The sequence below is a fragment of the Chrysemys picta genome, chromosome 4 (assembly GCF_011386835.1).
Source record: "Chrysemys picta bellii isolate R12L10 chromosome 4, ASM1138683v2, whole genome shotgun sequence".
NCBI lineage: Eukaryota > Metazoa > Chordata > Testudines > Emydidae > Chrysemys > Chrysemys picta.
In genome coordinates this window covers 50,110,309-50,398,415 of record NC_088794.1, presented here as the reverse complement: position 1 = coordinate 50,398,415, position 288,107 = coordinate 50,110,309, and the positions used below count along the sequence as shown (strand labels likewise).

The 288,107-nt window shown below is 41.8% G+C and overlaps 2 protein-coding genes across 11 annotated transcripts; both read right to left on the bottom strand.

Moving 5' to 3' along the window:
- Positions 1–14,495: 14,495 nt before the first annotated feature.
- LOC101937266 (alpha-1,3-mannosyl-glycoprotein 4-beta-N-acetylglucosaminyltransferase C-like) lies at positions 14,496–22,820 on the bottom strand. Its single transcript, XM_005290833.4, has 3 exons — positions 22,523–22,820; positions 18,931–19,078; positions 14,496–15,984 (listed from the first exon to the last, which is right to left on the bottom strand). The coding sequence occupies exons 1-3, from the start codon at positions 22,688–22,690 to the stop codon at positions 14,840–14,842; spliced, it is 1,461 nt and encodes a 486-aa protein (XP_005290890.2). The 5' UTR covers positions 22,691–22,820; the 3' UTR covers positions 14,496–14,839.
- A 31,503-nt stretch (positions 22,821–54,323) lies between these two features.
- TEAD1 (TEA domain transcription factor 1) lies at positions 54,324–271,542 on the bottom strand. 10 transcript variants are annotated; one of them, XM_042858920.2, is made up of 14 exons: positions 271,249–271,542; positions 270,418–270,552; positions 196,373–196,626; positions 127,744–127,808; positions 124,424–124,486; positions 124,272–124,334; positions 108,508–108,642; positions 108,260–108,306; positions 107,012–107,073; positions 104,882–105,006; positions 86,679–86,852; positions 62,701–62,841; positions 60,824–60,976; positions 54,324–60,121 (listed from the first exon to the last, which is right to left on the bottom strand). In XM_042858920.2, exons 3-14 carry the CDS (start codon positions 196,518–196,520, stop codon positions 60,008–60,010), a joined length of 1,290 nt encoding a protein of 429 aa, XP_042714854.1. In that variant the 5' UTR covers positions 196,521–196,626; positions 270,418–270,552; positions 271,249–271,542; the 3' UTR covers positions 54,324–60,007. The 10 variants fall into 10 exon arrangements, with proteins under 10 accessions (XP_042714854.1, XP_005290855.1, XP_042714856.1 ...); XM_005290798.5 differs by lacking the exon at positions 124,272–124,334; XM_042858922.2 differs by lacking the exon at positions 124,424–124,486.
- Between the last annotated feature and the right edge of the window lie 16,565 nt (positions 271,543–288,107).

Genomic DNA, 288,107 nt, shown 5'->3' with positions numbered 1-288,107 from the left:
GGAGTCAATGGGGGAGCCGTGGCCATCGATCCCACGCTGTGAGGACCCAAGGTAAATTGATCTAAGATACTTCGACTTCAGCTACGCTGTTCACATAGCTGAAGTTGCGTATCTTAGATCGATCCCCCTCTTCGCCCCCAGTGTAGACCAGCCTTTAGAGTCCAACAGCTGCAGACTGCAGGTGGTCAAGCCTAAAGGGAGGTAACATGCTTATATGCAACATGGAAGGAAGATAGTTCTCTCCCACACCAGCAGTAATGTCTAGTCCCCTATAAATCCTAAAAGAAGCATTCAATGCAATTTAACCTTCTTACTTTTGAAAGCCAACACAGATACAGAATGTTCCCGAACCCAGGTAGCCATCAGATTACTTCGTATAAAACCACATCAATGCACATGTGACAGTAGGCTCTGCTTTTGAACTGTAAACTTATCTCACTAAATGCCACCCATATCACTGGAGGGGCCTTGTTTGTTTTCACTGATTTTGCCTTATTAGCTGCTAGCATGGAAAGTGAATGGGAATGGGGTGTCTAACTCCCTTAGGTTCCTTTGGAAATCTTAGTCTAAAGACAAAGCTACAGTTTAGCATGTGCAAAAGTTGTTGCTTTACATTCCCCACAAGTGTGACAAAGCAGGGCAATGGTGACAGTACATTGGCCATAACCTGTCACTATATATAAATGTTCTCTCTCCTTCATATTTCAAGAGGGCATAAAATAACTTACAAATACTCTTTTATGATAAGAACAGCTGATAGTGGTGTGACTTGTACTTTTATTTCAGGTGTTTCTGATAGTAAAATGTTGGTTTCTTTTTCCGTTGAGCTTCCAGAAATTAATTGCAGCTCTGCTACTTTCAAGAAACAAAAAGCAAATAGTGTCAGCAGGAACTTACCTTAAATAATCAGAGCCAAAAACCGTAAAATTCATTTACTGCCTGTCAATTCATAAAGCAGAGTAGCAGGTGGGTGAATGTTTTAAAAACTAAATAAAGTCTATAACTTATTTACAAAGGGTTAAACTGTCAAATGAGATGTTTGGAAATGAAATCACACCTGCCCCCCCCAAGTAGAGTGCTCTTAATATTCAGATAGGATTGTTCTGCTGTTGTTACTGAAAAAGAATATAGTATAAATTAGATAAGTGAAGGAAGGTTGCAACCAATATTCCATCAACCCATAACGGCAGTGAAGTTAGTCTTTGTTGTGGTCTTGAACAGCAGCTATTTGCTCTGTTCCCCTCCCTGAATTCCTGTTAATCTTATTTTACAAGGTTTAGTGATAGGTCCCTTACACTTGTTTTTTGATTGTGAGACAAGTATTAATGCAATCCTAGGACACAATTAGACTATTAATAAGATCTATTACAGATTCTTTGAGAGCTTGCCTGAGCTTATAGGTATATGAATAGTGAAGAGGCTACTTGAGTTTACAAATCAATCTTTCACGGATTCTCCTTTCTTTCATACCTATTTATTCCTGAAAGCATAAAACAGAATAACCAAGTCATGTAATGCCAGGAAAATCTGCTACCCTAGTTAGGATGCATGTCATGAAAATCTTGAACAACCTCTATCAACAGGACTGTATAGATTTTAGCTGAAACAATTTACAGACTGAGTTTTAGACTTTCCTCAGTGAAATTGTTTCCAATCAGTTTCAAAATGAGAATATTAGCTTATTACCTCTGTTGCAGCCATCGAAGGAACTTGCACTTTCGATAGATATTTCTACTTCTGTGTTTCCTCTTCAGTTTCCTTCATTCAATTTGTATATTAATGAATTATAATTAACTGAGTTTACATATATAAGGAAATAATCATTGCAATTTAATGTGATCAATAGTTTTTATTCACTTATGTGATACCTTTTGGGATGGCTGTGATGATCTCCGTATGAACAATAGGCACTGATGTTGGATTGTACCACTTAGATGCCTTTATCCCAGTTATTCTTTATTTAATGCATACACTGTTCCACCCATACTACAAACAGTTGTGCTGGGACAGAACACCCCTTCTGCTGAACTCAATGGGGGCTGCATGGATACATCCCTGTGCAACTCCTTGAAAATGCATGTATGTCTCTTTGTTGAATTCCATTAAGGGAAAATTATTAATATTTATATTGCAGTAGAGCCTGGAGGTTTCAATGTGCTAGGCACCAAAATACACACACTTAGTAAGAGACAGTCCCTGCCCTGAAGACTTGCCCAATGTCACACACCAGGTTAGTCACAGAACAAAGACTAAAACCAAGCTCTACTGATTTCCAGGCCAGTGCCACAGCCACAGCCACAGCCACAAGACCAGGTCCTCAAACTCATCCATCTTAGTTACTTACTCATCCATCTTAGACAACTGCACTAATGCTTGTCACAGGGTAGCTGATCTCTGTGGATAGATTGAGCCCAGCACCCCTGGACTGGAGCAGGTGAGCCTACCCCAGCTAATTAAAGAGGGCTGGGAGGAAGGACTGTGGCAGGCTGAGTCCTGGGAGGAAGGACTGAGACAAGCTGAGCCCTGGGCAGCAAAGGCCACAAAGGGGTGGAGCTAACTCCTGTGGTGAATCCCTGGAGCAAGGGGCGGCTCAGGGAAGCAACCTGTGGCTGTTGCTCCAACGGGGGAGCAGAGCTGGCTGAGGTTAGGAAGCTGCAACGAGCTGGAGTGTCAGAGACCTCTGGGAGGGGTGGCCCTGAAGCCTGGGGGCCAGCTATTGACTTAAGACTTCATTCCGGTTGTTTATTCCTTTATGACAAAGATTAAACAAACCTCCTTAACTGAAACTGGACGTTGCAGGGCATGTTGGGAGCCAGAGTGCAGCAGCTGCCATTTTGGTGGCCCGGGCCTTTAACAAATATGATGGAAAAATAAAAGCCTGCTATAAAACTTACTCCACGTTCCCTTTCCTTTATGAAGCACTAATAAATCTATACTTACCAAGAGGTATATACTGATATCTAATTAAACAAGTAAGCAAATGCCTTTCCCAATAATCTGCATGATAAATATTCTCCTCACACTTACACATGTTAATCAGAAGTAACTGTTAGGAAGTCAGAGGTGTAAAGCTGTTGAAAATAAGAATCATGCCCACATGATAGCTATGTCATTTTCAAAGAATAAAACATTCCATCTACTGTACAACTGCAGTACTAGTTAAAATAAATGTACATCAAAGATTCCTGGTACAGTTCCCCAACTTCCTACACATTTGGTCTTGCATCACTTTTCTTCACATTTAGTATTCCTCATTGTTCCAAAAAATGAGCCATGCACTTGGAAATAATGGCAGGCACATCTGCAGGAGTCCTGCACTCTGTAAATATGTCTGTTTATTTAGCTCTTGTAGCCTATCAACTCTTATATTAAATGTGTCCCTAACCCTCAGGGAATTTGTCTCAAGCTCTTCTGGTGGTAGATTTTCCATTGTTTAGGAGTCTACCCAAACACATATACATTGTTTCACCCAAATAGCTTGTATCAGGCAAATTTAACTACTTTAGGGCCAAAAACACTGTCCATATTTTTTTCAACTCAGTTTCCATCTGATGATCCCTATCCCCTTCTAATTAATGAAGAAGAATTGTGGTCTCAGAAGGCCATTTGAGAGATGGAGGTGGAAACACTAGGAAACTGACAGTGAATCAGTGGAACTATGAAAGGAAATGCAGGGAGGAAAGAGGGTGACTTCCTGTCCTCAGGCCTAAGAGAATGCTGCCAGTGGCTGTTTCTAAACTCTCTCTTTGCACTGTACAGGGGCCATGTGAGATAATGCTGTGATGGCATTTGTATTCATAAAATTTCTTCAGTTTCTGAGGGGGACAATGCAAGTTTCAGGGGGAAAGGATGATGCTGATTTCATGCAAATGCCCTTGTGTGCAGGCCATTTTGCATTTGCAGAAGGGCCATGATGATTTAGGCCTTAAGTTAGACGATGGACACTGAGGGGGAAAAAAACAAACACCAAAAACCCACATCTTCAGTCCATTTCTGTCCACGGTACAGAAAGGACCTGCTCCTGCTCTCACTTAAGTCACTGACTTCACTGGGAGCCGACTGAGCCCAAAGTGTTGATAGTTTGAAACATGTCGGTCTGACATAAAACTAAAAGTTGTGTTCATGTTGGCAACATAATGCAGCTACTGAACATCGCTGCTGCAGCAAAGAAAGGGGCCCAAGATCAACCTTGGCAAGGTTTTTGGCAAGTAGTTCCAACTCTCATGTGCTCACAGGTATATTGTATACAGTACATTTTTGTTATGCAGTTCTTCCAGGTACAAAGAGAACCTGATATTAATTATATATTATCTAAGTAGGAGGAGTTAATGATACACATTTCTATCCATAGCGATGAGTTGTATCCTCTCATCACCCTACACTATTGCCACATTCATTTGGAAGTTCACATGAAACAAGACATTGTTTCAACATTTCACGAGTTTGAGCAATATTTTACTTTGTATAGTACACTATATGGGCATCTCTTTGGATTCAGTGATGTTCTTTTGTCCACTGAAACACATGGTATGGGAGCTGATGAAAAACCCAGAATCCTTCCTCCCTACAGTTATGAGGTCTTGTTCTTGAAGTAATCAGGTTCAGCACATTAGTATGTGAACAAAGGAATATTCTGAATGCTGGAATGAATAGAACACTCATTGTTTCTAAAATAAACCATGAAATCCTCTGATTATAATATTTCAAATGTCGGAACACAGTTTGCTTTTCCTACTCTGTTTCCATGGCCAATAGTTAATTTCAGCTTTCTTTGCATAGATTTATATTCAGACATTGACACAATAGGCATAGCTGTTAATACGAATGTAGGAAGTACAATTTACATTTCAGATGTAGTCAAACTGAATTAAAATGGCTTGTGAGATCGCTAAATTCTTTTGCCACCTCTCCATTTTTGTTCCCATTACAGGGCTTGATCTTTCAAGCCATTTACATGCAGAATTCCCCAAAGTCTTTCTATAAAACTTCTATAATAATTTATCAATATTGGCATTTTTGGCTCAGTTTTAGATTTATTGTCATTCTTATTTTGGGTAGATCATACATGAAATTGATTTTTTAGCTGGTCAAATATAATCCAACTTTTGGAAATAATTCCAGTAGGTCAGGTACAGTCATAAATAATACATAGTGAGGTCTGTAAATCCTAGTGACAACAGAAAAACAACACTAAAAGGTACCTAATGCTGGTGGAAATAGGAGGCCCAAACAAGTGAGATCATGCTCCCAAGATTTCAGCTCCACACTCATTGACACCAAGGGGGGTTAGAGAAGGCCCAGGAGTAGCCCTTCCTTAAGTAAGTAAACTGTAGAAGAGCAACTCATGTAATTAAAGACTAGTCATGTGAGCAAGCATGGAATCCAGGATGGGGTAAGAAAATAAAATTAGATTTAACTTAGAACCTTGGGTGGCAAATAATTAGAAAGGCAGTAGAAGGGAGAAGTCTGGGAAGGAATGATGCTAAGAGGCAAGGGGGTGAGAGCAGATAGTAAACTAGCTAGGAATGTTATGCGTATGGCAGGAAAACAGGCTAGTGTTATTCTGGGTTACATATAGGACCCACTCCTCAATAGCTTCATCCGAGTAACTACAATGCAGGAATAATCCTCCCCTGGCAGGGGTACGAACTTAATCACCTAAAACATGTTTTCTGTTTCTACAGGCTATGTCCTTGTGACCAGTGTTCAGAGGATCTAGGTGCTTACAGCACCTTTTGGGTATCATATGCAAACTGTCAAGTGTTTCATTATTATTTTGTCTGTGCATCCTTCTAATGCTTGTGCTGTTTGCCTCAAAGACTTTTTTCAGGTTAGCTTGCAAATTAACAGCTAGGTTTTACCCACATTATTCACTTGTCATTCAGGAAAGAATAATACTCCATCCATCATCAGCCCATTGCGCTTCAGTGGGCTCTTGTTATTTAAAAGAGTCCCTCATCTTCCCCTTTAAGTTACTTTGTAAACAATCCTCAAGGAGACTGCATGGGGTTTCTAGGTTGGATGTAGACTCACATTCTGCTTGCAGCTGATTATTCCAATGCCTTCCACATAATTTCAAAAACAGGAAAAAATACAGTAGAAGGTGTGTGGTAATGAATGTTAAGTTATCAAAAAATAGACTAGTCAATTGGATAGCTAACACCAGCAAACCACATTTCACAGTGTTCTCTGCTTCTCTGGAAAAGGTTAGTAATTAGTGTAAATAAATATATGTTATGTTCTTGCTGACATTTGGGCCTCTGGTCTGTATAAAAAAAAATCTCATACTGCACTTCTATGAGAATGATTCAGGCTAGATCCTCAGTGGGTATAAATCAGCATAGCTCCAGTGACTTCATGGAGCTATGCCAGTTTACACTAGCTGAAGATCTGGCCCCATAAACCTATTTGCTCCTTTTTCTAACATATATTATTTAAAATTCCTTTAAAATCTAGGACTCTCTGGTTTAACTAACCACGCAGCCAGGTGATTGGCTAACACTACCACACAGTATGGACCTTTGCTTCATGACAATCAAAATATGTATCAATGTCTTAAGACATTTCCTTATTCAAATATACTTACAGGTTTTTTAAAGCATCATGGAAAAGCTTCAAGAGGATCCTGCCCAACAAGACCAAGCTGATTTTTATTATAAAATCTATTGTCTCCCATCCCTTTTTGGATTTCAGGCTTTTTTCCCCCCCTTCCAATTCAGAACGATTCCACCACATCTCCACATTCGCCATATGGCGATCATTAGTTCTTTATGACAGTATTTGTCAACATTGGGCACAAGACTACACAGGGTAGAAGGGAGTAGCAGCAGCATGGGTGGAAAAGCTACATGGTCCTAGTTCCACTTGCTTCTCCACTGCAAATGAATTGCTGTTTGTAACACAGTGGACATCCTCTTCAAATGTGCTGTTCCTAATGCACCTGACCACAAGTGCAGCTGCTGCATGGAGTGCCACAGTCTCAGAAAGCAGCTCCACTGACCCAAGCTTTGTGTGTCTGTGACAACTTAGCTGTTGGAGCACATGGCCCAGACGCTCCCTCTCCCAATCAGTGTGTAAGGGAAGGGAGGCAACCAGGGGAGAGGAGCAAAACAATAGCCCTCCTACCCCCTAAAGAAGGAAAATTGGACAAAAATCAGAAAGCAGGAGGAAAATAAAAGCTAAAATAAAAGGAGCTGTGGGGCAGGATGGAGAGCCCCTGGCAATCTAGCTTGAGAGAGGAACAAGCATAAGCTGTGTGGCATCAGAAGTAAAACAAAGCCCTTATTAAAAATATAGGAAAATGACCTTTTTGAAAGGCTTAATCCAAAGAGATTTGGGGCCCCTGCCATAGGTTTCAATGGGAGCTGCAGAGCAGCTATACAGAGCTATACAGCAGAATCCTCAAGTCCTCATACTCTAGGAGAAGTTCAAGTCTGATCATTCACTTATTCAGAAGAATACATAGTTACTCAGATTTCAGCCCACATTAGTTACATGAAGCCATCTGGCTAAGTGTTAAAAGGAAACAGGTTCTGTGGTCAGGGGTGTTTGACAGTGATATTCTTATATACATTGGCCCACATACCGTAGGGTTACCATATTTTGTGCCTTCCAAAGGAGGACACTCCACGGGGCCCCGCCCCCAGCCCCGCCCCCGCCCCAACTCCGCCCCCTCCCCAAAGTCTCCGCCCCCTCCCCTGCTTCCCGCGAACATTTGAGTCGCGGGAAGCCTGAAGCAGGTAAGGGGGAGTGTGGGGGGAGGAGGCGCGGCCCAGGCTGGCCCCGGCCCTGGGTTGCTGGCCCCGGGCCCGGCCCCCGGGCCCCCGGCCGAGCACCCCCGGCCCCCGGCCTGGCACCGCCGGTCCCCAGCCCGGCCCCCGGCACCGCCGGCCCTGTCCCCCGAGCCACCGGCCCGGCCTGGCACCGCCGGCCTGGCCCCCGAGCCGCCGGTGCCGGCCCGGCCCCCGAGTCCCCGGCCCGGCCCCGCCGGCGCCCCCGAGCCCCCGGCCGAGCCCCCGGCCCGGCCCCGCCGGAGCCCCCGAGCCCCCGGCCCGGCCCCGCCGGCCCGGCCCTGGAGCCCCCGGCCAGGCACCGCACCACCGGCCCGGCCCCGGAGCCCCCGGCCCGGCCCCGCTCCGCCGGCCCATCCCGGCCCCCAAGCCTCCAGCCCGGCCCGGCCCCCCAAGCTCCCGGCCCGACCCCGAGCCCCCGGCCTGGACCCCGAGCACCCGCACGGCCGGCCCGGCATGTCCGGATTTTCCCGGACATGTCCGGATTTTTGGGCTTTCCCCCCGGACGGGGATTTGGAGCCCAAAAAGCCGGACATGTCCGGGAAAATCCGGACGTATGGTAACCCTAACATACCGAGAGGTGCAGTGTACCTTCAACTTGGCACTCAAGTAGTAAAGTAATAGTCATGGTATCACAAGCCTGATATAGATATCTACAGAACTCTCATTGGGTTCAATGGCAGTCGCAGGAACTCTGCCTGATGCAGGATTTGGCTTACAAGTGTATTAAGTGAAACCTTTTAAACCCATGAAGCAGCTTGCTCTGGTCCTATATCAACTATTGTTAGTTACAATTATATTGAATAATGTCGCCAAACATTTTCTAATATGTAGCATTTGCTATACAAAGGGAGGTGGGCTAATGGAGGTGTTGGGGACCTGCAGGTAGCTCAAGTATTATTATAGTATTTTTATTTCAGAAGAGCCTAGAGGCCCAACCAAGATCAGGATCCCATTATGCTAGGCACTGTATAAACATGTAACAAGGGACAGCTCTAGCCCAGAAGAGTTTAGTAACTAAACAAAAGGTAGGAGAAAGCTAGTATTATTTTCCCATTTTACAGATGGGGAGATGAGGCACAGAAATTAAGGGGGAGATTTTCAGAGGCACACAGGGCATTTAAGCACTCAAATCAATTGGAGTTGGACTCTTAAATCTCATTTTTGCCTTTAAAAATCTCCCCCACCCCCACCCCCAAGTGACCTGCCCAAGGTTGCACAAAACCCAGCTTGGCCTGAACCCCTGTCTATGCTTTAACCACAAGACAATCTTTTCTCTTTTGAGAAGATGGCTGCCACCTTGTTATTCCTCCTGGAGCATCGTTCCCAGTTATGACAAGATAGCGTCAGCCCATTGCTGATGAGCCAGAGATAGCTGTGCTTATTCTTTCAGGATTGCCACCTTTTAGGGGTTACATATCCATGGGTGTTGCTTCAGTAGGGTGGTTTTCAGTGTATGATGGACGGAGCTGTTCAGCAGGCAGCCTAGATGTGCTGAAACAACAGGCTGGCTCTGTTTGAAAGCAGGGTTTGTGTGATCAGGGCAGTGCTGCGTAAGCAGTATGCAGAATGAATAGAAATGTACAGTGGAACGAGAGAGTGACTCAAAATCCCATTAGCATTACTTTACTTTCTTTTCTTTCCTTTTGCAATCAGTGCACAGGGGAATTCTTTTGAAGGGAGATAATTTTACAAGCCACCAAGTACAGGGTTTCTAGAGCCTCTGGCATTCAGCAAGAGACTCACATGCTTTTAATCTATATTAAAGGAAACATTTTCAAAGCTATGAGCAAGTTATGTGTACAGCTCCTGTTAAGAAATAGGACATGGGTGTGTTACTTTGCTTTCAAAGTTTGCCCTTGAGAGTCAAAATTTCCCCATGCTTGGAAGCGATTTTAAAAATAAATGAAAAAAGCGTTCGTGTATGTGAATGTCTACCCTTGCCAGTCTTCTGCAGCTCTTACTGGAACAAAATTCTTGTTAAGGTCAGTGGGAGTTTTGCTTGATTAGGAGGCTGCAGAACTGGAGATCATGTGAACAGTGTGAGAAGGGTCAGGTCTAGTAACTGGCTCAATATGATGGAGGAACAAACACAGCAGAAAGCAATAAACTAGCTTAAGACAGAGGAACTGCTCCCCAAATATAGTGCTTCCCTCCTCAACAAACTAAGTTCAAAATCCTTCAAGAAGCACAGCTGTCTCTTTTCATGGGAGCTGGAAATGCTTAAATGCAATCCACAGATAAAGCATCCACCTTAGAGTATTCTGCCTGTGTGATTACAGCATGCGGCTGTCAGTGAAAGGTTTGATCCTGTAAGGAGTAGAGTGCTACTGTAAGGAGTTGAGTGTTCATGTGGATTTCAATGGGAGTTGGTGGTGCTTGGCACCTTGCAGAATTGAGGATCAGAAAGGGCTTTTGATAGGCAAGGGTCACTGTAAGAAGTGTAGCAATGTATGAGATCTGGATAAATACATTTAAATTGAAGTTTCCCACTATCCACGGTTTAATTTTTTGTTAAGAAGAATGGCATCTGAATGAGGATGTCTTCAACACCTCCGTCAGCTTTTGGCATCCTGATAATAGACCCACTTGCAACCAGCAGAAATGATAAGGTAAACTCCTACTCCAGGGTAAAACAAGACAAGAAAAGCTCTAGCTGTGGCCATTGTATCCTAGAGATGGTCCAGTCACTTTTTCTATACAGTTCTTCTTTTTCTCTCTTGACCAGAGATGTACAGGGAGCACCACGCAGGCCAAACCCTGTATCTTGTTCAGTCCACACTGGCTATTGAGACCTTAGTTTTCAAACCCCATTGAAATATCTCTATTCTAATTGGGTTCTTGTACTGCTCTCATCACTGTAGTATCTCTGTCTCTCTCTCTCTCTCTCTCTCACACACACACACACACAGCAAGATATATGTTTATATTGGAGAACACAGGTCAAAAAGGACACCTTGCACTTGGAGCAGAAGGTGGTGAATTTTGTGACAGTCTGGGGAAGGTGAATGACCACCAACAGTGCCACCTAGCAGTCAGGCAGGGTGTGTTAGGTCATCTCCCTATTGAAAATACAGTCCTGTCCTTCACCCACCACCAAGGGTTTCCAGTCCTTCCCTTTAATACAGGGACTTTGGGGTCTGGGCCTGTGAACAGTCATCATCTTCCCCAGCAGGGTGCTCCCCCAGGGTGAAGGCTCCTGTTGTTATCACATCTTCTTGGAGCATGTAGGGAAGCACAGACCCACCCTCTCCACCAGACTCCAGTCCAGGGCCCAGTGGTGAGTAGCTACATCCTGCACCTTGAGCTGGTAAGCAGCCACACACACACCCCAGACCACTTTTTACTCAAGTCTCCTTCCAACAGAGTAAATCAAAGAACCTCAAATAAAGTCTCTGACCTGCACAGTCAGTCACCTGCCTCTTCTTTGTAGGTTTGCTCAAGTCTTCCTTGTCAAGCCTCAGGCAACAAGTTCTCCACCTCCAAGTGCACCACCTCAGTCTGCTCCCTTCCACTATCTGCCTCCATGTGAGTGGCTCTCCTTCCCCTTTTAAGCCCTGCCTCCTGCTTGTGCAGGCTTTGCAGGTGTGGTTGGGTGGGGTCACCTGGGTCCAGAGCTGTTCCTTAGCCCTTGCACTCCTTAGTTCCTGTGGGAATTCATTCCACAATCTTGGACCTGCCTCCAAGAAAGCTCTGTTTTCTGCACAGACAAGATTTACCCTTATGCTAGAAAGTTCCATTATATTTGAGGAGTAAAATTGCCAGCCATGGTCTTCTTTCAGGAGTGTTAGGTGATCTTTTAGGTATCTTGGGTCTATGCTATTGAGCACCTTGAAGATAAGGAACCGTGAAACTAACTCTATGGGAAACCAGTGTTCAGTTTGCATTCACCTGAGCAATTCACCTGAAATTCACATTGCAGCCACTAGGGAAATGACATTGTTATGACACATTAACTAATATATTAAACATGATTTAGCACTTAGTGTAGAAAAGAACTGTCATGTTTAAAATACTGCCACCTAGTCATCATTACGTGGTCCACTCTAGTTAGTTAACAAGTCCTCTTTCTGGAGTCTTGGTAATGAGTACTCCACAGAAAGACAACCCAGACCTAACCCCACGAAATATTGACTTGTCAGTACCCAATTAGCTGACATGCCATGTAGGAGAAAATAAATTATCAGGTGGGGGGAGGGAAAGACATTTGTAATCTCTGTTTGATAGATATTCCTCAAAGGTTTATGGATGAATTCTCAGAACGGTGAAAGAGGTTTTATGAACAGGACTCCCACTAAAGTCAGTGGTGTCACATAGATAAAGCTACCCAGGCTAGAAAGCTCACTCCCAGCTGCAGTGTAGACATACCATATGAGACCTAAGTGTGGGTTTACTCAAGGACTCTGTGGGTTAAAAAATTGAAGTAAAAAAATTGGTTTCTGTTGTTGTCCCAATAAACCATGGAATCAGAATCAGTTATGCCACTTCCAGAATTTTAAACACTAGTGTCTTCTCATTGAACCTGATCCAATGCCCATTGAAGTCATTGGGTGTTATTCCATTGGCTTCAATGGGCTTTGAATCAGGCCCATAAGACTCTTAGCACTATAAAGCATAGAAGTAACATTTTAATTTTAAGTCAGTGTATTGAAAATATATTTATTTGCCTAAATGTACTCAACCACTAGAAATCATAAGGTAAACTTCTTTCTACTCCAGGGTAAAACGAGAAGAAAAGCTCTAATTGTGGCCATCACTAATCTGACCATCACTAATTTTCTAGCCTTCTCCCATTCTAGCTTCAGGCAAGTTCATGGCATCAACACAGCCATGGTGGCACTGATAGATGACTTCCTTATCTTGATAGACAGAACTGGAGCATCAATGCTGATTCTCTTTGATCTATCAAACACGGCTGACACCATCAACCAAAAGGTATTTCTGTCCCCCCGACATTGATGGAATTTCTCTAAGATGGTGGCACTTAATCCTTTCCACAGGTCTATAAGAGTTATGATGGACACCAGTTGCTCCTCCCCTGGAGATCTGGCATGTAGAGCCCCACAAAGCTAGACCCAGACACTATTCTTTTTGATATTGTTGATTATCTTAGTGGTACTCAATGTAGATCACTCTCTTTCTCTCTACGCAATTTCTCCCCTTTGCCTGCAATTCCAGCTACCTTCAACATTTTTGTGGCTGTGGCTTTCAGTAGCAGCTCACTCTAGCTATATTGTTGTTAGCTGTCACCTTTTATGGAGTTGCTAACCTGGATCCTGTGGAAGGCTTGTATTCTCCAAGAAATGGACAGAACACCACTGGAGTCCATTAGTGTCCCTCACTGAGTTAGTCAATGGGACTACAACAGAGCAGCTTACAGTGTTCACTTCTTCCCAGGTGCTAAATTGGATTGTTTCCTTCAGTTTCCAATTTGTGGGTGTGATGCCAACCATGAATTAAAGTTTTTGTATGTATCACACCTATGAGTCATGAGTTTACTCTGCTAGATTGTTATCAGTATGGAAAGTTGATGTATTATATATTTAATATACTGAGTCAAAAAGTATAAACATAACATCACCAGGTAAATGTAACATCACCAGTGTTAACAGTAGCTACTTTATTAATGCAACTAGTGCTTAATTCCTTTTTCCTGGGCTTGATTTTACATGTATTTTAGGTAGAGTTTGAGCACATATAATTAAATAGTATGCATGAAATAGTCAGCATCGTCAGAAAAAAAGGTCAGTTCGTGAAGGCCAGCTAATGAAACTTTGGTGCCCTCTACTGTACAAGCATAGAACACAAAATACAAAAAAAAAAAAAAGTGTGGAAAAGTGTCACCACGGTTCTGTTGCATTTCCATTGAGAGAAATTCATATACACATATGTGTACACAAATTCATATACACATATATGTTAAGCATACCCTTTTCCTCCTCCCAACACAGAAAAGGTATAGATATGGATAGAATGCAAGATCTTTGGTGCAGGGTCTGTGACTTCCTGTGCAGATGTGGTGTATGGAACATAGGCCATATTTGGATTTATGCCTGAGTAACTTTAGCTGGCCAAATGTTTAATAAAAAAGGAGCATTTCTAAGAGATGTTGAAAGCAGCTTTCTGGCTTGTAGGCCAAAGGTTATTAGGGTAAGGTTATCCACTTGTCCTAGACTCTGCCTCGACCTCTTAAAGATACTTTCCCAGTATCACAATGACCTCATTGTTATGAGGATGTTTGCGAATGAGTGAATGTGTGAATGCTGATGAGTCAGCAATTATATTTAAACAATTAAGACATTTATGTCTTGAGACTAAGCAGAAGTTTGCCTACTAGCTCCTTATTGCATGGTGCCCTTGTGCATTCTGTTTTTGAGAGACATCTACAGGCTTAGGCAACAGCTGAGCAGAGAACCTAGATTTAGGCAGATATGCACCTAAATGTAACCCTAAGGTTACGGCTACACTGGAGAGTTTACAGCAGCGGAGCTGCAGCAATGCAGCTGTGGCGCTGTAAGCTCTCTAATGTAACCACTCTAAGCCAAATGGAGAGAGCTCTCCTGTCGGCTTAACGACTCCAGCCCCACGAGCAGTGATTGCTATGTTGGCTGGAGAAGCTCTCCTACCAACATAGCAGTGTCTACACCAGTGCTTAGGTTGGTGTAATTTACGTCGCTCAGGTGGGAGGCTTTTTCATACCCCTGAGTGACATAAAATATACCGCAGTAAGTGCTAGTGTAAACTAGCCTAAGTGTTCATGACCACTACATGGGTGATAAATCCTATTTAAAGAGTGGGCATACACGTTCTATTATCAATGAACTTTCATAGACATAACTGCATTGTGGGAGAAAAAGTTTAATGAATTGTATAAGAGTTTTATTTTGTTTATTTCAACTAGAAATGCCTCCCAAGTCTGGCTTTGTTTTTCATTAAACAATGACAACATTGCTTTTGTTACATAGTGAGTAGTACAAGGTGATGTGTAAGATGGATTTCCTTCCCATTTTTAAACATAAGTGGCAAAACAGAACCTGAGTTTTAACCCATTAACCCTTTTTAACCCAAATATTTATTTTCCTTATTATCAGCCATTCCTTTTGTGTGACTGTTACCTGTATTCGAAGGCAGTGAATCTGCTCCTCCATAACTTGACCAAAGTTGTCCAATTCAAATGTTCCATTGCGAAAATTTCCTGCTCTTCTGAAAATCCTGCATGTTGCACTATCATTTTCCTTTATTTTCACTGTGCCCAGTTCCACGTAACCAGAATACAGAATGTCCCGTTTGTATTCAGCTGATCCCGTATAAATCTGAAGCTTCTGGAGAATGATAGGTGTTTCAAAAACAATGGTAAAGGAGCTCCCTGATGTTACATTTCTTCCCCAAAAGACACCTTTACCAGGTGGACAAACTTCCTCAGGCACATAGTCATCAAACACTGATATGTCTGTGTAACAGGAGACAGCAGGGAAGTCTCCAAAATCCCCAAAATCTTCTTGGAACTCTGGATCTTTGAATATAGTTTCCATAGTGTGAAAAGATGAGATTCTGCCAATGTGCTGAAAAAGAGAAGGTCTGAAGGTAATGATTTCTTTCTGCGCTTTGGATTGGTGGAAAAGTTCTAAAAGCCAATCACAAGGCATCACGTCATAGAACAGCAACAGGAATCGTGCCAGTTTGGGAAGATCTTCATTGTGATAGAGTTTCCCTATATAGCCCAATGTGGAAAAGGCTACTGTGGTCCAGGGTTCCATCCGTTCACGTATGAATTGTTGTATTATGGAAAGGAAACCGTTGGCACAAACCACATCATCTTCCAACATCAGATAATAATGTGAGAGGCTGGCACAAAAATTAACTAAAAAAGCATAGTCCACGTTCTGTTTTGATCTGTGCTGGACACTTTGATCTTTATCCCAGAAGTTCCTTTGCAGACCTTGTAAAGAAGGGTAACTGGCTAGAGAGCTGCATATAACAAGAAGGTTTCCTTCATCAATATGTGAACTAAATCCATCTTTAATCTCCTTAGCTGTTTGCTTATTTAGAGTAGAATCATTGTTTGCTAGATAGACAACTAAGACTATCTCTTTTAACTCCTCTGGGCTGGACTGACTAAAAATGGACTCAATTGTTCTCATTAGATAGTATTTATTTTTCCGGTGGATGGAGGAAATCCCAATTGACAAATATCCTACAAAAAGTAAAAACAGAAATAATTTATATGATCCCTTTTTTTCCTTCTATGCACTGCTCCTGCTCTGGTGAACTAGAGGCAGAGTCATGTGAAATTATAGTTTCGTTGGTTTGGTCCTGTGTTTTCCCATAGTAATTCCAATTGCTGAGTAAAACATGCAGGGCCAAATTAAATAATTTTGGGGCCCTGTGCACTATGGAAATTGCCTCCCCTCCCCCCCACACATACCTTCCTTAAACTAGCTAGAGCATATGATATACAGTCTGTAAATATGAGAACATCTCCATTTATTAATTATTTGTGTAACTACATAATACGTAATCAGTGAGCTGAGTATTGTGCTAAGACTCTAGTGATTATAAATGTAAATGTGTATATCTATAGAGAGAGAGAGACAGACAGACAGACATCTGAGAATCAGGGAGAAAGTACCCTGTATCACAAGCATTTCCGTCTTATACCGATTAATTTCAGTGTAGGACCCTAGATTCAGTGCCTAGTCTGGGAGTGGAAGTTTGCAGCTCAGTGCATATGCATACAAGTTTGAACTCAATTCCCTGGTACTAAAATGAATGCCAGTGCCAGCCAAGTACAAATAACATGGTAGGTCTGCAGTAAGATTTGGTTGCTTCCTTTTACTGTCGACAAAAAAAGTAGCCTTCATAACCCCAGCTCACCATAGGATTTAACATTGTTTTTTTTTACTGTACTGGACATCAGCAATAACAACTTATCCACCTTTCACAGATCTGCCACCAGGACTTTTCAAAATCTCCAGATAAGATACTTATTCTAAACCAGCAGGGAAAGATCAGCCAAGACTTTAAAAAAAAATCTAATGTGAACTATGTTTAATATTAATATATCTAGAATATTTAGTTTACATATGCATGCCAATTTGATGCTTTTAAAAATCTAATACCCGCACTCTCTTCTTTTGTTCTGGGAAACATTTGCTAAGTAGGCTACATGATTGGGTGTGTTTATGAAATGTGACTTACAAATGAACTCAACCATGCCTAGCTGGCTCCCCAGCTATAGGGGAGAGGGTTCCTGCCAAAGCAGAACTTGCTGGACACCGTACAAATCAGAAAAAGCCAGTACATTAGTGCATTGGATACCTGAGCCAGAGATGCCTTGCTGCCTTTTGAAAAACAGGCAGGACTAAGAGAGGAATTTTACCAGCTCCAAAGGGAGACCGGCATGGAGTCTCAGTTGGCTCTGGACACTAGTTTGATCAATACAAATAGGGGACTGCCTCTGAGGCACTGAGTGATTGGGTAGCCAAGTGAGCAGGAAAGCTTGTTCTTTTCCCCCTGGGAAGAAGGATGAGCTTCATGGCCAGCTACCAAAGTGACTCCAAAGCGGACACTGTGGCTCTCATGGCTCATGACCCCAACAAGGAGGCAGAACAAGTCAAGGATGAGCTGAACCACAAAAAGTGACGTGAGAAACCTGACCCCTCCCAGAAGCCCTCCTCCTCTTACACCATGGCCATCTGGTAGGAGTGTTGAAAAGAGGCCCAGCTGGCTAGGAAGCCAAACCTGAGCAGTGCTGTGATCCCATGTGCCAGGCTGCAATGCCGCTCACTTAAATTTGGCCCACATCTCCAAGGGCACTAGCCGGGCCGGCTCCAGGCACCAGCTGAGCAAGCTGGTGCTTGGGGCGGCAGCTTGTAGGAGGCGGCATTCTGCCCAATCCTAAGGTGGCATGGCCGCCTATTTTTTTTATTTTTTTGGTGGTGGTGTTCCTCTCTGGCCACCCTGTAGGGGACGGTGGCGCGGAGAACAGAAGCGCCCTGCAGCAAGCCCAGCAGGGCAGCCCGCATCCTTCCCTCCCAGCCGACCGGAGCAGCGCAGAGCCCTTCTGGCAGGCAGCAGGGCCGCGTGGCAGCGCCCCCCCCCCGCTCCCTCCTCCTTCCCCCGCTAGCCAGGGCACATCTGCAGCGCAGGGAGTCCCCCTGCACCCTGGCTCCGGCTATGTGGCAGGTTTTTTTTTTTTTTTTTGCTTTGCCATTCTGGCCACCCCATTTTTTTGTTTGTTTGTTTGTTTTTTGTTTTGCTTGGGGCGGCCAAAAAGCCAGAGCCGGCCCTGGGCACTAGGGCCAAACCTGGTCAGGGTCCAAATAAGGCTGCCACCTCCAAGAGACAGAAAAACTGGCCATTGCCCCAGCCCACCACTAGCCTGACCTCCTGGTTCATGAGCACCTACACCCACCTCTTCACAGACACCTCAGTCCAGGGAGTGCTCCAACCATCCCCTCCCAGGAGTCCCTGCCATGTGGAGCTGCTTGCAAGATCAGCACCTTATTCTTGATTGTTCCAAGGTGCACTTGCATCCAGTGGTACTGGGTATCCATATGCACATTGTCTACTGGTAGTTTTAGGTGAAAAAGAGGAAAGTAACAAACATGGTGTAATCCATGAAAGGATTGATTTCAGAAGCTGCTAGGAAGAATAGGCCAAATTCTGCTCTGATTTATAGGAGAAGCTCCAGAACTTACATTGTGTTTTTCCTCAGGGATGATAAACCAATGTCTCATTGGTCTGATGTCATAGTGGACCTGATTCAGTAAGATACTAAGCACATTCCTAACTTTAAGACTGTGAGTAGTCTCATTGAAATAAGTGAGATTACTCACATCTTTAAAATTAAGCATGTGGTTAAGAACCTTGAATTGGGGCCAGTATTATAATGTTGCTATACTGCTGGAGAGATTTGGTGGGTGGAGTTTCTTTGGAACCAAACAGAGATAGAATTCTCCCTCTTCTGTGGCTTGTGATGTTTCAGGGAAACCTGGGTGATTTCGCCTCTCAGATCTCTTACTTTTTAAGGTCATTTGTTATTTTGATAATTTGCCTGCACCACATGTTAATACTTTTGTTCTGAATACAACAGCAAGGGACTGGGCTGACCAGAGTCCATCTTGCAATCAACACTCACTTTTTCTAGTAGGATGAGAGCCTAAGAGATATTCGTATGGAATTGGTAAAGGGTCTATCACATTTCCTTTTACAGTAAAATTTTGATTTTGTGGAATCTCACAAACAGCAGCCGCCAAGCCAGCCATCTCCTCCTCTCCAGCTGTGGCCTTAAAAACAAAACACTGTTACTTTCTAATATGTGAGACTGATGCAAGCTACAGCATACAATATAAACAGTATTGTTCCTATACATTTGGAAGTTACGTTGGTCTGTTTATACCGTTCAATCTGCCAGTGCTCCAATATGTGAAGGACATTATTATTGCTATTTATGTATTTTTGTATTATAGCAAGGTACAGTGTCACAGGAGAACAATATATAATTGCTTCAATGGCGCTGGGAACCAGGGCACAGAAAAGTGCTGTTAGAATCCTCCTCCTCACAGGTATTTATAGAGAGTGAATAACACGCATTAGCAAAAGCTTTATGCTGTCTATGATGAGAAGTTTTTCTTCTTTAAATTTAATGCAACTTCTCAAAAATCCCTAGCAGAATTCTTAACTTAAGAGAACAGCAAGCATCCCAGAATTTCAGTCTAATTAACAAATATTAGCTAATTCAGCCTCACAAGCTCCTCTGTGATGTAGCTATTATTAGACCTGTTTTGCCTATAAGTAAACTGAGAGTCCAGAGAAGTTACATGACCTGTGCTAAAGCAGTGGTTCTCAACCTGGGATCCAGGGCCCCCTAGGGGGCCCCAAGGAGGTTTCACGGGGGTCCGCTAAGCAGGACCAGCATTTGACTTGCTTTAGGCTCAGTGCAGAAAGCCGAAGCCCCATCGCATGGGGCTGAAGCCTGAGGCCCTGAGCTCTGCCACCCGGTGATGAAGCTGAAGCCTGAGCAATGTAGCTTTGTGGGGACCCCTGTGGCATGGGGCCCCAGGAAATTGCCCTGGTGGTACCCCCTAATGCCGACCCTGGCTTTTATATGAAAAAACAGTTATGGTGCACAGCTGGGCCGTGGAGTTTTTATAGCATATTGGGGAGGGAGGGCCTCAAAAAGAAAAAGGTTGAGAACCCCTGTGCTAGAGTGTATAGGGAGCAGTGACAAAACTGGGAATAGAACCCAGGAGACCTCTGCTGTAACTACTAGAGAAGACTACTCTGCACATGTAGACCAAATTTTCATTCAGAGTTTTTGCTGCTTTATACACTGTAATCTCATATCCAATTTGCTGTCTACAATCCCCCTAGGGCTGTGCATTACTGTTTTTCAGGTTTCTCCCCAAGGAACACCTGTGTTTTTGGATTATTTTTCCTCAAGTGCATTAACTCACTTCTCCAAGATGCCTCTCATTTTGGGGCACTACATAAAACTTGCCAATGGACTCAGATAGCTAAATAAAAATTTATAAGTAGCTCATCTCTGTATCTATATTATTTCCTATTTTGTGGATACAGGGAAATACAGGGGAATTATGCAGATACTGAGTAACTATATTTATTTTAGGTAAAATCCAGCAAGGTTGTCAACAACACAACAGTATATTCTTTCCTTTTACCAACCCCTTTAACATTCTTTGTATTATTTCTCGCCCCGTAGCAACACTGCTGAATTTAGTATCTCTAGGTAGTTTAACAATTTTCTGTTTATTCCCTCTTTCAGATTATTAATAAAGATGTTAAATAAGACAGGGCATGACCCGTCCCAGCAGCCCTCCATTAAACGCTCTCCCCAACTCCAATACTTTGCTTCCTATCATTAGCCTTTGTTTACTTCTGTGACTTTCCATCCCATATGGTAGTGTTTATATCCAAGCCAATTTGAATTAATGAGTAAGATTATGAGAGCAGCTATGTCCAATGCTTTAATAAACTCCAAATGGATTATATCTATCTCATCCCCATCACCCACAAATTTTACAATTCTGTTGAAATAAATGTGGGTTTGTCTGACAAGATTTGTTTTTTATAACCTCACATTTATTCCTCGTGGTTCCATTCTCCTCTAGGTGTTTTGTGAGTTTTGGTTCTTGATACTAGTTCTGTTATTTCACTAGTATTTGACATTAAACTTACCAGCTAAGATTTGCCAGGTTCACTCGTCTTTCTGCATTTGAAGACCAATATCACGTTTGCTTTTTTCCTCCTTGACAGCCACTGCAACTCTGAAAATTTTCTCACTGAACAGTGTCACTGTCAGCCATAACACAGTGCACTATTTCACCCTGGTCTACAGGTGTGTGCGACAGGGTATATAGACTGCACACTGGCGAGGAAGGTGCCAGACAGGTCCTGGGGACAGGGCTATCCCCACTCCTCCCCTGACCTGTTAGTCATGTATGCTTGGGAAGGAGCCTTTAAAAGGGAGGAAACTGCAGTCAGCTGGGAGAAAGGAGCAGGAGACTGCTGGAGGGTCTTCTGGAGCCACAGAAGGAACTTCCAGCTGGGAGCCCTTCATCTCAATCCTATGGAGAGTGCAGCAAACTCCCAGGGTAAACCAGAAAGACTTAAGAAGACCTGCAAATGGCCAGGGCCCCTTGAAAATTTTAAGGTGCTGGGGCCTGACTGAGCTGAAGACACCCAGTTTAAATAACTGGGTCTGGTCAGGTTCCCTGACCATCTGGGCAAGAAGCCTCAGGGGACTCTTTTATAGTGTGTACAAACCAGATTTTTGGGCACAGTTTTGACTTAGAACGTTTAATATTTGGAGTGTGGACCTGAATGCAAACCCCTCTTTAACATACCCATGGCCCTACCAGCACCTCTGATTCTGTGACAGATTAGAGTGGGCACTCTGATAGTGTCTGTTGGCAGTGCACACGGCACAGTCAAACAGAAACAAGGTAAGATTAATAGTGAAACACAAGCAAGACAAGGGGGGGGGGAAAGGACTGCTGTTATCCCATCAACTAGCAGTCAATCAAAGAATTTCAATTACTTAATAGTATTTAGCAGTCATATAGTGCTTTTCATCTTCAAAGAGCTTTGCAAACATTAGCTAATTAATCCTCATTACTGGTAAGTAACCTAATTTTTCCTCTATTCCCCACTCTTCCACAGACACACACACACACTCTCATGCACATCAGCTCCCAAGACACTGCAAAGCATCAGGACTGGAAGGGCTGAGGATCCAAAATACATAAACCATGGTTTTGCAGATCTAATCAGCCTAAATAAACCTCAGTCTTTTTTTTTTTTTTTTTTTTTTTTGTATTCAAGGAATAATGGCGACAAAAGTCAGCCTGAGTTCTGTTATGACAAATTTCATGGATAGGAATCTACTTGGTAAACACTGCCAAAGCTCTCTTCCCTATAGTGGAAGGGGCCTTTTTCAGCATGAGTATTGCAAGCCACTACTGCCATTAAAGATCTGCATATTTTTTTAACTGCTGAAAAATGTTTGCATCATTGAAAAACTTACGGTGCAGTGTCTTGTCAAAGATTCAGAATTTTTCATTAGATAGATTTATATGCAATTTTTTTTCTGAAATAGCTGTTCAGAGCCTCCTCTTTTGGGAGATTTTATCAACTCATTGTATATATTCCACCAATAACAAATAACCTTATTTGAAATGAATTTGTGCCTCATCCCTTTTGTTACCTACTTGAAATGGCGTTAATCCAGGCTTTCCCATTTTGAAGCAGTTACACTCTTTTTTGTTCTGGCTCCAAATAATGGCAAACAATATGATGAAAAGAACTAAGAGAAAAAATAACCTCGGAAAGGTTCTCCAGTACCAGGCTAGTGCCTTTGGTAAGTTCCGGGTTTTCATTGTCGCTTTTCCTCCTTTTAATACAAACAATGTATCAGGTAGGTAAGAAACCAAAATCTAGAACACAGTGGGCTAATATGTACTGCATAATACTATTCAGTGTATGCCTATATATTTTAGTACATGACATATATTTGATCATGCTGGATACATTCTGCTCTAGAAAGCAAAAACATGAAATTCCTATTTTTTCCTCTTTGTACACAAAGCTATTACCTTTAACACAGCTAGTTGTTGACAAAAAATTAAGGACCCAGTCCTGATCTCACATATGTGACTGCAATTCCACAGAAGTTAATGGGTCATATTCAAATCTGGTGTTAGCAGGTGCCACTCCATTGAATCAACCAGGGCTGATTTTGTACTTTTGCACATACGTGTGGATTGTCCTCTCTGATTCTGAGCTCAGAGAACTTAGATCTGTCAGTTCACTCAGAGTGGGGCATGGAAGGGGAAGAGTTGTAGATTTGTATTATTGTTCCTCCCACTGGGGCTCTGTGGAAGATCCTTTATAACAGCGGCTCTCAACCTTTCCAGACTACTGTACCCCTTTCAGGAGTTTGATGGGTCTTCTGTACCCCCAAGTTTCACCTCACTTAAAAACTACTTACAAAATCAGACATAAAAATACAAAAATACTGTCAGAGAACAGTATTACTGAAAAATTGCTTACTTTCTCATTTTTACCATATAATTATAAAATAAATCATCTGGAATATAAATATTGTACTTACATTTCAGTGTATAGCATATAGAAAAGTATAAACAAGTCATTGTATGAAATTTTAGTTTGTACTGACTTCGCTAGTGGTTTTTATGTAGCCTGTTGTAAAACTAGGCAAATATCTAGATGAGTTGATGTATCCCCAGAAGACCTCTGTGTACCCCCAGGGGTACATGTACCCTAGGTTGAGAACCACTGCTTCATAAGAATACAATTAGTCTGTGCACCAATAGATTCCAGGGACATATGAGAGGGAAATGCAACGCACAGAGATAACTCCTTGCATTTAACAGACAGTACTGTCTGAGAACACTACTGAACCTTTCCACAGCAGTTCTTACAGCCAATCTTTTTCTCTACTGCAAAGCCCTGATCTTGGGGAATGAGATGTATGATTTTTCAGTGCTTGGGATTGGCAATACTGGAAAAGTCAATAAGGAGTTGGTCTGATTGAAAAATTTCTGTTAAAACTGTTTTTCAATAGAAAATTGGGGATTTGACAAAACAAAACTTTGTATGAAAAGTGTCTGTTTGTTGTGAAAAATCTTTATTTTTCATCACAAAAACAAACATCCAAAAACTGAAATAGCTCATCAGAAATGATCTGCCACCAGACCTCATGGGTTTTGAAGTTCAGTTTCCTCATTTCCCCATTCTTTTCTATGGGCTGGGCTTCTCAGTCAAACCATAGCTCCCATAATGCACCACAGCTGGAACTCCTATGATGCAATTGATTGCCTTCAGTATGAGGCGAGACCATGGCACATCATGGGAAATGTAATCCAACCAGGCAGCCCAACCTATAGAGGTGAATCAGAGCATGAGGCACCCAATATTCCATGAGGCACCATAATGGCATGGCCTGACCGTTATTTCAGTTCTTGACTTTTTGCTGTAAAATTTAAAAAATTTCCTTGGAAAAATTTAACATTTTTATGCTTCCCCCCCCCCCCCCATTTCAATATTTTCCAGCCAACACTACCTAAAACCCCTCTGAAAAATCCCAGCCTTATGTCCTGTTTGCACTATACAGGGAGAGGTCAGAAATCCAGTGGGAGCACATAGTCTCCTGAATGTGAACTACCAGGGGCAAGTTACAGTCAGTGCCCTGAAGAGTGGTAGGCCACATTTAACTCTGGGTCAAGGTCACAACAAATAGGATCCCCTGCAGCTGGCAATATGTTGCTCTAGTGTTTTATCAGCCTCTGCCTAACACACTGGATTGGCACTGGGGCTCCCTTGTCTCTTAGTCCCTCAAGACAGCAATGCCTTAACTAACTAACACTGGCTGTGAAGTTAATCCTCTTGTTAAAAAAGCCAACATGGGCCAGGGGGTGGCTTTTCCACCTGAACAGGCTCCAGCCATGAGTACAGTCCCTGGGCTTTACTATTAGTCCTTGGGGCTAGTGCCGCTAGCCAGCTGCAAGGGCAGTGGGCACTGCCTGAGGAGCTGTAGCAGTCTGTGCACTCTCTCCCCACACGCTGGGAGCTGCTCACAGGGGCATTGTGCCTCCTGAGGAACAACAGCCCCCTGCACCACCTCCAAGGCAGGGTTGTGGCGGCAGCAGCTTCAGTCGCTCCCTCATCTCCCTTTACCCTCGTCCCAGCTGTAGGTTTGATGGCCCATATGGGGAAACATTATCAGCAGGCACTTACTGGGCTGTCCAGGTTCCAGCACCAGCAGGACGCTCTAGAAGTGACTCAGGCAGCCAGAGCGGCAGGACTAGGAAGGCACAGGGCAGTGATTAGGCGCAGTCTATTTTCCTGAAGCAGCTTCCTTCAAGGCGCCCTAGCATGGAGGTTCCCAACCGACAACATGTCTCTCCCCCAGACTAGCTGCCTCCAACTGCCACGGAACCTCCCACCCCTGAGCCTGGACATGGCTCCCTGACACACACCCTGATAGCCTCCTCTGTTAGGGGCTCTGCCTCTGTCCCTCCCTTTCTCAGTTTCCTCCCAAGGATTGCTCCCATCTGCTGACAGACACTTCAGGTTTTCAAGGGAAAAGATTTCTCCTCCCCCTGAAAGATATCCAGCCTGATAAAGACCTGGTCTTCTCAATGCACCTTCCTTTTCCACTCAGAGCTGTCAGACCCCTACTCTCCTACCTTCTCCTTCAGTAGGGGACCCAGGATGCAGGGAGCGAGCCAAAATCCAGGGGTAGGGGGAAGCCTGGTGGTTGCATTAACAATATGGTGCTAACGGCCTCTGGGCGGCTACCCCCTTCCCTAGACAATGGGGAGTCTGTCACTTTCAGAGAGAGACATTGCTTGTGGAAAGGGGATTCCAGCCTCTGACTTTGTTGGACTGGGGGAAGTTTTCTCACTGGAGAGGAGAACAGTGGCAAGATATTAATGGTTTAGGCTGAGTTTGCAGATTGGTTCAAACCTGAAAAGAAGAGTGGAACATCGGGGGCAAGAACCAATGCAAACCAAAGAAATGTTGAATGACCCAAAACTGCTGAGCTTCGCAGTAGTCCTGTGCCCCTGCCATTAACCATTACAGCACAGCACCGTACTAAAGGGGAGGGACACACATACACCATGCTTGACTGCCCTAACAGCTGGCTTTTGGAAGCATTTCTTTATATGGCAGATCTCTCGATAAACAGAAGTCACAGTAACATCCAGTGACTCCGAAGCATCATTACACCACAGTATATGTAGCTTGTAAACCTGTTTGCTGTGCCAATATATTATGCCCTCCGTTTCATGCCATTAGCTTGCACTGCCTCAGAAAAACACACTGCTATCACACCTGTTAACCAAAAATTCCTAATTATAAAAGCTTTACAATCACAACTAATTAGGGCTTTACATTGCCAATGGACTGTGCAACCATTAACTAATTAATCCTTCCAGCACCCCTGTGAGATAGCAAGAGTTATTTCCATTTTAGAAATAAGGACATTGAGGTAGGCTGTGATTTGCCCAAGGCACACAGTGTAACCACAGCATGCTGGGATTACAAACTGGGGTTATCCTCACGCCTTCCTACCCCTCTGCCCATTTGTGTAAGGGCTAGGAGCCATTTACCTATGAAGCTCCGATCCAGCAAAACACATAAGGATGTGAGACTCAATGGGTTTTAAGCACATGCTTCAGTGCTTTGCTTAATGGAGGCCTGAATGTACAGTCGCCAGCTCAGCCCCAGCATCAGACATGGCTGAACATATTACCAAGCAGAGCTGGCTTTAGAATTTTTTGGTGGCCAACCTTCCCCAAGGTAACCGAGTCCCATGCACCATGATCACAACACCCCGCGCAAGGCTGACCCGAGGAGTTTGAAGAAAGTTAGCAAGGTGATTGTTTAGGCCATCCTTCACACTTAGCCAGCTTGTTTTACATTAATAGCATGTGTACTTGGTTGTGAAGAATGATCTCCACTCACCCATTCACAAGTCTCCTGCTGCTTATTCATTTCAGCCCTAGCACTCAATTCACAATACTTTCTATTTTCAGCACAGAGAAAAGGGCTAGAAGCTCTTCTTTATAACAAACAACAACAAAAACAACCCTAAGATCATCTGTGCTTTCAAGGACCAATATGAGACCAATGCTCCTGCTCATCAGAGTCAGCAAAAAGGTTTTATGTTGGGTTTTTCAGATCTTCTACTATATCAGAAATATAATGGGAGGGGGGACGGGTGGAAACTTCATGGTTTCTGGGTTTTGACTGAAGTGTCTCCAAAGCGTTTCCAGAGGGTGACAGCTAATAAACCAAACTTTGATTCTAAATGCACAAATTTACCACACAGCTCCTGCTGAGTGCAGACTCTGGAATTTGGCATCACTGCCTGTGTCTCCCCAGGATTTAGACAGATGAATCACGTTGATTTAATGCTTAAAAAGGAACCCTGCTGTGGTTTCCCCAGCTTGTTCCAGGGCTTTGGGAGTTAGGCAGTAACATACAAACAATTTTGTCTTATAAACAACATCCAGTGTTTGGGAAATTGGGATTAAAATAAAAAAGTCTTCATGACTTTTGGCATCCCCCCATCCTCCATCTGGAGACCATTTCCCCTCTCTCTCTCTCTCTAGACTTTTCCCTTTTTGTTTGTGCTTGTCTCTCTTCTTCTTTTCTGTAATATTTTCACTATAACTTTATCTCTTAATCTTTGTCTTTTGAAAGCTCTTAGCTTTGCATTGTGTTTTCTAAACACACGCTCACCTTGACAGAATTCTTGCTGCATTCTGTGGAGTAAACTAGCTGGTGAAAGGGTAAACGCCACTTGGAATTAATAGATACTGTTATGGCCCCAATCCTATAATGAGCTTTGTGCAGAGAGACTAGGGCCTACAATAAGATCATTTCAGGATTAGGGCCTATGATTTTGTTTGTATGTTTGTGGGTCCTACACTTCCAAGGCCCACTCAGTTTGCCTACGTTAGGGGAAGAGGCTGAATTATAAAAGCTGGTAAAAATCTCTGGAAATAGTTCAGCAAGCTAACAGTAAATAGATTTGCCAAGCTCTCACTGTTTGCGTTCTACAGCTCTTGGAAGCACAGGCACACCCTCAATTGCAGGAATAACTACCTCCCCTTGCAGCTGTCTCTAAAGCTGGGTTATTAGCATGATTTTTACTCAGACATCCCAAACTTTAATTTCATCCAGCTTCTTAGCTGCTTTTCCCTTTGCTTCCTGCAGTCACACTTTCATTTTTTTCCTGCTACCAAGTCCAACCACTTTGTACCTTCATTGTCCCTAGTAATATATAAAAACTGAATTCTCCTCTGTTTGTTTCATTTCTCAGCTCCTCGTCGCGTTGAAAGGACGGTTTAGAGGATCAAAATGTAGGCCTAAATTTTCAGAAATGACTAGTGATTTTGGGTAGCCAACTTAAGACACCTCAAAGAGACCTGGTTTTCATAGAGTGCTGAGCACCCATCCTTTCAAAGTCAGGCCCACTTAAGGTGTTTCAAGCTGACCTACGGTTGCCAATTTTAGTTGGGCATACTCCTGGAGGTTTCATCACATGACAATGTTTAATTAAAAATTAATCGTTAATTCCTGGAGATTCCAGGACAAGCCTAGAGGGTTGGCAACCCTAAGATGACCACCCAATAATTGGGGCCCCCCAACTCTTCAAAAACTTTGGCTATTACCACTATTTTACTTTCTTTCTTTGATTACAGAAATGGTGTGTCACCTCCCTGTCTTTCCAATGTTAATTAATACTAATGGTGGATCAAAACAATAACTTTGTCATATACTCTTCATAGTATATGAAGTATATGGCATGCAGAAGTATTTTATATTAAACATATTTTTAATGCTTCGAGATGTGGGAGAGGAAATGCATCTACAGAGATATACATATACATTTTTGAGGGGTGATTTTTAAAAGTTAGGGGTTGCAATATTTTGGGGCAGTGAAGACTGGGCAATACTAGGTGGATATAAATGATTCTTCAGTTTTGTTTTGTCCATATCATCTACAGTTTATGGATTAGAAGACCAAGCTTTGGGTTCTGATGAAGTTATTGTTAGTAATAATTGTATTGCAATAGTGCCTGGAGGGCCAAGTTCGGTTGGTGGCTCACTTGTGTTATGCTCTGTACAGACAGGGCCGACTCCAGGCACCAGCACAGGAAGCAGGTGCTTGGGGCGGCCAATGCAAAGGGGCAGTACATCCAGGTCTTCAGCAGCAATTCAGTGACAGGTCCCTCAGTCCCTCTCGGAGGGAAGGACGGGCCGCCGAATTGCCGCTGAAGAATGAAGCAGCACGGTAGAGCTGCCGCCAAAGTGCCGCCAATCAAGGCTTTATCTTTTTTTTTCTTTTTCTTCGCCACTTGGGGCGGCAAAAGAGCTGGAGCTGGCCCTGTGTACAGACACACAGGCACAGTCCCAATGTGATGATAGAATCATAGAATCGTAGGACTAGAAGGGACCTCTAGAACTCATCTAGTCCAGTCCCCTGCACTCAAGGCAGGACTAAGTATTATCTAGACAATTCCTGACAGGTGTTTGTCTAACCTGCTCTTAAAAAATCTCCAATGATGGAGATTCTACAACCTCCCTAGGCAATTTATTCCAGTGCTTAACCATCCTGACAGTTAGGAATTTTTTCCTAATGTCTAACCTAAATCTCCCCTGCTGCAATTTAAGCCCATTGCTTCTTGTCCTATCCTCAGAGGTTAAGAAGAACGATTCTTTTCCCTCCTCCTTGTAACAACCTTTTATGTGCTTAAATGATCATAGAATCATAGAATATCAGGATTGGAAGGGACCTCAGGAGGTCATCTAGTTCAATCCCCTGCTCAAAGCAGGACCAATCCCCAACTAAATCATCCCAGCCAGGGCTTTGTCAAGCCTGACCTTAAAAACCTCTAAGGAAGGAGATTCCACCACCTCCCTAGGTAACCCATTCCAGTGCTTCACCATCCTCCTAGTGAAAAAGTTTTTCCTAAGATCCAACCTAAACCTCCCCCACTGCAACTTGAGACCATTCCTCCTCGTTCTGTCATCTGCTACCACTGAGAACAGTCTAGATCCATCCTCTTTGGAATCCCCTTTCAGGTACTTGAAAGCGGCTATCAAATCCCCCCTCATTCTTCTTTTCTGAAGACTAAACAATCCCAGTTCCCTCAGCCTCTCCTCATAAGTCATGTGCTCCAGCCTCTAATCATTTTTGTTGCCCTCCACTGGACTCTTTACAATTTTTCCACATCCTTCTTGTAGTGTGGGTCCCAGAACTGGACACAGTACTCCAGATGAGGCCTCACCAATGCTGAATAGAGGGGAATGATCACGTCCCTAAATTCAAAAGTCCACTGCTTTCCCCTCATCCATAGACCCAGTTATCTCCTCATAGAAGGCAATTAGGTTAGTCAGGCATGACTTGCTCTTGGTGAATCCATGCTGACTATTCCTGATCACTTTCCTCTCCTCTAAGTGCTTCAGAATTGATTCCCTGAATGATGAAAGTTTGTGTTCCAGATGTTTTAGTAGTTGATTATCCTTGTTTGTTTTTCCTTAAATTTAACAGGATCTTAGATAACTGGAACTTTTGGGCAAGATTTTAAAAAATTGGTACTTAAAATTTAGGCTTCTAAATCCATAAGAGTGTTGCTCTTTTAAGACTTCCAAAAGGATGCCCCACATCTCGTCCCTCTCAGATTTTGGAAGGCACTTCAGATTCTTAAACATTGGGTCAAGCGCTGTACTTTTAGAAATCTCACATCAGTACCTTGTTTGCATTTTGTCAAATCTGCTCTGAAAGTGTTCTTAAAACGAACATGTGCTGGGTCATCATCCAAGACTGCTATAACATGAAATATATGCAGAATGTGGGTAAAACAGAGCAGGAGATATACAATTCTCTCCACAAGGAGTTCAGTCACAAATTTAATTGACGCATTATTTTTAACAAGCATCATCAGCATGGAAGAATGTCCTCTGGAATGGTGGCTGAAGCATGGAAGGGACATACGAATGTTTAGCATATCTGGCACGTAAATAGCTTGCAATGCCGGCTACAAAAGTGCCAGGTGAATGCCTGTTCTCACTTTCAGGTGACATTGTAAATAAGAAGCAGGCAGCAGTGTCTCTTGTCAATGTAAACAAAACTTGTTTCTCTTAATGACTGCCTGAACAAGAACTAGGACTGAGTGGACTTGTAGGCGCTATAGTTTTACATTTTGTTTTTGAGTGCAGTTATGTAACAAACAAATCTACATTTGTAAGTTGCGCTTTCACGATAAGTACTTGCAGTACTTGTATGAGGTGAATTGAAAGTACTATTTCTTTTATCATTTTTACAGTGAAAATATTTGTTATAAAAATAATATCAAGTGAGCACTGTACACATTGCATTCTGTGTTGTAATTGAAATCAATGTTGAAAATTTAGAAAAACATGCAAAAATATTTAATAAATTTCAATTGGTATTTCTATTGTTGTAAGTGCAATTAATCACGATTCATTTTTTTAATCGTGATTCATTTCTCTTTTTAGTTAATCATGAGTTAACTGCGATTAATTGACAGCCCTAATTTGTAGTGTATACGGGCATATATGTATATTATGTATGTTTACGTATAACACCACCTTATATTTAAGCATAACAATTCTTTTTCAATTTGGTATTGTGATTTGGCCCTTGTGGTACTGCAAACAGCAACACACGTTTTTATTAGGGCAATTACAGTTATTACCTTACCGGTATTATTATTGGTAGTAGGCTGAGTGTTTTGAAATTCTGGGATAGGCTTTATTACAGCGTGTGCCACAGTGCTATGTGGAGCTGTCCCATCCGTAGGCTGGAACGAGGCAACTGCTCTGGGCCCTGCGCTTTGGGGGGGCCCCACATTTCGGGTGCCACTCATTGCCTTGTACCTGTAGGTTCAATCAAAATATCTATATTCATTATGCTGTCATCCTGACCTTATCCTTAAGATGAGTCAGCATGTTCCTGTTATCTTTGGGGAATGTGTTTATCGGGGTGTTCTGGTACCACCTTTCTGGAATGTGCTTGCCTGAGTGCTTTGTGCCTCGCATCTCTTAGGAATATGTGTTTTTGCAATAGCGGCCCTATGCTTGCCAAATTCTGTGAGCAGGACCTGCCTTTTGCTCGCAACTTAACTTTGCTTTATATCAGCAAGGTTTTGACTACTTTAGCCCAGGCCTCAGGCCTCATACCAGGCCTTTGGTACATGGGCTTATGTTTCAGGCCCTCTTCCTACTACACTATTTACATAGATAAGCTGAAGAAGTCAGCATGAACACTGAAACTCCTTCCTAGACCACAAGCAGTAAGAAGGAACTAAAATGGCAACAGTCCAGCAGTGCCCCTTTATTCCCTCACTGCAGAGCATGAGGAGAGAGTGGACACATGAACAAATGACATGGACACTGATAGGGAACCTGAAGTGCCCTACACATAGGGACAACCACTCAGAGCTGCTGCCTCAGTTTACCCTCACTGCGGCTGGATCTTCTGATCTTCCAGCATGGTTTGGTTGCTGCCATGACCTGCTGCTGTCACTTGGCTCTCTGGCTAAGTAATTTAAAGAAATGAAGTCCAACTCTTCTGGGGTTTCCAAGTCTAATACAAACACACACAAAATGTTCCACTCCCAGTCTCAAGGTGTCCACACAGCCCCTGCATCCTAAGGGTCTGTCAGTCTGTCTTCCCCCTTCAAATACTCTTCAGCCCACCCTCTAGGCTCTGTTCTCCTCTCTGGCTCCTTTGAGTCTCTACCAAGAACCAACTCACAGGGCTTCCTACCCGGACTCTCTCTTTTGGCTCTCCACAGGCTTCTGTCTTAACCTGCCTGTCATGAGCCTTTGCTTGTTTTCTCTACCTCAGGAGATGAGCTAAGTGGCACAGGTAGGACTGGACCCATTTCCCCTTCAAGGCCCAATCACCCTGTGACAGTGCTGTAATGAAAGAGTTTGACATTTTGTAAAATGTAGAAATATAAAAACTGAAAAATATCAAATAAAATTCAAAACAAAATTTCAACCATTTCCAAAGAAAACATTTTCTGACATTAAATTATTTTTGCTTAGAATAGTTTTCCTGCGGGAATTTTAATCAAAATATGTATTTTTTTTTGGAAATGGTTCAATTAGATGAAAATGGCGTTGTTCCATTAAGGACACTTTGACAAATGTTTATGACCAGCTGAGCAATGGCAGAGCAGCAATGGTTCTCTACATCCCCCATGGTAGGCAGGTACCAACTCCTTCTGCCACAGGGGGAGATCGCTAGAGGTGGGACAACTCTTCTTTTTCCCTTTGCAAGGATTGGGGTACCCCTGGGATCAGATACTTTTATTGGATGAAATCTCATTCTAACTCTTGTAAAGGGGAAAATAAGATCTTGGGGGCAGCATCCACTTTACTTATCAACTAAGCCATAAAATCAAGCTTCTGTAATTCCCCAGCTATAGCTTATGCCCAGACCTGAGGCAGGCTATCAGTGATAGCAAAGGCAGCGTAGAGACCTCTGAACACAGGTCTTGGCTGCCTGTCAATTCACCTTCAAATTCCACTAGATGTCATCCAAGCACCATAGAAATGTTCGAAAGATACTTGGCTACACTTGCTCTTAGAAACACACCACATAACCTCACTGACATGAGTGAGTCAGGTGCAACCATGGTGTAACTTCATTGGAGTTACACCGGGTATGAATTTGGCCCCATGAAACAAATTAAAACATGCACAGTCATACTTATTTTTCTAAGTCACCTGTTCTGATGCTGTTCCACAGTAAAACCAAATTCTGCTCTCAATCATCCCTGTGCAATCCCACTGAATTCAGAAATTATCCTGCCAGATCCACATTATCGCTAGCTCAAATATAAAACAGTTTGAATATGACCTTTTCAATTATTGATGGCATTTTTTTTTAAATGGAACTTTCCATTACTATTTATTACTTGTTATTCAGTGACAGTTATACGTGCAGCTTCGTGCCATCTGAGCATGTGAGAAAAATGAACAAAACAAGCCAAACATTAAATTGCCATCAATAAAGAGCACAAGCAATTCTCCATAATTATTGCACCCCTAGACTCAAACTAGCTTCCCTTACCCAGGCTGCTAAACTTCCCCATTTAAACTGCGCTCATCTGGGTGATATCTCACTTTCATTTTTCAAATAGAGAAACCCAAGCATGTGGTGGTGAAGTAACTGCCTAAGGCCACCCAGCAAGCCACTGGCACAGCCAGGACTAGAATCCAGCCTCCTGAGTCCTTGTCATAGGTGCTGGAACTAGAGGTGCTGGGGGTGCTGCCGCACTTCCTGGCTTGAGGTGGTTTCTATTATATACAGGGTTTACAGTTTGGTTCAATGGCTCTCAGCACCCCCGCTATACAAATTGTTCCAGCACCTTTGGCCCTAGTGCAATGCCCTAGTCATGCAGCCAGACTGCCTCAAGGTGGTCACCCTGAAAAACCTGCCACTACAATCAGCAGTGTTTGGCACCTCTGTGGACAGTCTCAAGAGAGAATGTGGGGGGGGACTGAATTATCTTTTCACCCTTACAGATGTTCCTTCCAGGACAGAAGTTATAGAGAAAGAACTGAGGGACCTAGTACGGCTCCTGCCCAGTTTGTATCTGTTTTGTGGCCAAACAGAGGTATGTGCCTTCCATTGTCTGCTGTCACAGGCACAAAATTCACTTTAAATTAACATAAGCAATTGGCTAAGAAAGTTAGTCTGAGTGGATTTCTGGAGAGTAACAGACAAATAAGTGGCTATTGGTAAATTAAATAATGTAATCAATTATAGCAGTAACTAAGTGAGAAATTGTTTAAAATATTATTTGACTTTTTAAAAAATGCTGTAAAAAGCTTTGCTGTTGTTACAGTTTGAGCTATTGTAAGTAGAAACCCAAACTGATCAACTGCATAGTGCATAAGAAGGTGAAACAGGATCACAACCTCCCCACCTTTGTGAACCTAACAGATTTCTCAGTGATGACACTACCAGTATTTGTAAGACTTTTTTTTGACAGAGAGGGATTGAGCGCTTTGCAACATGAAACTACAGCTAGAAATATTCCTGGCAATAGGAATCAGTGTAGTCATGCAATCAAGTGAAAGTGTTTTAGCACGATCAAATTGTTCACCCACGAAAAGGGGAAAAGATAAACTGGATCTTCACCAGGCACTAGATCAAAACAAAGGCTTTGAACATCTGTGACAGGAATGTCACCAATTGCCATATGTCGCTCTGATATGGATATGCTAAGATGGACCCAACCAATCAAGTTTCCGCAGATTCTTATGTGACCCATTGTCCTACATAATGAATGTCCTGTTGTCACCAGTGCTAATGCTATGCAATCTGCTTTGCCATACTGCAGCAAGTAACCCAGCTCTATGTAATGTAGCACATTTTGCCACAGAGTAACTCTGCTACCACCGGATGCCTTGCAATCTGCTGCTCCACAGAGTGGAAACCCTGCTGTCACATTTGATGCAGCCTGTTGGGCCACAAAGGAGTAGCCTTATTGTAATTAATGCTATGCATTCTGCTTTGTAGTCATGTTGTCAGCTGCTGTCTCGGAGCTATACAGTGGCAGTCCTATACCATCCAACAGCAGCTTTGGCTGTTCAGTATGAATAAACCACATAGCAGAACAGACCTTGTCTGTAGCAAACTTCCCAAATCCACTTCCCATGAGCAATCATTCCCATCCTTCATCTTTTGAGTTCTGTTTTCTTCATATATAACAAGACTACCACAGATTCAGATAACACACTCTGACTTGCACCACTGATTGAGGGGAAAATAGAGAAATAATAGAGAAATAATCTGTCACCTGATGTTACGTGAAGAACAGCTTCCCCTGCCGCATACACATCTACAGTATGCAAACAGGAATCCAGTCGTACTCGCACAAAAATCTTATTAGGAGCTTAGACTTGGTGAGGACTGCCGGATCAGGCCCTTATACCTAACAGTTTATTATAACCAGGGATGATATCACCACCTTTTATTAAGGCTTTCTGACACATCCCATTGTAAAATCCTGTTTTCAGTTGCTTATAACTTTGCCAAACTTCAACCATTTAGGCTGACATTTTACATGACAGGCAACTGCCTCAGGTTGAATGATTTTTAGAAAATTTCAGTCAAACCAGCCCAGCCATTTCTGAGAATGAGGATAGGGGAAAATACTTTGTTTTGTCCATTGTAAACATTTCAGACATTTTCTTTGAACAGCTCTAGCACCCCCATGCTTTGGCACAGGGTCTTGAAATTTGGCAGGAAGGTGGCCTTTATATCAGGGATGTGCCTTTTGCCCTCTCCAGGAAAATCTGCTCACATTTGTCTAAGTTATAAGACTGAAAAATTACAGTTCATACCTGCTCAGTAGAGATTTTGATTTTAGCAGATAAAAATCTCCACACATTGTCCTCACTGAGCGTGCGCCAGCCCCTCACAGTTCCTAGTGCTGCCAATCCTGTGCATGTTCCATTGCCAGAGTGACTTAGCATGCTTCCTCCAACCCAGAGCTACGGGGACGAAGCCGAACTTTTCCTGTAATGGCTGCTTCCAAATGCTTTGGGCCGGGGTGGGGCTGGGCATCAGAACTAAGAGCAGGCAGCCTGTCTCTCCTGTGCTCTCAATGACCCCTCCCCCTCATCTGGGTCCAGTTAGTGTGGAGTTCGTCTGATTCAAATTAGAGGGGACAAAAGCCAGAGTAGGGGGAGGGAAAGGAGTAGATTGGGACAAGGAGTCTGATGAGACTGGGAATGGATGGGGTAGAAACTGGAACTGGGATCCAGGCGGGAGATTGGGACTGGGAGCCAGTGAGGAAATGAAGGGTGGGACTAGGAGTTAGTTGGTTGGGGATCAGGGGAGGAACACTGAGCTCAGACAAGGAGCTGGAGGGAGAGTGGGAGAGTAGGACTGGCTGGACAAGGAGATTGGGACTCAGAACCAGCGAGGGGGAGAGCAGGGGAGGGGAAACAGTTCTGACAAGGAACTGCGGTGCAGGACGCAGGAGGGAAACTGAGACTGGCTGGGCAAAAAGACTGGGACAAGGAACTAGGGAGTCAGGAGCTAGGCTGTGGGGGACATACAGACTGGATGAGGAGCCGAAGGAAGAAGACTAGGACTGAGTGCCAGTGGAGAAGAAGAGACAAATTGGACAAAGAGCGGGGGGGGGGAACTGTGACTGGCTGGTCAAGGTGACTCAACCTGGGTGTAGGTAGGAGGAGATTGGGACTTGGACAGTAAACCAGGAGCAAGGGACTAGGACTGTCTGAGCAAGGAGACTGGCACAAGGATGAGAAATTTGATGAGGGGACTCTGGGACTGGGTAGTAAGGAGAATTGTACTGGAACAAGGTGACGGGTGGAGAAGAGACAAGACAGGGTTAGGTTGGAGTGGGTGAGGCAGAAGGGGTCATGCTTAAGAGGAATGGGCAGAGGAGTCTGGACCCACCAGAGCACATTCCCCTTCAGAGCCTGGAATGGAGCCCAAGATTCCTGACTCTCACCATTCCTCTGCTGTCAGCAAATATCCATGAAACCAATGGGTAAATTATTTGTCTCATCTCTCCCTCCCCTCCCCATCTTACACCCCATCCCACCCCAGTGCTGGTGCACATAGAGACGACAACCTATTACTGCTGTCAGCTACTCCAATTAGCCCAAGTGGCAGAGGGCTGTGTAGCTCATCTAAAGGTTCCAACTCCACTTATGACGCATGTGGGTGTTAATCAGAAGCCACATGATGGAATTTCTCAGTCTACTTTGTTAAGAAAAGAGGAAATTACATAAAAAGAAGTACATTTAAAGAACATTAAGGTTGCAAGGTCAAGCACTAAAAAGTGAGGAAATTCCAGAATTAGGGTTGCCCGTGCAATTTAGCCAATGACGCAGAGGGACCCTGTGGAAAAATAAATGTGATCATGTAATTAAAGGTTGTATCATAATGCAGTGGTTCTCAACCTGTGTTCTGTGGACTACGTCTAAGAGGTTCGTGAAAGACTAAGAATGAAAAGAATTCAACTATATATACAGATAGTAGATTTCCAAAGAGGTCTGCACCACCATTCAAACTGTTTTAGGGATCCGCAAATGAAAAAAGGTTGAGAACCATTGTTATAATGGATATGCACAACAGGGGACGAATTAAGCTTGCACAGGACACCATAGTTCTGATGTTTCCTGACTTTTCAGTGCTTGACTTCGCAGCCTGAATAATCTATTAACATTGTATATCATTACACACACAAAACTAGCTCCTGCAAACCATTTGGGCCTGGTGACACAACACTTTGCATAAAATAGGAACACAAAGCCTGAGTTAACAACAGAGCTGTGTAACATTCACGTGTCTGTTTATATTGAGGGATGTGGCATACCCTGAAATGCAAATTATCTGGAAGACAAGCAAAGGATCTTCTGCAAATTGTATGGCTAGTGCCCAGACCTGCCTGCAAAGTTAAAATGGGCAGGAAAGACAGTGCTAGCAGCATGACTGAAGATCAGAAAAACACTACCTCGTTTGGTGCAATTAGCTGAATTTGCTCAGGAAAGGCAGCGAGATGGAAAAACATTGATGCTGCAGGTCAGGGCTGAGGTGCCTGGGCAGAACCGTTGGGGGAATTTCATACATGTGTCTGATTAAATGACTAACAATAGTTTGACCTCCTCCCCACTTCCCTCTCCTCCCTGCTTTGTTCTTCCCCTTCCAGCATGGCCCAGCAGCACTAGGCTTGGGTACCTTTCAAGTTTCAGTTGCTATTAAAAAAAGCTAAATTGAAAGCTATTTAATGAGAAGAGCCCTGCCAGGATAAGGCACTTGAGAGAAAAACACAAAATGCCATTTTATTTCTTGTTTTTAAGTATAGGACTCACAAAAGGTGCTATGTTCGGAAGACTGATGACCTGGAGGAAAAAAGCTCTCTAGTCCATTACCAAGCCCCAGCCAGCAACCCCTTGAAGGAAAATTAAATAAATAAAACCAAATACTGATTTAAAACTGACTACATGAGGTTGGCCACTGCCACTTTGCACCCTACTTTTCCTTTAAACATAGCATGCTAAATTCTGCTGTCAGTTACCCTCCCGTTACTCTGCATCCTTACTGCATTGCAACTGACAGCAGAAACTGGCCCAGTGTCTCTTGGAAAATGAAATGAAAAACATTAATGAGCTTTCAGCCCTCAGGTCTATGGAAATGCTAGGTGCGAATTACACAGACAATGGTTGTTTCTCATTGCTCAATTAAAACACACCTCTGGCAGGTGAAGGCATTGGTCTTTGATTGTGTGCCTCACAGTGTGCCTAAGGCATTTATTAATGGCTCCAGAATACATGCCGTGTCATGTCTTGTTATAAATTGTAAAGTATATCAGATACATTCATCTATACAGGTAACAAAGGTAAGTGGGAGCCTGCTGTGCTGTAAGTGTTTTAAATCCATCTTCCAGCTGAGGGTCCACTGAGCATTAGGTGACACAAACAAGAGTGTGCACAATGACATAGATGTTGTTTTCATATTAACTGTTTTGCATTTCCCAATGTCCTACAGAAACAAAGCACACCACATTAAGCAGGTGTTGCAGTGCACTACATTCTGCACACAAGGGCTTAATACTGGTATTCAGCTAGGGTGACCAGATCACCCAAGACAAATATCGGGACGCGGGGGGAGGGGGAGATGGGTGATGCGGGGGGGGGGGGGGGCGTGGCAGGGGGCGTGGCCAAAAAAACCACATCCTTCCTCCGCAAGCGCTGGAGGGAGGCCCGGGAGACGCAGGGGAAGCGCGGGGCCGGGGTGAGTAACAGTCCGGCCTGGTCCCGAGCAGGCAGGACTCAGTTGGGTGGTTGGGAGAGGAGGGGGTGGCCCGCGGGGCCAGGCGGCGGCTGTTCTCACCCCCGGCCAGCGGGACTCGGGAGCAACCGCTGCTGCAGCTCCCACTGCCGCGGGGGCAGGAAGCGGCCATGGCGCTCCGCGGCTGCAGCTCTGGCGCCCCCGAACCTCCCGAGCCGGGGCCTGCTGCGGGGACCCAGCAGCGCGCATGCTGCGCCCAGCCCAGCCCCTGGCCAGTCGCGTCTGGGCTGCTGCCCAGCTGGTGCTATCCCGCGGCGGCCCCGGAGTGGGGGCAGCAGGCCCCAGCCCCCCCGTCCCGCAGGGGAACGAACGGGGCTGGGCTGCCGATGCCTCCGCCCCCGGGCCGCCGCGGGATAGCACCAGCTGGGCAGCAGCCCAGACGCGACTGGCCAGGGGCTGGGCCCAGCGTACGCGCTGCTGGGTCCCCTGCAGCAGGCCCCGGCTCGGGGGGTTCGGAGGCCGCTTCCTCCCCCGCGGCAGTGGGAGCTGCAGCAGCGGCTGCTCCCGAGTCCCGCTGCCCGGGGGGACAACAACAGCCGCCGCCTGGCCCCGCGGGCCGCCCCCTCCTCTCCCAACCACCCAACTGAGTCCTGCCTGCTCGGGGCCAGGCCGGACTCTTACTCACCCCGGCCCCGCGCTTCCCCTGAGTCTCCCGGGCCTCCCTCCAGCGCTTGTGGAGGGAGGGGGAATGGTGAGCCCGGGGAAGAGGCAGGGATTTGGGGAGGGAGCCAATCGGGGGAGGAGGGGGCGGAGTCGGGGCGGGGGGGGGGGGCGCGAGCACTTCCTGGCTCCAGGCTCCGGGGCATTTCCTTGTTTGTCCAGTGTCCCGACCGCATGTCGGTCGGGACGCGGGACAAACAAGGAAATATCGGGACAGTCCCGATAAAATCGGGACGTCTGGTCACCCTATATTCAGCTGGGAGAAAAAGTGAGGGAAGGCCATTTTCTGGAAGTCAGAGTTCATGCTATTGGATAACTGTAAAAGCCTGTTGAGTGAGAATTTAGTTTTGGCTAGGTAGATAGCTGGCTGCATCAATGCACAGTGACCACATTTCACCCTGAGCTGTTCACTGCTATAGAAATGGCTGATTCAGTGACAACTACTTTCCTGGGACAGTTAAAAAAGATGTAATGACGGAGTAAGTCACTGAATGTTTCTTACATGATTAATACTTCGCAACACTCACTTTTGATCAGGGTCTCAGTATTATATGAGGCACCCCTATTTCTTTGTCAGTCAGAGAGGATGCTCTTCCAATGTACACTTAGGAGGCACAGTAAAAAGCTATCGCACACAGGCACCAACTTCTAGTTTTCCCCGGAGGTGCTCCACCCCGTGCTCTGCCCTGAGGCCCACCCCCATTCCGCCTTCCCCCAAGACCCTGCCCTCACTCTGCCCCTTCCCACCCTCACTCCGCCCCCCTTTTCCCGAGGCCCCCACCCTCACCCTGCCTCTTTTCGCCCCCCACTTCACCCCCTTCCCGAGGCCTCCACCCACCACTCTCTGAGCGCCTCCCAATCCCTCCCTGAGCTGCCAAATAGCTGTGACTGGCGGATGCTGAGCTCCTGCGCACCCACAGAGTCGGCACCTATGCTATTGCACGTCAGGGATATGCTGCTGCTTTTTTTTCTTTTGAACCTCTTTTGTGGCTGACCACAATGGCCATTTTCTCAAGCCAGTTGCAATGAAAAGCCACCTGTGCTACTCAAAATCCTAAATCTTGCATCCCAAAGATGCATCACTATGGCTCAGACATCATTTCCACAGCTTGCCGAGTCTAATAGTGTTAAGCCCATAAACAAATTGTACTTTAAAATTATTAATATTTTTGTACTAAAACAGGAGTACCTAAAGGCCTCAGTTAGGGATTGGGGCTCCATTATTCTAGGTGCTGTTCTAGGTGACATAGAATGTCAGCTGGTAACTGCTTAGGAAAAAGCTAGGCTCTGTGACCTCAAGCCAATAAACCACTTAATATAAGCTTTGTTGGACTGGCAGCTATAATACAGAGGCGCAATCATCCAAGTAAAAATGGTGTTCGCAATTATGGTTTTAAAAAACATGGTGCGACTTTAATGCTGCTCACTCAGTGAAAGGCAATACAGCCAAACATGGACATAGTATGCATATTGGTACAGTAGTTACTTGAAGTAGGGAGTAATAGTTAATCTATTTTAGCTGATGTTTAAAGGCATTAAGCAGCTGGCAATAAGGAGGAGGAGCCAGCTTTCTGTATGTATCAGGGTATGCTCTGAATATCATGGTAAAGATGATGTATTATGGTCACCAGTACACTAGGTCCCATAAAAAAGAGGGACAGGTTAAGAAGGCGAATATTAACTGCTACATCAGCCAAACAGCAGCTTGAGAACCTTTGGTCTAAACCATTGTTTAAAACAGTCCATAGCAAGGAAGGGGAAGAGCATGTGAGGAGGAAGAATGGGGATTTCTTTTGTAGCTGAACAACTGAGCCAAATCTTCCAAATGTGTGTGTCTAATCAAATGGACCTCTGTTGAGAGACAGCTTCTTCAATATAAGCTCACTCAAACTTTGTAGCTACTGGGGACTGAGAAGAAAAGTCAAAAGGTTCCAGGCTGAATCCTGCTTGCTTTATGCCAACTGTCCTATTGAATACTTGGATAAGAAAGGCAAGAAGGTTTTGGCCCAGCGCTAGAAGGGGGCTGCTTTCTTTGTGACTGTTTGTAATGGAATCTACAGCCTTCCTTTCTGGACAGGTACCCAGAGAGCATAAGGGAGCAAACCTTCAAGAAATGATAGGGTAGCAAAGAGGATTCACAGGCCACTAGGAAAACAGAAGAATAACATGAAAGGTAAGCAAACAGCCTCATTTATACAGGACAGAACAGTTACCAGCAACTTTTGTAACTCCCTAGTCCTTTTATTTTGCTTTAACTCCTAGCAGTTAGCAATACATGCACCTCTTCCATCAACTCGACTCACTTAAACTCATTTGTATGTGCATAAGACTATAGGGGCGATAGGCTAAAGACAGCTCAGTTCTTCTCTCATTTGAGATCCTGGCAAAACTCCCATTGACTCAGTGGGATCAAGAGCGGGCCCAGAAAGCTAAAAGAAGTAGTAACCTGATGCATTCTTGAGAATTTCAGAATTGTTGACTCTAGGCATACAAATACACAGTATGGGAAACGTACTGTCCACGATTCGTTTGCACTTATCTGTCTTGATTCCTATTATTCATTTAAACAGTATTTAAAATGGTTCCCTTTAAAATTTCTCCATATTGATTTCTGCTGAGGCACAAACAAGAAGATACAATCGCTTTCCAGGGCTGAACAAAGCTATAATACAAGGAAGAAGAATGTGCTCTTCCCAGAAGGGAAAGTAGGAGCCTCAAGCCAAAGTCCAAAGGTTACATACTGGAGTAATGGGCTTGCCTAACCTGATTAAACCTAGTATTTCCAGCTAAACAGATTGAGACAAGCTACTCTAATGAAATGTCTATAGCAAACCCTTATCAGATTTAGAGTCAGCCGCTACTCTGTAGTAGAATGCATTTTCTGCAGCAGGCACCAGGTCAAATTATTGTCACGGAGCCATATTCTCCTTTTGGTCACACCAGTTCACCCCTACTCACTTTAATGGGCAGGTCTCAGAGGAGAACTTAGAACATGGTGTGCAGCAGTGCATGACCTTATGCTTGGATCATTTTGTGAGCAGCTTAGAACAATCTAAGATGTTCTGTGAAACTGCAATTGTTTTTACAAGAGTTTGGGCTCAACAGTGTGTCATGCATAAATCTTAACCATTACAAAGTGAATATCAAATTCTTTAACTTACTGAGGTTCAAAGCAGAATTGTTTTTAGTTGTCTCTAATTAAAGGCATCTAGATATTTACTGATCTTGTGGAAACTTTTTGATTTGTATTTTAATCAGCTTTTCAAGACTATTTCCTCACTGGACAGCAGGGGAATCCAAGGCCTTCTGAGTCACCCTGAGACAGAGTGGTTGAAATCTGGGCACCTCTTGGCTCTATGGTTTCTATAAATACAATCACATTTCTCAATCAGTTTAGTTGTTATAAACTGGACACTCCACAAGCACCCCAGGCACAGAAGAGAGTGGCGAAAGATGGTTACCTAAACTAGTAAGTCAGCTAGGATACCTTTCATACTAGAGGAAATACTTCTCAGACTTACTTTGCTTAGGAAAATTGTGCATTGATTTTGGTGCTGACTAGAGTGTTTTGGACAATTCTCATAGAATACTACAGTCCCATCAGGGATGTTATTTATGGCTGAACCTATTATAGGGCACTCAGTATCTTGAAATCAGCTGTTGCCTCCATGATCTGTTGTTTTGACAGTTACTACATGTCTGGTATCCATCTATATATACACCTGGCATTTCTTGTGCCGTCCAGGCCAGACTAATACAGACTGAGCACACGTCAGCCTCTTCTGTACTCCCAGCGTCTCAGACTACGGTTTTCTCATCTGCTTTAACGCTTAAACGGTTTGGAAAGCTCTTTGCATTAACCAGCTTGCTTAAATGCCATACAATAACGCCCCATTTTTCTGACTGTTAAAACAAGGCATTTCAACCCACACTACGGGGGATAGTTTTGTCTCTGTCATTTGGTGCCCATGAGGGTAACACAAACCAATCACATTGTGCATAAACAATTGTGTATGTGTTATTAAACAGGCATTCCCAATAGAGCTCTAACTAATATAATCATATAGTGACTATACATGGCTGTTTAGTTGCTTGCTTCCTTCTTCCCCTTCTTTCAGGAAACAAGAGCACTATGTTACAATGTTACTATAGAACCAGTTAGTCACTAGAGGTTGACAGAACATTTCAAAGTTCTTTATTGTTCTAGCTGCTCTAATTCCATCTCCTTGCTCATCGCTGACATTCCAGCTGCCTCCTGTTACCAGAACCCTGTGGTCATCCCTGACCATGAACTCTCCTTCCCTTCCCACATCTGTAAGGCCTCGGACCCTCCCCCACACTTCTGTTAAAACCCTTATCCATGCACTCAGCTCCTCTGGCTTTGGCAACTGCTGATTTTTGGCTCTCTTACTCCCAGCTTCCTGAATGTGCGAAGTGTTACTCCTACTTCTTCTTCATGTGCCTACGTTAAAGCTGTACCACTGCACTCCCGTCCACTGGCGCCTCATTAATTTAATGTCACTGAGAAAAATTGCCTGCCATGGGCTTGCTCCAGCTTGGCTTTTAGGCCTTCTCTCACTCACTCTGTCTGTTACTTTCTCTAGCTGTCTCCAGTTGATTAGCACAGGCCTTATCTCTGTTCCTCCATGCAATCTCACCATTGATGGTGCAATAGCCTTCTTCTTTGAAACTCTTGCAGTCTGGAATAGCTTCCCCTATCAAGCTGCTTCATCAGCTCTCTCTTTTCAAATCACATCTACTACCCCCCCACACACCCGGCCACCCTTCCCCTCCTCCCCCATTTTGTCTCCCTTGCTATTAACTCTTAGGGCTAGTTTGGGGAAAGGTGACTCGTCCTCTGATTCTGAGGTCTCCAGAAATCAAAATGTCTCCCACTGCTGAGCTGCTCTAAATTATGCCAGCTGGAGCAGTTCTATAAAGGCCACTTCACCAGCCAAGGGTCAGCTGGAATGCTGTCCACTATGGCTCCATGCTTACCTTCCACAGCTTTTCCTACCGGATACTAACCCTGAGTGGGGGGCATGAGTGGTAGAAAGCAGCCCAAAGGGGCCTCAGGTAATATCTTGATATTAAGATATGACTGAATTAGGGCTGTCAATTAATTGCAGTTAACTCAAGCGATTAACTCAAAAAAATTAATTGTAATTAAAAAATATATATATTGCGATTAATTGCAGTTTTAATCGCATTGTTAAAAATAGAATACCAATTGAAATTTATAAAATATTTTGAATGTTTTTCTAAATTTTCAAATATATTGATTTCAATTAAAACACAGAATACAAAGTGTACAGTGCTCACTTTATATTATTTTTTATTACAAATATTTGCACTGTAAAACTTATAAGCAAAAGAAACAGTATTTTTCAATTCACCTCATACAAGTACTGTAGTGCAATCTTTTTATTGTGAAAGTGCGACTTACAAATGTAGTTTTTTTTGTTACATAACTGCATTCAAAAACAAAACAATGTAAAACTTTAGAGCCTACAAGTCCACTCAGTCCTACTTCTTATTCAGCCAATTACTGCCCACTTCTTATTTACAGTGTCACCTGAAAGTGAGAACAGGCATTTGCGTAGCACTGTTGTAGCTGGCGTTGCAAGATATTTACATGCCAGATGCGCTAAAGATTCATATGCCTCTTCGTGCTTCAGCCATCGTTCCAGAGGACATGCTTCCATGCTGATGATGCTCGTTAAAAAATAATGAGCTAATTACATTTGTGACTGAACTCCTTGGGGGAGGATTTTAAGACTCCTGTTCTGTTTTAACCACATTCTGCCATATATTTCATGTTATAGCAATCTCGGATGATGCTCCAGCACATGTTGTTCGTTTTAAGAACACTTTCACAGCAGATTTGACAAAATGAAAAGAAAACAACAATGTGAGATTTCTAAAGATAGCTACAGCACTTGACCCAAGGTTTAAGAATCTGAAGTGCCTTCCAAAATCTGAGAGGGATGAGGTGTGGAGAATGCTTTCAGAAGTCTTAAAAGAGCAATACTCTGATGCAGAAACTACAGCACCTGAACCACCAAAAAAGAAAATCAACCTTTTGCTGTTGGCATCTGACTCAGATGATGAAAATGAACATATGTTGGTCCGCATTGCTTTGGATCGTTATCGAGCAGACCCCATCATCAGCATGGACGCATGTCCTCTGGCATGGTGGTTGAAGCATGAAGGGACATATAAATCTTTAGTTCCTCTGGCACGTAAATATTTTGCGACATCAGCTACAACAATATTTAAATAAATGGCATTCTATTATTAACAGTTCAGTTAATTGCTATTTTTTTTAATTGTGCAATTAAATTTTTTAATCGCTTGACAGCCCTAGACTGAATATCTCTAGTTCAGTTGGGCTTAAAAGTATTTATATTCTACCAGCACCTAGATGCTTCCTCTGAGCTCAGGGTCCTATTGTGCTAGCACTGTACAACTAGAGGTGATCATTGTCCTGACACATTACAATCTAAGCACACAAGGCAGATGGGAGGAAAAACTGAGGCACAGAGAGGTGAAGTGACTTGCCAAAGCAGCAGGTCAGTAGAAGAACTGCAAATGGAAACCATAGGTCCTGACTTCCAGAACAGTGGTCTATCCATTAGACCACACTGCCTCTCTATAAGTGAGTGCTTTCATTCTTATAGTTAATTCTTTTCTATCATTTATCTACAGAATATTTACAGACTTGACATTTTTAACTGGCAAGCATATTGGGATAGCGTTTGTATGAGAAGCATGACACCAAACACAGTTGTTTTCTTTAACTGCCTTCTCCCATTCCACCATCTGTGCTGCCATTGTTATTACTGCCTGGATTTCCTAAGGACTCAGGAAGGACCTTGCCACCTCTTAATCAGTCTTCATTAGCTCATCAGAGTCTGGGTCAGCAAAATGTTTGCAAGAGTCAGCGTCATCAGTTAGTAGCATGATGCTCTTGTTCTTCATGGCACTTTTACTATTTTGTAACCACTCTAGCTGCCTGATCACCAGCTGTGCATTTTAATCCAGCTGTTACATCATTAGGGTTCCAGGTTTATGGTAGCACAGCCTCTTCCCTCCATGCCCCTGCTCAACCTACAACTGGAGAGGAGACAGTGGAGTGGGAGCCCTGCGGATTAAGCAAGTGCAGTAAAGGAAATAGGCAGGAACAAGGATAGGACCAGGGATTCATTAGGGTAGCAGCAGAGGACTGGGTATGAAACAAAGCATGCAACATTGACGAGTGAAGCCTGGATAATAATACTGTAATTAGCCATATGCTTAGCAAGACCTTCCTGGGTCAGGGAAGTAGTAATGGAAAATACAGCCTTTCATATCTAAGGCACCAGGACAAGTCTTAGTTCAGTTTCCACCTGACAGACCCATTACCACAGCTGGCACCTTTGTTGGCAGGCTCAGCAGCGAAATAAATGGGCATGAGGACTGAACTAGCCTCCAAAGCCTGTAAGTGGTTCCTGTGGGGAGGCTTGCACATACATTTCCCTGTGCCATACCTACTGTATTCTGGGGGTATGACTACTTAGTTAGAGCCTATCACATGAGAATCTCAAAGCAACTTCCAACATTAATGAGGGCTAGCAATACCACCGTAGACTAGGACTTGCAATTAGTGTTGTTAGAGCTGGGTAAACTTTGAGCACGGGAGGTTAGCTGACTTGCCTAAGGGCACCTAGCAAGTCCAAGCCAAAGCTGGGACTCAGAGCAAGGCCACCTGCATCCCAAAGTGTTGCTGTAATCCCTGGAGCAGTGAACTTCAGCCTGCAAGTTTGTCAAGTTGGCACCCTTCATGGGATGCATGTGATAAAACTTAACTAGCACATGGCTAATGTCAGGAAAAAGTATGGTAGTGAATAACTCTCTAGGCCTGCTACAGCTAATTGACTGGTGGAGCCAGTCCCTACATCATTCTAGAAATCTGTGAGCTGCTATGCAAATCAGGCATAACACTTTGTTGAATAATCTGGAATAAGAAAGACTCTTAAAGGTGAACACATGTTCATACTATTGCAAAGGGTAAGTATTGGAAACCATTTTACTATTAGTTCACAACTCAATCAATAGGAAGCATTGTCTATGCGAGAAGAAACATTAACATGCAGAACATTGTTCTTGTATGGTTTATTATACAAGTGCACGTTATAAAATAGTCCAGCAGCTCAGGTGAAAACTGAATTGAAAATGAATTTTCTACAAATGCTTTAGAGAAAATATGATTTCAGTTGAAAAGTATTAAACAAAATCAGAAAAAAATATTAACTACTTTGGTGACAGCCAAACAAAAGGAAGGAAACAAACATGCCTAATAAATGTACATTTTTGTTTGTCAAAAGGCCAGCAAAGTGCAAACGGCCTCTCTTCTGAAACAAAGTCATATCCACAAATAACTTGGTTTTTCATGCAAAGAAAAAAAAATCTGCTGTGAGAATGGTGAGAGCCATTGTCAGATTCCCTTTTTACTGGAGTGCCTTAAAGCAAAGCATTTACAAAGGATCGTGAGGTGTTTAGCTATAGCCTTTGCACCGGAGTTAGTTGGGAGCTACTCCAATGTAAAACTGGTGTGAGAGGAGAGCAAGTGACTCATGTCGCTGACATTCACTCCCTTGGTGGCCATGGGAAAGCCTCTGACCCTTTCTACCGCCAGCTGTAAAATGGGATCACTGGAGACTAGTAGGAAGCCATCACACTCATGTTCATATGCAGCTCAAGCTAAGGAGAAGCATGTCTAGCAGTCATGTTAAAGTGCCGCCTTGATTTCTTAGTACAATATGGACACCCAAGTGTAATGTCTAGAGAAGATAGATATCAGGCCATTGCCCATTAGATGCTAAATTATCTTCTCTTGGAGAGAGGTTCATATCATCCAGGGCAGCATCATGAGTGTTTGCCAAATAAGTGGGGAAAGAGGCAATACCTGATGGTGTTTGAAGACTGGGGGAAGAATAGCAGAGGAGAAAAAAGCTATGAGGCCAGGACTCACAGACTGCCCTTATGCTGTATGTTCCCCATTGACTTTAATGGGTGGGTATGGGGCAAGAGCTGTCACAACTGACAATAGCATTTTGGCATGGGCTTGGGGAACAATTTGTTGGCTTCCTTTCCTGAGCTCCTATAACTAACTCCTGCCTCTTCTGCGCAGAACACAATGCACAGGGCCAGCTGTAGGAATGCTGGGGAAGCCAGCAAGATTATTTTTTGTACCTAGCAAATTAACTAAATTATTATGTAAAAGGGTGTGTGTGCATGGGGGGAGGGGAGGAGGGATGGATCTCTGGGACGCTGTCCCTTGTATGGACCCTAGCAAAGCTGCTGGGCTCCAGCAATGGAGTACAATAGCAATTTCTCAAATAAACTGAAGATACGAAGCTGTTAACTCTCTATCTGCCATAGGCTTGGGAGTTACTTGCCGATGGCTTTTAGGGTCTTCTTCCCCCTTCAGCTACACCTCTACCTCAATATAAAGCTGTCCTAGGGAGCCAAAAAATCTGACCGTGTTATAGGTGAAACCGCGTTATATCGAACTTGCTTTGATCCACCGGAGTGCGCAGCCCCACGCCCCCGGAGCACTGCTTTACCGCGTTATATCCGAATTCGTGCTATAGCGGGTTGCATTATATCGAGGTAGCAGTGTATTTAGAAACCAGTGCAGAAAACAATAACAATGCAACAGTTACCTAAAACACCCCTCCAATTTCTTTATCTCCAGCTTACAGAGCTAGAGGCGGTTTCTGTAGGAAGTACAATAAAAGAGCATAAATTATATTAATTAACTTAAAAGTTGTGTTTCTTTTCCCATCTTAGCTGCCCCCCCCCTTTTTTTCCCCTTTCCTTCCATTTTTGGCACATTCTCTCTCTCCACACCATTTCTTTCCTTCCCCTTATTTCTTACTACTTTTCTCCCCCTCTCCTTTTTCTCTGCTTTCCCTCTTTCTTTGAAATGCAACAGCGCCCTTATTCTCATCCTCTCTGTCATTTCAACCCAGGTTTTGCTCACCACCATTTTGCTATGGTTTTCCTTTCCAGTTGTTCCAAGTAGTCTGTCTCTTCCCTCCCTGTATTGCATTGTTTCTAAAATCCTCACCCATGTTTCTAGTGCTCTTAAAATAGTTCTTAGTACTTCTATGGCGCTTTACAACCATCAGCCAATTAATTGTCACACCCCTCATGAGCTAGGTAAAGTTATTTATGCACACTGCAAAGCTACCACCAGTTGGTGTGACAGCTTGCGCCGCTGTTTCTGCTCAAGCAGGCCCTCAGACAATAACAGTACGGTTGCAGAAGGTCAGGGCTAAGGTGAATGGACAGTGCTGTATGTGGAAGCCATCACCATCTGCCAGCACTATGCTTTGCTCTGAACAATCTTCTGAGTCTCATTTTCATGAGCAGGAAGTTTTCTGTGTGATTTACATACGATCTATGACAGGGGTCGGCAAACTTTTTGGCTCAAGGGCCACATCTGGGTATGGAAATAGTATGGTGTGCCATGAATGCTCATGAAATTGGCGGTTGTGGTGCAGGAATGGGTGAGGGCTCCAGCTGGGTTGCGGGCTCTGGGGTTGGGCCAGAAATGAGGTGTTCAGGGTGTGGGAGGGGGATCAGGGCTGGAGCAAGGGGTTGGGGCACAGGAGGAGTTTGGGGGTGCAGGCTCCGGGCTTACCTCAAGAAGCTACCGGAAGCAGCATGTCTCCCCCTCCGGCTCCTATGCGGAGGCTGCGTGCTGCCTCGTTCGTAGGCACCGCCCCCGCAGCTCCCATTGGCCGCGTTTGCTGGCCAATGGGATCTGTGGGGGCACTGCTTGGGGCAGGGGCAGCATGCGGAGCCCCCTGGCTGCCCCTACACATAGGAACCGGAGGGAGGGACATGCCACTGCTTCTGGGAGTTGCCCGGAGCAAGCCCCCTAACCCGCTCCCCAGCAGGAGCGCGAGCGCTGGATGCGGCCCCCTGGGCCGTAGTTTGCCCACCCCATATCTATGAAAACTTTCCATAGATCGCTAGTGTATTGTAACCCCTATTTTCATATAACTGTGTTGTAGGAACTTTTTCTTGCTTTCTAGTTCCTTGACAATGCAATCATATTCACACGGCGAGAACTGCACTTTGTCCAATTAACTAAGTGCCTTGATAAGAAGCCAACTCTCTCTCCTTAAGTAACATGGGCATGGTGTGCCATGATGTGCCTAGAATACCAACACTGAAAAGCTCAGGGAAATTTTTCAGAAATGTTGGAGATTGTATTTATTTGTTTTAAGTGGCATTTTAACTAGGGATCAGGTTGGTTTTGAAGTAACTGCTCCACCTTCAGATGCTGGAACCATACAACATGGCACAAAAAAGAGGCACGTGAGATAAAAGCAGGTCATGTCTCAGGCTACAGCTTCCCACATAACTCCTCCTCCTTTTTTTTGTTTAGAAGTGTGCTGTGGTGGTATCTTACAAGCGGTAATGGAATGTCTATGAGACACAAAGAAGGGGGAGGAGGGGATGGCTTAGTGGGAAGCCAAAGTTCTACGTTTAAAGCTGCAGCAATGCCGGTTTTTCTGTGCAGAAAGTGGGAGACTGAGGGAGAAATCCTGGTCCCATTGAAGTCACTGGGAGTTTTGCCATTGACTTTAATGAGCCTAAGATTTCACCCTGAGTGTTGTTCACATACAGTAGTATAGATTTCACATCATCATGGAGCCAGCGAAATCTTGTCTGGTCTCCCCACCCTTCATCTCACCAGTTATTGCTACTAGTTTTTGGAAATCCCCATAATAGGATGAAAAAAGAGGGTTCTAAAATATTACTACATGTTTCTAGGAACTCATTTCAGCTCCTGGAAGAAGTAGCTCATCAACCTGTAGAAGAAACACCAAAATCTTGAGCTAACTAGCATGGCAGCATAAGCTGATAAGGGAACATAATTATTTATTTCAGATGCATTCATTACATTTGAATTTTGAACACATCACCTTTCCTTTTGGGATCAGGGAGGCTTTTCCTTCATTGCCTAATGGCTTCACTATTCTTTTCAAAAATTGCTCTGTTGCTTCAGGAAAACAAAATAGTTAAGGGGAGTTCCTTCTATTGCTATATCACTGAAGTACTTGCCATTCCCTCCTGAATACTTATTTCCAGATGCGTCAGCAGGGAATGCTTCGGGAGCGGATTTTCTAAGTTCCCAGTATACAGAAGAACAGGAGGACTTGTGGCACCTTAGAGACTAACAAATTTATTAGAGCATAAGCTTTCGTGGACTACAGCCCACTTCTTCGGATGCATATAAATTTGTTAGTCTCTAAGGTGCCACAAGTCCTCCTGTTCTTCTCTTTGCGGATACAGACTAACACGGCTGTTACTCTGAAACCTTTCAGTATACAGAAGGTTGGCTAGATTTGGGGAAGAGGAATTACACAAAATAATTTTTTTTGAATATTTTCAATGCAACAACTGCAATTTAAGTGATACCAGGATTAAACAATAGCAGATGTTCTCCAAGCTATCAGCTGGCAATCAGGAGATTTTAACTCTGTGCCCAAATAGCTTAGAGTTTTTGCTTTTAACTGTTAGATGTTTAGTAGATCCACTGATGGGTTGAGATAATCAGACTTGATTATCTTCTTTTTCTTATAGCCACTTTTCAGTTTTTAGGTGCAAGAGACCATTGCAAAACCGCATCTCATTCCTGGGTTGCACTGGATGCTTCACACAGGCAGGCTTTGTCCCTTTTTATTATGGCACACATTCATTTAGAACTGGGTCAAGCTGCTTCACTGGTGCAGCAGAGCATGGCAGATTGTAGAACAACACAAGTTGAAATTTACCAAGGTTAGGCCATCAGTGGGTTATTAAGTATGTGTCAATGGAAAGCTGTTAACATCTGTTTTGATTCAAAACAGCAGGCAGAACCCGCCCTCCCCCCCCCCCCCCCCAGCACTTATGGCCTGCATATACATTCAATGTTTAAAAAAATTACCCATTCACCTGCAGCCTGCATTAGCCACTGGCCAGTACCACATGCTTAAGAATAAAGTATAAACCCCACCCCCACCCAAACAAGCAAACACACACACAGAGACTGGACACAGAGTGCAGCTACGGTGGTTGCCATTAAAACTTGATATTTGCAAAATATTGCTGCTGTGGAAAATGTAGACATTTTAATGGTAACGGATAGCCTTAATCAAGTTTTCAGTTAAAATTTACAAAAACAGAGCACTGATGGTGCAGGAAAAGACTGCACAACAATAAACATTTCTTAATTGGAACCCTCAAAACTACAGATTAAGATATAATCTCAATTTTTGCACACATAATTGTGTGCTCCGATGAATTGCAGGTGCAAATATTAAGACATTTAACTATTCATTTGTGTCCACACATCATTACTCATCTAACTGCTAAAAGAATACAACACATTTATTTTTTATCCTCATAAATGGAGGTTGGGTTGAGGCCTGGCTGAAAACGAGGCTCAAAGGGGCAGATTTTCAAAGGCTCAAACAAACGTTAGGTGCCCAACTTCCACTGACTTTCAGCAGGAGTAAGGTGCCAAAGTGCCATTTACACTTTAAAATCCACTCCGAAGAAGTGGGCTGTAGTCCACGAAAGCTTATGCTCTAATAAATTTGTTAGTCTCTAAGGTGCCACAAGTACTCCTGTTCTTCTTTTTCCTAAGGGCCAGATTTTCAAAGGTAATTTATTTAAATAGGATTTAGCCACCTAACCTGCTTTCCTTTTTCTAAATCGCACTAAATGTCTATTAGTATATTTAGGCATGTAAATACCTTTCTAAATCTGGCCCTATGTTACTTTTGAAAATGGGGCTTAGGCTACTAAGTCACTTAGGTACCTGGGCAATTTTACTTTCTAATTTCTAAAAGATGTAAAAAGAATGATTTCCATGCAGATTAAAATAATGCACCAAACACTTTCATTTTCTTTATTTTCAATCGATACTGTATGAATACAAAGTTTCTAGAAAGCTACAAAAATTCTACCACTTTATCAAGAAGGCATCAAAATGTGTCACGTTGCAAAGACATGAAAACACCTGCAGTAACCGACACAAAAATAGCATTTTTAGAGTGATGAAATAATTGCACTTAACTGTCATGGATATTAAAGTTATCACACATATGTACCGCAAAAGCTAGAATACATTTTTTTTTACAAAGCACTTTATAAAAAAATTCTCTGCACACAAAACCTATAATTTTCATATTACTATCATACTAAAGATAAAGTCACTTTAAAGCCAACACTTAAAACATTTTTAAACAAAAAAGGTACCAGTACCTACACACAGACAATAACAAATACAAGATTACTGTACTGCCAAGAGGTTTGACTGAAACTCCTTTTGAAAGCTTCTGCAAATATGTTAATAAAAAAAAAACATTTGAGAACATTCACTTTTATCAGAGTTTTCCCTCCCTGTCTAATCAAGAGGTACTTTATCATCAAAAGGCAGGTTCTACATCAAAAGTTACCAGCAGCAGTACAATATTAAAGTAACCACTGACCATATATGAATATGCTTAAGTCACAAACCCAGTTTATACACATTACACAAATAAACATAAAGTGAGAATTCCATTAAGTCATTTACAAATGTGAACAAATGCACATGGCAAAAAAACCAAAACAGTTTTACATAAAATGTACTGATATTGAAGAATTAAAGGCTATTCAGGTTTTTAATGTTATAAAATTCTTTTGTCTTTCTTTTCAGGCACATATTGTATTTTTTGTCTGCAGTCAAGAGCCTGAAGCGAAGAGGCCCATAAAAAAAACAAAAAACAAACACACACATTTTGTAAGGAGGTAACAGGGACACATCTTTTCTTTGTCAGCTGAGTGCATTTAAGAGTTAATTTACACAGTAAAACTAATCACATAATCTCAGCAAGTTTGACCTGAAAAGTTAGAGACCAAGATCTCCAAAGTATTTTTTGTACTCTGAATTACCTAGCCTCAATCTTTTCAGGGGGTTAAAAAAAAATCTTATAATGAAAGATAGGGGGAAAAAATCATCCTGAGAAACTGGAATCTACTACCATGTATGTTGAGTGACTGGGTATTACATGTATTAATGTGGGGCATGTTAAATATTACATCAAACATTCCTGGGTCTGAATGATCCAGTAAAACTTGATGGAAAAGCAAGCATGTCTAGGAATTAGAATGGGAAAATAAATAGAAACGAATCAGCTTGTCAAATGTTATATCTGACATCTATTTGTCAGTTACTTGCATTTAATGTTAACAGACACCCTTTCGTTCTTTCATTAAGAGCATAGAAACCAGTGAGTTTGTTGAGTGTGGAGCTATTGCCAAAATGACTGGCTGTAGCTACAGTAGAATGGGAAAGTGGGGAAACAAGCATAAAATGTGTAACTTCTTTAAAATAGTGGTACAGTACCTAAATAAATCATTTTGGAATTCAAGTAAGTAAAACTACATGTTAGTAGTAATTTCTGAACTGCCAAAAATGGTACCATTATTCTTATTTGAACTTCTGTACAATGCGATAGTAAATAATAGGATTAAATTGCCTTCGCAATAAACTATTGTTCATCACAATTGTTATGAAATCTTTCTCCCAGCAGTTATATTTAATAACTGTAAACACATGCTGTACTTTGGGGGCCAAATCCTCTTTACCTTTCCCAGCCTCATTGAGTTCAACAGGGCTATTTGTGTGAGGAAGGTAAATGAGATTTAGACCTTGAAGGAATAAAAAAAAAGTATTTTAGAGACAGGGAACTTGAATTATCACAATATTTACCATATAGTGTCACAATATTTATATATAAAAAGTTAATCTTAGTTTTCATCAAATATTTAAAAATCACATTAAAATTGTATTCACAACTATATAATCCATTTGCCAGCTTTTGGTTTGGCTGATATTTGTTCTTTTTTTTTTTAAATCTTGCTCCTCTTCCTGTCAATTTCACTTCTAGTGTACACTATGGCCCCAATTCACAGAATGTGTCAAAAGCAGACACATTATTTAAAGGAGCTGCCTTTCCTGCACTATGACAGTGCTTGGAAAAAAACAGTTTGGAATGGTGCTGCACGCAGTTTTCCATACAGCACCTTCACCTAACAGTGCTCATGCTTAACATTTTGATGCTAATAAGCACATGTCAAATTACATTTACTCCAATTAATTTTTGTTCTGCACTTTCATCTCAAATTTTATGCATCTGACTTTCAGAACACTTGACTTTGTAAACAAAATAAGTGCAAAATTAGGATACAGAAGAAACCTTCACAGATACTGAAATATTTATCAGAATAGAATAATAAAGTCACATTTATCCACTGTCTGAAATTCAGTCGTTTATATGGACGTCACATTACTCAGATGCAAGACTGGATGAAAAGATGAAAAAGGTGAATCACTGATCATTTTTATATTATAAACAAATCAGTCGCTGGGTTACAATGTTGCAAAACTATGTCAAACAGTTAAATGGCATATAGATTATTTTCCAGCATTATGCAATCTGGTGATTTGCAAAATGACATTAGCATAAATGATGCTCTTTCGTGAATGGAGGCCTGTAGTTTTGACTTATTCCAATAAACCAAAGGCATTATGGTGATCACTTAATATTTTTGGTCTCTCTACAAATAGTCGTTATTATGGCAGCACTTTTCTAAGCTGGAATTTCAAACCAAAGGCACTTTCATGCTAGAGTGCAGAAGAGTCACAAATAGTTAAGTATTTGGTCATGAAATTTAAAAAGGCAGCATTATTAGTACAATTCATTTTTCACAGAAAACTATGAAGTTGTAACCTTTCATTTTGGTATAGACATTTAATTGTGTAATAATGGGACTGACTTATGCTGAAAGTTTAGACCAAGTAGTCAAAGAGCTTCTCTGTGGAGGGGGAACAGATTTTTTTTTAAAACGGAACCAATTAATAAAACAACATATCAAACTGATGTAAAAGGCTAAAGGTATTTCTAATACAACACTAAGGCACTGCATATTGTAATGCTTTGGCAGCTCTGAATTAAAAAGTTCCTAGAAAAAGTAACAGTAATAAGATAAATTCTTCCAGCTTACAAAAGAGCTCACAGTTTACAGGCAGCCTTTTGGACTACACACTCCACGATATACATTTGAAGGACTTAAGGCTTTTAAGAATGAACATGTGCAGGGTTTAGATCATTTACATAAGTGTAAAATAAAGACAATGCAAATCTTTTTCCTAACGTTACAAATGTGAACACCAATAAACACTGTGACTTTTTATACCCTATAAGTTACGACATATGTAATGTGCCAGATTGTATAAAAAATCTGTACCTGGTTTTGCAAACTGAATTCTATATTTTATACTCCTCAAAGAATTTGTTATAAAAAAATCCATCAAAATCACAATTCAAAAACCTAAATAAGAGACAACTTTAGAACAAAACAAAAGAAGTAGTTTTTGACTTGTAACACCAAGTGCTTAGAATAAAGAGCTACCGTTAGGCTGTTACAATGCAGTGCTTTTCTTGATGTGATTGTTAGTGTTATAAACGTATTAAGAGACTGTATGACATGGACATCAAATTTTATGCTTCACAGAATACAAACAACTAAAAGATTCATCAGCTCTAATATCCTCAAGTGGATAATATGCCAGCTAGACATCACAGCAATCACCCACCTTTTATAGTTAGACAGATCAGATGTTTTATAGCCTAAGGAATTTCAAACCCCTCCCCCCAGATGCTGGCCCCTTCCTCTAATGTAAATCCTAACAGTATTAAAGATTAACACAATGAAAGGCAAGCATACAACAACCCACAACTTGCTGCACATTACAAATACTGATTGCTCTTCTAGCCAGTATACTGACTAAGAATCTTCATCTATATTTATGCGGCTATAACTGAGGGCACTTTTTAGAATGACAGTGTCATAAAAATTAGAACTGTAACCAATATATTATACCTGGAGGCAAATTCTAATTACACATAGGCACATGCCTGAAAACTGCAGCTGAGAAAGGAACTGTTGAAACACATTTCTGTGCCTTAATCATGAGTGGAAGGATAGCTCAGTGGTTTGAGCATTAGCCTACTAAAGCCAGGGTTGTGAGTTAAATCCTTGAGGGGTTCAATCCTTAAGGGTGCCACTTAAGGATCTGGGGAAAAATCAGTACTTGGTCCTGCTAATGAAGGCAGGGGGCTGGACTCGATGACCTTTCAAAGTCCCTTCCAGCTCTAGGAAATAGGATATCTCCATTAAATCTTAAAAATGTGGTTTTTGGGTGTTTGCAGCAGCCATGCATCTTATCTTGTAACCTGTGTTTGATATGTCCTGTTAGGATTTGAAAGGCAATCAGACCCTAAGTGGTATTGATGGGTGTGTCCTACATGCCCTGCCTACTAGTACTAAATGCACCATGTCTTGCTGGAGACAGAACTGGGATAATATATGTGCCGGAACATCATGAAGAATGAGAAAAGGAAGAACATAACCCTTCAAATCTGTTTTGCCTGATGATGGTTGTGATTTTCTAGCATCCCTATGACATTAAAGCTGATGAGGCTTTTACTGGCCTACGTATTCTTCTCTCAACCACATTACTTTTTCTAGCTTGCAGTTTACAGATTATTCGCAATGCAGTAATAATGTCAATTGTTTCCCCCTATGTTTGTTAATTTCGGTATTGCAAATTTTTCACTCAACAAAAAATATAGTTGTCCGTATAAAATATAACTGCACATACAAGACTACATAAAATGTAAGTCTAAATTTTCAGTATTTACCTACTTATTGCAAAATGAGCCATCATTTTTTCATTAAATAATCAAATTTCCATATTAGTACAACACAACTTTATATTTTTAAAAATACACTAGATACGTTAAGTATAAGGGATGATGTTCTCTTTCTCTGCAATACCTGTTGGAAAGTTTAATGAATTAGAAGATTAGTTTTAACATTGAGAAAAAAAATACAAAATTTGCCTAATTTTAGGACCTGCTTGTTTCTATCAGGCATTTCTTAAGGCTATATTTATCATTTGGTTTCAAACAGAAAAAATGTTTCATTTTAAAAAATAATTTAGTGAATTACATTCGTCCGCATCTTCCACTCTAATTAGTTACAAAGATAATTCTATAAAGATTATTAACTTTGTGTACTAATTTACAGTTATAGTTAAAGATTCATTTCAATTTCATTTGCATCGTAAAATAAGTATTTTATTTTGGAAAAAACAAAACAAAACCCTAAATAAATTCTTATAAATGCTGTAAGTTTTCCCCATGGCAAATGCTCTGTCTTACATTTTTCTATCACAATTAAAAATAAGCCTCCACAGACAAAGGCATTAGGTTCTTAAATACAGTCTTCCCAAAGAACTGTCGTTTACAAATTTGAAGAACACTTAGTTTTAGAAAGAATTTTTTACAACTGTACCAGAATTTCACAGCTACAATTATAGATGAACACATTAAAAATGACTTCACTAAAACAGGATTTAGAAAAATGTGGGTGAAAGCTGGACCAGAGGCACTGCCACTTAGTGTTGAGGTTTACAGTCTGTGTTTTTGATAAAGAAGTGTTATGAAGTGTGTATATAAATAACTGCTCAGTCCTTTACAAGCCTGTAGATGTGATGTTGTGCTCCATGTTCACTGTTCGAAACTTCAAATACACAAGCCATGCAGAGTAGGGTTTCTTGTGTATCCCTGTTTGTTACAACCTACGGGGAGAGGGGGAGAGAAAAGGTAGACAGTAGTGTTATAAACTTGGAAAAAAGGATTTGCACTAAAAAAATATTGTAGGCTTGAAAAGAGAAGAAAATATAATTGTAACTTGGTGTTTCTCAAACTTTAGATCTTCACACTGTGCTACTCCTCTCCTTTCTTACATGCTTTGATGAGCACTGAAATAGTTAACAATGATGACATTTAAAGTATCACCACTGGCAACTGAGTTAGCACCCACTGAAATGAACTGGTCACTTTACACCACAGAGCTTGTGTTTCAGGCTCTCTGCAAATTAAGGCAAACATCGCTGCACTGTTTATACCAGGGCCCTGTTTTGAGGGTTTTCTTTGCAATCATAACAGCTAGACACTTACTTAAAAACATATGAAAAAAAGTAAGCTGGAAAACAACTGGGAGGTCTCACCCCAGCTAGCCTTTTGTGTCCTCCCACAGAACCGAGACCCCACTTTTGGGAAACAATGTTCCAGCCTTATGTTTTGAGACTAGATTCTATCACTCTTCCTCAGGTTGAATAGGATCTAACTCCATGAATAGTTCTACTGAGTCAATAGGACCACTTGGCCTTGTATAAGTAAGGGTTTCTGAGTCTGGTCCTTAATTTAAAAGTTAATTGACCCCTGTCAAAAACAGAACATATTTTAGACTCAGTCAGTAAAGAATAGTGAATGCTTACCAACAAAATTGTAAAATTTTCCAATACACTGTTCATCATATATTTTTCTGGTAAATGCTTGAGCTTGTGTATGAAGTTGATCATATATTCACACATTGGAGAGCGGTTTATTCTGTACACAAACCGGCCATTCTCAAACCTTGCATATTCCGTCTAAATAGAAAATGAAAAACATTTTGAGAATATTTACCAACAAACATATTTCTACAGTGATCAATAGAGAGAATGCAAAATGTTGGGTTGGTTCTCTTTGTTAGTTTGGAAACAACAACATGTACAAAGTGGAGTTGTTGATTTGAAATGCTAGTCTTATCACACAAGTCTCCTTCCATAGCCTAATTTAGGAAATTATATATTGGGTATGCAATCTTGATTTATTTCCAAGTTTCTAATTTTAAATAACAGAGGATGAGGCCTGTATAAGCTAGCTCTCAAGTGAGTATAAATGCATTGAGAAAGAAACTTCACAGCAAACTTGATCGTCAATGATTTTAAAGCAGTTTAAAGATGACTGGGTACAAAGGAAGCAAGAGGGAGTAATTTTACCCATATCTTAATGTTATATTTTAATTACTGTATGACTCACTAAGCAGTTGTCTGCATCAGAGGAAAAGAGTCAACTGTGATGGAAGGAGGGAGAATAGACTAGTACCTGGCCCAACAGATCCCACTAAGGGGATGGGTCTAGGGTGACCAGACAGCAAGTGGGAGAAATCAGGACAGTGGGTGGGGGGTAATAGGAGCCTATAGAAGAAAAAGACCCAAAAATCAGGACTGTCCCTATAAAATCGGGACATCTGGTCACGCTAGATGGGTCCGTGATTCAGTGACTTCCTGCCCTTCACCCTGCAACTGTCTATTGTCATGATAAATAGTTCTCAATGGCTGGCTGGACTTCTTGGGCTGCTGACTTCAGCCAGGATTGGGATAGTGGAGGTGATGCCAGAAGTTGTTGTTCTTTGGTGGTCACCATTTATGGGGACCACAATAGCAAAAATAGGGCCTGCACAGCAGCCATTGCCTCTATAAATGCTTAAAAATTACAGCTTTAAACTGGAAGTCATTGTGCCACAAATGCAATGTAGCTAACAAATGGGGAGGGGACGGGGAATGCTACATTAAACACAAGGTACATCATTGTAACATCACAATACAACCTCCCACCCCCAATACCTAACCAACTAAACTATACAGTGCTATGCCTTAAAAAAAAAAAAAAAAAAAAAAAAAAAGCAGCCATTGTACCCCAAAGGTAAAACAATGTTGCAAACTTATTTTTCATCCAAAGGCCAATGGTGTCTGTAGAAAGTGTGCATTTCACCAGGTTAAATGAATGTGGGCATGGAAGAAACCCATCACACTACACATTTCTAACACCCAGAAATCTAGACAGTGGGAGCTGCTTGCCATCTTAATAGGGTTCCAAAGAGGTTACAGGTCTGGCCAAATGTGGGTCTGAATCGTCATGAAAGTGATGCATCCAGTTGAAAATGGGAGAAAACCTATTTCTGCTTCATCGCTCTTTTGCTGGGGAGATGCAGGAATCAGCACTGGCGTCAGTTCCAGGCTCCCCAGCTGAAGGTACGTTGCTGTGTTGCCAGTGGAAGGATGGAAAAGATACCCTAAGTCAGTAAGTAATTGGGATTTTACTTTCACTAGTGTCACCACAAACACAGTAATTCAAACTAACCTAAGCACTATCAGGAAGGAAAACATTCCTTCAAGAAAGATTGGAGGAGGGTAGGAAAGTGAGATAAGAGGATTAAGTAAAAGAAAACAGAGTCAATTTTCCATTTTGTACTGCCATTACATCGGCAGAAATGTACTGTATGATATCATGAGTCAGCAGAATCACGCCATCCAGAAGTACATCCTACCTCTACTTTTTCTACTACTTGCTTTCCAAATGAGCAGACTTTGGTGGAACAGGTGATTGTCATGTTTTCTGAGCTCTCATATTGGCTAGTTACTCCATAAAATGCTCCTGTATCATCTTGAATGTTGCAGTTTAAGTCAGCCTGCAGGGAAAAGTAACAGATGTTGAATATTATCTTTGTCATCTAGCAGGGCCACAGTAATGAGCAGTAATTAACTCTTAGCCTACCTCTTTTTCCCTACCAAAAGTGGGGAGGGAAAGAGGCAAGTCTATAAACATAACTGCCATAGAGTTAAAAAGAGAGAAAGAAAAACCCAGGTGTTCTTTTTTAATAAGTAAAAATACATTTCTTTCATAAGTTTAAGTTCAGTGTCAGAGTAAAAACCTTAGGGAAGTGATAATTTCTTCAAACTATAAGCAGCAAAACAATTGCACACCTATCATTAAAAGACCCATTGTTCCTCTTAACTATAGGCCCACTAAGATCTTGTCTACCCTATGCGGGAGATCAATCTAACTTACGCAACTTCAGCTACATGAATAACGTAGCTGAAGTCGACGTACTTAGATCTACTTACCGCGGGGTCCACACTGCTCTATGTCGACAGGAGATGCTCTCCCGTCGACTCCCTTTGCGCTTCTCATTCAGGTGGAGTACAGCTGTGGGAGAACGAGCTGCGGTCGATTTAGCGGGTTTAGTCCCGCTAAATCAACCACCGATGCATCGATCACCGCACGTCAATCCCTAGTAAGTGTAGACGAGCCCTAATTCTGCCCGTGGATACAGACAATTAATTAACTGAAGTGAATGGGAGTGGCATATGTCATGACGGGCCTCAAGCCTGGGCCTGCAAGGTTTATGGGACCAGGCACACTCCAACCCTCCACCTGGCAGCCTGCTGGCAGTAGCTTACCCGAGACACATGAAGTCCAGCCCCCGTGTGAGCACCTGCCCCTTCAGTCCGATTGGTGGATTCCCAGAGCATCTGACTGTCCCATTGGTCCTACTTAAGCTAGCAGCAGGACCAGGAAGCTGTGTGAACAACTGGACTTTAGCCTGCTCTGAACTGTGTGCTTTGCACTTCCTTCTATCGGCTCCTGCTTCCCCAGCTTGATCTTCTGGCATTCAGACTCAGCTTGGCTCCTGGCATCTGACTTGTGGTTCCTCACCTCTGGTTTGTCCCCTGCTTCTGACCTTCCAGTATCTTGACCCAGCTGACTCTTGACTCCTTTCCCATGAGAGTGGATTCTGGCTCTGACTACTAGGTCTGGCTGCCCACAACTCAGCCATAGCAGCTTGTCTGTACCTCAGTAACCCTGCGGGACCAAGGATGGACCCAGCAGCACATTTACGGCCACCAGAAGCACTGGACTTGCCCAAATGGACCCCTTGCCGCTGGGTGGATGATCAAGCACTGCAGGCCCAAGTTGCACAGTTGACCTTGTACAACCAGCAGGTGCAGGACCAAGTGAGGCAGACCAGCACCGAGAACACTGGCCTGCAAACACAGCCTACAGCAGCTTGCCTGAAAGGGGCCTGTGATACCCTTGCTCAAACAGCTCGATGGGAACAGCTGGTAGTTCCAGGGATTCACGAACCAGTGCCGCTGTCTGTTTCTGATAAGACTCCAAATCTATTCCTCTGACTTGGCCAAGGTGGCTTTGTAATCAGCCTGCTGGCAGGAGACCTATTACACTGAGCATCCCCCATGCTAAAAGGCCATAGCCCCATGCTGTCCAACGGGGAAGGCTTTCTCCAATTGACGTCAACTGTCTTCAGTTACCTGCACTGAGCCTGAATGACTGAGGCCACCCTGAGGCAGGAGCAAGGGGCAGTGGCCTCCTATGCAGTGCACTTTTACCACCTTGTGACAGATACAGAGTGGAAAAAGAGTAGGTCACTTTCCCGTCGGAAGTCTACTGACAGCATGGCCAGGGACCAGAGAACATTGCACCCAGACTCAAGAAGGTTCAAGTAGGTGTAGTCACCCCTATGGAAGCACCCACTGGGGCAGTGGCTCTCGACCTCTCCAGACTACTGTACCCCATTCAGGAGTCTGATTTGTCTTGTGTACCCCCAAGTTTCACCTCTCTTAAAATCTACTTGCTTACAAAATCAGACATAAAAATACAACAGTGTCACAGCACTATTACTGAAACATTGCTTACTTTCTCATTTTTACCATATAATTATAAAATAAATCAGTGGGAATATAAATATTGTACTTACATTTCAGTGTATAGTACATAGAGCAGTGTAAACAAGTCATTTATGAAATTTTAGTTTGTATTGACTTTGCTAGTGCTGTTTACACAGCCTGTTGTAAAACTAGGCAACTTTCTAGATGACCCCTGGAAGACTTCTTTATACCCCCATGGGTACACGTACCCCTGGTTGAGAACCACTGCACTGAGTGAACTCTGGAACTCCCCCCTCAAGTATCACAACTAGGTTGACGTCTCTGAGAATAACAATGCGGAAAACTTCCACTCACATTAGGACTACGATTACCACACAGAAGATACCATTTGGGCAGATATATGTAATCTCAGAAACCAAACTGTCAGTATGGTGAGAATCTCTCCAACAGAACCTGGTCTGGGGGTTCATCTGCAAATCGACTTCACTGGCCAATGCCCCGGTCCTTTTCGTAAAAAGGAAGGATGGCAGCCTCCACCTCTGTTTCAGTTACTAAGGTCTAAATCAGATAATCTGGAACTGTTACCTGCTACCCTGATCCCTGAGTTCTTGGATTGCATGGAGCTGCCCACATATTCACTAAACTGGATCTTTCGGGAACTTACAACCTTGTTTGTATTCACAAGGGGGATGAATGGAAGACTGCCTTTTTGACTTGTTATGGCCACTTTGAATATTTAGTTATGCCATTTGGACTGACTAATGCCCCAGCGATGTTCTAGAACTTCATTAACAATGTGCTACGAGACCTACTGGACCAGTTTGTAGCAGTGTACTTAGATGATGTACTGATTGTCTCAGATGATCTGGACCAACACACCACTTATATTGGCACAGTCCTGGAGAGACTACAACACAGTGGTTTCTATGCTAAACTTGAGAAGTGCACATTTGATCAGACCTGAACTGAGTTCCTGGGGTTTCATCCTGTCCCTGGAAGGAATCAAGATGGATCTGTGTAAGGTCCAGGCTGTTTGTGACTGGGCATCCCCACCCTCTCCGCAACGTGCATGACATACAATGTTTTTTAGGTTCTGCGAACTTCTACCAGATGTACATTTTCAATTTTTCTGAAAATGTCAAGCCCTTAAATGCCCAACTCCGGGAAAACACCCAGTTCCATTGGTCCCCCAAGGCCGAGCATGCATTCCAGCATGCATTCAAGCAGTTGAAGCTTACCTTCTCCACTGCTCCAGTATTGGCCTACCCAGATGTGACACAAGCTATTGTTGTGGAAGCTGATGACTCTAGTTTGGCAATCATGGCGGTCCTCTCCCAAAGGCCTGGACCCAAGCAAATACCGCACCCCATCGCCTACTACTCAAGGAGGCTCAAGCTGGCTAAGTGAAACTATGAGTTCTTGATAAGGAGCTCCCGGCAATTACGACCACCTTCAAAGAGTGGTGACACTATTTGGAAGAGGCCCACCATCTTGTCCAAGTGTTTACCAACCATAAGAACCTGGAATACCTGTGCAGGGCCAGGCCCTAAGCCAATGACATCTGCAGTAGGCCCTATTCTTCTCCCAGATTAACTTTACCTTGACCTACCACCCTGGAACCAGAAATTGCAAGGCCGACACCTCGTCCTGAAAAGACAGTTATCTTTTCCGTAACTGGTGTTTTTCGAGATGTGTTGCTCATGCCCATTCAACTTAGGTGTGTGTGCTCGCCACATGCACCGGTGCCGGAAGTTTTTTTCTTAGCAGCATCTATAGGGGACTGGCTCTGGTGCCCCGTGGAGTGGCACCACATGCCGCGGTATATAGGGCGCTGCCGGCTCCCCCCAGCCTCAGTTCCTTCTTGCCAGAAACTCCAACAGTGGGGAAGGAGGATGGGTTGTGGAATGGACATGAGCAACACATCTCAAAGAACACCAGTTATGGAAAAGGTAACTGTCTTTTCTTCTTTGAGTGCTTGCTCATGTCCATTCAACTTAGGGGACTCCCAAGCAGTACCCCTCGGAGATGGCTAGGAGTTCACGGATGTGTCGATTGCAACACAGCTCTGCCGAACCCAGCGTCATACCTGGCCTGCTGAGTGATAGTATAGTGGGCCATGAACGTGAGCACCGAGGACCACGTCATGGCTCAACAGATGTCCTGGATCGGGAAGTGTGTCAGGAAGGCCGCCAAAGATCCCTGCACTCTGGTCGAGTGGGCTCTGACGATTGGTGGCGGAGGGACTCCCGCCAACTCATAGCAGGTCCAAATGCAAGAGGTGATCCAGTTAGAAATCCTCTGTGTGGACACCGGGAGGCCCTTCATCCAATCAGCTGTAGAGATGAAAAGCTGAGTTAACTTACGGAAAGGCTTTGTCCGGTCTAGGTAGAAAGCCAGGGCCCTTCTTACACCCAAAGCATGAAGGCGCCTCTCTTCACTAGTCTCATGGGGCTTAGGGCAGAAGACCGGAAGGAAGATGTCTTGGCTCATGTGGAAAGTAGACACCACCTTGGGGAGGAAGGCCAGGTGGCTGGACCTTGTCCTTATAGAAGACTGTGTATGGCAGTTCTGAGGTCAGGGCCCATAGCTCGGAGACTCGCCTGGCTGAAGTCACCGCCACCAGGAAAGCTACCTTCCACGATAGGTGAGACAGGGAGCACGAGGCCAAAAGCTCAAAGGGCAGGCCCATGAGCCTGGACACAAGTTGAGATCCTACTGAGAGGCTAGGGACCTAACTTGAGGGAAAAGTCTCTCGAGGCCTCTGAGGAACCTGACTGACATGTCATGGGAGAACACCGTCTGCCCCTCGATTGGCAGATGAAAGGCAGAAATGGCAGCCAGATGCACCCTGATAGAGGAGTGTGCCAGGCCCTGGTTCCTCAAATGAAGCAGGTAGTCTAAGATCGACTGCACTGAAGAATACGAAGGGGAGGTGCCCCATTTGGCCGCACAGCGGGAGACCACTTTGCCAGGTAAGTCTGTCTAATCGAGGGCTTTCTACTCTCGAGGAGGGCCTTCTGGACCCCTTCTGAATAGGCCCATTCCTCAGGGTTCAGCCATGCAACATCCACGCCGTGAGGTGGAGGGATGAGAGGTTGGGGTGCAAGAGTCGACCGTGATCCTGTGACAGCAGGTCTGTCGGTTCGGCAGGGGCCACGAGGGATCGCTGACAAGCTCAATAGTGTCCCAAACTAGTGCTGGTGAGGCCATGCTGGGGCAATCATGATAACCTGAGCCTTGTCTCTCCTGATTTTCGCTAGGACTTTGCTGATGAGTGGAATGGCTGCCCACGGCAGGAGAAAGGCGTCGGAGAGGGAGTCCTTGCCCAGACCCTGTCTGGAGCAAAACCTGTGGCACCTCCTGTTCTGCCTGGTGGCGAACAAATCCACTTGGGGAGTTCCCCACCTCTGGAAGATTGTGCCGGCTACTCACTCGTGGTGAGAGAAGTCCCTGCTTAGGTGATCCGCTAGCGTGTTCTTGGCACGCGGAAGGTGACACGCTTATAGGTGGATTCCGTGGCCGATGCAGAAGTCCCAGAAACAGAATGCCCCAGCTGAAATCCGAGGCATCCAAAACCATCTCGACTGAGTGTGGAGTGCTGACAAAGGGAACTCCTTCCAGGACTTTCCCAGGGTCGGTTCACCATTGCAGCAAGGTAAGTACCGTTGAGGGGATGGTAATGACCTTTTTCAGGTGGTCCCTGGACTGGGAGTAGACCGTCACCAGCCACTGCTGTGGGGGTCACATTCGGAGCCAGTGTGGTGCACCACATATGTACATGCTGCCATGTGACCTAGAAGGTGCAGGCCGTGGTCAGGGGAAACGCGGAGACTTCCGCGATGTGGCCCGTCAGTGCTCTGAATCTCCTCAGCATCAGGAACGCCCTGGTGCAGGTTGAGTCAAGCACCGCTCCGATGAACTCTATCCTCTGTACTGGAACTAGTGTGGATTTTTTGTCGTTTACCAACAGGCCAAGGCAACGGCAAGTGACTAACAGCATCATGACATCCCTTTGGACCTGGAGCTGCCCTTGATTAGCCAGTCGTCGAGGTACTGGTAGATCTGGACACTCCAACGTCTGAGGTAAGCAACCACCACCAACATGCACTGGGTAAATATCCACTGTGCTGTCGCTAGGCCAAACGGGAGGACTGCAAACTGATAGTGGTTGGGACCTACCATAAACCGGAGGAAGCGTCTGTGTCCCTCAAAGATGGAGATGTGAAAGTATGTGTAAGTCTCCCAGATCCAGGGAGAGGATGATGGAGCCCAGGGAGACCATGCGGAACTTCAGCGTCGCTAGGAAGTGGTTCAAGTCTCGCAGGTCTAGGATCGGTCGCAGACTGCCCTTGGCCTTGGGATTAAAAAATAGCGGGAATAGAACCTCTTGCTCCTGTACTCTGGAGGAATGACCTCCACCGTACTTAGCAGCAGTAACCCCTCTACCTCCTGCACGAGCAGACTCTCGGGAGAAGGGTCACTGAAGAGGGATGGGGAGGTGGGGGTGGGAAGGAGGGGTAAAAAGTAACTGAAGGGTGTAACCCCATGCCACCATACTGAGGACCCATCGGTCCAATGTTATAGATGCCCAGTCAGGGAGGAAAGGAGAAAGGCAGCTGGCAAAAATAGGGGAGGGAGGATCCTGGGAACAGTCTGGTAGATCGCCCTTAGGCATACCCTCAAAATGAGCACTTGCCCACCTGCTTCTTGCGGGTCGAACTCAACTGAGAGGCCTGCAAAGGCTGTCGGCTAGGACGCTGCATGTAGCCTCTGGATTTCTTATGGGCAGGCTCCTGGCAAGGGTGGCTCCCCTGGCCCTGAGGGCCGGGAACATACAGGCGTTTTAAGGGTTGTGCCGGAGTCCTTTAGGCCATGGAGCTTATTGTCCGTCTGTTCCGCAAACAGGGCTTTCCCATCAAAGGGAAGGTCTTGCATCGACTGCTGAGCCTCCATGGTCAAGCCAGAGAGGAGTAGCCAGGATGCCTGGCACATGGTGACGGCCAAGGCCATGGTCTGGGCAGCAGTGTCCACTGCATCCGACACCGCTTGGAGTCGGCCGCAGTCGTGCCGCAGTCGTGCCCTCCTCCATGATTGCCTGGAGCTCCTTCCTAGAAGCTTCAGGAAGAGAGACTTGAACTTGGCCATGGCTTGCCACATGTTAAAATCATAACGTCCCAGGAGGACTTGATGGTTGGCCACCCTCAACTGGAACTAGAGGATGAATAAACCTTATGCCCAAACTAGTCTAGTCTCTTAAAGTCTTTGTTCTTAGGGGTAGCCCCGGGTTGACCTTGTTGCTCCCTGTGGTTAACCGCTTCTACCACTAGGGAGTTGGAAGCAGGGTGGGTGTACAGGTACTCATGGCTCTTGGATGGCACAAAGTACTTGCCCTCAGCCCTCTTGGAGATGGGTGGAAGGGAGGAGGGAGTTTGCTACAGGGCATTAGTGATCTTAGAGACCATCATGAAGGAGCAGAGCACCCTGGCTGGTGCTGTGGAGCAGGGGACATCGAAAAGAGAGTCTGAGGGCTCCTCTAACTCCTCTGCCTGAAGACCCAGGTAGGCAGCGACCCTCTTCAGTAGTTCCTGGTGCACTTTAGTGTCATCCAGAGGAACTGGGGAAGGGGACCCCATTATAGTCTTGTCAGGTGACAATGAGGAAGATATCGGCGCCATAGGGTCCTCCACAACCATTGGTGGCCCAGTGGCTCGTTCCCCTGCTCCCTCTTGGACCTGTGGGGTCCTCACGCCCGAGGCTTCATGCACTGGAGGAGGCGGGAGAGAGAGGCAGCTGGTCTCTTTGAGGCTCTGGATATCGAGCAGGCGGCCTCGGAGGGTTGGGTGAACCCCCATGGGTTCCATGGGTATCACGGTGCCAGCCACTGTGCCTGAGGCCACAGGGCCAGTTTCAGTGCTGACAATGTTCAGTGCTGGTACCAGAGCTTGTCCTGCCGTCAGGGAACCTCGCTCCGAACCAGGGCTGGATCTCGAGTGGTTGCTCCCAGGTGACCAGGACAGAGCAGAACGGTGGTTCTGTCCGACCAGTACCGGTCACTCCGCCTGGAGTCTGATCTGGAGTGCGGTCTTAGGGACCTGTGATGCTCGATGGAGCCACGACGGCTTAGAGCCAGTGATCTACGACTCACGCTTGATGAGAGGTATCAGGATGAGGAGCGGGACCGGGAGTCGCAATGGGCCCGGTTCCAGGAAGTGCCCGCATGCAGTGATGCCCTCACTGGCGACGGTCCGAGGAATGGTACCTGGAGCGGTACCGTGGTCTCGGAGATTCTGGGTTCCAGGACTGATATTCCTGCTGGGGGGCGCATGCCTCCAAAGATCTGCGCCCAGTGGCCGGCGAGCTGTGTCGCAAGCCTCTGTCCGTGCCCAAGGTCCGGGGACCAAATGGGGCTAAGCTGGATCTGCCTTTTGTGGTCAGATGCGTGGTGGTTACGGGAGGGTGAGCACTGGCGGGACGTCCCCCGTGACAGCGAACAGTGCCGCTGAGGTGGGGACAGAAGTGGTCCGAACGTGGGTTTACCCCGTGACCAGGGAACCGCAGGAGCCAGTGTGGGTGGCACCAGGAGGGCCATGATCTCCTGCGCTGCCTGCAGGGCCTCTGGTGTGGACAGCACCCGGAGCTGATGGAGGCCTCTGCAGCTATCCGGGGGAGCGGGTTGGGCTACATTGCTTCACCAGAGCTTGGGCTTGAGATCCAAACATAGGTGAAGAGTTGCCCAGCATGGGACCTTGTTCACACCCAGTCTTATCCTTTCCCTTGCGGGAGGTTGGAGACTGGCCTCACACCGCCTTCTTGGTCAGAGCCATGGATAGGGACCGGTGCCGGCCAGTGGACGGTCGCGGTGGGGCGCTGCATACTGAGGTCATGGCACTCAGTGCCGAGTTGAAGTGTTGTTCCGGTGCCGGGGTGAGGGCTGACTCCATAAGGAGAGCTCTTAAACGAATATAACACTCCTTCTTAGTCCTGGACTCGAAGGACTTGCAAATTTTGCACTTTCACTAATGTGTCCTTCACCCAAGCAACACAGACAGCTGCTGTGTAGATCACTAATGGGCAAGGGCCTCTTGCAGCGATCACAGGGTTTAAAGCCTGGGCACTGGGGCATGCCCCGTCCCGAGGCAAAGTCCCATTCGGCACCTACGAAGTCTCTAACTATAGCTAAGGGATTTATAAACAGTAACAGAAAACTATATTCACTATAATACAAGAAATAACTAGTTCGTAAAAACAAGCAGCAACAGCACTAGTTGAAGCAGCAACAGTTACTGCACCGTCACTGGTGTCAAGAAGGAACTGAGGGTGGGGGGGACCAGCAGCACCCTATATACCGTGGCATGTGCATGCCACTCCAGGGGGTGCCAGAGCCAGTCCCCTATGGATACTGCTGAGAAAAAAACTTCCGGCACTGGTGCATGTGGCGAGCACACACACCTAAGTTGAATGGACATGAGCAAGCACTCGAAGAAGAAGATATGGCTCTGACCCATAAGGCCCCAGTTTGGAACCAGCCCACATTCTGAAGTCTCATAATTTACTTAATGTGACTTACTGCCAGGACCTGCTCCCATGCATCTGCTTTGTGTCTATCTCTGGAATTCTGTCTTATGAGATGGCCATACCAACAGAGACCTGTATGACACCTGGGAGGGGATCAAGTTTGTAAAAGATCACATCTGTGTTCCCTCAGGACCTGTGAGAGTGGCAGTTCTTCAACTGTGCCATGACTCCCACCTGCAAGATACTTAGCGTGATATTACACCTGACAATTAACATCCCGTTTCTTCTGATGGCCCCATGTATGCCCCAAGATAGAGACCTCTGTAGATTCCTGCAAGGTGCATGCCCACACCAAGATCTCACGCCAGAGAGCTTGCAGTCTTCTACAATCTCTGGACACTCCTTCTCAACCCAGTGAGGCAATTTCCTTGGACTCTATGGTAAAACTACCAAAATCCAGTGGTTTCATTATCATCCTGATGGAGGTAGATTGCTTTTATAAAATGGCTTACTTCATTCCAGCACGTGCTTACCCTCCACAGAGGAAACCACCTGGCTCTGGATAAACAACATAGGCCATCTTCATGGACTTTCTGATCATGTCACCTCTGACCAAGGGCCAAAGTTTACTGCCTGCTTCTGGCACGAGGCCCTATGTTTATTAGCAGTCCACGGACAACTGTCCTCTGCCTACCATCTTCAGTAAAACAGCCCAAAAGGAAGAATCAACTAGATCCTCAAATAATACTTATGACATCAACCATCCCTAGGGTGACTTGTCTTCACTACTTCCCTATGCAGAATTCTTGTGCAATGATGTGGACCATGCATCCACAAGCCACAGTCTCTTCTTTATTAACTATGGATACCACACCTGATTTCACCCACAACTACCACATCCTCCCCCAACACATCTGCCTCAGACCTAGTACAACACATCCATCACGTCCAAGAGGTGGTGAAGGGACACCTTGAAAAGAGCAAGGAGAACTCCAAAAGGTACGCAGACAAATGTAGACAACAGGACCCCTCCCCCTATTCTGTAGGAGAACAGATATGGCTTTGAACAGAACATCTCCACACGGACAGACCCTCTCAAAAACTATACTATTGGTTCCATGGCCCGTTACTGGATTCAGCAACAAATATACCCCATCCAGCTCCCTTGATCTTTAGAGTGCACCCTATATTTAATATCTCACTTCTAAAACCATACATTGGGAACACAGTTCCTCATAAAGCCCAATCACCAGCCTCACCAGTGTATGTACAGAGTCAGGAGAAATATGCTGTACACAAAATTCTCGTCTGTAAGATTAAGCAGGGCAAATTATGGTACCTGTTTGATTGGGAAAGTTATGGCCTGGCAGAACGCACTTGGGAGCCAGCTGCAAACATTCTCACTCCCATCCTGGTTTGGGCCTTCCACAGAAGCCACAAGGGAAGGTGGCAATGTCATGACCCATGGGTCTTGAATGTAGGCCAGCAAGGTTCATGAGAGCAGCCACCCTATGACCCTCCACCTTGCAGCCTGCTGGCAAGAGCTAACCTAAGATCCATGAAGCCCAGATGCAGTGTGAGGCTCTGCCCCTGAGGTCTGATTGGCAAAGTTCCAGAGTGGCCGACTGGCCCTACTTAAGCCTGCAGCAGGAACAGGAAACTGTCTGAACAGCTGGGCTCACCCTGTTTGCCTTTGTGCTTTCTGCTCCCTCCTGCTCCCCTGACTTGATCTCCAGGCATTCCAACTCAGCTTGACTCCTGGCATCTGTTTGGTAGTTCCTGACCTCCAGTTTGTGTCCTGTCTCTGACCCCCTGGTCTCCTGACCCAGCCTAACTCTGGTTCCTGACTCGTTGTTCTGATCTCCAGTTTGTTTCCTGCTTCTGACCTCCTGGTATCCTTACCCAGCTGACTCTTGACTCCTGTCTCATGACTGAGGATTTTGGCTCTGACTACTAGGTCTGGCCAGCCGCAACAGCATGCAAGTACTAAGGGCAGAGGCTGGTCCGTGTGTTGACTGCTGTGAAGAAAAGAAGCAGAGCCTTCTTTTCCTCTTCATGAATCCTGCCCTGAAAGGAGCATGTCTGCACCAGAGGATCAGTACCATTATATTTCTTTTTTCCTTTCTGAAAGCAATGACACCTCATCACAAAGGAAGACGTTTGAGTGATAGAAAAGAGGGGCTATCATAGAGAGAGGATTCCATCACTGATAATAAGTAATATGGCTTTGATGCAGCAAGATACTTAAATCCCCTTGACTTAGATGGGATTGGTCTCTTGCTTAAAGTTAGGCACATGCACCCTAAGTGGGACCTACTGGAAGAAAACTATTTTAAAAAATAATTATATTTCTTTAGCTATTTCTACACAGAGTGAATATCTATCCAGCCACTCATAGTCTCTATCACCACACTATCTTAGCATAGACTGGGGCTCACAGGTTAAAGAGAAAAGAAGAGATCATGGTTCCGTTTGCCTCACTGCTACCTTTTCTTTACTTAAAGCCAAATTCTAGTCCGTGCGCACAGCATGACTAAATATATTAGAAAAGAGCATCATGGGTCAGAGGCTGAGTTCTCCCTCCCAATGCTTGCAGCAGCAGTGAAGCTGTTCTGCCACTATGCACCTCATAATCTGGGAGCCACTCTTTAAGGCCTCCTCTTAATCAGCCCTAAAACAGCTGATATAGGGACTGAACACATCCATCGAAGTCCTCACAGCTAGATTTGTTCGTTCTAGCATCGACGCTGGCAACGGTCACATATTTCGTGCCTGCAGGGAATGGGCAGGATTTGCCCCATTATGTATAAAGTTGTTTACTAAACCTCTCAGAAAATAATAATTTCCAGGCGTCACAACATATGGCCAACTATTGGGAAAAAAAAAAAAAAAAGCCCAAGAATCAGCTGAATCTTTGGTGGGAGTTTCAGTGGGCAGATGTACTTTCCACCAGTTTAGCTGTTTAACTCTCAATTCCAGCTTTGTTTTTATTGTTAACAGAGATTTAAGTAAACTACTACAAAAATCTCTCCTGGTACTTTCTGAACATGTTCAGGAAGATCAGGGACATCTTCCTTTTTATATGGTTACTTTTTAAAACCTAGCTTACAAATATGTTTACATATTAGATCATGTGTAATCCACACTTCTGATAATGGATTTTAAATGGACTTTTGGATTATAAATGATAAGATTAGTGAACTATAAATATAACTTCACGCATTTTCTAACTATTTATTTTTAGGTTATATATAAAAAGGACACCTATGTGTTTCATTTTTGAGATTTTCTTTTATCACTGAACTATAAAGCGCTGAACAAGTCTTAGGAGATGGACCTACCCTGCTTGTAAGCACTTGTTCCTTTTGTACAGCAATGCACATACAATGTAACAGATTCACTCATCACTACAATGTATTTTGCCAGCATCTAGCACTGAAAACTTTGTATATCAACAATATCAAGTGTTTGACATGCTGCATCACAGCACGTACAGAAACAGAACTGGCTTCAAACAAACAAACAACAACTTCACATGGATCATTGCTCTGTCTCTACAGCAAGAAGGGGATAGGTTGCTTGTGTCATAATGGGTTTGGCTAACCAAAAGGCAGCATTGGCAACAACTGCAGGGAAAGACTCTAAATTCTCCCCGTCGAACAGAAAGAAAAAAGCACTTATTAGTAACATAAGGGTATTTGGGCAGCAACCAGCATAATTTACACAAACATTCAGTAGTTAAAATTAAATGTATTGTTAACAACTTATAGGTTTAACTACTACTGACTGCAAAGAGGTGTCATTCATATAATCACATTATATCTCCCCTCTTTTTCTCAGAACAGTAATCAAAGGCAGAGATTCCAAATTGTGAAGCAATGTTTTCCAATGGTAGCATCTGGGTCCTTGGCACATAGTTACATTGCAGCTTTGGAATTGCTTCCAGGTCTGCCACATGGTTAAGCTTGTGATGGACAGGCCAAGCTGCTCCCTCCTCCCAGCTGCTCTTCCCTTTTGACTCATTATTGATTCTGAGGCACTAATGCCCTTGTATCAATTTGTGAAGAAGTCCTGCAAAAGCACCACATGAGATCGCTGTGTGGAGAGGGTCCAGTTTTAAAAATAAAGGGGAGGGGGAAGGAAAAGGAGGGGAACTGCTGCTTTCTTCCATTTCTAATTTCTTCTGAATACATTTGCATGCTGGTTGTAGACTAATCCACACCACAGATTACATTTGTGAACTGCAAATCATTTGCCAATCAGGAGTGGTGAGTGAGCAGGTGGGTTTCCAAACTTCACTTCTTTTGCAAAAAACCAACCAAACAAACAAACAACCATATTTAAAAGATAAAAAACAGCAGCAACAACTTTCTATATCCAGAAAGTCTGCTGCAAGCACATGGGGAGGAACTGTGGGGGGTGGGAGGCAACCATGCGGACAAGCCATTTTTGAACACTGACTACATGGGTAAATTGTTTGTTACAGCATATTGCAAAGAGAAGCAGAATTATTTTTCACGCCACAGCTGTTTTAAATAAGAATAGGAATAAACTCAACAATCCTACTCATGTTACTTACCACTAATTATGGCATATATTTACATCTATAAAACAGATTTTTTTTGGACATAATTTAATGTCCCTTTATTGTGCAGATTCCTTTATTTCCATTCCACATTTGAATTTCAAAAATGTTTAGGACTTCAAAGCATCTTTAAAAGCTTGCCCTAATTATAATATGTATTACTTTCTAATAACGGCTTGTTTGCATTGCAGATTCCTGCAAATGGAGGCATTCATTAAAAAAAATAATCAATTAATATCACCCAGACATCTTCAGATGAGTTTCATTCTCTGTTTCACAGAGTTGCACTGACATATGACCAAGCTTTCATCAGTTTGAAGCATAATGCAAACTACTGAAAGCATTTAAAATTAAGGTAGTTAATGTAGCAGAGTAAGAAAGCAATAAAGCCAGGCATTAATTTATGATGATTGTTCTTTCCTACTGTGTGACTATCCAAAGACCAGTCTTTCACTCATTTTAGATGTATTTACTCCTAGGGGTTGTTCTTGTTCCTGCAGAAATTAATGGTCAAATTCAAAGCTGCTTTCCTTGGGAGCAAGATCTGGCCCATAATGCACAACCAAATTACTATTATTTTTACTGCAGTAGCACCTAAGGATTCTCAACAAGGATCAGGACCCATTATAAAGGCACTAAGCACCGTGCAAAGTAGTAACACAAAAAGAAAATCCTTGCCCCAAAGAACTCACAATCTAAGATCCAGACAAAACATGACAAACAAACAGATGAACAAGAGCAGGACGGGAGTGAGGGAAGGGAGACAGGTGTGCATGGATAAATTAGTGATAACAGTGCTCTTACTAGGAACAAGTGGTTGCCAGCCAAACTAGTGCCAAATGGTAGTGATTTGTAGGCAACAGAGTAAAGGTGGGAGGGATTAAAATAGGATAAGGTAGGGTTACCATTCATCCGGATTCCCCCGGACATGTCCGGCTTTTTTGAGTTAAAAATAGCATCCGGGGGGAATTTGTCAATGTCCGGATTTCCCCCCATGCAGAGTGTGCGCGGCTTACAGGGCAGCCGGCCGGATCGTGCCACTCGCACGGGGCTCCGGCAGCCTGAGCCCTTCCTCCACTTCCCCCCTCCTCTCCCCTGCAACTTGAGACCAGTCCCCTCCTCTCTCTCCCTCCCTCCCCCCCTGCATTCGCAGATCGCTGGCCGGCCCTTCTCCTCGGCCTCCGGCAGTCTGGAGCTCCAACCCTGCTCCCCTCCCTCTGCTGCTGAGCGCGCTGCTCTGCAGCACGGTAAGGGGGCCGGGGGTCAGAGAAGCGGCAGGGAGGTTCTGGAGGGGGTAGTCAAGAGACAGGGAGCAGGGGGAGGGTTGGATGGGTCAGGAGTTCGGGGGGGGCTGTCTGGGGGTTGGGGGTGTAAGGTTTTGGGCAGTCAGAGTACAGGTGGGGGGATCTCAGGAGGGGGCAGTTAGGGGACAAGGCACAGGGAGGCTTAGGTAGGGGGTGGGGTTCTGGAGGGCAGTTAGGAGCAGGGGTCCCAGGAGGGGGCAGTCAGGGGACAGGGAGCAGAGGGGTTTAGATGGGTCAGGAGTTCGGGGGGGGGGGCTGTCAGGGGGTGGGGGTGTGGATAAGGGTTGGGGCAGTCAGGGGACAGGTAGGGGGTAGGGTCCTAGAGGGCCAGTTAGGATGTGGGGAAGGTCTCAGGAGGGGGCAGTCAGGGGACAAGGAGCAGGAAGGCTTAGGTAGGGGGTGGAGTCCTGGGGGGCAGTTAGGGGTAGGGGTCCCAGGAGGGGGCAATCACGGGGACAAGGAGTGGGGGGGAGGGTTGGGGGTTCTGAGGGGGTGGGAAGTGGGAGGGAGTGGAAGGGGCAGGGGCGGGGCTAGGGCAGGACGGGGGCGGGGCTCCTCCCGTCCTCTTTTTTGATTGTTGAAATATGGTAACCCTAGATAAGGTAACAGAAGGGAAAGGTGGTTATCATAATGTGCCAGGCAGATGAGTCTAGTGGTAGCATCTGCAATAGCTGTAGACATCAAGGGCAAAGAGGAGTAGATTATAGTATTCAAGATGCAAGATAAGGGCCTGGGTAAGTGCGCTGAACAGACAGAAGGGGATGGATATTTGAGACAAAGGAAGAGGCAGCAAGATTTAGACACAGATATGGAGAAGACCAAAAAACACACCATCCAGATTCTTCACCAAAATTGAGGATGAGGGCTTCTTTACTTGTTGGTATCATGTTGTATGTCAGATTAGATGTAATTCATATGAAAAAACAAACCCCTGCAGAGAAATATGGCAATCTGCTTTGTAGTTGACACTTTGCAAAGCCAAATTCCATGATGGCCAAGTGTCTTTTTATAGATCTCAACCCTTTTTTTTTTTTTTAGCAAGTCTTTATATCTGTCACAGAGAAAATTATAAAAAAACAATCTGCTGTAAAGCCCAAACCCTAACTGGAGAGGTAAGATAAAAGGAACATTCCTTTATGTCTCCATGGCTAAACCACTTGTCTATGTCTTGGTCATCTATCAACTTGGTCATTCCTCTCTAGTTTCCCTGCCTTGCACCTCACTGCCTTCCCCCCCGATTCAAAATACCACCACAGCTACCATAAAATACTCTTCCTCACTCATTGCTTGGACCACATGCCACCATCTCTTTGAATCCCTCCACTGGCTTCCCTTCACCTTCCACAACAAGTTCAAGTTTCTCCACCTCCTCAGGTGCACACACTACCACCACTCCTGCCTGCCTATCTGCCCTAATGTTCTTCTACTTCCTCCCTCTTACTTTTTGCCCACGGTCTCTTGTCTTCTTTTGCCTTCACTCCTTACCAGGCTTTCTTCCATACTACGCTTATACACCTGGCTCCTGAGGCACACACAGACCACCTTCTCTCCATTCAAATCCCTCTTTTTAATTACATTAATTCCACCAAGCCTAAAAAAGCAATGGAAACGGTCAGTGTGATTGTGCACCTGATCATTTAAAGTAGTGCAGTACTGCCACCCTTCCTGTAGGTATCCAGAGTTTTATCTGTATTGTCTTGTTGGCCTGTTTTGATTGTATACTCTCAATAGGCAAAAAACTAAGTATTCCCCTGCATTTTGTACAGGGCTCAGCAATCTGTGCTTTAATAGTAAGGAGCAGGAGAGGGTGGGAGACGAAAAAATGATGGAAGGGGTGCAGCTGCTAAGAAAGGGAAAGAATGCTAAGAATTAGCAGAAATACACTGCATTAAGGGTACCTGTGAAGAGTTGTATTTCTTAAAGTAGAGAGAAATGGCTGATATTGACTCATAAGTGTATATGTGTGTGTCTCTGTACATACACGCACATGTTGAAAAATAGGGAAAAAAAGAACAGGGGCATAGGAGAACATTTTAAAAAAAATTCATGACCTCAAAATTCCACAAGTGTTCCGAGAAGTCAGGGTTGCCCAGCATTTACTGATGATGCCTAGACCTTGCCAGCATTTTAGTAGTAATACTTGTGAATGGGCCAACCGTTTTAGACATTAAAATCATTTTTTCTGTAGTATCATCATATCATGATCAAAATTAAGAAAAGAGATCTGCCAGTTTGGGATTTAATTCTCATGACTAATTACCTAGCTGTGTATCGTTCATTGTATATACTTTTCTAGCCGAAAAGGATTGATGCAAAGTATTCTTATAGGAACATGAATCATGGCTTTTGTTAGACACATAATACCGTTCTAACACTGGCACATTCACTTCTGCTTTAGCTAAACCCAGGAAAAAGTAAATCCTCGAACCTATTATAAGTTCATGATTCAAAAATATATTCTCATCAATATTTTTAATATATAACCAACAAGAATGTTGGTATCACATGTTCTCTAATCTGTATATTATTACACACAAAAAACTAGGTTAAAATACCATTAAGTTTGCTTAATTCAGCCCCCTTTTGCTTAAGCAGTCTTTAATGATATGATCACATATTTTTGCCACAGGTTCCTGCCGCCTCTTGTGCACAGTTAATGAGCAGCTATTCAACGTTCAATGTGTCCCCCTAGGCTTTATTTACTGCATACTATTCAAACCCCGTCTCAAAGACACAATTATTATTGATTTCCTTATGGGAAAAAATGGTGCTGTCATGGTACAATCTTGGTTCTTTACAAACATTAATTAATTTATTTTCACAACACCATTGTGAGGTGAGGTTGTATTATTCCCATTTAGCAGATAGGGAACTGAGACCCAGAGAGATTAAAGCTAATTCACACTAGATGATCACAGTGGTCCCCTGGCCGCATAATCTATGAACCTATGAAAACTGTCCACTAATTTTGGGTGCCCCATCTGAGATGCCTAGGACCTGATTTTTCAGTGTACACGTTCAAAGCACAGCTCCCATTGACTTCAGCTGCAACTGTGGGTGCGCAGTAACTCTGCAACTCAGATCAGATCTCAAATCAGTCATCCAAAAAATGAGGAACACACAATTAGTGGCCACCTGTAAAAAGTCTGATTTAAGTGAGTTGCCCAGCATCTCACAGGAACACTGGCACAGGCAGGAATAGATTCCAGTGCTCCAGGGCAGTAATCATTTGTCTTAATCATGAGAACATCCTTTATCGTTCTCCAATTCCCTGCCTCATTCACTACACACATTCCAGCTTCTGCAACAAATGAGGCAGGTGTCATACAGACAACACTCTCCTTCATTACACCACACTGATTCATCCCAAGAGCAGGTTCATCCTGTGCACTTAGTGAGGCATCAGTTCTCTGGAAAAATAGGATGTGATCATGTAATTAATGTCTGTATCATAATGCATATGCACAAAGGGGCTGAATTAAGGTTGCATAGGTTCCTCCCACTGTGGTCAGCAGGCAACCTTAATTCTGGCATTTACTAACTTTTGAGTGCTCAACTTTGCAACCATGCATTTCTTTTACCTGAGTTTTTTAAACTGAATTTTAGAATTATAACCAAAACAAAACAAAACCACTCTGAAACCCCCTGAGAAATTTAATCATGTGGAACCATATTTTCACCAACAGGATTCATCATAGGTGCTGGATCCTCTAGATGCACAGCACAGACCTCTGCCACTTGAGCTAACAGAGAAATTGATAGTAGTAGTAGGTTGTCATCCTCTTTGTGGACCAGCACTAGAGGGAGACAAGAGACATGTTTTCCCTGTAAGTTTCAAGATGTCTTCTGACTGCAGTGGAATGTTGAGACTCAGGAATCTTGGGTTCCATTCTAGTTTCTGGAGCAGACTATGCTGGGGGGGATCACAGACTCTTCTGTTCCTATTCCCTCAAGCTTGGTTGCTTCTGCCCATGCCCCAGTCATGTCTCTACTCCTTCCATCTCTGGCTCCTTGTCCCAGTCACCTAGGTAGTCCCAGTCAGTCCCCCCACTCCTCGGGCTCCTCATTCCAGTCCCAGTCACCCTCCTCGGGCTCCTCATCCCAGTTCCCCCTCCCAGACTCCTTGACCAATTCTACTTGCCTGGCTATTCCCAGTCTCCCCATCCTGTCTTCTCCTCTGATTTCAGTTCCTCATCCACCCGTGTTTCCCCACCAGCTTCTGCTCTTGGTCTCTTTGCTAGCCAGCCCCTGTCTACTCATCAGAGCTGCCCTCCCACAGGCTCCATGTTCCAATCTACCACCCCACCCTCCAGGTTTGGCTCTTGTCCCCTCTGCTAGCCAGGCTGCCCTGGCAAGAGAGACAGTCTTCCTGCTCTCACTTACTGCACCTGGTGACACAGCAAAAAAACTCACCCTGAGGCAGACACCTGGCATGGACAATTTCAGCCTGAATAGTTAAAGTTTGGCAAAGATATTAGCAACTGAAAACAGGGTCTTTTAATGGCAAATGTTGGGGAACCTTAACTATACGTGCACTACCATCTCCATTTATAATGATTTCACACCAACTTCTCCTCAACTGTAATTAGGCCTTTAAAACTAGTCCAGTTCCTCTGGGGGTTTTAAAGGTCCTTTTTGGAAAATGCCTATTAAAATATTTAAATTGTCAGTGGGTTGGGATAATGGGTGTATACCTCATGTACCCATAAAACCCCCATGTGTGAATACAGAAGTGTAACTGTAAGCATACGGTCCAACCTGCATAACCTATGACTCTCTTGTACAAGCATGTGTTAGCACAAAGGTGGGGTTTGGTAAGGGGTACCTATATTACTGGGGGACTGTAAGTTACACCCTCTTTTGAAAGTTTGATCCTTAGAGACAAATACCCACTCAAAAAGGGGGCAGCAGAAACAGAAGTGCTGCTGAAACCTAAGATTTAGCCGAGTAAAGCTTGAAATCCCGGCAATTAACACTGTGTTTTGAAGGTGCTGAATGGGCAGTTTGGTGTTTTATCACCCATGAGTCTGTCCTAGGAGGTACACTCATTACTTAACATAAACAATAGCATTGGAATTAAATTGGAATTTAATACCAATTTTCAAGACAATAAAAATCCAACCCCTCTTCAGCAAACTCTGCCCAAAACATGGCTCCATTAAAGTCAATGAAAGTTATATCATTTACTTTAATGAGACCAGGATTTCAACCCTGATCTCTGCAAGCCCTAGACATTGGCAAAGAGTATGGCACATTTTGTTCAATGCATTTTCTGGGTAAGTCTCCAATCCGAATGCAGCTCGTGGAGCCATATCCAGGCTAGTTTTATCCATACAACATGGCTAAAAATAGTCACGTAGATAGGATGGCATGGGCCTTAGCATGGGCTGCACAAGCACCCTGGAGACCCAGGGCACCTACTCTTGTTACTGAAGCCCAAGCTACCACATCTACAATGCTATTTTTAGCCAGGCCAAAGCTGGCACGTATGTGTCTATCCAAGCAACAATCACACCTTGGATTGCAAGGCAGACAATACCCTTAAGTGAAATAGCTGGGTAAAGGCCAGAATGGTCCATCAATTTGGCAGAGCAAGACTCCCACTTGGGGAGCAGGATGAAGTCTCAGGTAAGAGCAGCAGCAGTAGCAAGAGCTATCACGGAGAAAATAATCACTCTCTCAGAGGGGTGTAACTAGAAACATTATTTCATGCACGTTTTGCTTCCCTTTACATGACTTACATTCAATGAAGTTCTTAGCTGGAGGGGGAGAGGGGCGCAAGTGGGGCAATTTGCCCCAGGCCCCACGAGCCCTGGCCGAGAATCCCTTCCCGGGCTACTCACCCGGTGGCGGTCCGGGTCTTCGGTGGCACTTCGGCGGCGGGCCCTTCAGTTGCTCTGGGTCTTTGGTGGCGGGTCCTTCAGTGCTGCCAAGGATGTGGAGCGAGTGAAGGACCCGCTGCCGCCGCAGACTCGGAGCGCCGCCCGGTGAGTACAAACGCCGCAGCGGGTGGCGCCTTTTTTTTATGTCTGCTCCCCCGCTTTGCCCCAGGCCCCCTGAATCCTCTGGGCGGCCCTGTTCTTAGCAAGTTCATTTTTGAAGCTCCAGCTCTGCTTTAAGCAGGAATGTTAATGAAAACCAACCAGCCCTAATTTATATCTATGGACATGTTTTTAAAAACTGACATTAAACCCTACACTAGCTTTTCAGACCCTGTTGTGAGTGTAATAATTTGATACAGAATTTCTGAAACTCACTACCGGATGGTTTTCCAAATGCTTCCAGAATTTTAGTGGTAGAAAACCTTATTTTTAAAACATTACATTTTAATTCTTAGAGCAACATGCACCTGTGAGGCAGCAGGAAATGTCTAACAGGCCAATGAGGGCCTAATGCTCAGTATGACAGACTACACAAGCCACATTTGTTCATGGACAAACTTCACGGACATACTTCATACGTTCAGATCTCATGATAGAGCCACTTGATGACCTCACAGTATATTTCTTTACATATGCAAACCACAATATAACCATGGCAATACAATTTTTATAGGACTGTAAGCTCTTAGTGGCAGGGCTCTTGTCTGCACATGCTTAACATGCTCTTGATGCTAACCAAGCACAAATGATCACAACAATGAATGTATGCCAAGTTTATACTTTCAGGGAGTATTTTCCTGGCTTAAAACATGGTTTGGTTTCGGTATCAAGAGAATGCTAGAGCAGAACACCTCTCCCTGCCCCCAATCCCCCGTCCTCCTGATGGCAAAAGCTTCAACATAAATTATATAAAGCTAAAGCAAACCTTTTATTTCCTGTAATATGGAAATCTTGATATGAGGATTTCAGATTAATGCACCTTTTTAAAACTATTGCTAAGAAATAAATGGGAGCAATCTTCTTTACTTATACTTTTCAACATAGTAGTAGTAGTATTGAAAGGTAACACGTTATGCTCCTGTAGAACCTCATTAATTGGCACTAATGAATGAGTGGGAGTCCCATTGTGAATTACTAAATTTGGCAAATTATCAGGGAAGTGGAACACACACAAACAAAACAAAGAAAATGTTTTACATCACAAAATGCAGTTTTAGAATTCATGTTGGCAATTATTTTTTAGGATTTACCCCCGTTATAATAGTTCATAATGTTTAGTCTTGAGAAAAGAAGAGTGAGAAAAGAATCTTCAAATATATTAAAGGATTTTACAAAGAGGACAGTGATCTGAAGTAGAAGAACAAATAATTGGCTTAATCTGCAGCCCGGAAGATTTAGGATAGATAGTAGGAAAAACTTTTTCATCTAAGGGTAATTAAGTACTGCAATAGGTTACCATGGAGATTGTGGAGCCCCACCACTGGAGGTTTTAAAGAACAGGTTGGACAGGGCTGGCCTAGATATACCTGGTACTGTCTCAGGGAAGGGGCCTGCAATAGATGTCCTCTTGAGGTCCCTTTCAGCCCTACACTTATGATTCTATGTATTAGTAAATGTTCTATGGTAGATACTGTAAAATAAATGGTGTCTTGCTAAAATGAGATATTATAATCTGCTGTTAAATCTTTTAGAAAAGCTTGGGGGATTACTGCCATTTATGTGTGTGTCTTATAGAGTGAGTGATCGATTGAAGTGTCCATTGACATCCAACCGTATATGTACAGCGATGCACATGGTTAAAGTGACACCAATATTTTAGGTATCTTTCAACATTTCTGATATCTAGCTTTTATCTTTCCTTCATTCTAATCCTCCTTCAGCCACGCCTCACAGCTACTTTGGGCAGGTATAATTCCTCTGCAAACAGAATTCCATGCCAATGTCCTAAGAGAAATTGAAGGCAGGTCTGCTTCAACAATGAAGCAGAAATTAAAGCAACCAAAACCATTATACAACAGCACTGGAAATATCACAAACTCTTAAATAGTTTTTTTAATACTAATTTTAAATATAACGGTGTTGTGAAAACATTGGCTGATCTCAAGGCTAAAAACTATATTACTTGCCTTCAGCAGAGTCCAACATACAAAACACTCAAAAATATACACAGAAGTCTCCGTTTAAGTTGCTGATATTGCTCTCCAATCAAACCACTAGATGGCAGTTCACCATTTATAAACTTATTACCTGTTTAAACAAAACTCATTACCTGTTTGTCACTGGCAAAGGATCATGTATAACAAAGTGCTGGCAGGCACTACAATTACTACAGTTGTTTTCTAGGAACACAGACATGTTGTGGGAAACAGCAATAGAAGTGGCTTTGTGCTAGTGTCCCACATGAAGGATATACAAAAATGATGGAGCCTCAGCTTCACGTTATTAAGTGATGACAAAATAAATTCCTGTGTAAGTGAACATTTAGAAAGAGTAGGGAAGCACATAACATGAACACACAGTCTAAATTAACTTTTATGGTATGTCTTACTCACCCAGAATTTTACTAGGAAGAAGGCATTTTGGGGGCCCTTTCCAAACAGTTCCTTTAAACCACCTTTCTTTTCAGGAAATTTGTCATAAATCTGACGAATGTCCACCGATTCAAGCAACGGGTCACTGTAAGAATGGTTGGCATGTCCAATGTGCACAAAGAGGTGTTTGTTGTACTGTAAGAAAATAAGAAAAAGAAAAAATCACTATTGTACAAGAAAAACAGAGGTTTATTTAAGCTGAACAGTATGTCTGTGTGTTCATGCTAAGATTAGGGTGCTTTGGTGGATTAGAAAAACTTGCCCTCATTTACCTTTGGGACCACGGTTTATTTGCAACATGATTTCCATGAAGTAACTTTGGTGGTCTTAGCACAGTCCCTAGTGAACAAGAGTCAATATCATAAAACCAGTTCCCCTACTGTAAACCTGCTAAGCATGATTAACTGCCGGCAGGTGTTTACCTAAAAAACCAGAACAGCCAGCAAAGTGATGATCAGCCCATCCTGAGCACAGTAAGATCAAGGTCATTAGAAAGAGTGGTGGTGTCTGCACCATGTAGTTTAATGTCTTATGTACAGAGATCTTTAGTTTCTGCTAGTGCAACAGTTCCCTTAATCGTTACATTACTAACATTTCTTTCTTTAAAAAAAAAAAGTGTGCTAATGTCAGTTGCCTAAAGGAGAGGGAAGAGATTTTTCTTTAATTCCTAGAATTATAGTAATAAGAAGGAACTAATAGGTCAGCTAGTCCATCTCCCTGCCAGTGTAGGATTTTTCCCTTTGGTATATTCCCCAATGCTTTGTTGAATCCACTTTCAAATGACCCAAGCTTCTACCACTTACTGTGGGAGCTAGTTTCACAGTTTCGCTGCCAGAATGTATAACCTGATGTTCAACCTAAATTTCCCCCTTTCTAGTTTCATTCCACTATAATTAGTTATAGCCACCGGTACCACCCAAAACAATTCCTCTCCCTTCTCAGAGTGAAATCCTGGCTCCAATGAAGTCTATCGTTAAACCCTCTATTGACTTCAGTGGGGCAAGGATTTTACCCATATTGTTTACACCCTGCATATTTGTCTGAGACTACAGCACATTGTAAAATCTGAAATGAATAAGAAGAGGACCTGATACTGCATGCCGCTAAGTCCCACCGGGGGAGAGCTCCACACCTCACAAGACCACATGAAAAGCTGAAAGGAGCATGGTTGTTTTTTAACCACATAGATCACAAACAACATTTTGCTAACTAAAGGGAAACCAATGTGTAGTCACTGAACAGCCAAAAACTTTGCAATATTGGATAGCTACTGGCTACAAGGTAGCAATTTCTAACCGGGAAGCATAAAATAATGTCAACTCTGTGTTTTCAACATCTGCTTGGCTATTTTGTTCACAATATATCTGCAGACAAAACAGATTAAAATAACACTGTCATACCTAAATAAACTGAACATCCAACCGTTCAGCAGGCCTATCATGCTAACTCATATTATCTCACAGTTTCTTTGTATTCCCCTGTTTCCATCTCTTGTCACTTGTCTTACACTTTGACTGTAAGCCCCTGGGAGCAGGGTCTGTCTTTTTTTTCTGTGTTTTTTTCTGTGTTTGTACAGCACCTAGCACAATGGGGTCCTGGTCCATGTCTGGGGCTTGGGATAAAAATAAATAATAATGACTGAATACAACTTTCCCTAACAAATGTGCAAAACCCAGAGGAAAAGAAAGTAGACTGACTATATTTTTACCAACTGTACTTGGACAAGTAAACCGATAAAACTAGTAAAATCATCTAGAGCAATGAAATCTGAATTTAGAATACACTTATTTATTATAATGGGCATATATCATTGGATACATTCCAGTCTCCTCCTGACGTATTTTATTTAGTGGGGGGAAAAGAGCTTAACACTTCAGGCTTTAATAAACCTAAGCTCAATTCGTAAGATGTGAACATCAGTTACACAGATTTACATTGGAACATTCTCTTTCAAAATAGCCCCCACTGTATTGGTGTGCACACAGAAAACTTTCCCAATCTTTGCTTATAGATGCAGCAAACCCCAAAGGGGCATCATAGTCAAACTAGGGTGTTTCTACTCTAAAGAGCCAAGCACGTAGGTCAGAAAAATAAACAAGTGAATGGAAGGGACTGAGTGCATGAATGAATGAATGCATGAATGAAAGTTTATCAGCAAGGCATGAGCAGGTTTAAGTCACATACCAATCATTTACACAAGAATTACAGTAATTATCATACTATTCAGTTACAATGAGGGATTATCATAAAGATATCTGCAGAGTCGCTAGATTTGTCATTTTACTTGATAACTGAATAACTGCAGATGAAACATCCTTGCTATACACACAAAATACACATACACTACTTCACTTACATGTGATCTATATCCAGATACACATCATTGTATTATCTTGGCACGCCAAGCACATACAAAAATTAATATATAATATTGTTGGGAACCACTGCTATTCTAGGTTTACCTCTTAAATGTCTGGAGACCAGGGAAAGCAAGCAAGCAAGAACACTAGATTTTAGGTGGTGACTGTAATTTGAGATAAATTCAAAACTGTATGAAGATAACACATGAGAATTTGGGGCATGTAACTGTAGGCATAGATTTTGCTGGACATGAGTAAAATTTGAGTGCAAGGTTCAACTGTAAACAATGATTTGACAGGCTGTGTGCCTGAGACAGTGTTTTCAGGGCTAGTTGAGATAAGTGGGAACACCCTGAACTGATTAACTTGAAATGCAGATAAAGGGAGGAAATAAGCAATTGGTCCTTACACAATCTCCAAAGTGATTGGTCCTTACATGATCTGCACAATGTCCAACCCAATTAGATTCAACAAGTATAGATGTTATGGCTGGGGAAAATGTATATAAACTGTCTAACATGTGACATACTTGAACTGGAACTGAAATTGGTATCACCCAGTACCTAAACCCCTGCATCTGGGTGGCCTTATCCACAAGGGCATAGAGCGGTCACATGCCTAATAAAGTAACCTGAGTGCTGAGCAGGAATCAAATTGAGTTGTTTGGGATCCTGAGAACGGGATAAAGTGTTCTCCCAGAACTGGGTGAGGTATTCTGGATAAGCCAAGTGGAAGAGGTCTTGGAAGGAATCCCAACATTATTGTCTTGCAAAATAATCTGGTAAAACATTTCTTCAGACATTATACGATTTTACCATCTGGAAAATAATGTAGTAGAGTCCTCAGACTCCAAACTGCAATCAAAGAGACGTTATGTATATAGGAATACGGAGCAGATCACAGAGCCTTTATGCTGCTTCAATATAAAAGCAAAGTTAAAGGCAGCTGTAAAGTTACTACAGTTGCCTGCAGATCTTGCCAAAGTACCAGATGCTGCTGCAGCAAAAATTCTGACAGGCTATAGTGGGACAGATGGTGTGACATCACCTGAGAATATTCTTAGGACATAAATGTTTATTTTGACATTGCGTGTGTGACTATTTTCTGCTTATGTTGCTGTAATTCATATATGAAATAGAATCATTACTAATCTAATTAGATAAGGCATATTTCTACAGGCTCATAAATGACAACACAATATTAGGCACAAGACAAATTTGTTATATGGGCAGTCTCCGTGAAAAGTGTGTATATATGAAAGCGATGAGGTTAAGTTACATGGCCATATCTTCTGAGCCTTTTAGTGTTTGAAAAGATCAAGAACATCCTCATTATAAGCAAACTTCACCATTATTTCAGGCTGCATATTCCAGAGTTATTGAAGTACATTAGTACTGAGGAATTTGCCCATGCCACAGTATTTAAAGGATTTACATTTGACATGTATATAATTATATGCTTTAAATACTGTAAACCACAGTGGGTCAAAACCTGTGTTTTTTTAAGCATAGCAACTACATCAAAGTTTACAGAATACATTCCTGAGCTATTTCATATGCAGAGTTTGCATTACACTACATGCCCTGGAGATGGCTGCCTCTTACTGAACTCTTTCCCTTAAAAAATTCTAAATATCTGAGGAATGCAGTAAAGCCATGAAAAATGACTGTTGTCAACTAATACCACGAGAAAAATTATAATCCACTTAGGAATTTAAAGGAACCAAGACAAATCGCCAATGTCAGAGGATGCTAACATACAAGCTGAGCAGAACAAAGACAAATCACCTACATTTGTTTTACCGTTCAATACATACACAGGCTCTTGCGAAATTATGTCCTTATGTTCTATGGTTTTGCTCTTACATTCCACAAAACTAGGTGATGAGAGCTGCTACAGCTCTCTCTGATGCATTCTTGTGCTCCACAGTACCAGGGAAGTGCACTCTGAATCTCATGCAACACAAATACGCATCTATTAAGCAAAGTTCTTTCAATTTCAGTGGCAAGATGCAGGCTGCACTGTAACTTGACATACACATGCTCTCAAAGCATGAAAGCATAGAGTTGCAACCTGCAGCCTTCTACCATAGAACCAGTTGCTCCAAGTCATAGGCGTGCACAGCACATTTCATTAGGGTGTGCACCCAGGGAATTTTAATTTATTTTTTGAAGGCGAACATCATAAAGTTTGGGGTGCGGGGTGCAGGAGGGGGCTCAGGGAAGGGGGTTGGGGTGCAGGAGGGGTGTAGGGCAGGGAGTTGGGGTGCGAGGTGCAGACAGAGGGCTTAGGGCAGGGGGTTGGGGTACAGGAGGAGTGCAGAGTGCAGGCAGAGGGCTCAGGGCAGGGGATTGGGGTGCGAGGAGCAGACAAGGGGCTCAAGGCAGGGGGTTGGAGGGTAGGGGTGCAGGAGGGGTTCGGGCTCTGGCCCGGCGGTGCTTACCTGCAGCAGCACGCTCCCTGGCTACCTGCCCTGGCCCCACGCCGCGCTGTTCACCACGTCCCTGCGCGGCCCCAGGGGGGAGGGGGGAGAGGGGCCCACAGGGCTCTGTGCGCTGCCCTTGCCACGCCTCCAGGTACCTTCCCCGAAGCTCCCATTGGCTGCGGTTCCCCGTTCCCGGCCAATGGGAGCTGCGGGGGCGGTGCCTGGAGCAACGCACGGAGCCCTCTCCCCTCCGCCCCTTCCTCCCCCCGGGACATGGTGCCGGCTGCTTCAGAGAGCGGTGCGGGGCCTGTGGCACCACAGGGGGCAAATCCCGAGGGCTGGATCCAGCCCGCAGGCATTGGGGTGTGCCTGGGCACACCCGGCACACCCCGTGCACACGCCTATGCTCCAACTATATCTTACAAGGCTAGATTGTGCCAGTTAGGCACAGCCCTTAGAGAAAAAAAAATGTGGAGGCAGCACTGTTCTAGAGGATGCACTGGAGAGCATTCTGCTTACCTGAATTCCCTGGTCACAGGTGAAGCACGCTCATTACAAAAGCCCTTTGTAGGATACAGTCTGCTCCCTCCTGATGCTAGAGCCATAGTTCCACCTCCTCTATGCCCATTTGAAATACCATGCACCTTTGGAGGAGTAGGGAGGACACATCCTTGAACGCAGGGTCTGCAGAAATGCCTGATCCTTAAAGGGGCCACACAAAAAGATGGCTCCTTGCACCTTCCTCCCACTGCATACCCACATAAAGGCCAGGCAGAATATAGTCCTCAACCATCAGTTGTGCAGAGGCAGCATCCCGTGATCCTGTCTCACCCCACCTGGGACAATTAGAAATATCTCACCAGCCAGGCTACTCCAGGAGATCTACAGGCTCTTGCAAGTTTGTTCCAGCTGCAGTGGCCCTGATGAAAGTGAAGCTCCAAGTTTTCAGGAGGAAAAGGTCATGCTTGCAGCAATGTCACCAGGGAGATTGTCTATCGTTTCAGTCACAGCAACAAGGCGCTCGGTGAAACTGCCATCATTAGCAGTAAGGAAGGGAGAGAACTGAATTAACTGGTTCTGTGTCTTATGGATCCAAAACAAAAACCCAACAAAGCAGCACTCAAATGGCCCTGTGCTGCATGTCTTCTATCCCCACTGAAATAAAAAGAGGCCCTCTCTGTTCACTTTGGGTTGAATGTATTCTACATCAAAGTGAGCAATGAACTAAAATGGAAGCTCAGAAAGAAAGGGTGGATGAAAGGCTAGTGGTCTCGCTTGGCTCTGCCTAAGACACTTGGGGTATGTCTACACTGTGATAAAAGACCCACAGCACAACAGCGGGTGGTCCCGGTCAACCTACTCAGGCTCGCGGGGCTTGGGCTGTGGGGCTATAAAATTGCAGTATAGTTGTTCGGGCTTGGGCTGGAGCCTGGGCTCTGGGACCCCCCAAGGGGTTCAGAGCCTGAGCTCCAGCCCAAACGTCTACACAGCAGGTGTTTTATTGCAGTGTAGACATACTCTTGATGAGGCAGCAAACAATCTTGTTCTAGTGCAGGGGTCGGCAGCCTTTCAGAAGTGGTGTGCCGAGTCTTCATTATTCACTCTGATTTACGGTTTCGCATGTCAGTAATACATTTTAACGTTTTTAGAAGGTCTCTTTCTATAAGTCTATAATATATAACTAAACTACGGTTGTATGTAAAGTAAATAAGGTTTTTAAAATGTTTAAAGAGGCTTCATTTAAAATTACATTAAAATGCAGAGCCCCCCGGACCAGTGGCCAGGACCTGGGCAGCGTGAGTGCCACTGAAAATCAGCTCGCATGCCGCCTTTGGCACGTGTGCCATAGCTTGCCTACCCCTGCTCTAGTGGCTGGGGTTCTATAGATGTATCCTGTTTAGTGATATGCTATAGCTGAGATAGCTATCTACAAGGTACTACTGCTTGTGTTAGGTTAACAAACTGTACTATCGGAGGAAAAAGGAACCAAGTGGGATGAACTGATTAAAAAATAATCACCAATACAACAAGAGTCTGCGTGCTACTGTCATCTGTATTGTCTTGGCTCTGCTGCACTGCCTTATCTGTAAATCTGACACCCTTTAATTTCCTACTGATGTGAGAAAATAGCTCACCCTGCCAAGAATTCCCTTTATTTCTAATAAAATTTTAGTGACTAAAATGTTCATTCCCATAGATTTAGCTTTCCACGGAAAGGGATCAAGACAGAGTTGGCCTAGCAATATTTTAACACAGCACTGGGAGCTGGCAGTACTGCCTTTTGTTAAGGTTGCCTAGCACTTCCCATTCTAAGAACCTGGTTTCCATTGCTTATAACTTTTTCAAACTAACTATTTGGGCTGAAATTTTTGATGTTGGGTGTCTGGTCAGGATGAATTGTTCTGGAAAATTTCACACGAAACTGGTCAGCCATTGCTGATAATAGGACTAAGGAAAAATACAGTGTTTTGCCCAGGTTAAAAATATCCCCCCAACTTTCTTTGGAGAAGCTCTAGCACCGCCATGCTTTAAAGCAGGGACTTGAAATTTGGCAAAGGGTGGCCTTTGTGTTAAGCACATGCCCTTTGCCATTCCAGTGAAAATCTGCCCAAATTTGACCAAGTTACAAATCTCTGAAAAAAATGCAGTTTGCACATGCTCAGTAGAGACTTCTTAGATTTTTAGCAGATGAGCAAGACTTTCCCTGACACTCCAGCTCTGGGCTGCTCGGGCAATGCCAGGTTAGGGTCTGGGCACCTGAACTGAGAGCAGGGAGCCTCTCTCTCCTTTGCGGTCATTGGCTCCTCTCCTGGCAGGGGGAGGAGAGATTTGCCTGTTTTGAAAGCAAAGGGGGTGAGAGCCAGATCTGCAGGGTGGACAAGAACAGGAAGCCTGGGGGTCGGACAGAAACTAGAAATGAGTGGGATAAAGAGTAGGAACCAGTTAGTGGGATTGGGTGGGGGCTGGAGGCCTGACTAGGAAACAGGGTAGAGGGGAGAACTGGGACTGGCTAGAGACAGGGCCTGGGACAAAGAGGCAGGGGAGCACGGAGATTAGATGGGGAGCTGGGGAGGGAGATTGTGATTGAGAGCTAGTGGAGACTGGGAAGGTGGATAGGGTGGGGGGTGACTGGAGGCCAGGGTAGGGGAGAGAGAGGGAGACAGACAGACAGACAGACTGAATGAGGAACTGGGGGTGGCAGAGAAATTTGGATTGGCTGGGCAAGGAGACAGAGAATGAAAAGCTGGGGGAAATGGAATGACTGTGCAAGGAGATTGGGACTGTGATGGGGAGTTAGGAGGGATGAAACTAGAACTTGCTAGGCATGGAGATTGTGGAATGAAGACAGAGACTGGCTATATGAGGACAATGGGACTGGGGCCTAGTACCAGGGTTAGAGAAGAGACAGGACACGGAGGAGGTGAGGGACAGAAGGGGTCATGTTTTGTGAGAACAGGAAGAAGAGTCTGTGCAGACTAGATCACATTCCCCTCCAGAGCCTGGAATAACCCCAAGATCCCTGATCCACTATTCCTCTGCCTCCTCTAGTGCTGGTCCACAAAAAAGATGACAACCTACTATTGCTACCAATTATTCCCGTAGCTCAAATGACAGAGATCTGTGGATTTAAAGGTTCCAAGTGCACTGAAGAACCATGAGGTTAAGACGACGGCACCTGATGGAATTTCTGTTATTTCAGGTTTGCTTTTTAAAAAAACTAGGGAATTACACACAAAAAAACCTCCTTAAATTAAAAGAACATTATTAAATTTGCGAAGTCAAACAACTGCAATTTAAGAAACAAGCTAGATCGTACAGCTGTGTTTGGCAGGCTTAGTGCATGATATAGTGCTCCCGGCTGGCTACCGAGGTACAATTTATATGCATTTACCCCCATACTGATACACTCCCCAATTCACTTCTTGACCATTAGTGAGAATCAACAAGGGTTCATTGTGATTTTACATCTCTAAAACCCACTTCCATTATTTGCAATGCTCTCTTAGGAGTTTTTGAAATAAAAGCTCTCTGCTGATTCCACTTTCCACTTGTCAACCGTCGTCCCCTATGCATCTAATAAAGTTAAAATTAATATAGCTATTTTTACTCCCTGGGTTTTGCACAAGCACCAATAACGATCTCAGCAGAGCTCTGGGAGCAGTGATTGCTCACTAATTGTGACTGCAGAGCCAGCAGGGGGAGCCAACAAAATTGACTTTTTGGTGAGTTCTGCAAAAAAAATTGTGATTATTATTTTATTTTGAAAATTTTAAGCAACAGTGACAGATTTTGAACAAGAATGATGTGGATGATCTTTCAACACCTGGTCACACTAACTTTAAGGAAGGCCAACTTTGGAGAATTAGTTACTGCCAAATGTCCTTTACTTATTGCCACCAATATTTGCATACTGGACTACTAATTTTAGGCACCTATGGTCGCAATCCTGCCACAGGAACTATGCAGGTAGACGCCCTACACTTGCACAGGTCCCCCTTGAAGCTAATGGGGCTCCATGCAGCCACAGGGGGCTGGATTATATCAATATAGTCAGGATTATATCAATACTAAACGAATGGGAACTGTCAGCTCTGAGCACCTCTGAAAAAAACAGGGCACTTTAATTTAGGTGTCTAAATATAGACACCCAAGTTTGAAAATTTTACAGAGTATGACATATGTTCATTCCACAGTGCGGAGGCATAATCACTATACACGTCAACAGAAGTGAACTCCACATTTTTGTGTACTTAATTCAACTTTATATTAAAATAACCTTGAATCTAGAATCCACCACATTAAATTAATTCTTTTAAAAATATGGATCCATCTAAATTTAAGTTTAGTTGCTCTTCTTTTTATGTAAGAAGGAGGCTAGACAAGGGGTTTCGTATAACCAAAATGTTGACATCTTTGACATGCTGCCTATCAAGAGTACAAGAGGATAAACTTCTAAACACAGCTTAAGATGTGTTGATAATATAACATAAGAAAACGCCTGAGCCTCTGTTACATTTTACACAGTTAAAATGGAGAGAATTTTTAAAATGTAATTTTTTTTCCCATCAGCTGAGGTGGTTTGGTTAATTTTTTATATTTTATTGCATTTGCACAATGAGACCAGGCTAGCAGTTTCACTTTTATGATCCATTTCTAGTCAGCTTCACTTTGTGGCGCTCCTTCACAATGCTCTCTGGACTCACAATACTGCAGGGTAATGTTTAAATGCAAAAGCCTTGTTTAAAGAAAACAAAGCCAGAAATAGAAAATAAGGAACATTTCCATTAAGATTATATTTCCCCACCACCATTTCTTTTTAAAACAAATTCTGAATTTTGGACCTAATGCTATTATCCCACATTATGGGTAGGTGGGTTAATTTGGAAAATTTGCTCTTCAGCATGTAGCTGTAAGGAATTTTAGACGTAAAGCTGTTTCAAGTGCTGGAGGTTGCTGTGAAAGCAGTAGTCACAATTGAATGCTCAGAAGAGAGGGAAGAAACAAGTTTTTTTGGAGGTAGACTGACTAACAGATACTTAATCAGATCAGTTTGGGTTGCAACTGGAGAATCAGACAGGTAAAATATATTTAGGAGAAGGTCTACTATATTGAAATTATAATAATTTAACTTTGAGTCTTTGCATTTTAGAAACACCTGTATGGAAGACAATAGTTTCGGTTCTCTCTAATCTGACTGAGGATTCAACTACTACGTGTTAGAGAACACATTTACTTGGTTTAACCATGAATAGAAATTTGTTCTGAACTTCCCAGGAACTCTTATAGTGAAATCACAAAACACCTAAGTAAAGAAATCTTAGACTGACAGTGACAGACTGGTGAGGTTCCAAATATACAGAGTTGGAATACAATTAAGGAGAAGTACTTTTTCTCTTACAAAGTGACCGGTGTTTGAAGACTTGAGGTGAAATTCTATAGTTTGTTTGTAAGTACAAAGGACCACCGAACTAATAAACGACCAGAGAATTTGAAAGAAAATGCAGCAGGAATTTGGCACGTGTATGTTTAGTTGTTTTTCACATTAAAGAGGGAGTCATTTTACTCATCCGGAGCTGTAGAGTCAATATTCAGAGATGCTGCAAGTGTGGCATCCTACATCCTACCTTGCAATTTCCAAAAATACCAAAAGTTAAAGTGAGGCTAATTACTTCCATTCTATAATTTTAGGAAGGTTTTTGCTATTTAACATTTCACCTTTAAATGGAATAATTCTGTGATTAGGAAAAAGAGTCCTCCAAGGGACAGGATTTTATGGAGCAGGTTTGAAATCCGCTAGAATACTGACTGATAGTTACAGGCTCTTGTACTTTTACACATTCATTACCAATAGAAGGGCGCCAGAAATCTTTAATGCCCCAATCCTGCAATGAGTTCTGTGTGGATACACCTTTAAAATCCCAGAGAGCCGCACTGAAGTCAAGGGGATGCTGCTCAGGCAAATAAGGCCTAAATAAGTAATTATTTATGTGAGGGTTTCTGTTTTCTGCTAATAAATGTTGCCAATCCATTTGGTTAAAAATAGTACTTCATTTTATTTACTGTGAAATGTTACTGGTAAAAAGGTACTGAAAGACTATTTCAGGGGTGGCCAAACCACCCCACGCCTTCCCTCGCCCATTCTCCACCTACCAGACTGGGGTTGGGAGGAGCTCAGACCTCTCCTTTGCAGCAGAGTGGTAGGGTAGGGGCTCCTGCCCAGTGGGGAGGAGGATCTCGGGGCTTCAGCCACATGGATCGTGCCTGCCGGGGCTCGGGGCTTTAACAGGAGCAGGGTTGAAGCCCCCAGCCCCACAGGTGCATCCCGTGGGGCAGAAGCCTCAAACCCCAGCAGGTGTGCCCTGGCTCTCGAACTTCTGAAGATTGTCATATATGGTGCAGAGGGTCAGTAAGTTTGGACACCCTTGGACTATTTCAAGGATAGAGTAAATTGTTACATGATTCTGGTTTAAAAGCTTCTGCAGATTCTTGTTTAAAAACTTACATATATCCATTTATTAGGTCAGAAGAGGAACAAAGGAGTACAACAACCTAAAACTTCATGGCTTAAAATGTACATAACTATTGTGCATTTCTTGTTTGTAAATTATTTCTATATTAGGGAAAAAATGAACACTGATTTCCATACTAGCAGATTCCCATAGCAGAGACAAAGAGCCACAACTATAGACACAATCAGAAAGTTGTGAAGCAAAGCTAAATGAGATCAGGGTGTAGGTCTAGCATCTCATCTCTAGGGGTGGCTTTGGAGTTTGTTGGAAAATTCTCTGTCACTTAAAAAACAAAATCAGAAGTGCCTAAGATAAATCTAGACTAAGTTTGATCAGTTATATTTCTTGCAAAATCCAAAGAGTTCTCGGGTCATTATGTTGCCACTGCAGAGTGCTCCCTAAAATATGTATTTTTAGTGCTTTGTTCATTCTCCTTTTCAATGTTCTGAGCAAGGAAGCTTCCACTTTTGCTCTGAGAGACTGTTCATAGTCTTTGGACTATTCTGCATGCCATTATTTACAGTAGGATCCAGATAATCCAACCATATTAATAGTAAACTATCAGCCACCCTCAAAACTGCAAGTAACGAAGTGGGAGCTCTCACGTATTCCCTGTGAGAATAGGACAAATTTAGTGAAGCTTCAGGAACAGTCGGATGAGCAAAGAAGCACAGCACAAACCCCTTTTATTACATAGAGCCTGCCCTCTCTGGCTGGCTTTGCGGTTCCTCGCCAACCTCCTGTGGATGGCTCTTCACCCTTCTCCTCTGCTGATTAGAAGAGCTGAACCTCCTAACATTCTGCTGACAGGCCGATCAGCCAGCTGTGGCTTGTGCTCAGCCAATCTGCCCCGCTCTCCCCTCACTGCTCCTGTCATTCTCCTACACAACTTCTCCCAGGTCGCTTGATGCTCCCGCTCTTCTCCCTTCAACTCACCTCTTCGGCTCCCTTCTATCTCCTCTCCTTTCAGCCTTCTACCACTACTCCACCTCACAGATTTTTGTCCTATTGCTCCTACCCACTTGCCTTCTGAACCCTCTCCCATTGCCACTGACTCCCTGCCCAACACACAAATGGTTGAGCATTCAAACTCTGGTATGAAGGGTTAACGTTTGAATAGGGTTGACATGTAAGGAAATTGCCACCGTGGGACTAAAGAATGATATGAGTTTGGGTTCATAACTGACAAATTTACTTTTTTCGTGCCTTATTTTTGTACCATACAAATACCGAAGCAGCTGTGTTGTTGTTGTTGTTTTTTTTTTTAAAGAAAGATTCAAGTAGTTTCATAATACTGGTACTCTAGTTAACCATTCATGTCAATGTAATGCATTGAAAACGTGGGATCTCCTAGCAGTGCACTCCCAATCAGAGGCAAATGCTTGTGGGGATCTCACCCCTACATGGCAGGAACTCTAGAAGATATTAGGCTACTCCAAAGAGGGCTTTGTGGTATTTATCCAGGCTTTCTTCACCACTGTTTTTCAATTCAAGTCTCTAACTTTTCTCTGCAATACAAGTGTATGTGTTACATTCCCCAGAGAGTCTGCACCTGCCTGGAAAATGAGAGCTCAGAGGCCTCTGCTGAGCCTTAGTCTCACATGTACTGTACTAGTGCAATGGGTTGCATGCTGAGCTACTGCATGTAAAAATAATACTTAGGACATGACTTTTTGATACCCACAGTTGCCAAAGCAGTATGTTTTGACCATTAGTAGTCGATTATGTTGCAAATCTATTCACTTCACTCAGCTGGTTTCATATTATTAATTCCAGTGGTGTGACTGCAGAGCACATATAATCTGGCAAAAACATATTTGGTTAAAGCCGTTCTATTCCTCAGAGGGAGGACAAAGTTTACTTAGTCAGTGAACTGCTCTATTATTCATTTTTTGAAACCGTAAGATGGCCTAGGGATACAAATGCTGTACGCTGTATAAAACAGACATGTTTTCCAAACTTTGATACATATCTATTAAACTAAATGTTACACATTAATGTAGAATAATAATAATTCCATTATGAAAACGATATAAAGAGGATGTTTCAATGACATGGTTTTAACCATTCGGAAGTTAGGAAAGAAAATTCATTTATTTAACTCTGCCACCCTCAGGATGCTGTTTTTAGTTACACAATCACATACTATTTTCCAAACATACGTTTTCCCTACAACTTGGGGAGACATGTGCAACATCTTCTATTTCTGTGTAACATTCTGTGTACACCAGAGCACATAAATCACTAATATACTAGGTATACAGTGAATAAGCCAAGGACTTCTATGCTGTACATCTTACAAGGCCGCATGAAGACAAAACCTACATGATGGCATACTTCTTTATTAGGAACTTCTTAAGAGGAGGCTTTCTTGAGAACCTCCATAAATACTTGCAAAACAATTAGGTCAATAAGTGTCATATTCTGACCTTATTTTCTCCACACACTGGCTCGCATTTCTGGGCATGGTGTGGCTGTTGGAGGGATAGGTTTACCCCTCTGTCATGCACAGACCATTGTCTCCTTTGATTTGCAATGTCAGGGAAATAGAACTGGTTTGCTGGTGTGCCTTTGAAGATTGATGGAACTAAAGAGTTATCAAGCAGTCCTGAGAGATAAGACTGCCCTGACAGATCACTCTATGGGTTGGTAGCACTTCACGGTAAATTTTGGCCTCTGCTAGGGATACAGTAGTCCCTATTGACACCATTAACCATGAGATTTTGTTGGTTCATTTGAAAACTCTAGAAAGGGTGGCTGGAGCTGCTCTGGAGTGGCCCTGCTCCTATCTCACTAAGAGAGCCCAAAGGACAGCTGTGAGCAATCGTCCTCTGTGCCAAAGGTTCTCTTGCGTGGGTGTTGCAGGGATCTACACTGACACCTTTCCCGTACAGCGTGAATATGAAGCCCCTGGAAGGACTGATGAAGAGACCATGTCTGCACTGCATTCAGTATGACACCCCGCTCTATGACTCTATCACATCTGAGCCAGCCAGAACAGTGGAGCAAATTACCCGTTTAGATGGAACTGGGGCTTGAATGAGAGTCTTCTTTCTGTGAGTCTGTCTATGTGAAGCTGACATAAAGTTGGTGGGTTCAGGGAAACGGCTGGAAACATTGGCTGCACTGCTGTCAGCACCCTTCATTGAGGAAGTGTGACTGCCATTTGCAAAACAGGCTTGCAAGTTGGGAGTGGTGTTGGATCTTGGATGCCCGGTAGCTGCTGCAGCCAATAGAGTTGCAGAAGCTGAAGCTAGTACAGAACGCTGCATCCCACTTATACATTGGGAGCAGGAGCACTTTATAATCAGTGCTCTGTGATCTGCACTGGGGCTCCCATTAAGTTTCCAGATGGAATTCTACATAATTTGGTTTTAATCTACAAAACCCTAGATGATTAGGGACCTTGTTACCTGAGAGTCCACTTTTCTCCTCATGACATACAGCCACCAATGAGATCAGCAGAGGCACTTGGGTGGACGCTCCCTTGATATAAAAGACAGGAAGCTGCTGACAGTACGTTGTCTGAGAAGGGTCAATGACTTTGGAACTCATTTTCACCCTGGTGTTCCAGAGCCTGGATTTGTGCATGCTGCCAGGGGCATCTCTTTTCCCAGGCTCTTGAGGAAGGGAGTAAGTTGTTATATTTATGGGCAGTCCTCTTGAATGTTTTTAAATTATGGTATACGTGCTCAGAGCACAGGATGGGGGGGTCTACAGATATTCTATCTCTAAACATTTAAGAAAAATAAAACATTCAGCGTAAATATACTGCGGGAGTAATTCCACTGAGTTCATAGTCTCTAAGGTCAGAAGGGATCACTGTGATAATCTGTGCTGACCTCTTATATAACACAGGCCCGAGGGATTCCCTGAAGTAATTCCTATTTGAATTAGAGCATCTTTTAGAAAAACATCCCTTCTTGATTTTAAAACTGCCAATGATAGAAAATCCACCACAACCCTTAGTAAGTTGTTCTAATGGTTAATTATCCTCACTGTGAACAATTTGCACCGTATTTCTAGTGTAAATTTGTCTAGTTTCAACTTCAGCCACTGGATCTTGTTATATCTTTGTCTGCTAGATGGAAGAGGCCATTATAAAATATTTGTTCCCCACGTAGACACTTATAAACTGTGATCTGGTCACCCCTTAACCTTCCTTTGTTAAGCTAAATAGATTGAGCTCCTTGAGTCTGCCATTTTAAAGCATGGTTACTATTCCTGTAATCATTCTCATGGCTCTTCCCCGAACTCTCTCCAATTTATTAACATACTCCTTAAATTGTGGACACCAGAACTGAACACAGTACTCGAGGTGCAGCTACACCAATGCTAAATATAGGACTCCCTACTCCTACTCAGATTCCCCTGTTGATACATCCAAGGATCGCATTACAGCCCTCCTGGCCACAGCGTCACACTGGGAGCTCACGTAACTCCAGAATCTTTTTCAGAGTCACTGGCTCCCAGGATAGAGTCCCCCATCCTGTAAGTACAGCCTATGTCATTTGTTCCTAGATGTATACAGTTGGCCACATTAAAACACATATTGTTTGCTTGCGCCCAGCTTACCCTGCAACCCAGATTGCTCTGTATCAGTGACCGGTCCTCTTCGTTATTTACCATTCCCTCTCAAGGAAGTGATTCTTGATTTACACTGGGGAAAAGGAGCTCAGAGTCTGACCCCAAGAGTGTATTAAAGCCACTGCATTAGGCAAGAACGTAGAAACGAGGGTGCCACTTTTGTTCCAAACGAATAATGGAATTGATGGAAAGCATAACCAGAGGAATAAAAAACCAATAGGATAAATATACAAAAGTTAGTGGAGTTACTCTGGATATAGACAGGTGTAACTGAGAGCAGAACTGTCCCTATCTCTAAACACAGACATTCCAGTTAAACCAGCATGCCCAAATAGAATAGTTAGCAACCCAACATATGGCCATATATTTTAATATCTCACTGCTGAAATATATTTCACTTTTTAGTTTAATGTTTCTCTGTTTTAAGGATTCCTTTGATGTATGGTTGCTGTACTATGTCTCTGATCTCCATTATGCAGTGTAAACACTCCCTTGATAACATCACCTAGCTATAGCCCATAAATTCTATGGTTTCAGGAACAGAATTATAAACACCACATGACAGCTCACTCTACTGCAAGCTACTGTATTTTACCAGCAATTTGAAGAAGAAAGGACTGTCTATACCACATGCTCATGAGACTATTTGCTTTTCTGCAATAATCTCAATAAAAATTTTCAGTTCAACAACATGTTTTTCCACTGAAAACTGACACAAGCTCTTTTGATTCATGGTGTTTTGTGACATGCAGGAGGAGAGTTAAGCTGATACGTTTTCATGGCAAAGACAAAACACAGTGATTAATAATAGGAGCTACTTCATCAAATGAGCTCACTAATGGTTGGATTAAATAAGAAATATTACACCCAGCTCCATGGACTTGCCTGAGATTTTGCAGTGCAGAATCTAGATATTTTTTAAATATTGAATTTGGCATTGAGAAACGGACTGAAGTCAAAGCAAGCATCACATTTAGATCTTTAAATAGGTAAGTTGTACAAACTACTCAACTATTCTTGCTCTATTCATTGGAGCAGAAATTTAAACAAGTTTAAAATCAAATTAGGTTAGGAAGGTTTACTCTCAGCAAAAACTTCTTGTCCAAATATCTGTTCCTTAAAAAATATAAACTAGGTGGCTCAGTGGAATGATACACTCCTGGAGACTCAAACTGAAAGCAACAGGAGTGATTATGCTCTGTTCTTGGTAGCTAGAGAAATTTTTGCCCAAATCTCAAAAGCCTGGGTTTAGCAAAGCACCTAAGGACATGCTAAATTGTAAGCATGTCCTTAAATTATGTCCCTGTTCCAGAAACAACTTAAGCACAAGCTTATCTCTAAGTATGTGCTTAAAACCCATTGATTTCAACAGGAATTAAACACATGCTTAAGTACTTTGCTGAACTGTGGCCCAAAACACCATGCAATTTTGTATAACTGGACGATTGGGTCAGCAAGTCATTAAGATTGGACCAGCGATGAGGCACACTGACATAGCTATGTAGTGCCGCTTGCGGTGAAGCTGAAAGGAGGCAAACATAACACAGCCTCTCACTTTCATTAGCAATAGCTTCTATAAAAAAGAGTTGAAAAGGAAAAAATAATCAAAGTAATATTACAGTGCATTGATCGATGTCTATCAGCCTTGAGAAATACTGCCTCAAAGTGACATCAGTGCCAACAGTGGAAAGCACGCGGGAAGAGACTAGAAATGGGTAGATACAACTAAGAAGAGCAGAGAACTATTTAAGTTTACTGGGCATTTCTTTGGATAACACCTACTGATTCTGGGTCTCTCTGTTGTTCAAGAAAAGCTGAGAATTCCACCAGTCTGAGTTTGGTTGTACCAATGGATCGACCCTGCCAAGCGGGAACTGAGGGTGCTGGAGCTGATGCAGGCTCAAACCCTGAAATACAAAGTATCATTGTTATGTACAACTCAATCAATTTCTCAACTTCCATTTTCTATATTAAATTTAACGAGGAGCCATAGGGCTCTTCTTAATTCAGATTTTAAAAAAATACTAAATCAACATGGATTTATTATTTGTGAAAGGTAAACAACATGGAAAGATGGGGATTCAACCTACTGACCGTAGTATCAATGTGGTTGCTCAAACTAAGGATGGTGTGAAACAAAAGTGGAGCTTCCTTGATTTATTTGGCTAGCGTGTCACTATATAATCTTTGCTTAAACGATATAATTAATTATTGTACACTTTACACAGCATTACAACTGACATTTCACTAGCAGCATGGTCATTCGTAGGCAGCATGGTCTAATGGGAGTCAGGAGATCTGGGTTCTATTCCTGGCTCACCACTGACCTGCTGTGTGACCTTGGGCTTTCCTCTCCTGTTCCTCCTCCCACTCTTGTCTATTTACAGTGTAAGCTCTTCAAGGCAGGGCTCTTCTATGTGTTTGTGCAGAGCCTAGCACAGGGGGGCCTTTAAGCACTACTGCAATACAAATAATAATAAATAATTAATGTAGGGAGATGAATCGTAACTTAAAGTGAGAATAAAGGGTCAGTGACTTGACCCATTATGAGGAAGCATGTCTACCACCAGAACTGATTCACCACAATTAAAACTGTAACTGTTCTCTTGCTTCAAATTGTGGAAAGTCACAAAAGGAGAAAGAACAAAGAAGGAGTGGAGCAACTGACCTGGGGAGACAAGACACCACAGAAGGTAAGGCAAAGATAATCCCCCAAGATTTGAAAATCAAGAAGATATTTCTGAAGTGGGTTCAGAGAGATGGACAACAAGCTAGTGAAGGTAAAAGAGGACTCAGGTAACATGTTTCTACTCCCTGGAATGGGAATCTGACTGTAATTCTTCTGCACCTCAAAATTAGATAGCGGAGATTTAGGAACCCTATATAAAAAAGGGAATTGCAACAGTCAAATATGAATATGGATTTCAGTAATGCTGAAAATTCTGGCAGTGTTCTAACAGTGGCAAGAAACAGATTCCAAAAGGAGATGTGAAAGACTAAAAGTTGAAGATGACTCATAATTTCTGGCTTCGGGAGCAACATTACATAATTTAGGAAAAACGAGAAGAGAGTGAGATATGCAAGACCACAAAGGAAAGTTTTTACTCAGAAAGACGGCTAGCGTCTTTCAAGTAATCTGTAGTAGGAAATTATAATGTAGAGAAGAATGGATAGAATCGAGAACAGCCAATAAATGAGAAATAAAGGGATGAGGAAGTTTGTTGAGGGACACAGTTTGTTGTCATTTGCATAGAAATAATGCCCATTATTGGAACTAGCAATGAAATGCACATGAAATGACAAATAGGGGGAAAGGTCACAGACACAGTTTTGCGCAATCATAGCCTCTTTTGCTCCGATGTATAAGGCTTCTACCAGACTAAGGAGTAGCTAGCAGAGGAGAGTGCTGGTGGCACTGGCTTCTAAACTGAGATGCTCTGGAAGAAGAAAAAGATCAATACTGGTAGTGACATGTTTTATACTTTGTAGGACTGAATATAAATTATTTTGGTATAATTTTAGCTCTGATTTTAAGTAAATGCAATTTACTTTGCATGAGTGAGGGAAGCAAGATTTAGCCCTTAAATTGCAATATGCAACCCATCACCCATTCTGTTCTTCACAAGTCATTTTCTTGCATCATATGAAATACCAGCAGATGATATACTTTAGTGCCACAAAAACTGCTGGCATGTGTGACAGTGCTGGGATTAGGAGTCCCGTTTTCCTATCTAAGCAGTGACTTTTCTTCATAATTAATCGATTGCTTGTCCACTGATGTCTGGAAGGGACATATGAGACTCTGGACACAGATTAGTGGGCTCTGTGGGGCTCAGAAACAAACACAACACACTCATTACTTTTCCTTATGCAATTCAGCTCTGTTTAAAGGAAGCTAGAAAATGAAGTTACCTGAAATGGGAGCTGTGACTGTTGGCTGAATAGGATAGGCCTGCTGAACGAATGGCTTTACACTGGAATAAATAGTTACACAAAATCACATACTATACAATTCACAGTTCATTCAGTTCGTTATATAGCACAAGGAAATACATTGTTAATAATCTTTATGCACACAGATGTCTCTTTCCTAGTAGGCATATTTAAAAAATAGTCAACAAATAGGTTATGAAGCAAGAAGGGGTTATCCCAAATGTAAAACAGAGCCTGATTCACAAGTTATGGGGCTTGACAGTGTTCACTTAGGTCAGTGGTTCTCAATCTATTTGCCATTGTGGGCTGCAGATGCAGCTCTCTGTGTGTTATGTGGACCGCATCCACATAATATATATATATACCTGTAATGTAACCATAATATACCTGTATGGCCCTGAGGATGTCACATGGGCCACATGTGTGCTGACTGGGCTGCAAGTTGGTTGAGAACCACTGACTCAGGTAGTAGGGAAGAATAATTCCCTCCACTGCAGAAATTACTGGATAACAGTAACAGAGGTGCTTCTGTTAGATGATCATAACGGTTGCTTCTGGCCTTCTGTGAATCCAAACCCCACTGAATCCAACGGAAAGACTCCCACTGATTTCAACGAGCTTTGGATAAGGCCTATAATGAGAGCTGGGAGGAGGTATTCCACAGATCACACTTTCCTGTAGGGCTGGGGCTGAATACGTCAGGTTTACAAGTCTCTTCTCTACATGAAGTTGTTGTTACCAAGATGCCATGCAGCTTCAAACCCCACTGAACGGGGCTAGGCCTTTCATCTAGTTGTGGCTCACGTGAAGTGGTCATTCCCTGCCCTACAGAAAAATAGATGTCTGAGCTATCTTCCCCTACACCTCCCTTCATGTCCTGTATATATTAAAATGAGTGAGGTAAGATTTGTGTTGGAAACACACATATACATACACACAACACTATCATATACTTGTTTTATAGTGCAATTCTATACCTGAGGGGGATGGGGGTGGAGAGAGGATTATTGTCCACAGTTAATATTCAGCTTCTGTCTTATGGAGTGTTATCACTTGTAATGTTTTAACAGGAGCCATACGAGCTATTGTGACTGAAAAGGTTCATATAATTGTCTAATCTTCTATTTTCATCTTGCTAAGTATTTGCCTGAATAATATCCTCTGGCAGCGAATTCCACTGACTAGTTATATACTGCATATAAAAGCATTCTTATTTTTCAGACTTACTCTTGTGAGGATCCCGGCTGCCCTGTTTGTATCATTCCTGGCCAAAACTAGAGGGGATGGGGAGAAAAACAACTTTGTAATTGCCTTCTTTATAGAATAATTTCATACGTTTATACACAAAATTACTTATTCATTTTGCAAACACAGATGTAAGTACAATTTGCGCATAAATCCATTGATTTAGCCTTTATTTCCTACTGATCGTTGTTAGGAAATAAACTTTTTATTGGCATCAGTTAACAACTTACCCCAGGTGCACCAGGAAATGTAGGACGGGGAATTCCTGGCAGGCCCAACTTGTTGTGTATAGCAGTAGCTGATACTATCTGAGCGGATGACATTGCTGCCATGTGCTGAAGTGCCTTGTCCTTTGCAGTCTGATCCTTTAACATGACAATTACATGGATTCTTAAAACATTTGGCACAGCAAATCCTATTAAATAAGTGCAGCTACAAGCACGTAAGCCAAACTTAAAAGGCCACAGAAAACAAAAAATAGAAAACCATGCAGAAAAATATAGCATGAAGGCTAAAATACACTCGAACTTCCTCAAAGCAAAAAGCTCCTCTCAGAGATGCATGGCAGAGCCGAACTCTATCAGTCTGCTCTCCTGACATGCAGGGAACTCTGGAAGAGCAGATTGTTCCCCAAGTTCTGCAAATCGGATCCACATAGGCAGATCCCTTTGCAAATGCAGTGCTTCCCTGACTTCGTCTAAGCTGTCTTCAATAGAGGTCTCCCTGTATGGCTCTGGTTGCAGGACTGGGACTTATGAGAGTTGAGCTCGACCATGTGGATCTGAGAGAATTTGCCCTTAATGAAAATTTTTAAGGAGAACACAGAATTACAGTCACTTGTGAACAGGGCATTATTTCTCTTCATGTTTACAGATAGACAAACATTTCAAATTCTGGTATCCAATATACATATATATATATATATATATATATATATTTAAATCATCACAGAAACAAGGAAACACATTCGATAACTTCCAATTTGAGAAATTTCCGTTAATAATTTACAGTGCTTCCAAAAGAACAACAAAAAAACGTGCTTTCAAGCACAGAGACCTTGCTTTTTTAAAAAAACTGTTTGATTATAGATTTAGGTAAGTTTAAAAAAAACTGTTTGATTATAGATTTAGGTAAGTGGATGTATTAGGACAATAAAAATAGGCACACAGTAAATTTTGTTACTCTATGGCCAGATCCTGGTTCCTCATTTGTAAATATTGTATCAATAAATGCTAATGTTTAGGTCCACGACTTACAGTGAAGGAACACAAGCAATAATAGGCAAGTTCATTTTTACAAGCAAAGTAGCAAGCATGCTGGTAAGGGATGCATGCTTTTATATATGGTACATGAATGTGCATATATGTTCCCTCTAAAGCTTATATGTAGTAGTATTATAGGTGAGCAGTTTTTCCTTTGAATAGCTCCTTTAGAAACAGCACAGGCTGAGAATACAGTAAAAGCTAGCCAAAAAATCTGCCAAGCACAGCTAATGTACATAATACTTGGTTTAGTTAAAATACTTACCATGCTTGTTACCTGGATACAATAACAAACAGTTTGTTAAAATGCTTGTGTATAACAGAAGATTTTTAGTAAAGTGCTTCACAGTGTAATAAGAGACAAAGGAAGAGCTGTTTGCCCAATAGTACATACAAGGTATAAACAAATACATAATTTTCACCAAGGGACTAATTCATCAAAAGATAATAAAAGTAAAAACACTCGGGGAACTAAGCTCTTCTCCACAGCAGACCTTGGGTGACGGGTACTGGCCCTTCAGCATGTTTCCATGGCCTTGGTGGGATCCTATGAAAGCTCCTCTGCTGGATGGAGCTCTGTATATTTTGGCCTCTGCTGGTTTATAAGGTACCTGACGGCAGGTGGAGCAGGGGAGTCTCAGCAACATTCTCCCTTCCACACCCTGCAGGTTTATAGGCAGAAATCCAATCAAATGCTTCTTGAAGCAGCATTAACACCTGTGGACCCATACATAACTGCTCCTGCACAGCCACAGGGGAAGCAGCTGAGAGCAACAGGGTTCCCGTAAAAGCCAATCTGACAGGGAGAAAAGGACAGTGGAGCGGCTGTGTAGGGGACACAGGGACTCTCAGGCTCCTGAGGTCTCAGGAGATCTGCTGATTCAAAAGGCTGACTCCACTAACAGTCCTGCACATTGAGAAAGAATCTTCTGACTGAAAACTCTAGTAAAAATATAATATGGCCCTCAGACAACATGTGTGGTATCCTTGATTTCTGACTTGGTGAATTTAGATTTAGGGCCTAAACCTGAAGCCTTTACTCAGGCAAAACCACCACTGAAATTCTGAAATTAGTTGGTTTGAAAGAACCAACAATTTCCTGCACAGCCTCCTCTCTAGGTATGATATATCCAGTGCCTTCACATAAACAATGCAGCCAATTCATGGACTTAATTCCCAAATATACATTGCTCTGCTGTTACACCTCTACCCTGACATAATGCGACCCAATATAACACGAATTCGGATATAATGCTGTAAAGCAGCGCTCGGGGGAGGGAGGGTGCTGCGCGCTCCGGCGGATCAAATAGGGTGACCAGACAGCAAATGTGAAAAATCGAGACGGGGGTGGGGGGTAATAGGAGCCTATATAAGAAAAAGACCCAAAAATCGGGACTGTCCCTATAAAATCGGGACATCTGGTCACCCTAGGATCAAAGCAAGTTCAATATAACGCGGTTTCACCTATAACGTGGTAAGATTTTTTGGCTCCCGAGGACAGCATTATATCGGGGTAGAAGTGTATATGGAATTTACTCCTCTGTGAATCTAAACTCTACTGGGGGTTAAATATTCAAATGCTCTGTTTGGGATATAAATGCCTATCTGGGCATTGCTCAAGCCCACAATGAATTATGCTCTTACAGACAACCCCAAAAAAAAAAAGCTTTAAAGATTTCTATTTTCCTACAGGAGTCGCACTTCAGAGGAGCAAGTCCAGAAATAGCACCTGTGATTTGCCTTGGAGATAGCTACCCTTTACTAATGATACGTCTGACACTCGTGAGTTGCAGGAGCTGTCATAGGAGCTGTGCAATGGGGAGAAGATTTGTTTAAGTTATCGTGGGGGACGAGAATGGGTAATTCTAAAAAAATCTGATTGTGAAGAGCTAAGTGTGTATATATATACACACACACACACACGAATAATAGAATGTACTGTTGCTATGTGCCTTTAAACACTCTGCATTTCATCCCAGAGGCGCATGCCTTTCTGTAGTAGCAATGCATTTCAGTCTCTTTGACTGGTTTTTGAATTCTGCAAGGCTGGACGAAGACAAGATCAGCACAGGCAATGCAAGAATAGCCCCGAGGGCAAATGTCTCACCAAGTTATAAAGGTCTATATAAGTTCTTTAACTGGTTTCAATGGAGCCATACAAATAAACATTAGCTGAGAGTCTGACCCTAGTTTAGGATTCTGAGTCTCTGGTCTGGTAAAGTTTTTTAGTTGGTCAAAAAGGAAGTTTTTTCAGAGTTAAAAAATTGCCTGGCTTAACTTCTCTTTCATTTCAAAATCAAATACAAGTAGACAAGAGGCTCCGATTTCCATTGGTCCCGAGCACACATAACTCTAGCGGAAGTCAGTGAGAGCTGCAGCTGATTGACACCTGTAAAACTGGGCCCAAGAAACTAGTCTTCCAAAAAACTGGAATAAATCTCTATTTTAAGGTTAATTTTTTACTTGGATCAGAAAATGAAGCACTGGCCATATTTACCTTAGGAACATAAGAATGGCCGTACTGGGTCAGACCAAAGGTCCATCTAGCCCAGTATCCTGTCTACCGACAGTGGCCAATGCCAGGTGCCCCAGAGGGAGTGAACCCAACAGGCAATGATCAAGTGATCTCTCTCCTGCCACCCATCTCCACCCTCTGACAAACAGAGGCTAGGGACACCATTCCTTACCCATCCTGGTTAATATCCATTAACGGACTTAACCTCCATGAATTTATCCAGTTCTCTTTTAAACGCTGTTATAGTCCTAGCCTTCACAACCTCCTCAGGCAAGGAGTTCCACAAGTTGACTGTGCACTTTGTGAAGAACTTCCTTTTATTTGTTTTAAACCTGCTGCCCATTAATTTCATTTGGTGGTCCCTAGATCTTGTATTATGGGAACAAGTAAATAACTTTCCCTTATTTACTTTCTCTACATCACTCATGACTTTATATATCTCTAACATATCCCCCCTTAGTCTCTTTTCCAAGCTGAAAAGTCCTAGCCTCTTTAATCTCTCCTCATATGGGACCCGTTCCAAACCCCTAATCATTTTAGTTGCCCTTTTCTGAACTTTTTCTAATGCCAGTATATCTTTTTTGAGATGAGGAGACCACATCTGTACGCAGTATTCAAGATGTGGGTGTACCATGGATTTATACAAGGGCAATAAGATACTCTCCGTCTTATTTTCTATCCCCTTTTTAATGATTCCTAACATCCTGTTTGCTTTTCTGACTGCCGCTGCACACTGTGTGGACATCTTCAGCGATCTATCCAGAATGACTCCAAGATCTTTTTCCTGATTCGTTGTAGCTAAATTAGCCCACATCATATTGTATGTATAGTTGGGGTTATTTCTTCCAATATGCATTACTTTACATTTATCCACATTAAATTTCATTTGCCATTTTGTTGCCCAAAAGCTTAGTTTTGTGAGATCTTTTTGAAGCTCTTCACAGTCTGCTTTGGTCTTAACTATCTTGAGCGGTTTAGTATCATCTGCAAACTTTGCCACCTCACTTTTTACCCTTTTCTCCAGATCATTTATGAATAAGTTGAATAGGATTGGTCCTAGGACTGACCCTTGGGGAACACCACTAGTTACCCCTCTCCATTCTGAGAATTTACCATTTATTCCTACCCTTTGTTCCCTGTCTTTTAACCAGTTATCAGTCCATGAAAGCACCTTCCCTCTTATCCCATGACAACTTAATTTACGTAAGAGCCTTTGGTGAGGGACCTTGTCAAAGGCTTTCTGGAAATCTAAGTACACTATGTCCACTGGATCCCCCTTGTCCACATGTTTGTTGACCCCTTCAAAGAACTCCAATAGATTAGTAAGACACGATTTCCCTTTACAGAAACCATGTTGACTTTTGCCCAATAATTTATGTTCTTCTATGTGTCTGACAATTTTATTCTTTACTATTGTTTCAACTAATTTGCCCGGTACTGACATTAGACTTACTGGTCTGTAATTGCCGGGATCACCTCTAGAGCCTTTTAAAATATTGGCGTTACATTAGCTATCTTCCAGTCATTGGGTACAGAAGCCGTTTTAAAGGACAGGTTACAAACCATAGTTAATAGTTCCACAACTTCACATTTGAGTTCTTTCAGAACTCTTGGGTGAATGCCATCTGATCCCGGTGACTTGTTACTGTTAAGTTTATCAATTAATTCCAAAATCTCCTCTAGCAACACTTCAATCTGTGACAATTCCTCCAATTTGTCACCTACAAAAGCCAGCTCAGGTTTGGGAATCTCCCTAACATCCTCAGCCGTGAAGACTGAAGCAAAGAATCCATTTAGTTTCTCCGCAATGACTTTATCGTCTTTAAGTGCTCCTTTTGTATCTCAATCGTCCAGGGGCCCCACTGGATGTTTAGCAGGCTTCCTGCTTCTGATGTACTTAAAAACATTTTGTTATTACCTTTTGAGTTTTTGCCTAGCCGCTCTTCAAACTCCTCTCTGGCTTTTCTTATTAAATTTTTACACTTAATTAAGCAGTGTTTATGTTCCTTTCTATTTACCTCACTAGGATTTGACTTCCACTTTTTAAAAGATGCCTTTTTATCTCTCACTGCGTCTTTTACATGGCTGTTAAGCCACGGTGGCTCTTTTTTAGTTCTTCTGCTGTGTTTTTTAATTTGGGGTATACATTTAAGTTGGGCCTCTATTATGGTGTCTTTGAAAAGCGTCCATGCAGCTTGCAGGGATTTCACTTTAGTCACTGTACCTTTTAATTTCTGTTTAACTATCCCCCTCATTTTTGCATAGTTCCCCTTTCTGAAATTAAATGCCACAGTGTTGGGCTGTTGAGGTGTTCTTCCCACCACAGGGATATTAAATGTTATTACTATTTCCAAGTGGTCCTGTTATAGCTACCTCTTGGACCAGCTCCTGCACTCCACTCAGAACTAAATCGAGAGTTGCCTCTCCCCTTGTGGGTTCCCGTACCAGCTGCTCCAAGAAGCAGTCATTTAAAGTACCGAGAAATTTTGTCTCTGCATTTCATCCTGAGGTGACATGTTCCCAGTCAATATTGGGATAATTGAAATCCCCCACTATTATTGAGTTCTTAATTTTGATAGCCTCTCTAATTTCCCTTAGCATTTCATCGTCACTATCACTGTCCTGGTCAGGTGGTCGATAATAGATGCCTAATGTTATATTCTTATTAGAGCATGAAATTACTAACCATAGAGATTCTATGAAACATGTGGATTCACTTAAGATTTTTACTTCCATTTGATTCTATATTTTCTTTCACATATATTGCCACCCTCACCCCCCGCACGACCTGTTCTGTCCTTCCGATATATTTTGTACCCCGGAATGATTGTGTCCCATTGGTTGTCCTCAGTCCATCAGGTTTCTGTGATGCCTATTATATCAATATCGTCCTTTAACACGAGACACTCTAGTTCACCCATCTTATTATTTAGACTTCTAGCATTTATATACAAGCACTTTAAAAAATTGTCACAGTTTATTTGTCTGCCCTTTTCTGATGTGTCCGATTCATTTTTATGTGAATGTTTCTCATCTGATCTGGCCCCTAGATTATCCTCTTCCATCCTCTCCTCCTGACTAAAACCTAGAGAATCTCTATTTTAGCTCACTTAAAAATAAATAAAAAATTGCAACAGCATGTATAGCCACATCAATGGCTAACCAATACAACAGTGATCACTTTGTCCATCAATGAAATGCAGACATTTCTGGGGTGAAACACAATAACTGATTAATAATACATAGCAACAGTCAGAACAGTTTAGGCAGAAAGTGAAGAATACTATATCCAATTAAAATAGCAGGGGGAATTTAGGCAGGCAGATTACAGTAATTACCCAAATTGGAATTTGGCCAGGACACATGGCCTACTCTAACAGAGAATGCCATGGGATCTTTAATGACCACAAGGCGTCAGGACCTTGATTTTACATCTCATCAAAGACAGAGTGCCTCAGTTATCAATTTGGAATAGCCCTACTGAAGTCAATGAAGTTACAAATATTTACACTGGGGAAATGAGAGTAGGATTTGGACCAGAATATCCAGCAGCACAATTTCCTTCAGTTCTGAGATATTGGTTCAGTGTAGACTCAGAAGAAGAGGTTCCCTACAGCATTATTAACATTCATTCTTGTAGCAGCTTAAGGTATTTCTTGGATGAGTCCCATCTGGTACTGACCTGCCCTGACCCTACTTAATTTATGAGCTCTGATGGGATTACTGCTGCCCAAGAATGACACTGAAGTAAATCATGGATTTCATTTTTAAAAATCCTCTCTTCTTTTTCTCCCATTACCAATTTCTTGTATTTTGTGATGTATAGTTAGAAGCACTAGACTAGATTTAGAGCTCAGTCATACCAGTAAAAATCCGGAATTCTATTGAAATCACTAGATTTTCCAATGAGCTTGGTCTTGAATTGGTCTTGCAATTTTTAGCTTACTGTCTCCAATTTGCAGTTATAAGCCTTTTGAAAGATTTTGTGTGCTTGGGTGTCTGTGTGTGTGTGTGTGTGCACACACACACATGGACAAGGGATAAATTGTCAGAATCTAACAAATTGATTATACAACTTTTAATGAATCAGATCCCTGGTGTTTATGTTATACACATAATTTTGGAATGTGGATCACTGTCACATTAGCAGAGAACAATTCTCTAGAATCATCCATTTTACATCCAAATTACAAATTTAAATACATTAAAAGAAACATAGGGTAAAACAAGTTTTACATAATCAGCACATTAGGATTTTTGCTTGACTTTCTTTTAATCCAACATAAACAGCAGAATAATCAATCAGTTTACTGTAGTTCTACTAAAAGAAAAAGGATCTGTTATCCTAGAATGATAAATGGGGCTTTCAATACCACATTGATTAGATGGATTTGAAAAAATATCTAAGACATAAGAAAATTAAGGGCAACAAAAGATCATGTGAATTCAAAAAGCCTTAAAACCTATCAAATGATTTTTTAAGACAAAACTTTTCTTGTAGGAGAAAAATATGATGTGGTGAAGAAGAAACGGCAATTTGCTCACAAAATGGATTTTACAGTATAGCATAAGACACTGACATAAAATAGTTTCCTAATAAGTAATTTTGCAGATGTTATTTCTGCTCATATATTGTATTGATTCAAATAACCTTTGCAATTATTAGCTGTAGCTCCAAAAAGATAAACAAATCGTGAAACTATACAATTGTTCTGGACAAAAGATAGAGAGCACTTGAATGTTTCTAGCCCTGCTCTCCAATTTGCTTATTATTAGAGAAGACAGTAGTAAATACAAAAGCTGGCTATTTCAGCCAGGCAATAGCTAATGCCAAGAAGAGAATGCGCATTCAAAGCTGTCCCAACTTGCTGCCTAATGAGTAGCAATTAATCCATCTTATTGTATTTCAAAATGCTGAAGACTCCATTCACATCAAAGGGAATTTTTCAAGGCTTTTATCATTGTTCATTTAAAAAGTATAGTGCTATCTTTAGCATTCTATAATTGTCAACAATATTTTTTTATCCCTCAATGTGGAATGTAGAATAATGGATTTTAAAACATATAATACGTGTGAACTGTAGGCATTTTAATGTTTCTTATTTGCTTCTCTTTTACTTAATCTTATACTATGAAAGAATATCTAAAATCAAAGTCAAAGATGGGAGTGGATTCTGGTGTATGGACTTTTTTGTGAATTCTGTATCCTTGCTCTTTATTTAGGCAAAACTCCCACTGGCTTCAATAGTAGTTTTTTTTTTTAATGTGGAGTAAGGATTCAGTTCACCATTAGTACGGAGAAGGGAACATCACTCTGCCACCCTCTCTTGCCTCTTCTCCACGAGGCTTCCATAACCTTAGAAACATTTTAAAGATGTGGGGGGGAGGTTAAGATCCCTAAAAAAACCTGCAATATTTGAAATCCTGGCCTAAAGGAAATAAGATGCATTACCCTTTCTGGCGAGATCTGTGGGACACTCCAGATTGGTGTATTTGAGATGTAGTAACAACGTTTACAGGTAAAAAATTTCCTGCGCGCTAAGATCCACCAATCCAGAGTGATTGTTGGCATTGTGCCTGGTAAATTATTATAAAGACAACTATACTGCACCCTCAAAAATACTTTCCATTGAGGCTTTCCTCTCACTATTCAGGAAGAGGATGCTGGCAAACAGCATTTACAAGGAGTGGGTAAGAAATATTATCTGTCAGGTAAGCGTCAACAATATGCCAGCCAATTCCTAGAGTAACCATAGCTTTGCGATCTTTTCATCCAGTCCTAGGATACTGACAGAGGATGAACAGCTAATTGGCTGCCTTACATTCCTTAGCAGGAGTGCCAAGTACTCTCTCTCTCTCTCTCACTGGCTAGATTCAGGCAAAGGCTAGGTAGGTAGAATGATCTCTTGGTTTAAATTAGGCATCTTGGTAACAAAATTTAGGAACTAAGGTCACTGGGACATCTCCCAGAAGTCCAACACAACGGTTGTACGCAAAAAAAATTATTAGCTGTGAGTGGGCCAGAGCCAAGACCACCACTACAGAGTTCTATAGGCCTGAAGCTCTGGATCTTAGATCTCTACTACAGACCACCAAATTAGGAAGAGGAGGTGTATGAGATATTTCTAAAACAAATAACAGAAATATCCAAAACACAAGACCTGGTAATAATGGGGAACTTTAACTAATAATATGGCAAAACAGAACTTTTTGTTCCAGAAAGTGGAGAAAGTAACCGGGGGACAGTTACTTTAGACTTAATTCTCACCAACAGGGATGAAATGGTAGCGAATCTGAAGGTGGAAGGCAATTGGGGTGAAAGTCATCACGAAACAACAGATTTCATGATTCTAAGCAAAGGAAGGAGTGAGAGCAGCAGAATAAGGACAATGGACTTCAATAAAGCAGACTTTAACAAATTCAGTGTACTGGTAGGTAAGGTCCCGTGGGAAGAAAAATCTAAGGGAAAAAGAAGTTAAGGAGAACTGGCAATTTCTCAAGAAGACAATATTAAAGGCATAACTATAAACTATACCAACGTGAAGGAAAGGTAGGAAGAATAGTAAGAGGCCAAAATGGCTCCATCTGGAGCTCGTTAATGACCTGAAAATCAAAAAGGAATCCTACAAAAAATGGACGAATTGCTATGGAGACGTACAGAAGAATAGCACAAGCATGCAGGAACAAAATCGGAAAAGCTAAGGCACTAAATGAGCAAGGGACATAAAGGGAATAAGAATACATTAGGAGCAAGAGAAATAGGAAGGAAAGTGTGGGTCCCTCTGCTTAATGGGGAAGGAAAGCTAATAACTGATGACATCAAGAAAGCTGAGGTGTTTGATGTCTATTTGCTTCAGTCCTCACTAAAAAGATTAATGGTGACCAGATACACAACACAATTAATATTAACAAATAAGGGAAAGGAATGCAAGCTAAAATAGGGAAAGAACAAGTTTGTAGGGAGCCAGGGTGGCTGCCCTCTGAACCTGAGGGTAAAGGGCCTTTCCCTCAGCCTGAGTGGGCGGGGCCAGCCCAAGCTCGCTCCACCCCCCCACCCCGGAAGGGGAGGGGTGGAACCGGAAGTATAAAGGGCGGGGCCCTTAGCTCAGTTAGAGAAGCACCAGGGAGGGAGGCAGACGCAGACCGCAGGCTGCTCCCTTCAGACCCTGCTGCCACGCCAGGGGAGGCCCTGGACCAGTGGAGACCTCACCTGGAGGACGGACTGGGGCTGCCAGGACTGCCCGCGGCCGAGTACCCAGAGGAACTGGAGGAGCCGGAGGGGGAGCTGGAGCCGCCAGCAGCCGAGTACCCAGAGGAGCTGGAGGAGCCTGAGCCTGAGGGGGAGCTGGAGCTGCCAACAGCGGACTACCCCGACGCACCGGCGGGACCAGAGGGATTCGGACGAGCAATCGGGTAGGAAGTAGCCCAGGGACAGAGCTGCACAGTGGTGAGTCTGTATTGCGGAAGGACCCCGCTGATCCAGTGGCGGGACCCTCGTCCTGCCACTGTCAGGGCCCTGGGCTGGAACGCAGTGGTGTAGGGTGGGCCTGCGTTCCCCTACCCGGCCGAGCCACGCCGGGACCTTCGCTGGCGCTCCCCTGCCTGAGGGGCGCGCTACTGACCTTTGCCGGCGCTCCCCTGCCTGAGGGGCACGCTACAGACTCTGGCTGGCGGCCGCCCCGCCTCTAATTCCCCGCTGACGGAGGCGTGACCCAGGCCGGCCAGTGACCTCGTAGCTCCCCACCGCCCCCTAGCGGGTAGGTGGGCCAACGCCGATCACAAAGTTAAAGAATATTTATATAAGTTGGATGTAGTCAAGTCAGCAGGGCCTGCTGAAATTCATTCTAGGGTACTTAATGAATTAGCAAAAGCAATCTTGGAACAGTTAGCAATTATCTCTGAGAACTCCTGGAAGATGGGTGAGGTCCAAAAGACTGAAGACGGGCAAACCTGGTACCTATTTTTAGAAAGGGGAAAAATGAGAACCCAGGTAATTACAGACCTGTCAACTAACTTTGATACCTGGAAAGATACTAGAACAAATTATTAAACAATCAGTTTGCAAACATCTGGAAGACAATAGGGTTATGAGGAATAGCCAGCATGGATTTGCCAAGAACAAATCATGCCAAACCAATCTATTTTCTTTCTTTTACAGGGTTACTGGCCTAAAGAATGATATGGGGAAGCTGTGGACATATGTCTTTATTTTATGATTTGATATATCTTGACACAGTCCCACATGACATTCTCATAAGCAAACTAAGGAAATGTGGTCTAGATACAATTACTAAAAAGTGAGTACATAACTGGTTGAAAGCCCGTATTCAAAGAGTAGTTATTCATGGTTTGCTGTCAGACTGGGAGGGCATATCTTGTAGGGTCCCACAGGGGTCAATCCTGGGTCTGAAATACTATTCAATATTTTCATTAATGACTTGTATAATGGAGTAGAGAGTATGCCTATAAAATTTGCAGATGACACCAAGCTGGGAAGGGTTACAAGCACTTTGGAGGACAGGATTAGAATTCAAAATGACCTTGACAAATTGGACATTGATCCGAATTCATCAAGATGAAATTCAATAAAGACCAGTGCAATATACTGGGATGCTCTAGGTTTACTGGGTTCTGCCACAACACAGAAGGCTGGACTTGATGACTTCTTGAGATCCCTTCCAGCCCTACATTTCTATGATTCTATTTTCCAGTTGTCATTTCAGCCCAAAATGCCTATAGGAATAGCAACAAAGCAACTGCACAGCTGCTCCTCAACATGCTACCAGATTTTTGCAAGGGAATTTTGTAAGTGGAAGCATGTTTAGGGAATAATCTTGTGGCAAGTCAAGAGAAAAGGAGACCTAGGAGACTAAGGCCATCAAACATCTCTGGCTGAACTGGTAATTATGGACAGACAGAAAGGATATTTGAATTCTTTCCAAAAGCAAAAAGATTTCCCCCTCACACTACAGTTGAGGAACGTGATGCTTAGACACAGGTTGTCTTAAATGTCAGTTGATTGCCTGAACACTACCCATAGAACATTATATAAAAGTTATCTTTGGCCTTTGCTCAGTGCTGGACCACTTGATTCGCCAATAGGTAGCACAGCTGGATAATACAGGTGTGAGATACAGGATAACTGCATTCCCTTGTTACGCCAGATGCTCTGACACTGGTTGTTTTTCATGTGCTGGCTAATACTAACCCCAAAGATGATTTTACACGTGATGATCTGGTTATAGCAAAATACAAGTAACTGGTCTTTACTGTAGCATGGACAATGAAATGTAAAATCAGGGATGCCAAGAAGTATCCAATCCTTCTTCCACCACAAACAAATAATGTTTCCCTAAGGTAATTTTCAGCATATGTTGGGAAGCATGGGTAGTTAGATATAGAAATTTCAGTTGTTCCATAAATCAGGTAATTCCACTAATACAAATTATCTGGAGGGGTGAGGTTTCTTCTAAGGTCCAAAAGAATCGTTTCTTCCTTTTCTGAGTGAGTGGTTTCAGCTGCATGAGGAGGTAGAGCAGTAGATGTGTTCCTCACTGAAATTAGAGTACTTGTATCATCTTCTTCTTCCTCAAAATTTCAGCTCCTCCATTGTGGGGGAGGGGAGAGGAGGAAATGGCAGCTCTAATTTGTCAAGAGATGATTGTGCAGGTAGAGCAGGAGCCAGGTTATAGACACAGAAATGCCAAGTGCAACAAGATGGCAGCGAGGGGCCATCTGCTTGGGCAGAGTCTGGGCTTCGTCCCTCTCCCTCCTCCTTCCCTTCAACATGCTGGACACTCTTCTGAACAAGGAATTTGAAGAGAGGTGTCAAATTGTGTCACTTCCTCCTAAAAGCCAGTCATATAAGGACGGTATTCTGAGTACAGTATAAATACTTCCCTTGAGGCAGTTAGGTGGGGAAATAGGCAGAGTCTTGGCATTGCCCCTTCTCCTCAATGTGCTGGCAAGCATACCTGAGCCTGGATATGTTAGTAAGAGGGGGCTGGTCACAATTTGCTGCTGGTATTGGTTAATTTCTCCACCATGGAGCAAACAGAGAGTGGAGGGAACTGTGCCTTTCAGGGACACATTTCCTTCCTTTTGCTGCCCCTTTCACAGGGCTTGTTGTGAAAATTGAAATGGCCCTTTTAAAAAATTGCTTTCTCCATCCTTGCTGTGTAATTCTTCCACAGACTTGAAGTGAATGTCTTCTGTAGAGCTGCAGGGATAGTGAGACCTGAGTGTGAAGGGAATTCTTAGCACCAGAAGGGTGGCCTAATTTTCACTAGTCCATTGCTTGTTACTCAGCTGAGGTAGAGCTGCAATCCATCAATCAGCACTGATGGATCTGAGAGTGTAGGAATTAAAGAAACCATTACACAATAAACTGTTGTCCTAGCAGACTGTTCCTTCTTTACACAGCTCCTTAAAACCAACAGTCTTAGCAGGATACTTTTTTGAGCTCAATTTATGGTAAGTGCCTACAGAAAGTCAACTAGAAAAGGGGACTTTTAAGTATCACTGGAGTTTAGTTTTTTGCCTTGCTCTGTGAAAAGCTTCAGTAGGAATTGTACAGCAGGTGCAGTAATAAAGAATATTTTTGTTTTTAAAATAGTGTCTTTTCATATTTGATGGTACTTTAGGGTATGGACAAAAATATTTTTTCAAGTTTTCCAAACACTATGGCCAATTTTTTAGTTAGGTTCTTATTTAAATGCGTAAATATAGAGCTAAATTTTCTGATTTTCAAACTGCTGAGCATTCACAGCTCCTATCTATGTCAATGAGAGCTTCAGGTGCTCAGCACCTCTGAAAATCAGGCCACTTATTTAGATGCTTAGATATGGGTTTAGGTACCTAACTTTAAGCACTCAGTTTTGATAATTTTGGCCTAAATTGCTACATCTCTCTGTATTATTGCACCCTTGGTTAAAAAGCAGTATGTTTAAGTTGCCTTAGTTCTTCATCAACCCCAACTGCTTAGCCAGTGCAGCTAAAAAGCCAGCCACCACAGCCATACAAGCTTGCCTGCATGCTGCCCACTGCCCACTGAAAAACAAATGCTTCTATCAAGTAGGCCTGTTATAAAGCCAGTCTGTTATTTACATATTGCAGTTTCAAGACTGTGGTAAGCTTCCCCAGCACTCACCACTTTGTATTGTGAAATTACTTTCTGAAATATTTTGCTTTTCAGCTAGAACAAAAACATGATTTGTTCTCGTTCATAGCCCCGGGGGGGTGGGGGGGGGGAGGAGGAGGGAGGGAAGGGAGACAACCCAACAACAACTCAGCAAAAAGAAGGGGGGAGGGGGGAATAAAAGATTTACAAGTTGCTTTGCTTTTTGTAAACAAAAAAAATTAAAAAACTCTAAAACCTCCTTGCATTTCTAAGTAATGTCAGGCAACTTTAAAAACGTAACACAAGATGTCCCTTGGAAAATGTGCAAAGACCCTTATTAATCATTTCCAAGAGGTTCCTTTTAGTTTTAGGTAGACCTTTCATGGAAAAATGGGGACATGTACAATTCCATCAAGTTAGATTAAACAAACATATTAATATTCCCCCAACATGATGCTGATTGAGAATCTCCAAAGATTAACTAAGATAAATGTAAATATTTTACTTTGAAAGGAATATATCTTCGGGGAATCATGTACAGTAGTTAATTTAAAGTTATATTAGACTGTACTGTGGAAATTTCAGCCTGCAGTTTCTAAAGCAATCTTAATAACTATATTGTCTGGCTCTTAGAGTAAATAATCTATTTTTAAGTATTCTTGAAAGCATTTCAAAAGCACAGATTAAAAGCATTTTGGAACAGAAAAGAAGCATCACAATCCCAATTATCGCTGTGGAAATGTTCTTTGTGTGCAAGTGTACAAAAAAAATAAAAATAAAAACAAAAACCCCTCCTTTTATTTAAATACACTAACAATCTAGCACTAAACTGTTAAAAAACTAATGGGTTAAAAACAATCATGTTTATGTGCTGAGTGGTTACAAAGAGTAGCTCACTTTGTATCTGGAGAGTGTTAAAATTTTTAATATGGATGCTAGTGCAGAAATCAGAGATTAAACACAAAGAAATGTAAACAGCTACCACATGCAAGAAAACTAGGTTACAAGAATCACAGCACCAGGCATTCACCAATCACCATGGAAAACAGGAAATGAAATGCATAGCAACCACAAGCCCAAAAGCAGAAAAGCGCATACCTTCAGCTTGGAATGAAAATCACGAGATTTCCTTCTGGCAAGAACCTGAATGTGACTAGACACCTGCAGGGTAGGGGAAGGGAGGAAAACAAAGGAAAAGCCTGTAACCATGGAGATGAAAAGCCCCCTACAACTGGGCAAGCCAAACGTACCTTAATGGCGGCTTGAATTTCTCGAACTTTCTTTCTTGCTAAGACCTGTATGTGACTAGACACCTACATTGTTCAGATTTATAAAAAAAAAAGAGAGAAGAAAAGAAAAAAGAAAAGAAAAACAAAAACAAAAAGGAAATCAAATTTAAAATATCTTTTTAAATTACTTTTTTTTGTGGAAAGAAGAACAGGAGGACTTGTGGCACCTTAGAGACTAACAAATTTATTAGAGCATAAGCTTTCGTGGACTACAGGGGAAGTTATTTGCATCTTCAGTAAGCTCTGCTGTTAAAGATACCACATTCCCAGCCAGATGCCTAGCTCTTAGCACCAAGGCTTAATAACACAGGCCATCACTGCAGTGACGTGACTAAGGAGAAAAAGTTTAATCTATCAAGTTATACAGTCTTTTACAGGAGAGAACCAATGACACTGTTCAGAATTAGGTGTGGACCACTTGCTCTTTTGTTACAAATCCTACGACCCCTATAGACAGCCAAAGAGTCTTTACTCATGCAAAGAATCAAATGGACTTCTTGCATGAATAAGGACTATCCATATTCGTAGGGTTTGCAGAATCAGGCCATTGTAGCATTCAGCATTGAACAAGAGACTTTATTTGACACAGCATCAAGAAATATTAACAATAATTTATCGTGTTCTATGACTTCAAGTGATTACACCAAGGCTGTGTTTTGAGCTACATTTGTTAACAACTGATAAAATATTGATACACTATAGGTATTAAAGAAACATGAAATAATGCTGCATTTCTTTCTAATATGAATATCGGTCATGCTTCTACCACGTTGATAATAACTGCAGGCAACTCCTTTGAAGTCAATTTATACCAGGTCTGAATGTGGCCCACTGTCTTTACATGCACTACGTCAGTGAAAAATATGTGCAAGCATGAGACCCAGTCCCACACTGGATCAATTGTACTGGAAGTTTTGCCTGACTGATGAGGGAGGGATTGGGGGCCATGTTTTGCAGTCATATTTTCTCAAGTATGTGTTAAAATCTGTTGTGATGATGGGTTAAATCATAAGAACGGCCGGGCTGAGTCAGGCTAATGATCCATCCCGCTCGGTATCCTGTCTTCCAACAGTGGCCAGTGCCAGATGCTTCAGTGGGAACGAACAGCACAGGGCAATTACCGAGTGATCCATCCCCTGTAATCCAGTCCCAGTTTCTGGCAGTCAGAAGTGTAGGGACACCGGAGGATGGGGCTGACTATCTTGGCTAATAGCCATTGCTGCACCTATCCTCCGTGAACTTATCTAGTTATTTTTTTAACCCTGTTATACTTTTAAATCCTGCCTCGCTGCTGAGCAACCAATCTAAACAGAAGCTGAGGGCATTTAGAACCTCCAGGAGTTGCTCAGCCCCCTGCAGGGCCCAATATGATTTTCTCTAAACTGCAACCATAACAAAAATTGCTAGAGAAACTTCTCTACCACCATATTGTTTATATTACAGTGGCACCTAGAGACCTGAACTAAGATCAGGGCCCCAATGTGCTGGATGCTGTACATACACATAGTAAGAGACAGCTCCTACCCTTGAACAGGTTTGACGCTAAACAGACCTGATAGATAAAAGGAGGGGGAAAGGAAATATTACTATCATCACTTAGAAAAATCCTTTTGTTGTGGTACCTTAAAGCAACTCATGTTTGTTAGGGAAAAAAAACGTATTGTAATATGTAAACAAATTCTGATCCCTGAGGGCCAACTTTACGAGGCTTCTTAATGAAGCAACCCAGGAATGAGAGTCTGTAGTTATTCAGACTAGTAAGCAAGTTGATAATTCAACAGACATACATAATTGTCACAATGGTAATTTTTGTTTTCAGTTTCGCAGGATAATGGTGTTGAAGGTTACATGGTACGTACAATTCTGCAATTTCTAGTTTTAATTTTAATTTGTAGATTCTCAAAAGTAGTGAGACTCAAACTGTGTCAAAATACTCATGATGTATTCATGATGTATTTTATTTATATACAGGGGACGGGGGGGTCAGAACTTCTGGTGTGTAAATCAACATATCTCTATTGATTTAAATGGAGCTAGGCTAATTTACCCTGGCTGAGATTTGGTCATGTGCTTGAAGCCAATGAGTTGTAATGTGCTCTTAGCCGCACCTGTGCAACCCCAAGTTCATGGGGGTTGCCCAGGTATAACAGAAGAGAACTTGGAGCTTTAGTCCTTTGCTATGGATTTCTTTGTTAATGTGTTATTTGTTCCGTCTCTATGAATTGCAGTTTCTCTCCTTCCTCATGGCTTTTTTTCATCCCTTGTACTTTATATTGCTTCCTAATTGACAAAGAACATCACCCGGGGGAAAATGTCACCCAATTCAACATGCTTTAAATACGAGCATTGGCAGCAGGCCATCTTCATTTGTGCTGACTCAGCATTATTTTTCACCACAGTACAAAACAAGCATTGCATGCTTGAATAAAAGCCTCTCCCCCGTCTCCCCATTCCCCCATAACACACACTGATAAGGAGACCTGGAAGCTTGTGCTCAAAGTTAAAGAAGGAAAGGGACAGTGTAATTTGCAAACTTTTCACACTAGTGAACCAGTTTAGTAACTTCAACACAAGCTACACAAAGGTTATGTGTGCATTTGTGAGATGGCTAATCACTGTGAATATAACAATTAAAGGATCTAGTCATATGTGATAACTTAATTGATATGTGATAATCTTCTGAAAAAGATTAAAGGCTGGTAGAGGTTTATGCTGACTTACTTATGAACAAAATCTTTTTGTGGTTACAGAACAACAGCACCCATAGCTCTTATGGGAACAACTCTATTTCACCCTATAGCAACCACTGACCATGAATAGAGAGCATGAGTAGAACGAGTCCTCTGAATACTCATTATTTATTATTTTTCATATCCACAGCTAGTAACTTTCTTGTTTAGGTGAAGTGGCCAGACATTTAATTGTTCCATTATTCACCATATGAAAACAATTGTTAAATTCTATATTTTCTTTATATGCAAATGATGCATTAATTAATAATAATGATGACGCAATAATTAATATGTCTTATGTTAGTTTGACTTATGAAATGCTCTTTTCACTATGAGATAATAGAGAGATTAATATGGAATGTGCCCAATAAATGGTCACTGAAATGATGAACAGATCAAACAATGGATTTTTAAAAAGCACATACTTAATCATAACAGTGAAATCAATGCATTATCTCAACAGAGCTGAATCACTGACAGCCACTGCAGCCAAAAATGCCACGTTTTGTTATTCGCTGACATGCACACTTTCCAATTGGGTTGTTTTACCTGTTTCCTGGTCCGTGTCTTCCCTGTTCTAAGTTTGATGTATCTGGCTATCAATTCATTCCTACCTGAAATGAAGAAGAATTTACAATGAGGGCCAAACAGCCACAATTCTGTAAATGGTGCTATCAAATTGCATGATTTAAAAATATAAGATCTACAAATGTGAGGATAGTCTGATTTTTATATAATCTGATTTTCATTTATAGAAGTGGTATTCATCAATATTTTTATCAATAAAAGAAGCTATGATCCTGATTCAGCAAGGTACTTAGGCATATACTTAACTTTAAGCAAACAAGTTCTTGCATTGACCTGCTTAAATAAATTGCTTAATTGAGGACTGTAAGCACACTTACTTATTATTTTAAAACTCTAGTTCGGTTTGAAACATACTCTTTGAACACAGGATTTCAAAGTCTAAAGTTGGTCTGCTTTCTCAGCCAGAGAGCATGGTGTTTAATGCAACTAAAATTTTCTTTAAAAATCTCCCTCCTAAACATTACTGGCATCAAGGTTCATGAAGTTTCTATGATGTCCTATTCATTTTCACTTTATATTATATAATCTCTACATGATCTGTATTATTCTCACCATGTTGAACAAATGTTATGTTAATTTAGAGTCGTGTTTGTGTTAAACACAAGGTAAAGTAAGCAAGGTACCAGTGAGAATGAGAGGACTTAAGTTAAGAGGTTATTTTAATTGCAGGTTGAAGACTAAGATATTAGAGACCTTAAATCTCACCACCCACTGGGTTACACTGAAGTTAACTAGCAGGGTGTCTGACTAGAAGGTGCAGTTAGGTGTTATATCCATATCTGACAGGTATCCAAATTTGTATTGGCTTGCTGTTGTGGGGACATTTTTAAATAAGGAACCTACATTGGAAGGGGCACCTGTTAAATGGAGCATTTAACCAGGGCCACATACAAGTTTTTTGGGCCAGGGCAAAATCTAAAACTAAATCACCCAATCCAAAAAATTATCAGTACAAAAACACTGAGGGAAAGCTGGGGCAGAGGGGGCATGTTGGAAAGAGAGCCTGCACCACACTCAGCTACTGGCCTGTGGGGCTGGGCCTGGCTCCACATGGGTGTTGCAATCTGGTACATGGGATCACAGCGTCACTCATGATGGGGGGTGGGCAGCCAGGCCAAACTTGAGTGAGTGATGTTGTGACTTGGTGCACGGGGTTCCCGTTGAGCCAAATTCAAATGGTGCTGTGACCCGGTGCCCTAGGTCACAAGCCCACTTACTCAAATTCCATGGGCTTGGGGGCCCTCTCAAAACAGTGAGTCCAGGGGAAACTGCTCCTTTTGCCTACCCTCTCTGGGAGGTCCTACACAAAATACAATTATTTTAACTAGGCTTCCTCCCTACCCCCGCCACCTTCCACTCTAAATCTAATTTTACATCTTTTCTGGAAAGTGTCACCTCCAGCAGTGGAACACTCCGTCCCTTTTGTAGTTTATTCATATTCTGTGTGCATAGATAGATGAATGTGAAAAGTGGATCTGCACTCCCTTTGCTCCTCCTTCAGTTTGGGCCTGGACCACATGTCCGAGCTATCTGGAATAAGTAATTACGGTGGTGATGCAAAGTTAGTGAGTACATTACAGGGCATTTAAGGCCAAACTTCACAAACCAAATTTTGCATTTGCAAACAGTTACACATTAGCCTAAATCTGCATACACAAAATCAGCAAACTGAGCTGTTAGCTGTCTAATTAGATGCAAAACCTCATCATTAGGCAGGTTGAAAACAGATCCCTGACAGCAATTCTGCAATGCACTATGTCAGAATGGTACATCCTATTTTCAGGGAACAATAGCCCTGTCCTTATGTTCACAGGATGGAAAAAGTGTGTGTCTTGACTATGTGGTTCTTATATTATCCTGAGTAATTCTCAAGTATTCTTTGGTGTTAGCCAAAATATAAATTAAAAATTAATTAAATATTATTAAATTAAAAAATCTGGAAGGAGATTTTAAATGTTACACCATCAAAATCAAGAGTAGCAGCACTTACACGATACAACAAAATGGACAGTCCTTGTCAATCTAGCAGTCTTCACACATCTTATTTTACTGAACAAGTTAGCAAAAGAGTAAAAGTCCTGCTAATAGTTGTGTCATTCAGAGCCCAAAACATCTTCTCTATGTCGCGCTCCCTATGTAGGAGATATGGACAGCTTTTTTTTTTTTAACAGCTACATTATTTTTATTTGAACATTATATAATAATATCCAGAGCCTGGAGCTGACTGCAGCGTGCTTTCTGCAGCCCAGAGCCCCACCTTCCAACATGGAGGATGATATTTGGTTTCTGTAGCAGCATCCCATGGCCTTAGACAACAACACCAGTTACTCCAAAGAACAGAGTTAATTGCACAACTGTTCCATGATTGTGAGCCAGGGAAGGAAAATGGGCCACTATGGTCTAGTTTTGCTCTGAAGCCACAATTCATGGAGAAAACAGCACTAACGTGGTAAAACAGGGAAAAGATCATCCAGAAGTAAAAGGTGGGTGAGTGGTCAAGAGACTGAGGCCTGAGCAATGGGAAAGAGCATGGAAAACACAAATAAAACAATGGTTCCAATATACTGCAGATGCACCAGGTCAGCAGCTTCAAGCAACCTTCCCACAATGGTTTTGTACCCTTACACATCCGCATTGTCGCTTTAAAATGTATTAGGGTAATACAGTGAGTGAAAAACTGCTAAGAAATGAAAAGAGAACAAGGAGGGTGAAGGATTGATTATCACTGCCTTTAATTAGCGAACATGAACAGTGCAAAGGATCTGGAACCTGGCAAACGTCAGGGAGCAGTGTATGGTTTATCTGTTTGGCAGATAACAGAGCTGATGTGTTCCTCAGTGTGGCAAGCTGTGAGGAAATTTTACTTGATTTAAGTGCACCTTTTGCTTAAACTAGGAGAGGTGCCCTGCTGTGGAAGCAATGGGAGCCACTTATACATCTTTCAATAAACACATGAATAAAATACTCAGGCCCAGTTCTTCAATGCAACAAGGTATAAAAAGTTGCCCTAGAGGGGCAGCTGGTGATTCCCATCATGTAAGAAAATCCTTAGTGTAAAGGCAGCATCACCAGCTCTATAGCCCCACATTTTGCATTCATGACAGGCTTGGTGTGGGGGTAGAGTGCACTCATCAATCCTTAGCCAATGAAGTAGTCCTCATGAGATCATGGCAGCTGGCCTAAGGGCTTGTCTTCACTACCCGCCTGGATTGGCGGGTAGAAATCGATCTCTTGGGGATCGAATTAGCGCATCTCGTCGGGACGCGACAATCAATCCCCGAATCAACATGCGTACTCCATCAGCCCAGGTAGGAGAAGCGCCGTCGACGGGGGAGCTGCGGCGGTCCATTTGCCGCCGTCCTCACAGCGGGCTAAGTCAGATCAGATACATCAAATTCAGCTACGCTATTCGCGTAGCTGAATTTGCATATCTTAAATCGATCCCCCCGCCCTCCCCCCCAGTGTAGACCTAGCCTAAGTCACACTTGAGGAAAGAGCTGTTAAACAACTTCAGAATATATATTTGTACCACTGTGTGTAAATATATTTAAAACGTGGCCCTTTTCTGATACTCTGGAAGATTATTTATCTAGAGTAAGTTTTTATACTACTAAGATTAGGCATTGCCTTGAAAATGGACTTTAGAATGAAAATGGTGCTGGTATCTAGGGGTTGAAAATTTTACCCAACACATACCAGCTCAAGAACTAAATCTATTCATCTGGCCTAAATTCACCAGCATCTCAAGTCATTCCCCCATTCTAAACTATCACCACAGGCAACATTTTTGTCCTTGGTCAGAGTCAGGGTAAAAGGGAACAGAAAGATGGCTTAGATTAGAGCCACTGAGCATGAACTGAGCGGAGCTGATTGAGCCCAAGCTGCCACCTGCCCTGAGGAAAATTTCACTAATCAATAAGCATGAACAATAACACTTCTTAATACACACAAATTATACATTCATTGCGGTATCTAGAATCACAACCCCTCAATATTATCCAAATTGTTGAAGCTGAGATGCAGTAATTCACCTGAAAGAAATTTTAGCCATTTCTATTATTTCATTTAAAACACTGTTATGAGCTGTAAATAATTCTCCTCTGTTCTAATACTGCTACACCCAAGTATTAAAAAATAAGATTTTTTTTCAAAAATTGTCATGATTTTTAAGTCAAAGTTGGTTTGAGCGTTTAGTGGTCATGTTTTCAAGCTTTTCTCCTCAACCATGAGGGCTAGAAACTTTTCTTTGTAAATGGAATTTGTGATGGTCATATAATCACCTGACAGGAGCTGAAGCTTTTAAAAAACCCACCAAATATTGCAAGGCTAATACTCAAACATTGCCCCTAATCTGACTCCCATCTGCACACAAATAGCTTGAGTTAAATGGTGCTTAAAACTCAAGCGAGCTGGCCCCAGGATGAGCTGGCCCCATCCTGGGGCATGAGTGACTCGAGTGCTGCTTCGCAGTTTGGTTGTTCTCTCTCATGTTAGGATAGCTTGATTCTTGAATGAGTGCCAGTACTTGAATGTAGTAATTTGAGCTAACAGATGTAGTGAGACAAGCCCTAAAGGACAGAGCATACAAGATAACCAAGACCTTACAAATCTTCTAATGGCCATAGTTTTCCTTCAGGGGAGAAATGAGCCCCAAGTCTAATCAGGGAAGAAGGTACTTCTGCCTTAGAAGTCTCAATAACATCCCAATATCAGTCTAGCCAGTGTTATCTGAGAAGCCTTAACTAACTAAGCCTTTCTTAGACTCCACCTGTAAAATAAACATTGCCTAACACATGAAAGGAACTAAAACTCTCCAAATAAAAGTTTAGGGCCTTTGTGTTATCTGCCAAGCAACACATTCTCTCTTTTTTTCCAAAATCAGACTGGGTCAGAAACTGACCAAACAAAGAAAGCTCCTCTCTTGACTGACATGGAAATGGAGGGAATTTTAAGGAAGCAAAGGCAGGACAGGATATTCCTAAAACTCACCCTGTCTTTGTGAAGTAGCAAGAGGCTGAACAAAATGGGACTCAAGGAACCACCTACACCAGATATTAGAAATCCTAGGCGTTGCAAAGTGTCCCTGATTAGATATGTATGTGCTTCTCCAAGAAGAGTACATTTGTGGTAATGTTTTCTCCACCCTTCTCCTAACGGTGAAAAATAATATATATGGACATTGCCAAGTGGAAAAGAAACCTCACGCTCATGAACTGGAAATGTTCTATTCCTTCTTGTCTTTTATTATGAGAATCAATCTCCTCCTTGGAATTTTTTGGTTCAGGTATCAGACAGTCTTGGGAAGGTGCCCAGTGAGATAAGGCACATCTCCAGAGCAGAGGAATCTTACTGAGTCTATTCCAAGGGATATGGAGAACTGGAGGAAAAGCCTCCCTTCCTCAGAAAGGACCAAGACCATGGGGGATTAAATTTCATTTTTTTTTTAAAGAATGTTTGATGTGGGTTTGTTTAAAAAAGAAAATCCAAGTTTGTAGACTTCTTCCACACCCACCTGTAAAATAAGCTCTATTTAAAAAAAAAAATTACAAATTGTCCCTTGGTTGATACAGTGGAAGATACATTTTAAAACTAGAGCAATATTTTGTACTCATTCTAGAAACTACTGGAAGACAGTAGCATATCAAACTTTTCTCCCTGCAGAGTTAGGAAGACATCAGTGCATTAGTTATATTTGGAACAAATTTGAAATATTTCTTTCACAGCCATGAGGGTTAGTGACTTTTTTTTATTTAAATGAAAGATTAAATTACATGGAAGTTGACAGCATTCACTCTGAAGAGATTCCTATTCTCCATGGGAAAGCAGAATTTTCAAATCCTTCTGATATAAGCATGCTATACAATGCAAAGAAAACTCGTAATAATTGTGGCACTAGCAGACACTATTATTATGCAGCATATATTTACACACACAAATATACCACATGAATGGAGCAACATTCTGTTTTCAAAATATTTTTATCTTCAAATAGCTGTGAAAAGAGTATTTTCCATAATTCACACTTCACAGTTCAGCTGAAACTCACACACCCACACTGAAACTATGGACATTCAGCTGCACATCCGCAGCTGGGGTAAATTGCCACAGAGCTATGACAATTTGTACCAGCGGTGGATCTGCCCCATAATCTAGCAGGCCAGGTTTCATTCCATTCTCTAGGCATGATCTACCATTCCAGTATTATGCCGAAATCAGTCGAGTTACACCGGCACAGAACTGGAAGCAACACAGGGATGAACTGTGCCCTCTAGCTTTATAGCTGCAGGGCAGTGTAGAGTTTTGCAATCCCTTTATTTGGAAAGTTAATGACACAAATTAAAGCATTGCACCCAAAGCCCATGATAATAGCTGGCTTCAAAATGTGTGTGCTAATAATAAATAATATATTAAGTACAGAAAATTAAACCATTTAATAACCTGAAAATGGGTAGGGAATGAAAAAAAGTTCTCATATTCAGTAGCAAAATACAAGTAATTAGAATGAAAAAATAAGCAAACTTGAGATTCCTCTTTTTATGTGACTATATATTGTTATTTTCCCCAAATAACAAATGGTATTTCAGATACATGCATGGGTAGTGCTCTGTGTTTAAGACCTCATTACAAACATTTATCTACAAAGATTTCATACCCAGAACAGTATTCTCACCATGGCCAAGATTTTCAGTAGTATCTAGTGATTTTGGGGTACCTGGATTTTTGACTGCCCAACCAGAAACCCCTAAGGAGGCCTGAGCACCCAGCCTTAGACCAAATCTTGTTGTCAATGGGAATTTTCCTTGACTGAGGACGGAATGCCAAATCCTTATGCTAGATCTCTTACAAACTTAACTTGGACAGTTCGTGTAAATAAAGGAAGCAGGATTTGGCCTCTTTGTTTTGTTGTGCAGGGGGGGCCTACTCCAGATACCATTGAAGTTAATGAGAGTTTTTTCACTGACTCCGGCGGGAGGTGGATTGGGCTCTATTTGCTGTTTTGCTCGACAAGAACTGGATTCTGAGTACACCTCATTGATGGCAGTGGGAGTTGCGGGTGCTCAGCACCTCATATGAGTAGTCAGCACTTTGCAGGATTGAGTCCTGAACTTTTCCACTCCATTTTGCAAGCATCAAATGAAGCTCTTGGAGCATTTGCCCAAAAGTGTATGTGGTGTTTTCTAAAGACACTGTAAAGCTAAATTAACTAACAAAAAGTGTCTTGTAGATAAAAGAGTGCTAAAAGTCAACAACTGGTTAAACAGTTTAAACGCGTAAGCAAGACATCCTCTATTTAAACGTTATGGGCAAATCTATTTTAAGCTTTTAAAAATATGAAGGGCAGGTGTTTAAGTCATCCACATACTGAGTTTTAAGAAGGCTTAGGGTAGGGGGTTGGGCTCTGCTTCCTATGCAGGCAGCATTTTGTTCAGACAAGCTTACTGCAGAAGGTCATGTGACATAGGCCAAATAAACAGCATCTGGGGATTTTCAATTACAGACCTTCACCCAGCATGCCTGCACTGTAATCTCTACCAGATGAGGCTCAGGCCTCACTATTTTCAATAATTCACACACTGTGTACACATAACATGACAATAAGGGCATTCATGCAACCGCCTGATTCGCACATCAAAGCTCCCAAATGGCCAGCTGTAAGCATGCTTACTGCTGAATAATTCATTCTTTTCACAGGCTTGAAAAAACGCTCAGCAGGAGTTGGCAAGCTTGTGTTCTTTCCTGTGTGGTATGCTAAACTCAAATTTTGAAAGAGGTACAGGCCCACTAAAAAGAGTCAGAGATCCAACCATTTGAATATACATTTGTGAGCATTCAGATGGTCGCTTTAAAAAAGCAATCAACTAAACAAGCTAAATTTCCAAGTGGAGGAGAGGGAGATAAGATGAAAAAGCCGACACATTTCTAGGGCAGGTGTTTATTAAAAATAAAACAGCTCTTCTAATGTAAGATTTCTGTATTGCATAAATTATACGAACATGAATATCTCATACTCATCAGATGCTTAACAGTTTACAAATTCAACTAAGTTAACATTTCCATATATCTAGCATCATTTTTTCTACTGTATCACAATATAGGTTTTATTTCACTCGTATATAAAATACGAAAAATGCAAAAAAACAGAAGCCAACCTTGAAAGTCCTGAGTAGGGTTCTTATACAACTGGACATAAATAAATCCTTTCTCTGTTTCAATTTTTAACAGCTTATTTGGAATTTTGCAGCTATATATTTCTAAGCATTCAGCTCACTATGTCTTTTGATAATATTGACAAAATACTGCACAAAATTTTGCAGATTCTAATTACTTTTTGCTGCTATTTTTATATATACTAAAGCACTATTTCGCAAAGAAATAGCCTGCTCCATAATATCAAGTTTTCTTATCTGTCAATCAACTCCAGAACCAGCAGGATCAGCTAGTCATGACCTCCCCTCATAGCAAACACATGCTGCTTACCAGCTGTGGACTGTGTATTTTTACACCCTTTTCTCTATCATTCAGAATGGTTTCCTCTTAATCACAATAATCCCAAAAGTGCTAAAACATATCAATCGTCCTTTAAGCCCTGCCTACAAAAGGCCAGCCGTCCTGCCTTTATGGGCTTGTCCAACAGCAGCTGATACTTCATTCAACTACAAATCCAATTTAGCAGTTACAAGAGGTTTAGCATCACTGGAAAAATATTGGTGTTGATCCTGTTCTCTTAAGTCAGCAAATATTCCTCTGCCATATTGTTTTGCTTTTTCTGTCATATTTGCATTTCAGATGAATTTCCCTAAGTGACTCCAACAGAATTTAACCTCTGAGCTGACAATATTTACAGCCAATCAAATAGAGATTTTTCAAAATCATTTACAACAGTTACAGAAATATAAAGCTATTAATATTCTAAGTGTTACCAAGTTGTAACCTAATTATTCACTCAGAACCATAAATCACATTTCACATAGATTAACTGTACAAAAAATTATTTTGCTATATTCCTGCGGTGAAGTTGCTAGTGATCTTTCACGTTTACATGGAAGATAATTTGAATTTCCAAATTATCTGATTAATACAATCATTTAAATTCCCTGCTTTTGTTTGTTATTTAAAGAGCACCATAAATACAGTGCTTCACAAAACAAAGAAGGAGTCCCTGTCTAGGGAGTTTATAATTAAAGGGCCAGATTCTGAAAAGCCATTCTGCAAATCAATGGGATCACATGCCTAGGGCTAGATTAGCACTTCACAATGTGAGTTGGGGCAGAGCATAGTTGTGCTGCCCTAGGAACAGAATAGGGGCCTGCTTCCCCCTGATTCCACAGGGAAAGTAATCTGTACCATACCTATACCTGGCAGAGAATATTCCTTCCTCTGTGCTCACTCATCATTGTAAGGCTGAAACCAACATTCTGTCCATGCCCCTACCTATGTCCTCTCTTGTGCAGACGGGGGATAGTGGATCAATGGCTGCTTTCTCCCCTGAATTGTGACCTGTGTAGGCTGCCAACATAGGGAAGTAATGGGATGTCTTACGTACCCTTATTCCTTCCATGGACATACAAGCCAGTTTATGAGTGAACCCATAAAGATGTGCAGAATGTGGCCCCTAAATTTATACAGGAACAACAGGAGGAAGAGATAGACATAGGAAGGAGTTGTGAGAACACTATGATCATGGGGTACTTAAGGTGGGTGCTGTTTGTGTCATGAGAGTCATCTGAGTTAGTTTTTATATTTTTTAAAAAATAAGATTACATTAAGCCTTTAAAGTTTAATTATATGCAAATGAACTGCTAGGAAAGTGTACTGTAAAAATGGGTAGCCCAGCAAGACAGAAAAAGGACAAGGCCCAGGAAATAGAATAATATAAACAATTCTCCTGGATGTTGATGGACTAATATTGATAACTTATTGAAGTTATAATACAATTATGTTCCTAAAGAAAAGAGCCTTTTATAGTTTTTGGTTATTTAAAAAATAGCCAAAACCCCAGTAATCTCAGATTTAAGCAGTAACACAAAATAATTTACAAAGCAAAAGGGAGATGACCTAACAGGAACATGGAATAATTATCCTTTTAATATTAGGCCTTGCACCCAATAGCTTGTTATTTATCCCAGCTTTAGTTTTAAAGACTTAAAAAAAAAAAAAAAAGGTAAGAACAAACACATCTGGTTCAAAAAGGTCTTCAGTGACACAAATGAGATGCATTGGATTCTGCTTGGCATGTTTTCAAATCATGGAATATTCCATACAAGCAATGATTATTTCATGTGGGTTTCAAATTTTATTCTTTTCTTTTGGGTCTTTAAAGCACACCCAGAATAAATATTTCAAAGACAGCAAAGAATGGTATAGAGAAGTTTGAGCTTGTTTAAATGCCAATTCATTAGATTAATACTTTGTCAATGTCACTCGTCCCAGCAAAAGACACGTTTATAATTTACTATACGCCTGGTTTAATTAAAATTAAAACACGACAACAAAGTTATATTGAATTTCATTTGCCACCTTGTAATTATATAGTTTGCTACATACTATAAACTGTATTTTATTACATCCATAAAAATGCAGTTAAAACAAATGACAATTTATAGGTTTCAGAATATCTAATGAAAGAGAAAGAAATTCCCAAACCTGCCCTTTGCACCTATCTGGATCAGCTATAAGATGTTTAACAGATTATATAAAATGTACATATCCTTAATCTGACATACTGAAGAGCTATTATTGTTTTTGCTACTATGATAGGAAATCTTAGCAAACTAGTTGTGAGCAGCTTAAGTGATATTCATATTACCTTAGTGTATGTAGAATTATTGTATTACTTTCTGTAGTAGTGCTAATATTGCATGGCACAAACAGGTTAAAAACAAGAAGACTTTTGCCCAAATCTACTAGTAGAAAGACAGAAATCTTTCAAATACACAGACAATAGACTGGCTGAACTGCCATGCATGATGGATGAGTTAAGGGGATTAAAACCACTATTTGCATCACAATAGATAAAAATTAGCAAAATAGAATTTCTCAGTAGGTGGTTTCAGTTCTGTTTGTTCCTTGAGGAAAGAGAAGGTCCATTTTTGGAGGAATTACAGTTGATTTAAATAATATTAATTTGCAGAGGTTAAATTTTAGGTGCTGATTTTCCTTCTATGGGTAGCCCTTAAGAATGATGCAGTAAATGTCATACTAACAGTTTAAAAAAAAGCAACATTTTTAGTTCCGTAAAAAATATTTAAATTCTGTGATTTTTTTACATGACAAAATGTTTTAAGATTACATTTAAATTGTATATGTTGGTTTTTGAAATTTGCTCTTTAATTTTTGCACATATATAACCTGCATATGCAAGAAAGTATTAAATAATGAGGAATGTAAATATAATGCAAATATAAAAGAAACACTCATTCAGTTATTGTCAAGTTTGCACATAGTGCTTTCTTGAGTTCCAAATCCGTGATTATGACTCAGCAGCTGAAAAGGTGAGATGTTCAAAATAACCCATATGTATTTCTTTCATCTAGATTTATAGCACATGGTGGTAGTGTCTAGAGATTCGAAAGCTCACAGCACAAAACAGCACAATGAAAGGCTTGCTTTTCACTGTAACTTCAAGAATTAACATTAACAAAAGAGCAAATATATATATGACTAAGATAACAATGAAAATACATAAGGTATGGAAGTGCAAAAAGTGTTGACACAACAAGAGAACACACCCGTAAAGTGAAGACTCCTACTGAGGCCACTCCTGCAGAAGGGAGTTACAACAGAGGAACTCAGGCCTGAACTAAGGTGGTTGTGAGAAATCTGTCCTTCCCCCGAGATTTGTCTGTTAATTACAAGCACACAGTTTCAAAAGTAATGGAGCATGGATGAAGCATACAAAGGTTTAGCAGCCAGTAAGCAGCATGTTTGAAAAATAATGTCATTGCCCAACCAAATATGTCCTTGCACATATGTTTTCACCCCCAATGGTGATCCATGGTCTAATTGGTAATACATTCTGCTGTATATTATAGTGGCATTATGGAGGTAGATTTCTTCCAAGGACGATATTACAAATGGAAAAAACTGACATGATTTTTCAGTTCAGCATTTACTATAATGAGATTGTAAGAGAGCTGGTCACTTCCCTTGTTTAGTGATTCCAATCCTGACCAAAGTCAATGGCTCTTTAAAAAAGGTAAATATCAGATGCCTTGGCTAAGGACTGTTATGCCTATCTTATTGCTCTGGGCGGGGGATTAATTTACATAAGATTGATGACAGTGTGAGTTGCCTTCATCTCCAGCTCCTCAGATTCTATAGTCCTGGCTGTTGCTCACAGTTGTTTGCAAAAGCTGTTTATTTAGCTTATGAATTATTTGGTGTAGTGAAGATGTTTTGTGTTCACAACAGGTGCAAATAGGTATTTAAACATACATTATGTCAAGTGTTTTGGACTCCGTTTACATGTGATGACAGGTTCTGACAGCATATGGGCCAAGTTGAGAAACATTTGACCAAGGTATGAAAGATACTGAGAATTATCCAACCCTTGGTTTTCTAGTTATTTCACAGACACAAAGTAACACCTTGTCGAGATGTGATAGCTAGAAATATAGTTCTAGCTGCAATATAAAAAATATTTGCTCCTATTTATGAACCCACACAAGAGATTCACAAACATACTTAAACTAGGGAATATTTCATCCCTTTTACCCTAAAGAGAAAAAAGTTAGACTTTGTCTCTACTTCCAGGTACAATATGAGCCTTTCCAGGATCATTCTCTGTGTCTGCTTCCTTAATACCAGCCCTACACCATTAACCCCAACCAGTGCCATTTGATGTAAAATAATCAGCTGCAAGGTATCCCTAGATGTACTGAAGGGAGAGGGAAAGCGTGATCCTTTTGTTACTTAGGTATGAAAACTTAATGTGCTGTTGCAAAACTCAAGATGCTACTCCTTACTGTAAAGTATGGCTTTGAGAGTTAGCACTGCAGAGCTAAATAACTAATATGGAATAAGTACTATTGCTTTGGAATGTATTTTGGCAAAGATTGAAAATGTTTCTCTATACCTATTAGCTAGGTTGAAAAATACCTGCATTTCCACACCCTTTTTCTCAAAGCCAAACTCCCCATAGCCACACCTCTTGCAATTTAAAATAATACACAAAGAATGCAATTGTTTGCAAATAATATAATTAGCACACTACTACTAAGTTTATTAGCGCAGGTAAATACCCATTGGGGCACTCAATATTTGCAGGCAGACATTTAGAGACTCACTGGAAAATTTTGCCTCATGTGTCCCCAAAATAAATTAGAATTCTAATTTTTTTTTTAAGTTTATATGTGTGTGGCTATGTATATGGCTATTTTGTCACAACCAGAATATCAAAGGAAAGGATAGAGAGGAGAAATAAAATTATAATCTTTGATGGTCTTTGCACAACTTTTTAATCCCTACATTAAGATGGTGAGGCACACCTTTATTTTGCTGACTAGTACACATGCTTGTAAATTACTTTGTCAGAAAGTATAAGGGTGCAGTTCATTCAAATAATGTGAGTGATTGGAAAAAACGGTTACCTACCTTTCTCATAACTGTTGTTCTTCGAGATGTGTTGCTCATATCTATTCCATGCTAGGTGTGTGTGCGCCCACATGCATAATCAGAGATTTTTGCCTTAGTGGTATCTGTAGGGTCAGCAGTGGCGCCTTCTGGCATACCGTGCTCATGCATCGGTATGTTAGGCACTGCTGGCCCTATGCCCTCTCAGTTCCTTCTTGCCGGCAACTCCAACAGAGGGACAGGAGGGCAGGTAATGGAATGAACTTGAGCAACACATCTCGAAGAACAACAGTTACAAAAAGGTAGGTAACCGTTTTTTCTTCTTCGAGTGCTTGCTCATGTCGATTCCATTCTAGATGACTCCTAGACCCTATCTATGGCGGTGGGCTCAGAGTTCATGGCCATGCAGCTCGCAACACTGCTCTGCCAAAGCCAGCATTGTCGCAGGCCTGCTGGGTAAGTGCATAATGAGACAGAAACGTGTGGATGGGCGACCAGCCCTGCAGATGTCTAAAATCGGCACCTGGGCCAGGAAGGCAGGCGATGAGGCATGCACCACGGTCGAGTGGGCAGTTACAATCACCGGTGGAGGCATATGCACCAGATCAAAGCAGAAATGGATGCAGGCGGTGATCCATGATGAAATTCTCTGGGCGGACATTGGAAAGCCTTTCATCCTGTCTGCCACCACGATGAACAACTGCGTTGTCTTATGGAATGACTTGGTCCTTTCTATGCAAAAGACCAGCACCCTCCTGATATCCAGAGAGTGCAATCTGCACTCTTCTTCCGACTTATGAAGTCTTGGAAAGAAGCAGGGCCGGCTCCAGGGTTTTGGCCGCCCCAAGCAGGCAAAAAAAAAAAAAAAAAAAAAAAGCTGCGGCGGCAATTTGGTGGAAGGTCCTTCGCTCCGAGCGGGAGTGAGGGACCGTCCGCCAAATAGCTGGACCTACCGCCCCTCTCCGGAGTGGCCGCCCCAAGCACCTGCTTGCCAAGCTGGTGCCTGGAGCCGGCCCTGGAAAGAAGACCAGTAAGCATAGGTCCTGGCTTGCATAAAAAACCATGAAACTACAATCTATGTACAAAGCTAACAACAACGAGAGTTAGAGAGAAAATTGCTATCCACTTGTAAGGCATGGGGAAGGCGCTCCGACCAACCATCATGGGCGGTAAGAAGGAACTGAGAGGACATAGGGCTGGCGGCGCCTAATATACTGACACATGAGTGCGGCACTCAAGGGGTCGCCTCAGCCGGCCCTACGGATACCACTAAGGCAAAAATCTCAGACGACTGTGCACGTGGGCGTGCACACACCTAGAATGGAATGGACATGAATAAGCACTCAAAGAAGAACCTCCCTTTTGTTTTGTTTTTGGTTAAACAGGTAGCTGAAGTACCATGCTATGCCCTACGCAATTTATAAACAAACCTTACATATGCATGATGCGACATGGGAGAAATTAAAGAAAGAATGGTTTGGGGGCTACCGTATTGCTGCTGGCCTGGGATACAGGAACTTGGGTTCAATGCCCAACTCTGTGTCTCCATTTCCCATCTGTAGCAGAGGAATAAGTACTTCACTACCTCTCCAGATTACTGGGAGATTCATTAATATGTGAGATATTAGTATACTATGGTGACAGGTGACATAAGAGAACCCAGACAGAAATGCAAGTAGGCACAGAATGCAAGGATTAATGCATACATTTTTATCCATAAAAAGAACAGGTAACTAGTCAATATCTGCAATGAAAACTGTGCTGTAGGTAAATAAGTATTAGAATCCTTCAGTTTGTGGCTTTCTCACAGAGACCTACTCAGTAAAACAGCAACATGAAAGATCAATGCTATTTCCCACATGATGTATCTCCCTTCCACTTGCGTTCCTTTCAGCATGGTTATCACACTAAATGGTTTTAGCAAACAGTAACCAAAAATCCTGACAGCAACAACTGATGTTGCAAGATGAGCGGAAGGATTCCATTTAATAGTTTAGACATGCCTTACTGGGGATGGGGTGGGGGCTGAATCAGATCGAGGACAGAGGATGAAATGTTCCAGTATCATCACCCTTGTTATGATCACCAGAACTATAGTAGTTATGCTAGCAGGAGCTGCAAACATGGTAACCTTATTTAACAACAATATCAACAATAAAGAAGAATTTACGTATAAATGCAGAGATTTGGAATGGCATTATACATCTATTTAGGTCAGTTACAGATCTTTTGCCCCTCTCAGTTTGCTCCTGTAATCTTACTTTTTACGTACTTAGTCAAATAATATAGTGACTTGCACCCTTTATTGCATATAGTGATGGGTTTTTGTTTGTTTTTTAAACCTGTGGTTTTTAAGTTTTCTAGGAATTTTTCCTCTTGGAATTTGATACTTTTTAACCTCAAAACCAGTTAGTAATCAAACAATCTAGAACAGAAAAACTAATCCTTCCACCTCTTTCCCTGCTCCCCACTTGCTCCGGTGGGGTAGTAATCTGCTACTTGTTCCTCTATTACACACTGATTCAGCTCTGCAGAACTTTGACTCCACCCATTCTCTTCCCCTCTCTTCACCCCCTTGCTTACCTTTATGCACCACACCCAGTGAGGTTGTTTGGGGCCTGAGAGGGTGTGTGATAGTCCCATTTATGCCCCTGCATGGCTGCATAGGCCAGGGCACAGTCTAGCTCCTTTGTCTGAATCTTACACATTTTAGTACTAAAACAGAAGGAGATTGATAATTATTCTAGTTACACTGGTGTAAATCCAGAGTAGCTCCATTGACGACAGCAGAGTTATTCCGGATTTACAAGGAGATTGGAATCTGCTTCATACATACCAGATTAGTATGCAAGTCTGCAAATACAGGAATAAAGATCAAGCTACCTTGCCGTGTCCTAGCATAAAAACCAATGAATATACTTATATATTTTAAGATTAAAGTATTCACTTAGCTTTGCAAAAATATTTGTCTTACAAACATCTAAACACTTTATCATATTACATTTCAATCTTTATTACTGTGGTTTGTACATGAGTCATAAACAGAGCTGCTCTTTACATTTCTCCACAGATTCCATAAGAATTTTACTGGTGTGTCCATTCTCTTCAGCCTGGAAACAGAAATCTATCCTTTAAATATGGTGTGTTGTTTGGCAGAAAGAGCAACTGATAAAACCATAGATCTATCATCTACAGTTTAAGAATGTATTGTGCCAGCCACCATTTGTACCTAAGCCACTGATGTACAGTTCCTAACGTGACACATTTTCAAACACACTAGGTTTTCTATATTGGGATATTTAAATAAATAAATATTTCTATCCATAGTTCTCCCGAGGCATCCTATATGATGATGGGTAGAACTATCACAGTATACACATATAAGGGGGCTGAATTAAGGTTGCATAGACAACCTTAATTTTGGCATTTCCCAACATTAGAAGGCTTAACTTTACAATATTAACATTCTTTTAATACTGCATGTGTACAACCACACACATTAGTTTGAACCATGGTTTGATTCTCCTTAAGACATAAAAATGACTGAAATAAAAACATGCTTAGTTACCTTAAAAGCTCACTAAAGCTTATATAAAGGCATTAAAAACAAGAGATTTAAAACAATATATTTATTAAGACCAAAATGAAAGATAAGTTTCTTGTGCTGTTGATATAGTGATGAGTTTTCTGTTGGGCAAAATATGTTATTCCTGTCAAGCAGGTAGTGAGCCACAAGGATTTCCAGATGCCATGTGTGAAGTTTCTCATTTCCCCAACTGTACTGAAGTACGCTGTCACACTAATGCAAATAAGCCTTTAAAAAGTACCTATCATTAAAACATGTGTGGCTCAGTTGCCTGGACTTCAGAAGAACCGCTGCTTTCTTTAGAAAAAGTCCTCCGGGGACTGTACAGCAGTGCTCTTGTAGGGCCTAATCCTGATCTCATTGCTGCAACACTTCAGGATGTGTCATGTCCCTTAATGAATGCTTAACAGCACTGGTGGGAAAAGTTTGTCCTAGTGAATGGATTTAACGAGGGGATCTCTGGCTTTCAGAAAGTCAATCAAAAGGATAACTCGACTGTAAAAAGCAACAGAGGGTCCTGTGGCACCTTTAAGACTGTTAGTCTTAAAGTAACTGTTAGTCTTAAAGGTGCCACAGGACCCTCTGTTGCTTTTTACGGATTCAGACTAACACAGCTACCCCTCTGATACTCGACTGTAAAAATAATTCATAGACCAAACTGCAAAGACGATAATGTGAGTTTAAAAGGGACCAGCCAAAGATATGCTGAAAACTTGTGTTTTAAAAATCCCTCAGACCTCAGCTTTCAAGTCTCTTGTCATGTGTGATTACAGTTTGCCACCCAAGAACAGAACTACCAGGCACTTCCCAGAATCAAAGAGATACTGTAGATCCAGCGTACAAGAGACTGAACTAAACGCACAGGAAAACAAACAAGCAATGAGTCAGCGGAAACAACAGGCCCACAAGAAATGGATGTTCAAAGGCAAAGACCATCTCCTCCTCATGAGGAAAGGGACACCCAAGGAAAAGTTCTTCCTTAGGACTATTTGGGACAGTTACACTATCAGACATGGAGCTCACAAATGAGCAAAGTAGCTACAGGATCACTGTAATCAATGACCTTTCCAATAGCAGATGAGATTTTGTCTACCAAAGCCTTCGACATTAATGTCAGAATGTCTAGGACAAAGTATAACATTTTATAGTTTCCCCACATTTTTAAAGTATATTAGTTTCATGTATTTAAATGACTAACACAACATTTCTAAAGGAAAGGGACTGATGAAGGGCCACAGAAGAGTGAGGCCATATTTCAGTACTGGTGCTTATTAATGCAGAGTGATAGTCATGCCCTAGAAGCAAGTTTAAAACTATGTGGAACTGAATGTTTTGCGCAAAAGGAAAGTTAAAATGGGAGGAGTAGTTCAAAACTGGAGCTATCCATTGTGACTCCCATCTAGGAGGCCAGCAGCAGTCAGAGATGGAATGAGGGCACGAAAACCTGGCCTGGGAATAAACAGAGAATAAAACAGAGGAGCTCATGAGGGAATAGGGAAATGATGGGGCCTTTACTGTGACTTTTCCTCCTTACTGCGTTAACTGTCAGAGCATCAGAGAAACCTAACATGAATGGGTTTTCATAGCAAACCAAGGTTTGGAAGAGTTCTGCACAGACAGACAAGCACTACCTTGAGAAGTGACTCAAAGTAACTCATTGTTATTGTAATAAATCCTGTTCAGCTTCCCGAGCGTTTCTGCACCTGCAGATTCTTACCAACGCTCCTTCCATTCAGAGTGCAACATAAACCTCAGCTACGAAAAGGACATGAACTCTCCTCGGAGCATTATAATAACCGGATGCAAAGTAAATCCCGCAAATGATGTTTTCTTAATCATATCTCCTATCAGATACATTGGTTGCTGTTGGTATATAGATGTTTCTAAATGAAATATCTATATGGTAAGTAATAAAAAGAAAAAAATAATCTCAAGAAGTTCCCCATTTCAGATTAATACTTCAAAAGAAGGGGACTGATTCCTTCCCTATGTGTGCAGGCACAACTGAGAACAGTAGAGGCGTTCATGGTGTTTTCCATTAATTATGTCTGTGGGACCACGCACAGTGCCCCACGGAAACAAAGGACCATTCTGTGTGGTCAAACACCTTTTTAATATGCAGATAGTGCATATTGTTGCCTTGTTCTGGCATTATGGATCAGCATAACTAGCCATATTGAATACCCGGAGCATTCTCCTACCTAGCAAAGAAAACTCCGCTTGATTAGGTTTAAGTGCTGCCTATACCACTTCTCAGTACTTGTTAAACTGGTTATGCTGACAAGCTGACCTAATAGGGTGAAAATAAAAGTATATCATCATCAGGCTTTGACCATGACCATTTTGGCTTCTCTTTTCTTGTTTCAGGTGTATTTCAATTTATGGGATTCATTAAATATATTGACCAAAATTTAGGTCAGTTTATCAACATTTTTTTAATATATATAAAAATAAATTTAGAGTTTTCCATTTTATATTGTTTCTGCTTTATTAACTCCTGCTATTATGAGTAGTCCTCTTGTTTGCTCCTGCTCTAATCTGGGCAGATGGGTTTTTTTTATTCTCCAAGAGAAAATTTTAAATGCAAAATATTTACATCTGCAGAACTGAGATCATCCAATGATGAAAATCACATCAATCCCTTCGTTGCTAAGTTCTTTCCAATTGCCTGAAACATAGTATGTTTCCCAAGGATGGGCCTTATGTGAACAATGTCACTTTCAACATAAGAGTTTCCTTAGTATTTTCCCCTATTTGAGTTTGCCCACCCAGCCATGGTTCCCAAACCCAATATGGCTTTGATGAGAGCTGTTTTACTAGGGCCTCCCTTGAACACCCTCTGAGTGAGAGGGTCCATAATACAGAGACTAAGTTGTGCAAATTTCCTCTAACTCTGTATGGAACAATTTGAACTGCTTTACCCGATAGGTTTGAGAAGAAGAGTATCATGTGGATCCTGACTCCCCCCACACTAGCCCATCATCTTCCCACCCAAGACCCACAGGCCAGGAGCTCCTCTCTGCTTATAGGAAGAGAGAGAATTGTGAGGGCCTAAATATCCAGATATTCAAAAGACATACAAAAGTATGCTGAAGAAATTTAGACCAGCATATCCAGGACCATAAGCAAAAATCTACTGTTCACCAGTCATTTTGTTTAAATACCTTATGAGTGCCCTACTAGAGAGGCATAAGAGAATGTTATCACAGGATCAGTGTTTTCTACTTAAAAATTATAAGTCTCCAAAAATGTCTCTGTTTGGTCTCTGCATTTACCTAGCAGCAGAAGACTATTATTTTGTGCCAACATTCCATCCCATTAACATTATCTCTTAATTTAACACTGATTTGTCACATTTTCTATGGCTGAATTGTACTTGTATCATAGCGGATAGTAGCTTTTAAGAAATATTCTTACGTTTTAGATGAGCTATGGTGCTCATGAAGGTAACAAACCAATATCACAGCACACGTACAATTTTCCTATTATAGCTCGACCAATGTGTCTCAATATGGATCTCTTCCAATTCTGTGATCTTCCTCTGCAGAAACTTTTGTCAAATTGTGGGCTGGTCGGAAATTACTGACAAATGTTCAGTCAGCATCAGTTCAAGACAACCAATCCCTTATCACAGAGGTAAGATCAAATTTGAACATAAGACCCAAATGTTTAAAACATGTATGCCTGAATCAGAGCTATGGATGAGTTGTGTTTGTGTGTGTGCATCCCAGCTAGGCCAATCCTGAGTTGTCGCTGCTTCTCTTATCCTTGTTGTACAAAGTAGAATAAATGTAGTCCTGCTCACGGATTATGGTCTTTAATATGATGGCCACAGACGCTGCATAGAGACCTTGCTTATTATAGTTTGGTATAAAATATTTGGGGAGTGGAAAATACGAATCATTTGTACTTAATATCAAAATACTTATAGATGATGAGATTAAGATAATGAAATTGTTGGCCTTAAATCACTAAATAAATGTTTATCTAACTTAGATGAGGAAGGAAGAAGAGACAGAAAGACATATACACTCAGGGGACAGTAGCATTAAATTAACCATCATACTATATTTTAAACTAAAAACCAGTGCAAATTATACAGAGTAAGGGTTCCATTAATCCTACAATTATAACATTTGGGCCAAATCCTGCATTTCTTGTGAACTTACAAGTCCCACTACAATTGAAGTCAGCGGCATTTTTGGTTGTGTAGAGAATACAGAATTGCACCTGAAGAGGGCATGTTTTACAAAAATCACTTCCACAAAAGAAAAATAATCCTGCAAATAACAGTATCTTTTTTATACCGAGTGAAACATTCTTTATCTCATGTTATTGACTTTCTGCTATGACGTACAGAAACATAAGCCATATTAACATGGCTATTGTTGTCAATGTGGAGAAGAAAAACTATCTTAATACTAGTTATTGGAGGTTCAGAACACGTCAGTAAATAATCAGTGGTATGCAAGTCTGCCAGTGCAATTTATAACACAGAATCCATCAGATCCACTAACATATTATGATAACCTTGACCTTACCAGTAGGCAGACCTCCTTATCCAGGAATAACATCCTATTGCAAAAACAAGTTACTGTAGAGAACCAGATGGTAATGTAACATAAGGAAATGTAAGAGCTGTTGTATTCCAAGGAATATCCCAACTTAAGCACAGGGCCTCTCATATGCACATCCAAATGCGGCAGAAACTGACACTGATCAAACAACAATGTCAAATCCCAGCATACTCCATTAGTGCGAAGAGTTCACCCTCCATATATCGTTGATAATTCTATGGCTTCTCCAAGAGAGGGGTGGGTAGGATGACATTTTCTGCAGGAAGTCCTGCTGTACCAGTTCTGCCATTCCACTTTTTAATTCTTTCCAATCACACCCATGCCTCTGACTCTGCCAAAGCCTGGCTAAGGCCCACATCATAGAGAAGTTCCTTCCCTCTTTAATTTCAGGCTTCATTCAACTGAATACGTTTGCCACACACAAAGAGTAGAGGGAGAGTAGGAGATGCTAAGGGACTTTCTTTCTAAGTCCCTTCCAGAAAGCAATAGTGCAAGCCAGTATTATACCAACAATATATTCATTGCTTTTTTCACTTGTCCTGACAAGTCAGCTTTTCTATTCAGGTGCATATTCTGCTGTCCTTACTTATTCTGAGTGATACCTTACTCCATAATAAATCCCATTGGTTTAATGGGATTACTGATGGAATACGGTACTGCTTAATGTAAGGGAGGTAGAATCTGTTGTCTTTTCATCCTTTGTTATCTTTTTAAACAAGTTAAACTTTATAACGATTGATGCCAGATTTAAAATGCTCTATATAAAAGGCCTGGAAGCAAAAACATCAGCAGTCTTTTCATCTGCTTTACTTTACACATTAAACCACGAGCAACCAAGTCCATTAAGGCATCTAAATGTGACTTTCCACATGTGTTAATTGGGGGGGGGGGGGGGGGGGAGAAAACCATCCAAACTTTGAATGTGGACATTGATGTATTTCCATTACTTAGACCCTACTGATGCCACAATCTCCCACTTTTATAGTTTATAAATGTTTGATTTAAAATATAGCCATTTTATCATTTGTACCACATTTACCTCATCTTACTGGATAAGAAGCTAATGTAGCCTACACCGTCTGGTCAATTATTGCATGGACACGAGGGACCAATTAATGCCATCCATAAAAGCCTGAATCATTCTGTCAATTAACTAGAACTAACTATGTCATCAGATATATTACTGGTGAGCAAGTCTATTTGGTTGCAATATATCTTGAAGGAGAGCAGTATCAAATGAATCACAATTGACTTGGACAACTGCTAGCATAATTTCAGAAGATGAAAAGACAAATGTGGTAGTTATTAGTGGTCCCCTGAGGAATTACAGCCAAGCAATTGTAATGTGCTAAGACTGTACTAGCAGGTGCCCACAGCACAAATCAGGCAGAGGGTTAAATCAATATTTTCAATTTCTTAGGATCAATCCAGTGTTTGAACGAGATGGAAACTTGTTAACAATTGGTAGAATGTGTAAATGAAAAGTCAAACTTCTTATTATTTGTTAAAAAGGAATCAGTGCACTGCATCATGCCCTTCGCACAAGATAATGCTTTCATGATCCAGTTGCTTGGGCATTCACTGAAAATCAAGCAGTTCTTAAATTTTAATAGAGTGCAAAAGGTTAGTTTTAATACACGTTGAACATTCAAGATCTTTAAAAATGATTGAAGTGTCAATAGAAAAGTTTCTGAGCTGTGACAACAGTATAGTTATTAATGATTAGTGCAAGAAAGAGGGAAAAAATCCTTGATCGCTTTGGAAAAAAGTCCCACCAGGAATGCAGCTTGACATCTTATTGACATTTATTCTGTTTCATATGGAAGAGTCCTAGGATCACTAAGTGGTTCTTTTTGACAATTAAACATTAAAGGAAAAAGAAACTTTATATAAATTGATTTTATTAAGCACTGCTGAGTTTAAAGTCTCATGTACAAAGAATCAAAGACTTTGCTTCAGATTCTTTAATTTTAACACCAAGATATACAACTGACTCTATACTCTATTATTGTTTCACAAAGGAAAGTGTAAAATTACTCTGACAGTCAGGTGGGATTTAGATGAACCTTTTTCTTTTCTTTTTTTCTTTCTTTCTTTCTTTTTTTTTTTTTTTGTAAAGAAGTGTTTGAGGAAACATTCCTTCATGCCTACCCTCTAACCATGCACACGCTGAACATATGGAATTTTAGTGCAGACCTTTGTTAAAATCAGTACTAGCGAATGACATTATTACTTTCACCACAAAATCCACAACAAAATGGGGTCAAGGAAGGCTACTTCAATTACATACACCTAAAAATAGATACATACCTTAACCCTTTATGCCTACAACTTTTTTCAGATGAAAAACATGAGTCTTCTGTATGTAAAACCAAAACTGTTTTAGTAGAAAAATTGAAAAAACCACAGTAATTAAAAAAATTGGAAATTTACCAAACTACAGTTTTAAAATGTGTTACCCAAATTTCAAATAGATGTGTGAAAACACATTTATTTGATATTGTTCCCTACATATTTGGCTGGCAGTAGGAATTCCTTGAAGTTTGAATACTCTCTGTGCTGTACCAGATGCAACAGTAAAAATTCTTTTCATGAAGAGCTGAGTTGGAGGGGCATCACCCCCATACCACCTCTACACTGACACAGCCTGGGTTGAATTACCATTCACGTGGGCTCCCCAGCACAACAGAAAGAGTCCTTGTAAGGGTGGGAGGAGTTGATATGCAGCCTTAGTAGGGCAGTTTCATTGATGCAGCCCTGCCAGGAAATGAAAGGGAGGTATCTGAGGCCTTGGAGACACTACAGAGATATGATCAGTGGGGTGTCCATTCCATGAGGGGTGGAAGATAGACAACCCTCCCCCCATCCCTGGAATGATTATGGGGAAACTATACAGGAAGACTGTTGCGGAATTCCCCTCTCTACGATTTCCCACTTAATTGTCTGCAGCACTGTGATCTAGCCCATATCCAGTGGCCTTTGAAATGAATGGGAGCTTTTCCATTGATTTCAGTGGACATTGTGATTGGGCTCAGAGTGTCTTGAAAATAATCTCTAGTCACCTAACTGACAATGCCCTGGATTATTAAAATGAACAGACTCGACAAAGTTATTTGTTCCTCACCAAGTGTCCTGAACTCATTGTGGACAGTGAAAATAGATGGGTCAGGTAAGTCAGTTGTCACTTTTTGATTCTCAGACCATAGGTCGATGCTTTCATGTTTGAGTTGCAGCAGACATTGCAAGACAGTGTGTACATTTAAAAAAAAATACTCTTCATTAAATTAAAAACAACATGGAAACATCAATAAAATATTAACTATAATACGAGCAAAACTGGACATTTATAGAGTGTCTTTCATCTCCAAGGTTCCCAGAGGACATTCAGAACCAGTTAAGGGAAATACTTCTTTACACAGCACATGGCCAACCTGTGGAATTCAGTGCTATGGGTTTTCTTAAAAGTCAATAAAAAACGGGCAAGAAATACTGTGCATATTACTTTTAAATGAAAAAAAATGTATTACATCACAACTTGGCTCACTAAACATTATATTTCAGCCCAGTTGTATTCATAGCATAATGCTTTATGCATGAGAAATGTTACCTAACTTTACACCATACAGATTAAGAAAAACACAGACTGGATACATTGCCTTGTTTTGGACTCAGTGAAATCAGAGAACCGGTGCCGTTAAATTCAGCTAACAAGCACAATCATTTGAAACCACAGTTCAGCAAAAAGGAGCCAATAAAAATGGTGTAACTTGAAACCAACCCACGCACTGCCCAAGAGAAATCTACTCCTTGTCTCACTCTCTGACACACCCTTGGCTCTTCTAGAAAAGCAGTGCCCTGTTCACAAGACAAGAAGCTAATTGATTCATTCCTCTTCTGTATGAGCAGCTATAAAATAAGTACATAAAGAACAATATGAACATACAGTTCAGTTGACTACACTAAAAGACTAACTAACAATGTACTGATCATAGAACAAGTGCAGCGATTGTTTAAACCAGATGCCAGAGTATGAAGAATGCATAATTTAGGAACTTGTGAATCATACATGCAAGAGTAAAATGTATCTGTTGTGGAACAGCAAGCTGGCTTTATGTTCAGTTATCATTAACATTGTCACTAAAAATCTAAGGAGTTGTGCAGAGAATATAAAGACTGGCTAGTCTATATGCCTCCACCTCATAAACAACCTTCTGCTACCCCACAATACCCCTGGCTTCACACTACAAATGAACAGATTTTGATCTTTAATAAACGTACTTTTTTGTCCTACCTAGAAATTTAATTTCTGCAAGTTCCTCTGTACCAATCATCTGCAACTAAGGAGTTTACTCAACCCTGCCAACAACAGGTGAAAACAGAATAAATCTTGTTAGATTGAAGTTAGTATACTACTTGCTGGTGCCTTTTCCTCAGTTGGATTTATTTCAGAGCTGGACAAACCCTTCTGGTTCTCACCAAGTTACTTACCAGACCTAATGGAAAACATCACTGTGACCGAAAGCAGTCACCAAGGTTCTATACAAGAATTCTCAGAGGCCTACAGAGGAGGAATATCTACTACATAAACATAGGAGAACATACCCTTTCTATACTGTGCCATTTACCAATCCAAGGCTAGAGGACTAAAGAATGCATAATTTAAGTACTTGGGAATTGTACATCCACCAGTAAAATGTGATAAAGTGGAGTGGGAAATTTACTATCTGTTACATGTAAGACTTATCTTTCAACAAAGAAGATTTCCTTAAACTATATGAGAAAAGAAGAGAAATTTTACGTTTGGTTTTTGAATCTCTTAGAATGGGAGCTCACTCTGACAACTCTGACTCACAGTGAAGTAAAATTGGCATATGTGGGAAGAGAATCAGGTCCAGCATCTTTATCAGACTTCACAAGTGTACGGGCATGTAACTCAGATTCCCCATAATCAAAGTTAGCAGAAACCAGGGGTTCTTTATCAGGTACTCAGAGAGTTAACATTTTGATCAAATCTGAAAAACAAGTATATAAACAAACAAATAAACAAACAAACTCATTTCCATGGTGTCATAACTATAAAGGGAAGGGTAACAACCCTCCTGTGTACAATACTATAAAATCCCTCCTGGCCAGAGACTCCAAAATCCTTTTAACTGTAAAGGGTTAAGAAGCTCAGGTAACCTGGCTGACACTTGACCCAAAGGAGCAATAAGGGGACAAGATACTTTCAAATCTTGGTGGGGGGAAGGCTTTTGTTTGTGCTCTTTGTTTTGGGGAGAGTTCGCTCTTGGGATTAAGTGGGACCAGACATCAATCCAGGCTCTCCAAATCTTTCTGAACAAGTCTCTCATATTTCAAACTTCTAAGTACAGCCAGGCAAGGCGTGTTAGTTTTATCTTTGTTTTCTCAACTTGTAAATGTACCTTTTACTAGGGTGTTTACCTCTGTTTGCTGTAACTTTGAACCTAAGGCTAGAGGGGGTTCCGCTGGGTTCTTTAAGTTTGATTACCCTGTAAACTTATTTTCCATCCTGATTTTACAGAGATAATTTTTACCTTTTTCTTTAATTAAAAGCCTTCTTTTTAAGAACCTGATTGATTTTTCCTTGTTTTAAGATCCTAGGGGTTTGGATCTGTATTCACCAGAGAATTGGTGAAGAGTCTCTCAAGGCTACCCCGGGAAGGGAATTAGCACATTGGGATTGGTGGCAGCAGACCAGATCTAAGCTGGTAGTTAAGCTTAGAAGTTTTCATGCAGGCCCCCACATCTGTACCCTAAAGTTCAGAGTGGGGAAGGAGCCTTGACACATGGAGACACTCACAAGTCTGACCCTTGGACAGATCAATTTAGCAACTCAGAAAGATGACGACAAAAGAGAGTGATCCCATGAACTTTACTATTGGATTTGTCAAAAAGTAGAGGACATAAATAGCAAGGGTGAATTCTTGGGCCCACTGAACTCTCAGGGACATCAGTGGATACAGGATTTCACCTCAAAGTCTCAATTTTCCCTTCACAGGAATTTTGTGGAGTGGAGGGAAATCAGTCCCAAATATTTTTACGTTGATGAATCTTTGGGTCAAATTCAGCCTGGAAAAAGTGAGTACAACTTCCATGGAAGTCTACAGATCAAATTAGATAGACAGAAATATATTACACCTTGTGCCTGGTTCTGATCTCACACTGGTGTAACTCCATTGAAATCAGTTTGGCACAATGCAAGTGACATCAGAATCAGAACCTGGATCTTTTATTCTCCCTATCTACTCTAGCTAAAAACGCTGTGCCACAGATGGCTATGGCATGACAAGACTTTGAATTTTAACCGTTACTAATTCTCTGCACCTTAAACCTGGGTTTGGGTCCGGGACATTAATCTTTAATACACCTCAGGTCTGATTTTCTCCCACACCAATTTTACATCAGCATAATTTTACACCAATTGACTTTTAGTCTTGTTGCTGATTTACATCTTTCCATGTGAACAGAGAATCAGGTCCTTTATGTCCCTCAACAGGCTATCAGCTTGGAACACTAGACTGAAGAAAAAGAAAGAGAAAACAGAATGATCAGAGCTTCACAATCATTCCTTCTTTCAAATTGACGACTGTGACCAAAGTGTCCTCACCACACTCCTATTTCCCTTTCAATCAATCTTGATAACGGACTTCTTCTGGGCTACACTGACTTCAGCATGATCCGTTTTGATCTTTCTACACCAAGTTACTACAGTGCTGATATAATCAGAAGTTCAGGGGGAGGTAAATATAGGAAACAGAAATCCCTTTTCAGAGAAAGATGTATGGTACGTAGTGCTTTCCCCGGTGTCTTAAAACAAGCACTGTGCATCATAAGCTGAGAGTTCACATGGGTCAAACAAAATACCCAACTGACACATCTCCATATGAATAAAACAAGAAATATTTGACAATAAAGTCAGAAAAATTTGAAATTCTTGAATCAATTGCTAGCAGCAACCAGATGGTTGAATACTGTCATAATCTATTCTTTGCCACTTATTATTTGTGCTCCCCAACCATGCTACCAATATTTTTACATAAGATAAAAATTTATTAGAGAATTAAAATCTATTTTTCCAGGATGAAATGCTTTGAAAAGCATAGCCATGGCTCCACAGAATTTCTTTCCCTACCATCATATTAGTGTCACGTTTAAGTTATTTTGCCATGTTGCAGCTATCGCTTTGGTTGCACGTGGCACTGTAATAAAATTTTTAATGAAAATGAAATATAGCAATACTTCTGAATGCCAAATACGACACAGAGGACATGAGTACCCAATGACGTTTTAGCAAAGATTTCTTGCCTTGTTTATTGTATAAAAAATTGCAAAAGTACCATAACTAATATCAGTACTAAATTAACTATGATCTCTTCATGGCAAGTTTAATGCCCTACATTCAATTAGGGCAGCCTTCAAAATGTCTTTATAATTTCGATACAGTTTGTGTCCAGCATTCAAGATTGAAATGTAGCTTTATATATTCGGAATCCCATTTGGGGGGGAGGAGGGGAAGAGAAATGTAAGGAGCCTGTGGCTAGACAGGCTCTAAATTTTTATGTCAACTTAGAAGATTTTCATATTCCTACACAACTGGTCCTGAAAATTGCTCTGTCCTGACTCCTGGTCATATAATATGCTGAACTAATAGAGTGAACATACACATGCCGGTTAAATATCGCTTTTGTCTGCAAAAATTCACACTGCAGATTGCTATATGTTGTCGATGAAGATGCTCTGTATGACAGCTGTAGCATACAAAGCATGATCCAGCACATAGCATGATAAATATCAATTTAAAATGGAATATTAGAGTAAACCAGTAAAATCCATTATAAACAGATATTAGTGAGAGATGTCATCTCCTGATGCTCCTTCACAGAAATAAGTAAGCTCAGCAGCTTATACTTGCAATCTGTACATTTAAACGAGCTTCTGTATAAGCTGAACTTTGAACAAGTATACTCCAGGGGAAGTCCATATATTATTGTGGAGTAGAAGTTGCTGAAGAACAGAGCTTTTCAAATGTAAATAGAAACCCTAAATATACAGCGCATATACTTAGCTAATCGGATCAATTGCAACTCACCAGCAAAGCACATTCTCATTATCAAGAATGATGAAATTTTGTCACCTCCCAGCAGTGTGAGACCCAGCTTCAGGTGAAAAGTAAGAGAAACCAGTCAAGGATGTCTTCCAGACACCACACAGCAGCAAGTTTTTGTGTTTTTATTTTACAGAGACATCCCCTGTGGATTTTGATTTGCTAAAGCTGGTTTAATCTCACCGATTCTCTCTAAAAAGACATCCACTCTTCCAACGATGGCAATCCTTTTTAGATAGGGTCTTACTGTCCATGCACCAGCAAGGCAGAGGCACAGTTCTTCAGAGCCCCCAAACAACCTGGCAAGACTTTAATGCATTTTAGTGGGGGGAAACCAGACTCTCTCATAAAGAACTATATGGATAAATCTCAAAATAGCCTTTGTTTTTATGCTACTCTTAAGCAACAATTTGCTGGTTTTACTATAGAACACTTGTAAAGAGACAAAGGTAAAAATCTTTTTCTTTAAAAAGACATAGAGTGTTCATTTCAAAACCATGCTCAGGGAACTCAGACATAGAGCTGGGCCAATAACTCAGATGTGCATACCAAGGGGGAGGACCCACTTAGAGTTTATGAAACGGAGCATTTACAGTCTGTTTGAGGAGTCATACTTAAAGACAGAGAATATTGATTCTCATCCTGGTGGTTGTGGACTCCCAAGGAGGGGGCATGGGAGATCACAAACAGGTCCATGGGGTCATGACCACCCTCCCTTTCTTTATGGCTAGACAGAAGGTGGGTCCCAAAATTTGTAACATGGGGCTGAAGTATGGAAAAGGCTGAAAGTCATGTTTAAAGCAGGAGACGATACTCCATACTGTAATCTGTGTAGGTATATTAATATATCTATACATCTTGCTTCTGCCCTCATTTAAACCACACCAGTCACATCAATGGGACTGATTGTTCTCTATGTAGCTAAGGCAGAGCTGAGCCCAAAATATCTGGTTTGTAGCTGTTAAATTAAATACAGCAACTGATCTTCTGTATATGTAGAAATTAGCACATACAGTAATTGCCAGATAATTACATGATTGAATTTCCTTTTATTGTAAACATGATCATAAAAGCTGTGGATGACTCAGCAGTTATATTCTGAATTGCTTTCACAGTGTAACATTTATGCAGTCCGCACAACATATAATCACGGCTTGCTCTATGGCCTACATAAACGCACTCTGAAAAGGAATCAATTAAATGGTACCACATGACAATTACATAGCTCTCTGTGTCCTGTGAACCATGGGGTAACCAATATTTGGATAATTTTTATCAGTTTTGGCACATGTGGGAACAAAAAAAAGGCTCTAGCATTGAATACCAAAAGGGTGACATGATTGTTAGCACGAGGGCAGCATTCCCAAAGCGTGAAACTTGTCTCAGTGCCGACAGCCATACATGGCCTATGTGCCACTGAAGCCCTACTGGAGCCTAGGCCCTGTGCTGGTTCTCTGTACACAAGTGAAGTACCAAAACATCTGGTAAACTCTGGACATACAGAGTATCCCTACCCACTAACTAAGGTGGGAAGTACGGTGGGGGTGACGGGAGAAGCAGCATAGGGAACATGAGCTAAAAAAAATAACAGAGGGGTCAGGAGGGTACGCCAGAAAGTGAACCACAAGGAATACAAAAAGTGAAAAAAACAGATAGGTAGATTGTTCTTATTGAAGCAGCTGAATCCATCTATAGTGATCTGGGGTTGGGACCGGACAAGCTAGACTCAGACTGTCTGCTATGGCACAAATAACTTCTCAGGCATTTTCTGTTTATGTTCAGGCAAACTCAGATATTCATTTACCATGCTATAAATTGAAATGACCACTCCCATGCAAAAGGGTGGCCCAAGTGTTCTGCTGGGGTATGGGAGAGATGAAAATATACCTTCTATGATGCTTCTTCGTAAGGAGGGTTGAACCTAACTATCAATACTAACAAAAATCCAAGATCAAAACATGTAGAATATGTTCAAAACAGCATGAGAAATACTGTGCCTCTATAAAAGTTTGGAACACCTTTACAAAACTGCCAGTAAAGTTCACTAAAGCAAGATTAGAACACAAGCAGTGTATACTGTGTGATAGTAGCTGTATCTAAAGTACAGTGTAACAAACCTGAATGAGGGAGTTCAGTTCACCATGAGAGATCTTGTAAGAAACTGTGTTATTGAAGACTTGAGTTAGTTGCTACAGACAGAGCATTCTCTAATTTGCATTAGTTGAATCTCTGTAGCTCATCCATGGAAGTGGAATCATTGGACACAGGACACAACCACTCAGTATACTCAAGCAGATACCCAATTGACTGCTACTAACCAGATTTGCCTAATTTTGGAGATCAGGCACTTGATGGACTCCAACTGCAACAATATCCCCCGTCAACTGAACATTTTATATTTGATTGAATTGAGGAGAACTAAAGTTTCAGCTTCAACAATCTGTAAGTTTCCACAGTGCACAACAAGATATGATCCCAATGAGTTAGGAGAAAAGTGGAGTGCTGACTTGCATTGTAATATCAATACTAAAAGTGGGAGAGAGAGATGCAGTTATCAGTACTTTGGTTATGACACAAGCTGGTTCAACAAAAAAGATATACAATTCACTGGACTCCATCAAGGGTGGAAAAAGTTAAGATGTTTTAAGATGATAAATGCTGGAATTCTGGCAAAGACAGAGATTAGGTCCATATGTTGTGGGAATGTAAACGGTTTAACATATCCTGGAAATTAGGAGTGTAGAGACTAAATATGATACTTAAAACCAACATACCTAAAGATTAAAAAATATTTATTTTAGTTGATTTAGACTTGTTAGTAGATCTAAGGAAGCCACAAAGAAAGGTTTATTACTGAGAAAGACTGGCGGCAAAAAACTCTATTACCTCTAAACCAGAAGAATATGAAATATCTTAGCATTTTAAATTGTGTGATCTCCTAGAAACATGGGTATTGCTACACTGGATTGATCAGTGGTTCATTTAGTCTAATATCCTGTCTCTACTAGTTGCCAGTACTAGATGCTCCAAAGGAAGGTTCAACAAACCTTGTAATGGAATAAATTGCCCATAGGGGAAGTTTCTTCCAGCCCTCATCATTTTATGCCCTGAAGCATATAGGTCTATATCCTTTATAAAATGCTTATCTTATGTAACTGGATGATCTCATTATCCATATAAATGTCTAAACCTTTTTTGATTTCCACTTAGTACTGAAAAAAGGCTCATTGGTCTATAAATCTCAGGGCAACTGCAGGCTCCCTTTTAATAGATAAACCTGCTACCTTCCAGCCTTCTTGGCTAGGGACCACCGATCCCGAATGGGGCGGGACAGTCATGAAATGTACATTTCAAGACCCAGTCCTGGTCTGAATGACTCTGGGACAGCATCTGGCCTGGCTCCATGCCTGCTCAAAGCTCATGGGTGGTGGCAGCCTTAGCCCGCCTCCCCCTCACCATGATACTCCGACCCTGCTTCTCCTATTCCCCCTGAGGCCCTGCCCCTGGCCAGGCCAGAAGCTGGAGCCTGGCAGTAGTAAGAGTACACCTCTACCCCGATATAACGCGGTCCTCAGGAGCCAAAAATCCCTACTGCGTTATAGGTGAAACCCCATTATATTGGGGTAGCGGCGGCAGGGCTCCAGTGGTGATTTAAAGAGCCCGGGGCTCTGGCCGCGGGGAGCCCCGGGCCCTTTAAATCGCCACCCGAGTCCTGCTGTCGGAGCCCCGGGGTAGCGGCGTCAGGGCTTCGACAGGGATTTAAAGGGCCCGGGGCTCCCCACAGCGGCCAGCGCTATGAGCCCTTTAAAGCGCCGTCGGAGCCCCGCTGCCGGAGCCCCGGAGTAGCGGCGGCAGGGCTCCAGCTATGATTTAAAGAGCCCCGGGCTCCGGCCCCTGCGGGGAGCCCGGGCCTTTAAATCACTGGCCGAGCCCCGCTCCTGGAGCCCGGGGTTACCGCGCTATATGCGAACTCGTGTTATATCGGGGTAGAGGTGTACTTAGTGCGCCCCAGGGCCAGGGGGCTGCTCTTAGGACCCCCAAGCAGGGCAGGTTGAGAGTCCAGGTCTCCCCACAGCAGCCTGGGCTCCCTGGGTGCTCTTACTATTGCCCACCTCTGACTTCTGGACTGGCCTGGCGATGGGGCTCCTGCACCTTTGCATTTTGAAAAGGCGGCTACCCTACGTCTGGCACCGTAGCCAAAGTTTAAAAAGATTGCACAGTTTTGTTAAGAGCTAAGCCACTTCATTTTCCAGTTGCTTCAGAACTCTTCCATGTAGACCGTCCAGTCATGGTGATTTGCTACTATTTCAAGTCAAATTCTGCAAACATTTATGCATTGGATTAATTTTATGCATTAATATCAATGGGATGACTCATGTGTGTAAAGCTAAATAGCCACCTGAATTTTTCCAGGACTGGGGCCTAATTGATTGATTTGTTCCAGTGCTCCCCCTCCCTTTTTGACGTTTCATTTTCTGACAGTTCCTCATCTTTATCATCTCACTAACCTATGGCCAGAATGTGGCCTAAGCTGCATACCAGTGCAAGAGAGCAAGGGGATGTAAGGAGCCTCTTATTCCCTTGTGCTGTACTGATATTTCCTGTGTGAAGAGGGTACCAGGTCTTGCAGAGCCACTTATGCCACCTCCACTTCCCTGCACACACACAGATGGGTGGGAAGAGTGAGAAGGGGTGGAGCCTTGAGTTCATCCCCATAGGTTGGCCACAGCATACTCCCTCCCAGGAGCAACTGGGAGACTGGGAGGGAGAATGTCATAATCACACACACCCCTCCCCTGAGCTGCTCCAGGGGCAGCTGTGCTCCTTTCGAGTAGCCCCAAGATGAGTTCTGGGTGGCTCATGCAAAATTCCTCCTGGGCCTCTCACTGCATGATGGTCCCACTGCTCAAATGTGCTTTCAAGGCACCACCTAGCCCTTTATGGCGATCTAATGTATGTTCACCTGTAAGCATTTGCTACATTTACCAGGAGAGACCTGTACTCAGAATATAAAAATCTTCATATTCTAATCTGCTGGATCACTACTAGCTGCAGCTACAATATACAACAGGTTTAGGTCCAGTATGGAGGCAGTAGAAATACTTTGGGAACCAATCCGACCCAATGAACTATATATATTTAAAGTAAGGTAGAAGCAAAAAATGGGTGTTTAGTGCATTACACACTGGCCTTTCAGGCATGAGACAGGTTTATGTTGAACATTAATTCTGAATGGAATGAGGTTGCAGTTACAGCTGTCTTTAATAGTCTACAATATAAAAGCACCACAGATTATATGCCCTAATCAGTGATTTCTGATCAAGAGAGGCCAAGAAATAATTGGGATACATGTATTGAGGGAGGTGGGAACTAAACTACTTTGAGAGGTGGTAAAAACAAACAAATGAACAGAGTGGTCCAGGCGTGTCAAGAGAACACAGTGGCAAAGCGCAATTGAAATGGTTAGGATGACGTACTCAAATCAGTGAAAGGGAGTTAGCCATACATCTTCCTTTAAAGTTAGTGACAAAATTCCCAGCACTGCTCTGGAAAGCTCAAACTTAGAATTTTCACGGTGTACACATCTTTTACTGCTACTTAGCAACACTTACACCTCCACTCCAGAAGGGTAAAAATATTCAAGGGCAAATAAATTATTACTCTTTAATTTGCCTGGTGCAAAACGTTGTTAGAACGAGCAGTTGAATTAATATTAAAATCAGTTCCGTTAGGAAAGTTTACACTTCAAAATTAGGATATCTTCTTATTATTCATTTGTGAAGCACACGCCATGTGTTCATCGCTGCACTAGAGCCTGATCTAATATGGATGAAGTCAATGGCAGTCCTTCCATTGATTTTATGGCCCCCAGACACAAATTTCAGATAATCCTAGCTCCAAAGATCTTAAAATCTAAACAAGACAAACACAAGGGACGCACTGGGAAGCCCAGAGGAAAGAATGAAAAGGATTTTTTTTTAATTTATTATTAATACTATTGTTGACTTGTTGGTGACACAGAGGGCTCTGTGCCTGAGTGACCTGCTGGAGATGGTTTCTTATCAGCTACCTGGATAGGAAGCTGCAGAGGGGAATAATCCTATAAAGTTTGGGTTTAAATACTATAGGGCTTTTGAACAGTCACAAGGTTTTTTATAATCACAGTAACCTAAATTGTTACCAGCTCTGTGTGGCCACACAAATGAATACAAAGGAGGACAAGGTGCCCTTTACCATCTTGCGTGGGATACCTGTACCGCAGGTGGGAGCATGGCTAGGGAAGCAGACTCTACTGTGTTGCTACTTCCCCTTACCAGCACAGGTGGTTGGGATTGAGTGCTAGAGGGTTCCAAGGCTCCATCGCCCAATGCACACGAGGTATAGGGTATAGGCCTGGCCCAAGTTACTTCCTCACCAGAGCAGGGGGAAGCCAGGTACCAAGTCACAATCTGCTTCCCAGGGTAGTGCAACTAAGCACTGCCCCTTGCTCAGGACAGACTGCAGCTAAAATAGCCACTTTGGGTACATCTACTCTGCAGCTGGGAGTGAGCCTCCTATCCTGGATAGGCAGCTTTCTGCTAGTGGGGCTCGAGCTAGCACCCTAAAATTGGCAACATGAATTCTGGCCCAGGCTGATGATTGGGCTCTCAAGCCTATCAGGTCGGGTGGGCTTGAAAGCCTGAGCTCCCTCTCCCACTAGAATGTCCACACTGCTATTTTTAGTGCACTAAGTCAAGCCCCTAGGTTAGGAGACTTGCTTCCAGACATACCTTTTAGGGCTCATGGTATGTTGTGGTGCAAATTATTGCCCCTAGCTGTGCAGCTGCAGCTTTTAGTCTTGTGCTGACAATGCAACTCAGATATTATGTCGGCATACCCCTAAAACGTACCTCTGTATTGGAATCTCACTGTAAAGTAGTTGTAAATGTTTATCTTTGTTATGTCATGCCAGCATGTTCATTCACAAGGTATTTCGATTAGTAGATCACTAAGGCTTAGTGTACACTTAAATGTTTTGCTGGCATAGCTATATCAGTTAGACGTTTGAAAGAAAAATCACACCACAAACAAACAGCTCTAGTGGAGATGCAGCTATACCAGCAAAGAAGTCCTTTTGCCAATATAACTGATTTTGTTTAGGGAACTGATTTTGTATAAGCTACACTGGTAAGAGAACACTAGTATGGGCTGTGTCTCCACTAGGAAGGTTTGCCTGTATAGCTATACCAGTATACCTACACTAGCAGTCCCTTTCTAGTGTAGACAAGGCCTAAGAGTAACAGGGATATACTTCCATCCATTCCCTTTCAGGAGTGACAGGCTCTGACTGTGACTTCATACTAAGTTTAGTTGGAAAATGGAGGAAAAGTAGGGATTTTGAATTTGTAAGAAAACAAAACATTTGCTCCCCAGTATAGGGAGGTGCAGAAAGGATAGACCCAATTAATTTAATGTATCATTTTTTGAAATGGTACAGTTACTGTACTAGACCACCTGGGAATCTGGTAAGACTTGTTAATACAGTTTGCAACTCACTAATGCTAGTAAGAACATAATTTACACATCTGTCCAAGAAGCACAAATACATTAAAGTATGCAGGGCACAACACTCATATAGGTAGCACTTAAAAGGGTCCGAGTGGTTACCAAACAACAAAAAGAACAGGAGTACTTGTGACACCTTAGAGACTAACAAATTTATTTGAGCATAAGCTTTCGTGGGCTACAGACCACTTCATCAGATGCATAGACTGGAACATACAACAAGAAGATATTTATACATACAGAAAACATGAAAAGGTGGAAGTAGCCATACCAACTGTAAGAGGCCAATCAATTGAGATGAGCTATCATCAGCAGGAGAAAAAAAAAAACATTTGAAGTGATAATTGAGATGACCCATAGAAGGTGTGAGGATACTTAACATAGGGAAATAGATTCAATTAGTGTAATGACCCAACCATTCCCAGTCTCTGTTCAAAACTAAGTTAATAGTATCTAATTTGCATATTAATTCAAGTTCAGCAGTCTCTCTTTGGAGTCTGTTTTTGAAGTTTTTTTGTTCCAAAATTGCCACCTTCAAGTCTGTCACTGAGTGGTTAGAGAGGTTGAAGTGTTCTCTCACTGGTTTTTGAATGTTATGATTCCTGATGTCAGATTTGTGTCCATTTATTCTTTTGCGTAGAGACTGTCCAGTTTGGCCAATGTACATGGCAGAAGGGCATTGCTGGCACATGATGGCATATATCACGTTGGTAGATGTGCAGGTGAACGAGCCCCTGATGGCGTGGCTGATGTGATTAAGTCCTATGATGGTGTCACTTGAATAGATATGTGGACAGAGTTGGCATCGGGCTTTGTTGCAAGGTACAAACTAACATGGCTACTACTCTGAAACCTACTAAACAACTGTTAACACATGGGGACTCGTTGCCCATTACCTTGAATCTCGTGGAGCAGTGCACCTGTGCAAAGTGGGTATAAAATGCTACAGTTCTGATTTGCTAAGCAACAGAGAATCAAGCCCACGGCATACTCTACGATAGTAATCGAGATGAGCCCCACCTCCCACTCTTGACCTTGACTTGAACTTCAGTGACTGTGAAGCCAATACCACCAAATAAATCAAAAATTCTTAAGTCTCTACATCTGGCCACCACTTTTAAAACCAGGCTTATCTAGAAAGCCTCTTGAATTCACAGGAAATGCTAACAGAAGAATCAAGCAGTGTATGTTAAACCAGGACCCAGTCAGGATGGCCTGAAAAAGATATGACTTAGGAAATTTCACGTGTTGCTGAAAGATCCCAAAAGCATAATCTCTTCTTTCTTCAGTCTGCTGCAGTCTAATATCTGGCTAAACTTTTCCTAGCAAGCTGTGGCTGCACAGTTTAAAACAGGAAAGATTTTCTCCCTCGCCAGCTTTCTACGCCTAGTGCAAGTAATCGAAATGCATATCTGTTTTTAATATCCTTTGGTGAATCGTAAAAGTCAGTGAGGACATACAAATAATCCTTTCTTTGGTCAGCTGTCTGTGATTTTACTGACCCTTAAAGTTATCTCCTAAAAAGCAACTTATCTTGGCAGCTTTGAAGTAGTGTTGGTGATTAAAGGCCACAGCCACCCCTGGCTGTCAATGGCCCTTCACTTTTTGATCCCAAATCCATAACATTCTATCATTTTTTGAGCCAATCAGGACTGCCTAATTCCCAGACTTCGCCAAAAAGACATGGCCCCATGGCGAGCCACTGTATGGGAAACCAGCAGGCCTCAAAATCCGTATCTTGTGTAACTCAGATATGTAATAGCACTTATGCTCCCTTGTGCCCATCATCCTTATGCTAGTGGAGCTATGGCAGGCCACGTTTTTATTGGCCTCCCAACACATAGTTGCTATTCGCACATCTGTGTCAACTATGATCAGAACTGTGCACAAGCAGAAGACATGGTCTGTAGGAAGACAGCTGCCTTATACAGAATGGGGAAGAGTTGGGGAAGAGCTACCTCACACAAAATGTTCACCCTTTTAAACTGATGTAACTAAGCCAGAAAATTCTGTATAAATTCTATAAAACTCCACTGGCATGCTCTAGGGAGGAGGGTCACCACAAGCCACCATGGCACAGAAAATAACTGTGCTTCCAGTGTTGATGATGACTGTGTGGGCTTGTGTGTGTGTGTGCAAGGGAGCTCAGAGGTGGCTGTGCAACACAGGTTAGTCCAGTCATTCCCAGGGTGACTGAGACACTGTGAATTTGACAACATTCAACCATGCCCCTTATGTACCATCAAGAATTCACTGCTACTAATGAGAGAATATGAAAGCTCCAGAATAGTCAGGTATAGCACAGATCAATGCAGCTCACTGCTTACCTGTAAGGAAATAAACCTCATATACTCTTAAAAATCCTTCTTCATTTTACCCTGTATCAATACAAGTGTTGTTATTTCTATTATGGTGGTACCTAGAATCATAGACCAGACTCTCACGACGGTAGGCATTCTACAAATACAGAACAGAGACATGAACCCTTCCCAAAAGAGCTTACACAGAAGCACAGGGTGAAAAATCTTATTATTGACAGATTAATGACAACCTGGCACCGTAACCACTCATATTCTGTGAGGTACTGTGCAGAATGGGAGCATATAGGCCCTTAAAATTAGCCTAGAATAGCTAATATGTTGTTAAAATTACACAGGTAAAACTGTGGATTTACCTATACTGTAGTATTATATGAAAGCATACTGTGTATGAAATTAATATTTAAACACATTTAAACTTTGCACCTCCTAGAATAAATTTTACTCTAGGATGTGCAGACAATTCCCACAGAAGCCATTAGCAGCCCTCTATATGCATTTTCTGCAATTTACAGTCAAACTATCAAGAGTTTTCGTTCTCAGACCAGGCCTTTTAAATAACATCTGTAGATGTATTTTCTCTTTTGAAGCCAGGATTACAGATCCAATTTAGTTTAATATTAATATCAAAAAACCAACCCACATTGCTAGGTTACAGGACTTTCCTTAGCAGAGTAGCAATATTTATTTTATATATTTATGTGTAAAATAAGATTTTCCTCAAATTAGTACTTCTTTTGTTTGACCATCTATAATTTAGTCATTAAGTGTTGGTCAAACACAGTTTTAAACTGAGTCACATAATTTTTATAATTGTCACAGGTTCATATGATAAAGGTAATAAGTATTTTACTCTGCATGAATAAATTACATCTGCACACGTAGCTTTTAACTGCCAAAGGACAATCTCACACTACTCTAGTTCAATGTCTCCCAGTGGCCAGACAAGCTTGAGAAGCCTATTGATATTCAGTACAATCTTTTGATAGTGCAGACACTTACATGATCTCTATGTACAAGTCAAGAAATAAAACTAGAAAGGGCTATGAAAAAAAACAACTATGAGCTGGATACTCAAGTGGTATAAATAAGCATGGCTCCATTGAAGCCAACAGGAGCTACAGTAAATTGATTTACACCAGGGTGAGGATCTGGCCCTATACATTTTACCTGGTGATTTTTATTATAAACTTGCAGCAGTTCTTTTAACTGTTGTCTACTCTGGCTGCTGTGCCTTCAATACCTCCGGTTAATGATCTAAAGTGCTACTTTGTATGCACCATTAGAATATCACCCATGTATAGTTTCATATTCTTTATTTTTCTTGTTTGAATTTTTACCTATTGTGAACATCCTTACTGTTTAGTAGATGCTTACCATTCCCAGACTGCATATTGAGCTCATTAGATCTAATCCTACAGTCTTTATTCAAAGAAAAGTCCATTCACTGAATAAGGAAAGCAGGATTGATCCCTTTACTTGATTTCTGTAAAGCATGTCTAAATTCAAATTTCACAGAAGCAGGAAAAATTTTGGAACTGATTTTTTTTAAAGTATTTTTATTAGGTTAATAAAGACAAGGTAACCAGTTCCGAAGACCTCAGACAATCAATGGCATACAATGCACTAAAAAGGCTTTGAAAAGAAGAAAGATTAGTCTTACAATAAGAGTTGCAGGTTGAAACTACTGCAGCAGGTGTTTAAGAATTCCATTTATGTTATATGCACTCAAATGAACTGCCATAAAAATAAAAGGAAATTGTCTTCAGATTTCATATAGTTACTGTATTTTACCAGTTACTCTCGATTTTTTAATCTTTGATGTTTTCATTGACATACACAGGTATACATTATGTCACTACAGCAAATGGCAGCTTTGTTTGCATCTAATAACTACAATGTGTGGGTAAAAAACAGCTCCCGCAAAAATCCCTGGGGCAAAACCTCATTGTGAGCATTAAATAATCATTACAATGTGAAATTAGACAGAGTTTTGTCATTTAATATCTCTTTTTTACTTCAAGTGATCTGGGGCCTGGTCCAAAGCCTTACTAGCCTTACTAGCCTAGTAAGCCTGGTCCAAAGGCTTACTAGGCTTTGATCAGAATTATGTCCTTCAAAAAACAGCCAATATGAGGCATTTCACATTTCATTATTTTGTGATTGTTAAAGGGACACCATCAACTTAAATTTAAAAAAAAGATTGATGTTAAAAAAAATTGAAGTTTTTTATAAAGTACCCTTTAAATAGGTACCTAATTTTGTTTTTAACCCCTTTTTAACATTATTATATGGTATTTCTTCTCCTTTGTTTAAATTCACCAGGCTCTTTTTCTGTAAAGGAAAATCTGACTATAAGGGAGAAAACAGAGCAACTTCTGATTATACACTAAAAAGTGTCAAATTAACAAACTTGAAAAAAAAGCAGTAGAATGTTCTTTTGCTAAACTCTTTTCCTAATCTAAAGTCATTTCTGATTCCTACGTAATAGTAGGTACCACATTTTCTGATAGAAATTGAATCTTCAAATTAATGGTGTACCTTTAAATAATGCTTACTATTTAAAGGCTGTTCTCTTATTTTGTTAAAAGAAACCTGTTACCAGCTAAGGAATAATCATGTATCCATGAAGCTACAAAAACATCCATTAATAAAAGTGCTGCCACAGATGAGTCATCTATGTAACTGTATTATTAATTATTATTATTTGTATTCCAGTAGTGCCTAGCGGGCCCAATCAGGGACCAGAGCCTCTTTGTTCTAGAAGATAAATAAACAAATTGCAGCAGGGTCACAAAAGGCAAGGCCGTGAGGGCTAATTGCTGCCAACTCCGGCCTTGGCTATCACCGAGTAGGAAACATCCTGCAAACAACTTTTGTGTTTGACTTGCCTCCTACAGCCTGCACCCAATGGTTTTCTCCTCCTGCAAAACAGGTCCCCTGCTCTAGGAGAGGCAGCCACATTCTCTGCACTTCGCTCCACAAAGCATATGCAGATCCAAACTGACAACAGCTGAAATGTGTGTCATTATAATGCATTCTGTCATAACTGTGCAAAACACAGTAATGTTAGAAAGCATTTATCAAAGATATGACAGGGCTTTCAAATTATGCTGCCTTTCAAACCACTGCTTAATAAAAATGTGTTAAATGATGGAACACTCTATTTAGTCTACACCACTAGCTGCAGTGGACTTGTTCTCTTTGGGAACAGTTATTCAAAAATTAACTTTTGACTGGAGTTCAGATTTATAATTACAGAAACTACAGCTGATGGATTTTCAGAATGGTGCAACAATATAAATATATGAATCTATTATCCTTAAACAATTTTTTGTCACTTGCTTTCCTTTCCCAAGAGAAGCTAAAATTCCTTTGTCCATTCACTCCTTCCATTAAGATTGAAGCTAATGGGAGTCAGGACTGCAGGTCATTGTTAAAATATTGTTATTGTTCCAAGGGCAACTCAGCTGTGTATTTACTTAGACTGCAGACTCTTTAGGATAAAGGCAACCTTTGTTCTGTGTTTATGCAGCACCTAGCACAGTGTTTCTCAAACTGGGGCCGCCACTTGTGTAGGGAAGGCCCCTGGCGGGCCGAGCCGGTTTGTTTACCTGCCCCATCCACAGGTCCGGCCGATTGTGGCTCCCACTGGCCGCAGTTCACCGCTCCAGGCCAATGGGGGCTGCTGGAAGCGGCGCGAGCTGAGGTACGTACTGGGCGCTGCTTCCAGCGGCTCCCATTGGCCTGGAGCAGCGAACCACGGCCAATGGGAGCCGCGATCGGCTGGACCTGTGGACGGGGCAGGTAAACAAACCGGTCCGGCCCGGCCCACCAGGGGCTTTCCTTACACAAGCGGCAGCCCCAGTTTGAGAAACACTGACCTAGCACAATGGGTCCATGACTGGGGCTCCTAGATGTTATCCCAATACATATAATAAATAATAATAATTTATGCTTTTGAGGCCTGATCTAAAACCCACTGAAATCAAAGGGAGTCTTTTCAATGATTGTTTTGGGCTTTGGAACAAACCCTTGAGGCTGGAATCTAGTCCCACTTTGAATTCAGTGGCAAATTCCTATTGATCTCAGTGATAATGGGATTAAGCCCACTGCTGCTGCTGCTGTTGTCCTAGTACTAAATCTAGGCCTCAGTTCAGCAAGGTACTTAAGCACATGCCTAACTTTAAGTGTCCTTTTAACTAAAATCTATTTATAAAAGCTAAATTATCTGTAAAGCGCCAGTCACTGAGGATACTGAATGTAAAACAAAACAAACAAAAACAAAAAAGTATGTTTTGCAGCTAGTTTAACTATTAAGGACTCCACTATTTACCAATGTGTTTACATGTCCTTACTTAGAATTAAGTGGATTTTTGTGTGTTGTGTTTTGTTTCCTTTTTGTTGTTGTTGTTTCTTATGAACACTGCTCATTTTTCCCTCTGTACTGTATACTGCCTCATCAGCATTATGAATATATTGTTTACATTTTGGTTCCACTGATTAATCCTCATGTGGTTTAAAGTTCCCATATATTTGGTACCCTATTCCATATTTTCTGTTTACAAGAAATGAATAAAGCCAAAAATCAATCATACCTTAACTTCTGAAGTTTCTTCCCCAGCTCTCTATTTATTTATTTCATTCCTATATTCTGGTCTGGGTACATGCAGTTTCAGATTTCACAACCAACCTTGATATATGAAACCCTTTCAGAGCACTTTAGAAAATCCTGTGACATATCCACTGCCACTACTGACTTTCCCTATAATCTCTTCAAAATGCATGTAGGATCACAGATGTCTGTCACTTTTTAACCTAGACTGTCACTATAAAATGCTGGTGTCTAAACTCTTAGTTTTTCCTCTTTCTATTGCTTATCTTGTTCCTTATCATATATAAAGCAATGATGGACTTTTATCAGCTACTAAGTATTCTGCATGCAGAAACAGTCTAAACCAATTGTGAATTTGTTACAACGATCACAGGGTTGAACTCACCCAACATCCACCAGCAGTGATGCTGCAGCAATGGAAAAAGGCAACCTCCATTTTGCTCTGGGATCTGAAGGAACCAGGACAATCCAAAAAATATTTCCCAGGGGAGGTGGTGTGACCAGAACATCATGGAATGTGCTGACTTAGCACATTCCTCACTGCAGCTTCCACTTGCAGGGCTCTAGGCAGATTTTACAGCTGCCCTTCCTGGTAGAACCCCTCCTACAGGCAGGACAGAAGCCTGGAAATGGGCCCATTATCTGGTACTTACTCATAGTGTAGATAAGTGTATTCATTGTGGGATATGAGGGGAACAGAACTTGCAGCTAAAGCAGAGGAATAAGAGTTGCTGGAGAAGTCAGTGCTTAGCACCTGTAAAAGCCTCATGATTGTCATTTAGTAACCTAAATATGGATTTAGGAGCCTAACTTTAGACACTCAGGTTTGAAAATTTGGGCCGTTGGTTCTATGTCTAAGTTCTACCATAGATTTCCTTTGTAACTTTCGGCATGAAGTTACTTCACATCTGTGTTTGTGTGACAGCTATTATAGACACATGGAATATCCAAAAACAATTATATCCACTTTATAAATGTTATATGTATCTTATGTGTGAGGGGTTGCATTCTGGCTCCATAGGGGAGCTACAGAGTTTCCTGCTGGAACTTAAATCACCGGGACGGGGGATGGGGATTAATACAACTCCCTAGGCAGGTAACAAGTCTGGAGAAGCCTCAGCCCCCTTGGGGGAATTGCATAGACTGGTTTAATCTGGATCCACAGGCATGCAGGGAGATGGCTCACCATCACCCGACCCAATAACTGACATGAGACTGTGATCCACAGGGACAGGCCCTGCAAGAGTGCCTGAAGTACTTTGGTCTGCATGTGGAAGATGGGTGACACCTGGTAAGCCAGGCATATGCTGTTTATTGCTTTTAAGATATATTTTTTTCTGAATAGACAGTACTTTGCTTTATGGCTAGTCACTGGTTACGCCTGTCATTGCACCTGAGAGAACAGGGCTGCAGGTGCTGAACCAAGTCAGACTTGCTGAGGTGATCGCAGAGAACTGCAGGAAGAATTACAGCCTAAATCCCTGGTCTCAAGGGAGAAAGTCATGGGAATCTGCTCTGAGAAAGATGGCAGCTAGAGGCCTGAAATCCAAGTGGGATGCCTTCAAAGAGGCCACAAAGTGACCAAAGGTGTAGTTACCTCAGAAATTGTGACCCCTCAGTTTCCCCATTTGTAAAATGGGAATAATGATTAATTCTCCTCACCAGGCTGTAGCACAGCTGAATTTATAAATGTCTCTAACGTGCTTTTAGATGCGAACAAAGAAAAGCCTACACACTACTTAAGCCCTAGAAGTTAGTGTTCATACCTAGAGTCTGTTCATACCAGAGTATTTACACCATTACTAATATCTCCAGTATAGACAGGCGCTAATTGGTGCACAGTCCATGGTCTGCCTCTCTGCATAGGCTTGAATTTCACCCTAAGTGAGGCCTTAGCAAGCATAGAAGCAGAAAGCCCAGAAGGAAGTAAATATATCAGACTCTTTTCCTGTGGTTTTTAGTGACTAATTTGTCTCCCCAGATATCAGTTTTTAATGTCTGTAAATCATCAGATTTACAGAGCTGGGAATTCACTTTTTGCCTTACCTTGGTACCTATATTTACAGATAAGGGCTTGTCTACATGGAGACCATCAGGAAAGTTAAGTCAAGTTAACTTTTAAAGAGGATTAGTTAAACCGCATCAAACCCTTGTGAGGATGCTCTTATTCAGAATTGAAGTGACTTTAATTCAGTTTAGCTTAATTCACTTCAAAATGAACTAAATTAAGGTCACTTTAATTCTGAATAAACACAGGGTCCACACAGGGTTTAATGCAGTTTAACTACAGTACACTCCTGTTTATCTGAAACCCTATTATCTGAACCTCTACACTATCTGAATCCCTTCTTTGTCCCTCAGCATGAGATAAATGCCCTCTGCAGCATGTATGTCATGCTGGGGGGGACAAGGAAGGGATTCGGATAATGCGGAGTTTTGGATAATAGAGCAGAAACCCCTATCCAGAACTGTGAGGAGGAGGAGGAGTTCCAGCTGCAGGGGAGGCCACCCAGCTGAATGGCTCCTATGGAGTGAGTGAGCAGGGATGTGACAGCGGAACTGAAGAGGGCTTCCTGTACTGCTGTGGGGTCGTGACACCGGATCCCTGCAGGCACAAGGTACAGGGAAAGCTGCAGTCCTGGCAAGGCAAAGCAGGGCACAGTCCTGGCCAGGGGTCTCTGCTCTGTCCTGCCATGACCTCAGCTAGCCTCCCTCCCGCACTTTGCACCTGCAGGGATTGGGTGTCATCAGCCCCCTGGCAGCACAGGGAACTCTCTGCAGCCCGGCTTTCACAGGAGTGAGTGAGCAGGCAGAGCAGAGACCCCCAGCCAGGACTGCGAGGAGGAGGAGGAGGAGGATGACAACAAGCTCCCAGTTGCAGAGTAGACCACCCAGCTGCTGAATGGCTCCTGCCTTCTTGATTATCTGAACTCCCGATTATTCAAATAAAATCCGTGTCCCCCATGCTAGTCAAATAATCGGGAGTATACTGTAAATCCCCTTTAAATGTACACCTTTAGTTAATTTGGATTAACTTTCCTGAGTGCCTCTCCGTAGACAAGCCTTAAATATCAGGGCTTGTCTATATGGACGCTTAGGGCTTGTCTACACAGTCAGGTAATGCGCTCTATGGGGGTGTGATTTCTAAATCGCACTAATCTGTTGCAAATTAGTCTGTGTAAGCTCTGCTGCTGCGCACTAAAGGTTCCCTAGTGCACTTTAACATAGTACTATTTCAAACTGCTCTACATTAAAGCTCACTAGAGAAAATTTAGTGCACCAGCAGGGTCTACATGGACCAATTAATGAGCAACACATCAGTGCCCTTTAGAAATCACATCCCTGTAGTATGCGTTATGCCCCCACGTAGACAAGCCTTTAGTTTGTGGCAAGCTGGGTTGTAAATTTACCTCACACTAGCGTGCTGTGAACTAACTGTCCGTGTGGACCCTGCTGCCACACACTAAAAGTTCCCCAGTGTACTTTAATCTACTCCCAGTTCAAAGCAGGGTAAATTAATCCACACTGGGGAATTTTTAGTGCACGGCAGCCGGGTTCACACAGATAGTGCAAAACAGATTTACACCCCAGCTTGCTCAAACTAAGTGTTCGTCTACACAAGCCCCCAATCAGTGTCATTTATTGTTCTTTCTGCTCCTTCATAGACTGTCATCTTGGATTTTGTGTCAAGATGGAAATGCTGTGAATAAAATCAGTTGCTGCACCTGTTTTACTTATTGTCTTCTCCCATGCCCCCATATAAAATCAATTAGAGTTAAACCCCCCAGATAAATATATAGACAGAGAAAGAAAGAAATGATATTGATGACTTGTACTAAATTATCAGAACAAAGCTACAAAAGAAATTTCAAAATTAAAATACTTAACTAGCCCTTGGTTGCCCCCAGGATTCAGAGTGTAGCAGGGAAAGTAATGTTTCAGTACGACTTTCCCCCCACCACCACTTGTGTGCTGAGCAGAGCTGTGGCATACCTGAGGATGTTGCCCCTTGTGGGGGAAATTATTTAGGACAAAATATTCAAGAGGCCACTGAATTTGTATGCCTCACGTCTGGATGCTCAGATTGAGACAACTTGGGCCTGATAGGTGATGACTAAGGCTAAGATTTTGTCACGGGTATTTTTAGTAAGTGTCACAAACAGGTCGCGGGCAATGTGGGGCTGGAGCCAAAGCCCTACAGCATAGTGCGGGGCTGACAGCCTGAGCCCGGCCGCCCAGGCCTGATGTTGTGGAGGTCACGTAAAAATGACCTCCATGACCAACTCAGAGCGTTAGTGATGACCACCAGCAGCTACTGCAGTGAGAGTGGTGGCTGCCCAGACAACAGGGCTGATACAGTGAACTGTGGAAAGAATGTTGGGTTTGTCACACAACATATTTTGGGACACACGACAATGCACCCAGGATTAATTTTGGGGGGAATACCATTAAAAAGGAACCGTAAAAACGGCTGGCCTCACCTTAACCTTCCAATATTTTGTCAGAAAGTGGTCTCTTGGATACTAAGATGCAATAAAATAAAAATAACCAGCTGGCAAAATTTCACATAAAAGCTAAAATCTGGAATTGTGAACTCTCCCAAAACGCAACAGCAAGACAATACGCAAAAAAATGTCATCACTTTCATACAACATAAGAACGGCCTTACTCAGTCAGACCAATGGTCCATCTTGTTCTCTCTTACGACAGTGCATGTGCCAGATGCTTCAGATGGAACAAACAGAACAGGGCAATTACTGGGCATTCCCTATCGTACAGCCCCAGCTTCTGGCAATTGGAGGTTTAGAGACAGCCAGAGCATAGGGTTGCATCCAGGACCAGCTTGGCTACTAGCCATTGAGGGACCTGTCCTCCACAAACTTATCTAATTCTGATTTGAACCCAGTTATACTTTTGGCAACTTCAGAGGCAGTGGATTAGATGTCTCATTATGTAATTTCCAAAAGGAGATGGTTCTCAGGACAAAAATCTCACCTTAACTTGCACTGTTGAAACTCCATTGGTTTCAATGGCGCTGCACTGCTATAACTTAGAGGACAAGCTGGCCCTTTCTGTGTAACCTGGTATAACATTTTTGTCCAGTCAATTTTGCTCAGTATTTTAGCTTCATTCTTTTTAACAACCGACAAGACAATTTTCTACAAAGAAAACTCTATTAGGATTTATATCCACTTACTTCAGGTTATCTTTTGAAGTTTAATCTAAACAAGCTTTGAAATCAAGGTTTGCCTGTGATAGCCAGCCCACCAATTCATTCGATTGTCCGGTACAACTTTCAATTCTCACAGGCAATTTCACAATTGCAGAGTATTTCACACTACATGTTTCAAAGTCTAGTGCTGTAAAAACACTGAGACCTGCATTACAGCATATAATTCCAACTCCACTTGTTTAACCATGAATTTTCAGGTAATTTATATGTTTGGATAACAGGAATTCTTTAAGGTAACCTGTCTTGTTATGCTTGTCACAAAAATGTCAGAAGCACTGCATCTAGCTAGCATACATTCAGACTCATGTAAACACTCTACATATATATATTTTTTTACTAATTCCCTAGTACTGTAGTCAGAAAAGGTACCATACATGGTTTTGTAAGTAAGTAAATAATGAAGACATACCATCTACTAAGTAACACTCCATAAGCATTTATTTAATCTTGCAACTCCTTGGTGTGTGACTGATGATTCTCCCTTGAAGGTAAACACAGAACAGGTAAAATGGATCTGGATCAAATATGATCTCTATCAAGGGCTGATTCTGCTCTCATTGACTTCAGTGGAATGACTCATGATTTATTATACCAGATGTGAGAGGCGAATCAGACACCCAGAGTTTCATTATGGCTCCTGTAAGTCTGAACCATGTTAGAGGACACGGAGGTTACCAGCCCAAGCAACAGTGTATGGCGGCATTATATCTTTAAAGGCATAAAGTACATCCAATAAAACACCTGCAGCTGGCCCGGGTCAACTGACTTGGGCTCTCAGGGCTCAGGCTGCGGGGCTAAAAAGTTGCAGTGTAGATATTCGGGCTCAGGCTGGAGTCCAGGCCCTGGGACCCTGAAGGTCCAGCCTGAGCCTGGACATCTACACTGCAATTTTATAGCCCCACAGCCCGAGTCAGCTGATGCAGGCCAGCTGCAAATGTTTTACTGCAGTGTAGACATACCCTGAGGTGCTTGTATGGGGAGGTACTCCCAGCTTTGTAAAAAGAGTGCTTCCCCCTAGCACTGCTCTGACAGCACACTGAGCGGCAGGGCTATGGTCCAACCTTCCTGCCCAAGCCACACTCAGTGAGAATGCTAGCACTGCCATCAACACTAGCTAGGATTCTTTCCTCACTCACTAGCCATCTGCCTAATTATTGTGTCCCCCTCCACACACACACACACACACACTCTCTCTCTCTCTCTCTCTCTCTCTCTCTCTCTCTAACCTCTGAGCTGGAGTAGCCATAATTTTGCCCTAAAAATGCAACATTAAAACCAAGCGTGTGAACAGACTTAAAAATGCAATCTTTACTAATATTCTTAGCCCCTCTTACTGCTCTATTTAAAATTTAAAACTGTACTTCATACTGTTTTTATTTGTGTGGTTAATCCATAGCTTGGAATGAGTACATGTAAAAACCTTATGATTTGCTACAGCGTGCGGTTAATCTGCAATATCGTCTTTGTTTATACATATGCTCTACTTCAAACAAAAATATGCAGGTACAGAAAAGCCAAGTTTGAAAGCAGATTTTAAACATTACTTACTTGCTTTTCGCAAGTTTGATTAATTTCTGATGCTGATCAATTTTATCTATAAGAAAGGACTAATGAAGCCACTGTGCTGATATACCTAGCAAGATAAGTGAGCTGCCAACTTTGTAATTCAAGACTTTGTTCTTTTCTTTCTCATAAAAAACAAGCAAACAAACAAATGAACATTAAACAGTTAATGGAAAATGCAACAGCTCTGAAATAGATGATAGCTTTTATTTTAAAAAGGATTTTCAGGGGACAAGATTTAGGTGGGACCACAGACTTTCCATCAAAGCTTCCTTTAATTTCTAAGAAGCTGTGTACCATAGGAGGTTAAGGTTATCACATAATAGGTGACTCTGCGCATCTTTAGAAATTAACAGTATATTACTATAATGAATTATTGATGTCTTATTCTCAAAAATGTATAACTTAGAAAAGCTAGAGTACAGAAAGTTTTAATCCTGTTATCCCTGCAGACTCAATACAGCTCCAGCAAAGAGAATTGGATTATTTTTCTGTCTCACACATCAACAACCCAATGGTTAACCATTAACTTGAAATCCAGTCATCTTAAAAAAAAAGAATTAAAAGTAGTTTCAAGCACTATACCTGCCCCTGAATCACCATACTAATTTGTGTGGATTTACAACCACTTGTATCTGTTTTCAAAAGTTTCTCTCTCCCCTAGTGATGAACAAAAGCCGATTTTGTTTCAGTGGCACTGTACCAATTTACACCAGCTGAGGATGTGGTCTTTATTTTTTAAACCAGAGACCCTTCCCATCTGTCAAGATCCATTTTAATGGTGTGTACTAATGGAATAATGATGAGTTTTACCAGATTTTTTTTTCTGGTTATTAGAGACATCTACTTCTAGATACTGTACTTAAGTCTCTTTAGGGAACTGAGTCATGGCTTCTGAGCTTCTGCCAACACAAAGTAACTTGCTAAAATTCAGACTACATCCTCAAAAATCACTGTCATTTTCAGCAGTTCCAGACCAGTGTAAGGTCTGTGAAAGTGCCTAGTAGGGTCTTACACATTTAGAATTACTTCATCTTTGAGGTTGTCATCACATATCCCTTTATCAATGTTTCTGATTATTCCCACTAAAAGTCTGATTACCAAGTCAAATAGCATGGTAAAGAGGGGACAGCCTCATGTGGCGCCCCATGACAGAGTGAAGGGAGTAGACAGTTTGCCATTGTTTACCAATGAGGCTCTTTATCATTTTAAATTGGTCCCCTCTTCAGCAACTCCAATAAGGCCAACCTTGCTCGCCCATTTGTCCAGTTCTTGCACAAGTGCCTTTGTTCTTTTCTCCATCCTATCCCTGAAGCATAGACAACATTCCCTGGATTACGCTAAAGAGACACTGAACTGTCCTCTTTCAAATTCCTTCTCGACACCCTCTTCTACTGACATACCTACAGTGAAATGCCTGCTGCTAATGCAACAGGGATTACTGACAGCAAAATGTATTTTAATTTATATTCTATAAATAAAAATGTTGAATGTCTCAAAGCCACCATAATGTGCACAGTCTATGTAAGCAGGGGTATCTATAACTATTACCCTCACCCTTCCTACCTGCTTTTTGTGATACACCCACTTATGCAACTTGCTTTAAAGCTGTAAACCGTTGGAGCAGGGACTGTCTCGAACTCTGTGTCTAGTCTCTAGCATGATGGGGCCCTTATCCTGACTGTATTCTTTTGGCACTGCTATAATGCAAATATTACTGCTACTACCAATAATAATAATAATAATTAATAATTAACCTGAAATAGCATTAATGTAACAGTGATATATCAATGTGGCTGAAGAATAATTTTATGTCAACTTTTCTTGAGAGGCTGTACGCAAACCGCTGAATAAATAATTAATATCAGCTTGCATTTACATAGTCTCTTTCATCTCAAAGGATCCCAAAACACTTTACAAACTCAACTGAAGGATCACTTCACCCACCACATCTAGGATGAAATGCAACAGCTGCTTATCAGTGTATAGCAACAGTACACAACAGTTAAGGCAGGAAGTGAAGAATATAATAGTCAATTGAAACTGCAGGGGGAATAAGGTAGCCAGAATGCAATTGTAGGAACAGGAATTCGTCCACGACATGGTACAACTGCTACAACAAACTGGCTCACATTCTGTGAATGTCAAGATGTGAAATACCCCAATTTAAATTGGCATCTCCTCCACCACAAATATTGCATGCTCAAAAAAAAAAAAAACCAACAATCTACAAATAGATGTCCAGTACTAACTTTACTGTACAGTTTCCAATGCTATTAGCATTCTGAATACATTCCAGATTACAAAGGTAGATCAGTATTCCGTTAAGCTGTAACTAGCCTTTAAATAACATAATTTCACTTTTTCCAATTAAACCTTGTGTGTGTATAAACTAACAACTTGATAGCCAGTCAGGGTTGAAATACTTAAAAAACACATTAGCCCCAAACTGAAATCCGTTTATAACATCTGGGTCATATAAATATATTTCCATATCTTTTTAATGGTTAATATAAAAATCCAAGTCAACCTTCAGTCTCCCTAGTAATCAGCTGTATACAACTGAGCTACGGATCGTCTGGTTTTTAATTTACTGTATAGAACCAACATAGACTTTCTTCTTAGTTATGCTAAAACAAAAGAAACCAAAGAAGGGTATAATGTTCAAGGAACAGCAGACTAATATATGGTCATACCCTCTCAATGAACAAGCTAACGTCTTTTGAAGTGGTATGACTCTAAAGGAAGTGAAGTCTCCTTAAACAGTATGGAAGGTTCTGTAATTATAAAGCACCTTTGGCTTGGAGATTGCTAATGAGAGTGTACTATGAAAAGGGGACCATTAAATAGGTTAGAATACATACCGTAGAAAAGGTTCATGAATAAAGCTGTATTTTAGAATGCAGACTATTACTGGCAGGTCATATGCTTTAACATTAAATGTAAATTATGGTAAACATCAACTTTTGTTTCCGCAGAACTTTTTAAATGTTTTTGGTTTCACACAACAGGGCCCTGTTCAGCATCTTGCTGCCATGGTGTTTTTCTATCTTGACAATTCACTTCCGTGAACAGGCATGCAGCCAACTCAAATGAGACTCAACGCAGTGAAAAGCCCTTCAGGTAAACAGTGTGATAAGCTAAACTGCAAAAACTAGACAATGTTTTTGGACTATGAGGCAGTTGCTATGGAGACAGTTGCTAATTAACTGCATTCAGCCAAGAGAACAAAAGGTTTAAGGGCAGACAGGACTCTGTATCTTAGAGTGAGCAAGGCATAACATCTTATGCAATCTGCACATCTCTCATAGCTGGAATACCTGAGGCCTTTGCTTAGGTTGCAAAATACCTTAAGAAATGACAAGTGTGTTTTACTCAATTTAATCTGAATTAATTCTGCAATAGCCATGCTCTATCAGTACTTAAAAAACAAAAAGAGAATCCATACATAAAAGTTAAGGATATCATGAATCAAAATGTATAAAGTCAGAACTACATTTAACATTTACACTTGTTAGGTTCATTCAAAGTTACTTCTTTCCAATCTAATAAAAAAGGTAAATGAAAATCACTGCTAAGACAACATAATGCACATGATTTATTACTCTCTATTATGTGCTAAGAATGATTAAGGTTCAAGCTTAGTGCTCAAAATAATGAATTCTTCATTTCCTCCCTGAACTAAACTGTCAGAAACATGCTGGTTGGAAGGGAAGTTGCCTTGCCTCTACTTGATCATTCTAAAGCATGTATTTACTCTGAAATAAATGGTTTATATTTTGGGATGGGTATTTCTTATGATTTATTATTTCTACATTTCCAATTAGGTCTATATGGCACTTTACAGACAAAGGACAATATTTTCAGAAGTGCCTAAGTGCCTTAGGAGCATATGCCCCATTTTCAAACATGACTTAGGCTCCGACATGCCTAATTCACTTTTTAAATTGCACTTAGGTACTTTTGAAAATTTTACCCAGATACAGTAAGACAAAATTTATGCCCCAAAGAGTTTACAATCTAAGGACCTGATTCTCATCTCACAATAAATCAATGGCTTCAGTAGAGTGACACCAGTGTAAAACTGGGATGAGTGAGATGAAATTCAGACCCTAAGTGACACAATGTGTATAGGGTCAAAGGAGTTGGGTAAAAGTTCTTTACGCCTATAACTTCAGTGTCTTCCATGGACAGAAGACTTGGTACATTGTACAGAGGAGGCTCAGTCAGCTGTTAGTAAGACTAATAGATTCTTCACAATAGATGACTTGAAAAGGATATCCTTTACTGTTCCATTCTTCCCAGAATAGTCTTCATTTTAAGATCTAGACATTTGGACTGATGGGTCAACAATACACTGCTGCCACACTCTGCTGTCTCATTTTCCCTCAGACCCAAACATGGTAGCATCTTTGCTTTCCCATTGTCTGGTTGAGATTGGCACTTGTCTGCAAGTGAGCAGACTGAAGCTTTCCCAATAGAGGGAGGTGGTGCTGGTGTGGTGGGAAAGGATCCTGAGGTTCACCTGGTTCACAATTTAGGGATGCTTTGGGGTCTTTAATCATTTTCCATTTATCTCTTGCTGGATGTTTATAAGCATTCCTCTTTGATCTGCATCTTGCCACTATTATCTATGCCTTTGTGCACTCCAGACTGGATTATGCTAATGAACTCTGTGTAAGGCTACTTTTGAAGGCTACTCAAAAACTTCAGCTAGTGTAACATACATTTTGCCTGATTTAGTGGTGTTGTCTTAGCAAAGAATGCATTACAGCAATTGTGGATCACCCACACAGGCTTTACATTTGCTTACAAGCACAACTCAAGATGTTGAGTCTGATTTATGAAGTCCTATATAGTTTTCAACCTGCATTTCAGAGGAACCATCTCTCTTCTCATGCAGCCCTATGACAGCTGAGATCCTTATTAACAAATCATAGATGGTTGGGTATTTTCAGGGGAGGGCCTCCCAAAGTGGAAATTATTTTTCTCTACCCCCATTTTGAAACAGCCAGAGATATTTTTCATTTAAGGCATGATGCAAGGCCTACTCCCTTCTCCCTGCCTTTGCTTGGGGGTTGCAGATTAGCAAGGTAATTGTAGTAGGCAAATCTCATTTTTACTTGATATACAGGGCTTTAGAAGTATTGTTATGCTGAATGAACATGCAACGAGAGATTTATTTAATGGGAGCATTTTATAGATCTCTATATAATTATAATTTAGTGTAAATCCTTCCAAGGCAAGGATTGTCCTAGCATAATGGAGCCCTAATCCCAACTGGGGCCTTTGGGCATTATCATAAATAAAAATATTTACTATTACTACTACTACTACTGAGAGAAATATGTTGTTTACTTCCTTTGATCTTTAACAAGTCTTTTAAATGACAATTTATACACACATATAATATTATCCGCTATTACACTGCACCTGCTTCCAAGGTGTTTTGGTTTCATTTATTGAGCTAGCACTGTTGTCTTATGTGCAGGTACCAAGGGGATACAGATGGAGTTGTGTTTTTAGCACAACTCTTGTAATTGAAATCTGAAACTATACCCGACTGTTCCCTGTGATACCTAGTTCCAGTGATGTCTATCCTAAGTGACTGCTCAAGAGACAAAGATCAATGAAGGTGACTTTCTAATAAAGGTGGAACCTAAATGTACTCAATATATATAAATGCTCTCTCTCTCTCTCTCTCTCTCTGTGTATATATATATATATATATATACACACACACACAGTGATACTATGGGATGGTTTATTAAAAGTAAAAGTAAAAGTAAAAGTAAAAGTAGCATGTTTTACAGCTTTCATTTTTATGACATTTCAGGAACTCACAACAGGCATTTTTATGATTTGTGTACTAACGCTAGGCTTTGAAGTTAACTCCTTCTTAAGAGGAATGGAATAAGTTCACACCTCATCTGACGCTATTATTGTAGCCAGTCTTCTTGTACTCTGCACACTGAACAAGTAAGCAATGCACTAATTTACTACATGAGGGCTTAAAACTTTTTTTAAAATGACATTTTAAATTATGGGGCATCTGCAAACAGATCCTAAATCTGCATGGCACATGGATTTTCAACACCAGCCAATTTGGATTGCCCCTCTACATCCCTCCCACCATTAATCACTAGTCCACATTACTGTACTTCATATTTCTTTTACATAAACAGAGGTTTTCAAGATTTTTAAACTCCTGCCTAGCAGGTAGAAATTATTAGTTATTATATGGCAAACTGAATTTTAAACATAGGGACCGAATTCTGCTCTCAGTTACACTGTCATAAATCTGGAACAACTCCATTATATTTACAACAGTGTAACTGAGGGGAAATTGAGACCAACATATTTTCTAAACCAGTAATTAAAGATCAGAATTTTAGCTTGGGACATGCCATAAAGACTTGAATGCACCATGCAAAAAGAAAGTAAACTATTTTCACTACTGCAAAGTTATAAGGAAAAATATACACTCCTTTTCCAAAGATTGCAGGCTACTTTAACACCAGGAGACATTTTTTTTAAAGGAGACTGAAATTACCCTATTTCCAATCCATATAGTAAACAAAAGAAGGCTAAGGCACTGGACTAGGACAAGTCAATCTCTCTGTGCTTTGCTTCCCTATTTGTAAAAAGGGTACAAAAGGGTATAATAAACCTTCCTTAGGTGTGGTCTACACTGGAGGCAGGGAAGGGGGGAATTGATCTAAGTTATGTTCTTAGATCTAGTTACCACGGTGTCTTCACTGCGGTAAGTCGATGGCTCACGCTCTCCTGTCGACTCTGCCTGCGCCTCTTGCCCTGGTGGAGTACTGGAGTTGACGGGAGAGCGCTCGGCGGTTGATTTATCGCCCCCTGCTGGATCGATCGCTGCCCGTCAATCCAGCGGGTAATGTAGACATGCCTTATGTCTCTCTTGTCTGTTTAGACTGCAAGCTCTTTGAGGCAGAATCTGGTTTCCCCTCATGCATAGCACCTGGCAAAATGTTGCCCAGATTTGGCTGGGACCTCTAAATGCTACCATACTATGAATAATAATAAATAATAATAATAATAATAGAACACAACACATTCCTTTCATGTCATTTTAAAAATTGCTCATATTAAAAAACTGTTAACAAACAATAAAAACCTGATACAAAAGAAAGTATACCATGAATAGAGAGTCACAGAAATTAACAACTAAAGAGACTTATTGGGCTATCCAGCCCATCCCCACCTTGTTACAGATTGTTTCCTTCTTTATAGTCCCCAGGTCTTTGACAAGATTAGTTTTTAAAATGTCTCAAAACAACGGTGATTCCCTCACAAGATTATTCAACATTCTAATAGATAGAGCCCTGTGAATTTTTTTAAGGGGAGTGGGGTGGAGTGGGCTGCACTCTGCCATGGCTCCCATTGCCATCTTGGGTGGGGTGATCCGGGCTGAGGTCCCTTCTCCCTGCCTGCCCATGGACCTGTTATCAGGTACCAGACTGGACTGTCTGTGGGGAGCTGTGGGCTGGGATGGGGGCTCAGACTACCAGGATGAGCCCAGTGACTGGCTCCTGTGAGCAGAGGAATGGGGCCTCCATCCCTCTGCTATGGTGGGATGGGATACTCTCCCAACACCCTGGGCTCACTCAATGTAACCCTGCGGTTGGATGGGGCATACCTGGGCACTGCCTTCTCCTCAGCTCTCTATTTCCACCCCACTTCTTCAGCTGGAAGTCCACCAACTTCTGGGTTGTGCACACACAAGGCTGAAAGCAAGGGGCAGAAGTGACTTCTCCCCCTTTCACCATGGAGACAAGGTGGATAGAGCAGTTCCAGGGTGCTATCGCTGCTCTATCACAGTTGCTGCCTAGATGTCAGCAGCAATGGTAGCTGTGGTTGTGGAGGCCAGCATGGTGGGCTGTGAACACTGTATTTAGTTTTTTCCACTGTTTTTTGTTTATTTTGTGTTATTCTGCATTTGCGAAAAACACAGGGCTCCACTACTAGATAACACTCAGTAAATTCTCTCTTATATTTAACCTAATTTTACCTTTACTTTTAACACCACCCGATCACTCCTACTTCTATTTTCTCTTTCCCATTACCATGCTCTTTTCACAATATCCATTCTGCTACCTTCATTAGTCAGATTCGACCTGGTCTATGCTGGGCTACCACCAGCATCAACCTAGCAGAGGTCACTGGCAGTTTAGAGCTATGGAAAGTGGCTATAATGTTCCCTCTGGAAGGTGGACTGGAAGAAGCCAACACAGCCCCAAAAGTGGGCAGGACTGTCCTAGGAACCTACTAAATCAGCTCATCTCCTAAACAAGCTTCACTGGCAACCTTACAATGGAGCTTCAACCATAACTTGCCACTCCTTCCCACAGAGGAAAATCCTGAGCGAGGGCACCTCCGCCTGCTCTCCAGGAAGAGGAATTCCCCTGGGGAGCAGCGAGATGCAATTCCCTTTACCCATATTTCTACATATAACTACTTGGCTTATGTATTGGAACATTTCCTTGTGGATCCCTCTCACAACAGGCCATATGACCAGCCACAAGAGCAAACAATCAAGGGCTCTGTTTCAATGGTGGCATTGCATTTGCTTGTTGACGGCTTATATCTGATCCTCTGTGTTTGACATTTTTTTAAATTGTTTGCTTAGGTAAAAATGTGCCAGGAAGCTGAAGAAGTTATATATTTATTAGTCAACTTTGCATTTCACATTAGTTTTACTAAGAAGTTCATTATGTACTTCATGCCAGTGGTTTGTCTGAGTCTGCATGAACAGATGTAAATACAGGCTTTGCCTTAAGGAGATTAAAATTTTGAGGTAAATTTAAAGTTCCCGGAATGAGTAAAGGCACCCACTAAAAAATTAAAAGACTACTTTTACTATGAAAACTGTTATACCATCTATCCAGAGTTGCCTGCAACAGCTCTAAATGGGGGATGTCCCCACTGCTTTGGGACACCATCTGCTCAGGATTAAACAAAGACTGTGAATGGCTAGCCAACTGCAGAAGCAGTTTCTCCTCGCTTGGTGTTCACACCTCAACTGCTAGAAGAGGGCCTCATCCTCCCTGATTGAACTAACCTCGTTATCTCTAGCCTGACTCAATCTTGCTTGCATATTTATCCCTGCCTCTGGAAATGTCCACTACATGCATCCGACGAAGTGGGTATTCACCCACAAAAGCTCATGCTCCAATACCTCTGTTAGTCTATAAGGTGCCACGGGACTCTCTTTGCTGCTTTTATAAATTTCATGTATTCTCCTTACTATGCAAAACAGCCACAAAGATAACTTGGGCTACATCAGACAACAGAGTGGTTCGGCAGAGTAAAGGTTTCAAGGAGTTATTACCATTAATAAAAATCCTACACATAGTGTTGTAAAATCCACAGAGCTTTACAAATGTTGGGCCTAGTTCTGTGCTGACTTATACTCTATGCAAACTCATTGACATCCATGGGGTTGTACAGGTGTAAGTTCTGATGAACTAGAGACATGAGTAGTCTATAAGAAGGCCACCATAAAATAAAAACACTGACTATACCCAGGAGACTCTTCAAAGGCTTGACCTATACAGTGGTGGTTGTGGGAATGTGCTAATTGCTACAGGAGCATCTCTGAGCCTTCTGAATAGAGGATTCAAGTGTTGACTGGAGTCCTCTCTATGTAAAATCCCGACAGACTGTTTTACTGCCACCATTAGGTGGGGCTGCAGAGAATAGAAGGAAAATTCACTATTCTCTGGGGGGTTCTATTTCCTTGTGAATTCAGGGGCCACCACTCTGCCCTCTACAACCAACTTGGCAAAGCCTGAGCCAAGACAGTAACATCAGTTCCCTATATTTTAAAAGTGTATTCAGTTTGGCACCTGAATATTTATGTTCACTCTCCCCTCTCTCTTCCCCACCCACCCCCACTCCCAGATTATTTTTCTAACAAAATATATCCTTTACTTAAACTGGTATAATAATTTTAGAGTGCCCAGGGCTAGAAGAGGCTTTTGGGGCTACTTGTTCCATTTGAACACGCTCCAAATTGTTTGGCTCTAAGAAATGTTTAACCCCTTAATTTAAAACATACATTCAGAGTAAAATCAACTGATGATGTCCACTCTTCAGTGTTGCTTTCTGCTGTTCAAGACTGACTGTCCTGCATTATATTATGTGTGTGGTATTAAAAAATTCACACTATAGTATGACTACTGCAGCTGAGGGCCTCTCAAAAATCATGTGTGTATCTCATGAGGAAATCCCAGTAAGCAACATTTAAAATTAAATATTAGTTCTACGCAACATGGCCTCAGGAGCCAATGCCAGAATCATCTGACCATTGTGGCATATGCTCTGGGACAGTTTTGTAGAACTCTCTCTCAGATGCTGTGGGGTAAGATGTGGGCTGGTGTAGGCCAGGGGGAAATCCTATTTCTCTGAGAGAACGCATATCGCACAAAGATCAGAGATTCTTCAAAGTTCTTCACTTTTCCATTTCCCCTTTTGACCAGTAGTTCTATTTGTGGCCATCAGCCAGGTCCAGTAGAAAAAGTATTCAGGTGGAGTTCTCCTATCTACAAGGTTCAGGTGCCTGTGTTTTGGCCAATCATCTCATCGGTCCAAGTTCTGTGTTACATGCATCTGACGAAGTGGGTATTCACCCACGAAAGCTTATGCTCCAATACGTCTGTTAGTCTATAAGGTGCCACAGGACTCTTTGTCGCCTCCTCCTTGAGACACTCATTAGAAAGCATGTGCCCTTAAACTGGAACATTTGTGTCTACTACAAAACCAAATCACGCTCCACATTCCAGTGGTATCACCTTCCCGAAGAAAGTAGCCAGGTCTGGATTTTGCAAGACAGGTTTGACCAATATTTGAATCTGCGAGGATGCCAATGCAAGCTGATATGAAAGGAGAAATCTCCACAGCAGTTTCATATAGAGGTTATCGAAGAGATCCTCATCCAGGTTATCTGTTACAATCCTTAAAAGCCTGTGGGGCTCACACTGTGGCACCGTTGTTCCTGAATGGTCTTCTTCTGGACTAGAAAAGAGTTCTGACCTGTGGCATTTTTAAGAGGGACCCTAGTTATTGCAACATATGATCTCAAAAGGAAGAGTGCTTTTTCTACTACAATCACTATCCCTCTGGGTTTTTCCACATATCCATTCGCTCTCATGATCTTTTTGATACTAGGCTACTGATTCCCCCGGTAAAGCAGATCTATCTATTTTAGCTATCCAACGCATGTCCCGCCCAATGTTGCAAACTAATTTCTTAATAGCAGCTTATTGCAAACAGCTATGTGCAGTTACAGGATCTCAGGTTAAAGTAGTGATATCAACCTTGGAGGAAAAATGGACCGAACTTGTATAAATCACACTCAACAATCTTTTAACAAATGTCCTAGATGTTCTAGTGAACTCATATTATTCTAGTTCTGATACGTTCCACTAAGCCAAAAAGGAATTCCTCCCGTTCGCAAAATGTGTACATTTAGGTCAACCCAGTGTTAATATTTACATTTTCAAAAAGAGAAAAATTGCTCTGATCTCCATTCTGCATCACTAGGAATGGATGTTGAGTGATGCTAGCCTCTCAGATTCCTGAGATGAACATACCATCTTACCATGCAGAAAGTTAGTCTCTGCTTGGTGCAGTGAGAGAGAATTCAGATGGAAACAATGCTCTATAGATAGGTACCAAACACTGCAAAACCTGTTGAGAGATTGCACAGAGCTGACCTGACATTCTGCTTCACAGTAAAAGGTTCATATAGGGCTTTCTGCATCTGCTTTGCATAACTAAGTAGAGAGGGAACAGTACGGCAAAAAGGGATAAGACTTCTAAAATTAACTCCCAAATATTATCCTGCTCTTGCTTGGTGCACAATTCTGTAGCAGCTCTCCTCTGGAGTATGTTATTCCGTATTCCTGGTTCCATATATCCAGTGGAGGCACTCAGCATGTATGTCATGTATGATTCTTCAACCCACAGATTCACTTCTTCCCACTGTCTTCTCCCACCTGCTTCATAGGTAGAAGCCCTTATCTTTTAAGGCAGTGCTCTTTAGGCACCATTCACACTGTCCTTGAAGGTGGAAGCTGGCAGCAGAGAGAGAAAACAAATCTTCTCTAGATCATTGAGTTCTACCTCTCTGTCCCAATTCCTGGTTAGAGAAACATTTAATCTGGAGAGACCAAGGTACAGAAACTAAACTGGTCTCCCATGTGGCAGAACAAAGCACTACTACTACCAAGGTCACAAAGTCAGCTCAACTTTCTTCACATTTAAGAACAGAAATTATATTATGTAACCTGCCTTCCTGAATACGCAGTATGTTGATGCAATACAATGAACAATCATAGGATTTCAAGAATGTTTCTAGACAGATTTGTTTACAATCTATGTAACCTAAATAGTAACTTTCATAATAGGTGTCCTATCTCTGGTGCATTTTGTGTATGTTGCTGTGAGACAGAAAATACAAGAGCACATCTTTGCACAACGATTGCAATAACAGATGAATAAACATGCAACCTGACACCCCACATCTGCTATTTCATCACTCTAAATACCTTATGCACATTCAAATATATTTAATAGAGTGGAAACTTTATAAGGTAGTAATATCTTTATAGAAGCAGTAACTGTTTTGGAAACTTTCAAATTAAAAGCAAAAATAAAAAATAACTGTTAACAAGTTAGTGTTGTTTCATTAAGCTATTCACCTAATAGTTTCCTGATAAACACCTAGACAGAGGAAGGGAAGGGTATTGACCTACAATGCCACATAAGTCTTATAGAATCAGGCTTTGTGCTGGTGTATTAGCTGTGAGAAGTTCCATTTGAAGTTCCATTAATATTAGTATGGTGCTTTGGAGATGAAAAGTGCTATTATGAATCTTGCAATATTCTATTTGCCTAGGCAGAGTATTTTTATTTGATGAGTGAATAAAATACCATTAGTTTTTTCATTACCAACCCAGTAAGGACAGACCCATAGCTTTTGTGCCTGGACTACAACATTTATATAACAGTTTTGCAAGGTTGCAATATACTCTTACACCTTTACATTGGGCTTATTAATCTTTATAGAATATGTAAACAGCTTTGTTACATTTTTCATAAAACTATTAATAAATTTGTCCAGTAGCTTTGTTTCCTACACAGATACATTTGCTTCATCACTCAAGATCTTTTTACAGGATAATTGATTTTTTTTTTAATTTAAAAAATTAAATATCAAACTATTTTCCCTATTAGATACAATAGCCGTCTTTGCTATCTTGAGGATAAGTTAATAATATTGTTAGTAAAGTATCTGCATGTCTACAGGCATTATCACACTTAATGACTATTCTGAATTACTTTTATATCATCCCCAAAGTGCTACCAAAGATATCTCTTAATATAGCTACATTTTAGATGAATGAAAACAAACACACTGGATCAAATTAATTCCCGTTGTAATGCCACTGACTTCAGGGTTGTTACACCAGGGATGAATTAGAGTTGCATTTCACTGCAGAATCTCTGCAGCCTTCATTCTTCTAATCTTTCCATAACAGTCTTTGCAGGAACAGAGACAAGTGCAGGCAAGTATTCTGCCAATAAGTGAGTTAACAGGAATCGCTACGAGTAACTAAACTGTCAACTGAAAAAGACCAACAATTTGAACTAAGTACAAACACAGCCAATGCGCTGTAATGGATTATGGGTTTTATAGAGTTTTAGACCATAAAGATACAAATTCATGACTGTTTATTTATGGGAGGGGAAATAAGTCCTGCAGTGTCACACTTCCTATTTATAAATAGTATTTGTATTTTGTCAATAATTTTCTTAATGCAATGAAAGACAAAAACAAAAAATCCCTCACACACCAAAGGCCTTGCATGGCAAATTTGAGTAATGTGGGTATAAGAGTAGCCTATTTCTTCAAAAAGTGAGCAGCAGGTGCTCAGCAATTTTCAGGATGAGGTCCTCCATCCTGGATCAAACTTTCATATTCACTTCCATTTTCCAACCATAGTCACTCCTTTATTAGTAACAACAATAAAACCATCATTGAGGGGGAAAAGATGGAACTATGGGTGGCACTGTTCTGCAGAAACCATCTTCTCTATTCATTTGGCCATTACTGGCCACTCTCTTTCTTTTAGGAATTTCCTAACCAATATTCCTGGCATGAATACTAGCCTAAAATAGGTAAGTATCTTTGGTTTTTACCCAATTATTTCCCTGAGTCAAAGTTCAGAGTTTCTGAATGCTTTGTTGTATGGTTTCCATGATGGAGTGGGGGGCCATAAAGCAGCTAAGAGAAGGCCAAGGCACAACAGAAGACATCACTGTTTCCTTGCATCTCACATTTCTTTTCTCCATGGACCGCCACATAGTTCTCAAATCCTTCTTCTTTGTGGGGTGCAATGCCCAGAAAAGTTCTCTGATCCTCTTGACACAGTCCCATGGGTTACTTTTCATAGGAGAGCTGGAGTCGAGGGAGAATGACCTGGGCCGAAGAGAAAATGGCACGGCTTTGTCCCACTCCTTCAAAAAATCATCACAAAAGTGTGGAAGAACAGCTGAAGAAAAGCAAACCACATTCACAAAACACAGAAGCCAGGGATATCCCTCAATGCCAGAGGTAGAATTGACACAGCAGCCCACATTTCCTTCTTCAGAGAGGACAACCCACACACATCTTCACTGCGGAGATGGGATTTACAAAAACTCCAGTAGTGCCTACACACCCTTGAAGTCAAAAGAAGTAAGTGAGGAACTCACACCCAACCAAATTCATGAGCTCTGCTCCTAAGGACTGCTCAAGATAATCACAAAAAAAGAGTCATGAAGGAATTCTGCCTTCTGCTGAAACTAAAATGTCTTATTAAATCTACAGTGGAGACTGTTTAAAAACCTTTCACAGGAACAGATTCATCCCTTCTTCAAAATATCCCTTTTTTGAAAAGGAAAAATCACAATTGCCCTAACTTGAGCCCATCACAGAGAGATCATTACATTTGTCTTTCTGGAAAATCATATTTATTCTAGTGTCTATATTTAAAGGTAATTTCAGTCGGAAAATGAAATGGTGCTATCTTGACCTTTTGTCTTGCATGGTTCATGAATTACTGACACATTACAAAATGCCCCAACCCTGCGGAAGCTTTGAAATATCGTAATGTCTTTCTCGTAAGAGAAATAAACTTGGTATGCCACTAAAAGGCATTAAATTATTTTCATTCTGCCACACAGAATCTAAAACACTTATGCTGTTTTGATTTCAAAATCCTTGGAGAACAATTATGCTCTTAGGACCATAAGACTCTATTATAAAGTCCTCAGAAACCTAGCATGACTTCAATAAATCCTCAAAACACTACAAAGCAGTTACTCAGCTTGAAGAATGAAAACATGAGTTCATCCACGAAAAAGTCAGGATGTAAATACTACTCATACAGCATTTTGCATTTCCTAACATATTTCTTCTTCAAAATTATGGCAACATTTTAAATCAAAGTTGCAATATCATATATGTACTTAATTTTCATATCAAATTAATATTAAAACATTTTATTTGGGGCTTGTAATTATATTCAAAATAAGAGTTCTGTATTGTATATAATGACATAGATGCGGCAGATATGGTTTAAGGCATTTATTGTCAATTAACTATGCATATTTATTGCATAGATAGTGTTCTATAAATATATATATATATATTTAGGATTCAGTACAATTGTCTTATTAAACCTACAGTAGGAGATTGTTAAAAAGTAAAATCCTTACATGTACAAATGTGAGTTTTCATTAAAACACAAAAATTCACATTACAAATACATTACTTCCTGCAGAAGGGGATCTAAAAAGAAAAAAAATACATTTCAGAAGTCATTACTGTAAATTACCTATGGATTATGAGACTCTGACTTAAAAAATTGAGTCAACATTATTTTTGGCAGATAAGAACGTCCATGTATAAGTACAGTCTTTCACTAGAAATATATAATAAACATGTTTGCAAGTATATCTCTAAGTCATTCCAGAAAAAGCACAAACTATTAATTAAACTAATTTTTCATCCTTTTTTAAAGAGTAATAACAAAAATATTTCAATCAAAATAGAGAGAAATTAAAGGGGAAGGGGGAACAACGGGAGAAAGAAAAAAAACTATATTCTCAGATATTAAAAAAAAAAAAAATCAATCCAGCTGGAAAACAGGGCCTAGAAACTTTCTGCCAACAGCAGCTGAGAAGCTTCATCACAAGTCTATTTTTCCAGACATTATGTTTCATTTGGCTGCAAGGGTCACATGACAGCTGCAAACTAACGCCTTAAGGTTTGTTTCTGCCTCGCTGTGACACTGACAGGCTGTGAGAGACTCCCAACACCACAGAAAGACATTTTTTTCCTTGTTTCCATTACATCATCCAACCAGTACTGGGGGAGGGGGCACAGCTGGTGGCAGCTGCAGTACCATCTGCTTTCTCCTTACAGTGCCTGCTAGTTTGCTCCGTAGGTTCCTACTGATATTGACGGAGAAGGCACTTTGTTAAAGACACAACATGCCATTATGTGACATATATTTACAATTATTTAGGAACAAATTACTCTAAAGATCAGGAAAGCTGCATCAATGCATCAGGTAGACTCCTGATCATTTTTAATCATAACAGTACAAAACCACAAATACCAAAACACTCCATGATTAATAGAATCAAAGTGTACAGGAACAACCCACCATCTGCCTTTTACAACATGAACAGCCAAAACTAAAACTCTACAGTCAGCAATATTTACAAAAGTTAAAAAAAAAAAAAAAAAAAAAAAGAGGCCAACCTAAGTCTCCAAAGTCAGAGATTAGCTGGAGTAAACTGGAAAGACAAAACTAAACAACATTGGGATAATATGTATGCGTAGGTGTCTGTATTGGTAAATGGACTCAGAACAACATATAATTTAGTAGTTCACAAAGAGAAAAAAAACCTTGCATCACTCACTGAGAGGACTGTGAAAGTGACAAGAACTTTATCACTTCTTTATTAAAGTGCTATACATTTTATTGTGCAATCACTGTATTTCCAGATGATGGTTCAAGTTGATTTTATTTTACTGCACTGTTTATTGAAAAATGAAGAGTGCTTACATATTCTTTATGCACAAGGAATCACACATTTAAAAACCTTCTTTTAAAAATACTTATTCAGCCACATTGTAGATACAGCTGCAGAACTGTAAATTTAATGATTGTATCTTTTCTACCAATCACTAGCTAAGGTCTGGAGAGGTCTGGTAACTGAATGCTCTGGAACTCCGTTAACTTCATCAGAGTTCTATCTGTTTTACACTGGCGTATCTGGAGATAAGTATCTAGTCTTTTGTCTAGATACAGGTTTGGCTGTGTGCATCTCATCAGACAATTATTTCAAAAGGTTAAATTTGCACTACTTACCATACATTTTGCCTTCATCTGATAAGATGATTTTCCTCCTCCCACATGGTGGATAGATAGCTAGAGCCTCCTGAAAGCTCTGTTCAATGTCAGGGCTCCAGACACCTTCTGCATCATTGTCAATAGGTTTATCTGCAGAATCACTCATTCTTTCAATGTCTTCGGCAGGGCTTTCGCTGCCGCTCCAGCTGCTGGGCTCAATGATGGTGGCTGGGGTCTCCAAGCCTAAGCCTGGAGTCTTAAAGAAAATAAACCTAAAAAACAAACAACAAAAGATATTAAAGATATGGAACTTAACATGAACATTCCTTGGCTACTCCCAACTCTAAAGTAACTTGCACAGAGCTTGCCAGCAATGGGCACAATGTGAAAGTGCTATTGTGATTAATGAGTTTGTAAAAACCCAATAAAAAGTAAAATACAAACACAATTCCATCCCGAAACATCTGCAGAATGAGTGTCTTGAAACAAAAGCCATTAGCCACACTTCACTTTTTCTGCACCACTACATGTAGGAATAGGGTATCAAGTTACTTTTTAAACATAGTGTAACTTGGTGAATACCTAATACTAGAAAAAAAAATCAGTTGAACGTAATATATTCAATTTGGATTTTCATTGGAAGCCTTAAAATAATGGGGCAGATCTTCAGTTGGTACAAATTCGTGTCTCTCCACCAACTTCAATGGAAGTACACTGGTTTACCCCAACGAGGATCCAGCCCATTAAATCTAAAAAGAAACATGTTAAATAAAATAAAACAAATTTATCCCAGATATCAATGGAGTTAGTAGAACTGCACCAGGGATGAAATCAGCCCAGTATGGTTAACCGGGAAATATTGAGATGTTTAGATCTTACCAAATGAATAACACAGAGTCTGAACTATACATTAGGTGAAATCTTTAAAATAATAATACCAAAGAAAGGAATAATTACAGAAGATATTACACATTTAATCTATGTTTTAAAAAGCCATGGAAATACATCAGAACAAAAATTACACGCTTCAAGTTGCTGAATCAATTTTATAAGAAATAATTCAATATAGCAGCACCTGCTAACACCACTACAGCTACAGATCTGTCAGTGTACCTTTTATATTTTTGAGAGAAATACAACTCTGCTATAAAGGTTTGCTTCAGGCTAAAATCTGCAATACCTGACCAAATTCATCTCTGGTGTAACTCTTTAGAAGGCAATTATGCAACACCAGGAATGAATTTGGCTCCACATGTCTAGGCATACCACATTTTTATTAAGGGAAAAAAAGACATTTGGTGACTTTCGTTATATAAATAGGAAGGGAATTTAAAAAAACGAAATTAAATGAAACCAAACCTCTCTTAACTTCCAAACTCATTTATGTGACTTATTTTGAAATGAAGGACCATGATGTGCCTTCTCCACATGAAAGTGGAGAGAAGGGAAATCAGACACCTCTACAGTACAATTCTAGTTCCCACAAACCCTTCTGCAGGCTAATCGCAGATGAGGAGTATGGCAGGCTAAGCAACATTCATCTTCCCGCCTGCATCCCACAAAAACAGCAGGGGAAAGTCAGTATAACCAGAGGCTTTAGCAGCTTTCCTGAGGACACCCCTCCATTTTGAGGAACTCCCTTACAGAGGTGCTACTGACAGCAAGCACGGTTTGGGGAGTGTCAATCTGTAGGACCCAATCCGGCGAGAGGTGGATGATGCCTTGGAAAAATGTGGAGTCAAAACTAGAAGTGGTCCCTCTATCCCACATTAAATGGCTGGATTTTCAAAGGTACTGAGCATCTGCAACTTCCTCTGATTCCAGCGAGAACTGAGGTTGCTCAGGACACCTCTAAGGATCAAGCCACAAGAAAAATTTTCCACACCCATGTTCTTTTCTACCTGAAGGCCTTATTTAGCCCCATATTGGTTTTAAAAATTTCATCACAACATCAAAAATGTTCGTAACTGCCTACCATTAATATCAGGATTAATCTGTGCCTAGAAAATCTTTTAATTAAGCAGTATTACAGGCAAAGCAGGCAGCAACGCAGAGGTTAGTAGCCAACTGAAAACAGTTTATTGCACAGCAGCGGCATGTGAGAGTGGAAACTTCAGCTAACAATACCAGGGCAAAAACCTACTCTCAGAAAAAGTACTATGGGATCTTTGTCATCCACAGAAAAGAGACGGTGCCTTGATTTTTATATGACATCCAAAAGAGAAAGAAACACGAACACCTCAGAAGGTTGAGGGGCTGGTTTTACCCCAACAGGACTCACACTTTGTGCTCAAATCACTGAACTATTCCCTATATCAGCAACATCTACACAAAAGTATTAGGCAAGAAGTGAAGAAAAACCCAGCTGGAATTCCTACTACGTGGGGAATTTTAGGTAAGTGAGAGTAATCATATTCTAATTAGGGTAATGACATTCTACTAAGGACAAGAGTTTTATTAACACTGCTCTTGCACTAAATAAATAAATAAATAAATAAATTACATCAGATCCTTGATGGCCTCTAGCGATCAAGCTCTCAGGTTTATATTTCATCCGAAGAAGTGAGCACCTCCAGCAGCACAGCCCTAATGACATACTGGGGCATTTCTTCACTATAGATGCAGAGGGGACGCATGCCAACTCCTCGAGCACCAATGCCATTTCCTGAAGCATGCAGGCGAGCCACTTAGGTCTCCCATTCTAGTTCAACTGTGCTCTACTTATAAACTCTGCCAGGATTATAGCCCAAAATCTTGAGCACTCCCATATAAAATGATTCTGAAGAAACATCTAGGAAAACATTATGTAGGCTCCAAAGTAATTAATGTTACTTGTTATTCATGTTGGACCTCACATTGTGTATAATGATGATATTTCAACTGACTTTCTGTCTCCCTTTCCCATCCCTTCCTACCTACTTGATCATCTTCAGGTAAAACTACAGCTTCTACAAATCAATGTTTAGCAGCCTCTAAAGCGTAGGACAAGCATGTGTTTCTTGTCAAATGTCAGTATGGTGGGGGAGGGGAGCAATCGGTTGGAAATAAGCTCTCATATACTGAGGGAAGCTTTTAGTGAATTCCATTTTTGTGAATGCTGACACTGCAGATCAAGCCAGCAGACACAGAGGGGGAAAAAAACAACTTGTATCCCAACTAGTAAATGACTCCCTCTTATTTCAAGAGAATAATGAACTACTCAGTTAAGTCACTTCCATCTCTACACAATGTATAAAAAGGCCATTTTACTTCATATTATAGTTTGAATTCTAAGGCCTCAACCATGATGAAATAATTCAGTGTTAATGTTCTAGAGTTCAAAGTGACTATGTGAGGGATCACAATTTATTTGCCATTAGACAAGCTACACTACACACTTATTAGGTGCTGTAAAACTAATTAAAAAATTGGAATTTTGCGCCAATTCCTGTGAAAAACATATTCCGTTCATGCACTTCTTTGATATGTGTAAATTTCAATGCTCAAAGTAACACCTTTCTATGCAAGAGGATTTAATTAACTGGAAACAGCAAGAAAAAAAAAAAGAAGATATACATGTGTACGCTCACGCACACTCTTAAACCAGGATGAATGGTTCCACCATTGTTCTCCAAAACATTACAGCTCATCAACCTTACCCTTTAAATAATACCCATCACTTTCATGTGCCTCATTCCCTGCCAAGCAAAACAAAAATTTAAACCCTCATCATTGATCCCCAAATCCAGACAAATATGTTCTTTCAATTCTCCCTTTTGTAGCTCCTGGGGTTGTTTTAGATGCCTCTTTTCAGATTTCCCTTTCAGTTGCTGTGTCCTGTTCCCTGCACCCTTTATTCTGTATTTCTGCTTGATTCCCATCGTGCAGATAACCTTTTAGCTGCAGGCCATAGTAACCTCTGCCTGACCATATCTTTCCTGCATTTGCTCTCCCCTAGGTTTGTCTGCTTCTTCCTCTCGCCTGTCAGTCAAACCTAACCATATTGATGTCTTCATGTAGTTACACTCTTCCTGCATGAGAGCTGAAGTATCAGCAAGGCTTTATATTTGGTACCCCCTCCCTGCCCCAGAAGGAATAAATTAAACAAAATAAAAAAAATCTCAGACAGCCACATTGAATTTTATAAACATATTTTAATGGTCATCAACCCAGCAATGCTTCATAAAGACATAAGAAATGGTTTTAGTACACTTCTACCCCGATATAACGCTGTCCTTGGGAGCCAAAAAAATCTTACCGCATTATAGGTGAAACCGCGTTATATTGAACTTGCTTTGATCCAACAGAGCGTGCAGCCCCGCGGGCCCCACCCCACCCCCCGGAGCACTGCTTTACCGCGTTATATCTGAATTCGTGTTATATCGGGTCACGTTATATCGGGGTAGAGGTGTATATAGCTAAATGTAATGTACATCCATTCATGTTTAGCTTGTTGGAGCTTTACTTAAAAAAATTCCAAGAAATGAGGGATAACTTGTATAATACCTCGTCAAAAACAATCCATCAACTTACATTCTGGAACTTCTCACTGGAGGAAAGGTTTTGTTCAGCTGAGTCCAGCACATCAGACCCAAATTCTCCATTTTTAGGCCCCTGCATTTATCACTGAGCAGTGCAAACACAGGCCTGGTCTTGCAAGCTGCCATTCACAGGTAGAAAACTAAAGTCAATAGAGCTCCATAAAGGTGCAGAACGACTTGCAGGATCAGCATTTGCACGGTGGGTTGGCACAAAAAGAAGGCTAAAACGCAGGGTTTGTCAGAGTTGGATAATCTTTTACACTAGCCTGGCAAAATTCAACTGTGATTTTTTTCATTCAGTCGAGCTGACGTGAATTACCAGCATATAGATTCTAAATTGTGCTTTTTCACTGGCATATTGTCCCCAAAACCTGCTTTACTGAAACAGGGCTGATCCTCTCCGAGTACCAGTATGGGGTCTGGAAGGAGTAAAACTTGAAGTAATTCAGAGAACTGTGTAACTAACTGATAAATATGATTATACTGCTCCTAAACTACTGTTCATATGTAGTCCTCCTAAACTCTCATCTCTACCCACCTAGGATGTTTTATTGAATCTTTTTGGCACCACCTACAATGGTGTCTTCACAGACTTTAACGTGAGAAAGGACCGTTATGATCAGCTAATCTGACCTCCTGAATAATGTGGGACAGAGAATTTTACCCAGTAATTCCTTAATCTTGCCCAATATCAGCCCTGGTCAAGCTGCTCCTTTTGGATACTCCGGCTGCTGTGCTGAGGTCCCACCACAGGTCTGTGTGCTCTTAAGCTTCCCTTGGTCTGAGTAGGCTCTCCTTTTGTGGTCTCTTCCCGGGCATAGTCTATCTGTAAATCCTTCATGGAAGTCAGACCTCATGCTCCAGCTGCGCTAGGACCCGTGCTGACCTCCCAGGACACCCCAGTTGCTTAAGCACACTCTCTGTAGAGCTCCAGCTTTGTGGGCTCTCTGGTTTACAGTTCATCTGTCCACAGACACAAGATATTGTGTGTTATGTGCTGCAACTCTTTGCAAAATCTTCTAAAACCAGTCACTTTACGTTAGACAGCAAAAGAAACATACAGATCTAGACAAAGCAACAAACAACGATATTCCATTTCTTGGTTTCGCCACTCAACCCCTCTGCTGCAACTCTCTCCTCATGAGTTTGCCCCTGGAACATGGAGTCTGTTCTCTCTCCCTCCGTCACCAGCTGGTCCTGTAGTCAAAAAAACTGTCAGGTGATCCCTTGCATCAGCCTTGTCAGGTGATTGTGACGTTCCCCTGGAGTTATCTGGACCAGTGATCTGCTAGGTCACTCCAATCCTTGACTCTGGGAGCCAGCCTTACCCTGCTCTGCTGTGAGATCCCCTACTTCTGGGCTATTCACCTACAGCCTCTGGCATGTAAACTGCTTGGATTGTGCAACCGAATGACACTAGCCAATATCTCCGATCCCAGACACAACCCTCGGAACCTCCGTCTTGCAGCTGGACACTGCAAACTTATATGAGTTCGTCAATTTAACAAAGAAATTGATATGTACCAGGCTTGTTATCCCAAGGGAAGTCTCTGACACGTTTCAAACTAAACACACTGCTTCAGGTAGAATAAACAAACAAATGTCTTAACTACAAAGATAAATGTTAAGTGATTCTAAGTCAAAGCACAAGTTGGCAAAACGCATTCTAAGCTGATCTAAACACTTTCAATGCCCTTACAAACTTAGATGCTTCTCACCACAGGGTGGCTGGTTGCCTTTCAGCCAGGCTCTCCCCTTTGATCAGCACTTCAGTCGCTTGGTGGTGATGTCTGTAGATGGAGGTGGAAGAGAGAGGAAGAGCATGGCAAACGTCTCTCCCTTTTAGCATGTTCTTTCTTCCCTCTTGGCTTTGTCGTCATCCCCCCGTCCCCCCCGCCTGCTTCAGAGTCAGGTGAGCATTACCTCATCGCAGGCCCAAACTGACCAAAAGAAGGAGGGTGACTCACTCGAGAGTCCAACAGATCCTTTGTTGCTGCCTAAGCCAGTGTCCTTTGTTCCTGTGAGGCTTGGCTGGGTTTGTCCCATACATGCCCTGATGAGGTGTGAACTTCCCCTCTGCTCTTGGAGAGTTTTGCCTGGGCCTGTTTTAAGCCACAAGGACACATTTTCAGCCTCATAACTTTATACATGGAATTACAACCTATAACATTACTATAACAACAATGCTCAGTGCATCATGAGTCTTACAAAGACACCTGACGTGACAAAACTTTGCATTGGATACCACACAATTATTTTAAAAGGATGAACATGGGGGTGCAGGGTGTTCCCTCGAGGTACAGAATGTCACAATGATAAAAGTTCCACATCATGTGATGCATTGATCAGTTCCCAGCCCAACTGGCCAGAACCAGTTTTCTTGGTTTGGCCACCTTCTTTAGCATACACATTGCATTGACCTGGAAGACCTATTCAGATGTCAGAGTCTTGATAGTCCAGTCACGAATCCAGATATCCAGGCACCACTCCCATGTCTCCTTAGCATAAGAAGTATGAAGCATGAACACAGTACAGATAATCATAAGGACCTAAGCATACATACATGAATTTTTTTCCCTCAAGCCATTTCTGAGTTGGTCAGTCCTCCACAGCCCACTGAAATAAGGATTCTGCCCCATAGCAAAAGGTCAGTTTAATGTTTTCAGTGACACTTGATGACAGTGAAAATAATGCAGCCTCAGTTATCAGTACAAAGTGTACCTCTTTGGTGGGTCAGTGCATCATAGCTTACTACTTAATGAAGAAACCAGTAGCAGAGTTGAGTACTGACAACTCCCATGAGATACAGAGAACCCTGAGCGACTATCTCAAGCTGTGAGCCTCGTGTACAACACTTGGGCAGGGAAGGATGCTCTAACACAGTGGTTTTCAACCTGTGGTCACAAACCACTGGGGGTCCACATACTACGTCTAAGGGATCCGTTGTCATTACCATAGAACAGTGGTTTTCAACCTGTGGTCCGTGGGCTATGTTTAAAATTTCCAAAGGGGGTCCACATCTCCATTTGAAATGTTTTAAGGGTCTGAAAATGAAAAAAAGTTGAAAACTACTGCTCTAACAATCCAATGCTTGCCTCCCAAAGATGGGGTAATGTCTAAACTGTGCTTCTGGTAGGCCTGATTACTAAAATCATGTAACCAATGAGGTACAGACTTATAAGAAATAAGCCAGTGTTTATACATCATTATTAGAAATGCCTTTACAATCGACCATGTGGGATTGAGGCAAAATTTAAAACAATATGCACAGGCCTTTTTTTAATACTCTATTTTGCTTTAAAATGTAAAAAATAATACTTACAGCAGGGTTTGTGCCTCTATAAGTACAAATGGACTTTTCCTACTCTGAAGCATTCACATGGCATTGCTTTTAGGAAAATACTAGATACTCCAATAATAAATATCTAACTGATTATACATGATTTATCTTTATGAGGAAACGTTATAATGACGAACCAACAATAAAGATGTAAATCATTTACAGAGCATCCAAGGGTGAAATCATTACATTAAAATGACTGTATTGTATTTCTGTTACCGGGTCCATTTATCAGCAATAATTCCTTCCAAGGAGAAAGAACACCAGGAGAGAGTAGAAGCCTGTCTCTAACACAAAATATTCATTTAAAACCCAGCCAGACAAATTCAGCAGTTCACATAATGTTTGCCATTAAAATGAAATACAAAAGTTCTTCCTTGAATGCTCAAAAGCTGTAGGGACAGCAGATGAATTCATCTGAAGGTCTAGAGCTTACACCTATTTGGTTTAGACTGTCAGGGTGTTCCTGGGGCTTATGTACACTCAAAAACTGCATCACGCTACCAATGAAATAAACTGGATGGTAAGCACGAATCAACACTCAATGTAAAAAAAAAGATTTTGCATATTGAACATCATGTTAGTAGGCCATAGTTAGCAGCTGATATGATACAAAAACACAACACAACAGTCCCTGTCCACACTCGGGGTGAAATTCTGGCTTCACTGATGTCGAATACAGTTCTGCCACTGATGTCAAAGGAGACAGGATTTTATCCTGAAGGTTAATCATGTAAATTATCACATGTTCAAACAGCATGTCATTTTCCAGTGTAAGCGAATGCATGGTGAGTAGTCCTTTCCTCTGGAATGCCCTGATACCCACCACCCAGGCACACTGTGTACCCCAAACTCCCCCTGAAACTCAAAGAAGACCTGGGAGTACAAGAAATAGAGAGTCAGGCCCAGTAGGTTTAATTTCAACATCTGCCTTTTGGAAATTTAAAATAAATCAATAAATCAGCAGATACTGGAAGCTGAAGGACAAAGTGCTTCTTTATGAGTCAATTGCAACATACTATTAAGCTGAAGAGTGAAGGAGAAGATTTTGAATTGCTAGAATATATTGTGACTTGAATATTTTACACCCCTTTCAATAAAAACAAAAACTGAAAGCTAAGCCCAGCAGCTGCTCACTCTTTCTAGCTGATGCGATCTTGAGTGGCCTCTCTGAAAATGGCAGCACAAACAATGGCTGCAGGACACAGGCTCAGAGCCCTATATCTAAGTGTTCAGTTGGGTGTCATCTGCAGAGATGCTTGACTGCCCCTTGCAAATGCTGTCGCTTCATCCACACCACTGTGCCTGTCCTAGCTTGCGTGGCAAATCAATGGGAATGACAATATTTAATTCATCATTCATTCTAGTATTTCTTTGGTGTTGGAATAAAAGTGAGATTTAAAAAAAAAAAAAAAATTCTCCTAGCCTCCTTCTAGGAAGCACTAGCACTAAGAGAAGAACAGCAAAATATAACACCGTTCTACGAATGACTAATGACTGCAAAAAGGCGATCACACCGGTCACTTGACTGAGACTAAATCCAGCCTTTGACTGACTCCAGTGCTCTCTGACCTCTCACTCTGTTCTGGCTCCTGCACTCCTGTGCACCCAGCCGCCGAACATTTTCCAGTGGAAATTCACACATAGCCAGCAATCCAAATAAGGGCTGATTTTAGTGCAGTTCAGCCAATTTATTTGATTTTCAAGTCCTTGCTGATAATTACACTGAGAGAGAAAACATTCCTCCTGCAACTCCGTGAGGTAACCTGAGGGCAAGGCTCAATTTAGCTGCTGCCCTCTGCAGAGGAAGCAGACCGTGCACATATGCCATCCATTGAAAGCTTTGGCTTGTGAACAGTGATGGCAACACCCATTACAAATGTAATACCATGACATGTCGGCCCCAGCTGTATTCCCTTTTTAAAAAAAAGCAAACAGTGCTACACAGTGGAGCTTAGGATTATTTTTATAACTATTTCTACCTTTTAATAATCACCCCATTTTTAGAAGAACATACATTTTGCAAAAATCTACTTTCAGTCCTTCAGGATCATACCTTCGTTTGCTTCTTCCCTATGTCTGACTAATTGGCCCTTCACTCTGTGACCAGCCTTTTTCTTTTTCCCATTAGCTTGTTTTTAGGTGGGAAAGTATTTTCAGCAATAGCTGTAAAAGATGTGTGCCTATTGTGAGTAATGGTGTGCGTGTGTCGGTGCGGAGGGATTGCAAAATCACCTGCTTGAGCAACTTTATATAAGGTCAGTCATGAAAGAGAGAACCATCGCTAGTTGAAGGGTGGTCCAATGTCTTACCAGTTCACATGCAACATAAAACCCTAGTCTTGGATGGGACCAAGTCTTGTAAAATATTTTATATATTAAATATTCTGTAAAAAAAAAAAAAAGTTACAAAAGAGGCACAGTGAAGTAAAAGGTTTATACAATTTACCCAGCTGCCTTTTTTTAAATAGGACATCGACACTGCATTAACTCTTCTCTGAAGTTTTTCATGGCTAGTGACCTGGTTTTATAAACCAATCAAGCTGTGAGTTTTGATACCAACTCATTGAATGGGCCAAATTCACCACTGAAAATTGGAGAGAGAGACGTGCATACTTTTATTCCTGGTGTGGATTTGACCCCTGCTTTCCAGATGTTACCATCCATCATCATTTTTTTTAGAAAGGTAAATTGTAGATGAAAACCATAATTGGCCACATCAGTGCAAAAACTTTAAAAGAAATAAGGTTGCGGAAAGAAGATTGCCGTGCACCTAAATGTCTCTCAGCAGGTCATTTTTCCTCAACATTTCCTAACCAGAAAATATACCTGAGCAGGCTAATTATTTGTAACAAAAGCAGTGTAACCTAATAAAACTTTATAATGGGTATGCTGTCCATCACAGCTAAAGCCCTGTCCAGTCAAACAAGTTGGAGGAAGCTAGAATTTCTCATCTCCCATCATTCTTCCTCCTTTCTTCTGTTTCTCCAAGCAAGCAATTTAGCAGGTTCAACCACTGTAAAGAGTTCAAGGTGTTTTTTTGTGTGGAGCCACAACGAGATTTGGCAGTTGGGACACCAGTGGAAGGGGGGCTGTATAGCTGGTGATGAGATTCCAGCAACTGTCAGAGGCAGGTGCAGTCTGGATTGGCAGCTGGGGAGGGGGTCAGGTCATGCTTGGGAGGAGGGGGGAGTTCAGTCTGGCAGCTAGAGGGGAAACTTGGTCAGGCCATCTTGTGAATATGTTGTGGGTGATGGGAAAGAGAGTCTGGGATCACTCATTAGTGCTGTGCACATGAACAATGTAATAGTTTAATCATTCTTAGCTAATCACAACTGTAGCATCAAAATAAAATACAATATCCTTGAGTTTTGCTTTTTTCATCATCAAAATTCTAGCTCTTTAATTTTTGGAAAACCTTTTGCTTATTTCCCCCAAAAGTGTGATTTTATTAGACATATTTGACATTGACAAGACCTTGCACTCCATAATCTTGACATGAACCATAAAGTCAATACTAGGAGAATGGTTATCTGAAGTGTGCTGCTAGCCAGCATAGATGTTAAGCAAGTTTTAATGTTAACCATCACAAAATGTGTGTCCCAAATAAAGAATATTAACATACAAAAATTACTCTGCAATTAAACATTAAGGGCTTCTTCAGTCTCCTCTCACACCAATTTCATGTAGGGTATAAGATAACCACACTCACTTGTATTTGAGACAATATGATCTAGAACAGGGGTTCTCAACCTTTTTCTTTCCCCGCCCCGCCCTCCCCCCAACATGCTATAAAAAGTCCCCAGCCCACCTGTGCCACAACAACTCTTTTTCTGCATATGAAATCCAGGGCCGGCGTTAGGGGCTAGCAAGCAGGGCAATTGCCTGGGGCCTCACGCCACAGGGGGCCCCATGAAACTAAGTTGCTCAGGCTTTGGCTTCGGCTTCAGCCCCGGGTGGTGGGGCTCAGGGCCCCGGGCTTCTGCTCCACAAGGTGGGACTTCGGCTTTCCCCCCTGGGCCCCAGGGAGTCTAACGCTGGCCCTGCTTGTGGCCCCCCCCCCAGAGAGCCCAGGACCCCTGTTTGAGAACTACTGATCTAGTGGATAGGCTTCTGAATTGGGACTCAAGAAATTGAGTTCTGTTCCTGGTTCTGCCATTTGGTTGATAGTTATCCTTGTAAACGTTGCTTTTACTTCTCAATGTGTCAGTTGCTGCATTTATAAAATGTGGCGAACACTATTTACTGCTTTTGTGAAATACTTTGAGAGCTATGGATGAGAAGTGCTATGGATGAGCGAAGTATTATTAATTATTATTACAATTACTGACCTCTGTGGAGTGACTTCTGATGTATATTGGAGTGAGAGGAGAATCAACACTTAACACTAAAAATGAACAGAAGCACAGAAACTTAAGAGAAGGCTAATGCTGTTCTAACTTAACACGAACAGACCTAAAACTCCTGCAAAACTGATCACAACTTGGTATATTAAGGATGTGTGAGCTCTAATGTGAATTTCCTTGCTTATCAAGAACAATCCTCCAATGAATGAGTCAAGTATCAAGGGGAAATGGCAGCACATCTATTCAATAAACAATTCAGCAACTGTACATGAACAAGTAGCCCTTGCAGCTCTATAACTTTATTCAGCCCTGGAGGACATAACGTCCTAAGAAGCATTGGACAAGCTGGATGTGTTGTCCCCAGCTGTCTACAAATCCCACGCCACTTTTTGCTCATGGGTGGGGAAATCATTCCAGCAGCAGGTGCAGAGAGATTTCAGGGCCCCTTCATGCTATATAACTCTTCTGGCAGTCTGCCAACCACCATCCATAAGGCCTTACCATCCTTTAAACCAACCACCTGATCCAACCTCTCAAACAGGGCACTGTAATTGCCTCAGACCCATTTGAACCAGCTTATTGGATAATATGCAGAACCAGAAGGACACATGTCTCTTTTTTGTGGGTTTTTGCTGTTGTCTGAGTTACAACTCAACACGTATGCATATGAGTAATTTTACATGTATGAGAAATCCCCTGAGTTGAATGGGACTGCTCACATTTAGGTTTTTGCAGGATTGAGGCCTTAAATATTACCTTATGGAGAAGTTTGGGGGGAAATATTAGAAACAATTCTGCCTAGAGGTTGATATTGGGAGAGAGTGTGGCTTAGTGGTTAAAACACAAAACCATGAGACAAAAGTGCAAAGGGTGAAATCTTGGCTCCGCTGAAGTCAATGACAAAACCTTCAGTAGAGCCAGGATTTCTATTACCTGCTCTGCCACTAACTCTACATAGAAACATAGGAACTGGCATAGGATCAGACATGGGCACTGAGCCGAGAGGTCGAGGGTTTGGAGAGCACAGATCTCGCAGGCTCTCTGTGTCTCTGACACTGGTCAGTACCAGGGGCTTCAACTCATGTTATGTCTAAAAAACACACAGTAACTAACTATAGTGTGTGCACAAGTGTAGTAGTCACTTATCAAATGGAACAATATCAGCTGGTTTTGTTTTTCAACTGCTAAACAGAAATAGGCAGTGTTATGGGCTAATTACTTGCCAAATTTTAAGTCTGGGTTGTTTAGTTGTACAGTGCAAAGTAAGCCTCCTACACCAGAAACAACATTAAAAACTCACTGCTTTTGTATTCCAAGCTGTGCTTTTACCCTTTAATCATGTCACCCCTTTCCTATGCACCCATCCATTCTACATGCAGGGAATATTATGGCATCATCTTGACTACATTAATCAATTACCTGATGTTAGAAATGATATCTATACATTCTGTTCTTCCCTAATACAGGCCAATTCATCTTTGGCCTCGCAGGGTGCGTTCATCTGGGAAACAAAAGAAGAAATTACTCACCTTGTGTAGTAGCTGCAGTTCTTCAAGATGTGCATCCCTCTATGGGTGCTCCACCTCAGGTGCACGTGACTGGAGATGTTTTCACTGGCAGTGCCAGTTGCCTCCTTGTGCCGGACACCGAGGCTACAGAGGGATGCGCAGTCAAACCACCCTAATTTCCTTCTCCACCCAAATGTCTCCATAGAGAACAGTTTGAAGCAGAGGGGAAGGAGGAGCAGGTAGTGGAGCACCCATAAGGACACATATCCTGAAGAACTGCAGTTACTGTACAAGGTGAGGAACCTCTTCTTCGTCTTCTTTGAGTAGTGTCCCTATGGGTGCTCCACTTCAGGTGACTTCTGAGCACTTTCCCCAGAGGGAGGAAAGAGCTTCAGAACTGAGTCCAGAACTGAAGATAATACTACAATATCTAGTGCCGCATCAGATCTGACACCATGGATTCAAGTGTAGTGCTTCAAAAATATGTATATTGAAGCTCATGTGGCAGCCTCACATATCTTAGATAGCAGTATGTTCTTACACAATGCTGTGGATGTTGCTTGTGACTTGTGGTGGCAGAATGTGCTATCACCCTGTGAGGAGGATAAATCCCTGTGGTCTCATAACAAGTGACAATACAGCCATATATCCATTTTGATAGTCTCTGAGCAGAAACTGTGGATCCCTTGGATCTATCCGCGAAGGAGAGAAACAGCCTGGGTGTCCTTTGAAATCGCTTGGTCCCATCCAAGTAGAAGGCCAGAGCCCTTCTAACATCTGGGTATGAAAACAGGACTCCTGCAGAGTTATGTGGCTTCAGGAAAAACACTGGTAGATGAATGGATCAGTGAAGGTGGAACTCAAAGACCCTTGGGGGGAGGGATAGCTCAGTGGTTTGAGCATTGGCCTGCTAAACCCATAGCTGTGAGTTCAATCCTTAAGGGGGGCAATTAGGGTTCTGGGGCAAAATCAGTACTTGGTCCTGCTAGTGAACACAGGGGGCTGGACTCAATGACCTTTCAGAGTCCCTTCCAGTTCTATGAGATGTGTGTGTGTGTATATATATATTTTTTTTATGTAAGAATTTAGGATGTGGGCATAAAGAAACCTTATTCTTTAAGAATACAATTAAGGTGCGGGATCTGCCATCAAGGCACCATTCTCCCCAATTCTATGTGATGTGATGTTTCCTAAAAAGATGGTCCCCATAGATAAATGGAGTAGAGAAAAGGTTGCCATTGATTCAAATGGATGTTTCATAAGATAATTGAGTACCAAGGTGAGGTCGCAGGTCAGGGTGAGGTCTCTATTCTGTGGGTAGCAATTCCCCAAACCTATCATAAACCTAGATGATACAGGATGAGCAAATATGGAAAACCCCTCTATAGTCAGATGAAAGGCTGATAGTGTAGCCAAATGGACCTTAATTGACCTAACTGATAACCCCCAATTTCTTCAAATCCATCAGATAATCCAGGATGACTGAAAGAGGCACAGATCCAGGTAGGAAGCAGTGATGTCAGCACCAATGGGAGAATCTCCTCCATATCTGCAGGTAAGTAATACAGGTTAACTTCTTCCTACTATTAAATAAATAAAGATATCCTATCTCCTAGAACTGGAAGGGACCTTGAAAGGTCATTGAGTCCAGCCCCCTGTCTTCACTAGCAGGACCAAGTACTGATTTTGCCCCAGATTGCTAAATGGCCCCCTCAAGGATTGAACTCACAATCCTGGGTTTAGCAAGCCAATGCACTAACCACTGAGCTATCTCTCCCCCCCAGTATTCAGTAACACCTGTTGCACTTCCTCAGAGCAGGAGGATTCCAATCCCATGAACCACCGAGGAACTACACCCAGAGGCAGAGAACCCCTAGACTGGGGTGAAGCATATGACCCACATCCTGTGAGAAGAGATGAGGAGTGGTTGGGAGGTTGAGCAGGAGATGGACGCATAGATGAAGCAGGTAAGGGACCACGCCTATCTCAGCCAAGTTGGTACTATAAGGATAACCCTGGCCCTGTCCTGCATGATTTTGTTCATCACCCTCAGTATCAGTGGAGCTGGAAGAAACGCATGAAGCAATTCCTTCTTCCAGTTCAGGCCAATCCCATTTTTGCAATATGCTGTGGGACTGAGCCTGATGATACCAGACCAGGATGCTTACGCTTGCCCGCCTTGTCACTGGTAGAGACTACCTGTCAGAGATATGTCTCTCCCTTGAGCTCCAGGGCTTTCCGGCTTTGCTGGTACTGATTCAAAGTCCTTTGATTCAATGGCACTGAGCCGAGAGGTCGAGGGTTTGGAGAACACAGATCTCGCAGGCTTTTTCAGATGAGAGTCTGTACCTCTCTTTTTTGGGAGCTCTCTCAGATTCCTTCAACAACCTCCCCTTCTTAGGGGTATCCTGAGGCAAGGTGGAAGGGGCGCTAGATCAGTCCAGAGATAAATGGAGGGGTGGAAGAGGCGGGCCTTCTAACCAGACTCAGATGTTGGTCGAAGTAGGCATTCTGTCATTAACAGTTGAGCTTAATCTCCCTCTTCTTTCTTGCCCTCAACTTGATGGCTAGGCAGAAATTGCTCTTCTGGGAGATGTGGGATTCCCCCAAACAATGGGCACATTTAGAATGGCCATTGCTCAGAGGTATAACCTTCCGGGAGGAGAGGCAGTGTTTGAAGCCTGGTGAGCCAGGCAGGCCCTGCCAGGAAGACAAAGCTCCCCAAGGAGAAAAGGAGGAGGAAGAAGAAAAAAAAACCCTATCCTCTTACTACAAACACTTACTAACTATAAATCCTACTAACAACAGTAACAAATCCTCACAAACAACTATAAGAAGAATACAAAATAGCCATGGTACACTCCAGAGGTGCACACAAGAGCTTCATCTCAAGCAGAGGGGTAGAGAAGGAATGAGGGAGGTCTGCCCGTGCATCCCTATATAACCTCAGTATCCAGCATGAGGAGGCATAGGGCACATATGTGGGCTGAACAGACACTGCTGATTAAAAATCTGCGATCTAGGGCTCAAGAGGTGCATGCATACCTGAAGTGGGTCACCCATAGGGACTCTACTCGAAGAAATGTCTGTTGTTCATCAGGACTTGGGTCCCGTACATGGAAGTGGAAAACACTGTCTTGCTGAGATACCGAAACTATCCCACACTGTGGGCATCTTTAATTGCTAAACATTTTAAATAAAAGCTACAATGACCAACTATGGCATTTCCAAAACCCAGTATAATAGTTATGTAGTTAGACTGCACTTCTCCTGCTGTTATTGCTTGCTGGTGAAGCAATTGCTGTCTCAAGCACTGACTTATGTTTCCCATCTATTTCATCTCCCCTGTTGCCTGTGTAGTTTTGTCCTGCTTCTGAGGTGTCAATTTACCATAAAAATAACTCTGCTGGCATCCACCAGGACTGTGAATTCACTGGATCCTGGAGTTAAAGAAGGAGACAGCACAGAGTAGGGAAGTCACAGATTTGCATGTGAAGAGCCCCACTTTTGGGAAGAGGACAGGGCCGACTCTAGCGTTTTTGCCGCCCCAAGCACACACAAAAAAAAAGCCGCAATCGCGACTGGCGGCAAGTCCTTCGCTTCGAGAGGGAGTGATGGCCCCGCCGCCGAATTGCCGCCGAACGGCCAGATGGGCCACCCACCTCTTCATTGGCTGCCCCAGGGACCTGCTTGCTAGGCTGGTGCCTCTAGCCGGCCCTCGAGGAGAAGCAGGGATTAAAAAATAGTTCTGAATTCTTCATGGCACATCTGAGACACCAGATTACAGTAGCTTCGTTAGGTGGGTGAAACCACATACACATCTAACCTAAGAGGACCCATTCCTTATCTGGGTCGCCACTGTGCGTAGCTGCTGCACCTGGAGCTAGTTCCTGGAAAGGGAGTGTTAGACTGCTCCTTACCTGAGAGGGGAGATCCCAGGGGTTAACTATGCTGGGGATTCTCCGTTCTGGCTGCGGGGAGGGTCTGCTCATTCACCACTGGAACTAGCCAATAACTCTGGCTGGGCTTCCCCAGGTGTTGCAGGGACAAGGCTATCTGAAAGAATGAAAGAGTCCGAGGGCAATTAAGCTTTGTGGCCCCTTCTTGTCCTCTGCCTGGCCTTCCAGCTCCATTGTGTGTTGGCTGTCCTCCTTCTGGATAGAAAGCTGGCTAGATCGTCGGGCTCAATGGGTAGTGACCAACGGCTCAATGTCTAGTTGACAGCCGGTATCAAGAGGAGTGCCCCAGGGGTCGGTCCTGGGGCCGGTTTTGTTCAACATCTTCATTAATGATGTGGATGATGGGATGGATTGCACCCTCAGCAAGTTCGCAGATGACACTAAGCTGGGCGGAGAGGTAGATATGCTGGAGGGTAGGGATAGGGTCCAGAGAGACTTAGACAAATTGGAGAAGTGGGCCAAAAGAAATCTGATGAGGTTCAACAAGGACAAGTGCAGAGTCCTGCACTTAGGACGGAAGAATCCCATGCACTGCTACAGGCTGGGGATGACTGGCTAAACAGCGGTTCTGCAGAAAAGGACCTGGGGATTACAGTGGACGAGAAGCTGGATATGAGTCAACAGTGTGCCCTTGTTGCCAAGAAGGCTAACGGCATTTTGGGCTGCATTAGTCAGAGCATTCCCAGCAGATCTAGGGAAGTGGTTATTCTCCTCTATTTGGCACTGGTGAGGCCATATCTGGAGTATTGCGTCCAGTTTTGGGCCCCCCACTACAGAAAGAATGTGGACAAATTGGAGAGAGTCCAGCAGAGGGCAATGAAAATGATTAGGGGCCTGGGGCACATGGCTTACGAGGAGAAGCTGAAGGAACTGGGTTTATTTAGTCTGCAGAAGAGAAGAGTGATGGGGGTTTTGATAGCCTTCAACTACCTGAAGGGGGGTTCCAAAGAGGATGGAGCTAGGCTGTTCTCAGTGGTGGCAGATGACAGAACAAGGAGCAATGGTCTCAAGTTGCAGTGGGGGAGGTCTAGGTTGGATATTAGGAAACGCTATTTCACTAGGAGGATGGTGAAGCACTGGAATGGGTTACTTAGGGAGGTGCTGGAGTCTCCATCCCTAGAGGTTTTTGAGGCTCAGCTTGACAAAGCCCTGGCTGGGATGATTTAGTTGGGGTTGGCCCTGCTTTGAGCAGGGGGTTGGACTAGATGACCTCCTGAGGTCTCTTCCTATCCTAATCTTCTATGATTCTATGATTCTCTGGCCTTGCAGACAAAGGGGTGAACTGGATGAGTGTGCTCTGGAGCACAATATGCCTTTGATGTAGTTAGCACAGGCTCCACTTGCTTGGGCACTATCTGATGTTCTGACCATGTTTGCTTTGTTCTTCTTTTTCCAGTGCAGAGGATTCCACAGCATATTTCTCTGCTGGGGATATTTTTCAGGCCTTGGTCCCCGTTCTGCTCTCTGACCCCATTAAGGAAGGCCTACATGCTCCCTGCTGTCTGGCGCGGACACTTCGCTGAAGGCCCAGGCTTCTTTTATCAGAATAGGCTTAGCTCTTCATCTAGGCATCTGTTCCTGTCTGCAGAGCTGCAAGCCAACTGAAAACCCACTATAGGATCCATGCATGTCTAAGAAAAAGTAATAATAGCACCACCATGGCCAAAGGATGATTTCAGCTTTCTATTGAAACTCAGTTTGGAGTATGCTTGCTTGGTTATATAAACTCTGATCAGGCTAAAGAGGATCTGAAGTGGTTAAGTCAATTTGGACCCCGTCTACAGTACTGTTGAAACTGTGCTAGCAACAAACACGTAAGCATAGTTGCTTCTAACTCAGTTTCTCTGACAACTGTTGGCAAAGAAATTTTTCTGAGGACAATATTTTAGAACCTGGCTACTTAGATTGCAAGCTCTTTGGGGCAGGGATTATTTTTGGGATGTGATTCTACAGTGCCAACCCCAATCCTCATTGGGATCCCTGGGAGCTATGTTAAAATAATTATGAAATGCTTCTTAATCCCCGGGGGTAGTTTATATAATACCAACGAAACTCTTGGACAAAGAAACAAAGAAACAACAAAAGAATTGCACATGCTGGTCAGGGATAGTGCTAGAAGTGGCTGTTGATAGCATAGTTTCAATTGTAGGGTGGACAGGAAGCTTTTAATTGAAACTTCTTTTAATAAAACTCTAAAGAACTGAGATTTAAAAAGTGTGTAGGTTTGGAAAAATGAAAGGTAATATTTACAAAGTACACTCTAAAAGGAAATATTTTTGGCAAGCTTAGTAGAAGAGAAAGAGTCTCTGATTATAGCATTTCTGAATTATCTTAAATTGCACAACAATTTGTTGTTGAAAATTACCTCTGTTTTTCATAATGTCTTCATTTACACAACGCTTCCATTAATGCAATGGGAGTTTTTATCATTAGGGAAACTGAACTCTTTCAGTATGGCTTTTATAATATGTTATAAATTATAGACTACGGTGGTTTCATGTTGATAGCTGAGATTTTTAACTTTTCAATTTAATTCACTACCACAAAACACCATTAACCGTCCCACCCACCACTTTAAAATTCAAGGTCTCAGTCCTTCAAGCCCTTGAAGTGCAGGGCTTCCATTGAAGCCAATGACATTTCTGGGCTTGTACGATCAGTCAGCTTGGCAACTCTAGGAACACTTAACTACCAATCTGTATCAATGAGGACTGGGAATAGGGTCTCCTGGATTCTACTTCTTGCTCTGCCACTGACTTGTTCTGCGATCTCTGGAAAGTTATTTAACCTCTCTACGCCTCTATTCATTATGTGTGAAAAACCAACAATATCATCATCATCATCATCATCTTTCTGAATTCCTGGGAAGTTCAGGGCACAATCCTGTGTCCTTGAAGCCAAATAGGAGTTTTGTCACTGACTTCAATGGAAGAAGGGGCCCTTAATGTTTTGAAATCCCTGGATGAAAAGCACTGTGGAAGTGCACATTATTTATTTTTATTATTATTAATTAGTGTTAAGAATAGGAAGTGAATGACCCCAGGGAAAAAGTATTGGAAAGTCTGATTTTCTTAATCAAATTAGCATTTCTTTCTGCAGCTGACATTTTTTAATTTCATCTGACTATATGAAAAATATTCACTGGTGGTGAACATTAAAGTAGAACCAAACTTGGCTGCTGGTAGAGAAGTATTATGATCTAGAGCCAAGAAGGACATTTTCTTTTTCACATTTTTATTATTTTTTAAGATCGTTTGGCTCAGTTGTCAGTCAAAAAATATAATTGCCAAAGACGGATGGGGTGGCAGATCCGAGCACAAGATTTTAGATCAACAGGTATGTTTCTTTTATGTAGATGTAATGAATAAGTAAATTTGCAGTCTGAGCTCAAAAGTGGCAGATTTCCACAATGTCTATAAGAGGTCTTATACACGTGTCCAACAGAATGCTTGAGTTCAACATTTAAACGGAAGAAAAATTAATAAATTTGATAAATTCTCAGTTCAAATTACATATTCACTCATAGCCATTTTGTACCAGTAGCCCTGCCTGCCCTGCATTTATGGTCCCCTCTATTAATATAGTCAAACATAACCCTGCCCCCTTCATCACGTACATTATTTATAGCCCAGCTACTGTAATAACTGCTTTAACTGCACAAGTTTAATTGCCAACCCCAAAATAGTCTGCCAAAAAACTAAAATGGCCACTACCATAACTGGCACCAGAAAACCTTAATACAAATCTGTTAGTCTTAAAGGTGCCACAGGACTCTTCGTTGCTTTTTACAGATCCAGACTAACACAGCTACCTCTGATACTTAATACAAAGGTTATCCAAGATATAACACAATGCAAATTAATAACCAAAACTAGACCAAAACAAAGAAGAACAGAGAACAAACAGTAAAAAAAGTTAAACCAAAATAATCAGCAAAATGCTAGACAAATTTAATGAGCCTTTCATTTGCCCTGTTACAAACATGCTCTAGGTCTGTATATATGTAAATGAGGGCTTGTCTACACTTACAGCTCCACTGTAGCACTTAGGGTATGTCTACACTACGAAATTAGGTTGATTTAATAAAAGTCGATTTTTTAGAAATCGATTTGATAAAGTCGATTGTGTGTGTCCCCACTAAGCGCATTAAGTTGGCGGTGTGCATCCACAGTACCGAGGCTAGCGTCGACTTTCGGAGCGTTGCACCGCGGTAGCTATCCCACAGTTCCCGCAGTCTCCGCCGCCCATTGGAATTCTGGGTTGAGCTCCCAATGCCTGGTGGGGCAAAAACATTGTCGCGGGTACATGTTGTCAGGCCCCCCGCCTCCCTCCCTCCATGAAAGCAACAGCAAAAAATCATTTCTCGCCTTTTTTCCTGGGTTACCCGTGCAGACGACATACCACAGCAAGCATGGAGCCCGCTCAGCTCATTGTCACTGTATGTCTCCTGGGTGCTGCTGGTAGATGTGGTACTGCAGTGCTACACAGCAGCATCCCCTTGCCTTGCCTTGCGGACGGCAGATGGTGCAATACGACTGCTAACCGCCATCGTCATCCCGTGAGTGCTCCTGGACGACCTTGGTGAGGTCGGTCGGGGGCGCCTGGACAAAAATGGGAATGACTCCAGATCAATTCTCTTTTTTAAGTTTCATCTAATGGAAATTCAGTCCTGCCTGGAATATCATGCTAGCTGGAGGCTTCTGCCTCAGGCTGCTCTCCAAGTCGGCAGCACCGCACAGTCGCACCTACCCCAGCCTACCCCTTGCTCCCATGGCTCATGAAGCCTGAACAGTAGTAAGGAGCAGTTCAACTGTAGGCTGAGCAAGTGCAGAATGGTGGTAGAATGTGCCTTTGGATGTTTAAAAGCTCGCTGGCGCAGTTTACTGACTCGGTTAGACCTCAGCAAAACCAATATTCCCATCGTTATTACTGCTTGCTGTGTGCTCCACAATATCTGTGAGAGTAAGGGGGAGACATTTATGGCGGGGTGGGAGGCTGAGGCAAATCGCCTGGCCGCTGATTACGCGCAGTCAGACACCAGGGCGATTAGAAGAGCACAGCAGGGCGCGCTGTGCATCAGAGAAGCTTTGAAAACCAGTTTCATGACTGGCCAGGTTACGGTGTGAAAGTTCCGTTTGTTTCTCCTTGATGAAAACCCGCCCCCTTGGTTCACTCTACTTCCCTGTAAGCCAACCGCCCTCCCCTGCCCCCTTTGATCTCCACTTGCAGAGGCAATAAAGTCATTGTTGTTTCAAATTCATGCATTCTTTATTAATTCGTCACACAAATGGGGGGATAACTGCCAAGGTAGCCTGGGAGAGGTGGAGGAGGAAGGAAGCACAGGGGTGGGATAGTTGTAGGGGCACCCCCTAGAATGGCATGCAGCTCATCATAGAAGCGGGATGTCTGGGGCTCTGACCCGGAGTGGCCGTTTGCCTCTCTGGTTCTTTGGTAGGCTTCACGCGGCACTGCTGCGGGTCCCTGTTATAACCTCTGTCCTTCAGGCCTTTGGAGATTTTTTCAAATATTCCGGCATTTCGTCTTTTGGAACAGAGTTCAGATAGCACGGATTCGTCTCCCCATACAGTGATCAGATGCAGTACCTCCTGTTTGGTCCATGCTGGAGCGCTTTTCCGATTCTGGGACTCCATGGTCACCTGTGCTGATGAACTCTGCATGGTCACCTGTGCTGATCAGCTCGCCACGCTGGCCAAACAGGAAATGAAATTCAAAAGTTTGCGGGGCTTTTCCTGTCTACCTGGCCAGTGCATCTGAGTTGAGAGTGCTGTCCAGAGCAGTCATAATGGAGCACTCTGGGATAGCTCCCGGAGGCCAATACCGTTGAATTGCGTCCACACTACCCCAAATTCGACCCAGCATGGTCGATTTCAGCGCTAATCCCCTTGTCGGGGAGGAATACAGAAATCGATTTCAAGAGCCCTTTAAGTCGACAAAAATGGCTTCGTAGTGTGGACAGGTGCAGGGTTAAATCGATCTAACGCTGCTAAATTCGACCTTAACTCGTAGAGTAGACCAGGGCTTAGTGAAGACTCTACCTTCCCCGAGAGGCTGTAGCTATGGCGAGGGAGAAGCCCTCACATGGACATAGCACTCTCTACACCGGGGAGTAGGTCAGTATAACTAAATTGCTCAGGGATATGGAAAATACACAACCCTGAGCGACCTCGTTATGTCAACATACGTTGGTAGTGTAGACCAAACCTAGTTCCTAGTTTTTGAAGGATCATTAAAGCTAGTTCCTGTGTGCGGCAAATGGCTTCCTCTATACAGCTCTTTACAACAACCATCGAAGTCAGACTCTGGCAGACCAACCAGGGGACTACATTCCAGACAGGGACTCTCAACTAACAACATCCAGCTACTGGCCATGGAGAGATAGACGGAGATTATACTTTTAAAATGCCTCCTAGTTTGAATATTTTTACACATTCTTCTGTTATTGTTCATTATGATTGTTGTTGGAGCCCCAACTAAGATTGGGCCCCCCACCCTTACTGGGAGACAGTCCCTGCTCTGGGGAGTTTACAGTCTAATTATGCAAGACAGACAACAGGAGGGAGAAAGGAATCATTATTAGCTCTTCTAGTACTGCTAAGCATTTCCAAACTGACAGAAACAATGTAAGTGCAAACTGTGTACCATAGGGACAGGTTGCAAGAGTATCCTGGACAATCTTAATTCCAGTACAGGTGATTGGGCCCCTGCAGGAGGTTTCTCCTGCCCACCTTTCATTCGATCACGTCTCCAGGCGGAGTTCCTCTGGGAGGTATCCACTGACTCCTTAAGACATCTTTGAGGAGCAATGGGCACTGTCTGGGTTTTTTTGCTCAGTGTACCCCTCTGGCTCCTTCATTTTTAACCTGTGACCTCACTCCCATTCTGGTTTTCTCCTTCATTGTCCCAAGTACACAACTGCAGCCTGGGCTTATTGGTTCCTCCTCCTTAGTTGAGGGGGCAGGCCTTTAGTTTTGGACAGTCCTAGATTCACCTGTCCCAGTCCTGCAAATAGCACAGATGATTGGGTCTCAGGTAACCAGACCACAAATGATTCAGGGCTTTCAAGGTAATCACCAATACATCCATGAATTTGAGTGAATAGGGAGTTAGATCCTGCTTCAGCAAATCACTTAAGCACGTGCTTAAATCCATCCTTATTTATCAACATTTAAGTACATACTTAAATGCTTTGCTGTCTACAAGACTCAATTCTGAGACTTGGAGCACCTGTGTTGTGACCAGCCCCACTAAGGAGCCTGGCAGCATTCTGTAGCAGCTCAAGTTTCTAGGTGGAATTCAATAGTAACCCTACATAGGCTGTCCATTTAGCCTGACGTAAATCCATCTGGAGGTAAGAAAGGGGTCACTGACTGTTTCAAGGTCTGCATGAGAAAGGAGGTTGAAGCTTCACTAAAAGTTGCCCCAGTGCAGGAAGCACACTGGAGGTGGGGCTGGGGCTGGAAGGGGCATGTTGGGGCAGGGCTGCAGAGTGGATCTGAGGACCACAGACAACTAGGAACAGCCTGCTGTAACTTAGTCAGGCCCCCAGGACAGAATCTAAGCTATGCCGGGCAGAGTCCCAGAGGAGCTCAGGATCAGAAGGGTGCAAAGGTGGCTTAAAGCCCTACCTCCTTCTTATGGGCTGCAGACAAGAATCTCACCTCTTAGGTCAAAACTACTACTCTCTGCTACATGAGGATCACTGGATCAAGATGCATGCGAGGCTCTGTACTCTCTGCAGCCTACACTTCCATATCAAAGAGCATTGTAGACCTCCGAGATTCACTTTTAGCACTTTTGTTTAAAGCATTCAATAACATGTTAACTGAGACTTAATCTGCTGTATTTCATATTGTTTTGCAGGTAAGAGTTAGGCCCTGATCACACAAGCTGCAAAGAGCAGCTTGCGGAGTTAGGGCCTCTGTTTGCCCATTTTTGCAATTATGAAAATCAGTCTGAAAAGAAATTTCTCTTCCAATGTCCCCTTAACAGAGGTATTTTGCTGGTAAATGGATATTTCCTTCTACAACAGTATATCATATAACTGATTCAGAGTGTGAAAATACACAAGCCACATAAAGCCATTTGTTTTCTTGGAAAAATGACATTAGACTACAATTTAACTAAGTGATTGGTAATTTCTTGTTGTGCAGTGCACCAGTCCCCATGAGATACTGATATGTTTGCACAGCACCACTACTAGTTAGCATCATGACCCACAAGTCTCAAACCCAGGTCCACAGGGATCCTGGGGGGTCATCACATTTCAAGCCTCCACCCAACAGCTTACTGGTATGAGCTAGAACTGGGATGCCTGCTCAGACAGAAGGCTCCTCCCTCTTGACCCTGATGGGTGGAACACCAGAGCACTTGCTTGGCCTGCTCTTCCTACTTAAACAGGAAGGAGGCATAGAAAATCTCTGTGCAACTGGGCTTCACCCTGCTTTGGGCTCTTTACCCAGTACTACCTGTTCTTGTCACCTGACTCTGCCTGAGTCCTGGTATCTGACTTCTGGCTCCTGAGCTCCAGCTTGTCTCCTGACCTCCTGGTTTCTTAACTCTGCCTGACCTCTAGTGTGTGACTCTCAGTTCCTGACCTAGGGGGATGCAGCACCCTGTGCCAGGAGAATTCGCCATGGGGCCATTGCAGTTCCTTTACACTGTGATGGCTAGTTGCTGCCTGAAGGGCTTGCAGGGACCAGAATCAGACAGAAGGGCTCTAGAAACCACTTGGATAGGAGGATTCATTTTTAACTCTGATTCTTGCTTGTTTTCACATGAATATATTCGCACAGACATACACACCCCTGAAGATCCCTGGGAGCTACTGATCACCCTTAGAAAAACAGATATTCCATGTTCCCAAACTGACCCTATTCCATGGACGTGGAGAGGGGGTCTATAGCTAGGCAAGGTCTGTAATCTAGGGACTCAAAATTTAAACACAGCCATTGTTTCGGTGTGATCACATGGTTTGGAGGGATAGGGTTTGCAAGAACAAAGCAGTCAGAAATCCATTTTGCTATTACAAGTGTCTCAGATGTTAATTTAGTCAGGATGATTAAAAACTGGTTTACAGGGAGCTGGACAATTAATCACTTAGGACTCAATCCAACCTCTCCCTGCTGTCCTGCAGAGGTTCTGCAAACCTCCTTTGCTCCACCATCACAGAATTAAATTACAGGTCAGTGAAAAACACTTCAATGGAACCCCCAATTAGACATTTCTGGCTGCCCCCTTCTTCCCAATGGCAGTCTTTGGTAGGACTGCCATCATAGTGAGGCTCTTGAGAACAATAATGGGGAATATTATGAGTAAGGCTAAGATTTTGTCATGGATATATTTAGTAAAAGTCACGGACAGGTCACGGATAATAAAGAAAAATTCACGGAAGCCCGTGACCTGTCCGTGACTTTTACTAAAAATATCCGTGATAAAATGGGAAGGGGCTGGCAGCTGTGGTGTGGCTAGGAGCTCCAGGGCCCCCACCACTCGTGGAGGCTCAGAGCTCCAGGGTCCCCCATCTTCCCCACCTCCACCACGGTGGCCGGGGAGTCCCCCTGTCCCACCGTAGCAGGTGAGGAGCTGCGGGGTACCCTTGCTGTCCATAGCGGCTCAGAGCTTGGGGGCTCCCTGCCTCAGGCAGCAGGGGTACCTCACAGCTCCCTGCCACTGTGGGAGACAGCGGGACCCTGCAGCTCCCAGCCGCTGGGGCTGAAGTCACGGGTCTGTGACAAAATCATAGCCTTAATCATAGTCTCCACCTAACAGACTGGCTATTTCTCAGAGAAACCAGGAAGGGTCAGATGGAAAAGAACTTTGAAATTCAGCCATGCCCTCTTCAAGGTTACACTCTTCCCTAGGTATTGAGTGGATTTCTGAAGTCAGCCAGGATGAAGTTTCTAATGGCCATTAGACTCTCTTTGGAAGGCAATGATTAATATTTGGATTAAGTGTCTCCCTCATTAAATTCAGGACAGACAGCTCAGTCAGGAAAGAGCAAAAAGAGGCCCACTTCTGGCTTGAAGATATACTGAAGTGGAGAAAATGTCTAAGCACCGAGTCAAAGAATTAAAGGCCTGATTGTGACATTTCCTGTGGTTTGTCCACAGGCGAAGAAGTAGGGGACAATTGATGGTAATCAGTGAGGATCATATGGGCAGTTCCTCCACACGGGTCCACCCACAGGCTAAGCAGATGTTTTGTAGAAGGAGGAAAAAGTGACTTTGCAGACAGGGAGAGGATTAGCCTTAATCCCTACCCCCCCGCCCCCCCGAGGGCAATGGGGGAATATATTGGCCCAAGCCATTTACAGCGATCTAGTTTATTGAGATTACGGAATTCTAAGAGCTTGTCTACAGGCTGGGGTAATGCGCACTATGGGGGGTGTAATATCTAAAGCACACTAACATGCTGCACATTAATTTGGCTGTGTGGACCCTGCTGGTGTGCTCTATATGTTCCCTAATGTACTTTTACATAATGCCGTTTCATTAATATTTGTCTTTAATTTAAAAATATTTTAGACTGTATGAGGAGAGAGAGGGGTCCTGTCCCCAATCCTATTGAGTAATGATATTCTGTTCAGTCTTGTGCTATTCCGACTGCATAAAAAAATGCATCCCTCTGGTACCATTTGAAACAAAGCCTCCAGGTTGCTGAAACTTAGGGCTTTAGTAATCCCTCCCTCTTCTCCTTACTCTGCCTTCAGGCTTCAACTTCTTCTTGCCTGTTACATGTTGTTTATTCTGTCTTGTTCTTATGAGTTTGGACAGATTCAGACTGAACTATGGTCTTAAAGCTCAGCGATGTGGACCATTTTGTTCATAATCTTATCCAGTCCAGTAATGAAACTGAGACTACAGACAACGTTATTTGTGCTAAAAAGATTTATCTTGCATCTTTTAAAGCTGTCCACATCCCTCATTTCAGAACTGTGTCTGCAGTGGTGTCCCACACTGGGCTCTCAGGAGCTATGTTGTTGTTTTATATTTTTGCAATTTCTTGTTAAGGTCCTCTGTAAATAGTAATATTCCCACTTCATCTCAGTAGGACTGATCCTGTTGCTATTAACATTTATAGCAGAACTCTTGATTGACTTCAGTGCTCCTGGATGGGGCTCCAGGTGGGGCTCTGGTCTGAAAAGCTTCTGTGAAAATGCCAATGTGGAGGTCCCATGTTTGTTGGCTCTCAGTGACTTGCATATCAGATCCGATTAGTTTACTAGCAGAACACTGGTTTCCGCTAATAATTAGTATCATAGGCTTAGAATGGGATAACTTCTAGATCCCCAATCAGCAGCAATAAATATGTAACTTGAATTTACTGGGTAGTTAGCAATTCTGTAGCTACACAAGCCACAACAGATTCCAGCTTCCTCTGCCGTAACCAGGTTGGCTCTGGATGACATAAAAATGGATTATTGTTACAAAAGTAGGTAGGGCTCTGAAAACACACAGAACAGATACAGTGCCGGTCTGCCTCACAAACAAGACTTGTAGCCATTTCTAGAGCTGTAACTTTACTTTCATACTTTCATCCCACTGAGAGATCTTATGACAAGTGTAAGTTACAAGCTGCACATTGGGGCTGAGTGGCAGAGGATCAGGAAGCTACAACTGGTTCCCTGCACTCTCCGCTGCATCCAAACAGAGCTAGGACAGGGTAGAAAATCCTTTCCTCTCTTTCCTTTATTAATCTTTCAGCAGATTCCATGCTGAGCCAGGGTCAGGGCAACTTGCCTTGGCACATCACATGCCTTGCCTGCTCCCTCCCCATATATGGATCACAGAGCTAGCATGAGGCTCTCTGCAGAGTTCAGAATCAAGAGTGAGTGGTGCTGCAAGGACAGGACCCTGCTACCATACAGGCAGAGGGAGACATGTGCATGAGGTTCCCTTTCGCTTGCGATGATCTGGTTCCCTTTTATCTTATTGTACTTCCCCTGTACCCAGAATCATAACTTGTAACAAATCTTCCCTGATTTTGTAACACACATAAACCACAATCTCAGGATGTGGGGTTTGTTTGTTTGGGGTTGTTGTTTTTTGGAGGGTGTGGGTCAGCTAATTATTAACTTTACATTTTTGAAGAGCTAATCCAAGTCTCCCCCAATCATTTATACTTTGAGCGCTTGCACATAATTTAAAATCGATCACCTGGGCTGGCATATGCCACCTTGAGTCATGCAGAGTAGCGCATACACATGCAAGTGGACCCACTGAAGTGCTACTCAACATGTGTAAGCGTGGAAGAATCAGACCCTAAGTGATTAACAGAGATGCTGATCATGTATAGCGCCCATTAGCTTCAGCTGCTCACCACCTCCAAAAATCAGGTCCAAGACTAAAATGATATCCTGTATGAATGGCTCCAGTATGACAGACAAATCACAACCCTGCTTAACCACACCTTTACAATGAAAATGCTTGCTTAGTCTCATTGAGCTGGCAAGTCATGAATATATATATTGTTTAGGATACGTATCACTTCAGCAGGGATACGGAATATAATAAAAAAGTAAAGTATAGTATACACGCAAGGGGACAGCTGGTGGGAGAAGCTTGTTTTAATTCCTCAAACTAAAGAGCATTTTCAAACTTTTTCAGTGATTTTTGTTTCCACTGTGGACCATAAACATTTAATCTCTGCATTTTATTCCAATAACACTGCTCTGATTTTCAGGGAGCTTGGCTTCTACAGTGGGCCCAACATGGTTATGAATTATTTGCATCAGGCACTTTTCCAGGCATGCTTTAAAAAGCTCACTTAAGCCTCTGAAATTTTGCCAGTCTTTTCTGTCTCATACTAAAACATTAGATTTCTTTCCCAGTCACTTGGAACAACCTGCTCAGTAAGTATTTTGTTATTAAGTGAGAACCTCTTCTATCAAATCCATTCCAACATTTGAGTATCTAGGTCTCAAATCACACAAGTTTAAGCTACATCTTTTCCCTTTCTCATCAAACAGTGTCTTTCTTCCTGCAATTTTAGTATTATAAGTTCTGCAAGCAGCTATTCTTGGAGCTAAAATTAGGAAATGTCCTTTCCAGGCATTTAGCACTGGATCTCTGTGGCTGTGAGCCACTGGCAGTTTCAGATAGGTTCCAGTTGTTTTTCTACTCCATTCCTTTTTCCATTCTTGAGGCTGGTTGCTGCATAAAGCACTTCAGGATTTTATTTTAGTTTTTACTTGTTCCTGCTATATAAATTACCCATTCCAATCTGATACTCCCTTCCTTGAGCTCCCTCTGTAAGGTTTGCCTGTTCTAAGGGAAGCAAATTTCAGATCTTCAAGTAAATGTTTTCTTGGGCTATTCTTTCCAATCGACTATATAATTAAAAAAGATGAGAGTCAGAATAAAAGGGATATTAACACGCTGATAATAACTGTTTCTCTCTCTCCATGTAGCATATCTATGGCCATTGTAACCAATAGAGCAACATCAATTTATACCATCTCAGACTGTCAGATTCTATTGAAGATTTACCCAGGGTCCCCACTTTAAAACCTCTGCTGTTAGTTTCATTCTTGAGAACAGAAGTGATGGATGTTGTAATGTCTAACTTTTATTTTTTTAAACGAGCGAACATTAGGTAATGGCGTCAGCAGAATCCTAAGGATGTTTTTGTTTCCCATGCAAAGAGAAGACTGTGATGGACATGATAACACAACATGCTCAGACATTTTACAGATAGCTCAGAAGCAAAATCCACAAGTGATTATTTAAATCCAGAAAGAATCTAATTTCTGAGTACGTATGACTATGATGGCCTGCCTGGCTTCTATTCTGCTCTATCTGCTATCATTTTTGTTGCATCAGCCTTCTTCAGGGGTGGGCAAACTGTGGCCTGCGGGACCGTCCTGCCCAGCCCCCGAGCTCCTGGCCCAGGAGACTAGCCACCGGCCCCTCCCCCGCCGTTCCCCCTCACCCGCAGCCTCAGTTTGCTCATTCCGCTGCTGGCGCAATGCTCTGGGCAGCGGGGCTGTGAACTCCTGGGGCAGCGCAGCGGCAGAGCCCAGCCTGACCTGGTCTCTGTGCTGCGTGGTGGCAGCGGCGGCAGTGTGGCCTGGCTCCAGCCAGGTGGATAGAGGGCAGGGGAGTTTGGAGTGGTGGTCAGGAGGTGGGTGTGTGGATGGTGGTCAGGGGGGAAACAGGGGGTTGAATGGGGGCAGAGGTTCCAGGGGGCAGTCAGGAAGGAGGGGGGGTGGATGGGGTGGCAGGGGGCAGTCAGGGGACAGGGAGAAAGGAGGGTTGGATGGGGCAGGGATCCCGGGGGGGCCGTCGGGAATGAGAGGAGGGGTTGGATGGGGCGGCGGGGACCCGGGGGCAGTCAGGGGACAGGGAGCAGGGGTGTGTGGATGGCGCAGGGGTCCCAGAGGGGCCGTCAGGGAACGGGGGGGGTTGGATGGGGCAGGAGTCCGGGGGGGGGGAGGGGCCATGACCTCCCCTAACCGGCCCTCCATACAATTTAGGAAACCTGATGTGGCCCTCAGGCCAAAAAGTTTGCTCGCCCCTGTCCTACTTGGACTCTTATCCAAATATCTGAACAAATGCTTTTCAGCTACATTGTCCAAAATCATGTGATTAGTTGATGCTGTCCTATTCTGCATGGAGAAGCTGCTAGTTCTGATTAGACTGTGTCCTATTCTAAGTTTCTACAGTAAGTACAGTATGTTATACTATTGGTTGGGTAATAGGCTAGTGTTTTTACTAGCCAACTACACTACCACCTGTGCTGAATTTTGGGGAATACATTGATGGGGTCTGGTTTACCTCTCATGTTGGTGCAAGTCAGGAGTAACTCCAACTCAGTCAGTTTCATCAGCTTAAAAAACTGTAACAGTGGAGAATCAGGCCCTTCGATTCTCATTAGATTCTGAAGCAGCATAGCATCGTTTTATAGAGAGCGCTTACCCAATCGTTATATGGAGCAGCAAAGTGAATAGACCAGGATTTACACCAATTTCACCCTACTGTGACTGCTAGAGAATCACCGTGGGCCTAATCTACTGCTTTGGACCTCACATAGTGATTAACTCCTGGGCAATGAGAGTTGAAAGTGAGCATTGGGACATCAATGTCAGTGAATGAAGGATTATAATCTGGTAGTTTCTGCATCCAGTTTGCAAAGGAGTAAATGATTACAAAAGGTGCAAACTAGTGGAGAATCAGACCCCTTTGTAGAGGAGCAGTGACCCAGGCACGAGCTTGGGAGAACTACTGTCATGACAAAGATTTTTTTATGGTGAAAAGGATATGCCCATTCAGAATGCAAATCTATCTTTAACAAACAAACAAACAAAAAAAGCCTAGGGTTAACCTCCTCTCAAAAAAGTTTTTAAAAGATCAACACCTTTAATACTATTCAGTGATAGTTTATGGTGAGGGGCAAAAAGAGAGAAATGAGTAATTAGTTATTAGCATACTAAGTGATCCAAACCCCATTAACTGATGTTTTTCATGGAAATTCTGGCTAGATTAATTTTGGCAAAGGATGTTAGACTATTTTTGGAAGCTTTAAAAAACACGCACTGTCTCTGCTTTTATCCTTAAACAATACAGTTCTTTCTATTTATTAAATAAAGCAAAAGGGATCTGCTTAACTCCAACTAGCTTTAACGTTACAAAGGCCAGGGTAAAAGCAGCCAGGCAGGAACCCTCCTATTTAAATCCGACACCAAGAAAACCTTTCCAACATCTTACATCAATTAGAATAATCTGAGTCTTTTGATGTTAAATCCCCAAGAATCGTATGGAAATCATAAAAAAGCACAGCATTTAAAACAGACAGAAAAATGATTTTATCAGCGTTTTCTTTCTTAATACTTCTAATCGGGGTTGGTCACACCAGGAGTTAACCAAATTCTCTGCAATGATTGCGTCACTTGTAACACAAACAGTTTTCACTTTTGTCTGGTAGGGAGAGGGAGTGGACTGTCTTAAAAGTAACTTCTCTCCAGAAGAATAGCTGGACTGAAAACTTAGATACTGCAAGGGTTCACAGGCTACACAGAGACACTATGGTCAGTACTTAAGGCAGCATTTAAGGCAGAATACAGAACCTTCCACTCCAACACAGGACTCTTTTATCTGAGCAAAAGGAGAATCTCCATTAGATGCACCTAAAACACATTAATTGTAGGCTGACCTCCAGATTTTATGAATTACATATGCTTGAGCAACTCTGAATGGTACAAAGGGGCTAGCAATGACCCTCTCTTCCATGTGTGAATTTTACCCCTCCAGATATGTGACCCTCCCATTAATGGGAGTTACACACATAAAAAAGAAAACACCTAGAGCACTGCAACATTGTAAACTGCATTCCCCCTCCAGCTGGACCTGTTTCTGCAAACATTCAAGATTTTCTTCAAAACATTTCACCTCTGGGAAGTTAGAGCAAAAAAAATAGGTATCTATCTTTGATGTTCCTCAAAATACAAGGCAGCTTTTCATGATGCATTTACAGTTTCAACCATTTACTTTCCCCAGTGAAGTCTCTTGTAAGTCCCCTGATTGCCTAGTCTATATGACCAAGAGGTCCAGGGCAACCATTTTACCTTGATATAACAGTGGAAAAAGGTTGCACTCCAAGAACTAATTAAATAAAAGACTACTCTGTCCCCAATCCAGTTCTTTGTCTGTGAGACTACAGCAGGCTAAGGCATACTAGCTTCAGGGCCGTCCTTACCCATACGCAACGTACGCAGCTGCGTAGGGCACCAGGAGATTTGGGGCACCACATTTCCTGGTGCCCTGCATAGCTGCGTGCTGCTCCAGCCTCTGCTCCGGCTCTTCCCCAGGACCCCTGCTCCGCCCCACCCCGCCCAGCCCCGCCCAGCCCCGCCCCCACTCTCCTGAGGACTCCAGAAGAAGACGGGCCTGCACTCACCGGGAAGTAGAATAACCCAGCCCCAGCCTGCTCTGCCCTGACTAGCTTGTACGTTCTCCACTTAGAGAGAACTGATACCCCACCACAGAGGGGGGCCTTGATTGTGGTCTCACACCAGTGTAAGTCAGGACCACCTTTACACACATATAACTCCACTGATTTCTGTGAAGCTCGTGCAAGAGAAGAATGGGGCCTCATTTATGATGCAGACATTTGTCTTTGCTGTCTGTAGGCTGGTACTACTAGAATCTGGAATTCCTTCCATTTTTACTGAATGGGGAATGCTTATTAATGTAACAGTATTTGAGACTGCCTGGTCTCAGAGTAAGTGTAGTTTCACAAAGGGATGGTCTTCAAGAAAGAGTTCAGTTATTGCGTCACACATGAGTCTAATCTCTCTGGGTCAAATCCTCAGCTAGTGTAAATAAGCACAGCTCCTCTGAAATCAATGATTTACACCAAATTGAGAAAGCCCTCTATGGGTATGTGTACACCACAGTAAAACACCTGCAGCTGGCCCAGATCAGCTGATTCAGGATTGGGCTGTAGGACTATGAAACTTCAGTGTAGATGTTTGGACTCAGGGCTGGAGCCTGAGTTCTGGGACACTGTAAGGGGGAGGGTCCCAGAGCTCAGTCTCCAGCCTAAGTCTGAACATCTACACTGCAATTTTATATACCCAGAACCAGAGAGAGCCAAGTCATGGAATATTAGGGTTGGACAGGACCTCAGGAGGTCATCTAGTCCAACCCCCTCTCAAAGCAGGGCCAATCCCCAGACAGATTTTTGCCCCAGATCCCTAAATGGCCCCCTCAAGGATTGAACTCACAACCCTGGGTTTAGCAGGCCAATGCTCAAACCACTGAGCTATCGCTCCCCCGCAAGTGATTTGTCTAAGGTGTCAAGACAGCCTGTGGCAGACCTGTGAATTGACCCGAGATCCCCTGAGTGCAGCCTAGTGCCTTATTTGCAAGGCTATGCTTCCTCTCAGCTGACATGGGCAAGTCCTGGGTGTTTTATTGCAGTGTAGACATACCCTCACTGCTCCTGACAATGGCCTACACTATCATTAGATGCTAACTCCACTATCTGAAATTCCTCACCTAGGAACTGATTATTTGATCATTTTCATGAATATTTCATGAGTTTTAACATCAGTAAAACTGTAAGCTCTCTGGGGGGAGGGACTGTCTTCTTGTTCTGCTTGCACAGCACCTAGCACAATAATAATCTTCAGAAAATGTAGACTGTCTAGTGTTAGCATTGGAAACAGAGGTGGTCCTACATCTGATGAGGGGGCAGGGAAGGATCTGAAAGACTAGTCTCATGAGAAGGCAGCAGCATCAACCTATGGCTGAACACGGGGAAGGGTCTGCACAGCTTCATCAGCATTAGTCACTTCCCTACAATGCTGCAAACCTCAGAAAACAGCTGCTTGAAATTTTATCTTGAATGTTTCCAAGCTACCAGGACTTAGTAACAATTGGCTGGGCACAAGTCCGAGCCATTTCACCAATATTCTGCTATAAAAAATGAAATGGCAAAAAACTTTTGCACAAAATTTCATGGATAAATTTTTGGCATGTTCTCACAGCCCTACATATACCACTTTGTGTAGCAGAACAATGCAATGTAAAGGCTAATGCAATTTCTCTTGCACTGAGGAACACCAACAGAACCCCTGAAGGGAACTGGTTCTCCTCTTACCACTTGTGCATAAGATGATGTATCAAGGAGATGAAGAGGAAGAAAAGAAATCAGACAAAAATTAGCTTTAGAACCTTGTACTGTCATTTTAATAAACTGAAAAGTAAGCAAAACTGTTCATGTTTATACAAGCAACTTGACTGCACTGTAACAGAAGACAAGGGTATGAAGCTATGTCCTTATAAAGTAAAGCTCATCTTTTACTTATCTAACAAAGAAAAACATAGAGAGTCAGAGGCTGCTGAAGGGGGGGAGCCAATATTAATGCCAGCAAAATGGAAAACAAAGTTTTACAAAGATAAGAATATTTGCAGACTGGATAGCACCAAACTAAACATTGCTTATTCTTCTGTAAGAAACAAGAGCACATATTGCATATTAGTCATTCCTAATGTCACACACAGTATACATCGGAGGGAAGCCAATGCTGAACATGTCAGTATGAAAATGGTTTAAGTGATATTAAATTAGGATGAATGTTTCTGGCCTTGAACATTTTTAGACAAAAAAGTAGCGACACCCAGTAATGTAAATTCAGTATTTACACCTCATCAATCTGGTTTTCAGATTTTTTGCTTCATTATCAGTACTTTAAAGAAGTTCTTTTAGTGGCTTAAGGTTCTTAGTGTAAAATAGTAATTAATATTAATGAATTATTAGTTAATTATAGCTTCCTGACTTTCAAAGGTCAGAACTTCTAGATATCCTTAGTATTTTTGTGAAACAAATCCTGTAGTTCAAAGTACAAGAAAATTCTAAGACTATTCTTTATTAGTTTTGCTGATGAAGAATCTTCAGTCTGTTACAGAATCCATAGAGGACTTTAAAGAAGACTTGTGCACACAGACACACAAAAAACAACCACCAAAAGCTAAAAGAAAACTTACAGCAAACTTCTGGATCAGTATTGATATCACCCACTCAAATGAAATCAGACACCAACCAATCAGGCACCATTAGACTGGCAGTACAAAACAAACAAAAGCTGGGCCCACTGCTCCACAATGAGGGAGGGAAGTGGAAGAGACTATTGTTCCAAAGGCTTTTAAATGATGTTGCTTTAAATATTTCTTTTGACAATGCCTGATGCAAAGCCTTTTAAAGGAACTAGACCCTCCCCACACATAGTCTGTTAAAGGAGAGTTGGGGTTATTCTCGTTGCTTTCGATTTTCATTTACTTTAACAACGTATTTATTGCAAAACCTGTAAAGAGAATAGTATCCCCCCTGCACAGCATGTGTTAGAGGCAGCATTCTTCGCAGAATTTCCAGACGGGCTCAGCACCAGCAGTCGGAGCCAGATTTTCAGAGCAGTTCAGCATGTTGGGTGCTGAGCTCTTTTCCAAATCTGGCCTTTATATAGGCACCTTCATGGGAGTTGAGGTCATTAGAAAATCTGGCTCCAATTGAGCACTTGAAAATCTTCCTCAAGGACTGTTCTGCGGTGAAACCAAATTTTTTTTACACACACACACACACACACACACACACACTTTGTTATATTTTTAAAAAGTCTATTAAATAGCAGATCCTCTGATCTCTCCAGCTGAAAGAGAGTCAGCTCATTTTTTTGTTTTGCACTGTTGAACCTGCAGGTGTTAAAATTCCAAATCAAAATCCTTTTCACTTTATTCATACAAGTAGTTCCATACTCAGATAATTATGGTGAGTAGGACTGGATCCACTGTGTGACATCACTGCTGCAGCTGATATACACGCCAAACTTTCATTGAACTCAAAAGAGTTCGGATCAGACATATACTTCACCAAACCATGTGTGCTTTTAGTTTTAAAAGGTTCAGCTCAATTGTATATGAAGCTAGTTGGAGGACTTCAACTCTCCCAGTATTTCCCTGAAGAAAAAATGCAACATGTGTCTACACGCTACAGTTTGGACTGGACCTAGCTGTGGCTTTTCCATTGCCAATCATGCTGTACAGTGAAGTGTACTGAGACAGGTAAACACATTCCAGAGGCAATGAATAATTTCATGGACCCTGGCATTCTATAAGTAAGGAACATTAGTCAGTTACATGCCTTAAACAAAATCGGAATTTTTCTATCCTTGCTGTAAGAACCAGTCCTAAAGTGTATGCAAATAATGAGATATTGTGTAATAGATTATTATAAATGCCACGCAACTCTCAACTCTGGGCCAGATTTTTAAATGTTTTGAATGTGTCATAGTTTATGGTTTGCTACAAAACTCTTGTCAAGCTACCCACACAGTACATCATAGACTGTGTAATTTTGACACATAGTTATAAATTTTCTTTTTGCAGGTGTTGCATTCCAGAAATAGTTTCTCCTCTTATAGAACGTTACTGGAATTCTGCATTAAAAACCATCATGAAAAAAGCAGATCTTGTCTCAGAAGAGAGTCCCAAACCAGACATCTACATTCATTTGATTTTTTTAAATGTTTGTAACTGTTCATCACTTACAAGTCAAACATCCATTTTAAATATTTTACAAATGTCAGATATTCGGGGAACACACACACTGGCAAGTTTGCTTATTTACCTCCACTGCAAGAGCAACTTGCAGGGTTCAGTATCAGTTTTATCTCTGAAATTGGATTTGCTATTTCAATACCTAACTGCTATTTCAATGCTTAAAATTTTTACTCAAGAGGCCTAATTCTTGAATCCCTGCTCAGAGCCCATGTAAGCAAGCCTTGTGTAGGAGATCTCTGCATGGTCAGGGGGCAAAAAATCATGCCAAACCTTAAAACACAGAGCACTGGTGCAGCTGCTACTACACCATATGGACTGCAATAGTACCATCTGTGTCCCCTCCCTTCCCTATATGGGGGTCTGAGTCAGTGAATCCACATAGTTGAGGAGCTGCTGACCATTCCCCCAGCTACACTTGCTAACACACTTCTTTGATGGTATTGTTACCCACTGCAAAACACTACTCTGTCACATATAGTTCTGTAGCATCTGCACTGTCTGCCTCCCACCCTCTTTGTGCAGGTGAACTGTTGGGGACTAGTATGAAGGCTGAATGATGTAGTTTTCTTGCTCAACATACTATTTTATTTTGTCTTTTATGGCTCCACAATTCTATATACTAAAGAAATAGGCTCCATATAAAAACCCAATATACATAGAACAGCTGCAACTCTACTGCATTTAGGGTCTTCCTAACTATTTCAAATTTGGTGACAATATATACCTCCAGACTAGTGGCACCGCCATGGGCACCCGCATGGCCCCACAATATGCCAACATTTTTATGGCTAACCTGGAACAACGCTTCCTCAGTTCTCGTCCACTCACGCCCCTCCTCTACCTACGCTATATTGACGACATCTTCATCATCTAGACCCATGGGAAGGAGACTCTGGAAGAATTCTACCACGATTTCAACAGCTTCCACCCCACCATCAACCTCAGCCTGGACCAATCTACAGGGGAGGTCCACTTCCTAAACACCACAGTACAAATAAGTGATGGCCATGTTAACACCACCCTATACCGAAAACCCACCGACTGCTATGCCTATCTTCATGCCTCCAGCTTCCACCCGGACACACCACACGATCCATTGTCTACAGCCAAGCACTGAGGTACAACCGCATCTGCTCCAACCCCTCAGACAGAGACCAACACCTACAAGATCTTCTCCAAGCATTCTCAAAACTACGATAGCCGCACAAGGAAATAAGGAAACAAATCAACAGAGCCAGATATGTACCTAGAAGCCTCCTGCTACAAGACAAGCCCAAGAAAGAAACCAACAGAACTCCACTGGCCATCACCTACAGTCCTCAGCTTAAACCTCTCCAACGCATCATCAGTGATCTACAACCCATCCTGGACAATGATCCCTCTCTTTCACAGACCTTGGGAGGCAGGCCAGTCCTCGCCCACAGACAACCTGCCAACCTTAAGCATATTCTCACCAGCAACCACATACCGCACCATAACAACTCTAACTCAGGAACCAATCCATGCAACAAACCTCGATGCCAACTCTGCCCACATATCTACACCAACAACACCATCACAGGACCTAACCAGATCAGCTACAACATCACCGGTTCATTCACCTGCACATCCACCAATGTTATATATGCCATCATGTGCCAGCAATGCCCCTCTGCTATGTACATTGGCCAAACTGGACAGTCACTACGTAAAAGGATAAATGGACACAAGTCAGATATCAGGAATGGCAATATACAAAAACCTGTAGGAGAACACTTCAACCTCCCTGGCCACACAATAGCAGATGTAAAGGTAGCCATCTTACAGCAAAAAAACTTCAGGACCAGACTCCAAAGAGAAACTGCTGAGCTTCAGTTCATTTGCAAATTTGACACCATCAGATCAGGATTAAACAAAGACTGTGAATGGCTAGCCAGCTACAGAAACGGTTTCTCCTCCCTTGGTGTTCACACTTCAGCTGCTAGCAGAGGACCTCACCCTCCCTGATTGAACTAACCTCGTTATCTTCACACTGATTCTTGCCAGCATATTTATACCTGCCCCTGGAAATTTCCATTACATGCATCCGACAACGTGGGCATTTACCCATGAAAGCTTATGCTCCAATACATCTGTTAGTCTTAAAGGTGCCACAGGACTCTCTGTTGTTTATCCATAAAGTTAAGGTTGGAAGGGACATTAGGAGTTTAACAAATCCACTTCTTTTTTTTTTTTTTTAAATATGGACACAAAATATCAGGCCTAAAAATTATTCCAATACCAAATACAAATCCTGATAAATAAAAGATCTCTTGGCAAATATGGAAAAAAGGCAATCCGCCATGATTGACTTCCCAGGTCTGTGGACTAAGTTTTCATCAAGGACAGAAAGACATTTAGTTTAAAAGATGACAGGTTTCAGAGTGGTAGCCATGTTAGTCTGTATCAGCAAAAACAACAAGGAGTCCTTGTGGCACCTTAGAGACTAACACATTTATTTGGACATAAGCATTTGTGGGCTATAACCCACTTCATCGGATGCATGGAGTGAAAAAAATGTTGGCAGGTATAAATATACAGCACATGAAAAGACGGGAGTTGCCTTACCAAGTGCAGGGTTAGTGCTAAATTCAATTAAGGTGGATGTGGCCCATTCCCAACAGTTGACAAGAAGGTGTGAGTATCAACAGAGGGAAAATTATTTTTGTACTGACCCAGCCACTCCCAGTCTTTATTCAGGACTAATTTGATGGTGTCCAGTTTGCAAATTAATTCCAGATCTGCAGTTTCTCGCTGAAGTCTGTTTCTGAAGTGTTTTTGTTGAAGAATGGCCACTTTTAAGTCTGTTATTGAGTGTCCAGGGAGATTGAAGTGCTCTCCTTCTGGTTTTTGAATGTTACAATTCTTGATATCTGATTTGTGTCCATTTATTCTTTTGCGTAGAGACTCTCCGGTTTGGCCAATATAAATGGCAGAGGGGCATTGCTGGCACATGATGGCATATATCACATTGGTAGATGTGCAGGTGAATGAGCCCCTGATGGTGTGGCTGATGTGGTTAGGTCCTGTGATCATGTCTCTTGAATAGATATGTGGACAGAGTTGGCAATGGGGTTTGTTGCAGGGATTGGTTCCTGGGTTAGTGTTTCTGTTGTGTGGTGTGTAGTTGCTGGTGAGTATTTGCTTCAGGTTGGGGGGCTGTCTGTAAGCGAGGACTGGCCTGTCTCCCAAGATCTGTGAGAGTGAGGGATCGTCCTTCAGGATAGGTTGTAGATCCTTGATGATGTGCTGGAGAGGTTTTAGTTGGGGGCTGTAGGTGATGGCTAGTGGCGTTCTGTTACTTTCTTTGTTGGGCCTGTCCTGTAGGTGACTTCTGGGTACCCTTCTGGCTCTGTCAATCTGTTTCTTCACTTCCCCAGGTGGGTACTGTAGTTTAAAGAACGCTTGATAGAGATCCTGTAGGTGTTTGTCTCTGTTTGAGGAATTGGCACAAATGCGGTTTATCTTAGGGCTTGGCTGTAGACAATGGATCATGTGATGTGGTCTGGATGAAAGCTGGAGGCATGTAGGTAAGTATAGCGGTCAGTAGGTTTCCGGTATAGGGTGGTGTTTATGTGACCATTGCTTATTAGCACTGTTGTGTCCAGAAAGTAGATCTCTTGTGTAGACTGGTCCAGGCTGAGGTTGATGATGGGGTTGAAATCCTGGTAGAATTCCTCAAGGGCCTCTTTCCCATGGGTCCAGATGATGAAGATGTCATCAATGTAGCGCAAGTAGAGTGGGGCACTAGGGGATGAGAGCTGAGGAAATGTTGTTCTAAGTCAGCCATAAAGATGTTGGCATGCTGTGGAGCCATGTGGGTACCCATAGTAGTGCCTCTGACTTGGGGAATTGTCCCCAAATCTGAAATAGTTGTGGGTGAGAACAAAGTCACGAAGTTCAGCCACCAGCTTTGCCGTGACATTATCGGGGATACTGTTCCTGATGGCTTGTAGTCCATCTTTGTGTGGAATGTTGGTGTAGAGAGCTTCTACATCCAAAGTAAATTTCCCTCTGTTGATATTCACCCCTTCTTGTCAGCTATTGGGAATGCACCACATCCACACTAATTGAATTGGCTTCATTAGCACTGACTCCCCACTTGGTAAGGCAACTCCCATCTTTTCATGTGCTGTATACTTATACCTGCCTACTTTTTTTCACTCCATGTATCTGATGAAGTGGGTTATAGCCCACGAAAGCTTATGTCCAAATAAATTTATTAGTCTCTAAGGTCCCACAAGGACTCCTCATTTTTTTAAAAAGATGAGATGCCAAAGAATTGTCAGTCCCTGGAGATTTTCTCCCAAGTATAACGCAACTGGAACTTTAGACAAATCAGAATTAATTTAATCTACTTTCTATCTACATATTAGACACCTCTTAGTTATAGTTACTCTACAAGTAAAGTAACTCTACAAGTAGGGAAGAAATAACTAGAAGAAACAGATGATGGCCTAAACCAACTAAACTCCTATAATTTCTGTACAACTTCTTTGTTAATAAATGCTTGCCAGTGTAATCCCCAAATTCTACATCCTGGATTAAAGGTTTTAACATTCACTTTAAGGAAAATCAGTGGTAGACAGCACTTAAATACCCCTTTGGAGCATATGCTATAGACTTTCTAGTTGGTTTTCAGTTTTCACACATCTACATTTACAATGATCTAAAATGTGATCATCAATCACCCTCACTCATACATCGTGTACAGAGTTGTCACTATATATGCCAACTAAGACCCACTAATTCATACAAGATGACCACTGACATTGTTTAACTCTTTAATCTACACTGTGCGAACCCACCCACAGAACCAACTTTCTGGCCCTAACTATATGGAACACAATGTCTACAGTGGGCAAAGTGCTCAAAAATCTATTGACTGTGCCCATTTCATATGTGGTAAAGTGAAGTCTGAACCCATTTTAATTAGCTCCAGATCAGCAGAATTGGTAACATCTTCTATAAACCATGGGGCACATATATAAGCATCCTTTACTAAATGGTAACTACTGACAACCTCAGCTAGTGTAAATTGTCATAGCTCAACTGAAGACAATATCAGTGATGTTCAAGTCAAACTGTTGCCCAAAATGCTATTAATATTTATATTTAAAATAAAAATTAGATTTGAGAGAAAGTTTAGCACCAAGAATACTTAATTACCAAGAGACAGATGAAGATTATATACATCTCCTTATATACATCGGGAAGCATGTCCCGGCAACGTCCCAGGAGCAGCTCAGAAAAGGAACTGTGACTCAGACAGTAAAAAAGGGATGAGGGGGTTTGTTAACTGGCACCCTCTCCTGCCCGGATTCTCCAGCCTCCGCCCTATAGGGCCAAGATAAGTGGGGGGAGGAGGAAAACTGCATGGGTTTACAAGGGCATGTACACACATAAAGGCCTGTATGGGAAAACTGAAGTGAAGTGATATTTTTATTTCAATAAAAATAATACTTTAATCCACAAAATGTAGAGAAAATAGTTGACTCATATCTTCCAGTCATTCTTGTTTACTTTCATGGAATATGCTCCTCAAGCAGCCATTCCATGTCACCTGGTAAAAATTCCACTCCAGTGCTTTCTCCCATAAACTACTCATATAACTGATTTCAGAGTAGCAGCCGTGTTAGTCTGTATCCGCAAAAAGAAGAACAGGAGTACTTGTGGCACCTTAGAGACTAACAAATTTATTAGAGCATAAGCTTTCGTGGACTACAGCCCACTTCTTCGGATGCATATAGAATGGAACATATATTGAGGAGATATATATACACACATACAGAGAGCATAAACAGGTGGGAGTTGTCTTACCAACTCTGAGAGGCCAATTAATTAAGAGGAAAAAAAACTTTTGAAGTGATAATCAAGATAGCCCAGTACAGACAGTTTGATAAGAAGTGTGAGCATACTTACAAGGGGAGATAGATTCAATGTTTGTAATGGCTCAGCCATTCCCAGTCCGGAATGGCTGAGCCATTACAAACATTGAATCTATCTCCCCTTGTAAGTATGCTCACACTTCTTATCAAACTGTCTGTACTGGGCTATCTTGATTATCACTTCAAAAGTTTTTTTTCCTCTTAATTAATTGGCCTCTCAGAGTTGGTAAGACAACTCCCACCTGTTTATGCTCTCTGTATGTGTGTATATATATCTCCTCAATATATGTTCCATTCTATATGCATCCGAAGAAGTGGGCTGTAGTCCACGAAAGCTTATGCTCTAATAAATTTGTTAGTCTCTAAGGTGCCACAAGTACTCCTGTTCTTCTTTTTTCATATAACTGACATTATCATAGGCTAATGTCTCCCAAGAGGAAAACAGTATTTAATTTCATATACTAAGTGTGCATCAAATTCTGCATTTGGACACTCCCACCAATTCCACCAACTCAGATATTCTAATTACCTTGCTATCTGACAGTGCCACCTAAATGCCCAGGAGTTGAGTAACCCAAACCAACTGGTACATAAAAAGAGTGGGTCAAATGTCTGTACTCTAACTTATTGCCCAAAGGAAAAATATTTCCACTGGACTAGATATCAAATGCATTGCCAACAAATCACAGGTGTACAAAAGGCTAGTGCAGGTGAAAATACAACTGCATGAGCTATGGCGATTCATAACATAATCCCCAGTATACTAACTCCAATTGCACTGCAAGGTTCTCCCTCCCTCTACACTTACTATTGTTTTAGACATTTTCAACAGAGGACCATTTACACCTAAAATAAATCTAAGAGACTAAGTCTCGCTTCCTTTCCCTCCACAGCTTGCTTATAAGGTATATGAACTATTTCAGAATGGTTTTGCCCACTTTAATAGGGGGTAGTTTTCTTTTTGATTTTACAAGAAAGAATTTTACAGTCCAGAGAGGATGAGTCATCAGTTAATCTTTGTCTAGTTGCCAAAAACCTGCCCCTCTTCATTATGAACATAAAGATAAAAGCTCTTACACTACATTAGCAGGCATACGCCCACACAGACAGTACAAATAAATTAATTGTGCCTGGCCTCAAACATCCAAAGAGGTGTAGTAGGAACTCACTCCATCTTGTTTCATTAACAAATTAAACTGAAATGGAGTTTCAGCAGTTCTCTTATGTACATAAACTTGGCTGTTATACAAAAATGTTTTGTAAGTGACTATAAATACAATATTTTATATAAATACAATGATTCTTCTAATATTTGTTACTTTGTATAGCAAATGATATGAATGCCAACAAAAATCTTCAGCAAATGCTGAAAGACACTAAATGTCAGGTTAAACCAGGGGTGGGCAACCTATGGCACGCGTGCCAAAGGCCACACACAAGCTGATTTTCAGTGGCACTCACACTGTCCGGGTCCTGGCCACCAGTCTGGGGGGGCTTCAATTTTAAATGAAGCTTCTTAAACATTTTAAAAACCTTGTTTACTTTACATACAACAATAGTTTAGTTATATATTATAGACGTATAGAAAGAGACCTTCTAAAAACGTTAACATGTATTACTGGCACACGAAACCTTAAATTAGAGTGACTAAATGAAGACTTGGCACAACACTTCTGAAAGGTTGCTGACCCCTGGGTTAAACCCTTTGGACAGTCCTATAAAACTACTCAGAAACTTTAAAGCTATGTACACTACTAAACAACTACATCCAGTGCTGGGGGTTACTTAGATGCTTTTGAGAGAGAGATATACAAGTCACTATTTTGATATTGATAATTCAGCTCTACAAAATTTCTAATCACCCACTTGCACCTGGCAAGTAAAGTATCAGTCATAAGGGTAACGGTGAGTAAACAGATTTGTGTCTGAACGGATACATTTTCAAGATACTTTAGCAAAGTTGCATTATTACTTAAGAACATCAGGGCTAGTTTACTTTTTCTCCAAACATATATTTAAAAAAAAATACCATCCAAAGACTAAAAATCACTGTATAATGTAACTGTAGATGAACTAGACTAGTATTACTGGAATAGGTCAACATTTTTCATCATCAAACCATGCTGCAGACAAACTGTGCTCCTTCTGGAATGCTCACAATCTTTAGCATGAGAAAGTTATACAAGAACAACCTGAAAAACAAGTTTAATGCTACTTAGCCACAAGCTAGGATTACACCCTCAAACACACCTTCTAAGATGTCTTAGGAGAGCTTTGCTTGTGCAATCCAGTTAAAAGCAATTTGTTAAAATTGCTCTGTGATTTTCTTTATCCTTATACTGTATAATTTAAGCAACCTGCATTTTATAAGTTCAAAGAATCTGCTTTTGGTAATTACATACTTGTGTCTGTCTTTATGTCCTGAAAAATGAAAACAGTACTTGGTGGAGGAGGTGCTGGGGGTGTGACAAAATTGCTTAAAACCCCACTGCATGTTTATTATTTTACGTAAATTGCTCATAGTTTGTCCCTAAAGCACCAATGAGAATAAATTAAAAAAAAAAAGAAAAGAAAACACCAAGGCCTATAAGTGATCTTTGATATTTCATTGTTACTGCTACTGCTGTAGCTTCTTGGGCTCTGATTTGAGGGTTGGAGCCAGGAGGAAAAGAGGGCAATGGTGTTCTTATCAGACCAGCACAGAGCTGATCCCAAGGAACCAGCAACTCCCAGCTGGCAAAATTCTCAATGACTTCCATAGGGTCAGGATTTCACCCTCTGTATTTTGGATGAGACCTAAAGCAGAGGTTATGATCACTTGCGGCCATTAAAGATCACCTGGCATTTTTCATAAGAGCAATAGGGTGCGACTGTCGCTTTGATATTCTGGCTAAATTTTAATCTGGATAACTACATTCTACCTACCCCAATTCCTCCTGAAATGTCACTTCTTATCCCAAATTAAAGACAATATTTTGCTTCACTCCTGTCCTGAACTACAGTGTTGCTATAATGCTGCGCAACAGTTGCCGAATTCCACTCCACACAGAGCTGGTTGTCAGAGGCAGCTGAAGAGGTTCCAGTATATATATATATTATGGGCCAAATTCTGTCCTCAGATGTAGCTTCACTGACAAATGGGGCTGTGTATGTATCTGTGTGCTGAATTTGACCCCTAACTCTCAATGCATACATATTTTCAACTACAGAATAGCTGTAATAAGCTCTTGGTACAGTGGTGACTTACTGGCAATCGCACGTGCCGTCTTCTAAAAAACAATGCAGGTTTAGCAACTCGCGGTATGGACAGCTTGCCCCCAGGAGAATGGCAACACGTGTCAAATAAAGTAATACTAACTCGCTTCTCTGTACAGTGCTTCAATCAATAAACAACTTTCTTACAAGGCTGCTGTATTAACGATTGCTTTGAGGCTTGCAAAAAGGGCTATATAAATCACTTTGTCAACCTGTAGCCCACAGGCCAAATCAGACCAGCCACTGAGTGGGTGTCAGCTGCACAGGCTGCCAGGGCTTCCCAACTGAGGTGCCAGCCACTGCAATCAGGAGGGAGAAGTGCCCCTTCAACAATGGATGTGGCTCTGCGGTTACTCAGCTCCTTCCTCCATCGTCAGAGGCAGTCTCTTTCCCTGCTGCCATTTGGCAGTGGAGTCGTGGGGAGTAATTTTAGGAGACGTGGAGGCAGAGGGGGAATTACTCTCTGTGTAGCGGGGACAGGGTATTCTCTGCAGAGCAACAGATGGTACAGGAACCAAGTGGCTTGGAGACTGGATCCTTTCTTCAGTGGGCAGAGGCCAAACACTGCCTGCCAGAATTTAAGAGAAACCGCTCCAAGTTTCCTTCCATCCCGTGCTCCCCCGTGGGTGGGTATGTTCTGGTCCACAATTTTTATAAGCCTTAAGCTGTCTTTTTATGATAAAACTCTTTCCTTATCACCAAATTACGAGGGCAGATACACAGTATTGTGGATTAGCCATTCTGCCTGGTCATACAAATATATTAAATACAGTGTAAAGATTGTCCCTTTTGTTAGTAAAATAAGTCCAATTTTAAGTTGTGCAGCCACCAACCTCTCGCTGTAATGAGGCACCATCCTCAACCAAACCCAGCCGCAGCCCATTATATGTAGACATGCAATGTTTGATGTGTAACTACAGACCTCCTTTCCTTTATAAGGTTAACACTTGCCCTAGGGGGTAACTGTACAGGACTTCAGATGAGTGACTCCCTTTAAAAGGCAGTAAGAGTCACCCAGCCGAAACCACACACAACTCAGACAATTTACCCCTTTGCATTATTTAACTGCAGCCTGTAATGCGAAAGCATCAGTTTAAAGGCACAATACTGCAAAGTTACACTTTTTAGTCACCATGTGCTGCATAGACACACATTTATTCTTTGAACTAATCCTGTATCATAATCAGATCTTGCCAGTGCTTTCGGCTAGGCTGGACCAGCACATCTCTGGTGGTCAAATCAGTTTTTGCAGAATTGAGGTTTGCATTTGTTTTTAAAATAAACACCTTCTAGGTCTCTTGGTTGATTGAAATGTGACCTAAGGCACCATAGTCCTGCTGATGCTACACAGGGAAGTGATGGGCTGAATTCTCCACTGTAGTCAGTGGAGTTAAACTCAAGTAAATCTGGTCCAGTGTAACTAAGGTCAGAATTTGGCTCATTACCTCCAAGACAGGTGTAGAATGCCCCCATTTATCTTAACCAGGTGTTGACTCTGGAGTCTAATGATAACAGTGTTGATGTTTAAATTGCTGACTGCTGATAATTTTGGAGGAAACGGAGGTGAGGGGGGCAAATGGTAGGTAGACCACTAATCCCCTCCACTTCTGCACCCCAGAAAAATTTGGCTTCACACTCCTCTCACTTAGGAGTAGCCCCACTGAAGGCAAAGGAGTTACACCAGTGTAAAACACACGTAAGTGCACAGAGAATCAAGCCCATTGTTCGGAGCCAGCCAATCACAGGCATTTCCAGCTCTTTTCCATTTTAAGAGAATAAGGTTATAAAATTCTCAATTCTGCCCTCTTCAGAGGCAGTTGGGGAGGTTATAGTTATATGAAATAACCAAGCTGAATTATTGTACTATTGTAGGGAGAGATGTTTCATAAGAGATTTTTGTTTTTATTTTCAAAAATATGCAAACAAAGAAATAAAACAGTGAAGTAGAAATCAATTCATTTAGTACACAGAGATTTCCTTTCTGGCTGAAACATGCCAAGTAATGACATTTAAACCTAATAATTGGGATTAGTGTATCCACAGAACAGTAATTTCTCCTTTCACCACAGGCTACAAGTGTAAACTTGTTTCCTGGTCAAGGAGAAATTTGTGCTGGGGGAAAAGTAATTCCACTGTCCATTCAATCCTGGAGTGTCTCATTTCCATAAAGCATGGGTTCTTTGTCAGTCAGGTTACCTAGGAGTGAAAGTTATGTCTCATAATCCTTAATTCAATTGCATGCTATACACCATCTGGTGACAAAATCAAAGCTAATCTGATTTTTCTGTTTTAAAAAAATGTATAGTCATATTGTACCCTGTACACAGGATGACAGAGGAATCACTTATTCAAATCTGATTACTTATATATAGTTTACAAATCAATAGGAACTCTCAATTTGTTAACCTGGAAGAGGTTTTTTAGCATATGTTTTAGCACAAGGTCAAATCCACTGATGGGGTTTTCCGTTAATGGTTACCACTAGAATGGCACATTTAATCCAAATAATGTCCACCTTTTTGACCCTCTTCTTGGAATTTTCATGAACAGTGAAATGAATAGTATGACAACTAAAATAAGCTAATGCAGTTGCATGCCCCAAATATAATGACCTTCTACTGCAAGTGGCTTTATAAGGAAAAATCTGCTAGGATTTGGTTGAAGTTCTCAAACATTTCCTTAGAGCATAGGGGTCTGTCCATGCAGAACTCACTGCAGGATTAAGACCAGACACCGCAGTTTCAGGGTTTGCAGTAGATTTGCTTTGGTCATTTCATTTTCAGTCTTAAAATAATAATCAAAATAGCTTCACTGGGTTGCCAAAAACCATATCCTTGCAAGATAGGATAAAACAAGAATCAGACCTGCTGGGCAAGGCCAAAGCTTTAATACAAAGTACATATACAATGAACCTGATGTAAGTACAGAGATCAGTCTCCTATACACTCAATCTTTGCCAAACTATTTTAGTGGGTCTAACTTCTCCAGTAACACAAATTTAAGAAACCTCAATCTATACACACAAGACATACCCAAAACATTGTCAAAAGGGGTGGGGAGAACAAATTAAGATTTCTGCAAAAGTCAGATTTTTCTGGAAAGTCACATATTACCAAAGGAGTATAATATACATATACATGCATAGTACTTCAATACGTTCACATAATCATGCTCACAGCTAAAGAGCATTTTTTCCTCCATCCATATGTTTGTGTTTTATATACCAAGAATGACTAATAACTTTTAGGATTTTCTAACTTGGAAGGGGTGAGGTTTTTTAGCACTTTCCCAGCTCTTCATCATGAATTTTAAATATTTCCCCATTTGTCTTGCAAAAGCAATTTAAAAACCAGTCTTACTCCATCAATTAGAAGAGTTGGAGGCCAGTGAGGGCCAGACTGTCCCCAGAGGATCACAGAAGGTCTCCTAACACATGGAGGGAGGGAAAAGAGAAGGAACCGGTGAAGGTTCAACCTGTCCACCGTTAGCAATCTTCTTTTTTGCTTTGAGAGATTTCATTTCCACCATAATCTCTCATCAGGACAATGACAGGGCTTCTTCCGACAGCAGCTCAATGTTGATAACACTCCACAAATAAATCAAGAGAGGTTTGTAAAGGCTCAGTTAAGCCTCTAAGGCACAATCCGAGGTTTGCGGTGGGGGGAAGCTGCATACAGTGTATGGTGGCAGTTTACGTGGTCCTATATGCCTTCACAGGATGCAGCACACACACACCCAGGCAATCGGCCAGGTCAAACACTGTGTTGCAGGGGCTTAGGAAAGCAGCAGTCCACAAACTTCAGAGAGCACAAGGATTGAAGCTGTTCCCCACCTCTGCAAGGGAGAGGAAAGTGGGGGAGCCATATGTCCTGCCCCTCCTTGCACATGTGTGGAGCAACAGGGCACAAACTGACCCTAGATAAACAAGATACCACTTCACAGAGTGGGAGGTTTTCAAGTGTGGGCTCCATCTTCACAACCTGAGAGCGCTTCTTCTATTGTTTCCCCTGAACCAAGTCTGCCATGTGGCAGCTTGCTGTGCTGTCCACTGCATGCTATTACTAGATTGGCTTTGGATAAAGTATGTAAATATCTGGCAAACTTTTTCTTCAATGAAGACAATGCATGAACTAGGCAAATGTATTTCCAACTGCATTGCCTGCCAGAAAAGTACACAGCTTCCGATAACAAAGAAGTGAGGTCATCTTGGCCAATTACCAAAACCCACACACTTCTTTTTGTTCTGCATGCTACACCTCCATGCTTTGTCCGTCGTGTACTCTGAACTCTGAGTGGGAGGTGCATCCTTATCTTGACAAAATTTAAACCACTGAACACTATTAAAAATGAGGGTGAAAGGGATGGGGAACAAAACAAAGTATCCCTGAGTTTCTTCACATTTTGGATGTTATAATTAATTGGAGTCCAATATCCTCTTTACAGTAAGAAAGCAGACCTTATCATGGTATTTTCGGTATTTAGCACTCCCTGGTAAATTAGATTTACGAGAGTTAGGATGCTCTTGCAGGCCTCAGGAAATCCGAGCTCAAATCTTGATGCTGCCACAGGCTTCCTGCGTGACCCTGAGCAAGACACTTAATCTCTGTGTGCCTGAGTTGTGTTCCTGAGTTCTCAACCTTCTGCTTATATATATTGTCCCTTTCTATCACCTTTGCTTATCTTGCCTATTTAAAAAGTAAGCTCTGAAGAGCTGACAACATCTCTTAACTACGGTTTTACACCAAGCCTAGGACACTGGGCCCAATCTTCCCTCTGGATGCTACTGTAGTACAAATAAAATGATAATAGTAATTGAAATTATCTCCCACTCACTGTTCTTAATCAAGAATCTGGAAAAATAGTGTTAGAAGTTTCTCATTGTAGCAACCACCCTTTTGATGTGCTTCAATTAACAAACAGCTCATCTGATTAACTTCAATTTGGTTTTTGGTTTTGTTTTTAATTTTCTCACTTTCTACTGAGAAGCCTCCCCAGTGACTCACATCTACTGGCCTAGCTATGTACAGAAAAGCACCTGAGATCTGTTCTCCTCTAATGAAAATTTGGGTCATCAGCACTCACTGGACCCCTATTTTTGGCTCTTTAGAGACAAAGGTGCATTGCAACTTTCCTATTTAAAATGTTAATTACTTTTCCAATGTAATTGCAATCAAATAAACGTTGATCCTGTGCACTAGATTTCAGCTAGGGGGAAAAGTCTGAACTCCTCAATTCACAGGATGTCAGAATTTATGATTCACTTCAAGTTGAGTAGAAAATTTCTACCTTGACCTCAGGTCTAACCTACCAATTTTGTGATTGACATGACTTTTGGGGGGGAGGAGATTTTATAATGGGACTAAAATAAACTGGCATATAACGGGAACTCCATCGCATCTTTACTATGGAGCATCTGCCACTACTTCACAATAAGCAACAGTTCACTCTAAACCTGTGCTAAGAGCATCAGAAAAGGAATGATGTGTTTATCCTGCTTATGTTATAGCAATTTAAGAGCAGTGAAGGCTCTGCAGAGTACACAAGGGGTGCTCTTTACTTCTCACTTTTTGAGTCAAATGCAACTTTACCCACTGCTGTAGACTGGCTCTAAACATAATTGGCCCGCTCTCAGATGACATCAACCTTCACTGTTTAACAGTTGAGGCCAGGAAGCCAGCTCACTTTCTTTCCTCCTCAGGGGCTTAGTTGGCCGATGTACTTTATTGAAGACAGAAAACTTGTAAGTATGAAAAATTTACCATTCTCTTGGTAAATCCCGTCCACCAGCCCTCACTGGAAAAGGTAGTGAGAGAATAAGAGTATTACATTCCTCCACCAAACTTTACCATATAGTTCATGTACACACAACACTCACATTTACGCTAACCGAATCGCTATCAATAGCGCTACAGCTGCAGGAGGCATATTCTGAAGTAATTTTCCTGTATTCATTATTTGAATTAATTCTGAGTGTCACTCATTGAAGTTAACAGAGGAAACACCATCTCCTCACTTAAGGTAGGCGACAACAAGAGTGATGGGAGTTACAAAATGAACAGTTTTACAATCGTCTGATCAGTTTCATGACTTATCTTTCATTGAGCACCTCCACTAGCCACTCTGGTGATGTTATCACAGACCACTCATGATCAAACTTCATTCACAGCCCTCTTGGTAGCACAGACTGGCCTCCCATCAGTCAGGAATGCTGTTTCTTGAGCAACTGAAAGGCTGATTACACAAGTCACCTTCTTCTGTTGCTCACGAGCCTGCCCCTGCTCTAACCTGACTCTTTGCAACTTTGCCAAGGCTGGTACAATCAAAGGGCTAATGAAAGTACAATCTAGGCACCAGTTTGGATTATTTCTCATTTTCAGTTGCTCAATCGCTACAAAATTCAATGGTTCACTAAAGAGCATTGCATCCTGCAAGCCTAGATAAGATTGACAGTTTTTCTCTGCTCTTCTACGGTGCATTCAAAACGGTTACCCTGATGCCACTGACCTGGCCAAAAACTTTATTGCCAGTAATACAGCTGGTATAGCTCTTCCACAGGATGTCCACTGCACTCCAACTTTTTACCCCTCTGCTTGTCCTTACAGGTGGCATCACACCATGAGAAGCGGTGCACAGGAAAATGCAGAGGAATGAAGGGAGGCCTGCACAGCTGTATTGGAGACTTCAAAAAAATATTTCCTTAATTGGTTTAGAAACCTTCATTTGCACTGATCTTTGGAGGGAGTGGAGAGCAGGCAGAAGGAATTGTATAACTTCAATATGCCTTTAAAGAGAAGAAGTTAATAAGCTGAAACCTGGGTTCCTCATGCCAACAGGGAGGCCGTAATCAACCGCCTCACTTTATCACCAAAGACCTCTCTCCTGGTGACATACTGCTATCACTGCAGGCAGCAGGGGCACTAGAGTGAGATTACCTTCATAAATGGTTTGGGACTTTGTTACTTGAGAGACCACTTCTTTCCTCATGGCATATGGCCCCAGTTGAGATCAGCAGACGTGCTCCAGCTCCCTCACTATGAGTGAGAGAGCGCTGCTGGCAAGGTGTTCTCTCTGTAAGGAATCGTTCGTTTTTGAACTCACTCTCCACTTTGTTCCACCAAAGTCCAGATTTGTTAACCTTCTAGACACACTGCACAGCCCATCTTTTCTCTGTAAAGGAGGGTGTAAGCTGAGGTGCACAGATATATGGGCAGTTTATATTGTGATGTTTAGTGGATGGGATAGGTGGACACCTATACTTGAATTTTAGAAGGAGAGAAAGGGCATTCTTAATAAAGGCCAGGGGGCTCTGAAACCTTGGTCTGAAATTGCCCCCAACTTGATGGCCTTCTATGCACACTACAAAAGCCTCACAGACAGGGTGCTGTGATTTATGGCTGCCTGAGCTAATTCATTATTTGTGTATAATTATTTTTCTGCTGGGGGGGGTCATCAATTGTGATTATAAGTTTAATTAATTGTTAGGGAACTTAGAACTTTTTAGTACGGATGTTTTTATCATGTAAATCTAAAGAAATACAAGAAATACATTTTTTTTAAATCATAAATGAAATCCTGAGCAGATTCTTTGGAATAGGAAGCACCGATGATTCTATAAACAGCCTTTGATAGGGACTCTAGGGTATCTTCCCTTTGATGCAGCCCTGATTGGCAGTTTCTATTTGCTCTTTCTGAAGACTATCAACATGTCTGTGAGCACTAGAAGCTAGCCTTTAGCTCCAGAAGGACTATTAGTTTCATCCTTTAAGAATGGTTCTTCACTCAAAGTAATAATTAGCATTTACATAATTTTGATAATTTACTAATTAATCCTCACTACATCTGTGATATAGCTCAGTAAGTATTACCTAGTCCCATTTCGCAGATGTAGGAAACTGAGGCAGAAAGAACAAATAACTTCCCATGGTCAGAGCTGGGATTAGAATGCAGGAGTTCCTGGCTTCCAACTCTGCACTCAAATATACTCTCATTAATCAGAGCTCTTTGGTTCACAAGACCAAAAGAATCATGGAAATATTGTGTAGGGGAAAAAAGGAGGAAGGGATTTGGGGAAATTTCCATTCCCGAGACTTTTATCTGCATTTACAAACATTTTCCATCTGGGAATATCAAAAGACTTCACAGATATTAATGAATTCAACTTAACAACATTGCTGTGAGATGGGTAATACTGTCTCTAGGCACACACAGGTCCCGTAACTTGCTCAAGGTCCCGTACATCTGTTAGAGAAATCAGAGCAGGACTAAGTCTCTTTACTCCCAGGTCAGTGCCCTACCCGTATGGTCATCTTTCTTCCAAGGAGCAGTAAAGAGAGATGTATTCACTATCAATCATAGAAAAGTGAGACCATGAGATCAAGATGATGTGTCATCTACTAAGTTTAAACACAAGTGACAAGAACCAGCAGGTAGACACTGACTTTTTTTTTAAACTTACCACTTTTTCTGCATCGAAAGCATTTTATTAACTTAAATGTTTATTTTTAGTTCTCTTGCCTTAACACAGGAACGGTAAGTACTCCAATGCACCGATTAAAGAATATTGTTCCACTGAAGCTTCTGTGAACACCTCTGTATCCTCTGCTGCCATGTTATTTCATTATTTCTGCACAGAGAATCTGAACACATGTTTCCACGCCTTCGACAGCAGCAGTACATCACAGACAACAGTTCTCCTTCCCCCTTCCAAACTGTGACAGAACAGGACTCTCACAAAGATGAGCTAAGCCAATTCTCTGGCTTTGCTAGACTGACACCTGTGGCTCCTGCCAGGGCCGGCTCCAGGATTTTTGCCACCCCAAGCAGCAAAAAGAAAAAAAGTGGGGGGGGGGGGAAAAGCCACAATCGCGATCTGCTCTACCGCCGCTGCTTCCGTCTTCGTTGGCAATTCAGCGGCGGGTCCTTCGCTCCCAGAGGGAGTGAGGGACCCGCCACCAAATTGCCGCAGAAGAGCCGGACATGCCGCCCCTCTCCGTTGGCCACCCCAAGCGCCTGCTTGCTGGGCTGGTGCCTGGAGCCGGTCCTGGCTCCTGCACATAGTATGCACATTTAAAATGAGGAGAGAAGCAGAAGCTATTATCGTTTTCAGAAGGCTGTCTGAAATGGATTATGGTTACAAGTAGAGCTAAGGAGTTGAGACAGGAGCAAAGACTTGATCTGATCAAAATAATGGGCTGCATTCTCCCCTGCATCTGAGCTCTGCTTGGCAATGATGGCGATGGAGGGAGTAGCAACCTATTCTAAAAGTTGCTCTATGGGATCTTATGTGAGTGGAGGATCGTTGCTCTGACATGCCCAGGCCCGCACCCCATATGCCAAGACGGAGGGGCAGCTAGTGGAGAAACTGTGTCAACCTTTATGCCAGCTGAGAGTTCCCCTGCACTAGGGAAATTCTCTGCCGGTCCTATACACCCAGAAATCAGCCTCTGTCCTCTACCTGAAGACTGCAAAGTGACGGGAGCAGAAATGGGATATTGGCCCAATACATAAGAACACAGAGATTAAGGCTGCAGAGGAGGATAAATCAGATTCGCTCTTAGACCGCCATTTGAAATACAACATATGGCCACATTTCTGTCTCACAGGTATCAATGGCAAAACAGGATTTGGCTCGCACCATCCTAAGCCTCCAGTGTGAAATCCCGCCCACATCGAAGTCAAAGAAAGTTTTGGCATAGACTTGAATGGTGCCATGATTTCACCCCAAATAGACTTTTTTTTATTCAGTCTAGATTATTCCACCCAAAGATTGAATCAGTGCAACTCACAATCAAGGTCTTGCTTCCAAGCTATTTGTTACATATGCACACATAAAAACATTTCATGCACAGGAATCCCTCACATTTTAAACTCTCCTATTATTTATGGCAGCTTTAATGCAGTGCAGAAGAATTACATACAATAGGGTCTCACTTGCATAATGAAGGCACCACTCAAATTACTATAGCTGTGACAAGGGCAAAACAGACTTTAAAACTATAGCTTTTCAATATGCTTATTCTGTAATAATTTAGTAAAATAAGGATGCCTGGTCAAAATCTGACAAAGGGAAACATTTTGAAGTGTTTTTAATCAAACATTTTCTTTTCAAAACTACTTTTCTACTTCAACAAGCCCTAGCGCGCCCCCCCCCTTTTATATATATATATATATAAAATCAACTGATGAATGTTTCTTTAGTCCATAAACTGGTGATTGCTGCATTTTTTTTCCACAGAGGTCAGGAAAACAAGTATCAAATCCCCGTCTCTTAAAAAGGAGACTATACAGTCCAATGCACAAAGATAAATTCTGCATTCATAAAAACTAAAGGCTTTACACCAAATACATTTTCCTTGAATATGCAATATATAAACATTGACATAGAATATTAAGGCATCAGTACACATTTAATGTGGTATTACTAAACTACATTATGACAAGTTCAGTATTTATAAAAAAAGTAATGTATTTTCCACACTTTTTATAATAGACCCTTAGCTTAATTACTACATGTAGTGTCAAGGGCAAGAACACTTCCTACACAGCACCTGTCACCAGTCCACCAGACAATTACATACCACTGACCTTCATATATAGCACCATGGAAATTTTGTTACTAGAAACTGAATTGCATTTCATACAATACTACACTGTAACTATGACTTATTATAAAATGTCTGGTTACAAAAGGAATAATTGAACCAACTGAACTATTTATAATTTTTAGGACAAGTAAGAACCATTTCACAATGTTTGCAACACACACACACACAAATCTTTGCTGCCTTGATACAAGGCAAATGTTACTAAGATTCACGGTATAGACAAATGTAGAATTGAAAACATTCCCTGAAGTCATTACGGCAGGTTATGCAGTATGCCATTTAAAAGCTATTCACCAACAATGTCTTCTTCCTTTTAGCCAGAATCCTACTGTATACATTCAACTGAAGAAAGTCAATTAATTGAAATTGTGGTTCTCAGTAGCCTAGGACTGAAAATGTAAAATGAAGTAACTGAAGGAAAAGTCGGTGCACTTTCTATTTGTTGGTAAATGTTAGAACAGGCTTGACTCCCCGTCTCCTTCACAGTTCTACACCATTCTATGCCAATGACTTTCTAGGTAGCCTTGGGAAAATCTGGCTGGTTTACCACGCAATTGAGCTTAAGTGCCCCACTGCTAAACTCCCCTGCAGCTCTGTATATTCTCTCTCTCTCTCGTCTTCTGTTTTAAATCTACAAGAAAATGCTGCAGCCCAGCATATCCCTCCCCTATTCCCTTCCAGTCCTTTTCAACAGGGATAGTCTGAGAATTTCCAAGCTCCTTTCCAAGCCATAGGGGTCTCACAATAATAAAGAGTAGTAATACGTATGTATTGTGTGGGTTTCCATTTTCAAAGCAGTGTACAAACAACAGCTAATTTATCATTCTCCAGGGTGCAAATTATCCCCATTTTTACAGATGGGAAAACGTGGAGGTTTATATGATTTGGCCAAAGTGAAACAGCAAATCGAGATGCTGGTTTCCAGACCCAGGCCTAACCCAGAGAACCACAGTGTGATCTCTGTCTTAGTTTTCCCATGGTGATCTGACTCCACACTGACCCTAAAGCCTCAGTCCAGAAACCCAGGAGGAGAAAAAGGAGCTGGTCGGCCACACAGCTGAGAAATTATATGCTCGATGTGGTTTTGGAAATTGCACACGCTTACAGAGGAATCCTGCCGGTTGTTGTCACTACGCTCTCCAACCTCTTACTGCTTCTTCTTGTCTTCCCACTAAATTGACCCAACGGCTGCCAGTGGGTGGACATGTCCCCAGGACTGTTTAAAAGAAATTATCTTTCCTCTCACATCTCCACCAGTCAAATAATGGGAATACCAGCAAAATCAAGAGCTAGCGGTCAAATACCGTGAGGATCCTGGGCCAGGCACTCTGGAGAGGTAGGTCAGCCAGTAAGTGGGACACTAATGAAGAAATGAAACCTCCCGAACAACTTTTGTGATTTCCCTCAAACACTAAAGAACTGTTCTATCCTGGTAAAAGATCAAGTTGTATTATTTCAGGCAGTCAGGTTTCATTTTGGCTACAAGTGATCAAAGTTGGGTTTACGGTGGAAATATAGTTTCAGAATTAACCACAAAAAGGCTAGTACCTCTCGTAATGCAAATGACAAGGAAGCCATGTGACAGCCCTCACTAGCACCATTTGGTTTTAAAGAATCTCTAGAGGAATAATTTCCGTGAACTACTTCCAATTTACATGGAGTTATTGCTTTTAAAAAAACAACAACCCAACAACAAAAAAGTCATGTAAAACTCAGCTGGCATCAACAATTTATTTCTATCTATTAGAACAGACATAAAAAAGAGCTCCAATACATCTGGTGAAAAAGAGACTTTGGGTGAAATCCTGGCCCCCTGAAGTCAATAGGAGTTTTGCCACTGATGTCAACGGGGTCATGATTTCACCCCTTAACTTCAAAGGAACAAGAGGGATAAATTAAGGAGAAAAGTTATAAAGTGAACAGATGCAACACTGAAGCAAGAGCAGTTTAAACTCTTGCATGTTAGAGCAGCATGAAGGGTAAGCTAGACTGGAGAGAACAGAGACAGTTGGCATTGCTGAGAAGTTTCATGTAAATCATCACATTCTGATCACAGTTCCGTCCCAAATGAAGTCAATGGCAAAACTCCCACTGATCTCAATGTCAGCTGAGTTGGGCACTCTTGAGACTCCATCACAAGAAATAAAAATCTATCAAAGTTCACCACTGCCTGGAATGACAGCCTCGAGATTTGGAGGTGGAAAAAAAATCACTGAATTTTTTAAAAGTGAAGTTCCTGCCAAAAGTTGTAGATTTAATTTAAAACGAAAGAAAAAGTTGGGTCCTCCTCCTAATAAGGGAGCCTTTCCTTGCTATCATGACACCACTTTCACTGTTGCCACTGTTTCTCTCTGTCCACATTGCCCCTCCAGCTTCCAAAGCATCTTCCCTAGACCATACCGCTGAGCAGGCAGATCATGGATTAACTGTCATTAGATGTTCTTTCTGAAATTTTGTTTTCCAATAACTTTGAAATAATTTTTGTTGTTATTTTTAAAAACAAAAACAGAAAAGAAAAACACGGGTATGTTTTCCTTTGCTCTAGAAGAGTCTCTGCAGGAATTTCAAAGACCAGAATTTGTCAGACGCTAGGTGATACTTAAAGTGTCCTTGTGGGCATGAATACACACACAAGCACACATACGCACACAGGTTAAGATTAAAGGCAAGTCTTTTGGAGGAGACTCACTAAAAATAAAAAACATGTTCAACAGGAAGAGTCTGTTTAATATAGAATTTAAGCAAGGCTCTTTCATTTGCATAGATCACTTAAGGCAGCAGAAATTCATGAAATTCTCCCATAAAATCATGTTACATTTTGTCTACAGTGACACATTCCTTGCAGATCACACTGCCTTCCTCTATGCTGTTAATAAGATAATCTGTTACATGAGGCTTACAAATCCATTTAAATTGATTTTAATTAATGAATCAATCACTGGCCAGTGACGACTTGGTCTACAGATAGTAAGCAATTCAAAGCCCCAGGCCTCTAATCCCAAGCTGAAATTCACATTAGAGTTGCTTCTCAGATCGATACTTCACACATAAAATGTTAGATTTAAAACACATATAAAGTGTGGGCAAAAAAGTAACCTGCAAGCTTATGTATTAAAACTCTGGTATGCAAAATCTTTAAAACAGGAAAACGATACTAAATCATTCTAATTTCCTTAGAACTGAAATAATTAAAGACAAACAAGTCTTTTAACACATGACTAACTTGCTTCTAAACTTTTAGATCATAATAGGAACATGATCCTTATTCCATTTTAAGGGTTTTTTAAATTATTATTATTTTTTAAACAATCAGTTGTTTAACACTGAATGATAGAGAAAAAAATTGCCTATCGTGTGGTCACTAACATGAAGAAGGCCTTTCATGTGCTCTTTGATCCTGTACTGTGCAAATGCACTATTATTCAGTGCTGCTAAAACATGCAATTTTAAATGAAAAATACCTCAAAGCAACATTCACTAGTGGAACCGTGAGCATGTTTCCTAGCACAGTGCATAGTTTTACAGTAAATTAAATCCAGGGTCCAAGTGACTTGACAGCATTACCTTAATTGTCATTGGACAAATTGTCATCGGTACATCCATAGCAACAGAGCTGTTTGGTTGGGATGTTCTCTGCAACTGTGGAAGTTCCCATAAATCACTGTCAGGAATCCATGTCCACACCAATCCAACCACCCATCAACAGTTAGAACCTACTGACCACTGGGCGGAGAGACAATGGTAGCACTGCACCTCCCTGGGAATGATGCCAAGTTCCTTCTGGGTTTCAATCAGCTGGGGAAACTGAATGGGCTACACTGGCCTACAGCGTGACCACCATGCGAACAGCTTCAAAACAGAGCCGTTAACCTTGCAGAGCATGGTGGCCATCAGGGCAAAGAAACTTACCTACCATGAGAGACTGCTACACCTCATGACCTCTCTCCAACCCTCAACATTATTTATATATGGGGAGACCCCTATGATACAGCTCCTCGTCATTCACTGGGGCTGCAGTAACCCTCAGCAGAGAAAATGGCCCATAGAATGCTTTACAAAATAAGTGGTTTATTCACATATTACCTAAAGCAAAAACAAATAAAAAATAAAAATAGGTTAATTCTTGGATAATCATGATGCTTATGTAAATGAAGAGATCAATATTTCTTAAGCTGTTGAAAACTCTAAATTGTTTTTAAAAGATTACTTTGAAAGAAAAATATTAGCTTTGTAGGATTCTTTTCTTACAAATTACAGTGCTTCAACTTTTATTTGTTTTTAATCAGTGCTGCATTTGATCATTTCTTTATATTCCAAGTAGCCATGAGACCATTCCTATTCTCCATACTTGTATTATGTGTTTGTTATGGCAGGACAATTTTTTGGAGAGAAGAAAGAAGAAGAATTAAAGATAGGTAGATGCTGGGGTTTTGGAGCTGCTAATTATTTCCATTACAGAGTTGATGACTGAAAGCCAAAATATAAAGATACCAAGCTATCTTTCAGAATATTTAAGAAAAATATAAGAGGCCAAATTCTTTCCTGGTCTAAATGCATTCAGATCCGAGTTACAATAAGGCTGAATTTCACCCATTTAGTCTGGAAAGGTAAAAATTACTTTCACCTGAACAGATGTTGAAGTGTCTGTGGTAGTACAGACACTTCATATTCAAAGAGATGGTGGATTCTGTAGCCAACATGGCTGTACTGAGATAGAGATAATCAGCGTGTCCTTGGTTATGAGGAGGCAGACAGTTTTCACAGCAAAAAGACAGACCGAAAAACAAATCATGTGTTTTTGTTTTACAAGTTCCCAGTTTGTTTGGCTGGGTTTTTTTTAAAGTTCCTTTGGAACACTGAAGCAGCATAAAATAGTTTGTTACAAAAGAATAAAAACAAAATAACTTAAATAAACATTTCAAATGCACTCTTAAGTTTTCAGCCTTTCTGCATTGCTGTTTATTATTCTTCTGATAGCACTAAAAATCTCTGGAACATCAAAGATTTTTGAAAAATTGGTCAAATGGTTTTGTCGAAGAATTTTGCCCACTGCAGTTCACATTCTGAATTTTACTGCTGGAAAAAAAAAAAAGAGATTGCTGCACATAATCTAGTATATGCCAATATATCCAGCCATCCAAATCAAGACCACAAATTATAAACAGTTTCAGCAAATTGACTTGAGTGCCTTTGTTCCTCAGACATACATCTTCCGATTGCTTACAAGAGCAGCATATACTAACCACTAACACCGCCATAGCCAGTACTGAGAAAGGAAGTTATTGAAGCCTGGATTTCCTGCGTTCAGTTGTAGCCAAGAACCATGAGGCTTGTATAGTGGTTTCAGGAACTGACTCATCTAATGATTCATGGATAAGATACTGGTTTTAATATGTTTTTGATCATAAGACTCATGAATTCAAAAACCAGGCTGAATTATGCTTAATTTCTATTTTAAAGGAAGAAAAATATTTTAGAGGAAAAATATTATCTAAACAATTACAAATGTTTTTCACTATACACCCATTTTTACTTTCCTAACAGTGACTCAAAATACATGTACAAAAAATGCCTCCCAAATTAATTGGAAAAATGTGATCGCCTTCCAAGAGAATGCTGACAAGGAATTCAAAAGCTACAAACCAAACCTAATATCTTTGCTGCGATCCTGACCCATCTAAACTTCCCAGAAGTGGAGGACAGGTGGGATACTAGATGTATTTTTAGATATTATCCCCCCACGTACAAAAATATCTTCAGCCATATTTTAATCAACAAACTCTAGTGTTGCTATTGTTGATACATGATTTATGTAACCATGTATAATCGGGGACCAGCTGGTGACAGTAAATTGGGGAAACTTCCATTTTCATAGCACTGCAATGATCAATCTGAAAGTAATGGCTACAATGCTAGTCGACTGGATTTTAAGCTCCTGAAATCATTTGTGCAAATATAGAATTCACAGCCAGTCATCTTTTTATTTTATTATTTATTTCATAGAAGAAAGCATGCTTGTTAAACTATCAAAAACATTTTTGCTTGCAACAGAAATCTCATCAGTACACTGTAACCTGAACTGCCAGCCTCTTACCTAAGAAACAGCTTGAGAGGGAAGCTTAATTCTGCTCTCATCATGTATGGAAAAGTACTGGATTACTTTTTATTTCTGAATGGCAATCTGTAGCTACACACATGCGGCTGTACGGTGTCGGAGGGGGTGTTCCTTTGCCTTTGTACACTTTCAACATGTACAGGACTTGCACACAAAAAGAAAACAAAATGCAGTTACTTTAAAAAAAAAAAAGCAGTTAAAACAGTTGACAAGAAAAGGCCAAAGTGCGCTCAGTGGCTGGCAGTCATTTTATGGCTATAGTCCTACAGCAGATTTACTTAGATGACGTCAGTGGCTCCAATCCAGCTTTTTCTTTAGTAGCATTTACCACTTGCCTCTTGAAGCCTCCACTATGCTACAGAGCAGTAGACCATAATCAAAATTCCCTTTGTGAAATAGAGTTTACCTCAGGGCACAGAGGCCTTGCTAGCTGAATTGCAGGCTCTTCACCCCCTGCTGCATGCCCAGAAATAAATAACCTTCAATACTGTACTTTCCTTAATACAGAAGAACCATTAAAAGCAGCCTGCTACCTAAAAAAAAAAAAGGGATTATTTAATTTGTTCCAACATATCACAGGCCAGGACATGAGTTAATTTTCCAAACATACTATGAATTATAATAATTCTGTTATTCTTCGGTCCTTTTCTGTATTGTTTCTAGAGGTTTTGCGAGACTGAGTTATGTGGCATTGTTTTGCTAACAAAAAATATGACTGACACTGCAACCTAATAAATAGGAACTGGATATGTAAAGTTGCATATTTTAAACTCTGCTTTTACAATATGCCCTTTCAAATGCATATTTTGTAACTGATCAATGGGCATGCACTAAACATTCCAAGAAGTGATGAAAGAAATTACTATACATAAATCATAGTAAATTTACAGAATGAAATACATTTTATTTGGAGCTACGGATTTGCTATTGCACAACAAAAACTGTATCCAAGCAAGGGTTGGGGAAACCCACTTAAGTAGATACCAAATTAACTCAAACTTCCTGGGTTCTAAAATTTAACCACAAAATCAAACCTTGTAAAGACTTGTCTTACTTGTTTAGAAAATACAGATGTTACATTTTAATTGTCCCATCAGTCCAACACGGGAGATGACAAGATGGGTCAGTGGACTGAAGACTGGATAGCAAGCCTTTCATCTGTAAGCACTTAGATACAAAGGGTGATTCACAAGGGGGATTTGGGCATTGCAACACCGGTGTTGCAATTCCTAACTTTTAGGGGCCCTGCAACCCCACAGACTCCATAGTCCTGAGTTAGGCACCCAGGCTCCCTGTACAATCAATAAGGAGAGTTAGGCACAAAAGGGGATTCACAAAAGCCAGCAAGCTGATTGGGAGCCACCTAAGCTAGCCAGTAAGAAACACTGAAGGGGTATCCTAAGCCCTGCCCACTCAAGGGGAGTTAAGTGCGTATCTCCACTTGGGATTCACAGCCATGAACCTCCTCCTGGAGTTAGGTGCCTAAGCCAGACCAGCCCTTTCTCAAAAAAAACTGAGGTGATTCACTACCCCCTTATGCCCTGATAGTTAGAATACTCACCCAGGATGTGGGAGAGCTGGGTTCAAATCCTCACTATATCCTATAGATCAGAGGTTAGGGTACTCACCTGGGAGATATGGGTTTAAGTCTCTGCTCTAAATTATTTAGAGGAGGGATTTGGACCAAGGTCTTCCACATCCACTGGCCATTTGGTATAAAGGGCAGGGGTGTTTCTTAACAACCTTTGAAAATCTGCCCTACATACATCAGATCAAGTGAGGGATCACTGATCAGATCTGTACCAGGTTGGAAGTTCCCAAAAGTTGTTACTATCTGACCATAAAACATTCCATTTCACCAAAGACTACCTGAGCTTTTTGGTGGCCCAGTTAAAATGATCTGGTAATTTCCAAACCAGGTTCAAAATACAGAGTTCATAAATTTCCCAGCACAATTAAACCCCCTTGTTGGCAGCCTCAGCAGAGAGGCCAAAGACAGTGAATTATGCTTTTACTACTAAAGGTGTCCCCATCAAGTTAGTACTCAGGCCACATTGATGAGGATCAGTCAGGGGTCGCTGATTGATCTATACTTGGTCTGTAAATATTGTCCTGCTTCCTGCATTGTCAATCTACCATATTCCCTGAGAACTATTTTTACTTAGAATTGGTTTTACAATTACATTGTTTTTAAACTGCGATTACAATACAGCGAGCAAGACGGTGTATCCCTCCTCTTTGACCCCTTCTAGTCACTGAAGGGCAGAATCAGTGAATTGGTTTAAATGTAGGGTATTAGTTCCTCTGGGCAAGAACCTTATCCTCTTACTGCTCAGTAACATGTCATGAGCACCAAAGGCACTATAAACAAAGTAATGCATGCTCAGAAATAATCAGTATTCAAAAAGAAGTGCTGCAATCGGGACTGGCAAAAAAGACCAGATGGAGAAAGCATGAAAGTGACTGGAGAAGAGAACTGTGGTGGGCACAGAGGAGATAGGAAAGGAGTGGTGAGACAGACAGAACAGGAAAAATGGCATCTCAAGGAGAGAGTGCCTAATAAAGAGAAGCCCAAGAGCAAAGAAACGTATGCAGAAAGAGAAGAGGAGCCAAGAAACAGAAGATAGAGACACGGTGCCCTTTAAGGAAAAAGAGAGATGAAGCCATAGAGGCAGAAGCAGGAGAGGAATCTGTGACAAGGTCAGAAGTAATGCAGAAAGATCCAACCCTGAGGACATCCATCCAGCTTTGAATGGATGACTCTGTTAGAACTGTTATTTTCCTGCTACAAGAGGCAATCTGATTAGGAAAAAAACTGGGAATGAAGGAGTTTCCACAGAGCCTTGTAGGAAGTTTTCAGTCTATCTTGAAAGCAATATTCAAAAGATCTAGTCAGCCCCTTGATAGTAACAAACAAATTTTGCTAGGCTGATTTGTTTTAAGAATAAAGATGGAATCGGGGATGTGGAAAATGAAATGATTTTCAGACGTTTATAAAATACTTTAAAATTGCAAGTTAGTTGCAGGGCACAGCTGTTTTTTTAAAAAAAGGAAATTGTTCATAATAAAAGAAAAACATATTTCCTTTCCTTCGTTACTAAATGCAAATTTACAAACACTATTTTTTTAAACTGGGGGCGCACTCTACATGCTACTGTATTTGTCAGACCTGTGTGAATGTACTTCCTATTTTCTTTTAGTCTGCTCTGACATTTTCTCATGTCAAGACTGAAACAGCATTCCCAAATTATAATCTCATGACTGAAAGCAAAGACAACAATGTAAAGAATGTACTGGCTAATTCCAAAAACAAGCACTATTGTTCAACAGCATCACTGAGATGAAGAGATTCCACCAAGGGAATAATTGCAATGCCTATAATGTTAAGGAATAATCTGGCACCAAAAATACCCAAAGCCCATAATAGTTGGTGATTCAAACATGAAGCATATCAAAACGCTATTGATAAGCTAAATTAAAGATAGCTTATCTGAAGCATATACTAGCCATATGGTGCCACAACTTCTGTTGCCTGTTGCTGGCATAACAATAGGCTACTGCAGATTTAGACTGGAAGCACTATTTGACAAACTGTCAACGGCATTTTTTTAAGAGCTCTAGGGCAATGGCTTGCTCCTCTATTTGCATTTTTTTTAAACAGGTGAACAAAGAGTAAACCAGATGTCAACTTTAGAAATCCACGTTGTCTGGTTTGGGAGATTTAACAGAGGCAGACATACTGCTACAGCTCAAATCTAGACAATGAGCTTTTCTAAAAAACACTCTGGCCTAGGGGAGTGGCTATTTAAAACACTTGGCTTCTTTTATTTCAGCACTATGGAAGTGAATTCTGCTCTTAAGTGCCAGCTCAAATGAAGTCATTTTGTTTCACTGGGGTTTTCTTTGCATTTTCGCAATGTAGCATGTACTGTAGTAAAAAGGGTAAGACGTGATTTTTTTTTCAGACTTGTCTTTTCCTTTTTAAGCTTGAAACTTGATAAACAGACAAACCTAATGCTTTGGTACTTACAAAACAAACAAACAAAAAACGCATGTGAAAGGATCATTCAAGTTTAAGTTAAAAGTAAGTTATTTTCCCCTCATTTAAGAACTTTTAAAGACATTTGAAAGAATTGGAATTGTTACAACCCTGTCAAATGCCATAGAGGCGAGGTGTGAATAGTGATAGATAAGGATGATTTACAGTGGAGCTGCAGTATAAGCAACAGATTAGCATCTGGTTTACACTGAAGAATCATGAGGATCTCTTAACTCTTCTTTTTTTCTTAATGCTGCAGTTACATTTCTTACTTCTGCATTGTTTCAGAAAGTGTCTTTTTAACAATATGGTTATCCACTTACTTCATGTATCCTTCCAAGAACTGTGACAAAATAAAAAATACTGTTTACCAATATGATACCTATGGTATCCAATTATGAAAAAGTGTTTTGAGTTATGTTTGTATGTGTGTGAATGAGATAATGAGATACACAGAGAACTATCTGTTCTAATAATCTTATTTACTTTGGTAGCCAGTTATAGGAATACATGTATTTATTTACTCATACCCAGCTAAGTATATAGCATTTTTAGATTATCTTTTCAAGTTGTTCTTGAACATTCCAGTTTTTAAAAAATCTCCTTTCATGTTAAGTTGCGATTGCACTTGAACCCCTTCCAAAAGCCAGAGCTGTACTGAATTATGATAATTAGAAAGCTGTGCGCATAAAAGGCAGCACAGTTGATGCATTTAAAAAAGTTCATGCCAGAGAATATAAGTTCAATATGTTCTCACATAATTAACATTTCCCATCATTAGCAGCAGTTTTCAGTTTATGTATCTGTAAAAACAACAGCATTCGTCATTGTTTTAGATTCTCGGTCAATAGCATTTTAATCATTTTACACAAGATCCTGAACTCCCCCCCCCCCCCCAAAATACACTGAGGTTCCAAATTCTATCTTTTGAAACCAGATATGTGCTAGCAAACAAACTTTCATTTTGTGTTTATATGCTTCTGCTACAACATACAGAACACCTCAGACTAAAAATGTCTAATGAAGACCTAATAAGAGCTAGAAATCTAAGAAAGCCACTTGGACCCATACTACAGGATGTAGAAGTGATAATCACATTGCTCCAGTAAACGAAGACTAAAATACAAAGAACAAGAAGTTGTAGACCTTTTATTGGACTAGCTCCGAAATAAAATGGGAACCTTCATATAATTTGGAGGGGCAGAGAAGGAAGATCTGCATCTCCGCAATGATTATGGAAGTTTCCCTGAACATTTCAAACTTTAAATGGATTTTCATATTGTTCTTGATGAGTCTACAAAAATGCAGGCAACAAATAAATGCATATAATACAAGATTAGTGGTTCAGTGTCTGTGGAGCATACATACTCTCCCTGTGTAAGATATCTAGTCAAATAAGTTTTTATGGATCAGACTGTGGCAAAGGCTTGTAAACAAACAGACAGTTCTGCTTCACAAAGATGACATGGTGGCCTTTTGTCTTTGACAATATATGTTTTTTAAAGTTGCCTAACCTGTTTTACACAAAAGGTGAAATCCTGGCTCTACTGAAGTCAGTGGCAAAACTCCCATTTGACTTCAGTGGGATCAGGATTTCACACAAAGAATTAAATCAGCAGAGTTCTGTCTGTACTTCTAAGTGATTAATTTTGGTGTTGGAATTTGGAACTGGTGTTTCAGTGCACTGAAGTAGGCGCTTTTTATGTTTTGGAAATGAGCAATCATAAAATCCAAACACAAAATTATTCAAGGAAATAATATTCCATCCTCGTTCCACATACAGAAGTCAAAGGGAGTTTTGTGCAAAAACTGAAGTAAGGGATAAAGCCCTAAGTGGGCCATTTATTACAGATTTTTTTACTTTGCAAAACATGTCATTAGTTGTGGCCTAGAATCAGTTGGCTTTACAAGAAATACTGTAATTGATTCATTCAGGTGGCACAGGCTATCATTTAAATAGTACAGTATTTGTGTAGGCTGCAACAGAACCTCTAATAGCACTCTGCATCTTCCTCTTAGCCAGCTGATTGACTTCTCAAGTCTGGCACTCGACTAAAAGTTTTTCAAGCATAACTAAACTCAAATAGTAAATGATTGTAGTTTAGCAATATACAACCTTCATACTCAAGGCAACTAATAATAATTTCCTTGCAAATTACTGCAAAGTGACAAAATGGCAGTTAAATCCCAAACCCTGTATATTTAGATCCACAAATGAGTTATTATTTACTCATATAAATAAAGGCCCCTTGCAAGGTTGGTGCTTTCAGTGTTATGTTTGGAGGGCCAAACCATACTTTCAATTACATGAGTGTAACCTATATACATCTAATGAAGTTGATGGAGTTACCGTGAATTTACATCACTGTAAAAAAGTCAAACTTTGCCTAGAATCTGCATTTGCTGTCAGAACTGATTTGACTAACTGTGACTAGAAATGCATCCTGCACATTTTATAACTAGGTTATGAGATGAGGGTATCACACTTAAGTCACTGCTAATTAATAAAGATGTAAAAACATAATTATTACTTTTCGATTTTCCATTTAGACATCAAATATCATACTACACCAATGTACATAAAGCATATGCTGTAAATATCTTAGCATTTGATACTCATGTGAGTCATCCCATTGACTTTAACATGAGGGCCTGATTGTACAAATCTTTAAATTCTAAAATAATAGAATAGCTTTCAAAAGATAATGTCTGTGTTCTACCATCTTATATATAATATTAGACATAAAATAACCATGTCAAGCAGAGGGCTGGATTAAAAAATGGTGTGTGTGTATATATATATATATATATATATATATATATATATATATATATATATATATATATATATATACACACACACCATTATATATATATATGCGTGTGTGTATCAAAAAAGGTACATTCAATTATAATTTTTGAAGGACACAAATTTTAAGAACAGGAGTACTTGTGGTACTCCTGTTCTTTTTGCGGATACAGACTAACACGGCTGCTACTCTGAAACAAATTTTATGGCAACACTCTCTCCATAAATAAATACACTGAAAACTGCATAAAGAAAGTTAATATTTTTGAAATAATCCCATGTAATAAAAAAAAAGTTATTTCTACTGAAACTACTTTCAGTCATCTTGACATTTGGGTTTATTAATGACAATTATACTATATTACAAAAAGTTATTTTTAACCTTCATCTTTTCATTAAGTGAAAGATGTCTCTCTTACACTTGTGCTTCTCTGAAGCATTAAGGGTCTATAATAAACTATTTTTAATGTACTGAGTCTTGAGGGACACTTTACAGTTTTGCTATAATCATTGCTTTAAAAAAGAAATCTAGGGTTCTTTCTTCCTCCAAGTATGACTTAATTGAGTTTGACTTTCTTCAGTCAAAGACCACCAAAGCCTATGAACCACTCTAATACCATCCAAAACCAGTACACTGTCCTGGCACAGAGAGAGAGAGAGAGAGAGAGAGAGAGAGAGAGAGAGAGAGAGAGAGAGAGAGAGAGAGAGAGAGAGAGAGAGAAACAAGTTGCAAATTATACCATGCATGTTGCACACAAACACACACCACAATACAAACAATCTCAACTGGAAATTCACTGAGGGCCCAGTTCCCACTTATGTTTAGATTGTTCCTTTCCACTCTAAATTAAACTTCTTGCTGTCCTTACTAATGCTCACATGAAATCAAAATTTCTCTCTACTTTACTCCTTGTGCACATTCTATTTTAGCCACATTCTGCACTCTGACAGAGAAAGAAGTGTGCATAATGATGTCAAGCCATATTCCAAATCTGAAGTGATGTTGTGGTTTGCTTTTTGTAGTGTGAAAATATAACTATTTCAGCTAAATAGACCATTTGAAATTGTAGTTCAAAATGTATTTTGTGTGCATTTAATAATAAAGTACTATTATAAAGAAAAACTATGAAGTACAACTTACAATCAAAATATCTTTGTTTGATCGGCTGATATAAACCAGCATCAGATAAAACACATAACTTCCCCTAATGCATTAAAAAAATACATTAGGACCTCATTCAAAATCAGTACAGTAGGTAAATATACATTTAATGAGCAATAATGAAAAATAAACATATCTGATAAAAATTTTGGAAGCTTAAACATAATTCTTTCAAAAAGGAAACATTCTTTAAGCCGTTATCAATTAAAAATGTGCCCCCCATAAACAAAATCTATAATTTCACTTTTCAAAGAATGTTTACTGGATTAATAATTCTGGCATTTCTATTTGAAATCCATATATATCATCCTCAAAAATAACGTAATTTAATCCTGGTCTCTGTATCATTTTAAATAGTTTTAGTGTGTACCACCAGCACAGTCTAATGCTCCTGTAATGGTATTCCCCAACTATTTATAGAGATGGCAATATACTATATACTACAGGCAGGCATTCCAAATTTAGGATTATATAAAAAATCCTGGATTTGGGATTAAATCCCAAAGCAATTATAATCACTAACTGTGTTATATTGCATTGTATATAATACTCCAGGCTGTTTAGCTGAATTTTTCCAAAAGATGCATTCAAGTTCATAGATTTACATACAAGATGGACTGCGTAATATCAGAACTTTCAGTTAAAGAACAGTGTTTTAAAATTATATAGCTGCTATCTGTGACAATCCAGATACAGAAAGCATGTATCACTATAAAAGCTACTAATAAGCAACACTGTTTCCAAACTTTATCAATATAGGGGGAAAGGTATTTATTCTTCCTAGACAGGAATACAGCTGTATAGCTACTTTTTTCAGGTGCTGTACCATCTCAGCTTGGATTTCATATCTATAACATTTTACATCACTAAAAGTCAGTGACTTCTGACATGCTTCCTGGCTCTTACTTTGTTAGATGGTGTTCTGTAAGAAAGTTTTAAAAAATTGGGAACCATTTATATTTTAAAAATGTAAAGCACAACTGCTCCCTAATATTCCAGCACTTATTGAGGTCACTTTTCAGTTCTTCAAATCAAAGGCAGGCACTTGTTTCTAATAAGTTAACAACTCTCCTGAGAAACAGGGGTGGCTGGTATTTCATTGTTTCATAAATATTTTTATACAGTAACTCCATTCAATTTAAAACAGATTTCAAGAGAGGATGGGGGGGAATCATGAATGGGATTAACAGAGGTAGAAGCTTTAACTTTTCTAATGGATGAAAACAGATCTCTCTCATTTTTGTTTTGTTTTAATTTTGTTACAAAGGTTGTAATATAACTTTCCCCCTCCCCCTTAAAAGTGTATTTCCTTTGCAAATTTTACTTCTGTAAACAAAGGCTGCCTTTGGATCAGCACCGTGGGCATCTGTAGAACAGATCTCTTTAAAAGGTTAAGGATAAATAAATAACCCTATGGTTCCTACCGAAAGGAAGTTTTCCAGGGACAATCTCTTCGGTTTTGTTGTAACTGCGACTTTGTCTTTTTTGGATACAATATTTCTGCTGACTCCCGAAAATTTTCCACTTGAATGTGCAATTAACCAGCAGCAGCAGCAGCTCTGGAGAAGGGGAAGAAGCAGCAAAAAAGAACATTCCTTCTTTCATCTTTTAGAGGAAAAGAAAAGGGGGGAAGGAAAACAAAACTCGAGGCACTAAACCCAAGAGCTCTCTCGATTCAGAGCGAGTCACTTTTGCAGAGCACAACCCTGGGAGAGTTTGGATTATTATGAGGATTTTATTTTGCAAGCCCCGGGCCGCTCCTAACTTCTTCCTTCTTCATGAAAAATGTGAAAAATGTCAAAGATTTGTGTGTGTGTGTGTGTGTGTGAGTGAGTGTGAGTGTGTGAGCGAGCGCCAGGCTGCAAAGCAGTGACTCAGGCAACTAAGTGAAAGCAGCAGCAAGGAGCAGAGGGAGAGAGAGAGAGAGAGAGAGAGAGGAACAGGAGCAGAGGAGCAGCCGCCTGTTGCAGCTCTGGCTACAACCCCAAAGCAGCAAAAACTCCATTGGAAACAACTTCTCCCCCCCCCCCAAGTCCCTTTCCTTACCCTCCTCCCCAGATCACCTGCAGGGATTGGAGGTGGGGGTTAGGAGGAGAAAGAGGGGGGCCATAGCTGCCTATGTAGCTCTCCAAGCAAATAAAAGAGGAGACCCCCCCCTCCCAGCCACACAAAGCAAAGGGAGAGAGATGAGCATAGCAGCAGCTCCCTCCGAGCAGCAGCGACCACATACTCGCACATACACACACAAAACTTACCTCCACTCCACTCCCCACCTTTGCAACCACCACCAGCTCTTTGCAATGCAATTGCAAACTTCTTCCAGCTCCCCCTGGGCTTGGGTTGCTATTTATAGCCCCGTGTTTATTTTTAATCTGCAGTTTCTCTATTTATATCTAGGCTATAGCTGGCTGTTTGCAGGATTATTGAATCCCTTCAAGTGATTAGTTACTGCCCAAGCCGGTGGTGGGGCGGGTTGGGCTTTCGAATGGGCTTGTGCGGCGCGAGCGATGCTAAGAATGTTCGGAATGAGAGAGGAATGAAATGAACGCGAGGAGCGGACTCGCTACAGGGAGGTGGAGTCTGGGCCCGCATCATGCAGGGGATGCAGGGGGGAGGAGCCAGGGAGCAGCTGGTGACCTCATAGGAAAGTCCAGGAGGGGAGGGGGGTTAAGGAGGGAGGAGCCATGGGGAGGGGAGAGATCACATGGGGAGGGGACTGATGGAGAGTCACAGGAAAAACCACCTGAGCAGTAGCAGTAGCCGCCTGAGTAGCAGACACTCTGCAATGGGATATCGCACACATGCCAAGGCATTTGCAGCCATCCTCAGAAGCTCGGGGCTATGCACTGAGCAGCACAGAGTTGGAGCTGGTTTGCAGTGCGGAGGACTGCTCCTAAAAGGGGGTCATTGCAGCCTGGATTGGCTTTGTTCTAGCTGGGAGAGTCCAGGCACTTTGAGTTTTAAGAAGAGTCCCTGCAAACTTTCTCTGGTTTAAAAAGAAGAACAGGAGGACTTGTGGCACCTTAGAGACTAAGGTGCCACAAGTCCTCCTGTTCTTCTTTTTGTGGATACAGACTAACACGGCTGCTACTCTGAAACCTTTCTCTGGTTTGTTTGTGCACGGTTGCATCCCCTCAGTTTTGCTTACAACAGAGATCAGATAGATACCAAGTGAAATCAGAACCTGAAAAAGTTTGCAGAAAGATCCCTTAACCTGAAAAAGTTTGCAGAAAGATCCCTTTCAAATCGAACCAAACTGAATGAATTCAAAGTTACAGGGCAAAACTCAGCCCACCGTTTTGGGCATTGCCAGAGTTTAGGGGCAAAATCAATGATTTTTTTTTCTTTTTTCAGACTTCGTCTGAAATAATAAAATTGTCCCAGTTTCTGGTTTCATTACAGAAGTTTTGCACTTCTTTAGTTTTGAGGCCAAATGCTATGTCTGTGTCTTTATCTTTCTCCTATTAATGTAATCAATTCCTCCGAAATACATTCCCTGGAGCATTATTAGAATAAATATCTTTCTTCGTTAACAATTTGAGTTCCTTATGGAAATAGTTGCTGAGTGCAGGCAAAGCTGTTGTGCTTGTGAAAATTTGTATATGCATAAATAAAATGGGTAACGGGATGCATCAGTGACTATTTGTGAATGAAATTGCTTCTTTTACATGTGCAAATACCATGTATAGCCACCTTTGAAAGTGCCCAGCAGGGCTGCTACTTTTTGAGAATAACCAAGATGAGTAAGAAAAATTGCATTAGGACATCAGAAACATTGCAATGTGGCACCAACATGTTCACATCACCAACATGTTCACATCACCATACACCATCCTGGTGTGCTGGTCTGCTGGTGGGAGGAGTTCACTGTCTAAATTCCATCTGTTATATTTTAACAATCTGTATGCAGCTGCCCTGTAGAATTCAGAATGTATGACAAGTTGTTTCTCTCTATATACACACACTGTGTCTTTTTTCCCCTTTAAATCATTCTATATTCCTAATAATGACACTCCAAGAGAGCCAGGCTGTTGTGACAGGCACTGTTTTAGCCACCATTCGCTCATGACTGAACCAGGGACTTCCAGAGCTAAAAGCATGAGGCACTATCGCTTGACCTGAAGAGCCAGGCTCTCAGGGCGAGAGCTGTAGCTGGTTCACATCCTCTGTAGATCAGGCACAAAGGGGATGCAGAACAGCTATTGACATGTGGGTTACATTGGCAATACCAGCTCTAACCTATTAGAACTCCACCACATGGAAAATCAGTCTTGTAACTAATAGCAAGATACCAAGCAGAGCTGGTTGGACATTTCTGAACTTTTCGAGATATTGGCAAAAAATGGGGAGGGGGAGGAAATTGCACAATTGGGGCGGGGGTTCTATTTTTAACTAACTCCACAGACGGCTGGAAAATTTCACTTAAAAAAAAATTATGTTGAAGTTTTCCTTTCCCCCCATTTTCAATCAGTTCTACCATCAAGTTACTTGGCTGGTTAGGCCCAGATCCACAAAGGTAGTTAGGCACTTAACTTTTATTGATTTCAATGGAAGTTAGGAGCCTAAATACCTTTGTGCATCAGAGCCTGAGTACCTATGCAAATTTAATGATTCATAAGTACAGTGTGACTAAGCTAAAAGCCTCTGCCCAGGCCCTAAGTTTATTTTACTAGCTGTGTCCTGAAGCCTGAGTTAGTCAGAGTGGAGTAATAACTCCTAACATAGATATGAAAATGTGCTACCCTTTCTCCCCTAACAAACCTGACTCATGAGTTGTTTACTGAATGATACCTGGTTATAGAAATTACCTCAAACCAGAGATGAAACAATTGCTTCCTCCATGTCCACTGGATTTCCAAGGTTACTTCTCAGAAATATGGCATCAGTTCAGTGAGGTGTGACATTTTTCTCATATCGTGGGGCTTACAGATAAAACTCCTAAAGTACTGCTCATGGTGCTTCTCCATGTGCAAGGCCCCAGAAGAGCATTGCAAGTACATACGGAAGGGAGATGGAGAGGATTTGGATCATGGATTATCAGAGCTTGAAAACTCTACGCACCTATAGAAACTCTCCTGGGTGAGCGCAATCAGCTTCTGCAGCATCTAAGTTCTGATCAGGGGTGGGTACGAGGCAGGGGGGTAGTTTCTTACCCTTATGGTTGTGGAGATAACTACCAAATATAGAGCAATTCACTGTCATTTGCCTGAGCCTGCAGACAGACCACCCCAAAGCCTCAGCTGCCATTCAGAGCCTTCTCAAGCAGCAGTAAGATAAAACTGACCTCATCATTCCTGTCAATAGATGCAGTGAAAGCTGGCAGGATGCTGGTTAACTTTCAACCTTCTTCAACTTGGCACTGGAGTTCTTCACAGGAAAAGAGGGCTCTAAAAATCAGAGACTGGGGAAAGTCTAGAGATCCTACCATCCCTACCCCACTCTAGCAGTAGCCAGGAGGCTGTAGACGATAATGGGATGACCAGAGAGAAAGAGAGAGAGAGAGAGAGGATGCTTCCAAAAGCCTCATACATCTGAGGTAGAGAGAGCTTGATGTTTGACACTTACCAGGTAACGACCGATATGGTCTATGAACTCACTTCCAAAAAGCATACATCCCAGGTCCTGAAGTCCCAGTAGAGTTGGGGTAACCAGATTTTTCAGAGTAAAAAAATTAGGATACTTGTCCTTTGTGGGGTTGGGTAGGGTCAGGAATGTGTTCACAGTAGGGTTTTGTCAGCCTAAGAAGAGCAGAGAAAGAAAATAGTGGCAGCTCCTTTTCTCCAACCTCAGCCAAGTAACACTGCTGTCATGTGAGGGTAGACTCGCTTGGAAGCCTTATGGGTGAGTGGGGGCTGAAGGCAGGTAGCAACATGGTGTGGAGATGATCTTGGAGGCACATTTGTGCTCCACAAGCCTGCTCTCACAATCTGTGCTCAGTGATGAATAGCTTCTTCAGACGTGCAGGGAATTATGAAAACTAAGACTCAGGGACATTGAGAGAAACCTGAAAATAGGGACTTTTCCAGTTTCCTGGAGACTCATGCTCATCCTAAATAGGGCAGAGCTGTGAAAGAATGTAGAGATACAGACATGGGAGTGGGAGATGTAGCATGGGGGGAGGGAGAGAGAAATTTATGGGGGAAGATACGTACAAAGAGAGAAGGGATGGCTAAAAAGATAGAGGCATAAACATACACTAAGCGGGAGGGAGACAAGGACAGAGAGACTGGGGAAAAGGAGGGAAAATGTATGAGTGAGGAAGGGAAGGAGGAGTAAGGAAGAGAGAGTGAGAACAGGATGTGGAGGACTTGAGAAAGGAAAGAAATTGGAGCATCTAGGGACGAGGGAGAAAAAGAGCAATTGGAAAAAAATACTACGAAGGCAAGAGAGAAAGCAATAGTAAAAAAGAAAAGGATGAAGAGGCAGGAAACTAAAAATTGGAGCTGGAAGGAGAAAAAGAGGAGTAAGGAAAAGGGAAGAGAAAGAACAAGCAAGAGCTCACACAACTTTAAGTTTAGAAAATGTTTATTTTGTTTACTGTAATTCTTCCCCTGGCAAAAAAGGAATTGTGGACTTTAAGTCCTATTGGGAATGCAAGGAAGCTGTGGCTGTGGCTGTGACTGTGTGTGTGTGTGTGTGTGCGCACGCACAAGCACACATGGCTAGGTGTGTGGCCAAACCACCTCTTTCTTCTTCAGTCTGAACACTGGTAGCAAGCATAGGAGAAATTGTCAAACAATATTGTTCAAACACACTGTGTCCTTAAGAGTCTCTAAAAGGCAGAATCCAAAGTGTGTCCAAAGACAGATAAGATAGCTCAGTGAGAGATAATACAATGAGATAGACTCACTTTGCAAACTTTGGAACCTGAGCCAGATTTGGAACACCCCAAAGTTCAGTGGTGTTTGGAGGCAATGTTTTGGTTTGGCCAACTAGAAAGACAGGATCCATTTGAAAAAACTGAATCTGAATTCTGATTAGAAAGACCCCTAAACTCTGAGGATGTTTAAAGCTAAGGTTTTGGTTCAGGTCAATCTCTAAAAAGCAACAAATGAAGCATCAGAATCAATGTGTTGTTGAACAAGGCACCAGTGAAAATACTACAGGGCAGCTGTAATATGACGGAACAGCTTTCTACATATTATAAATCCTGCTGCTGAGCTCTGTAAAAGCAGCAGACAGTACAAGGAGTGAGAACGAATAACAGTTCAGTAGTGAACTATAACAACTGAGTCTAGAGGAGATCAGGTCCTGGACCAAGGATTCAAGGTCCTATTAAGTTCAAATAGTGCAGACTGGAAATATATAATTTGAGACAATTTCACTTGCTCATTTCTAAAGGTGAACTGAAAAGTTTTTAGAATTGCCATGACCTGAGTTCAGGGTTGTGTGATTCTCCACAGATCAAATCACTAACACTGTAACCGTGCAGCCCCTATGCTGCTTTAGTGGAAACAATGTCCGAGGAGCATCTCACTCCCTCTGTCCTCTAATTCTTTCAAAAGGGAAACATTCTTTAAGCAGTTATCAATTAAAAATGTGCCCCCCATACACAAAATCTCTAATTTCACTTTTCAAAGAATGTTTACTGCATTAATAATTCTGGCATTTCTATTTGAAATCCATATATATCATCCTCAAAAAATAAGGAAATTTAATCCTGGGCGCTGTATCATTTTTAATAGTTTTAGTGTGTCCCATCAGCACAATCTCCTCCTATCCTCTAATACTAATCCATAGAGGAGCTGGTTGAAAAATATTTGCAGAATTGTTTTTTCTATTTTGCATCATACATTTTGAAATGTTGCACAATTACGTAACTGGTTGGGGGTAGGGGGGGGGGGGGGAAATCCCACTAAAAATGTTGCAGAATTTCCTTTCTAATTTTCTTTGAAATTTTGAACTTTTCAACATTTCCCAGCCAGCTCTACTACTAAGCACTTATATAGTATGGCACATCTTCTGTGCACTTTAGGCCAGATTTTTAAAGGTATTCTGGCCCCAAAGATGCAGATAGGCAACTTGTGGAATTTTCAAAGCACCTAAGCTTTCAATGGGAGTTAGGCACTTTTGAAAATCCCAATAGGCACATAGCTGCATATTTAGGTGCCTAAATACCTTTAAAAATCTGGCCCTTCACTAATTTATTCCATGCCGTTTTAGGGCCTCATCTTGGAATCTGGCATGTAGACTGAGTGGCCAGCTTGGAAGCATTTCTTGACCTGCTTTAGCCTTCCCCATCTTCCAACCTCCCATGCTCTGAGACACGAGGTCCCCAAATCCTTCAAATGAAATTAATAGGTGGCAGGTTTAATGCACATAAGTACTTTTTTGCACAACATGCAATTAACCTGTGGAACTCATTGCCATGAGATTTTGTGATCACCAAAGTATAACTGGGTTAAAAAAATAATTAGATATGTTCACAGAGGATAGGTCCATCAATGGCTATTAGCCAAGATGGTCAGGGATGCGATGCCATGCTTGGGGTGACCCTAAATCTCTGACTGCCTGAAGCCAGGAGGAGATGACGGGGTGGATCGCTCTAAAATTTCTTTGTTCTTTACATTCCCCCTGAAGCTCTGATACTGGTCACTTTTGGAGACAAGATATTGGGTGAGATGGACCATTGGTCTGACCCAGTATGGAAGCTCTTATGTTCCTCCTTCTCCCAGCAGAATCACTTATGGATGATGGGATAGGATTTGGTCTTTAGGTGTTAGTGATCACGATGAGCCAAATCCACCCAAGTCCCTACTTGGTCACTACTCCATTGACTAGGCCTTATTGGCCAAGTAAGGATTGCTAGATTTAGCCCTTTATTTGTAAGCACAGAGACACTTTGCATAGGATTCTAAGACACTATTTCTCTTTACGTCAGGATGAGAAATACGCAGAGTACACATCATATAGAAAACAACAAACACCCTAAACGCAATGCCCCTCACTCTTTGGGGGTCCTTGGGGAATCATCTGTGATCAGGTAGGCAGAGTTCCCCCTACCTCATTAAGCTCCTTCACCAACTTCCCTTATCTTGAGTTGGTAAAAATGGCTGAAAATCCCAAATAGATCCGCTCTTAACCTTCTTGTCCCTCTCTCAGGTAACTCCTGGATCTGCCTTCCTAGGTGACTTCATTGCCAGGTAACTTCTTCCCAGACAAACCAGTTCTCCTGTGGAGATCCAGTCTAATGTCTTGGATGTTTGCATGTGAACAGAAGACCACCCTTGGCTAACAACCCTTTATTGTCAGCCCTGTATCACTACAACATGGAGGCAAAGAGAACACAGAAAAGACAACTAGCCCCCATATTCAAAATGGAGTTTTGTCTGATAAAGATACATACTGAGAGTTCATAACCTCATATGGAATTCATAAATTAAACAGAGATTCCCAAATCATCACACCATGAGGCTGAATGTCGGTCTTGGGGTTCTGATTGTTAGTATGGCGTTAATAGTACTGGAAGGTAGAGCAGGCAGAGTCTGAATGATGTCCTAATCTACTTGTATTACAGGAGACTGTGAGTAAGAGAATGATTCTCTTCCAGAGAAGTCTGGCACTCAGTAGAGTCCTATTGTTAGCCCCCACTGAGGATAGAATTGCTAGCATTGGGTTTGGCACTGCAGATGGGAACTGTTTACCCACCTCCACCCAGTATTTCCTTATGTTGGTCTATCCTACTCATCCCATCATCTGGTGTTCTCTCTATTCAGTGGGCACAGACAGTCACCCTGACTAAGGTTACTTCACTAGAATGACAATTTCCACCCCCGTTCCTACACCCAGAGAACATCCAAAGTAACCTCAGCAGTTGGATCTGTTGTCTGGAAACACTTCCAGGTAAGCGCACATCTTGCCAAATCATCCCTGCAGGTGAGTTCTGCAGCAAGAGAAAGAAAAAAGTTTAGTTGTTCAAAACAGGTAATCATTTCTGCTTATGCCTCTTTTTTTCAAATGTTCAAAGTGAAATGTGAAAAAAACCTGTTCCTGGTTTATGAATTGCGGGGTGAAATTTTTCATGCTGTTTGATTAGCATACCACAGAGGTAACGCAGGCAGCCTTTTTACCATCTGTGTCTGGCTAAGAAGATGCAACCTTTCCTTGCCGGTGTGGACCTTGTCATTATAAAAGAGAGGAGGTGGCTGGCAGGGGGTTCTTAGATCTTGCTTCCCCAGATTTGGTGACCTTCAGGGAACACAGCAAAAGACATCTGTTGGAGGGAGCGGAGGGCTTGCTTCCCACAACGATGGACCGAGGAGGAGCCTTTTTGTAGGTGGCTCACTGGCAGAATTCCTTTTTGAATGGTTTTGTTAATGCCGATAGGATTTTGTTGTAGTATTTATTATATGTTAGGGCCCCTAGAGCTTTGTACAGATATCTTTTTATCATTATTTAAATTGACAGAAATAATTAAATGTTCTAACCAGACAGCTTTACCCCTGCCCAATTTCAAAGGCCTGTTGCAAATAATGGAGGTGTTACACCTTTTCAGAAAAAGGTTGCAAGAACTGGAAAGTGTTAGGTAACCTAAGTATAGATGTCACAACCAGCTCCCTCTTTACTGAACCAAATTCTGCACTCGCAATTGACTTCAGAGCGATCACCTGGGGCATAAAGTAGTGCAGAATTTGGGACTATTTGTTTATACCCTACTTAGTTTGGATGCGTGCACTCAGTGTAATAAGAGTGTGACACAGAAATGCTGGTAAAGGATTGAACTTTATTTCCAGCTGCTACTTATCTGACCCAGGTCAGGATTCCAAAGGTTAATTCCCCTATCACAAGGCTGAGGTCAGTATATATTGACTCTAATGGTTCCTGTTACACCCAGCTCCCATAAAGTCACATGCTGATGGCAGAACTTGCCCAGAAAGGCTACCCAAAACTACTGACCCAAGGAAGTCAGCATCAGTGGAGACAAGTATTCTGTGTTCTGCAGAACCAGTTGACTGGAAAGTAAAAACCAAAGAAGGAAAGATTTTTAATCCTGTTCCATGCAGAGGTCAAAGTTACATTAGACATCTAGATACACACACAAAACCCTTACTGTGTATATGAAATTATATTAAACACATAACAGAGGCAGATAGAACAAATTGAAGGCTGGAGGCCTAGCTAGAATATGATCTGTATTATTTTGCTCTTATTTATAGCATTCTCCATTCACAGCACAGCACAGGTGCAACCATACACAGTAAATAAAGTTGGGAGAAACCAGAAGTAAGAATGTTGAAGGAGACATCAACAGGAAAGTGAAAAGTCAGGGAAGATATGTACCTCATCACCCCTTTCTCTTAAAAGACTCAGACAATGATGTCTACTAACCAGTAGCGAGGTTCTGCTGGCCATCATTTTTCAGAGGATGTTAGTTGAGGTTTGTAGTACTGTACACTAATTTGTTCCAGGCACCTGAAAAGTTTAGGTTCTGACCCTGTGAGATGCTGAGCTTTCATGAGGTGCACAACACCTGGCAGGATCTTTAAAGGAATACACTGCCATTGCTTAATAAGCCAGATTTCACAGATAGTTCTGATCTGATCTGTGTTGTGGAAGGAAGTTTGTGGGGGAAAAAATCAGTGTGTAAAAGATTCTGGAGACACTGTGGGCAGGGCTGGCTCCAGGCACCAGCAAAGGAAACAGGTGCTTGGGGCAGCCAATAGAAAGGGGCGGCACGTCTGGGTCTTCGGCGGTAATTCGGCGGCAGGTCCCTCAGTCCCTCTGGAAGCGAAGGACCCGCCGCCGAATTACTGCCGAAGAATGAAGCGGCGCGGTAGAGCTGCCACCAAAGTGACGCCGATCGGGGCTTTATCTTTTTTTTCCCCCCGCTTCGCCGCTTGGGGCGGCAAAAAAGCTGGAGCCGGCTCTGTGACGAACTGGGACTGTTCTTGCTGGGGTGTGTGAATGCTGACAGGGGAGTGTGACTAGGATGGTCTGCATCGGGGGATGGGAGCCGGCCCAAGGGAACATACCTGAGCTTGTAACATGAGAACCCAGGAGGGGGTTGGAGGTCAGATGACTCCGGGGCCCGGGAAACTGAACAAAGGCTGTGGGAGGGGTCGCTGAAGGCAGAGTGCTGGAAGCAGGCTGGAAGGAGGCTGGAGAGATGGCTGGGAGGCAGAGATGGCTCTGACCCCCCAAGGGGGTGGGCTGGCATGCCCTGGGACCCCAAGCTGGACCTAACTGAGGGGGGCCCTGTTGTCTGTGCCTGCAAGACCTGTCTTGGACTGTATTCCTGTCATCCAAATAAACCTTCTGCTTTACTGGCTGGCTGAGAGTCATGGTGAATCGCAGGAAGCCGGGGGTGCAGGGCCCTGAGTTCCCCAATACTCCGTGACAGGCTCTAACTGAGCGAATCAGATTCTGGTGAGTTATTCCAGCTTTAGAAAAAGGTAACTGATCAGAATCTGGGCTATCCTGTTCATTTTAATATGAGGGTCTCTTCTACTACTGATTTTCTCCTCTGATCACAGAGTAACACCATACATGTGAATTTACATTATCACTCACTTGTTTTTAAAACAATTTGTTTAGTCTATGGGGCCTCTTTTAAACAAAAACTCAGAATTATGTGGTTCTGCAAGCTCCAGTGAATGGACTGGCTGCCATGAAGCCTCAACTGATTGCAAACTGGCTTTTTTGCTCATATGCCTATGATTCATTATATCCTGTATATATACAGGTCAAAACACAAGCCTCCCCCAAGGCGGAGTATGAAGTGGCTCGCACAGATGACGAACCAATGATCCTAACAGATATGCATCAAGAAAAGCAATGTTGCCAACAGACAGGGAGAAGCTAACTCACCAATTTTCTTTAATAGCAGTACAGGCTTTACTAAGAGGCAGTACCAGAAGATGGATGGTGATGACTGCAACTTGAACTACTGGATCATTTTTATCCTTTGCCGGAGTATAGCATAGTGCAACATTTTCTACCCTCTGGGCAGCTTCCAATGCTCCATGTAATCATGACACCTGTGAAGACAGGAATCTCAAGCTTCTAAACAATCATGTAGGGCTGCATCAAATAGTATGGTGGTTTGTGATGTAGTAGTGGACAAATGTCTACCTTAGATTGTGAGACCTCAATCACATACAAAGCCTCAGATGTTGATTGGTTTTTCTCTTAATCCTAGAGAAATTAATTAATTAATATGCAATTGTTTTACCACCAGTCCATGATACTGAAATTTGTCAATAGACCTTCATTGATATAGTAATACTTAACATTTCTGAGGGATTTTCTTTGCTCAAAGAACAACATGCATTAACCAATGAATCCTCACAACATCCCTGTGAGGTACGGATTATCATCTCCATTTTACGGGCATGAGGATTGATGCAGAAAGGTGAAGTGACCTCCCAGGACCTCACAGTAAATCAGTAGCAGAGGCAGGATTAGAATTCAGCACTGACTTCTGGCTCTTGGCTTATTTCTCCAGGCCACCCTGCCTTCCTACGACCATCCCACTTCCCACACTACCGTACCCATAGGTCCTTTTTGTCTTATTTGTATTTAAACACAAATATATACAGCACTTCACACAGTTGTTGTCATTTCTTGTCACTTTGAAGTTTCCAGCCAGACCTCAAGACAACTTCTACTTGTGTGGATGCAGTTTTTTGCCCATACACCATTGCATCCACAGTGAACTGCAAACATAATCGGGAGCTGTAAACATCTAGCTGCCTATTAATTTATTCACCTAAGTCCTGTTCATTCATTCACCTCGATTCATTGTTGGTGCAGAATTGCAAGCTCAATTAATTAACGATCATCACTGAAAATCAGGTCCTAAGTGAGCCTTGAGTCTATGGTGATAAGCGCAGTACAAGAACCTGAACAGAACAGAACAAAATGGATGCATTTTTTATTGTAATCAATTGTCTAGTGGAACAGAACCATTTCAGAATCCACACCTCTGACTGTTGGAAAGAATTGTAACCTAGAATGATCATACTGTTAGCTACAATAGAGCACTCATCAGCATGAACATTATTCCTAGTACATATAATAGGCAGTAGTTTGATTTATTAATAATAATTGCCTCATACATGCAATCATAGATAAGTGAAGGCTTTCGAGTCACTTTTAGCTGCCAAAGGCAAGCCGAAGAAGAAACACTGGATTGTAGTTAGACAAAATTAGAAACCAGTAACCTGTATTCCCTAGGCAGTGTTTCTTCATCTAGTCTTGGCAAATGGATGAGCTCTGGCACAGCACCAACACCTGCTAAATACCGTTGCAAATTCTGGGTTTGTGAATATTCCAGTGAAGCCCCTGTTCTGTAGGAGTTTAGAACTCAGATGCAAAGATTTACCTTGGTAAAAACTCAGCATTAAGTTTCCACTGAGAAGAGTGCTTACCCCCCCCCAACTTTTTCCATATTTTTTACTCAAAGTGGTTTAACTGATCCCAGCATTAACACTGTTAATGATTATATATATATAAAAAAAATCCAGGACGTACTCTATGTGCTGGGAATGTAGGCTGGTGAAAAGTCACCCCAATGTGGAGAGTCCAAGCAGTGTACTTACTGGCAAAGCAGCTGTGTGGGAATCTGCAGAGCAGCAGAAGGCATCTCCATGCTGGTCCTTCATAAATCATTCTTGGAGGAAAGTGATGGGTGAGAGCCAAGGGAAAGGCCTTGAGATTCTATGTGGTTCCAATGTCACTAACACCCAACACGAGCAACACAGAGGAGCTGCAACTGTTGTTTCATTCCATAGACAGCCCAGCCATTGGATGGGAAAGTCCACCACTAACATGACAGCCAAGCACACTTCACTCACATAAAGTCACTTTAGCTGTATCTGGGGAGAAGTCAATTTGACTAAGAGTAATAGTTTCTCAAGCACCTAAGTGACTTAGAAGCCTAAGTACCATTTTCAAAAGTGATGTAGGCCTTTATGAGCCTAAAATTTCATCAACTTTCAGTGAGATTTAGGCTCCTAAAGCTGTGATTTTCAATGGAACTTAAGAGTTATTGCTCAGCTCCTTGAGCAACTAGACTTCTTTAGAAAGGTTTCTTTGAAAATCCCAGCCTAAGTGTCTCAGACACTTTTGAAAATAAGACTTAGAATCCTAAGTCACTTAGGGGGTGCTTTTGAAAATGTTACCTAATATTTTCTTAATTCACCCTTGCTCTTATTCTTAATATTGATTTACAATACATTTGTGCAGTGTATCAGTTGTCACTTGGAGTCAATTTTTTTCTTAGGAGTGTAGAGAACTCTGTAATGGTCCTTTTTCCAGTCTGCACAGCTGATACCTCTTTTTCAGCAGTACAGTTCTCTGTTGGATGTTCTGTAGATAGATATGCCACAGGAGTTATGGTGACATAAATATGAATTCGATATATGGATAGGCATCCAGAGTGCAGCACACACCAGAGAGAGTTTTGCCCTTAGCTACACACCTTTCAACATACAAACCTGCCAATGTGTGACATAAGCCATCAAAAATGTGTGGCAAATGAATGAACAGTGTGACATATGTGTCTATTTTGCAGCATAATTGACAATTTATGATTTATTATTAACTAAAAACCATGCTTTAAGGATGTTTTCTTATGGTGTGACTCAAATAAACTGGTTTGCTATGTGTAACTGGTGAGGGGGCTGGGCAGGACAGGGCCTGTAACAGATTGCAAAACTGGTTTATTTAATTCACAGTGACAGAAAACAGCCTTAAAAATAGGTTATAGTTAAAAAAAAAAAAACGGGCTGCCAATTTGGCAACAAAATATAAGTACCACATATTTTGGCCAGTTGTGGCCCAAATGGGATTTTGGTGAATGGATCTCTCCCCAGACTGGTTTCAAAGTCAACTCATCCATTCCCCATCCCAACAAATGCATTCTACCTACCCACATTAACCTCTCCCTTCACTTCCCGCAATTGGAAGAAAAATTCAGAAGGGAGGGTTTTTTGTTCACTCGTTGACACTGCTTGAGTGTCCATCAACTAAAGGTTTGGACAAATGAAGCACCATGAAAAGATCTGGGGGGGTTTATATGATCTTAGTAAGCTGCCAGTAGACAGGAAAACACTCTTGAACAAATGTACGGACCTTCACCAGATGCTGACACATGGGGAATGTTTGGATGTCAATGATAAAACCTCTATGTCGAAATGGACAACATCCAACACATTTTTCAACATGGGAAGCACTCTCTACTCCAAGTTCTGCAATTCATTCAGGTTGCAGAGCTGAAGGACACTCTTCGTAATATGTGGATAGTGTTGAGGATTCTGCTTACACTGCTGGTCACAGTCGTGAGTGGTGAGCGCAGCTTTTCGACGCTCAGGCTCATTAAAATATATCTTCGATCGATGATGGCCAATGAGAGACTGACATCGCTTGCTTTTTTATCACTTGAAAATGCCCATTGGCCAGTCTTTGGATCTCTCTGATGCCATGCTTCAGTTTGCACGGGCAAAGACGAGAAAAGCGACCTTTTGAACTAAAGGACTAGGATTAACATTCTAAGGCTGTCACCTACTGTAACATGATTTAATAATGGCCCACCCAATGTTGGTGAACAGTTCAATTTCTTGATGTTAGTATGTTCCAGTTATTCTTAAAATTAAAAAGTTTCCATAAACTTAGAAAAAACAATTTTTTTATTTGCTTATATATGGCATGAATAATACAGATTTTCAGATCCTTGTATGCAAATTTATCAACTTCTGTGACAGGGATAAATCATGCATGCAAATCGTGCATAAAAGTTGCAAAATGGGCTACATATGCAATGAAAAATAAGGTATTCAAAAGTTTAACAAGTGGAACAGGGAGGCGCCGAAGATGCTTCTTGCCTGGGGCGCCATTTGGTCTAAGGCCAGGCCTGGCCATGGCTGTCAATCCTTTCACCAGCACTCAATTCTCTAAACAAAAATGTCTTTTTTATAATGTTGTTGTTACTGCAGTTACTGTAAAGAAAAGCAATACAATTCTATGTTGTAAAAAATATTGTTTAGCTAAAGTGTAAGCAGTTATCCATGAGGAGAAGGCCTTTTTCACATATGAGGTACTTCAACAAAAGATAATGAAAAACAAACTCCTGTCATGAATATAGGGGGAAGGGTAGCAACCTTTATGTATGCCTGGCATCTGTACTGGATTGCCTTATCTGTAAAGGGTTAAGCAGTTCAAATAACCTAGTTGGCACCTGACCAGAAAGACCAATGAGAGAGAAGGATTTGTTTTGTTGTTCTGTGGGTTGTTCTCTCTCCAGATGGAGGGAAAAGCCAGCAGGTACACTATCTCCCCAAAACCATACCTGAAATAATTAAACTAAAACCATAGAACCTGTAAGTAGAGCAAGGAAATGCGTTAGGCTATTTTTTGTTTTGACTTGTGAATTTTCCTATGCTAAAGAGGTAGTTGCATTCCTGTTTTGTAATTGTGAACCTGAGCTCAGAGGGGAATCCTCTGTGTTTTAAATCTCTTTATGACCCTGTAAAAGTTACCTTCCATCCTGATTTTGCAGGTGTGATTCTTTTACTTTTTTCTTTATAAATAAAGTCCTTCTTTTAAGAACCTGATTGATTTCAGTGTCCTTAAGACAAAGGATCAGATCTGTGCATCTGTGCTAAGGCAAATGGTATTTTATTCTCAAGCCTCCCAAGGAAAGGGGGTGAAGGGGCTTGGGGGGGATATTTTGGGGGTTAGGGATAGGGATTCCAAGTGACCCTTCCCTGAATATTTTGTGTAAATCACTTGGTGGTGGCAGCAATATCAGTCTAAGAAATTAGTGCCTTAGAGAAGTTTTAACCTAAACTGGTAGAATATAAGTTTAGGGGGTCTTTCATGTTGGTCCCCACATCTGTAACCCAGATTTCAGAGTGCGGGGGGGGGGGGAGGAGAACCCTGACAACTCCTTAGGTAAAATTTGGTTTATTTTAATTTTTATATGACTCATCTACGTGGCAGGACAGTTGTATTGACTGTATAGGGTTTATTTTAAAAAGTCATAAGTACATGGTCATGTGGCTTTTAGCTCAATACATATTTTCAGTGTGTGTTTCAAGTCTGGATTTAGAAACTACCATCTCTAAGACATAAGGTAACTGCAGAAGTCCTCATTTACACCATACTCGCCATTGGAGAACTATTTTATTATTATGACACCCAACACAGTGATATCTAAATACAGATAACTTGGTTTAAATTGAGTCCTTAATTAAAAAAACAGGAACACAGTGCTTCCCGTACCTTTCAAACTGAGAATGGAGAAGGATGTTCATAATCAGCTGAAAGCCTTGCAACTCTTTCTAAATGTGGGCAGGTTTGTACATGAACATAATGCCAGCAGGGGTAAGATATCATGAAACCCTCCCTTCAGCTTCCATGAGTGTCACACTTGGACAGCCAAGTCCAGAGGAGCAGAGGCTGCTCAATGGGTTGGAGATGGAGAAGTAATCTTTTAGGTAACTTGGGCATACACTGTTTTGGGCTATCATAGAATATCAGGATTGGAAGGGACCTCAGGAGGTCATCTAGTCCAACCCCTGCTCAAAGCAGGACCAATCCCCAACTAAATCATCCCAGCCAGGGCTTTGTCAAGCCTGATCTTAAAAACCTCTAAGGAAGGAGATTCCACCACCTCCCTAGGTAACCCATTCCAGTGCTTCATCACCCTCCTAGTGAAAAAGCTTTTCCTAATATCCAACCTAAACCTCCCCCACTACAACTTAAGACCATTACTCCTTGTTCTCTCATCTGCTACCACTGAGAACAGTCTAGATCCATCATCTTTGGAACCCCCTTTCAGGTAGTTGAAAGCAGCTATCAAATCCCCCCCTCATTCTTCTCTTCTGTAGACTAAATAATCCCAGTGCCCTCAGCTTCTCCTCATAAGTCATGTGCTCCAGCCCCCTAATCGTTTTTGTTGCCCTCCGCTGGACTCTTTCCAATTTTTCCACATCCTTCTTGTAGTGTGGGGCCCAAAACTGGACATAGTACTCCAGATGAGGCCTCACCAATGCCGAATAGAGGGGAATGATCACGTCCCTCGATCTGCTGGAAATGCTCCTACTTATACAGCCCAAAATGCTGTTAGCCTTCTTGGCAACAAGGGCACACTGTTGTCTCATATCCAGCTTCT

Excerpts from the sequence above, each read along its gene's own strand:
- LOC101937266 (XM_005290833.4), bottom strand. The coding sequence starts at position 22,690 with ATGAAAACCCGGAACTTACCAAAGGCACTAGCCTGGTACTGGAGAACC. Across the intron at positions 19,079-22,522 it reads CTGGATTAACGCCATTTCAA|GCCACAGCTGGAGAGGAGGA; the intron begins GTAGGTAACAAA and ends TTTGTTTTTAAG. Across the intron at positions 15,985-18,930 it reads CTCTCATCCTACTAGAAAAA|GATATTTGTCAATTGGGATT; the intron begins GTGAGTGTTGAT and ends TACTTTTTGTAG.
- TEAD1 (XM_065592225.1), bottom strand. The coding sequence starts at position 270,598 with ATGAAAGAAGGAATGTTCTTTTTTGCTGCTTCTTCCCCTTCTCCAGAG. Across the intron at positions 124,335-124,423 it reads AAATTCAAGCCGCCATTAAG|GTGTCTAGTCACATTCAGGT; the intron begins GTACGTTTGGCT and ends CCTACCCTGCAG. Across the intron at positions 108,643-124,271 it reads ATTTTCATTCCAAGCTGAAG|GATCAGACTGCAAAGGACAA; the intron begins GTATGCGCTTTT and ends GTCATGTTAAAG.